The 288,358-nt window shown below is 38.3% G+C and overlaps 6 protein-coding genes and 2 pseudogenes across 9 annotated transcripts; 3 read left to right on the top strand and 5 right to left on the bottom strand.

The window, feature by feature from the left end:
* The first annotated feature begins 61,688 nt into the window (after nt 1-61,688).
* Nucleotides 61,689-83,917, top strand: LDHB (lactate dehydrogenase B). The gene is made up of 8 exons (XM_060024415.1): nt 61,689-61,843; nt 67,238-67,372; nt 74,294-74,411; nt 75,843-76,016; nt 77,860-78,033; nt 79,989-80,106; nt 82,095-82,218; nt 83,550-83,917. The coding sequence occupies exons 2-8, from the start codon at nt 67,244-67,246 to the stop codon at nt 83,715-83,717; spliced, it is 1,005 nt and encodes a 334-aa protein (XP_059880398.1). The 5' UTR covers nt 61,689-61,843; nt 67,238-67,243; the 3' UTR covers nt 83,718-83,917.
* Nucleotides 83,918-96,867: 12,950 nt separating this feature from the next.
* GYS2 (glycogen synthase 2) lies at nt 96,868-156,595 on the top strand. The gene is made up of 16 exons (XM_060024413.1): nt 96,868-97,349; nt 108,009-108,190; nt 112,504-112,695; nt 115,141-115,323; nt 120,257-120,401; nt 130,611-130,728; nt 130,915-131,035; nt 134,212-134,318; nt 134,981-135,040; nt 136,290-136,368; nt 137,142-137,255; nt 146,297-146,423; nt 149,002-149,097; nt 149,997-150,160; nt 151,252-151,332; nt 153,643-156,595. The coding sequence occupies exons 1-16, from the start codon at nt 97,232-97,234 to the stop codon at nt 153,862-153,864; spliced, it is 2,109 nt and encodes a 702-aa protein (XP_059880396.1). The 5' UTR covers nt 96,868-97,231; the 3' UTR covers nt 153,865-156,595.
* A 333-nt stretch (nt 156,596-156,928) lies between these two features.
* On the bottom strand, nt 156,929-173,324 carry SPX (spexin hormone). Of its 2 annotated transcripts, none has more exons than XM_069541184.1 (5): nt 173,198-173,324; nt 164,342-164,399; nt 163,814-163,876; nt 162,462-162,545; nt 156,929-157,430 (listed from the first exon to the last, which is right to left on the bottom strand). In XM_069541184.1, the coding sequence occupies exons 2-5, from the start codon at nt 164,361-164,363 to the stop codon at nt 157,372-157,374; spliced, it is 228 nt and encodes a 75-aa protein (XP_069397285.1). In that variant the 5' UTR covers nt 164,364-164,399; nt 173,198-173,324; the 3' UTR covers nt 156,929-157,371. The 2 variants fall into 2 exon arrangements, with proteins under 2 accessions (XP_069397285.1, XP_059881924.2); XM_060025941.2 differs by lacking the exon at nt 173,198-173,324 and adding an exon at nt 164,630-164,700.
* A 570-nt stretch (nt 173,325-173,894) lies between these two features.
* On the bottom strand, nt 173,895-184,027 carry GOLT1B (golgi transport 1B). The gene is made up of 5 exons (XM_060024414.2): nt 183,888-184,027; nt 178,686-178,777; nt 177,107-177,285; nt 176,192-176,273; nt 173,895-174,008 (listed from the first exon to the last, which is right to left on the bottom strand). The coding sequence occupies exons 1-5, from the start codon at nt 183,910-183,912 to the stop codon at nt 173,970-173,972; spliced, it is 417 nt and encodes a 138-aa protein (XP_059880397.1). The 5' UTR covers nt 183,913-184,027; the 3' UTR covers nt 173,895-173,969.
* Nucleotides 184,028-184,192: 165 nt separating this feature from the next.
* Nucleotides 184,193-217,227, top strand: RECQL (RecQ like helicase). Its single transcript, XM_060024408.1, has 15 exons — nt 184,193-184,270; nt 186,591-186,638; nt 194,506-194,703; nt 195,595-195,774; nt 199,300-199,406; nt 202,832-203,030; nt 209,291-209,457; nt 210,379-210,460; nt 211,517-211,665; nt 211,754-211,871; nt 212,643-212,781; nt 214,498-214,589; nt 215,665-215,884; nt 216,221-216,350; nt 216,942-217,227. Exons 2-15 carry the CDS (start codon nt 186,623-186,625, stop codon nt 217,092-217,094), a joined length of 1,950 nt encoding a protein of 649 aa, XP_059880391.1. The 5' UTR covers nt 184,193-184,270; nt 186,591-186,622; the 3' UTR covers nt 217,095-217,227.
* Nucleotides 217,228-217,635: 408 nt separating this feature from the next.
* On the bottom strand, nt 217,636-241,182 carry PYROXD1 (pyridine nucleotide-disulphide oxidoreductase domain 1). Of its 3 annotated transcripts, XM_060024412.1 has the most exons (13): nt 241,026-241,182; nt 238,323-238,403; nt 237,407-237,484; nt 232,744-232,863; nt 230,084-230,212; nt 228,053-228,126; nt 224,882-225,042; nt 224,011-224,111; nt 222,879-223,014; nt 221,863-221,975; nt 221,100-221,222; nt 219,185-219,322; nt 217,636-218,188 (listed from the first exon to the last, which is right to left on the bottom strand). In XM_060024412.1, exons 1-13 carry the CDS (start codon nt 241,107-241,109, stop codon nt 217,940-217,942), a joined length of 1,587 nt encoding a protein of 528 aa, XP_059880395.1. In that variant the 5' UTR covers nt 241,110-241,182; the 3' UTR covers nt 217,636-217,939. The 3 variants fall into 3 exon arrangements, with proteins under 3 accessions (XP_059880395.1, XP_059880392.1, XP_059880393.1); XM_060024409.1 differs by lacking the exon at nt 237,407-237,484; XM_060024410.2 differs by lacking the exons at nt 237,407-237,484; nt 238,323-238,403; nt 241,026-241,182 and adding an exon at nt 235,535-236,097.
* A 43,231-nt stretch (nt 241,183-284,413) lies between these two features.
* Nucleotides 284,414-285,053, bottom strand: LOC132434244 (small nuclear ribonucleoprotein-associated protein N pseudogene; annotated as a pseudogene).
* A 207-nt stretch (nt 285,054-285,260) lies between these two features.
* Nucleotides 285,261-285,477, bottom strand: LOC132434461 (SNRPN upstream reading frame protein-like; annotated as a pseudogene).
* Nucleotides 285,478-288,358: the final 2,881 nt, after the last annotated feature.

Genomic DNA, 288,358 nt, shown 5'->3' with positions numbered 1-288,358 from the left:
TTTCTCAGGGACCTCAACCTGCAACACACATAATAGATGAGAAAAATTTCCCACCCCTAGAGGAGTAGGAATTTACAGGGAGAGCCCACCTACAGCAGATAAGGCCTCAGTTTCCCACCTTCATTTTAGCTTTTTTAAAAAAGAATGAGATGTGGAGACCATATGTTAAATAAACTGATTCAGCAAAATGCCTGTACATTTCAAGTCATGATAAGTCCTAAATTTAGTGAGTAGAAATAAACATTTGGTGAGTAGAAATAAACATTCAGTGAGAAACTATTTTGTTCCTCATAAAGTATTTTATATGCATTTAAGTAGTAGTAAGACTTAAAAATATATAACCACCTGAACATTGTTATACCCCCCAAATAACAATAATATCTTAAATATTCTAATACCCAATCTATATTCAAATGTCCCCAGTTTCTTTTGTAGTTGATCTGTTCAGATAATAAGAACCAATAAAGTTCATTAACTGCATGGTTGCAATAACTCTTAACTACTTTATTTATTTATTTATTGCGCTTTTTTTAAAAAAACATCTTTATTGGAGTAGAATTGCTTTACAATGGTGTGTTAGTTTCTGCTGTATAACAAAGTAAATCAGCTATACATATACATATATACCCATATCTCCTCCCTCTTGCGTCTCCCTCCCACCCTCCCTATCCCACCCCTCTAGGTGGTCACAAAGCACCGAGCTGATCTCCCTGTGCTATGTGGCTGCTTCCCACTAGCTATCTATTTTACATTTGGTAGTGTATATATGTCCATGCTACTCTCTCACTTCGTCCCAGCTTACCCTTCCGCCTCCCCGTGTCCTCAAGTCCATTCTCTAGTAGGTCTGTGTCTTTATTCCCGTCTTGCCCATAGGTTCTTCAGAACTTTTTTTTTTATTATTCCATATATGTGTGTTAGCATATGGTATTTGTTTTTCTCTTTCTGACTTACTTCACTCTGTATGACAGACTGTAGGTCCATTCACCTCACTACAGATAACTCAATTTCATTTCCTTTTATGGCTGAGTAATATTCCATTGTATATATGTGCCACATCTTCTTTATCCATTCATCTGTTGATAGACACTTAGGTTGCTTCCATGTCCTGGCTATTGTAAATAGAGCTGCAGTGAACATTGTGGTACATGACTCTTTTTGAATAATGGTTTCTCAGGGTATATGCCCAGTAGTGGGATTGCTGAGTCTTATGGTAATTCTATTTTTAGTTTTTTAAGGAACCTCCATACTGTTCTCCATAGTGGCTGTATCAATTTATATTGCCACCAACAGTGCGAGAGGGTTCCCTTCTCTCCACACCTACTCCAGCATTTATTGTTTGTAGATTTTTTGATGATGGCCATTCTGACCAGTGTGACATGATCTCTCATTTTGATTTGCATTTCTCTAATGATTAATGATGTTGAGCATTCTTTCATGTGTTTATTGGCAATCTGTATATCTTCTTTGGAGAAATGTCTACTAGAGCTAAACAATGAATTTGGTAAAGTAGCAGGATACAAAATTAATGCACAGAAATCTCTTGCATTCCTATACACTAATGATGAAAAATATGAAAGTGAAATTAAGAAAACACTCCCATTTACCATTGCAACAAAAAGAATAAAATATCTATGAATAAACCTAACTAAGGAGACAAAAGACCTGTATGAAGAAAATTATAAGACACTGATGAAAGAAATTAAAGGTGATACAAATAGATGGAGAGATATACCATGTTCCTGGACTGGAAGAATCAACATTGTGAAAATGACTCTACTACCCAAAGCAGTCTACAGATTCAATGCAATCCCTATCAAACTACCACTGGCATTTTTCATAGAACTAGAACCAAAAATTTCACAATTTGTATGGAAACACAAAAGACCCTGAATAGCCAGAGCAATCTTGAGAAAGAAAAACGGAGCTGGAGGAATCAGACTCCCTGACTTCAGACTATACTACAAATCGACAGTAATCAAGACAGTATGGTACTGGCACAAAAACAGAAATATAGATCAATGGAACAGGATAGAAAGCCCAGAGATAAACCCATGCATATATGGTCACCTTATCTTTGATAAAGGAGGCAAGAATATACAGTGGAGAAAAGACGGCCTCTTCAATAAGTGGTGCTGGGAAAACTGGACAGCTACATGTAAAAGAATGAAATTAGAACACTCCCTTACACTATACACAAAAATAAACTCAAAATGGATTAAAGACCTAAATATAAGGCCAGACACTATAAAACTCTTAGAGGAAAACATAGGCAGAACACTCTATGACATAAATCACAGCAAGATCCTTTTTGACCCACCTCCCAGAGAAATGGAAATAAAAACAAAAATAAACAAATGGGACCTAATGAAACTTAAAAGCTTTTGCACAGCAAAGGAAACCATAAACAAGATGAAAGACAACCCTCAGAATGGGAGAAAATATTTGCAAATGAAGCAACTGACAAAGGATTAATATCCAAAATTTACAAGCAGCTCATGTAGCTCAATGTCAAGAAAACAAATAACCCAATCCAAAAATGGGCAGAAGATCTCTTAACTACTTTAGTTTATGTAGTTCCCCTCCCTTCTCATGCTATTGAATTTGCTGGAGAAATCAAATTATTCATCCTTTATAGAATTGTACCCATATTTTAGAATTGTATGATTGTTTATCTGTGATGTTTTTAATCAATATTTTTAATTGAAGTTTAGTTGATTTACAATGTTGTGTTAATTTCTGCTGTACAACAAAGTGATTCAGTTATAACTATACATACATTTTTTTATATTCTATTCCATTATGGTTTATCATAGGATATTGAATATAGTCTGTGTGCTATACAGTTGGACCTTGTTGTTTATCCATTCTATATATAAAAGCTACATCTGCTAACCCCAACCTCCTACTCCATCCCTCCCCTAACACCCTCCCCCTTGGCAACCACAAGTCTGTTCTCTATGTCCGTGATCCTCTTTCTCTTTCATATATAGGTTCATTTATGTCATATTTTAGATTTCACATATAAGTGATATCATATGGTATTTGTCTTTCTCTTTCTGACTTACTTCACTTAGTATCATAATCTCTAGCTGCATCCATGTTGCTGCAAGTGGCATTATTTCATTCTTTATTATGGCTGAGTAGTATTCCATTGTGTATATACACCACATCTTCTTTATCCATTCATCTGTCGATGGACTTCTAGGTTGTTTCCATGTCTTGGCTATTGTAAATAGTGCTACTATGAACACAGGATGCATGTATCTTTTTGAATTATAGTTTTGTCTGGATATATGCCCATGATATATGATTGCTGGATCATACAGTAATCCTATTCTTAGTTTTCTGAGGAATCTCCACACTGTTTTCCACAGTGGCTGCACCAACTTACATTCCCACAAACAGTTTAAGAAGGTTCCCTTTTCTCCACACCCTCTCTAGCATTTGTTATTTGTAGACTTTTTAATGATGGCCATTCTGACCAATGTGAAGTGGTACCTCACTGTAGTTGTGATTTGCATTTCAGTAAGAAACTATTAAGTTCTAGGCATTTTACCTACATTAGTTCATTCAGTCTTTATGGTTACTCCATAAAGGCTAACATGCTCAAAGAGTTAAGGTAATTTGCTAGATATCACACCATTAATAAGTTAGTTAAAAACAGTAGGACTTTGAACACTGCAAAAGATAAATGGACATAAGTTTTCAGCTCTTAGAAAAAGAGGCACTAACTTAGATGTCTCCTTTCTGCCTGGCTCTTTAATACACGGTTTTAAAAAGATTTATACTCTGATTAAAGCGGAGACCACTGTTGCTGAGTTTGCCTTACAAAGCCACGTTGGAAACTTCCGCCGACTCTTGGTTAGATGTAGAGGAAAAGGAACCCTTCTTGTTCTTCGTCATCTATATACTCAACAAAGCAAGAGCTTTACAATCAAGCATTATCACTTTCTGATGATGGCAATACATTAATCTACCAAGAATACACTAGCATTGGTACATATTAAGTACTTTTGTAAAATACAAGGTTTGGGGAATTTAAGAAGAAAATAAAAGGCATTAAATTATACTTTCCCCCGGATTAACATCTCCCTCCTCTGTTTTTTTTTTGTCAAAGACCATCCCCCAAATGAGCTATTTAAACTCCTGGGAGGGCCTGTTTATTTTATGGCCCAGAGAAACGTGTTAAGTATTAGAGAATTGTGCCGAGAGACTGCTTAACGGGGTTTTTGTTAACTGACCTGAAATTTTCTGGGCCTTTTACAAGACTTGAAAATTTCAAAGTGAATTTATGCATGTTTAGAATAGCCAGAAAAATCAAAGTGAAAGGGACCAAAGAGACCTCTGGAGTGTAGGTCTCTTTCTCATGTAGACAGTTTAATAGCTGCGTGTGAAATAGCAGCATGTTGTTAAAGATACTTTGGGAGGGCCAATCTCACCCATAAAGCAGTGGATTTCCTGCGAGCATTGCAGAATGTTGCCATTGGCTCCTCACTGCTGGAAGGCTGCTCTTGGAATCCTCCAAAACTGGCTCTCTGTGATTCTTCTTGAGCAAAGATCACATTCAGCAAATCGTAAGAAGGGACAATAGGTCACTGGCTCTTGAAAAAAAAAAACACTACCATTTCCCTAGATAGGTCTCTAACCTAGTGGTGTTCATGTCTTAAATAACTTTGAGCCCTTAAGGAAAAATCCATCTTGTCAGTTTTCTTCAACTCCCTGCCAGGCTCTTTATCAGAAGAAATTAAATACCTGTCCTTGCAATCTTTATGTCCTGAGTAAACAGTGTCAAGAAAATTGTCTGAAATACCAATTTTTCTAATATTAGGAATTTTTATATTTTTTCACACATGACTATTTTTGCATTTCAGCGTTTTTTAAATTGAAGTATTGTTGTTTTACAACGTTGTGTTAATTTCTGCTATACAGCAAAGTGACTCAGTTATATATATATATATATATATATATATATATATGTATACTCTTATTTATTTATTTTTGTCTGTGTTGGGTCTTCATTGTTGTGCTCAGGCTTTCTCTAGTTGCGGCGAGCAGGGGCTACTCTTCGTTGCAGTGTGTAGGCTTCTCATTGCGGTGGCTTCTCTTGTTGTGGAGCACGGGCTCTAGGCACGTGGACTTCAGTAGTTGCAACACGTGGGCTCAGTAGTTGTGGCTCACGGGCTCTAGAGAGCAGGCTCAGTAGTTGTGGTGCACAGGCTTTGTTGTTGGCAGAATGTGGGATCTTCCTTGACCAGGGCTTGAACCTGTGTCTCCTTCATTGGCAGGCAGATTCTTAACCACTGCACCACCATGGAAGCCCTATACTCTTTTTCCTATTCTTTTCCATTATGGTTTGTCACAGGATATTGAATATAGTTCCCTGTGCTATACAATAGGACCTTGTTGTTTATCCAGTCTATATGTAATAGTTTGCCTCTGCTAACCCCAAACTCCCACTCCATCCCTCTCCCACCCTCCCTCCCCCTTGGCAACCACAAGTCTATTCTCTATGTCACACATTACTTTTAATTTTTCTAACAGTAATATTGACTTGTAAAACAGTAAAGGGTCCTGGTTAAAGTGGCTATAAATGATGAATATTGATAGTGACCATTTATTAAACACATACTAATCCTCACTATGGGCCAGGTAGTAATTATGCAATTGGCACACGCATAATCTCAACAGCCCTCAAAGAAGAGTTAAAGAGGTTAGATAAAAAGCAATACAATAAAACTCAGTCCCATATATGACTCACTCCAGATTGTGATTCTAAACCACTGAACTGTGCAGTGTCTCCAAAGTGAAGCCAGAAAACAAAGGGTGACCTCTTTCCTCCTTCCCTTCTCCAAAAATACTATTTACAATCCTCTCACAAGGCAAGAGAAGATAGGAGCTTGATACAGTCATATTTTATCCTACAGTGACTTTGAGTGAAGAGTAATGAAACTTACTTCAGCCCCTGGCAAAATGCTTGCACATACCAAGCATATTGCTTGTTGTCTTTTGATCTTATCTGATAGATAGTTAGATGGATAGATAAATAAATACACACATATATTACAAATTATGTATAACATATAAAGTATATATGAAAAAGTATACAAAAAATTTCTATAATGAACATTACATAAACATTTATGGAGAAGATACAAAAATTTTTCAATGGAGGAAATTATATTTATTAAGGGAACCCTGCCAAGGACATTCATGTTCTATCAATAGTTGAAAGGTCTATATTTTGATTTCATTTTATAAATGAGTCACCTGAGGATAAAGTTTGTGGCACAAGGTCACATGGATATTAAAGCTAATCATCTAAACTAAAGCACCCTCTCAAATTCTCAAATTGTCAACTTTCTTACCGTAATAACCTCACCATTTCCGGCTGATTTCCAACAGCTGTTTCTGTTATTGTTCTCGATGTTGTTTTCATTTCCTGCTCCCCTTTTTCGTAGGGATATTTTCAGAATAAATCTGCCTTTCAGCCAACATCAATTTGTCCTACTTTAATTCTCACCAAATGATGTAATATAAGGTTGACTCTATTGTAGTAGTTGCCAAATTTTGCTGACATTGAAATCATCTAGGAATCTGGAAAGACACACTCATATTGTATGCCTATCCACAGACATTCTGATTTAACTAGTATGGTTTGCCGTTGGGGAATCTGGGCATTTTAAAGCAGTGGTCCCCAACCTTTTTGTCACCAGGGACAGGTCTCGTGGAAGACAATTTTTCCACGGACAGGGGTGTGGGTGGGGGGATGGTTCAGGCAGTAATGCGAGTGATGGGGAGCGATGGGGAGCGACGGGGAGCGATGGGGAGCGACAGGGAGCGGCAGATGAAGCTTCGTTTGCTTGCCCACCTCTCACTTCCTGCTTTGTGGCCCGGTTCCTAACAGGCTGTGGACTGGTCCCAGTCCATGGCCCGGGGATTGGGGACCCCTGTTTTAAAGCTCCCCAATGTAATTGGTGCAGCCGCTATGGAAAACAGTATGGAGCTTCCTCAAATAACTAAAAATAGAGTTGCCATATGATCCAGCAATCCCACTCCTGGGCATATATTTGGACAAAACTATAATTCGAAAAGATACATGCACCCCAATGCTCATAGCAGCACTATTTACGATAGTTTAAGACATGGAAGCAACCTAAATCTCTATCAAAAGATGAATGGATAAAGAAGCTATGTTACATATATACAATGGGGTATTACTCAGCCATAAAAAAGAATGAAATGAAATAATGCCATTTGCAGCAACATGAATGGACCTAGAGATTATCATACTAAGTGAAGTAAGTCAAAAAGAGAAAGACAAATATCATACGGTATCTAAAATATGACACAAATGAACATATCTATGAAACAGAAGCAGACTCACGACATAGAGAACAGATTCGTGGTTGCCAAGAGGGAGGAGGGTGGAGGAGGGATGGATTGGGAGTTTGGGATTAGCAGATGCAAACTATTATATTTAGAATGGGTAAACAACAAGGTCCTCCTGTATAGCACAGGGAATTACATTCAATATCCTGTAGTAAACCGTAACAGAAAGGAAAAAAAGTGGCATAGGGAATTTTCACTATATATTGTAAAGCAAACAAAGTTTACAAAATAACATGTTAAAAATATTCAGCTTAATCCTAAAAAATAAAGCTCCCCAGGTGATTATAATGTGCAGCAAAATTTGAGAACCTTGTTCTTTGAGTTATTTTAGTCTTCTCGGGCTGAATTGCCAAAACTCCCAGCTAATGCCATTGAGCTATATTACTCGCTCTCCCTGTGTATTCCAGTCATCTGTGGACCTCCAGGAACCTCCCCTTATTCCTTGAAGATATTAGTAGTGGTCACTCCAAAACAATTACTGCCATAATTTTTGGTGGTTTCCATACCCAGGTAGACCATCCTTCCACTATCTTGTCCTTTCAGATTCTTGCCTCCTTCCTTGAACTCTGGTTGTCCTTAACACTGCCTAAGTCACCTCTGGCACAATCATACCCTCCTTATGCTTTACTGATGATTGCATCATTCACCAAGCTCAATTTCAAACCACCACACTCTACCTTTCAGCGTTTGAGACAATACATCACTCCTTCCATCTTCAACCATCTCCTCCACTCGGCTTCCAGAACTCCCCATTCTTTTGGTTCCCTTCCTACCTTTCCAGTTGCACCTTCTCAGTATCATTATTGCTTCCTCATCACCATCTTACACATGAAATTTTGGAATCCTTGGATTTCTACACTATTTTTCTTTCTCTTCATACACATTCCCAGGTCATCTCAATCAGTCTCATGGTTTATAATCTCTGTGGCAAAATGATTTGCAAAGATTTTGTCTCCAGCTTGGGCTACTTCCCTGAACTCATCTCAGATATCTCACTGCTGATTCAACACAATCACTTGGATGCTCACAGCTGGATGCTAATAGCCATCTCAGAATTTGTGTTTTCAAAAACAAACTCTTGGGGCTTCCCTGGTGGCGCAGTGGTTGAGAGTCCGACTACCAATGCATGGGACATGGATTTGTGCCCCGGTCCGGGAAGATCCCACATGCCGTGCAGCAGCTGGGCCTGTGAGCCATGGCCGCTGAGCCTGCGCGTCCCGAGCCTGTGCTCCGCAACAGGAGAGGCCGCGACAGTGAGAGGCCCGCGTACCACAAAAAACAAAACAAAACAAAAAAAACTCTTGGCAGCTGTGGGTGTATGTCCATGAGGCCCACCTTGCTGCACCTGGACTCAGAAGGGGAAGGGACAGAAGAAGTGGATGCATTAGGCTAAAATAAAAGAGAAAAAGGATGAGCTAGAGATGCAAGTAAAGTGTCTCAATACTGACTAGAAACCATGGAGTGAGATATGAGTTAATTGTCAGCCTCTGCTCTAGGAATTGCTTCTGATATCTTCACTTATTCAAAGGGTTTTTTCCCTCTTTTTTTTTTTCTGGTAAATCTCTATTCTTGATTTACTAAACTAAAAATAAAAGCTATGGGGCTTCCCTGGTGGCGCAGTGGTTGAGAGTCCGCCTGCCGATGCAGGGGACACGGGTTCATGCCCCAGTCCGGGAAGATCCCACATGCCGAGGAGCGGCTGGGCCCGTGAGCCATGGCCACTGAGCCTGCACGTCCGGAGCCTGTGCTCCGCAACGGGAGAGGCCGCAACAGTGAGAGGCCCGCACACCGCAAAAAAAAAAAAATAATAAAATAAAAATAAAAATAAAAGCTATGAAAAGATAATCAACCAATCAATCTTGATTCCTTCTAACACCACCTACTCTTCCTCTAGTCCCATCTCAGTAACTTGCATCTTATTTCTTTTGGTTGCTTGGAACCAAAACCTTAGAGTCATTCTTGGCTATCTTTTTCTCCCACACATCACATACAGTCCATCAGCGAGCTCTGTTGGCTACTCTTTTAATATGTATTTTAAATCCAAATGCTTATTACTTTCCTCTATCACCCCCAGCCTGGTCTAAGCTGCCATGGAGTGCTGCTATTAGCCTCCTAACTGAGCTTACTGCTCCCACCACTTTTCCCTTCCAGTTTAGTCTCCTCCCGTGTATGGAGGTCTCCTTTAAAAATAGAAGACACATCATGTCACTCCTCAGCGCTGCATCACCTAGTGATTCAGTCTCACTTAGAATCATGCTGGGTGAGCTAAGATATGGCACAAATGAACTTATCTATGAAACAGAGGCAGACTTGCAGATATGGAGAGTGGACTTGTGGTTACCAGCGGGGAGTAGGGGTTGGAGGACGGATGGACTGGGAGTTTGGGATTAGCAGATGCAAACGTGATATATAGGATGGATGGACAACAATGTCCTGCTGTATAGCACAGGGAACTATATTCTTTATCCTGTGATGGGCCATGGTGGAAAAGAATATGAAGAAGAATATGTATATATACGTGTGTGTATGGCTGACTCACTTTGCTGTACAGCAGAAATTGATACAACATTGTGAATCAACTATACTTCAATAAAATTTTTAAACATGAAAAAATACAAAAGCAAGGTCACTCTAGGGATGGACAGGCCCTCTATTATCTGCCCCTTTGTGATCTCTGACACCCCTCTTATCACTCTCCCCCTCCCCCAATACACTCCAGCCTCCCTGGCCTCCTTGCTGTTCCTCAGATGTGACAAGTACTCTCTCACTTCGCTTCACTTCCCCTTCTCTTTCTCTGGATTCTTTTCTCTCAAACCTGCAGGGCTTTCTTCCTCACTGTCCTCAGGTCTACTCAGATGTTACCTCCTCGGAAAACACTTCCATGATTATTCTACATGAAAATGTACCCTGCCTTTTTAAAATCACTTATGGCCACCAACACATGACACCAGAAGTCAACCAATTCTTCTGTAAGAGCCAGCTTGTAAATATTTTAGGCTTTGGGGACCAAAGTTCTCACGTCTGCCATAACTACTTAACTTTGCTATTGTAGTGCAAAAGCAGCCATAGATCATATGCAAAGGAATGGGCATTGCTGTATTGCAATGAAACGGTAATTACACAAATAGGCGGTGGGCCAAATTTGGTCTATGAGCCATAACTTGTCAACACCTGCCTTATATAGTACCTGTTTCTCACCTACACTCACCTTGTAGAATGTAAACTCTTTGTTGGCAAGACTTCTCCATTTAATAGTTTAAAATAAATATTGAATGTTGCATAAATCTACTTTTTTTTTGTAATTGTTGCATCTCTTTCTGTGATATTCTGCCATAGGTTGATCAGTACCAAAGGACAATATTTTCATCATTCAAGAAGTAACTGTGTATGTTTGGGCAGAAATTTTGACAGTTTCTACCATGGAAATGTACTGTTAAAAAAAGAAAAAGCCAGTTAGTGTTCATTGGTAGATTTTTTTTTTTAAACATCTTCACTGGAGTAAAATTGCTTTACAATGTTGTGTTAGTTTCTGCTGTGTAACAAGGTGAATCAGCTATATGTATACATATATCCCCTCCCTCTTGCGCCTCCCTCCCACCCTCCCTATCCCACCCCTCTAGGTGGTCACAAAGCAATTGGTAGATTTTGTAATGAAAATATAAAATCAATTCTTTGCATGTTCTGTGGTTAAGCACACTATTATTGTTTGGCATCTTTGAACTGCATTTTCTTAAAAAACAGAAATTGAATTGAATCTGAATCAAATTGGATAAAGACCTAATCTATGTTTAAGGTTTTAAAATAATGTAACATTATAATTAAATATTTGCAATAGAATCTTTTCTTCTGAGGAAAGTTTTCCCTCTAAGGAAAATGGTCATTATTTTCAGTTTCACAAACCACAGAAGACATACAACCTCAGACTGTCAAATATACATTGTGCCTGGAAACCCACATCAATCCTTATGTAGATGTTTCCAATGGAAGATTGCTCCAAATACCATCAGAATCCCACTGCCATGAAATACCAAGTTATTAATTCAAAAACAGTAAAAGCTTATGATTCTCGGCAATCCATCCTACTGGCTTGTTTCTGTGATAACTGTTTGATGGTCAGGATTGCTTCCAAATATATGTTCAGACTAAAGTATCAGTGTCTATAATTTACTCAAGTTGAATTTTTCACTAACATAAAATTTTTCAATTTTGCACCTTGTCCTGAAACAAAAGCAAAGTGTTTTCTTCCTCAAGTTATTTAATCTTATCTCCTATGTGTTCCTAAATTATGTCTTAAAAGCATCCTCCTGGTGTTCCTGACAGAAGCTGTTATGAGAAAATGTCAAGATTTCTTATTTTCTTAATTGTCATAGAAAATGCGAGAAATTTTCAGGCTATGAGTTCCCGAAACACAAAATGCTTCTGCACTTAATACTTTCCCAGTATCCGCAGCTATCAGTTAGATATTTTTGATTTGCTACTAGATCATTATTCTGATAAGAACATAAAATAAGAATTAAGAAAAAGTATCTTTTTTGACAATAAGCTGTCTTTGCTTCAAAATTGTTGCTCAAAAGTGAAATAAATAAATACATAGACGTATCCAAACTAATTGAATTGCTTTCTCATCTCAAGATCTTGTCCCCTACAGTCAGTTTTGGAAGGTAAGGCAACTCCTCTGGCACTGACTCTGAGCCTTAAAATTTTCTATCTAGGCCTTGAATTATCACCTTATACTTTCCTAAAAACAGAAGTCCACTCACTCAGTTTATAATACATATTTCTAAAGGAAAATAAACACATTTCATTCAGATGTTTGTGAAAGCAAACACAGACACTGTCATCCAAAGAGCAGAATTTATGGGAAAAAAAAAGAGAAAAGATGGTCCTGGGATCATTCAAATCCCAAAGGAAGAGAAAGACACATATCACTTAGCAAAAATTCCCACCAGAAACAAGTACACATGTATTTGAGACAACGAAAAGCTGAATGGAACCCAAAAACAATAGACAGATAAGGAGGTTTAGATGAGTGAAAACTATTTTTTGTTGTTTATATTACAGTGTTACAACTAGATCCTGGGGTAATATTCCAGTGATAAATTTTTAAACCTTATTCAAATATGAAAGTTGTTTAAGATATTTACTTTAATATTTTAGTAAATGTTGGCTTAATGGGGGCCACCAATGTGTTAAAAAGTCTCAGGATTAAAATATTTGCTGGAGGTTTTCTTGTTGTTTTGGGGGGGGGGTTTGCTTGAGATTTATTGATGAGAAAAAACTCATGTAAGTATTCTAAGGAAAGATAGCAGATGAATAAAATAGGGGCTGGGAGAGCTACTTTGGAAAGACTCTTGTTAAAGTGTTCTTTGTAAATGTAAGTCACCACCAGTTAGACAACCAACTTCTTGCACCCTTGGACTAGGGTACAGCCTGGCAGTCCAGCAGGCGAGGAGTGTTAGTCTAGCTGGAAAGAAAGAACATACCGAATGCTATAAACGTTTTGTTGGTGCATCTCAAATAAACTTAAAGCTTAGTGCAATTCTATGCAAAATTCTAAACAAATATTTTTAACTTGGCAAATAATTCTAAACTTCTGTAAAGCTGAAATGGGCCAAAAAAAAAAAAAAAAACAATGACTTTTTGTAAAGAACAAAATAGTAACATGAGGAATTTATCTTAGCAAGTGTTAAAATTTACTATAAAGCTATACAATCAAAACTGTGGAGCTAGAACAAGGATGGACAGATCAGTGAAATACAATAGAGAGCCCAAGAATACACATAGTTATATAAAAAATTGGTGTATGATATACGTGTGATGAGTAAGAAAATATGTGATCAGTAAAACAAAAATGCAATAAATAAGAAAACGTAGGACAAATAGGAAAAAAGATTATTCAATAAATGATTCTGGAAAATTGATCAATGATTTGAGAGAAAAAAACAAATAATTCTAAGTGCATTATAAAGTTAAATAATAAAAATCCAAAGCATAAAAATCAAAGTTAGGAGAAAATGTAAATAAATATTTTTAATGCTTTATATGGAAAAGCTCACAAAGAAAAAATTATTAAATTCAGTTATTTACAAGTATCAATACTATCAAAAATGTACAAGTATGGATTCAGGCAATGACCTTAATATATAATGAGCTCTTATGAAACTGACAGCAACACATCACACACCAAATTAAATTGGAGAAGAATCACAAATGGGCAGTTTACAAAAGAAAGAATTTAAATACCTATTAAATATAGGAAATCGATATTCTCTCTAATAAGCAAATAATGTAATTAAAAATAATAAGAAAACCTTTGCCTATAAAAATTTTTAAATATGTATGTATACTCAGTGACAATACCCAGAGCTGCAAAAATGGAGTGAAAGAGCACTGGTAAGTTGTTGGAATTATAAGTTGGTAAATATTTTCTGAAAGAAGGATACACAGATAAAATATTTTTTAAAATAAAATCAAAACTGAAATAAATGTCCAGCAAAAGGTAAATGGTTAAATAAACAATGGTTAGCAAGATTGTGCATTTGAATAATATTTCATAACAGAATATTCATGATGGGTTATTAAAAAAACAAGTATCAAAATCATATATAATATGATCCCAATTTGTTAACACACATTTTCACAGAAAAAAACCCAGAAAAATAGATAAATATATTACTTACAATTTTTTGATCATTTCAGATTTGCCTTATTATCTTGATATTTCCTAGAATACCCCAAAGGGGTATGTATTGTTATTTTTAGAAATTATTATGTAAAGTAACATGTGTTTGCAGCCACTGGGTATCTGTCTGAAATTTAAGTGAATTATATGAGATGGTCCCTGTCCTTAAGGTGCTTACAGTTTCACTCCACACAAGCTCATTCATAAAAGAAAATTCAAGTATATATGACAGGGTATGTTCAAATATCAAAATAGGAGAAATTCAGAGGCCTTTTGGATTTCAGTGGGCATGGAAGGGTGTCAGGGCTGGGTCTTAAAGGAAGATAATAATTTGTCGAATGAGAAAAGATAGGTGATAAAGACTTGAGAAGGGACAGTCAGTACAGGATGTGACTTTTCTAAGGGACGATGTTAGGACATGCCTGACAATACACCGTACTTCGTATTCTCTATCTTTTCCACAGTCATTTAAAAGTTGTAAGGTATCTGGAAAACTAACGTAAATATACTACTAACATATCAAATACAGCATTTGAAAACTTTCATTTTTTAACAGAGATTCTAGAGTAGCCTGTCTTTTTTGAGAAAGAGGAAAAACTCACGTTAAAAATTGACAATAACAGAAAGAGGAAGACAAATACCGTATGATATCACTTATATGTGGAATCTAAAATATGGCACAAATGAACTTATCTACAGAGACAGAAGACAGACTCACAGACACAGAGAACAGACTTGTGGTTATCAATGGGGGAGTGGGAAGGGATGGATTAGGAGTTTGGGGTTAGCAGATGCAAACTGGTGTATATAAAATGGATAAACAGCAAGGTCTTACTGTATAGCACAGGGAACTATATTCAATATCCTGTGACAAACCATCATGGAAAAGAATATAAAAAAGAATTTAAAAAACAACAAATGAAATATTTAAATGTACGAGCGTTCTTAAATTTTTTTCACAATTACAGATAGGCAACAAGTTAGGCATTGTGACTCCGTCTAAATTCCTTAGAGACACATGGAGCTATCCATTACTAACAAGTGGCTGTGGTGAGCAAGACTCGTATATGTGCCGTGTAGGAAAGAGAGAACTTTCCCATGACCTAAAGAGACTCTGCAAAGTGACCACAGATGGTTTATACCAGAAAAGTTGGAAAAATTATATGAAGTCCTGTGAAAAATCTTAGCTTGGAAAAAAAATAAGAGGGACCAAATAAATAAGAGGTCACCAGCAACCTCCAAATTAAAGGAGGTCTCTCTGAATCCGCCTCTCTGAGATTTTAACATATGGACGTTCTAAATCACAAAGGTCTGGAGAGACGAGAACCAAAGTGAGTTCCAAATCCCTGAGTTTTATTATCCCATTGTTACACACTAGGGAGATGTATGGAAACGTCTTCCATACATGTTTTGACTGTGGTAAAGAAATGACTCGTTCTCACTAGACCTTTTTATAAAGAAGAGATGCATTATGCCAGGAAGAGTGCTGAGTAAATGGTGGGTGACCAGAACTCTAGCTGTCCTGATATTTATCACAGGGAAATGCCGTCGAATACTTGACCTCACAGGGTTTTCACTTTCAGAACCTGCAGTTTGAAGACAGTGTTTGAAACTAGAATAACATAACCAGTCCTAAGCAGGCTGTGAAGATCTTGTTCAGTAGTATAGGTCAGAATGTTCAAAAATAGGAGATTCCAGTTGAATTCATAAAAATCTGGATAGTGGGAAATACCCTAAAGACCACCAGGAAAAGCCTAATGGTCTCTGGGGTCATAGAAACCTCCTGGCCTGCCCCCTTTATTTTATAATAACAATACCAGCCTTGGATCGAATGCAATCTAAGGTCATGCTTGAGGTAAAGAGTAGTTTATTTATAAGGTAAATAATAATTTGAGGTAAATGATATCTCTATGAGATATATAATATTTTACAGATGAAAAAACTTGAGGCATAAGAGAAACTAAAAGTCGCTCGTCAGAGATGAGACATCTATGTGTCAGAGCTGGGAGCCTTGTCCCGAGCCGGAGCCTTGCTCTTAGGAGACTGTGCCCCGCCTCCTCCTATCAGAAAGAGCTGGGACCCAGCTGGGGCAAAGAACAGGTAAGCACTTTCAAAATAAGTGCTGGAAAAATCTATCCAATGTCATAAAAATAAAGAATAAGTACACTGAATTGCCCCTCAGAAAGTATGGAAACTGAGACATAACCAAGTAACAACTTACTAGAAAAATCCACATTTTGAAATTACTTTAGAATTCCATGGAGATGTTTCGTGTAATTGAAGATACAACCTCAAGATATCAATGTTTATTTCTTTTATGCTAAATGTTGGTGTGGAAACAATGCCACAATTTTCATCACTCCCTGTTGATGAAAAAACAATTTAAAAAATGTTTTGCATACAGGAAGATTTTAAGAGGTTGTGATTGAGAGCATACTCTGCAGTGAGCTGGGCTGAGTTGAATCTTGGTCTCAAGACTTACTGTCTATTACAAGTTATCTTAGTCATTGCTGTATCCTGAATGCCTAGAAAAAGGACTGACACCTAATAAACTGGTAATAAAGATTTATTGAAGTTTTAGCATTTAATTCATTTTTTCCAGAAAATGGGAACTTGGTCTCTCTCTCTCTCTCTCTGTCTCTCGCTCTCTCTGTCTCTCTCTCTCTGTCTCTCTCTCACAGACACACACACACACACACACACACACACACACACACACACACACACACAATCAAGACTTTCTTTTAAGTATAGTGCAGCATACAATTTCTGTTCTTTTCTTTCTCTTTCTTGGTCATTTTTGAGAATAACCGCTTCTCCTGGAACAGTGGTATTTGTAGAACAGCATTAAAACTATGTTGTGAATATTTTAACCATAGATTCAATGGGCACAAATGAGAAATTCATATTTTGAAGTCTAAAGTAGCTGCTTTGTCTACTTTGATCACATTAAATGAAACACATATTTCACTCCTGTCTGATTAAAAGATCTTTAACTAACATTTATTTTTCTGAGTAAAAGCAAAAGAAGTTGAGGGACTATTTGGATGACATCTCAGACTACCTAAGAAACTCACAGTCCCTTAGCCAAACTCTAATATTGCTCCTCTGAGAACTTGCAGCAATCAATAAAAATTTTAAAATCATACAAAGAAACTAAATATTTCAAAGTATCCATAACCACCAAAATGAATAACTAATATAATGCCCGAGTGGTATGGAAGACAGGAAATGGAGAACAAAGTGGAAAGTTCTATTTAGTGGAACATACATTACCCTTAAGTCGTTTGACTGCTTATTTAAATTTGCATTTTCTTTTGATTGTAATTCCAACTGTAATTAGACTCGTCAATTCCCCTTAGACAACAAGACTGAGACTTTGCTTCTATCCTCACTTTATTACTAACGAGCTGAACAATTTAGCACAAATAATTTGACCTTTCTCAACCTTACTTTCTTCATATTTAACTAAGACAGTTGGGATAGAAAATTCTTAAAGGCCTTTTTAGTTCTAAAACACTGAGTTTTCAGGCTAATGACAAAAATGAGATCTAGAAGATGAACTGTGTTATAAATACTCATTCAATGTTTTGTTTATTCAATAATGACGGTCAATATGTACTGAGCCAAGCACTTTTCTACACCTCATGTGTATAAACACTTTTAATCCTTCCAGCACCCCCATGAGATAAGCACTGTTATTATTCCAATTTTATAAATGAAAAAAGAAAAGCACAGTGATCACAATGCTAGTTAGTGGTCAGGCAATGTAGCTGGGATTCAAACCCAGGCCATCTGGCTCAGACCCCATGTGTTGAAGCACTCTGCAATTCTGCTAGAGCAAATTTCAAAACACTCATCCTGACCCGGGGAGGGGGGAAGGCCCCACCCCTGGCCATCCCAGCAGTTGGTAAGGCTTCCATTAATGCAGAATATCATGTCTTCTGAGAAAAGTTGTTCTTGGTAGAGAAAAGTAGTTTGAAGGTTAAACTTGGTTTTTCCCCCAGAGAGTATGTACATATCTCTAGCCCCTCCTACCTTTTAAATATTTTTCTCTATTTTTTAAATTACATAGTCTGATTGCTGGGATTGAAAAGTAATGCTGAGATAACAATAATTTGTTGTGTCAAGACGTGTAGAAATGAGCATCACATAATTACCTCAATACTATAAAGACACCTTTAGGAGATGCATTTGAAAATATGAGTATTGGGTTTCTCAGAATGTAATTGCTATTTGTTCTGGCCAAGGCTATTATAAAATATGGAATAGATGAAGGAGAAAAATTGTGCAAACAGTAACTTGTGTATGCCTGTAAGTGTTGTATGATTGTGTACATGTGCATGTTTATAAATATGAATCACTAAAGATAGCAGAAGTCAGCTAAAGTTACAGCCTATTATTAGTAAGTCCTAAAGAAAAAATAGATAAGTAAGATTTTAGGTATATATGTATGTTGGTAAACTTGTATGTACTTACTAAGGCAGGTTCATGAGGTCTAATTAAGACTAAGTCAAAAATATATGTTGAACTTACAAGGTTAATAAACTCATTCTATTTGGGAATAAAACTTAATATAAAGATAAGGTAACTCATACTGAATATTGGTGCAGTCCTAAATAAATAGGCCAGTAGAACAGTACAGTAAGATCTCACATATACAAACGAATTATGAGACAATGTGATTGCATATCAGAGGAGAAAGTGTAGACTTTCAATAAATGACATAAGGACAATAAATTTGTATCATTACTAGTCAGATAACCAAAGGATAGACAAAATTACTTTGTAAAAGAAGAACAAAGTTAGAGGACTAAACCACCTGACTTCAAGACTTACTTAAAGCTACAATAATCAAGAGCGTGTTGTATTGGTGTCGAGATAGACAAATAAATCAATGGAACAAAATGGAGTTCAGAAATAGATGCACACACATCTATGGTCAATTGATTTATAACAAAGCTACAAAGGCATTTAATGGAGAAAGGACAAAGGGTCTTTTCAACAAAGGGTGCAGGAACAATAGGATTTCCATATGTAAAAAAAGGATAAACTTCCATCCATAATTTTGCATCAGAAACAAAAATTAACTCAAAATGGATAATAGACCTGAATTTAAAACCGACTTAAAACTATAAATCTTCTAGAAAAAAAATTGTAGCACAGAACATTTGTGACCTTGGGTTAGGCTATAATTTATTAGCTATGACACCAAATGCACAGTACATAAGACAAAATGACACACTGGACTTCATCAAAATTAAAAATGCCTATACTTTGAAAGAGTCTCTTAACAGAATGAAAAGACAAGCCATGGACTAAGAGAAAATAGTTGCAAATCACATAAAATACTTGTATCCAGACATTTACAATTCTCAAAACTCGATAATAAGAATATAAATATCCCAATTAAAAGTGTGAACAGAAATTTGAACAGACACTTTATGAAATAAGATATACAGATGACACATTGAAGGATGCTCAACATTACTGTCCATTAGGGATGTGGAGATTAGAGACATGTAGTGATACCAATACACATCTATTAAAATATTTAAAAAATCTTAAAACTATGTCAAGTGTTGGCAAAGTTGTGGAGAAACTGGAACTCTCATATACTACTGCTGTGAATGTAAAGTGACATAACCACTTAGGAAAAGAGTTTAGCATTTTTTTTTTAAGTTAAACCCATATCTATCATATGATCAAGGCATTCCACTCCTAGGTATTTATCCAAGAGAAATAAAAGCATATATCCAAACAAAAATGTATACACAAATGTTCATAGCATCTTTATATGTAATAGCTAAAAACAGAAACAACTCAAAAGTGCATCAACCGTTGAATGAATGAATAAATTGTAGTAAATACATACAATTGAATATTACTCTGCCAAAGAAAGGAATGAACTTGTTATACACCATAACATAGATAAATCTCAAAATAATTATGCTAGGGGCTTCCCTGGTGGCGCAGTGATTGAGAGTCCACCTGCCAATGCAGGGGACGCGGGCTCGTGCCCCAGTCCGGGAAGATCACACATGCCGCAGAGCGGCTGGGCCATGAGCCATGGCCACTGAGCCTGCGTGTCCGGAGCCTGTGCTCCGCAACGGGAGAGGCCACAACAGTGAGAAGTACGCATACCACAAAAAATAATAATTATTATTATTATTATGCTAAATGACACAAGCTAAACATGAAAGAGTATATGGTGTGTGGTTCCATCTTTATAAAAGCCTAGAAAATACAAACTGATCTACACTGACAGAAAGCAGTTTGGTGTTTGCCTAGGAATAGGGGAGGCTGGGATGGGATGGGAGGGGTAGAATAAAAAAGGGCATAAGGGAATTTAAGGGAGTTCTAAGTATGTTTATTATCTTGATCTTGTTTATGATTTCCCACTTGTGCATATGTTAAAACTTATCAAATTGTATTCTGTGTTAGTTTTCTATTGCTGCATAACAAATTATCGCAAACTTAGTGGCTTAAAACAACATAAATTTATTATACCACTATTTCCATGGGTCAGGAGTCCTTGTCAAATTATGGGTTACCTGGGTCAGGATCTCACCAGGTTGAAATCAAGTTGTCAGCCATGGCTGTTATCTCACTGGAAAATCGAGGTCTCAGAATTCAGTGCTTTGTGGTTGCAGGATTAAGATCCTTGTTTTCCTAGATGTCAACCAGGGATTCTCTTAACTCCTAGAAGCTGAGGGTTCTAGTCATATGGCCCTTTCACAACATAGAAGCTTACTTCTTCAAAGAAATCAGGAGAATCTCCCTCCAGTCTTTCCTGATGTTTTCTTCCATAACATAACCTAATCACAGAGTTATGATCTCATGGTTTTCACAGGTCCAACCCAAACTCGAGGGAGGGTATCCTAGTCAGCTAGGCTGCCATAACTAAATGTCATGGATAGGATGGCTTAAACCACAGAAATTTATCTTCTCATAGTTCCAGAGGCTGGGAAGTCCAAGATCAAGGCTGATTTGGTTCCTGGTGAGCTTTCTTCCTGGCTTGCTGATAGCTTTTTCACTATGTCCTCACTTAGCCTTCCTTCTCTCTCTCTCTCTCTCTCTCTCTCTCTGTCTGTGTGTGTGTCTCTCTGTCTCTCTTCCTTTTCTTATAAGGCCACTAACCCCATCATGAGTGGCCCATCCTTATGACCTAATTGAATCTTAATTACTCCCAAAGGCCCCATCTCCAATTTAGGGGTTAAAACTTCAACATATGAATTTTGTGGGGACATGTTCAGGCCATAATGGAGGCGATTATATAGGGTGTGTACAACAAAAGGTGGAAATCTTGAAGCCATCAGAGAGGGCTGCCTACCACCTGTACTTTAAACATGTGCAGTTTATTTTATGTTAACAGAAAACATCAACATAAAAAAAGAGGAAATGATAAAAGGGAAAGAAATTAGATTATTGTCAGACTTTTTGAAGTAATTTTTTATGTTAAAAAATAGAGTAATATTTTAGATACTGAAAGAAAGATTATGTGAGCCATTGATTTTATATCCAATAAAACTCATTTTTAAATATAAAGGGCACAGGAAAATTCAGGAAATGTTGTTTCTATTTTCTTCATTAGGAATCTACTACAGAATGTACTTTAGACAACCAAAATGAGTAGAGAATTATCAACATGAGAACAGATGATGAATATTAAACATACAGTTACTTGTAGAACTGACACTAAATGAGGAATAAAGGAAGACAGTAAAATATATAATGTCTTTATTTTTAAGCAAAGCAGTGAAATTATAAAAGTTGGGTTTAATGTACAGAACATATTCAAAAAATAGTTTTAAAGTCCTCAGAAATTTTTAATTGTGGTGGTTTTAGCACGATTATTTTAAGACTATCCTGTTTGTAACATGGGATAAAGTAATAGAGCGATTATGGGAAATTCTAATTATACTCTCTCCTGTATTCATGAGAACTGGGATTCTTGATGTGGAAGAAAGTGGTTACTGTTAAGTAAAAACAAACATAACCCACACTTATACGGTCAATCAATTTATGATAAAGGGGCCAAGAATATGCAATGGGGAAAAATACTCTCTTCAATAAATGGTGTTGGGAAAACTGGACATCCACATGCAAAACAATGAAAGTAGATCACTATCTTACACCATACACAAAAATCAACTAAAATGGATTAAAGACTTGAACATAAGACCTGTAATCATAAGACTCCTAGAAGAAAATGTGGTGGGTAAGCTCTTTGACATAGGTCTTGGCAATAATTTTTTCAATCTGATTTTGATACCAAAAACAAAGGTAACAAAAGAACAAATAGACAAATGGCACTACATGAAGCTAAAAAGCTTCTGCACAGCAAAAAAACCTGTCAACATGAAAGTGAACCTACAGAATGGGAGAAAATATTTGCAAATCACATATCTGACAAGGGGTTAATATCTAAAACATCAAAAGAACTCATACAACTCTATAGAAAAATTTAAAAACTAATTCAAAAATGAGCAGAGGATCTGAATAGACATTTTCCCAAAGAAGACATACAGATGGACAAATGTACATGAAAGTATGCTCAAAATCACCACTTGTCAGGGAAATGCAAAAAAGCGATGATAAATCACCTCGCAACTGTTATTAAAAAAGACAAGAAATAACCAGTGTTGGCGAAGATGTGGAGAAAAGGGAGCAAATCCTTGCACACTGTTGGTGGGAATGTAAGGTACAGCCACTATGGAAAAGAGTATGGAGCTTCCTCAAAAAATTAAAAATAAAAACTATATATGATCCAGCAATTACACTTTTGGGTATGTATTGGAAGGAAATGGAAACACTAACTTGAAAAGATATCTGCATTCCCATGTTCACTGCAGCATAATTTACAATAGCCAAGACATGGAGACAACCTAAGTGTCTATCTTTGAATGAATGGATTTTTTTTTTAAGTGTGGTGTATACATACAATGTAATGTTACTCAGCCATATAAAAAGAAGGAAATCCTTCCATTTGCAACAATATGATTTGAACTTGAGGACATTATGCTAAGTGAAATAAATCAGAGAAAGACAAACACTGCATGATGTCACTTACATTGGAATTTAAAAAACAAAACCAAATAAAAAAAGAAAAAAAAAACCTCAACTCAGATACTGAAAACAGATTGGTGGTTGCCAGAGAAGGGGTGTGGTGGGTGTGTGAAATGTGTGAAGATGGTCAAAAGGTACAAACTTCCAGTTATAAAATAAATAAGTCCTGGGGATGTAATATACAGGATGGTATTATTAACTAGTTAATAATATTGTAGTGTATATTTGAAAGTTGATAAGAGAGTAAATCTTAAAAGTCTTCATCACAAGAAAAAAAATTTTTGGTAACTATTTACGAAAAAAGATGCTCCCTAGACTTATTACAGCGATCATTTCACGGTATATACAAATATTGAATCATTACATTTTATACCTGAAACTCATATAATATTATGTCAATTATATCTCCATAAAAATACATTTAAAAGGTAAATATAAATAAATCCATTGTGTCAGTTAGTGTATGGGCTAAGCTGCTATAACAAGAAGATCCCCAAATGCAAAGTCCTAAACAAGAGAGAAGGTTATTTCTTTTTCATGGTAATAGTGGAGGTAGGGAGTCAAAGGCTATTGCAGTAGTTCTGCCACCCCCAAGCATCTGGTTTCTGTTTCTAGGTCTAAGGACATTGCTCCAATTTTCCTAACCTCCTAGCCTGGAGGAAAGGAAAGGACCAGAGGAGGGCATGTACATTTTTTTAAAGGCATGGTCTGGAATAGGATTTCTCAACCTTGACACTGTTGACATTTGGGACCAGATAATTCTTTGTTGGGGGCAAGGGGCTGTTTCATGCATTGTAGTATATTTAGTAGCATCCCTGGCCTCTACCCACTAGATGCCAGTAGTACCCCCAAGTTCTGACAACCAGAAATTTCTAAAGGGAGGGGAGAGGCAAAAATCACTCCCATTGAAGAGCCACTGATCTAGAAAAAGCACACATTACTTCTTATGTTTTCCTATTGCCTAGAACTTAGCTATATGGTCATAACGAGCTGGGCAGCCATACCTATCTAAAACTTGGGGGTTCTATTATTTAAAAAAGAGAGAGAGAGAGAGAAAATGAATGTTTGGGTATGACTAGTAGTCTTTGCATCCATTTCAGGCATGTGGACTGCCAAATTTCTGAAGTTCCACCTCAAGTCTGAGATACCTGCCCAGAATACACAATGAGGCTGGCTGTGGAGGGGAGGGAACAAAGGTGGTTAACAGGAGGAACTTCTAGGGTCCTTGACAAGAACTCAAAATATATATATAATGTATGGTTTAAAGAAAAAAGAGAAAGCTGGTTACAGATCTGAGGGAATCTAGGAAGAGGGGAAAATCCCAGTTTCCCACCAATAGCCCAACACTTGGAGTGAAGAATTAGATCAGTTTCATACAAGAATTTGTAAAAAACTCAAACTGCAGTAAAGCTGGCCTGGCTTCTCTTTGAGCCTCCAGGAACAAAAAAGAAACAAAAACAGAAACAGCACACCCTCACACCCCCTAACACTAGAATTTTAATTGGAAATATATTGATATGATCTTACAAGCTATTATATGTGTGTGTGCATGCACACATGTGTATATGCATATATCTGTGTATATGCATATGTGTATATACACTCATATACAAAGATTTCCTCCCTTTTCCACTCCTTTCCACAAGGGGTCTTCTGGCTACATGGTCCTGTCAAGACAATCACAAGAGTCAATTGTACATAATTCCTTGTGAAGGACAGTTATTCAGGTCCCTTTCCACTAAGCTCAGTTATCTCCTCATATGAAGTGACAATTAGGCTCTACATCCCTCAGTGATCACACAGTCTTGGTTTCACATCTCCTGTAAGGAAATTCTTGGGGGGAAAAACATCTATATATCTCCTTAAAACAGTATTTCTCAAGCTTGAGGCAGTCTAAATCTAAATTTAGACAGAATAGAATTCTAACTTTGCAAAGACAGAATTCAGCCAATACATACAATTTCTATTACTAAAGAAAATGCTTAACGCCTCAATCTGAAAGGTACTGCATTTTGGATCCCTCACTGGATTTCAGAGCTTCTCTAAGAGTAAAGGTAGGTGATCGATCATCCTTTACCTGCATGGAGAAGAGCTGCCACAAAGGCAAATTCCTGCATCATCACTGGGAGATGAAAAAGAATCACTACTCCCCAAATAGAAAGTTTTCCCACCACCATGTTGAGGTCCAGAAGCTATCGAACACTCAACATTTTAGAATAAGGCAACAAAGTCTTCTATCGAACAAATACAGTTTGGTCTCATAGGTTTGCCAAAATGCCATGTGGTTTTTTATTTCCTAATACCTCAAATGTCCCCAAGCAAATTTTTAAACACACAAGTTATTCCTTCAAAATGCCAAGATTCCATGGGAACATTATACTCTGTTTTAAAAATAAAGTTTAAGGCTATTTGAAAATAAAGTATTAATCAGTCAATGCTGAGTAGCCAGATTCACAGCACACAGAAATATGTGATATGGTTTGAAGCTCTTCAGTGGAGACAAATATTAGAGACTCCTTGAAGACATAGGCTTTTAGAAAACCTTCTATATTAAAGCATGCTCTTAAGTCTCTTTGTCCTTTTAACAGAACAGAACATTTCAAAGCACTGAATTACCTTATTTAATCATCACCAAATTGTTCCAATTGTAACCAAGCAAGATACTATGGGGCATTCATGGACAGACCCCTCCCCTCACGTCCTCTGCCTGCCTCTTGTTTGTAGAAAAGCTGTAGTCTTTCAGCCCTCCCCTGAGTCACAAAAGCCTGGCTCAAGAATTAATGATTAAAAGGAGGTGAACATGTAACGACAAAAAAAGGAGTTGGGCCAGGAGAACTAGTAACAATTTAAACAGTAAATCAGCCATATGGCAGTCACAGAATCTTTAGTTCCTCCCTGAAATACATAGATAACAGTATCTGGTGCACATTTCTGAGTTGTTTTACAGATACTAAAGCCTCCACCAAGTGGAAGAAGTTGACTACATGATGACCATGGACACATAGTCCCAGACCTACTGGAGTCTGAGAATTAATAATGTTAACCCTTGTGACACTGTCCAGTTACCTCACCATCAACAAGTCAAAGAATTGTGCATGAGCTGATCACATACCCTGCAACTCCCCTCCCTCTCCTTGCCTTTAAAAATGCTACCTTGAAACCTATCAGAGAGAGTTCGGGCTTTATGAGCGTTAGCTGCCCCTTACTCCTTGTATGGTACCTGCAATAAATGCTGCACTTTCTTTCACCACAACCTGGTGTCAGTAGATTGGCTTTACTACTTCCAGCCCGTGGACCCAAGTGTGGTTGGGTAATGATGAAATTATTCCATTGAGTATCATTGTTTTTTGTTCAAGGGAAAAAAATATAATTTCTTTAGTCCTGTCTGATTCTCCTTTTCCCTCCTCCTGCTTCACAAATTCAGGCCATTTCTGGCACTCATGGAGGTATTTCAAAATGCTGTGATAAGCATAAGAACTACATGCAGCTGTCCAATTTTCCCAGCACCACTTATTGAAGAGGCTGTCTTTTCTCCATTGTATATTCTTATCTCCTTTGTCAAAGATAAGGAGACCATATGTGTGTGGGTTTATTTCTGGGCTTTATATCCTGTTCCATTGATCTATATTTCTGTTTTTGTGCCAGTACCATACTGTCTTGATTACTGTAGCTTTGTAGTATAGTCTGAAGTCAGGGAGCCTGATTCCTCCAGCTACATGTAAAAGAATGAAATTAAAACACTTCCTAGCATGATACACAAAAATAAACTCAAAATGGATTAAAGACTGAAATGTAAGGCCAGACACTGTAAAACTCTTAGAGGAAAACACAGGCAGAACACTCTATGGCATAAATCACAGCAAGATCCTTTTTGATCCACCTCCTAGATTAATGAAGAAAACCAAAAATGAACAAATGAGACCTACTGAAACATAAAATCTTTTGCACAGCAAAGGAAACCATAAACAAGAAGAAAAGACAACCCACAGAATGAGAGAAAATATTTGCAAATGAAGCAACTGACAAAGGATTAATCTCCAAAATATACAAGCAGCTCATGAGCTTAATATCAAAAAAAAAAAACCCAATCCAAAAATGGGCAGAAGACTTAAATAGACATTTCTCCAAAGAAAACATACAGATGGCCAACAAACACATGAAAAGATGCTCAACATTGCTAATCATTAGAGAACTGAAAATCAAAACCACAATAAAGTATCACCTCACACTGGTCAGAATGGCCATCATTAAAAAATCTAGAAACAATAAATGCTGGAGAGAGTGTGGAGAAAAGGGAACCTTCCTGCACTGTTGGTGGGAATGTAAATTGATAGAGCCACTATGGAAAACAGTATGGAGAGTCCTTAAAAAACTAAAAATAAAACTACCATATGACCCAGCAATTTCACTACTGGGCATATACCCAGAAAAAAACATAATTCAAAAAGAGTCATGAGGGCTTCCCTGGTGACGCAGTGGTTGAGAATACGCCTGCTGATGCAGGGGACACGGGTTTGTGCCCTGGTCTGGGAAGATCCCACATGCCACAGAGTGGATAGGCCCGTGAGCCACGGCCGCTGAGTCTGTGCATCCAGAGCCTATGCTCCACAACGGGAGAGGCCACAACAGTGAAAGGCCCGCGTACCGCAAAAAAAAAAAAAAAAAAAAAAAGTCATGGGGACTGAGTTCTGAGGAGAGCTGCTATTTCACTTCCACTCTGAAGTCATGTGGCTGACAGTGTTTTGGTGCTCTACCCGGATGTCAGGCCTGTGCCTCTGAGGTGGGAGAGCTGAGTTCAGGACACTGGTCCACCAGAGATCTCCTGGCTCCACGTAATATCAAATGGCAAAACCTCTCCCAGAGATCTCCATCTCAATGCTGAGACCCAGCTCCACTAAACGTCCAGCAAGCTACAGTGCTGGACACCCTATGCCAAACAACTAGCAAGACAAGAACACAAACCCACCCATTAGCAGAGAAGCTGCCTAAAATCATAATAAGGTCACAGACAACCCAGAACACACCACCAGACACAGTCTTGCCCCCCAGAAAGACAAGATCCAGGCTCATCCACCAGAACACAGGCACGAGTCCCATCAACCAGGAAGCCTACACAACCCACTGAACCTACCTTAGCCACTGGGGGCAGACACCAAAAGAAACCAGGAACTGCGAACCTGCAGCCTACAAAAAGGAGACCCCAAACACAGTAAGTTAAGCAAAATAAGAAGACAGAAAAACACACAGCAGATGGAGGAGCAAGGTAAAAACCCACCAGACCAAACAAATGAAGAGGAAATAGGCAGGCTACCTGAAAAAGAATTCAGAGTAATGATAGTAAAGATGATCCAAAATCTTGGAAATTGAACGGAGAAAATACAAGAAATGTTTAACAAGGACCTAGGAGAACTAAAGAGCAAACAAACAATGATGAACAACACAATAAATGAAATTTAAAATTCCCTAGAAGGAATCAATAGCAGAATAACTGAGGCAGAAGAATGGATAAGTGACCTGGAAGATAAAATAGTGGAATTAACTACCACAGAGCAGAATAAAGAAAAAAGAATGAAAAGAATTGAGGGCAGTCATAGAGAACTCTGGGACAACATTAAATGCACCAACATTCGAATTATAAGGGTCCCAGAAGAAAAAGAGAAAGAGACTGAGAATATATTTGAAGAGACTATAGATGAAAACTTCCCTAACGTGGGAAAGGAAATAGTCAGGCAAGTCCAGGAAGCTCAGAGAGTCCCATAAGGATAAATCCAAGGAGAAACATGCCAAGACACATATTAATCAAACTATCAAAAATTAAACACAGGGGTTCCCTGGTGGCGCAGTGGTTAAGAAACTGCCTGCCAGTGCAAGGGACACTTCCCTGGCTCGGGAAGATCCCACATGCCGAGGAGCAACTAAGCCTGTGTGCCACAACTACTGAGCCTGTGGTCTAGAGCCCACAAGCCACAACTACTGAGCCCACGTGCCACAACAACTGAAGCCTGTGTGCCTAGAGCCCATGCTCCACAACAAGAGAAACCACAAAAATGAGAAGCCCGCATGCCAAAACAAAGAGTAGCCCCCACTCACCGCAACTAGAGAAAGCCCATACGCAGCAAAAAAAGACCCAACAAGCCAAAAATAAATAAATAAATAAATTTTAAAAATAATTAAATACAAAGAAAAAATATTCAAAGCAGCAAGGGAAAACAACAAATAACATACAAGGGAATCCCCATAAGTTTAACAGCTGATCTTTCAGCAGAAACTCTGCAAGCCAGAAGGGAGTGGCAGGACATATTTAAAGTGATGAAAGGGAAAAACCTACAACCAAGATTACTCTACCCAGCAAGGGTCTCATTCAGATTAAACGGAGAAATTAAAAACTTTACAGACAAGCAAAAGCTAAGGGAATTCAGCTCCACCAAACCAGCTTTACAACAAATGCTAAAGGAACTTCTCTAGGCAGGAAAAAGAAGAGGAGGAAAAGACCTACAATAACAAACCCAAAACAATTAAGAAAATGGTAATAGGAACATACATATAGATAATTACCTTAGCTCCCACCAAAAGACATAGATTGGCTGAATGGATGCAAAAACAAGACCCGCATATATGCTGTCTATGAGAGACCCATTCCAGACCTAGGGACACATACAGACTGAAAGTAAGAGGATGGAAAAAGATATTCTATGAAAGTGGAAATCAAAAGAAAGCTGGAATAGCAATTCTCATATCAGACAAAATAGACTTTAAAATAAAGACTATTACAAGAGACAAAGAAGGACATTACATAATGATCAAGGGATCAATCCAAGAAGAAGATATAACAATTGTAATTATTTATGCACCCAACATAGGAGCACTTCAGTACATAAGGCAAGTGCTAACAGCCATAAAAGGGGAAATTGACAGTAACACAATCATAGTAGGGGACTTTAACACCCCACTTTCACCAATGGACGGATCATCCAAAATGAAAATAAAGAAACACAAGCTTTAAATGATACATTATACAAGATGGACTTAATTGATATTTATAGGACATTCCATCCAAAAACAACAGAATACACATTCTTCTCAAGTGCTCGTGGACCATTCTCCAGGATAGATCATATTTGTGTCACAAATCAAGCCTTAGTAAATTTAAGAAAATTGAAATCATATCAAGTATCTTTTCCGAACACAATGCTATGAGACTAGATATCAATTACACGAAAAAACCTGTAAAAAATACAAACACATGGAGGCTAAACAATACAATACTTAATAACCAAGAGATCACTGAAGAAATCAAAGAGGAAATCAAAAATTACCTAGAAATAAATGACAATGAAAACACAATGACCCAAACCCTATGGGATGCAGCAAAAGCAGTTCTAAGAGGGAAGTTTATAGCATACAATCCTACCTCAACAAACAAGAAATATCTCAAGTAAACAACCTAACCTTACACCTAAAGCAATTAGAGAAAGAGGAACAAAAAAAACCCCAAAGTTAGCAGAAGGAAAGAAATCATAAACATCAGATCAGAAATAAATGAAAAAGAAATGAAAGAAATAGTAGCAAAGGTTAATAAAACTAAAAGCTGGTTCTTTGAGAAGATAAACAAAATTGATAAACGATTAGCCAGACTCATCAAGAAAAAAAGAGAGAAGACTCAAATTAATAGAATTAGAAATGAAAAAGGAGAGGTAACAACTGACACTGCAGAAATACAAAGGATCATGAGAAATTTCTACAAGCAATTATAGGCCAATAAAATGGACAATCTGGAAGAAATGGACAAATGCTTAGAAAAGCATAACTTTCCGAGACTAAATCAGGAAGAAATAGAAAATATAAACAGACAAATCACAAGTACTGAAATTGAGACTATGATTAAAAATCTTCCAACAAAAGAAAGCCCAGGACCAGATGGCTTCACAGCGAATTCTATCAAACATTTAGAGAAGAGTTAACACCTATCCTTCTCAAACTCTTCCAAAACATATCAGAGGGAGGAACACTCTCAAAGTCATTCTACAAGGCCACCATCACCCTGATATCAAAACCAGGCAAAGATGTCACAAAGAAAGAAAACTACAGGCCAATATCACAGATGAATATAGACGCAAAAATCCTCAACAAAATACCAGCAAAGAGAACCAAACAGCACATTAAAAGGATCATACACCATGATCAGTGGGGTTTATCCCAGGAATGCAAGGATTCTTCAATATATGCAAATCCATCAATGTGATACACCATATTAACAAACTGAAGGATAAAAACCATATTATAATCTCAATAGATGCAGAAAAAGCTTTCAACAATATTCAACACCCATTTATGATAAAAACTCTCCAGAAAAGAGGCATAGAAGGAACTTACCTCAACATAATAAAGGCCATACATGACAAACCCACAGCAAACATTGTTCTCAATGGTGAAAAATTGAAACCATTTCCAGTAAGATCAGGAACAAGACAAGGTTGTCCACTCTCACCACTATTATTCAACATAGTTTTGGAAGTTTTAATCACAGCAATCAAAGAAGAAAAAGAAATAAAAGGAATCCAAATTGGAAAAGAAGAAGTAAAGCTGTCACTCTTTGCGAATGACATTATACTATACATAGAGAATCCTAAAGATGCTACCAGAAAACTACTAGAGCTAATCAATGAATTAGGTAAAGTAGCTAGATACAAAACTAATGCACACAAATCTCTTGCATTCCTATACACTAATGATGAAAAATCTGAAAGAGAAATTAAAGAAACACTCCCATTTACCATGGCAACAAAAAGAATAAAATACCCAGGAATAAACCTACCTAAGGAGACAAAAGACCTGTATGCAGAAAATTATAAGACACTGATGAAAGAAATTAAAGATGATACAAACAGATGGAGAGATATACCATGTTCTTGGATTGGAAGAATCAACATTGTGAAAATGACTATACTACCCAAAGCAATCTACAGATTCAGTGGAGTGCCTATCAAACTACCGATGGCATTTTTCACAGAACTAGAACAAAAAACTTCACAATTTGTATGGAAACACAAAAGACCCCACACGGTCAAAGCAATCTTGAGAAAGAAAAACAAAGCTGGAGGAATCAGGCTCCCTGACTTCAGACTATACTACAAAGCTATAGTAATCAAGACACTATGGTATTGGCACAAAAACAGAAATATAGATCAATGGAACAGGATAGAAAGCCCAGAGATAAACCCACACATATATGGTCACCTTATTTTTGATAAAGGAGGCAAAAATATACAATGGAGAAAACATAGCCTCTTCAATAAGTGGTGCTGGGATAACTGGACAGCTACATGTAAAAGGATGAAAGTAGAACACTCCCAACACCATATACAAAAATAAACTCAAAATAGATTAAAGACCTAAATGTAAGGCCAGACATTGTAAAACTCTTAGGAAAACATAGGCAGAACACTCTATGACATAAATCACAGCAAGATCCTTTTTAACCCACCTCTTAGAGAAATAGAAATAAAAACAAAAATAAACAAATGAGACCTAATGAAACTTAAAAGCGTTTGCACAGCAAAGGAAACCATAAACAAGATGAAAAGATAGCCCTCAGGATGAGAGAAAATATTTGCAAGTGAAGCAACTGACAAAGAATTAATCTCCAAAATTTACAAGCAGGTCATGCAGCTCAATATCAAAAAAACAAACAACCCAATCCAAAAACAGGCAGAAGACCTAAATAGACATTTATCCAAATAAGATATACAGATTGCCAACAAACACATGAAAGGATGCTCAACATCATTAATCATTAGAGAAATGCAAATCAAAACTACAATGAGGTATCACCTCACACAGGTCAGAATGGCCATCATCAAAAAATCTACAAACAATAAATGCTGGAGAGGGTGTGGAGAAAAGGGAACCCTCTTGCACTATTGGTGGGAATGTAACTTGATACAGCTACTATGGGGAACAGTATGGAGATTCCTTAAAAAACTAAAAATAGAACTACCATACGACCCAGCAATCCCACTCCTGGGCATATACCCTGAGAAAACCATAATTCAAAAAGAGTCATGTACCACAATGTTCATTGCAGCTCTATTTACAATAGCCAGGACATGGAAGCAACCTAAGTGTCCATCGACAGATGAATGGATAAAGAAGATGTGGCACATATATACAATGGAATATTACTCAGCCATAAAAAGAAATGAAATTGAGTTGTTTGTAGTGACGTGGATGGACCTAGAGTCTGTCATACAGAGTGAAGTAAGTCAAAAAGAGAAAAACAGATACCGTATGCTAACACATATATATGGAATCTAGGAAATTGGTACTGATGAACCTAGTGGTAGGGTAGAGAACGGACTTGAGGACACGGTGGGTGGGGATGGGAAGATGGGAAGTTGGGACGAAGTGAGAGAGTGGCACGGACATATATACACTGCCAAATGTGAAATAGATAGCTAGTGGGAAGCAGCTGCATAGCACAGGGAGATCAGCTGGGTGCTTTGTGACCACCTACAGGAGTGGGATAGGGAGGGTGGGAGGGAGACACAAGAGGGAGGGGATATGGGGATATATGTATATGTATAGCTGATTCACTTTGTTATACAGCAGAAACTAACACAACATTGTAAAGCAATTATACTCCAATGAAGATGTATATTTAAAAAAATAACTAAAATTCTTTTCCCCAGTAGATGCCATTAGGAAAATTCCAAACCAAAGGGAGACAGGGAAGTGAATGTTTATAGAGTGCGACCAGTGTGGAAGATAGAGCTTTGCTCCTTTGTGAATTAAGTTAGAATCAGCCTACTTTTCTCCTGGGCATAGGTTGAGAAAGAGAGAAAGTGAACTCCCCTTTGTTTGAATATCGCCTGCATGGCCGCACTTCCTAGGCTGTGTCTCAGTGAATCCCCATGTGGGCATCATTATCCCGATTTTATATACGAGGATAGAAACATGCTCACATCTGTGTATCTGGCATGCGAAAGTGCACAAATCTCACCCAGACCTATGGATTGTAATTGTAGAGATAATTGTATCTGACTGATAAAACTTGTGTTCCCTGGTCTGTAGCCACATCCTCGGTAGCAGAAGAAGCCCTGAAAATTACCCTTCTCTGCTGCAGCTAAAATCAGATCAACTCATCACTCCAAGCTATTGAAAATGGTCCAGGTAAACCTCATAATCTAAAAATACAATGGACTAAAAACCCCACCGATTTCTAGCTCTTTTTCCATATCTCTTGAATTTTAGTGTGAATGTTTGGTTTAAAAATACCTCATCAAGCCAAGTTTAAAGAAGAATGTCCAAGCAGCCTTTTGGTTCAACACAATTATAGGGTGTTTTTGTTCAATCTTTAGAAGGTTTTCATAGATATTTTTAAGAAATGGGAAAAAAACCAAGTTACACACAAAAAGTTTGCTTCCCAAGATGAAACATTGACTTGTGAATCCAGGATAGTTGAACAAGAAAATTATTCTTGGAGGAAATATCTGGGAAAGAAAATATGCCATATTAAGGCAAACTGAGTAAGGAAGGTGATGATTAACTGCAATAGAGACCAGGGTCATGGCAGGTCCCACTTCACCTTTGGATAACTTCACTCCCTCATCCTTAAGGGAGTCGAACCTAGGATGACAAGGATTGCTTATGACAGGTAATTCTTTTTTTTTTTTTCTTCACATCTTTATTGGAGTATAATTGCTTTACAATATTGTGTTAGTTTCTGCTGTATAACAAAGTGAATCAGCTATACGTATCCATATATCCCCATATCCCCTCCCTCTTGCGTCTCCCTCCCACCCTCCCTATCCCACCCCTCTAGGTCATCACAAAGCATCGAGGTGATCTCCCTGTGCTAAGTAGCCGCTTCCCACTAGCTATCTATTTTACATTTGGTAGTGTATATATGTCCATGTCACTCTCTCACTACATCCCAGCTTACCCTTCTCCCGCTGTGTCCTCAAGTCCGTTCTTTACATCTGCGTCTTTATTTCTGCCCTGCCACTAGGTTCATCAGTACCGGTTTTTTTAGATTCCATATATATGAATTAGCATGCGGTATTTGTTTTTCTCTTTCTGTCTTACTTCACTCCACAGGTGATTCTTGAAGTCACATATATGCAACCACAAACCCAAAAGAGACTTCCCCCACGCCCAATACGTGGTTTTACATACACTTTCATGCATAGAATCCAAGATAATCTTTTATTGTTTATTAAAGGCATTTCTTACTTAAGGGCATTCCAACTCCCACATAAGGTCACCTTATTCCCTGCGCTTGCCTCAATGCACATTTTTCCACACTTTTTTTTTTTGCAACGGGAAACTGACTCTAGCATGCTGACTTGTCATAGGAAACCCAGTGGGAATTTTTAGCCATCAGTTTTAACTGAGAGCCATTGATTCCTTCGTAGAATAATATCAAGCAGGAGAACAGTAACAAAGTTCCCCGGGGGGGCGGGGGGAGGGAGTGGGTCGAAATGGATGGATGGGTTATTACTGCCATCTGGTGGCAAGGATGCAAAACTACAGGCAATACATTGGCGAGTTCAGAATGACCCGTTCATTTGGGAAATGCATTGTTTTACAAACTGTTAAGAAAATGTTTAATTCCAAGATGATTACCAGATGTTTTGTTTCACTTACTTGATCCAGACCAGTTGGAATTTCAACTGTTCTAACTCACTTTTTTTCTCAATATCCAGGAACATAAAGGTGTTGTGAGTTTTCTGGCCTCAAGACCACAGAAAAGATTTAATGATCGTTGCGTCCATTTCACCTTCCTGTGGAACTCAGCCTCCAAAGCTTTTAATCTAAAACCGAAAGTTGATAGACATTCTATTAAGGGGGTGCAGCTTTCAAAGGGGGACACCTCATCATTTGTTTGCATCTATCAGGTTCTTATGGTATGTTTCCTAGGCAGTTGTCAACATGATAAAATCAGGTAAAATTCAGGATACCATTGCTTCAACACGGCACATTTGTAAAGTGTCTGATTATGACTGTGCAGAGGAATTCCACTCCTACGATATCTAGATGTCCTTTTATGCCAAAGCCTCTATCATACGCTAAGCAATATCATCCCCAACTACACATCATGTAATTTCTGTACAGGAAACCAAGCCTTCTTTCACTGCACACTTGCACAATTTGTTTGTTTCTGCCTTCAAGTCTTCACACTTTCTTTTTCTTTCCACCTCTATTTCCTTCCACACTCTCCTAGACAACTACCTGGGTCTTGGCCAAACTTCAAAATGGATCAAAGATCAAAAATGCTTCAAGGATTATGTGCACGTAGTTCTGATCACTACAATTATCATTGGGGAGGTTGCTTGCTATGGGTTAGGCACTCTTTTAAACATGTTATAAATATATTATTTAAAAATTGTCAGAAAAACTTGAGGAATTATTATCCCTATTTAAGAGTTGACAAATCTTGGCTCAGAGCAGTCAAGAACTGACCCACACCTACGTAGGGGGTGGGTTAGAGAAAGAGTAGAGAAACCAGGCTTGGAAGCAAAGCTCAGTCTAGTTTAGAGATTAAACTCATTCCTTCCCTCATAATCACACTATCAGCTCTTCAGCATGCATACACGTGCACACACACAGAGTTTGGTATAACTGCTACAATATACATTCGCATATAATACTAACAGTACATATATATTCTCATTATCACTTGCCTGTGCAATTGCATCCATTTAGCCCCACAGAGTGGGAATGATTTGAAATTAGAAATAATACCTGACGTTTCCTTTTAGCAGCTCTAGAGAGGCCGCATTAGCAAGTCATATGGTCTTTCGATTCAGAGCGTGGATTCTGAAGTCAGACTACATTCTACCACCATCTGTACCATCTGGATGGGATTGAAAACGTGCTTTCAGGGAACTCTACTCAATACTCTGTAATGGCCTATATGGGGAAAGAATCTAAAAAAGAGTGGATATATGTATATGTGTAACTGATTCACTTCACTGTACACCAGAAACTAACACAACATTGTAAACCAACTATACTCCAATAAAATTTTTTTTTAAAAAAAGAAAAAGGTGCTTGACATCAAACACTCGGTTTGGTAACTTTGAAATGTTCATAAGGCTTTTTGAAAATTAGATGAGATAATCCAGGAAAAGAGTTTAACTAACATCATGTGTGTTACATATCTCTCATGTATGAAGGGTGAGTTTTTATTTTTGCCCCTTCTACGCACTGGCTATTCCATTCATATGGTTGATTAACTGTTTTTAGTGATACAGCCAGGCTTTCACAACAGAAAATGAAAAGAGCTCTTATACAATATTGGATGACTCGAATGGTAACGCTAGAATAACAAGACAAGGCTCCTTGTACGGGCTGTAAATACTGTAAGGTCTGGATAGAGCATCTTTAGATATTGGAAAAAGCAGAGGGTACCAGACTCCTGAATTATCTAGCCTGGCAATGGCCTTATGGAAATTTCTAAATGTGAAAATGGTAGCTTTGTCAGTTTTCTCCTAGAGGCATTCCAAAGACTGTCATCCTCCCTGTTCATCTCCAGTAAAACATAGTAACTAACACAGCTCCTCTAAGTTTTGCCTTTTTCTAGGACTTTTCCCTAACATACAAACAGAAAAAGGAATTGCAGCACAAAAATGGTTAAACTACGTAAATCCCAGAAATTATATTTGAAATAAACTTTATACTTTCTGCTTTCTAGTTTTGTAAGGGAAGTAAAATAGTAATCACTGGGAGAGAATTTTTATATTCCTGGGAAAATAATTTAAAGTGTTATTTTTAAGGAGAAGAGTAATCATCTCTCATCCTAGAAAATGAGAAGAATTTTTTCAAATTACTGTTTAAAGGGTGGTAGTTTTATAAAAGTTGTATGTAGTGGCATGTGTGTGTGAACATGTATATATCATGTATTTATATTCTAAGTTGATATCATTTCTTAAACCACTGTCCCACTGCCATGGGCACTAATGCCTTAAGAATCCCCATTTCTGTCATGATCATCAAGTGTTACACACCTCATGGACTATCCATTAAGATTAGGAAAGAAGTACAAAATCCTTTAGCCTTTATCCAGCAAACCTACTTCTAAGAGTCAATCCCAACCATACACTAGCAAGATCAAAAAATACATTTGCTCAAGATTATTCATTGCAAAAACAAAGAGAACAAGCAAGAAGAGAAAGAAAGGGACTTCCTTGGTTGCCCAGTGGTTAAGAATCTGCCTTCCAACGCAGGGGACTCGGGTTCAATCCCTGGTGGGGGAACTAAGATCCCACGTGCCGTGGGGCCACTAAGTCCTCATGCCGCAACTACTGAGCTTGCCAGCCACAACTAGAGAGAAAAGCTGGCGCGCTGCAAGGAAGAGCCCTCGTGCTGCAACTAAGACTGGACACAGCCAAAAATATAAATATAAAAATAAATAAATAAATAGAAAGAAAGAAAAAAGATTATTCATTGCAGCATTATTTACCATATCAAAAGACTAAAAACAACTCAGATGCCCATCAAAATGGGACTAGTTAGTTAAATAATATATCTATGCAATCAAGTACTCTGCAGAGTTTAAAAAAGGATGAGAACTCTCTCCGTGCTCCATGCATTTCTGTGGATTATGAGGGATATTTTATTAAGTAAGAACAATCAAAGTAGAGAAAAACTTTTATAGTATCCTGCTATTTATCAAAAAACAGGAGCTATTGTGTTTATTTACACACATACATATTTTTAAATTTTTTTTATTGACGTATAGTTGATTGACAATGTTGTGTTAGTTTCAGGTGTACAGTAAAGTGATTCAGTTATACATATATATGTATGTATTCTTCTTCAGATTCTTTTCCTTATAGGTTATTACAAAATATTGAATATAGTTCCCTGTGCTGTACAGTAGGCCCTTGTTGGTTAGCTATTTTATATATAATAGTGCATATATATTACACACTTCTATATATACACATATAAAATATCAATAGGACAAATCAAAGAAATTTTTAAATACTTACCAGTAGGCTAAGAGGGAATATAGAGTGGAAGAAAAGAGATAGAAGCTAGTCTTCTTTAAATATAGCTTGTTTTATAAATTTGAGTTGGAAACCATGTGAATTTTTAAATTTGAATATGTTATCATACGTAAAAAGTTTCTATATTAGTTATGTACAAGTAACTCTCAGTCATCTTTCTGCACATCCTTAATGGCATATGGTCTAAGGACAAAAAAAAAAAAAACCTTTAAAAAAACACTTTGTGGGGGCTTCCCTGGTGGCGCAGTGGTTGAGAGTCCGCCTGACGATGCAGGGGACACGGGTTCGTGCCCCGGTCCGGGAAGATCCCACATACTGCGGAGCGGCTGGGCCCGTGAGTCATGGCCGCTGAGCCTGCGCGTCCGGAGCCTGTGCTCCGCAACGGGAGAGGCCACAACAGTGAGAGGCCTGCGTACTGCAAAAACAAACAAACAAAAAAACACTTTGTTTCAGTAATTTGTATTTTTGGTGATAGTGATGCTATTGTCATTCTGGTACTGTTGAGTGAGTCACGTAGGATAAAGTAAATGAATAAGTATGTCTGTATCACTGACAAACAGTAATTTTAGCGTGAAAGAGGGAAAATACAATGGTAAGGTTAAAGAAATGAAATTGAAGTCTGTATTCTTGAGTATTAATTGAAAATATCAGTGTGAACTCACGAGGAATTTTATCTTTAAAAAAAAAAAAAAGGATTTGAAGGATTGCCTAACTCTGCCCTCTGAAAAGATCTAGAAATAATGACTAGCCCAGTAGTAAGAGTACCCTGAGTGCCTAAATTGTGGTCTCTAAATATTTTTTATTTTCCACTTAGATGGAACCCGGGCTTCTTGAAGAAATGGCTGATTCCAGATCTGGAGCAAGAAATTTACAGGATAAACTTGAACTTTCTTGTTGGGTCAAAAAGCAAGAAACACTGACCAGATCATTTCCAAAGGACTCATGGTTCAACCCGAAAAGATTCCCACCATCCCAAAGTTAGACAATTAGAACACCAATAAGAGTAATAAATGCAATCACATAAAATATGTATAGCCCATGGCTTGTAATAATTTCAAGCAAGCAAAGAAGCAAACTCATTGGCCATCCTTGGAAAATGATAGGGAACATAGTCATTTTGAAAACTAGTAAATAACAGGAAAGAATCAAACTTTATCCTGCTTTTTCTATATAAATTATACTTCAGAGTAATTCAGTGGTTAATGAGGCTAGAGTTCTCTATATAGAAATACTCCAGCTAATAAAAAAGGGAATTGTAGAATAGTAATATTCTAATGCATATTGCTCTTTTGCAAACTCTAATGAGTTAATAGATTTAGACAATGATCGTTAACAACTTCAAAAATCACAAAAAGAGAATCAACTAGGCAATAGGTGCCTCTTGATATAAGTTCACTATCAACTATTCTTGCCAAAAAAATTAAACCTAACTTGATTCATCAAGACTCAATCTAACTACCATTTTACTGAAATTACAGAAACATATAAAATAATACCACAGATGCAGTCGACAGAACCCAGTTTCTTCAACAAATAAATGACAAATGGGAAAAATAAAATGATGGAGAGAGGCCCTCTGGACTAAAAGAGATTTGAGAGACAGATTAGCCAATTGCAGTTCATGAGTCTTATTTAGAACCTGATTTAAACAAAAACGAACTTGGAATAAATTGAGACAATGGGGAAAATTTGAACACTGACAGGATACTTCATGATATTAAGGAATAATTGTTAATATTTTTGTTGTGACAACGGTACTGTGGTTATGCTCAAAAGAGTTCCTATCTTTCAGTGATACAGAAATATTTATAAATAAAACTGTGTCTGGATGTTGCTATAAAATGATCTGGTGTATCAGGGGAGGTAAGTAGGGGCATAAAGAGAAAGCATTTGAGCTTGAATTGGTAATTGTTTGAAACAAGCAATGAGTATATGGGAGATAGTTACACAGTTCTCTCTAGTTTTGTATATACTTGAAATTGTCCGTAATAGAAAGTAAAAATAAAAGCTGGATTCTTACCATTAGCCAACAAGGACTTGCATAACCTGATCCATGCCCACCTCTCCAATCCCCTCTCGCTCATTTTGTGTCAGCGACTCCGACCTTATTTCTTTTCTGTGACTACATCCAGCTCTTTGTCTAGAGAGAATGGAGAAGTATTTGAAAAGATAACAACAGCAAATTTCCCCCAAATTACGAAAGACATTAAACATACACACAAGAAACCCCAAATTACGAAAGACATTAAACATACACACAAGAAACCAAATTACGAAAGACATTAAACATACACACAAGAAACTAAAGGAAGCAATAAGTTTATATCTACTTGTCCTTTTTCTACTAATTCTAGTATTCTTAGCCGGTTAACAGACTTTCTATTCTATGGATATCTTGCACCCCAAGGCCATCCTAAATCCACCATTGACCACCTAGGTGGGTTTCAACTGAGAAGATCTCCTCGGTTCCATCCTTACTGATATCTGCATCCTCTGAATGACCCAGATACCAATATTAACAAGCCTCGGGGTTGAGGTTTACAGCGATTATAGATTCCATACATGCCTTTAAAGCCAAGGTGTACCAGGAGGGAGGAAGAAGAATAGCTCTTTCTCATTTAATTTGATGCAGGAATGAAAAGGGAATAGAGTGCTATCAACACAGTTTTTGAGGTCTTCTGAAAGCACTGTCTTCCCTGACAGTTTTTAGGGCAAGGAAACTGATCTAAGGTAGATTGAAGGAGGAGGCTGGCTTCAGAAACAGGGACTAAACAGTGGGAGATCTGAGATAAATCAGGACAAAGGACTAGAAAATGGGGTTGGAGAAGAAAGCAACTGCAAATGTGGGATGTTGTTTGTCCCCGAGGATGTCTTTAGAATGACACAAAACAAATTCTGCTTTCGTGTTTAGGGCCAGTTGTAGAAATCTGGTCAACAAATAAACAGGAGAAGACAAAGGGCATATTGCAGCAGGAAGATGGATGAATGCAGATGGTTATGTAATTTCGCAGCAGCTCCACACCCCTTGGCAAGAGGTGATGGTTCCAAACCCCAAGAATAGCTCCCCATGTGATCTCAGACTAACTGGGAACGAGGATGTACCTGGCATGGCAAGGGGAGAGCTCGCCCAGAAAAGTGATGAGTGAGAAAATCATTTTCCCTGATAGACTTAGGCCAGCAACCTCAGAGAGAAGAGATTCGACGATTCAGAAGCCAACGATGGCCACCACTGTGCTGTTTTTAAAGAGGCAGGAGGCTGTTAACACCATATGCCATTCATCTCATTTATCCCCCAAATGGCCTTCTTTGAACATACGCTGTTTGCCAAGCCCTGAGCTAGACCTGGGGAATGCAACGCTGAGCAAAGCAGGCCTGGTGTCTGAAGGTAGATTGAGTATCACGTCCTTGTGTATCAGGAAGTCAGTGGTCCAGGGACATTCAGTGAGAAGCCAGGCAAAGGGCTTTCCTAGGCTCACCTCTCTTGGCTTCTTTTGCCAATAATCCTTCCCGTCAAACCCCCGTGAGCTCCATTTTAAAGTTGACAGAGTCCGTAAGAGATTAGTACACGGAACAAAGGATAGGAGATAAAGACCTCCAGAGGCCAGAACTCTTTGCAGAATTTTTGATGTACAGCAATGAAAAAAACAAAATCCTCAAAAATTTAGTTGTCTACAAAGGACAAAATAGCTCAATAAAACTACACCCACTTCACCATCACTACTGTAGGCACTTTGTATAGACAAGTCAAGGTTGGCCTTGTCTGTTTCTATTTTGTCTGGTGTAGAAGATAATTCATATTATGACAAATGGCAGCATCGAAGAAGAATTGAATGAAGTCTGCTTTATTCCCTACATAGAAATTAATGCATCTAAAGTAAGTTGGCTGGGCTTCCCTGGTGGCGCAATGGTTGAGAGTCTGCCTGCCGATGCAGGGGACACGGGTTCGTGCCCCAGTCCGGGAAGATCCCACATGCTGTGGAGCGGCTAGGCCCGTGAGCCATGGCCGCTGAGCCTGCACGTCCAGAGCCTGTGCTCCGCAACGGGAGAAGCCACAACGGTGAGAGGCCCGCGTACCGCAAAAAAAAATAAAAATCAGAAAATAAAGTAAGTTGGCTTATAAAAACTGAAAAATTTTGGTCTGTGCAAAACTGGCATCAAAATTAAAGGAACTTAGGGGCTTCTCTGGTGGTGCAGTGGATAAGAATCCCTGCTCGCAATGCAGGGGGCCCGGGTTCGATCCCTGGTCAGGGAAGTGGATCCCACATGTATGCTGCAACTAAGAGTTCACATGCCACAAATAAGGAGCCCACATGCCGCAACTAAGGAGCCTGCAAGCTGCAACTAAGGTGTTCACGAGCTGCAACTAAGGAGCCCGCCTGCCGCAACTAAGACCTGGTGTAACCAAATGAATAAATAAATATTTTAAAAGATGAAAGGAACTTAGACAAAATGGCCCCACTTAACAGAAAAGGAACATATACAGTTGCCATAAAATGATCAGATTAGGAATATTATATCAGAACAGTTATAAAACTCCTCATCTTTTTCAAATTCATGAGTAATTAAAATACTAAAATAAATAGAAAAGAGACTTAAAATATCATTTTAATTCTTCTGTTATAAAACCACTTTCTTGTATAAGGTAACTATTTTAATTCCTTTTTGAATAGGTAACAAATGTGTTTGGTTAAAAAACAGTAAAGAGTAAGAAAGGGGGTCTCCTTTCCACTCCTTGTCACCTAGGTCTCACTCCCAGAGGAAACCACTGGAACCAGCTGCTTGAGTGTCCTTGGGAAATAAGCAGTGCACGGACAGGTATCGGACAGGTAGCGCTGGTATCAGCGTATGTATTCATATTCCTGCTCTATTGGCTGTTTAAGGTCAACCCCTGTTCTGATTGGTCAGTCAGCATCCCCCTGAGTACAAACATGTGCAGTACGTGTATAACCTTGTTCTACAAATGTAACACACTCTTGTATCAATTGCTCTGTTTATTTAATTTATGTGTGATTAAATGAACATATATGCATTTATGTGCACATATGTGTATATAATGCCTTCATATACAGAGTTATTGATACCTTGTCCTTTCAATGTATTAGCTCTAATCTTCAGAATGTTCTAATTTATAGATGAGTAAACCGAAGTTTAGAAAGATTACGCAATTTACCTAAAACCACAAAATTGGCAAGTGGTAGAGTCCTGGTTGAACCCAGATCTCTCTCAGTCCAAAAACTCTTACAATTTTAAATTCACTAAGAACAATAATAAAGAAAACATAAGTTAACAGAAAAATACAAATTGTCAGCAGTACTGCTGCATTTTCCTGTTCCCTTAGCTTCTAATTATGATTGACTTGATGAGAATGACAGAAAGAGATGACTGAGGTCAGACTGCAATATACAAAATGTTGTGAATTCACGCAGCAGTTCTAGCAATCTTCCACTAGGTGGCAGTAGTTTTAAAATATTACTGAAAGCCACAATGACTGCAGCTAATTGCTGCAATGAGATTGGATGTCAAACAAAAGTCTTTAAACTTTGGCCCACACTTGGATTTCCAGTTTTGTTTCGTTTTTTTTTTTTTTTCGTTGTCCTTGGAAAAGTTCAGGAGCTAAAGCTTTACCATTTCCAGCAAAACTGTCTAATTTGGGGTTCACCCTTCAACTTGCTAATATAGAACTTCAGATTTAATAAATTACAGTAAATTTGTTTAACCTTATTTTGGAAATTCTGTGTAAGGTCCTTGAAATTGTTCCAAATACCAATTCCACCTCTGGAATTTTGTGGGCTATGCTACAGAGTGGTATTTAAATGGCTGTTAATCTTTATCGCGTCTCAAATGTCTGGGCCATGTGTGAAGTACAAGGTCAGGAACTGCTGACATGGCATAGGAATCGGTAGGAACTCTGCCTGGAAATAAGAGTAATATTTCCCTAACAGTTAACGTGTTTTACAAACCACTCCACATTTGCCATTTCTCATCACTTTGCAACGCTGGACCTTCAATCCAGTCTAACAAACCATTTGCCTTCCTGTGTACATCTCTCTTGCTCCCACCTCCATACTTTACACACACTCTCCCTGTTAAAAAAAATTCCTTGCTGGGACTTCCCTGGCAGTCCAGTGGTTAAGACTCCACGCTTCCATTGCCGGGGGCGCGGGTTTGATCCCTGGTGAGGGAACTAAGATCCTGCAAGCCGCATGGCGCGGCCAAAAAAAAAAAAAATTTCTTGCTTCATTCTTTCTCAATCCAGGTACCCACCGAGGGGGGAAAAAAAATGTTGTCTGCCATCAAGCCATGAGGCTCTGTAGCCCCCGCCCCCACTCCGTGCACCCTGAGGGGAATTCATGTTGGAGAAAAGAAGGTTACTGGCCATAGGTAGTTAAGATGCATATCTAAGGAATCATTTCAATGAGCCCAGAATTTTGTCTCTTCCCATACACAGTAAAGCACTAAGATTATTAATTTGAGATTTCTGGGTTTTGCAATTAGCAGTAATCTTTTGAGTCAACTACATGTTTTTGTTTTGTTTTTTCAGCAAAAAACTCCTGTGTATCGTGGCTCTTCTGTTACCTCTTCAGAACAGTTCCTCAGAGCTATAGGAGAGGCTGTCAACCAGGTTATAGCCCTCAGGAAGGTCCCCAAATAAAGCATAACTCACAACTTTTAGGTTGTGCATTTTTCTTCAGTCAACACTACCTTGCTTCAAAAAGTCTCTTCAAGGGGCTTCCCTGGTGGCACAGTAGTTGAGAGTGCAGATGCAGGGGACACGGGTTCGTGCCCTGGTCCGGGAAGATCCCACATGCCGCGGAGCGGCTGGGCCTGTGAGCCATGGCTGCTGAACCTGCGCGTCCAGAGCCTGTGCTCTGCAACGGGAGAGGCCACAACAGTGAGAGGCCTGCATACCGCCAAGTCTCTTCAAAAAACACACTCTAGGGCTTCCCTGGTGGCGCAGTGGTTGAGAGTCCGCCTGCCGATGCAGGGGACGCGGATTCGTGCCCTGGTCCGGGAAGATTCCACATGCCGTGGAGCGGCTGGGCCCGTGAGCCATGGCCGCTGAGCCTGCGCGTCCGGAGCCTGTGCTCCGCAACGGGAGAGGCCACAACAGTGAGAGGCCCGCGTACCGCCAAAAAAAAAAAAAAAAACACACGCCCTAGGCGTTTTCTTGACTAAGTTTATGTTCCTCTTTTGCATCTCCGCTCAGAACTTATGAAACCAATTTTCCATAATAACTTACATTTTCATATATGTTTATCCTACAATTTTTCAAGTCAACATTTATTCCATATACATTAAAAACTGTTCTGAGGTTTTTATACTTCCAAAGAGTCATCTGTGGCCAATTTGATTTCTCATATTAAATATTTTTAGAATACACATTCCTTCAGAGTTGGGGTTTCTTCCAAAGAGAGGAATTTATGTTTGCAAGGCACTTTGAATCAAATGTCCATAATATTCACATTTTCCTTTTTTCTTCCTTTGCTATTTTTTGTGCAAATTATTACTGCGGTATAATATACATACAGAAACGTGTGTAAATCACAGGCATACAGATGATAAGTTCTCAAAGTGAACATACCTACACAGCAAAATTTAAATCTAGAGACTGAACGTTCTCAGAACCCGAAATTCCATCAAGACCTGGTGGACAAAAAATGTCACCTGCCCATCAGTAAACAGAGAGTGTTGCAGCCATCAAGCTATCAGCCACTGCAGCCATCCGACCGTGCGCCTCGAGGGGACTCAGGAAGGAGAAAAGCAGGATACTGGCCCTAGATAGTTAAGGTGCACGTCAAAGGAATGACTTCACGGAGCCCAGACTCTTGCATCTTCCTATACATAGAAAAGGGCTAAATTCGTTAACTTGAGATGTCTGATTTTCTTTAATTAACAGTAATCTTTTGATGTTTGAGTACCTGGGCTTTTTTGCAAAAACACTTGTATGTCCTGGCTCCTCTCTTACCTCTTTGAAACAGTCCCTCAGAGGTGTCTGAGAGGCTGTCTCCTGGGTTTAAGTCCTCAGTATGTCCACCAAATAAAGCATAATTTTCAACTTTTAAGTTGTGCATTTTTTTTCCAGTCGACAGCATCTTACAGTCACAACTCTCTCTAACCATTATCCTGACTTCTAACATCATAAATTCACATCTAACTTTAAGAAGCATAAATAGTCTGGCACACTGGTAATAGGTGGAAACATAAATATATGTAGAATAAATATAACTAACTAGTGGTTGTACTTCATCTCCATTTATTTATGTTATCCTCACAATAACCCTATGAGTTACGTCCTCCCTTTTTTATAATTTTCAGATAAAGAAACTAAATATTAGAGCAAAAACAGCATTTTCTTAAGGTTTCCCAGCCAGTTAATGGCAAAATTGTGATTCAAAATGTGCTTTTTCCTACTCCAGAGATCCCATTCTTAATCACTGTACTCTACTTTCCACGTATAAGAAAATACATTTCAAAAACAAATATAGTCAATGAAATGATCATTTACTCTTGGAGTGCTTCAGAAGAGGAAAGAAAAATAAATTGATAATAAGGTACCTGTCATAAATACAGGCAAGCAGGGAGGGAAAGAAGTTTCTACCAAAGAGAAAGTGTTGATTCATTAAGATAAAGTCCATTATATTCTCCCTTACTTATGGTGTCTTTTAAAATTAAACCCATCTGTTGTATTATTTCCTTTCTGTCAGTTTCATTGCAGGATAAGTAGAGTCATGGTAAACCTGAAGTGCTCAAACATGATTAATTAGCTGAGTAAAGGGGAAAAAAAGTAAGAATTAATTAATTTAGGAAATGACCATGCTTACTATTTCTTTCCCATAATGCATTTGTATCTCATACACGTTCTTCTTTGTCCTTCCCTCTAGGTGCACCATCACCATGTCAGGCAGAAAAATCCAATCTTCTGTTAGAAAGAGTCAGTAACTATTTTCAAACAAACAAAAAGTTTCAAATATCATTGAAAGAAACTGAGTGTGGTCTAGGCAGGAAAAAATACATTTCTGACCTAATTCATATAGCACAGTTTTCCCCAAGATCATCTGTTTACTCTTAAATACATGCTAACAGGCTGTGTACAGCGCACATATAACGAGGCATGAAATAGTTACATAGGAAACTCCCAGGCAGCTGGGAAGACTTGTGACCCAGTAAACATGAAAGAGGTGCTCCATGGAACCGTATAGTTCTACACCCTAAACATCTTTAGGTTTAGGAGTTTACATGCATTTGTGTAGTGGCTGCTAGGTACAAAAATAGAATAGTCTGTGCCCCCTGGAAGTCCTAATCATCCAACATGGAGCCACCAGAAATTTACTTGGCTGGAGACTTCAGGTGAGTGAAGTGGTTTTCACTCATTGACAGTGGGTCTCCCAGTGTTTGGGAATTGTTGGAATAAATGTCCCAGAGATCCTTTAACCCTTTCAGAGTTATCTACATTTTAAAAGTTTATAGCTAAAGAAGTATGCATCCACGTTTTAAGTACTGAGAGAGAGAGAGAGAGAGAGGGAGAGAGAGAGAGAGAGATAACTTTTTGGAAACTGCTGATAAGATATCTGGATTGCCTCCCTTAGAAAAATGCACATGTGCTTATATAGACAATTTTATATAAAAATTCAAAGCTCCGATGCTTTTACTGAAAGGTTAGGAAGAATTCCATCTATAGATATGATTTTAGGCAGTGTAAAAAGGTAAACTAAAACTTTTCAGGAAATATGGAACTTTAAGAACAGATGACATTCCCTGGTTTAAACACACATGCAGCCTGGGTTTCTGGGTTAAAGAAGATGTGTCTTGAGTTTTCATCGGCTCCCTTGCACTTCATGCTCCAGCAACTCAAAATCTCCGGTCACCCCCCAGCTTACAGTCCCTCTGTCCTCTGCTCACGTCTCAGTGCCTCTGCTCTTGCTTGCCCCTCCTTCTCTCTTCTCTCTTCTTCTCCTCTCCTAAGGTTGAGCTGAAGTTTACTCAGCTCAATCTTAGGAGTGAGTACGAACCTCCATTTTCCAGGAAGGCTTCCCTGACTTGCCTAAGCCCTCTGTGCTCACAGGCTAAGCCAGATACCCCAAGGATCCCCTGCTCGTGAACGCATCATTTCATAACATCCCTAGAATCTAAGCAGTTTGAGTGCAGGAACTGTGAGTGATTTAACTTTGTGTCCTCAGGTCTTAACACAGTGCCTGGAACTTAGAAATATTTCTGAATGAACGAATAAGTGCATATATACAGATGATACATACACTCAGTGTTTGAATCCAGGTGGCTGAAAGTTCAGACTCCTTTGAACCTATTTTCAGAACTTGAAACAATATCACTGCCTTTGAATGGGCTTGATTAAAAGGAGCATGTACTCATTAATAAATAATCCCATCTTCTCTCTCGAGGTCAGCAAAGCAGCTCCTTCTGACGAGTTCCTGAGTGATCAGTGTTTGATAAATAAATTCTTACAGCAAACATTTCCCATTTCCTTTTCTTACACTTTTCATTATTATTGTTTAAATCGATATACATGTGTATGGTATAAAATGTAAAAAGCTACCAAAAGATATACAGTGAAATGTGAATTTCTTCCCAACACAGTCCCAGTTCCTCAATTCCCTCCCCCAAAGCAACCACCATTAGTAGTATTCATAGTCTAGGCATATAACAGTATTTTTCATTACATTATTGGATGTACCTTCAAGAGAAAGAATTTGCTGATGGCCCAAATATTCTCGATCTTGGACAGCCGCTAAAAGGACCACCATGCTCTGGTCCTTTATCCTTCCTCATGGACAGGCTGTAAGGGTTCCAGGCAAATATATCCAGGTAATAGCTAAAAATATAGGTCTGAGGCTTAGAGAGAGTTCTGAGCAGGAGGTAAAAACCATTAGTAAGAAATTGTTGATACCATTGGGATGATGCAACATTCCAAGAAGCGTAGAGGAAGGTGAGAGCCTGGCATCACACCAGAATCAAGGACAGGTCCAATACTGAGGACAGATGCAAGAAGAGCTAATAGTCAGACCCAGGCAGGATCAGATAAGGATTGTCTTAGTTTGAGCTGCTACACCAGAATGCCATAGACTGGGTGGCTAAAGTTTTTTTCTCACAGTTCTGGAGTCTGGGATGTCCAAGGTCAGAGTGCCAGCGGATCCAATGCCTGGCGAGAGCCCACTTCCTGGTTAATACATGGCTGCCACCTTCTCTCTGAGTCCCCACAGAGCAGAAGGGGCAGGGAGCTCTCTGGGGTGTCTCTTATAAGACACAAATCCCATTCATGAGGGGCTCCACACTCAGGCTCATCATTTTTCAATGGCCCTCCTTCCAAATACCATCACACTGGGGATTAAGTTTCAACATGAATTTTGGAGGGACTCAAACATTCAGTCTATAACAGGGATGAATTTATAATGATAGTTTTTGAGACATTAAAGTAAGAGCAAATTTTGTACTCTGGACACTTTAAATTACACTGGGAGGCACTGTCGGATACTGAAAGGTCAGCACTGTAGGATACTGAAAACAGAGGGAGTCAAGAAAGTGGTAATAGCACAGGGAGAGATGCAAACAAATTTTATCCATCAAATATTTATTGAATGGTTACCGTGCACCAGGAATGTAGGAATGCAACAACGAACAATACAGGTTTTTGTTCTGTCCTCTTACAGGTTCGTATCTTGGTGCAACTGTAACTCTAAGAGAATGCCCTAAGATAACCTTCCCTCCTCACGCTGGTGGAATATTCAAAGTAGAGACACTAGTCTCAGGTTGCCCTGATACACATAAATCATCCACTTGAGTTTAAGAGGATTTTGAAAGACTTGTAAACATTCATCACCCAACCTGCTCAGAACCTGTGCCTAGAAAGAGAAGTTAGGACTACAGTAGGGGAGGTATGTTAAAGTACATCAAAGAAAAAGACAAAGATGAAAATGAAGGAGGTCAAGGTAGAGGAGAAAAAAAGTAGTAGCAAGAACAGCAAAAGGGTCTGAGACTTCCATGTTTTTATATAATCTTCATTCATCCAACCATTTAAAAGTAAAAATAAACCATTAAATGATTTTTTACCATATGCCTTACATTGTTTTAGCACTGAAAATGCAGAGATGGAAGATAGGCTTCTAGAAGTTTGCGTTCACAGATAAATTAACAGACTCTGAATGTTGGTGAGTCACTGTAGAGCACCACACCTTTTCAGAAAGACTTTCCACAGGCTCAGGTACACCCGTGTTGCGGCCATATGGATATATGTACAAGGTGCAAAGGAAGCAGTAAGAGAGATGCTTCCCCCCTGTTGGGGTTAAGAAAAGATTCCAGGAATTTCAGACCAGGAATTATTAGTTCTCTCTCAGTTGCAGTTTTAGGGCATATCCTGCACATATTTTATCTAATTTGAGCTTCACCAACAAGCCAATGCCATTCTTGTGCCCATTTTACAGATGAGAAGTGTTCAGAAAGATTACATTGCCCACGCACTTTGACATAGCTAACAGTGGGAGAGCCTGGATTCAAGCCCAGAGTGTCTAGCTGAGAATGTACATATGTGATCACCACCCTCCGTGCCTCCATTATTTGCCTATCACCTTGATCCAAACATTTGGCATGGAACTATAAATGCCTTCTTTCAGGAGTGGGGTAAAGGAGAAAAGATTAGGGAGTCAAAGGTAAGTGTTCAGACTCTTTGGAGGTTTAGAACAGTTTTCCACAAAATGTGTGTTTTGGAAACTTGTATCAGAGTCACATGGGTATTTATGAAATACACAGACTCTTGAACTCTACCCCTTACACACTGAAATGGAATTTTTCTGTATGCGATGTTTGAAAAACATTGGCTTCAAGTGTGACACTGGAATGCTTTAAAAAATCCCACTACTATAATTCCAAAATGATGAATGTGATACAGTTTTAAAGGAAAATTCAAAATCCTCCAAAATCCTTCTAAATATATGATGCCAGGAATGTCAGCCTGGATCTTAACCATTTAAAGCACCTATTTTATTCTGACATAGTAGACAATTGAGAATTTTCCTCAATGCTTGCTTATGAAAAGAGGATCTCAAGCCACAGTAGAGTAAATGATACTGGCAGGACTTGCAAATGTAAACAACTGGAAACTAACCAAAATAGGAGAAACAACAGTTTTTAGACATTGGAAAGCAGGCATGACAAGACCATGATCCTTGGGAAAAAAAAGAAAAAAAAAAAAGAAAAGAAGATGAGCCTTATAGTTGACCTTACTTTCTTCCTGGAAGCATTTTTTGGATCACAGCGTTAGTAGAAGGAGTCCAAGCGGAGCACTAACATCTCACTGGGTTGAAGAGACAGGGATTGGTATTCCAGAAAGTCAAGGCAGCTGGAATAGGTGGGACACATATAAGATATGAAGTCAGCAAAGAACTACTGCCAAGAAATGTAACTGGGTGACTCCCAGAACCCAAATGAGATTTGGTGATGTGCAAATTCTGATCGGCCATTGTGTTGAAATCTTGTTGAAGACCCAGGGTCTCAGTACATACCCTAGAAGTCTAGCACCTTGTTAAGACATGTAAACCAGCCATAGAGTAAAACTACTCTAGAACTGCTCTAACAGAGCTTAAAACAAGCCTCAGTAGGATCAAGTTGATACGCAAGTAACTTAAACGCCCTCTAAACAGACTTCAACACCCTTTGTAGAATGCAGCAAAATCTAGAGACTTTAACGTGGTAGCATTCACAAGGACAACATCCAGCATCCAACAAAAAATTGCTTGATATGGGAAGAAGCAGGGAAAAACTCAGTCAGTACAAACGGAAAACATAAATGACAAAATGGTTGAACTTTACCCACACATACACACACAGGCACACACTCAAAGATGTAAAGGAAAATATGAATATAAATAAAAGGGCAAATGGAAAAGAACCAAATGGACTTTCCAAAGATGAATATATAATTTCTAAAATTTAAAATATACTGGATGGACTTGAAGCAGATTAGAAACTACAGAAGAAAATTTCAGTGAACTGGAAAAAGTAACTATACAACTATCCAAACTGAGGCATAAAGAGGACAAAAAAGCTGACTCGTGGGACTGTATCAAGCAGACTAACACAGATGATTTCATGACCTCCTGGGCTTAATTCTTACCATCACCATAAGTACATTTGGGACCAATTGATTTGACCTCTCTGTGCCCCAAATTCCCCAACTTTCAAACAGGGAGAGTAATAGCACCTGGATTAAAGGGTTTTCATGAGGATTAAACATGCTTATATATGTTAATATAGGTAAGGTAATCACACAGTAATCGATGAATTTTAACAATTTTTATTAAATTCCAAAATAAGAAGAGAAAAAAATTGATCATGAGAAGTTATTCTTAAATGGTGATCTAAGATTTTCAAAATTTGAAACTAGAAGATACAATTTGCCAAAAATAAAACAATTATTATGAAAGAAAAATAATTTACTTCTGAAAAGGAATAGGATTTATTGGAATCTTATTGTATTTTAACAAAGTTTTAACTATTGTTTAATTTTAAGATGTGGAAACAGAAAGGATGCCCAATAAATGGTTAACAGTGATTACTTCTAAGGAGAAGAATTGGGAGATGGGGAAGCTGAGGACCTTTGCTTTCTACTTTGTATATTTTTTCAAATTTTCAATTCTTTTTAAAATCATGGAGTATTTATAGAATAAAGTTAGGAGAATTGAAATGAGATGACCTGATAGTATGTTATCAATTAGCCAGAAATTGGCTAATGTTTTCTTCCACCTCTGGCTTTACTATGATTCCGTTGCCTAAGATTGTCACCCTTCTTCATTAAATACTATTAGACAATTGTCTCAAGGTCAATAGCATCAGTACACTATTGACTATATTGCCAAGATTATATTGGGCCATTCAAAGCACTCAGTATTGCCTCTAACACATAGCAAGTCTCAATAAATACTAGTTCTCTTATGTCGCGCTCCCAAATCACACCCATTTTTTCATTTAATGAACAGCATCAAGATTCTGGATTTTAGAGATTGCTTTTGGTGCACCTGTTTTTCTGGAATCTTTTTTATTTCAGTTGAGTTTTGTTTGTTGTTGTTTTCCTTCTTTTCTTTCTTTTTTTCCCTATCTGCTAAGGTCAGAGAAAACAAAATGAGACAATTTTTTTAAAGACTTTTTAATTTAAAGGCAGATGAGAAAAGTATTTCTTATCCTACTTTTGCTAAAGAAGTACCAATGAGCATTTGGAGTGGAGGGTAAACACAGCTGCAGGGAAATTGCTTTCAGAAACCCATTAAGCTAAACGATTTCAGCCACTAGGGATGGATGAGTGGTAGAAATAAATTCCTTTGTGGTGCACAAGAGCACTGCAGGAAGTTGCATTTTAACCTGCCTTAAATAATCAGCAAGACATAATACCTAACTTAAATACACAGTCTACAGCCCAAATGCCTGAGGCATATGTTCTTTGCAACATTTCTACTGGAAAAGTGAAAGAATATTCATTGAGTCTATCGATGCTGCCTAAAAACCTGGGTAATGCTTGATATATTTTAAAGTATTTATGTTTATTTTCTAGTTAAATTATCTGTGGACATTGCACAAATTGTTCAATATAAATAAATGTATATTTTATAAAAGCACTCAGATGCATGTAAAAACCGGAGAAACCTGAATGAGGTCCATAGTTTAATTTATAGTAGTGTATCAATCTCAATGTCTTGGTTTAAATAATATACAAAGGATAAATAAGATGTTACATTGGAGGAAGCTGAGTGCTGGATACATGGGAACTTTCCAAATGGTTTTGCAACTTTCTGTGAGTCTAAAATAATTTCAAAATAAGAAGGTTTTAAAAATCACCTATACTTTTAATATTTTGGTGTTGAAACAAATAAGGTCAGCATGATTTTAAAATGGACAAAAGAATGTGTCAGTGAGAACCCTGCCTTTGGTCAGTGATTTGTTTTACCTGAAAAATTCCAGGGGAGGGGTTCAAATGCCATCACCTGGCTTTTCTCTTGTCTGCTGTCCCCCAATTCTTATTTCTCTTAGTTGGTTCCAGTTTCAGACAGTCTCTTCTCTTAAGAAGCTCCAGTGCATCGTAGGGGAGAAAGGGATGAGAACAGGACAGAAGACTCTGGGCTGGTTTCACAAGGTGAATAGTTGCTAAGTGGAAAAAAACAAAACAAATTTCCACTGCAGCAGATGAGCAGAGATATGGAAAGTTTAAAAACAAAATAAAACAGAAAACAAACAAAACCCTTACCAATAATCAAAATTACATAAATTTAGAACAAAATTCCATTTTCATCTGACAAACTGGAAAAACTAAAACATTAAGTAAGACATACAGAGGCTGGGAAGCATAAAAGGGTACAAGCCTTCTAGAAAACAATTTATTCATATCCTTTGGCCCAGTAATTTCACTTTCAGTGATTCTAAGGAAGGAATTAAAAATACAGATAATGACTATGTACAGGGATATTTATGCAATGTTTTTTTATCATAGTGAATGTCTCAAAATTTGGGGATAATTGAATAAACATAGTGTTTCTGAATGACTGAATATTTGTAAGCTTCCAAATTTCTTGTAATATTTAAAATAATATTTTAAAAAAGGAAACAAATATGTATAAATCTATATTTTAATAATTATCCTCAAATTTTAAAACAGTTTTCTTACTAGCTGTGTGACCTTGGGCAGAATATTAACCTTCTGTGTGTCAGTTTCCTCATCTGTAGAATGCAGATAATTAGAGCGACTTATAGGCTTGAAATGAGGATTAAATGAGTTACTACAAGAAAAATAAATATTGCATGTTGTTAATTCATGTAATTGCATATATTACATGCTTTTTGATGTATTATATGCCTGGCACATAGTATTACTTTTTACAATAAATGAAAGCTTTTTTATTATATAAAACAAATTCTTTGGTGCGTATTGCTTTATAGAACTCTTAGAAAACTTTAGTGAAGTAGACCCCAGGATTTTCCAGTTAAAAATCTCAGTGATAACTCTTTCCACATTACAAATAGACATGCTTTGAAGGACTACATACTCATTCATAGTTTAAATGAGTACAAGGAAAGAAGGGAAAGAGCAGGTAGGCTTCAGAAGAATTCAAGAATTGAGGAAGAAGACGCAATTGCATCCAGACAGTGTGTGAGAGGGAAGGGGCAGGGGGCCATCTATTTTATTATAAGCCTTTTCATTCCATTTAATTCTTTATTTTTATTTGTTAAAAATAAAAAAATAGTATTTTGAAATGTGTAGGGCCAGAACACAGAAAAACTACTCATCTTCTTCAGGGTCTCTAAAATAAGAAAAGAAGTATTAAAATAAGAAAAGAAGCTATAGAAGAAAACCCTTGGCAGCACAAAGAGTAAGAGGCCATGATTCCAGGAATGGGAAATGTCGACGGAGGACTTCACACAATGAAGACCTTGGCAATGACCTGAGGGGGTGTAGGATGAACTCTTCCCAGAAAGCATCCCCCAGGGAACTCAAGGGCATCTCCTTGTAAGCAGTAGGAAAGTTCTGCTTTCTGACTGGCTCTGCTGGAGCTGGCCAGCCTGAAAGATCACCTTCAGGCAAAAATTGTGAGCTCTAATCTGGTGTATAATTCACTCTGTGTGAATATTTTCTTCTCAATATCACCTTAACTGGAGCAAACTCTTACCAAGGCAAGAGTTACCAGAGGTGCTTTTCAAAGATTTATCCCCTCTCCCAGTAAAGGAGCATTTTTCCATGAGTGGGACATGGTTAGTCAAAGAGTTATCCACTGATATTTTTCAGACACCCATAGAAAACAACCTCCAAGGACAAGAGAAGTAAAAATGCATGCATGCTCTCTGGTTGGAACCCAGGAATCTGTTACCAACAACATCACTTCTAAACATCTGTCATTCAGGGACTTCCCTGGTGGCATAGTGGTTAACAATCTACCTGCCAATGCAGGGGACACAGGTTCGATCCCTGGCCCCGGAAGATCCCACATGCCGTGGAGCCACTAAGCCCGTGCACCACAACCCCTGAAGCCTATGCACCCTAGAGCCTGCGCTCCACAACTACTGAGCCCACGCGCCGCAACTACTGAAGCCTGTGTGCTCTAGGGCCCGTGTATCACAATTACTGAGCCTGCATGCCACAACTACTGAAGCCCGCACACCTAGAGCCCGTGCTCCGCAACAAGAGAAACCACCGCAATGAGAAGCCCGCGCACCACAACGAAAAGTAACCCCTGCTCACCGCAACTAGAGAAAGCCTGCGTGCAGCAATGAAGACCCAACGCAGGCAAAAATAAATAATAAAAATAAAATTAAACATCTATCATTCAGATACACTAAGGGGCCCCATGCTTCTTAGGACAAACTACTCCATACCCAACTAGATTCCAACATAGGTCATTTCAAAACTACTTGTATAACTCAGAGTACCATTACCTCCCTTTGAAAACGAACAGCTAATATGTACACAGAAAAGGCACTCCGAGTTACAACTATCCAGTGAATGGCTGGGCAATTAAACCTTCAATTTTCTTCTTTCCCCACTGTCATGATGTCTCTCCCTGGCCACATTTGTTTCTTGTAGTTAGAGATACCCACCAACATCGGTTCTTCATTTTATAAGCAAATATAGCTATTATAGTAACAACTTGAGCGACAACCCACCCAGCAGAAACTCAGCTTCAAGGAGCCTGACTATCTGAAACATGCCTAAGAATTGGGAAATAAAGAAAAATGGCAAAAATCATATATATACATATATATGCCTGTGTGTGTGTGTAAAAGAGTCTGCATCCAGGGGTGCTTCTTAAATCCTCGCTCACGTTGTGCCCCAAGGTTGATAAATATCTAGCTGGGAGAAACACAAGTATCTTGTCAGATACTATGTTACTTGGAGATAAAAAGATGAATAAAATACGCTAAAGGAATTTGTAGTTCTAATAAGATTAATCTGGTTTCATGAACACAGAAGAACAAAAGCACAACAATAGAATTAAAAGAATTCCCACAGGCAGACGCACAGATAGCGGCAAGACCGAAGCTGTTTCTGGGTCTATTCTTAACTCACAGGGTAACTTGAGGCCAGTCACTCAAACTCTGGGTGTTCATTTGGGTTAGATTACGTCAAAACTCCTATTCCATTCTAAAAGTCTAGGCATTTGGTTTTTAAAATAGTTGATAGTCTGACAACAGGAGTGTTGTTTTTTTTTTTTTTTAAGGCACAAGGTGTGAACAAAACAAAACAGAAGAGCAGTTTGGGGTGATTTACTATAGAAGCAAAGCACTCTACCCTCAGAAGTAGGCTTTATCATGGCACATAAATCATTCACAAAGGCCCACAGGCAGGAAAAGTCCAGATAAAGCAATTGTGTATTAATGGGCTTTTATATTCTTCATCCTATTATTTTTTATTAACTTGTTTATTATCTATGATCTTGTCCATGCCTGTCATATATTTATGTTTCAATAAATATTTTTTGAAAGAAATAATCATATTTTTTGAATCATATATGTTTCAATAAATATTTTTTGAAAGAAATAATCTCTTTTGATGATTTTTGACTCACAGTCAGTTTTGTAACCAGATTTCTGGCAATTTTTAAGCTGTATCTCTAAATGACTGGTTTAGCATTCACTACCTGTAAGGCTTTTTCCATGACACCAAGCAGTTCTTCAATTTTCAGGCCGCAGTGACTGGGTGTCCCACAAATTTAACACAGTTCTCAGACTGTCTACCTGGAGATAGCATCGGATCCCATGGGTTAAGGGCTCAGTCCCACAAGACTAACGCACTTCAGACACCAACCCCCAAGTCCAGGTTGCTACTGTGCTTCTGACTGACTGGCTATAGATCAGAGGTTTCTACAACCCCCTTCCTGGGTGGGATTAATTTGCGAGAGCAGCTCACAGAACTCAGAGAAAACACTTACACATTTTCCAGTTTATTATAAAGGATATTATGAACAATACAGATGAATGGGGGAGGTTTGGAAGGGTCCCGAGCACACGAGCTTCTGTTCTAGTGGAACTGGGGCGTCCCACCCTCCAAGGCATATTTACCAACCCAGAATGATTTCTTAAAGAATGGAATGCTATAGGGTGTAAGGGAGAAAAAACTTTTTCTTCATCCTTTAAGGGTCCCTGGCTGGGTCTGAAAAGCAAACTGACAAAGATAGATTAACAAAAGAAAAGTGTACAAATTTTATTAAACTTTTATATGTACATGGGAGCCCTCACAAAAGAATGAAGCCCTAAAGAAGTGACCAGAGGAGGGAACTTTTATATCTTTTAGACAAAGAAACAATAAATTTGTGAAGAATTTGACAAGACAGGGTGGTTTGGGCTAGGGGTAGTAAATGGTAAAGAAGTAGCTGGAAAGATAAACGTTAGTTTTAACAAAGTTTGTTTATACAGACTTCCCTTCCTCCTGGTACAGGGAGGGTACATTTCACATGGGAAATTTATCTCCTGCTCTCAGGGAAGACGGGTGAAGTAGGGGGAGGGGAGATCAGAATAAGCTTCCTGCTTCTGCTGTTTCCTCAAACCCCTTCAGCTTAAGATATTCAATATGCCAAGGTACCATATTTTGGGGTAGCATGTCATGAACCCCATCAGGGGAGTATATGGTATGAATCGTATATAAAATTGTCTTTCACACTTCATACTGAAAAAAATAACTCCCCTGGTTATACAATTCTCAAAAATCTTTGCGTCAGGTAGTACGTGCTGTCCTGGCATTCAGAGCTGCAGATGGAGAACTCAGTTCGATCAATCAGATTAGTAACTGATTGTGGAGGGGATGGAAACGAGGGTGGAGGAAAGAAATATTTTTTCTTCTTTTTTTTTCCTGTCCCCTCTCCCTCCCAAAGATACACAGTAGCAGGGGTGGCAAGAAGGAAAAACTGCAGAGATATTTAGAAGTCTACAGGAGATGTAGAGTGACTGTTTTGGAAAGCAGGTGAGAAAGATCTAGGGTGGCTTCTACATTTCTTGCTAGAGTGACTTGCTCATCTTGCTTCAAACTTGGATTCAAGATGAATGTAATAATACATTTGAGGTTATCCACCAAGCCCTTCCTCTCCGTGATCATCATGTTTCAATTTGTAACTAGACTGTGCCTTTGGGGTCATTGAAGTCCCCACTAACTGGCCTCTGTAATTCTGGAGTTTGAGGTTTATCAATTCCTCTAGACACCCCTTTTCTCAGTGCCTGTCCCCCCCCTTTTTTTTTTGGCTGTGTTGGGTCTTCTTTGCTCCACGTGGGCTTTCTCTTGTTGTGGTGAGCGGGGGCTACTCTTTGTTGCAGTGCGCGGGCTTCTCATTGCAGTGGCTTCTCTTGTTGCAGAGTACAGGCTGTAGGCGTGCGGGCTTCAGTAGTTGTGGCGCACAGGCTTAGTTGCTTCGCCATGTGGGATCTTCCTGGACCAGGGATCAAACCATGTCCCCTGCATTGGCAGGCGGATTCTTAACCATTGCACCACCAGGGAAGTCCAGTGGCTGTTCTCTTTGAATTTTTATTGTATTTTAGCCAAATCTCTGTTACCACATCACATTGTATTGTAATTGAAAGAGTTTGCCTGCTTGTCTATCTCCTAGGGACCGGGAGCATCTCAATAGGCATAGTGATATATCCATTTGTGTACCTTCCATGCTTGACACTGAGATGAAATTAAGGCATAGGATTGATGGCCATTTACCAAAAATAAATAAATAAATACACTAGCAAAAAAAACCCTTTCAAATACAGGGCGTTTGTGAGATTGCTGTACCTGAAAGCATTTTAATAAAGACACACACAACTGAAGCCGAATCTTTAAGATACCTTCACCTGCTTAGTCATTCATTCATCATTCATTTATTCATTCACTCATTCACCGACACCGTACTGAGGTACGAGGCACTGGGCTGGGTGCTGGAGACACAGAGACGAATGGCAACACGCAGCTTCAGAGTCGCTCAGGGACTAAAAGAGAAACTGCATTTTACTGGTGGCCCCATTATCTGCCCCTGAGACCGTACAGATTGGTAGAGAACTTCAGAAGGCAGGCCCTAGGCCTCACTGGTTTCGCAGGCAACTAGTAGGTAGTTGTTGCATATTTGCTGAGTTAAGGTGGGAAAAACCCTTGCATCAAATAAACTTTATATCGAAGATGACGAGAAATGAACATCTAATTTTATTTTTAGAAAACATCCAGGAGCAGCAGGTTTATTCCAGGGGAACGAACACACACCACCAGCATCTCAGCTCAGAACAGTGGTCCCCTGAAGTTGACGTGGAATGCAAAACAGAAATTTACTTCTATTGGGACTAAACTTATCCAAACAAGAGCGTGAGAGTCCGAAACGGTCAAAGGTGGTCAGGGTTTAGAAATAACGCAGCCTCTGTGTGGAAAAGTCTGTAAGCCGCCATGAGACTGGCTGAGAGGGAGCCCGCCTTAGCCGCCAGAAGGTGACCCTCTCAATGGGGCCGAGGGAGGGCGCGGGCACATTTGAGCCCTTGTCCTTGAAGGGCACTGAGCGAGCCAAGGGGAGGGGTGGGCGGGGCTCGGATTTCCAATCACAATAGAGGAAGCTCAGAGGCGGCCGAGGGGCGGGCCCCGCCTCCTCCTCCCTCCTTGCGGATCCTGCGCTGAAGGAGACGGACGCTGCTGACTTTGTCTTCTCCGTGCGACCCTTACCGCCGTCTCGAGAACTTTCTCTCCCCGGTAGGTTTCTGCTCGGGACCCTGAATCCTGGCTCTCGAGCAGACTGGGTGGGACGTGGAAGGGAATCCTTGTGTAGCAAGACTGGGGGAAGGACCAGGAAGGACATCTGCGCTCCCGGGCCTGTAGCCCTGAGCATCCGGACTCGGGTTGGGGCGGGGGCCGTGCCCTGGGCTAGGGGGCTGGGCGGAGGGGCTGCGACCGAGCCCCGGGCTTTGTCCGCCACGCTTCGGGGCTCGCCACCAGCCCGTGCTCCCCCGGGGGACAGACTTGTTGCATTTGCAGGTAATCCCGGGCCCTGCGTGTCCTTGATGTGTTCATGGCGGCCGCATCACCCGCGGTGCCTGCTGGCGGGAGCCCGGACACGTGCTTGAGGAGCTGGGGGAGGGAGAAGGGGCCAGTTGACCCGTTAGGCTGGCGGATCGTGAGCCTGGGGATTGGCGTCCATTACCACGGGAATGGAGAAATGCCCGGCTTTTCGGGGTTGAGGGTGAAGGACGATCTTGGCCCTGCCCTCTAGCCTCTCCCAGGCTGCGGCACACGCAGCCCTTCCCGGAGCGATGGGCCGGCTCGTTTCTGGCCTCTTTTCTTGGTGCTTTATTTGCCAGCTTTGGGTGTTGAGCGTGAGGAAGGCCTAGACTTTTTCGCCCTAGAGACCTTGTCCGGGGAGATCCGTAGTTGCTGCCTCCCTTTGTGACCTGCGCTCTGCTCTGCGGGCGACAAGAGGAAGAGGTGGCCCGTGGGTGGCCTGCACAGCCGCTGCAGCTGGGGCCTGCGGGGATAGGAGGAGGGGAAGAGCCGGCGCTTACTAGTGAAGGTATCGCACGGCAAAACTGGGCTCTTTAAAAGGTTAGTCTGGGGGCTTCCCTGGTGGCGCAGTGGTTGAGAGTCCGCCTGCCGATGCAGGGGACGTGGGTTCGTGCCCCGGTCCGGGAGGATCCCACATGCCGCGGAGCGGCTGGGCCCGTGAGCCGTGGCCGCTGAGCCTATTTTAAAAAAAAAAGGTTAGTCTGCAAAGTGGAGCTTTGTTGCTGAACTTAAAGCCCGGGTTCATTTCTAATGATTTATATCCACAGAAGGGGCAGGAGGGTGGGAAGGTAAAGGACCAAACACGAGGTAATTTTTACCCTGTTTAGCATTCTTTTCCCTTACAAGCCACCACTCTGGTCTTGAGGCAGTCCTGTGTATAACATAAAACATTTTCTTCTAATTTCTTACAACTCCTGTTAGAACCCCTGTTAAGAGGGGAAAAAACAAAATTAAATTGCTTTTTCTCTAGAAAGATCTGAGAGAAAATCTGTACTTCCTCAAGCTTCTACACTGTCATTTCTGAAATTCCCCAAATAGTTTAAAAGGTCTATCTGGACAACTAATCTGTATTTCTATAGCAGTCTTTCTGGAGTTTTGTTTTCTACTGCTTTACTGGATCCTCTGTATACCTAAAGGATCTTAAACAAACCAGCTAGTGAAAATAACATAATAAAGAAAATCTGTGCGTATCTGTTCACCAAGAGAGGCGGCATCCTTCTGATTCTGCATAATATGCAGGACATGTGAATTTCATTGTTAAGGTCATCTATTTGTGGAGACAGTTGTACACCATTGTATATTTCTTTTTTCTCTAGCACCCAGGAGAAAACTGCAAATAGGCTTTGTAAAGGCAAAATAATCTTTGAGTTTAGTCCCTCACATTTGGGGGAAGACAGTTTTTTGGGAAAAAAATAGCTATAGAATGAAATAGTTGTTAAAGTTATCTCCAAATCAAGTACTTTATTCCAACTTGGAGCCTTACCAACTCTTACTTAACATATACAATTACTAAACTAGGTTTTGTTACTTAGTCCTTTGCAGATGAGAAACAAAAAACGAGAGGGAAACAGGGGTACAGTTTGAAACAGGGACATTGTCCTCTAAGTTAACAGTTTAGCATTAAAAGTAAAAGGCAAACACAAATACTATATAACGGGTTACAATTATAAATGATACTTAATTCTGAAGAAAGGGCTTTTTTTATGATCTGTACCCTCTTTGTTTAAGAAAGCAGGTTGATACAATAAATTTTGCCTTTTTTAGTTATCCAGAACACTCAGCTGGTGGCACAGATGAAATTGGTGTTACTGTATAAATGTTTTCTAACAGTTTCCATTTTTTTAACTTTTCTTTTTTGGCTTTTTCTTAATGGCTGGAAAGAAACTCACTCAAAGGCTGATATTCTCCTAATGTGACCCCCTGAAAAAAAAATTTAATGAGTACCCACCGTCCAATAAGCTCCCAAGGTGCACTAAAAGGAATTCAGAGTGATATTTTCTGCAGATTTTGCATAAACATTATTCGTGACTATTGTCACTGTATTTAAGCACACATAGTATGTCCAGTACACTGTGACAAATTTTAAGTGAGACTTCAATAGAAGAAGAAAATAGAAGACCCAATTGGTCCCTATCTTCTAAGAGTGATAATAACCACTGGTAGTAGAAATTATATTCATAACTGGCCATTCTTTTAGCCCAAGCTTAAATATGGGTTAATACTGGGCTCTAACTTAAATAGTTACAAATAAATACTTTATAGGGGTCATAGAAACAAATCCACTAATCTAAATATAAATATTATTCATGTTGTTTAGCCAGTAAATGAATGGCCACAAGACAAAATTGTTACAACTTTGTTAAATACTATTAGAAAAGCAAGCACAGGCTGAAGAGACGGACCCAAATTTAACGGGCTTCAAGGAGGTTTTTGTCTTGTTTTTTGTTAATGGGTTAACATGGTTGTTTTTTTTTTTTAAACATCTTTATTGGAGTATAATTGCTTTACAACATTGTGTTAGTTTCTGTTGTATAACAAAGTGAATCAGCTATATGTATACATATATCCCCATATCGCCTCTCTCTTGCATCTCCCTCCCACCCTTTCCTATCCCACCCCTTTAGGTCCTCACAAAGCACCGGAGCTGATCTCCCTGTGCTATGCGGCTGCTTCCCACTAGCTATCTATTTTACATTTGGTAGTGTATATATGTCCATGCCACTCTCTCATTTCGTCCCAGCTTACCCTTCCCCCTTCCTGTGTCCTCAAGTCCATTCTCTACATCTATGTCTTTATTCCTGTCCTGCCCCTAGGTTCTTCAGAATCTGTTTGGGTTTTTTTTTGTTTGTTTTGTTTTTAGATTTCCATATATATATGTTAGCATATGGTATTTGTTTTTCTCTTTCTGACTTAACTTCACTCTGTATGACAGACTCTAGGTCCATCCACCTAACTACAAATAACTCAATTTTGTTTCCTTTTATGGCTAAGTAATATTCCGTTGTATATATGTGCCACATCTTCTTTATCCATTCATCTGTCGATGGACACTTAGGTTGCTTCCATGTCCTGGCTATTGTAAATAGAGCTGCAATGAACATTGTGGTACATGACTCTTCTTGAATTATGGTTTTCTCAGGGTATATGCCCAGTAGTGGGATTGCTGGGTTGTATGCTATTTTTAGTTTTTTAAGGAACCTCCATACTGTTCCCCATAGTGGCTGTATCAAATTACATTCCCACCAACAGTGCAAGAGGGTTCCCTTTTCTCCACATCCTCTCCGGCATTTATTGTTTGTAGATTTTTTGATGATGGCCATTCTGCCTGGTGTGAGGTGATACCTCATTGTAGTTTTGATTTGCATTTCTCTGATGATTAATGATGTTGAGCATCCTTTCATGTGTTTGTTGGCAATCTGTATATCTTCTTTGGGGAAATGTCTGTTTAGGTCTTCTGCCCATTTTTCGATTGGGTTGTTTGGGGTTTTTTTAATATTGACTTGCTTGTAAATTTTGGAGATTAATCCTTTGTCAGTTGCTTCATTTGCAAATCTTTTCTCCCATTCTGAGGGTTGTCTTTTCGTCTTGTTTATGGTTTCCTTTGCTGTGCAAAACCTTTGAAGTTTCATTAGGTGCCATTTGTTTATTTTTGTTTTTATTTCCATTTCTCTAGGAGGTGGGTAAAAAAGGATCTTGCTGTGATTTATGTCATAGAGTGTTCTGCCTATGTTTTCCTCTAAGAGTTTTATAGTGTCTGGCCTTACATTTATGTCTTTAATCCATTTTGAGTTTATTTTTGTGTATGTTGTTACAGAGTGTTCTAATTTCATCCTTTTACATGTGGCTGTCCAGTTTTCCCAGCACCGCTTATTGAAGAGGCTATCTCTTCTCCATTGTATATTCTTGCCTCCTTTATCAAAAATAAGGTGACCATATGTGTGTGGGTTTATCTCTGGGCTTTGTATCCTGTTCCATTGATCTATATTTCTGTTTTTGTTCCAGTACCTTACTGTAGCTTTGTAGTATAGTCTGAAGTCCGGGAGCCTGATTCCTCCAGCTCCGTTTTTCTTTCTCAAGATCGCTTTGGCTATTTGGGGTCTTTTGTGTTTCCATACAAAGTGTGAATTTTTTTTTTTTTTTTCAAAGTGTGAATTTTTTTTGTGCTAGTTCTGTGAAAAATGCCATTGGTAGTTTGATAGGGATTGCATTGAATCTGTAGATTGCTTTGGGTAGTAGAGTCATTTTCACAATGTTGATTCTTCCAATCCAAGAACATGGTATGTCTCTCCATCTGTTTGTATCATCTTTAATTTCTTTCATCAGTGTCTTATAGTTTTCTGCGTACAGGTCTTTTGTCTCTCTAGGTAGGTTTATTCCTAGGTATTTTATTCTTTTTGTTGCAATGGTAAATGGGAGTGTTCCCTTAATTTCTCTTTCAGTTTTTTCATCATCAGTGTATAGGTATGCAAGAAATTTCTGTGCATTAATTTTGTATCTTGCTACTTTCCCAAATTCATTGATTAGCTCTAGTAGTTTTCTTGTAGCATCTTTAGGATTCTCTATGTAGAGTATCATGTCATCTGCAAACAGTGACAGCTTTATTTCTTCTTTTCCGATTTGGATTCCTTTTATTTTGTTTTCTTCTCTGATTGCTATGACTAAAACTTCCAAAACTATGTTGAATAATAGTGGTGAGAGTGGACAACCTTGTCTTGTTCCTGATCTTAGAGGAAATGGTTTCAGTTTTTCACCATTGAGAATGATTTTGGCTGTGGGTTTGTCTTATATGGCCTTTATTATGTTGAGGTAAGTTCTATGCCTAGTTTCTTGAGGGTTTTTTATCATAAATGGGTGTTGAATTTTGTTGAAACCTTTTTCTTCATCTATTGAGATGATCACGTTTTTTCTCCTTCAATTTGTTAATATGGTTGATCACATTGTTTTTTAAAAATATATTCTGTGCTCTAGAATACCATTATGCTCCTTTTAAAATGTATTTTAGTTCAAACTTGCAATAGTAACATTACAAATTCCCACACAGTTTTCTCATGTGGACACATGTATAATATTTTGATTATTTTCTTTCAGGGCACAATGGCAACTCTTAAGGAAAAACTGATCGCACCAGTTGCAGAAGAAGAGGCAACGGTCCCAAACAATAAGATCACTGTAGTGGGTGTTGGACAAGTTGGTATGGCGTGTGCCATTAGCATTCTGGGAAAGGTACGTACTTTCAAGAACACCATACATACTAATGAGAAACTACTGTATAGCACAGGGAACTCTACTCAGTGCTCTGTGGTGACCTAAATGGGAAGGAAATCCAAAAAAGAGGGTATATATGTATACGTATAGCTGATTCACTTTGCTGTACAGCAGAAACTAACACAACATTGTAAAGCAACTATACTCCAATAAAAATTAATTAAAAAACAAAAACAAAACAACACCATATGTGATAGATAATTTCAGCATGTGTATACAGCCTCTTTAGGTATCTGAGAATTTGATTGTATCTTCAAAAGATAAGTTGTAGGCATCGTGATACTTCACCTTTAAACACATTAGCATGTATTTCCTGAGAGAATGACATTCTTCCTATCTGACACAATAGAGTTACTGTGCTCAGGAAATTTAATACTGATAAAATGCTATTATCTAATATATAGTACCCACATTAAACGTTCTCCAACTATCAAAATCCTGCCTTTTCTCCCCTAATCCAAGATCATATTTTTATATACTTGTCATGTCTCTTTCTTCTTCTTTAATCTGGAACGGAGCCATTCTTTGTCTGTCATGTCATTGATATGTTTGTAGAGTCCCCATCGGTTCTGTAGAATGCCCCTCAATTTATGTTGGTCTGATGTTTCCTTGTAATTGGGTTCAGGTTAGGTTTGGGAGGTGGGATGGTGGCACGTCCTTCACAATGCATCACAATTTTGTCTCATGACTGGTGGTGCCCAAGAGTCCTCTGGTTGAAGTGGTAACTGTCAGATTTCTCCACTGCAAAGGTCCGTTAACCCTCTATAGTTAATAAATAATCTGCACAGTCGCTTTTTGAGGTCATGGAAAGATCCTGTTACTCCCCTCAGACCCCCACCCAGTCATTTTATTTTGAAATGATTTCAAATTTACAGAAAAATTTGCAAGACTATAAAAAAAAATAAAACTTCCATATTCACTTCTCCCATGTTTACCAATTCTTAACATATTTGTGTGTGTGTGTGTAGGTGTGGGTGCACACACGTGTGCACACACGCACACACGTGTGCACACACGCACACACACATGTATGGACTTTTTTCTGAACCATTAGAGAATAAATGCAAATGTGCCCTTTCCTTCTGTCTGTCAGAGTACATTTCCTCAAGGTAGGACATTCTCACATAGTTCAATTATCAACATCAGATTTCACACTGACAACATGCTACGAGCACCCTCTACTCCTCCAGATTATATTTTCCCCAGACACCTCCATAGACTTTTAGTTTGCTTCCTGTATTCTTACTTACCTCGTTGAATTGATCCTTGTTCTTTCTGAAGGCTGTCTTAAATGTTTTTTAGGGGAACCCCTGCCCTAAATGCTGCCTGGCCTTCAGTAGAGCACACTGTCCATTTGTATTGTATGTAAAGACTGCTTGAATAACTCCTAGCCAATCGTATTTCTATTTACAAAATTTAATTTCTAAAGCAACAAATGCTGAATCTTCACTGAGGAAAAAGTCATCAAAGAAATCAACTAAAATATGTAGTGCACACCAATGAAAGTTTTATTCTTTGGCATTTTTTTCTTGCTAGTTTTCATTGGCTGGGTTGCCCTGATTTAGGAGAGCTGCTTTCCAAATTACAGGGAATTTAAATAATCACAATTTAGTGTTCATCCTTCATACCAGTAAAAATGAAAAGTATTCCAGCTTACCTTTCTTTTAAAATACGTACCATGTTTGAAGTGCTTTGACTAAAATGCTTCATTTTAAACAACAATCTCAAGAAACGGGAACTGTTCATATCCTGTTTCCAGAGGAGGTAGCTGTGGCTTCATTACATTAAGTGGCCTGCCTATTGTCACACAGCTGGTAATGGTAGAGCTGTATTTTGAGCCCAGGACTCTGAACGCTTAACCGTAGTGACTCTGCAGTTTCTTTTCATTCTATGCTAGTATTGGGGCAATTAAAGACGTGTATTTTCATTTTAATTGAAGTATAGTTGATTTACAGTGTTGTGTTAGTTTCAAGTGTACAGCAAAGTGATTATTCAGATATATCTTTTTCAGATTCTTTTCCATTATAGGTTATTACAAAGTATTGAGCATAGTTCCCTGTATAATACAGTAGGTCCTTGTTTACCTATTTTATGTATAGTAGTGTGTATATGTAAATCCCAAGCTCCTATTTTATCTCTCCCATCCCCCCAGACATAAATGTATTACTAAAACACTAGCTAAAGATTTTTCATTCCTCCTGCTAATCTCAGAATTTGGATTTTCAGGAAACTATATCTGAGCTGTCATGATTCTATAAGGAGTACCTCGCTGATTGTTTTAAGTGTAAATCTAAAATCCTCTTGGGTGAATAATTTAGTTGAGACTCTCCTCTTTGCAGTTATATAATACTTTGGCCCAATTCTAGTGATCAAGAGAACAGACTGGGCCCCTAACACCAGTAGGAATCTTCCCATTGAGCTGCTGTGAAGGAAGGACTGCCTTGTTGAAAGACCGTTTTATTACTCAGAAGTGTTTAAATCTTCTTTTAATGGGGAAGAATTAGAGTCAAAGTTGTTATGACTCTTTGGTAAGGATTATAAACCCCACTGGTTCAATAAGAAAGGGAACTAACAGTGCTATTGTGTCAGGTGTCTGCATGTTACCTTATTCCTCTAGAAAAGTTCTAGGGGATATTGTCATCTCTATATTACTATTGGAAAAGGACAAACTCAGAAAGATTAAGCCCCTTGATTAAGACCTCAGAGATCCTAAGTGCCGGATCCAGTCTCTGAGTCTATCACCAGTGTGCTTTGCAGAGGACACACACTGCTTTGGCCCAGAAAGTGAACAAAGCTGGGGCACCAGGGACAGAGGTTGAGAAGGCCCACGCCTTAACCGGGCCCGTGGAGGCAGCTGAGGCTCCCGAGTACAACGTCCACCATCACAAAGACACCGGCATTCTCTGCTTCTCTTGCACACTCTCCCCAGCCTCATTGCCAACATGGAAACCATCGTGAGCTTTTATAAAAATAGCTTCCCTGCTTGGAACTTTCTGATAGTGTAACAGTGCACGTCAGCTACACGCATACATAATACGCAATGAGGCGTCAAGGCTCTTTCCCTGCCTCTCAGAGCAAGGCGGGGTGCACACCTCCGGGGGGCGCCATTCAGAGGGTCAGGAGCGCCTTTCCGGTGCAGTGTGGTGGTGCTGTCTCTGACTTTTCATCTCTTACCTTCTGCCCTCTTTCTTCAAAACACCAAGCTCATGGCTGCTTAAACCCTTTCAGTACTTGATTTCCCTTCCCCTGGAATGACTGCTCTAGACCATCAGAGTTCACTCCCTCCCATCATTCATGTCACGCTTTTGTGGGCGGGCCTTCCCTGACTGTCCAATACCAAGTAAGCGTCCTTCCCTTCCCTTTAACTTCACCCTGCCTTGCCCTGTTTATAGCACTTCCATTATCAGAGTCATCTTAAACTGTATGCTTCACTCCTGTTCCCTTCCTGGTACATTCCATGAGGGCAAGCACTCTGCCAGATTTGTTCATGACTGTATTCCTCATTCGTAGAATAATGCCTGGCACATTCAGTAGTAAATATGTATTAAATAAATGGATATTCCCGCTATTACGAAGAAACTGCACTTACAGCTGGTCAGATTTTGATCATAGCTTTTCCTTTTTCATGGCTTCTTCTGCCACCCCTACCAATCACAAGCTCTGTGTTTTGGCTGCGAAGATCCCATCATGTTGTCAAGGTCATACAGAGGTTCCATGCAGTTATTCCACCCTTAGCCTCTGTGCAGCTGTTTTTGGTTTGAGTGTCTGTTCTTGATTCAGTCAACTGTAGCCACATTCTTGTGGTACAAACCCAGCATAAGGAGTCTCTTAGAAGGAGCAATGTAATTACATACTGCAAAGTAGTTTTTGCCATGCAAGACTTGGCCTAAAAGTGAGACTTAATTAGAATTTGGTGTCTGTACAAGAATAGACAGGTTAATGTAACAGACTCAAAGCCCAGAAACAGGACCAAAGAGTATTTAATGAAAAGTGGCAATTCCAGAGCAGAAGAAAAACAAATTATTGAATAAATGGTGTTTGTCCATTTAGCTAATTATTTGGGAAAAGTTATACCTTTTCCTCCCACAAAATGTCATGCAAGCTAAACACTTGAATATAAAAATGCAGCCATCAAATATTAAGCCACTGGCAGCAGTAATTTACCAGCTAAGAGGGCCAAGAGGTAGATGATGGCTGTGTCTTGTCCACATGGAGCTTTAGATTAAGAGACAATTTTTGTAGTATGTTAAACAAGGTTCCAGCAGCAATGTTCTTGGCTTCTAACTGATCTCGTTCCTTAATAAGGTACTGCTTTTGCGATGAATCTAACCCTTGATGTATCAAACATTTTGAAGTATATTTGCAGCGTAAGTGGAATATGCGTATGGCTGATACACACTATGTGAATGCAGAAGGAGATTTCTTTAAGCCAAAGTGTCAGTACTTAGTCATACATCTTCTATTTGCCTGCCTCCCACTGGGAGGATATTTAGTCCCAGATGCAGCCAAATTCAGCGCTGCAATTATTTTCTCAAAGTGTTGGATCTCTTCCTGCCTTGCCAGCTGACTATGTACTTCGCAGACAGTTCTCTACCCACAGAAACAAAACACAGGATCTGAGATCCTGTGACATCCTTTTCCACTTAAGCCCCAAATTGTTGTGCCCTGTTGACTTTCACAGCACCCATGTGATGCTCCCAAAATAAGAGTGGCATTCCTGGTGCTCAGGACCTTGACGGGACGGTTACTACATGCTCTTGTATGGTTTTAGGGCTTCCAAAACACAAATGAGGGTTTTGCATGGTCTTGTCAGAGGCTGCAGAGGAACGAAACCATTTTTAAAGTGTTGAAACATGAGTTGAAGTGAAAATGGGTCAACATTAATGCCAGTCTTCGACATACATGGAAATGAGAAAATATTTGCCAAGTAACCCCCACCCAGCTCATAAAAGGGTCATTTCAGAAGCTTGCAAGCGAATCACTTGCTTGGAACTAAGAACACATTCAGTCACAGGGAGGCTTGAGTCTCAGGGAAACCCTCACAAGCAGGCCTACTGCGGCTCACTGCTTGAGGCCAGCTGCCGCTGGACGGCTAGAAACGGGACAGTGTTCATTCCTTGGCTCCTGTGGAGAGCGGAACCTGCTTTGTTGGCATCTTAGCCTGGTCAGGTTTTCTTAATGGCTGCCTCACCTCTCTTTGCTTCTCCCTCTGCTGCTCAATGCCTTACTGACCCCTCCAGTTCCACCCTGGATTATTCTATCGTAGCCTTCAAAGTGCTTCCTGAACCCCAGTTACTTAACGCTTTTTTCCCATCAACACCCTTTACCCTTTACCTAGCTGATCTCACTATCCTTCAAAGAGGTATTTGCACTGTTAAGGGTCATATATCATATTAAGCTAATTATTTTGCTAACACCCCGGTTTTTTGCTAAAACCAGTAAAGGCCACGACTCGGGTGATGTTTCAATGGGAAGGATAACTACTTTTTAAGGAGTTTGTAAATTATGAGTTTTCACAAGACAGCCAACTTTAAAAGCTGAAAGGTTATTGAGATGCAATTAGATTGACACCCTCCCCCCTTCATTTTTCTGAGAAGAAAAGGTTGACTTGCTGAAGAATGGACATGATTATTGATTTACGGTTTTTCTTGGGTTGGGTGGCACAGGTGACGGTTGGAATAGAAAACAAGAGAACTCTGAGACTGGGCAAGTTTGGGTTGGTCATGCATCGAGAACTTACTAGCCCTGGACCCCTGTGTCCATGACTCCTTCCTTTCCCCACCAGGATATTCGAGTTGGTCAGAGCCAACCTGAGGATTCCCAGCTTCATCCAGGGCTTCAAAGCCATCTCTAAAGTGAACTCAACCTCTTGATGGTTTGAAACTAAATCTGCCCTCTCAAAAACCCCTCCAAACTGGGGGGTGACCTTTGGGATGGACACACTGCCCAAGGCTGTTTCTAGGTCTTTGTCTCTTTTCCACCACCATCCCCCATGAATATGAAAACTTGTGTACCCTGAGGCCACTGTTGAGCCCCGCTGGTTTCATGTCTGCAGATTCTTTTTTTTTTTTTACATCTTTATTGGGGTATAATTGCTTTACAATGGTGTGTTAGTTTCTGCTTTATAACAAAGTGAATCAGTTACACATGTACATATGTTCCCGTATCTCTTCCCTCTTGCGTCTCCCTCCCTCCCACCCCTCCAGGCGGTCACAAAGCACCGAGCTGATCTCCCTGTGCTATGCTGCTGCTTCCCACTAGCTATCTACCTTATGTTTGGTAGTGTATATATGTCCATGCCTCTCTCTCGCTTTGTCACAGCTTACCCTTCTCCCGCGCCATATCCTCAAGTCCGTTCTCTAGTAGGTCTGTGTCTTTATTCCTGTCTTACCCCTAAAAACAAAAATAAACAAATGGGACCTAATGAAACTTCAAAGCTTTTGCACAGCAAAGGAAACCATAAACAAGACCAAAAGATAACTCTCAGAATGGGAGAAAATATTTGCAAATGAAGCAACTGTCAGAGGATTAATCTCCAAAATTTATAAGCAGCTCATGCAGCTCAATAACAAAAAAACAAACAACCCAATCCAAACATGTCTGCAGATTCTTAAAGCAATTTGTATCATGCTCATCGAATGCCAGTTGGGTACCAGAAGGTGAAATTCTGAAAAATTGGAATCTTAATTATTAATAGTTTGTTATTTAAGACATTTTATCATGAAATTGTTTAAAGAGCACACCTAACTCCATGGTAAAATTCTTGTCTAGGTTTTTAGACATTGGTTACTTTGCCATTTCAACAGTCTCTGGCTTGTACCGGCAGCTGAGGTATCCTAGAGCGGCTTCCCGTCCTAACAGCTGTTTTTGTGTTTGTAGTCTCTGACTGATGAGCTTGCTCTTGTGGATGTTTTGGAAGATAAACTCAAAGGAGAAATGATGGACCTGCAGCATGGGAGCTTATTCCTTCAGACACCAAAAATTGTGGCAGACAAAGGTAGTCTCATTTCATGCCCAAAGTGATCAAATAATAAATTGATATCCTCACTCCTTTATAGAAGATCTGTTTTCCCATCCTGGTGAATCTAGTGTTGGTAGTTTCTCCTTTCCTTCTGGGTCCAATTCATCCTCAAAAACAAACATAATTGTTACCTCTGTAGTCCCTCTCCCACTGCCTTCCACACATTTGGTACATATAACATTTTAGGAAATTGGATCCTAATGCTTGTTTACACATACCTGAGAACGGGGATGTTTTAGATCTGAAACAAATACTGCACAAGGTAATTTGAGGGCCTTGAAGAAACTAACTAAATTCATATTCTAGCCATCTTTGTCCTGGATTAATGGATTTATGCTGTGACACTGTCACCACAACACAGCTGTGCCTACAGATGTAGAAATGTGGGCCCAAAATAATTCCTAACAATACTACTAATAATAGCTGTTATTCATTGAAGTATTAGCATTTTGGGTATGCTAATGTGAAACTTTGCATATCTCATCTTCACAGCAACCCTATGAGAGATGGATAGTATTACCTCCATTTTATGGAAGAGGAAGCTGATAAAGTATTAGTAACTGAAAAGTCACATAGGGACATGGTTTGAATCATCCATAGCTATTGAGTCTAATGACCACATCAAATCAAAATGTCTATAATTTGGGAAAGGGTGCACTTGCTTGAGGAAAAAATAAAATATTTTCTAGAGAAACTCACTGCTAAAAATGAACAAGCTTCTTGGGCTTCCCTGGTGGCACAGTGGTTGGGAGTCCACCTGCCGATGCGGGGGACACGGGTTTGTGCCCCGGTCCGGGAGGATACCGCGTGCCGCGGAGCGGCTGGGCCCGTGAGCCATGGCCGCTGAGCCTGTGTGTCCGGAGCCTGTGCTCCGCAGCGGGAGAGGCCACAACAGTGAGAGGCCCGCGTACCGCAAAAAAAAAATGAATAAGCTTCTTTAAAATATTGAGTGTTAGAAATTAAATTCTAGCCAAGAACACTGGAGTGCCGTCCTTCCCTTCATAGATTGAATTAACATTACAAGTCTGCAGTTACCTTTAAATTGCTTTTTTGTTGGAGGGCTGCCTGTTGAACTTTGGACTTACTGTGTTTCTGCTTTGTATTATTACTGACAGTATAATCTTCTCTAAAGCCAATAGCATTTTGCATTTGTTAGCCAGAAACATAATTTAGGGCCATGCTTACTTCCCGGGTCCATTTCCTGAGCCAGTGTTACGGTTGGAATGTTTCCACATCACTCAAGGAGGAAGAAGCCACAGAACATTGGTGTTGCAACTCAACACCTTATACAGAAAATGTAATTCTCACGTACGTTCTGGGAGCTTATGTATAGATTCCTAGAGCATATTATACAACATGTTTTGATGAAGATTTGTATGTAAAGTACTTTTTTCCCTCTCCTTCAAGATTACTCTGTGACCGCCAATTCCAAGATCGTGGTGGTAACTGCAGGAGTTCGCCAGCAAGAGGGAGAAAGTCGTCTGAATCTGGTGCAGAGGAATGTTAATGTCTTCAAGTTTATCATTCCTCAGATCGTCAAGTACAGTCCTGACTGCATCATAATTGTGGTTTCTAACCCAGGTATTACTATAATGCCTTAAGGTTCAGTTCTGTTAAATTCAATATTTTGGATTTTTTTTTTTTAACTTAAAGTCTCTTCTGGCGTCTGCTGGCAGGAACAATTCACGTGTCTTCTGTTTTTGGCCACAAAAGAGTGGTGTTTGCAAAACCAATGACACCGTCCCAGGCCACATGCTTAATAATGTGAGAAGAGTTTTATATAAAGCAATTTCATCTGCTTGTTTTATCTGGCTTTTAAACTTTCCTATCAGGATTATCCTGGGATGCATAATGAAGCATTTGAATGTGACTCCAATTTGGGTGAAATATTTTAGCATATTTGACCTTCTGTTTTCCAGAAAATGCTTTCTAGTCTTCTTATTTATTTCTAAAATTCTTGAAAATTGAGTTGATTGAATTTGAAGAGTTTAAGAAAGCCATTAATTAGTCTAGGTTTAAAGATAGAAATAGACTGTATTGATGGACAAATACATGCTTAACATCAAATGTTGTAACTTGAAAACTTCTGGTTAGAAAGAATTGCATTTTTTCAACCCAGACAGTCAAAATTCACTCTCTGTTTCACACTTCTTTTGCCTACACTTTGCCATCAAGCTTACTATTTACTGGTGAGCACAGCAGATACAGTGATAAAATGGTAAAGCTACTAATTATCTCTGACTCTTCACATTGAGAAAAATTGTGAATAAGAGCCAAGAAAATCCTTATAATTTATGGGGGGTTTGTTGTTGTTTGTTTGCTTGTTTTAGCCGCACCGTGTGGCTGATGGGATCTTGGTCCCAGACCAGGGATTGAACCCCAGCCCTCAGCAATGAAAGCACAGAGTCCTAACCATTGGACCGCCATGGAATTCCCTAATTTATGGGATATTGAAAGCTGGGAGCCGGCAAGACCAGATATTATTTTAGTATTATTCTCTGTGATCCTGGATTAAGAGTTTCCTAAATAGTTCAACCTTGCCTCTAAAACTTCTCATAAATGGAGGGTGGCGGATAGATGTGGAACATGAATGACAAACAGGAGACACAGATGAACTTGTGCCACATCCTGTGCTTAAGGCAGACAGTACTAACTGGTTATACAGCTTTTCCAGGTATAGCTTCAAAGTCTTAACCCTCCAGGGAGTCACTCCTACTGAGTCAAAGTTGCCAAGGAAGAGTTTATAATATCCAGGCCAAAATGACCTTAAAATATCTCAGCCGGTGTCTATATGTGAGAGTGGAGGTGGAGACTTGCCTTCCTTGTAAGTGCTGTGATCTCCTGTAGCCCAGCAGGTTTTAGCTTTGCAGTCTCTGTGCCACACAAGAATAAAGGCTGTGTCATAGAATTCCTTTCAATAAATAGTAGAAAATGTTAATACCCTGTATTATCACAGCTGTTTTCTGAATAGTATCTTGTTCCCAGGGAAATTTATAGCAGCATGCCTTGGTAGTGTAGTAACTGATAGCTTTTGGTTTCCGATGACAGTTGTTATAATCATGGAATGTTAGCATTGGAAGAAACTTAAGTGATGAACTAACTCAACCCTTTTTCTTTCCATATATAGTAAATTAATCTGCAAGGCTCTTATTATTCTTGTTTCAAGTAATAATGTAAATAAAAACCGCAATATTGCATTTCCCATGTTTTACAATCTCTCTTACTATAAAACTTAAGTTTTTTCCCTGTCTTTCTAACTCCCATTATCTCTCATAATGAAAAGTCAAGTATTTACATCTTTCTGGCCACATCTTATTTGGAGGATGGGGCAGTGTGAAAGGAGTAAACCAGGGAACCCATTAATTGACATAGCAGTTGAAATCAGTTTTGATGTACTTACATGTATTATTTTTTAAATTGTTAGTGGACATTCTCACATATGTTACCTGGAAACTAAGTGGATTACCCAAGCACCGTGTGATTGGAAGTGGGTGTAATCTGGATTCTGCTAGATTTCGCTATCTTATGGCTGAAAAACTTGGCATTCATCCCAGCAGCTGCCACGGATGGATTTTGGGAGAACATGGCGACTCAAGTGGTAAAAAAAAAAGGACAATATTTACTGTGTACTTATGTGGTGTTCTTGCCATTCTGACTGTTTTGTTTGTTTTTACATTATATTTTCACGTACTTCACATTACTAATAAGTAATTGTGGGAGGTTACTTTGATACTGACTAGGTAAATATCTGATTCCTCATCAACTTTTTGCCTGCTAAGTTTAGTATCCACTTATGATTCTTGCCTAAATAAATTATGATGGTTGTCAAACATGATATTCTAATTCCATCATTTCATCTTAAACATTGAATTTTATACATTGAATAGGCTTATGGTGTAAAACTGTCATAATCCAAAACATAATGATAATCTTTGTTTTACTAAATTCAGTTTTGCCCAATATGCAAGGGGCTATTTTCTCCCTAAAAGGTTAAGGTGTAAATTTTCCTTTGAATTTAGTGAGAGTTAGTACTGTGATTTTGGTAGAGTTTACTTTGGTACTGAAAGAATTTGGTCTTAAAATTATTGCATTGGTGCTTTCTTATATGATGATGCTGACTTTTTTTTTTCTGACACATTGTACCACTTCATTCAAGAGTTTCTCATGTCCAACGATTTTCCTGAATTTATATGCTATATAAAGTAGTACAATGTCTGGTGTACAGTAAAAACTCAGTGCTAGTTATCACAGTTGCTAGAAACACAGATCTGGAAGTGACCTTACATGTTGAAGATCCTTTAGCTGGCTAGTGGCATAACTGTAGCTAGAATCATGTCTTCTGATTCCTGTCCAATGTTTTATTTACTCATTACTGTGTCATTTTTTCCAAAACATCTCCGCCCCCCATTTCCGTATTGATCTATACTGTGTACATAAAATGAAAGAGAATTAAACTATGCTCACTTAGGCATGATTATGTAGATTTCATAGTCTTCAACAAAAACCAGGAAAATGCTGTAGTTTTCTCAACAGTTACCCTGAATTAGCAAACGTTGTGGACTGAAACATGGTCTTCTTTGGCCATGGGCAGCTTTGCCCTTCACAGTTGGTTCTGGCCTTTACCCCAGGGCTCTGCTCTTATTTTCTGAATCTAAGTGTTTTCCTTCAAAGCTTCCTAAGGAACACATGCTTATTTTTCAAGGTCTGGTTCAAACGCATATTTTTTGTAGCGCTTTCTGACATTTGATTTTCCCCTACATTAAGTAGACCCTTATTTATGTTTTATTACACTTTCTTCATCCCTCTGTAAGAACATATCCCATTGCTTTAGTGTCCTTTACTAACTGTTTCTCCTAGTAAATTCTCAACTTGTCGATGTACAGAGCATATTTTAATCCATCTTTATATGCCTTTTGGCTGGGCAAGAGGTGTTCAGAATAGGTAACGGGGTGTTTTGGTGCGTCAAAGCCTCCAAAAGATACAGTCAATGATAACACCTTTGTCTGCTCTGCCTTTGGGGGCATTCTTGGAAGGAAATATTTGGTGCAGTTAAGACCAGAGCAATTCATTGTGGTTACATGGAGTTTCTTCCCAGAAATGGACTGAACTTAGAGCATGATAAGAGAAAATTAGATGATACTTGGGTTTTTTCCAAGAATTCTTTTGTTTTTTACTTCACTCTAGGAATAAAGGAGGCTTATATTTGAAAAATACGCAGGCAAAAAGTTAAGAATTCCTCAAACCCAAAGTTTAGAATAGTCCCAAACTAGAATCCCTTAGGAGTTCACAAACCTAGGGAAAGGCAAGAATTTCATAATGTCTGTAAGCTTTACCCAGCAATTCTGTTTGCGCCAAAACGGTTGAAAGTTAAAAGGTCAGATTTGAGGGCAAATGTCAGCCTTTGCAGGGAAGTATATTGGAGTCAGTTGTCACTGGAGCAGTAAGTGGGTAACTTGCAACCGGGGTGAAATCTGAACTAAGAGAAGAAAAGATTTTTTAAAAATAAGGTCAGAGATAGATAAAATGTTTGTGTATTTATTTTTTCCCCCGCAGTGGCTGTGTGGAGTGGGGTGAATGTGGCAGGTGTTTCTCTCCAGGAACTGAATCCAGAAATGGGAACGGACGATGATAGTGAAAATTGGAAGGAAGTGCACAAGATGGTGGTTGAAAGGTACGTAGGAGGGAGCTTGATTTAAGACAATTAGTATCATGTTAGACAAAATTGTGAACGCTTCCCATGGCTGCCTGTTCAGATAAACTTAAAAGTTTTTTGTTTGTTTGTTTTTTGTTCTTGCTTTTTTTCCTGTTTTTCTTTTTTAAATTACTCTTTGTTTTGGGGGGGTGGTTTTTTCTTTTTATTATTTTTTCTTTCTTTCTATTTTTTTTGTTATATTTTTCTTTCTATTTTTTCTTATCTTTTAGATAAACTCAATATATAATAGTAACTGTGCAGCTATTATCTTCTGAAACAGGCAAGACTAACTTAATACTGGTCAAATTTGCTATGCTGGTCCCCCTAGGGAAAGCAAATATTTTTCTAGAGAAATTCTATTGTAGAAGTAACAGGAGTGGGACATGGAATTAACAAGTGAGAAAGGCTTTCAAAATACCTACTGTTGACACATAAGTTTGGCTTATTTAGAAAAGTAAACCTAGACACTATTAGTGTCATAATTGCGTTAAATAATACTTACTGATTGATTGCTGATAGTGTTTAAGCTGTGCTGTATTAATCTTTCCACACCCAACCAAGGATGTCCTCCTCTCCCTCTTTGAAACTGCCTTTTGTTACTAACTGTCTTCTCTTTCTATGACCTTCATGTTTATCCTAAAATAAGGTGTCATTTTGGACCAGAGTAAAGAATGTGGGCTTAGATTGAAATTCTAGCACTGACACTAACTAACTGTATAGTCTTGGGAAGCCATTTAACCCTTAAGCTGAATCTCAGTTTTCTCCTCTGTAAAGTCATAAGGTATTTAAGTTATTGTAAAAATTGAGTTAAATCACACATACTTATCATTGATAAGCATTCAAGAAACATTAGCTTCATTTTCAGAGAATTGTTGTTGTAAGACTAACTGATATCTCAAATATGGAATCATTTTGTTTAGTTCAACTTTATTTTATTTTTGGCTGTGTTGGGTCTTCGTTGCTGTGCGCAGGCTTTCTCTGGTTGCGGCGAGCGGGGGCTACTCTTTGTTGCGGTGTGCAGGCTTCTCACTGTGGTGGCTTCTCTTGTTGCGGAGCTCGGGCTCTAGGCTCGCGGGCTTCAGTAGCTGTGGCTTGTGGGCTGTAGAGCGCACGCTCAGTAGTTGTGGCTCATGGGCTCTAGAGCGCAGGCTCAGTAGTTGCGGCACACGGGCTTAGTTGCTCCGCGGCATATGGGATCTTCCTGGACCAGGGCTTGAACCCATGTCCCCTGCATTGGCAAGTGGATTCTTAACCACTGCGCCACCAGGGAAGTCCAACCCTTTATTTTATAAACGAGAAAACTAGGGCTCACCCAGGTAATATAACTTGCCCAAGTTCTTTTAATTGGTGATAGATTGCATTAAATCCCAATTTTTTAATACCCAGTTAACTCCTCCTACCTAATTCTCAAGTACAAGTGCCTTTGTGGGTTTCAAAGGGTATAATTTGTGCTCAGAAAGTTGCCGGGCAAGGTGTTGCCAATACTTTTCTCTTAAGTTAGTTGGTCATGGTATTTTAGGTGACAATGGTTAGTGGCCTCAAATGGACCTGAAAATCAAAGTATATTTTGTCCTTTGAATGTGAAGGTTCTTTTACTTTCATTGTTCCCTGATTTCATTAATATCTTTGGAAATATTGATGTTTATGAATAAGAAGATTGGTTGGAAAATGTACATTTTACCTCTGTGACTTTATAGTCATTTATACAATAAACTACTTAAATTTGTCAAAGCATTTACATAGCACCTACCATGAAGTTTTAAAATTTTAAACATTTTATATATATATTAACCCATTTAACAAACTTATGAAGTAGATACCATTGTTATCCTTATTTTACAGAAGCAGACACCTGAGACAGGTAGATTAAATAATTTACTCAAGACTACACAGTTAGGAGACAGCAGGAGTCAAACCCAAAGAGTCTGGTGTCAATTATCTCTTTTATGAATTTTTTTTTTCCTTAGTGCCTATGAAGTCATCAAGCTAAAAGGATACACCAACTGGGCTATTGGATTAAGTGTGGCTGATCTTATTGAATCTATGTTGAAAAATCTATCCAGGATTCACCCAGTGTCAACAATGGTGAAGGTAAACTGTTATAAAATATTATGATTTCTAGTCGAGTATTCTATATGTAGATTCATTTTAAGAAGGATGAGATAATGTCTCAGTCCACAGTTATTTTTTCATCTCAAAGTTTTATGGAAACCTTTCTCCTTTCCAACAGAAGTTTAGGACAATAAGAGCAAAAATTTATACAGATATTGAATGCATTTTTACATTTCTCCCTTGTATGATGTGGCAAATTCAATATTAACTCTGAATCTTATTCAGCATATTCTCAGATGATCATATGAATAAGTTTAATAGTTTCATTTCAAGTTGGTGTATTAAACTATAGATTGGCTTTGATGTATGTAGCATTTGATACCTTAACAAATTTAGTTTAATTCAAAAGCTATGGAACAGTTAAGTAGAAATTGATTATTTTTAAATGAAACTAAAATTGTATTAAAACACTGTCTAAGATAGTGGACTCATTTTCTACAAGTCAACAGCAGGGGTGAAAATGTAAGGGGGGAACTGCAGTAGATTCAAAGAAACTAAGAGGTAAATGTAGAACTGTTGGGGGGGTAGAACACAGTGTCAGATGTTTTGGGGGTTTTGTTGTTGTTTGGGGGTTTTTTTTTATACTATGGCAAAAAAAATTAAAAGCAAGTATGGCAAGAATTGGATAATTGCTGAGTCTTAGAGTGCATATATATAGGAGTTTGTTTATTCCCTACACTTTGGTGTATATACAAAAACTTTCGAAGTTAATTTAAAAAAATATTAAACTGACTTGATTAATATACTAAAGTAATTTAATTAATTATGTAGTTAAATTGACCCTCTGAGTAATTGACTTAATACAAACCGGTAAAGTGTTTTGGGAATTGTATGATTTTTTTTTCAGCAACTCTTGGGTGTTGCAAGGATCTTGCCTTTGAGTGGCATCCAGCTACTTTCCTGGACCTTGTAGGTTGGCTACTACCTGAAATTCTCTCCTTAACTAAAGAATTTTAAGAAACTTAAAATTTCATGAAAAGAAGCCCAGTGAGAACCACATTTGAATGTGATTTGAATTTGAAGACATAATCAAATTCTATTAAAGTGTATTGAAGCAGAGAGGTATCAGTAAGTTCAATAAAGTACATAAAATTCTAGTTTTATCATAGTGTGTATTTGTATATTCTATGTATAAAATCTAATTAGAAACACAAGTATTAGGGATATATAGGCCTGTAAGTGATAAAAACTAAAGAATGAGTTTATGCTTATCAAATTTCCTGCAGTTCTTCCTGTTCGAACTCAGTACCTGTGATCATTCTTACCTGTGGTTTCATTTCCTCATCTCATTGCTTTTCTTGTTGTGGCAGGGGATGTATGGCATTGAGAATGAAGTCTTCTTGAGCCTTCCGTGTATCCTGAATGCTCGGGGGTTAACCAGTGTTATCAGCCAGAAGCTGAAGGATGATGAGGTCGCGCAACTCAAGAAAAGTGCAGACACCCTCTGGGACATCCAGAAGGACCTAAAGGACCTGTGACTTGTGGCTGCTAGGCTGTAGAAACTTAAAACTACAGTGTGATTAACCACGAGCCTTTAGTTTTCATCCCTGTACATGGAGCACAGTCTGCTCTTATCTTCCAAAGTATGTGAATCTGGGCTCCCAGAATCAAAGCCCAAGCTTGGTTTAATGCTTGCAAGATGAGTCCTTGAACAAATAAAATTAACTATCGTAGTGTGCTTCTGTCTCTGGAATTCCTTCTTTAATGGTTTCTGAAAGATTTCAGTCTGTTTTTTCAAATAATTCTTCCCCCCCCACATCATAAATTTCCCTAAATTCTGTCATCTACATTCCATCTTCTTCTTTTGCCAAACAGCACTACAATTCTTTGTCACAACATGTACTATGATTTTGTTGTTGTCCTGAGAATGTGGTTACCATTTTTTTTTGAGGACTTTATTTTTTGGGGAGCAGGTTTAGTTTCACGGCCAAATTGAGAGGAAGATACAGAGATTTCCCATAACACTTGCTTCCATACATGCATAGTCTCCCGTTACCGACATCACTCACTGGAGTGGTATGTTTGTTACAGTCAGTGAACCAGCATTGACACGACATCATCCAAAGCCCGTCATCTGCTTTACAGTTCACTGTTGTGTTGTGCATTCTATGGGCTTGTGCATTCTATGGGCCTTACCATTTTAAGGTTACCCCCACTGAAGAAAGAACTAGAACCAATGGATGACATTTACAAGGAAGTCCATTTTATTTCTCTAAAAGGAAGAACCTCTAAGACAGCTTACTAAAGTAGGGATTAACTTTGTTAGAGTTGGTTCTATTTGATAATGAAGAAAAATGAAAGTTTGGACTGAATTATCCAGATCCAGGCTACTGGGAGACAGCATAATGGGAGGTTAAGAGGGGGACTTATAGCCGACTTACTTTAACAAAGAGTTTCTACTTTACATGTAATATCTGAGGGTCAGTTTTTTAGGTAGTGTTAAAAACATGGACTTTGTTATCACGTAAACCTGGGTTTCATTGATTAACTGCAATTTGGGGCAAGTTACGTACTTAACCACTTCTAAGCCTCAATTTTCTTAACCTATGAAGTAGTGGTAATAATGGTACCTCTTCAGTATGGTGTATGAATTAAATGAGAAAATGTAAAACTCAGCACAATGCTTGGTTCTAATAGTAAGCAAGTAGTGCTTACTGTTCTAAGTGATTTACATATATATTAACTCATCTAAGTCATCCTAACTATAAGGAAGTGTTTCTCCACCTTGGCAGTATTATTTGGGGCTGGAATATTCTGTACTGTGGGGACTGCATGGTGCATCATGGGATGTTTGGTAGCATCCCTAACATCTACCCACTAGATGCCTGTCACACCCCTCTCCCCAGTTGTGTCAACCCCAAAATGCGTCCTGGGGAGCAAAATCACCCCTGGTTGAGAATCACTGCTCTAAAGTATTTGAATCCTCACTTTACAGATGAAACTGAAACACAGAGGTCACACAGCTACTAAGTAGCAGATTTGGGGTTCAACCCAAGCATTGTAGCTCCTTAACCTGTGCTCTGAAGCACAGTGTGCTGCTATTGCTGTAAATATTAGTTATCGTTACATTTCTGTATCTTTAGCATTTATAAAATAATATCAAAATCATTCTCTATGTAATGATCCAGCATACTATGAGGATATTATTATTATTGTATTACAGAAAGGCAGACTGAACCAGAGGTCATAAATACGTTTCTCAGGTCACATTTCCAAAATGACTCACTCTTACCTACTGCACAGCACAGAGAACGATACTCAATATTTTGTAATACCCTATAAGGGAAAGAATCTGAAAAAGAATATATATCTGAATCACTGGTGCTATATATTGGGTTGGCCAAAAAGTTCGTTCGGGTTTTTCCATAAGATCTTATGGAAAACCCAAACGAAGTTTTTGGCCAACCCAATACATGAAACTAACAATATTGTAAATCAACTATACTTCAATTTAAAAATATGACAATCTTTTGGGATGATAATCATACATCTAGCTAGATGTAAGGAGAAAGGTTATTTTAATTTATGTCTGTAATTCATTGTTCTAATTTATTTGTGAATACTGAATTTACAACAAGCCAGTGATTTCCAAGCTTGAATTTCATAGACCAGTTTAAAATTTTTTAAACTTTGTCAGGGATAGGGAATGAGTCCTTGTGTGGAAAGAGATAGGGGGCCTCAGCATAGCCTTGCCATCTTTTAATATTGCCAAATAAAGACATGGAGGGGAAAAGAACGTATATTCTTACCATTATACAGAAGAACAGATTTTTTTTTTTTTTTTTTTTTTTTTTTGCGGTACGCAGGCCTCTCACTGTTGTGGCCTCTCCCGTTGCGGAGCACAGGCTCCGGACGTGCAGGTTCAGCGGCCATGGCTCACGGGCCCAGCCGCTCCGCGGCATGTGGGATCTTCCCGGACCGGGGCACGAACCCGTGTCCCCTGCATCGGCAGGCGGACTCTCAACCACTGCGCCACCAGGGAAGCCCAGAAGAACAGATATTTTAATGCCAAAAGAAGGAGAATACCATAATCTCAAATTTATCATCCGTCCTGGACCAAGAGCAGAAAAGCAAAACCCTTGTCTGGAAGAGCCAAGAGCTGGAAGAAGTCTGGGCTCTTGGTTTTCATGGAGCTGCTCTACCAGCTACACAGACTGCCTACGTTCAAGCTGCTTTTGCCTTAGGAGGAAATAAACGCCTATTGATGTTATTATGGGTATGTGTCTCAGCAGCCCAATTTAGTAACATATTCTGTAAGACTTTATTGGGAAAACCATAAGGCAAAACACCTGTTAGCAAATAACTTTTCATCTAATCAAGGAGACAGACATGAATGATAAATCGCAAAATAAGGTGCTGTGAAATCACCTTAGAAAAAAAACCCTGAGTCTTCACATACTCAGTTGCGGCACTGCAGTTGTCTTTTTGTTCTCTGGGGAAACATGAAAAATGGAACGCTAAGATTCCCTAGGAATAGAGGAGATGACCGGTAACACCTAACTAGTTAATTCATGGGTTCAGGTATTCCATAGATCAGTATCCAAAATACAACACTCATGGACTGTTTGGGACTGACATAGATCGTTTATCCCTAAAGCTAATTTTGTCTCATATAATTTTAACATTGGAAATGACCTTGGCTCAAGCTATTCTGCAGAAGAGCCACTAAGTGCTAATCTGATTTACCTAAATACAACCAAGCTAGTTTATAGAGCTGATCTATTGGTTAGTAGTCCTTCAAATTAGCTAAAACAAAACAAAAAGGAGGGAGGATTTATTGATGCACCTAACTGAAAAGCCTAGAAGTGGAAATGACATTAAGCAAGATTGTATTCAGGAACAAAAAAAATGTTACCAGAATTATCAAGATTTTCTCCAACTCTCTAACTTTTCTCTCCTTAGTATATTTATTTGATTTTCAGGTTCTGTGTGGTGGTAAAACTCCAGTCTCACATCCTCTCATACTCAGGTCTAGTAGAAAACTACCTACTGCTTTCCTAGAAACTCCAGAAAATATCTCATTGCATCCTATGGGCTCTCACTGAGTTAAAGGCATATCCATGGACAATGTAATATGGCAGATACAAGAGAACCGTAAACATCAACCACTTTCCTTTATACTAGAAGAAATTTAAACTTGAAATGGAAAACCTATCTCATTTCACATATCACACTAATGATAAAGGATTTAAAATACCTTGAATAAATTAAAGTAAAATGAAGTAAAATCTTACATGAAGAAAATTACAAAACGACTAATGATAAATCATAATAAAATAATTTTATATATTATGAAATTTACTAACTAAAGCATTTATATACAGAGATATTTTAATTTCTGGGTGGGAAAACAATATCATAAAGATATACATCCTTCCCAATATAAAATTACTTGAATTCCAAGCAGAATCCGAATGAATTGATGCTTTTGTTTTTGACTGTTTTGGTGGTGGTGGATTTATCCAAGTGCAATGGAATCAGATATTTAAAGTATGATAGTAATATGGTCGTAGTTTTATATTTAAATGCTCACTCTAACTGCTGCATGGAAAATGGACTATTTGTGTCTGTGGCAGGAAGGAGAGCTAAGGAAATGTGGGGAGTCTAGTTAGGAGGAGTAAGGAGGCTACGGCAGTTAAAGGGTTACCGCTGAGGGCGACCTGGACCATGGTGGTGGCAGAGGCAGAGGAGAGAAATAGACTCCTTTGAGATATAGTTAAGAGAAAAATAAGTGATAGGACTCAGGGCTTAAACTATGAACATTTCCAGATGCAGAATGAAAAATTTGGAAGTATTACTACGGACCCTGACACAAGATAGTGATTTCTAGTAGGGAGTGACATGAAACAGACAGATTGCTAGGAAGTATTAGGGAAAGCTTCAAGAAACCCCGGACACCTCAAAAAGATTCAGAAATGATGAGAAGGAAGACTTTGCTCTCATGCACATCTAGCTAAAAGCTTTCAGCAGCTCCTTGCAAAGAAGAAACTAGAAGTTAGCATCGGAATTTTCATTTGTATTTTGCTGCATAGATTACACTTAAGTGTTTAAATATTGTTCCTGTTACAAATGGCATAATGTGAATTCAGTCATGCTTACCTAACCCTATGTCTTCATAAAATCCTAAATAATGAAATCCTCCAGAAACTGATATGCATTAAATATCTCAACCAGGTGAATGCTACCTGAATTGCACTTAAGCTTCTGCTATCCAGAGTAAGGAAACTAGGTGAGCAGTATTTCTCATAGAATTTTATTTTACCAGGTCCAATTTCTGTATGCTGTATTGACTCCAGAGAAGTAATTATTTGCCCCAGAGGAAGTATGGGAAGCCCACCAGGGAAGCCTTAAAGCTACTCTTTTTAAAATAAAGCCAGGGAAGAGAGCAGAGCAAAACAAAATCGCTATTCCAAAAACAAGTTCTGGGTGTCTGAGCAAGACTCCATTTATGCTGCCACTAAAATAATCTCAATGGTCAAGGTTGGATAGGACAGTTTCCCTGGTTCACCTAACTACCCAGAGCATTGACTTAGAAGGTAAAATAGGCAATTACCGACAGCCACTCCCCGTGGCAGAAATCACTTTAGTACAACGGCCATACTAATGTCTTTTTTTTTTTTTTTTTTTTTTTTTTTTGCGGTACGCGGGCCTCTCACTGCTGTGGCCTCGCCCGTTGCGGAGCACAGGCTCCGGAAGCGCAGGCTCAGCGGCCATGGCTCACGGGCCCAGCCACTCCGCGGCATGTGGGATCTTCCCGGACCAGGGCACGAACCCGTGTCCCCTGCATCGGCAGGCGGACTCCCAACCACTGCGCCACCAGGGAAGCCCAACGAATGTCATTTTATTCAACAAAGAAATAAATATTACTACAGTGACTATTTTCATTACACTGTTTTGGAAGAAAATTAGTTTAACATCACATATGTAACTTGTTCTCCTTGTCATATATTTGTATTTTATAAGTGTCTGCATATATATATATAAATATACATATATATATATATATATATATTTAGTATAAAATCCCTGTGTAAAAAGATTTGGCCACATTTTACATCCTGATTTTGGTGGAGAATGTCAGAAAAGTAAGCCTGTAACTTGATATTTCTAACCTCCACACCACTGTCCCTTCATCCAAGTAGAGCTCAGAGAAAACGGAGTCTCAGTGGCAACGAGCCAATGGTTTCCTGAGTGGAGACCAGGCAGAGGCGGCTTCGTAGCTCGAGCAGGCCGGCCATGAGTCAACTTCATGCATCCTGATTGCAATCCCTGGAGTCTGAGCCAAAGCAGGATTTGGCAGACACTGTACCAGGGACGTGCATTCACTCTCTTAACTAATCCTTGCAACAACCTCATGAGGTCAGTGCTATCACCCCCATGTCACAGGCTAGTGCGTAGTTCAGTTCTAACTGAGACTAGCCTGACTCCAAAGCCCTTTTCTGAAGCCATTTCACTATGCTACCTCTCCAGCAGTCTGGTAAACACACGGTATCATTAGGCTTTGGCTTCTGCTCTTGGCAGATTTTGTTCTCAACTCCACACACCTTTGCTCTGGACTCTGATTATTTTAACTGATACGTTTTTAAAAAGTGGTCCTATTGATTCTATTGAAGTTTTAATGGGAAAAAGGAGGAGGGGTATACATTGACAAAAGCATCATAAAATTTGATTGAACTTCTCAGAGTGACTTACTCTCTCCCCAGAGAGAGATCATCTCTCTGCCTTCTCTCTTCCCCCAAATCCTATTCTTTCAGCTCTTCATCCACAGGGGCTAAAGGTACTCTTTGACACGCAGGCTCAGCGGCCATGGCTCACGGGCCCAGCCGCTCCGCGGCATGTGGGATCTTCCCGGACCGGGGCACGAACACGTGTCCCCTGAATCGGCAGGTGGACTCTCAACCACTGCGCCACCAGGGAAGCCCTAAAGCTACTCTTTTTAAAATAAAGCCAGGGAAGAGAGCACAGCAAAACAAAATCTCTATTCCAAAAACAAGTTCTGGGTGTCTGAACAAGACTCCATTTATGCTGCCACTAAAATAATCTCAATGGTCAAAGTCAAAAATCTTTCTCATTATCATCAATGCCATGGGTGGGAATTGTCAACTTCGATTACAAGGTTAATTTTAGAATAGCTACTTCTTTCTTTGGCCATTTCCCGATCAGCAAATGTGCACAGTAAAAAATTAAATCAGAAGCTTAAGATTCCTGTGTTTTTAGGGAGTCATTTACAGTTAACCTAAATGAGTAAAATAGCCCTGCAGAGACTAAGGTAACTATGGTGACTGTTAGGAAGACAGATTTCTCCAGCTCCAGCTGACTGTTATTGTGAAGGTATGCAAATAGGATCTAGATTTTTCAGGAGAAAATAGAAACCCAAAGTTTTATATGAAATCTCCCTTTTTTGAGAAATCATTGCACCTTTTGTAAATATTAAGCACTATATGTACCAAGTAAAATTCAGGTGACCATATTGTGACCTCTGCTATAAAAGCTGAATTTTCTGGAGCTCTGTTTCTGCACCCTGCACTCCCTCTTCCTGGGATCTTACTACTCCTGTGGCCTCAGTTACCAGCTATGTCCCAGATCTCTCCTCTGAGGTTCTGAGTAGGGAGAATATCTAACCTTCTACTGGACATCTGGCTGGTATCTCAAACTCACCATGTCTAAAATTGAAGTTATTACCTAATCTTTCAAGTAAATCTATTCTTTCACCCAGTGTTTCTGATTTTAGTACACTGCATGACCATCTGCCTAGGTGCCCAAACTAGGTACCAAAACTACTCTTCTCCACACCCAATAAACTTCAAGTTCTCCACTCCCAATCAACTCCAGGTCCTGTGAAGTCTTTTTTTTTTGCCAATTGTATTTATTTATTTTTATTGAAGTATAGTTGATTTGCAATGTTGTGTTAGTTTCTGGTATACAACACAGTGATTCAGTTATATATATATATGTATATATTCTTTCCCAGATTCTTTTCCCCTATATATTATTACAAAATATTAAGAATACAATACAATAGATCCTTGGTGGTTATCTATTTTATATATAGTAGTATGTATATATTCATCCCAAACTCCCAGTTTATCCCTCCCCCCACTTTCCCCTTTGGTAACGGTAAATTTGTTTTCTATGTCTGTGGGTCTCTTTCTGTTTTGTAAATAAGTTCATTTGTATCTCTTTTTTTGTTTTTAGATTCCATATATAAGCCATATCATATGATATTTGTCTCTCTCTCTGGCTTACTTCACTTAGTATGATAATCTCCAGGTTTATCCATGTTGCCGTAAACGGCATTATTTCATTCTTTTTTATGGCTGAGTAATACTCCATTGTATATATGTACCACATCTTCTTTGTCAACTCTTAAACACATCTCACTACCCACTTCTCTCTAATCCCATTGCTATCACTCTAATGCAAATTGCCATCATCTCTTGCATAGATTACACCAGAGTCGCTTTTTTCTTTTAAACTGAGGTTGGGTTTTATAGCCAGCATATAAGTGGAAAATCTTGGTCAAAATGTATGTGTCAACCCTCATGCACATTCACAGTGAGATACTCAGACTATGGAAAGACCAATTGTAGGAAATGCAGTCCTCTAGTTCCTTCTCATTCTAAGGCATCCTCTCTTCTCACTGAGTGGATCCTCTCAAGCTATTTAAATTTTTCGCTCTTGTTCTAGCTTCTCTTTGTCTAGCAGATATAATTTAATTTTCAGAACTTAAATGTTCATATGATGCATATCCAAAAACTGTAAACACATCATCTTTAGTCTCATCCCTTCTTTCTCATGATTGAGTAATATTCCATTGGGCATATGTATACCACATTTTCTTTATCTATTCATCCATCAGTGGATACTAAGGTTGTTTCCACAACTTGGCTATTATAAATAATGCTCCAATGAACATGGAAGTACAGTTATCTTTTCCAGTTAGCATTTCTATTTCCTTCAGATAAATACCCAGAAGTGCAATTGCTGAATCATATGATAGTTTTATTTTTTATTTTTTGGATTGTTTTCCATAGTGACTACATCAATTTAGTGTTCAAAGATTCTCTTTTCTCCACATCCTCACCAACACTGGTTATTTTTTGTCTTTTTGATAATAGCCATTCTAACAGGTGTGATGTGATATCTTTTGGTGGTTTTGATTTGCATTTCCCCGATGATTAGTGATGTTAAATACCTTTTCATGTACCTGTTGGCCACCCGTATGTCTTCTTTGGAAAAATGTCTATTCCAATCCTCTGCCAATTTTTAAATCAGATTGTTTTGTTTTGTTTTGTTTTTGCTATTGAGTTATATGTTTCTTATATATTATCACATATATGATTTGCAAATATTTTCTCCCATTCATAGGTTGCCTTTTTATTTTGTTGATGGTTTCCATTTCTGTGCAGGAGCTTTTTAGTTTGAAGTAGTCCCACTTGTTTATTTTTGCTTTTGCTGCTTTTGCTTTTGTTGTTAAATCCAAAAAAAACGTTGCCAAGACTGATGTCAAGAAGTTTGTTTCCTATGTTTTCTTCTAGGAGTTTTATGGTTTCAGGTCTTATGTTTAATCTTTAATCCATTTTGAGTTAATTTTTGTGTATGATATGGGAGAGTGGTTTCATTTCATTCTTTTGCATGTGGTCGTCCAGTTTTCTCAACACAATTCATTAACAAGACTGTCCTATCCCCATTGTATATTCTTGGCTCCTTTGTCATAAATTAATTGACCATATCAGTATGCATGTATTTCTGGGCTCTCTATTCTGTTCCATTGATCTATGTGTCTGTTTTTATGCCAATACTATACGTTTTGATGACTATAGCTTTGTAACATAGTTTGAAATCAAAATGTGTGAACCCCCTGCTTTGCTCTTTCTCAAGATGTCTTTGGCTGTTTGGGGTCTTTTGTTGTTCCATTCAAATTTTAGGATTGTTTGTTCTATTTCTGTGAAAATGCCATTAGAGTTTTGATAGGGATTACATTGAATCTGTAGATTGCTTTGGGTAGTATGGACATTTTAACAATATTAATTCTTCCAATCCATGAACACAGACTATCTTTCCATTTCTTTGTGTCTTCTTCAATTTCTTTTATTAATATCTTACCGTTTTCAGTGGATATGTCTCTTACCTCCTTGGTTAAATTGATTCCTAGTATTTTATTCTTTATATTGATTTTTTTATCCTTTAGCTTTACTGAATTCATTTATTAGTTCTAACAGTTTTTTGGTGGAGTTTTTAGGATTTTCTATATATAATGTCATGTCATCTGAAAATAGTGACAGTTTTACTTCTTCCTTTCTGATTTCCTCTTATTTCTTTTTCTTGGGAGATCATTCTCTATATCTAGTTGTGTTCATTCTATCATTACATGTATTTAATTCATCACTCTCAAAGTCCTTTAATTACTTGTTTCATAGTGACTTTCCCTGCTAGAATGTAAACTTCACAAAGTCAAGAATTCTGATCACAGTACCTGACATACTGCATTTAATTCTCCATTTTAATCCTGTTTCTGTAGTCACAACAACCCATGCATAATACACTACAGACAATGGACAAGTGAGAGCATAGAAATGAACTATATAGGGAAAGGCATTCTCTTTACCTTAAGAAGAAAAAGATCAAATGTTAATAACATGTTCATTGCTGTTCTAATAGCATTGAGAAGAAAACCGGAGATTATCTATGGAAGGGATAAAGTCTTACATTCTAGAATTTGTGACTGATAGGCAGGCTTCAAAACCTCAGATTCCATTCCTCCTCTCTTGCCCTTCTCAATATTCCATTTTTCATAGAGCAAACTGAGAAATCTTTTCAGAGCATAAATAAGATCACATTACTACCCTGCATAAAACCATTCAATGACTTTCCAATGCAACCAGGATAAAATGCAAGTTCTCAACCAGCTTTTCTATGATTTGTTCTCTGCTTTTGTCTCTGACTTTCTCCCCTCCAGACTTCTTATTAGTTGTGCTCTGGGCCCTAAGCACATTGGTCTTTCTGTTCCTGTGTGAGTTAAAGGCATTTCTCTCTTTTCTCCCAGATCTTCAAGTGTTGCCTCTTTTTCATTATTTCTGTCTCAATTCAAATAATACTTCCTCAGAGTCATCTTTCTTGCCCTCCCCAGCTAAAGCACCCATTTCTATCAAGTAGCATTCTCTACCACTGTGTTTTTTCTTCTTCAGAAACTTAGCTGCCCCGGAAATAATATAATTTGTTTATTGGCTTACATGGTTAATGTCTATCTGTTCACACAAGGGCAGCAACTTGTCTACTGATGATTGAAAATCACTTCAGCTCCTATGATAGCAGTACACAGTAGGTGCTCCCTATATATGTTAACAGAATCTTTCTGGATATGCAGGTGCAGGCTAAACAAGCCTTTGAAATCCTAAAGACCTCCAAGAAGATTGCCAAATAGCAAAGCAAATATGTGGTTTTCTAAATGTATCTGGTGACCTCTGCTGGAATATTTACCAAGGAAACCAAATAGGAATTTCCATTTTTTTCTTAATTGCCCTCTCACTATTTTTTTGTTATTCTCACAGTTATGGTTTATTACAGGGAAAAGATAGAGATTAAAATCAGCCAAGAAGGGTTTCCCTGGTGGCACAGTGGTTGAGAGTCTGCCTGCTGATGCAGGGGACACGGGTTCGTGCCCCGGTCCGGGAAGATCCCACATGCCGCGGAGCGGCTGGGCTTGTGAGCCATGGCCATTGAGCCTGCACGTCCGGAGCCTGTGCTCTGCAACGGGAGAGGCCACAACAGTGAGAGGCCTGCGTACCGCAAAAAAAAAAAAAAAAAAAAAAAAATTCAAGAAAAGTAAGCTTCCTTTTTACTCCTCTTCTCTCCAATAGTAACCACTGCTCTTAGGGGAAGCTTTTAGGTGACCACTATATGTCTTATAAATAAGGCTGGAAGTTATTAAAGAGGTCAGTATAGTGCCAGGCACTGTACTAAGTCCCTTACACAAATGATCTCATCCTCACTTTAGTAAGAATATCAAAACTTAGTTAAGCAATTGGCTTGAGGTTCCATAGCTGATAAGTGGCAGATTGGACTTGCCCTCACAAGTGATGACCTTACAACAAAGCACGTGATACCTGGCACATACTGTGAATGAATAAAGTCTCACAGTGTAATTTGGATAATGTGGACCAGCTATCCTGGGGCTTGTTCAGTCCTGGAGGAACCACTCTCAGGGTTGCTGAGACTAGACACTGCCGACTTCAAGCTCTATCACAACCCTGTCACCCTGTTCTCACTTCCTGTCAACATGTCCTTCTGTTTGGTTTTATTGGAATTTTTATTTGCAGGACTCACAGGGCTTTTGTCAACACAAGCAAGTCATTTTGTGAAGCGGAAAGTCATTTTCGATAATTTGGGCTCCTATTTTTATTATTCTAGTACTTGAATTTTTTGATTAGCCATTTAACTTTTTTCCCACCACTTGAATGAATGGATAATAAACTATATACTTAAATTTACAAAGATAAGAATCAAATACGTCACTGAATCATGGAAGAGATTTTTAATCTACTTGATTCACATTGATTTATTAATATCAGATAATGAAATATGGTTTTCTCTATCTCGAGTCATTAAAATATGCCTAAGTAGGTAAGGCCCCCTGTACAGAAAATGGCTAAAGACCTTATTAAAGATTCTAACCTTTCTAACTCTAAAACGTTAGAATCTTTCATTAAGTTTTAGTACTAAGAAGTAACAAATAAGATTAGTTACAATAAATAGTAAAAAATTAAAATAGTAAAAGTACTAACAAGTAACAAAGTATTCTATGAGAATTCTGCTCATGTTCTAACGTGAAGGATATTTTGCGTGAATTTCAATTCTGCCGCTATATGGAATAATAATGTAAACGTATCGATTGTAGGCTAAAACTGTAAAGTAAGAGGTTTCAAAACATTCATTTTGTGAATGTCTTTACTCCCTTTAGGAGCAATATAGAGTGTAGCTGTGTGTGTAAATAAATTAGCACATACATGCTTATATACATACAAACACATGGGAAAAAATATATATTTATAGCATTTATTGACAGGCAGATCCTGGTCATATTTCAGAACTTAATGTCTTTTGCAATTTTCTTCCCATATTTGAACACTTTTACATCCATTGAATTATTTTTTATCAATTTGATAATATTTGAGGTAATTATACAAATATGACTAAAATTAATTTCTACAACCTCGTTAAAATGATGGTCTGATGATAATGGGTCAGTCAAAATTACGTTCTTTGTATGTTATACTCAAAGACATCCTGGCATTTTCATAGGGAAATTTTTAAGAAAAGTAATTAAGGAAAGGGGAACCAAGATCGATGCCTCTCATCAAAATTAGATTTGTCAATGTAGAATAAAATAAGTAGAAATAATTTTTCTTAGTGATCTAGAAATGGGAATCAAGAGAAAAAATAATACTTACTTAGGAAATCTAAAGAGATTTAGAGCTTAGAAATACATCCCAGTCAATTCTACGTGTAACGTACAACGGTCTGCAAAATTTATAAGGGGAACTGCTACTCCTGGATCACTTTGGAAGTGATGAAATAAGTACTGATGACTGTGTGAGTCTAGGAGTTTGGTCAAGAGGACAAGGGCTAAATGTCCGGACTCACGTCATGATCAGCCTGTGAAGATTCCATTATCCCAGGGGGTGCTTACCTAAGCCCCAAACTGGAGGGTTTTACTTGTGATTGCTCTGGGTTGTTTGGGTAGATATTGATCGGAGATAGTGTCCTCACTGGACCGTCCCAGAAAGACTGTAAAAGGAGCCGAGAATTCTGCCTTCCATTGGAAATTCTCTGGGAAGGCCATGAGATTTCTTTCTGCTGGTTTATTCCTCTGAGAAGCTACCAAAGCCTGTGATCTACCAGCTCTGAACCTCTGAGTCCCTAACGTGCACCGCTCCTAGGATTACAGTTCATTGAAAGAGGGATTCAAAAGTGCCAGAGAACTGAAGGAAGAATGCTCCGAGGCCGATCCCTATCTGTGACGTCCCTGGGTGGGCTTCCCCGGTGGGAAGCCGGACTCCCTGTGGAGGATCTACTGCTCTTTGAAGTCGCTTGGGAAGTGACCAATAAAGGTTGGTACTGCCCCTGAGGTGGTTGTTTGACAGATTGCTGAAGAATGTAGATTAGGATTTCACAGAATGCTCTCTAGTAAGGATGAATTGCCAGTGAGTGAGGAAAGTCTTCAAACCGAGTATGTTTAGATCACGTGTAAACTTGTCTATTTCGACAAGGTTGAAATGAAAGGCAATGAAACCTTAAACTGGTGTATGTGTGGAAGGAAGAGAAAATTGAAAATATTAGTCATGGCCAGAGAATGTGTATTTAAATTAAAATTTGAAATCCGTGTTATGACAAGACAGGAATATAGAGTTAATATTTACCTTTCTGGTCTTATGATTTTTCTCAGCAAAGAAAAGCACACTTTTGTACTTTATTTGAGGAAGAACTGTGCCTGATCAGGACCAATTAGAAACTTTAACCCCACACTCCATTAGCGATTATATGAAATATTTAACAATATTTCTAATAATTCAAGATTAGCTTGGAATTAAAGTTTTAACTTAGAACCAGTTCAGAAGGCATAATATTGAGCTCCTATTAAGAAGAATGCATGTAATTTTTTCTTCAATACTATATAAACATAGAAATTATAAAATAAGAAAGGAAATCAAATTGCCAAATCTAAAACAATTTCCTAATAAGGTATAGTATCACTTACACTGGATTGGAGATGGCAAGGCAGAGAACTGTGACCTAAATGATTTTTATGATAAAGATATCTGTAAAATTATTAAAAAACAATTCCTCGTGGATTGATATTGTCTAGTTTAAAAGTGTCAAGACTATTACCACTAATAGTGAAGGAATATTGGTAAAGAAAAAGGAACCGTTCTGAAGGTTGAGCTCTTCAAGGTCATGAAAAACCAGGCCAAAAGATTGATGGGTAAGGCAGTGATAACTTGTGGAATTTAAAGGATCTAAAATGATAACATGTGATGTGATCTATTACATGTTCATTTTTTTGAAATTTATTTTTTTGTTTTTTTTTTATGACATGTTTATTGCAGTAGTCTAAAGGATCTGAAATAAACATGAATGTGATACATTACTTCTTCCTTTTAGCTAATCAGAGCCAGCAAAACCTCAAAATCAGAGAAATTGTATTTAGAGCCTGATTTTTACCTTATGCTCAAAGCTCTCATGTGTATGCATTCATAAAATTCATAAAATCATAAACTAAAAATTAAAAATGAATTCTTCTTATTTAGAAATGCACGGAATGAATGTCAGAGAACAAATCACAGTCTTCCTCTTTGTAGTTTACTGAAGAAGAAGGGGACAGAAACCTTAATATGGAAGCGTGAAGTATTATACCAATAGCTGTTCCTACTGTTCTTTTTCCAGTCCAAGGCTTTTAAATATGCCCAAAGCTCCTGGGAACAGAGCCATCTCTACTACATATAAATCCCAGACTGTGACTTGAAATAGAGGTTGTTTTCTTCAGAGTAAGCAGGAACTCAAGGATATAGCTTATTGGTGGAAAAAACTGGCGGGTACTCTTTTGCACCAAGAATCAGTTCAGAAGACCTCTGTGTGGGTTCTCCTGAGCAGAGCCCCTCTCCTTCCTTCTAGCAAACATTGCTGGGGCATTGTCTTCCAGTGCTGGGCACACACAGGTGAAACTGTTTATCCCACAGATCTTGTATCCTGACTACATGCATGTAGCTCTCAGGGCCTAGAACAGTGCCTGGCGCATAGAAAATGCTCAATGGGTTTTTTTCTTTTGCATGAAGGAACGAATACATTTATTTTTCAACCTCCAAGTTGCCTTCGATACTTATTTTCTTTCATTTCCCATGCAAGAGGAAGGGAATTTTCTTGTCAAGATGGGACCCACAGAGTGACTTACCCAAATTGATATCATTTCCAACATACCTTTAATATTTATCATGGTCATTTTTTTTTTTCGGTACGCGGGCCTCTCACTGTTGTGGCCTCTCCCGTTGCAGAGCACAGGCTCCGGACGCGCAGGCTTAGCGGCCATGGCTCATGGGCCCAGCCGCTCTGCGGCATGTGGGATCTTCCCGGACCGGGGCACGAACCCGTGTCCCCTGCATTGGCAGGCGGACTCTCAACCACTGCGCCACCAGGGAAGCCCCCATGGTCATATTTTTAAGAAATTTTTATATAAATGGACAATTATTGTGTCCATCCCTGACAAGACATTGACACTACAGTTTCTTTGAAAAAATTTACTTTGAACTTTTACTTCCCTGCAGTTCATAGCAGTGATAGGAGGCATCTCTGAGATCATGACTCCAACTCCCCCACTTCATAGATGAAAAGGATGCCTACAAGGTATTAAATGATCAAGCAAATGGCAGGGTTGGGACTAGCATTTAGGTCTCCTCCGGGTCTACTTCTCTTTTTTATTACCACACAAGCATTAAAAATTAAAATGTCCAGTTTCTAAGGAAGTGCCCTGTAGGTGAAAGGACACAGGACTTTAGTCAAAAAGGTCAGGGTTTTCTAAGACTTAGAAAAAAATCCCTTAAACTGTCTGAATATCAGTTTCTTCATGATAAAATGAATGTAGTATGCTCCAGCCATCTTACAATGTTTTGTGGAAACAACAAAATGTATTCATATCCAAGAAGACAAAAGATTTCTTAGGGGAAAAAAATTCCTAACTGCCAGAATTTTGCCCCTGAACAATGGAAATGTGTAAAATATAACAAACAGGAGAGTCATAGTTAAATTATTGGGTGTTAATTCTCAGACCTCAAAATAACCTTTTCTACTTGTTCACATTAACCTTGAAATTTATTGCTCTCATTCAGTAAAGATTCATCAAGTGTCTACTGGGTATCAGACACTGGGAAACAAGGGGCTTAGAATTTAACAATACAGAATTGATTCCCAATCTTCCAGAATTTACAAACTTGTAGGAAGATGGACACTGAACATGCAATTGTAGTCAAATGTAATGCGTGTAAGAATGAGAACAAGGTGCTCTAGGACTATAAAGGCAGACCTCATTTTACTGTTTCGCTTTCTTGTACTTAGCCAATGTTGCATTTTTCTTACAAATTGAAGGTTTGTGGCACCCCTGCATCAAATTTCGTGTCTCTGTGTCACAGTCTAGTAATCCTCACAATATATCAAATTTTTCATTATTAATGTATTTGTTATGGTGATCAGTGATCTTTGATGTTACTACTGCAAAAAGATTACCACTCACTGAAGGCTCAGATGATGGGCAGTCTTTTTTAGTAATAAGGTATTTTTAAATTAAGGTATGTACATTATTTTTTTTAGACAAATGCTATTGCACGCTTAACAGATTGTGGTATAGTGTAAACATACCTTTTATAGGCACAGGAAAACCAAAAAATTCATGATTCTCTTTATTGCAACACTCGCTCTATTGAGCTGGCCTGGAGCACAGCCTACAATTACCTCTGAGGTCTGCCTGTAATTTATTGGGGATGGGGGAGATTTTTACCTAGTTGGAGGCTTGGGAAGAACCTTTGATGAAAAGGCATTTGAGCTGACACCTGAAGGATGAATAGCTGTTGGGTAGAGATGAGGTGGTGATAAAGAGGGGACAGAGTTCTATGCGTGGGAACTGTACATGCCAAGGTGCAGAGGTGAGGAAGTATACTCTGTTCAATGATCTGAGGGAAGCTCAGAGGCGGAAAAGGAGTGGAGCATGAGAGGAGACAAGAGACACCAGCAAGGGCTGGACTGTGGAGTGTATGGTGAGTTAAGAGCCTTAAGGAGTTACATTTCCAATCCACGAAGGATGGGAAGCCATTGAAGTTCTAGATAATGGAAAGTGTTAAGGAGTCAGATGTGGTTTTTTAAAAATTATTTTTAACTGAATGAAAAATTATTTAAATTCTATAGTGCTTTACAGTTTGCAACTTTCACACACACGATTTCATATAATCCCATAATAACTTTTCCCCCCACCCCTACATTGCTCCTCCCCCCTTCCATCTCCCCACTGGTAACCACTCATTTGTTCTCTATGTCTTTGTGTCTGCTTCTTTTTGGTTTTATTCACTAGTTTGTTGTATCTTTTAGATTCCACACATAAGCGATATCATACAGGATTTGTCTTTCTCTCTCTGACGAATTTCACTTAACATAATGCCTTCCAAGTCCATCCATGTTGCTGCCAATGGCACAATTTCATTCTTTTTTCATGGTTGAGTAGCATTCCATTGTATATATACACCACAAAAAGCACTATTACTCGTTGCGGGACAGGCTAGCAGGAAAGTAACTGTGCCATGGTCTAGGATGGAGAGTTTTGCCCCAATATTGGAGATAAGCTTTACTCTCAACTTCTTTGCTACAATCATTTCTTCTATACAAACTTGCCCAAATCACTGTAGATTGTGGACCAATGACCATGTGGAGGATATTTAGGGTCATTAAAAAGAGTTTAATGAATGTTGTCAAAAATAACGCATGCTAATCTAATAAATGTGAACACTTCTGAAATTTAGTCACCAAATGGATGCTTCCCTCTAAAAGTTGCCTAAAAACAATTTGTTTTAGCACCAAGCCAGTGTCAACTGAAAAAAAGATTGCACAACCTAAAAGTTGAGAACTGTGTTTTATTCAGCAGACTTTCTGAGGACTATAGCCTCTCAGTTCACTCTGAGGGAGTGTTCCAAAGAGGTAAGGCAAGAGCCAGGATGTATAGCAAGTTTTGCTAAAAAAAAAAACAAAACAAAAACCTGAACATGTAGTCAGACATCAGAAAGTTACTGCTATGGGCTTCCCTGGTGGTGCAGTGGTTGAGAGTCCGCCTGCTGATGCAGGGGACATGGGTTTGTGTCCCAGTCCGGGAAGATCCCACTATGCCACGGAGTGGCTAGGCCCGTGAGCCATGGCCACTGAGCCTGCGTGTCTGGAGCCTCTGCTCAGCAACGGGAGAGGCCACAACAGTGAGAGGCCCACATACTGCAAAAAAAAAAAAAAAAAGGTTACTGCTAATTACAAAGACAGACATCTCAAGTTAATGACTTTAAGTATTTTCTATGTTTGGAAAGATGCAAGAGACTGGGCTTGCAGAAATCATTGAAATCATTGATTTCAATGATTGAAATATTCCTTTGATATGCTTCTTAACTATCTAGGGCCAGTATCCTGTTTTTCTCCATCCTGAATTCCCCTCAGGGTATACCATCGGGGCAGGTGCGTGGCTGATGACTTCATGCACAAAACATCCTTTGTTTACTGAAATGGCAGGTGACACTCTTTGTCCACACCAGCTTATTGCCTGACATAATATTTCTCCCTGCTCCCTCCTCAAACTGGACACCATAGTTCTGGGTTACATGGTACAAAAGGCACATGGAATAATTCAGAAAACTACAGTCAAAAAGATGTGGTAGAAACTGATTATGATCAAGTCCACTACTGCAATCTGAGGCAGGAGTTCTAAAGGTGGAGACCTTGATGAAAGTGAATTTCCAGGAGTTTGCAAACCTTCCAAAATTGTATGTGACTATTGTGTGCTCATACGTGTACGTGCTTTGTCAGAGAAAAGGACTGAATGATTTCATCAGATTTCCAAAGGCCCCTGTGATTGATGTGAGAACCACTGCTCTAAAGTTCCCTTAACCTTGGGTTCCTTTTTATTAACTCAGAATGTTTAGAGCCAAAATAAAAAAGCTATTTCCCCTAAGTGCTGTTTTCCAAATGGCCTTTCTCGAGAGCAGAGTAGAAAGGATTCCACCTTCCCTAAGACTTAAAGATGTGTGATACTGCTCACTTTCTCCCTCTGCCCCTCCCACCACCATTTTCAAAGATTCATCAGTATGTTGTTCAATAGAGTTACAGTTGGCTGTCCGTATCCACGGTTCCACATCTGCGGATTCAACCAACTCTGGATCAAAAATAGTCGAAATAAAATTCCAGAAAGCTCCGAAAAGCAAACCTTGAATTTACCATGTACCAGCAAACTAGTTACACCCCCATTTACATTGTGTTAGGTGTTATAAGTAACCTAGAGATGATTTAAAGTATATAGGAGGATAGGCATAGGTTATATGCAAATACTGTGCCATTTTATATAAGGGACTTGAGCGTCCTTGGATTTTGGTATCCACAGTGGTGGTTGGGGAGTGGTGTCCCCAAAACCAACCTGCTGTGGGTACCAAGGGACAATTATACTTACAATCCTGCTATCTAAAACTTGTGGGCTCTGGAGTCAGACTGCCTGGATTGTAATCCCAACTCCATCATTACCTTTGTAATATTGGATCCATCTCATAGCCTCTCTGTGTCTCAGTTTCCCCATCTAAAAATAAAGATAATAATAGCATCTTCCTTAATAGTGTTGTGAAAACTAAAAGAAACACCAACTGTAAATCACTTAGAACTGTGCTTAGCATCTATTAACACTCTGTTACCTTATTGTTATCTCTTATAAAGTTTATTCATAAAATGGGGACATTCATTTTCACACTAGCTCTCACTTTGAGCAATTGCATGTTTCTATTTTTAAATGCAGAAGAAGAAAGAGAAAAAAAATACATGGATCAAAGTTACTACAATCACGGGCAATGCTGTAATTAGAGGTTGGGGTTTCTTTGCCTGGTGTGGATATGCAGTGGCCATGTCATGTCAAAAGCATCCTGAACCACACCACATGAAACACACAGTCTCTGTAAGAACCATGCTTATCACACACATACGTTCAAGATGAGTACTGGTCTCTCCACTTCCCTTTCATCCAGATTGCCATGACTAAGCCCTTCCTGTATAAAATATTCAGAGCTGCCGCTGTGGATGTAATCAGGGTGGGGCGTGCTTGTGGGCATGTTCTTAGTGTATCATCTCCCACTGCCCAGGACTGCGGCTGCTTTGATTTGAACCACAGACCCAGCTGATTTCTAGGCACATGAACATTTGGTGGCCATCATCACCAGTAGCATTTAATCTCTTTCCTACCAAGACCTGCTGCCTCAGAGAATGATGTCTAACTGTGTAATGATTATCCCTGCTTCTGTAACTGTGTCTTGGGACAGGAGGGTCAGATTAGTAGCTATGCACACTGAAATCATAGACTTCTAAATTCTCTGACTTTCAACCATTTAAATATAGTGAAGAGTCTATATATATATATACTTACATTTATATATTATAACATATATCTCCTTTTTATGGCTGGTGCCCACCTTCCATACTGCCTTGGAATTCTGCTTTTAACAATATCAGCAGTGTTGCTAGATAAAAACTTGAGGTTTTAGCTACTTCATTGACATATGTGCTATGATAGCTCATCTTTTCTTTCTGATGAAAGGCTTGATACTTTGCCCTCACACTACAGACAGCTTCCATGTTGTTTCAGGAAAGTATAGATCAATAAAAGACAAAGTACATGTTTGAAAGTGAAGGGTAAGTCCAAATTCAATGACCTACACTGTGGTAAAACAATAATTCATTAAAAAGTATGTGTTGGTGAACCTTTGGTTTGTACTCCAGATTTGAAAATAGGAATGACCCTATTTCTCAGCTATCATATTCATCTTTTTTTTTTTTTTTTTTGCGGTACGCGGGCCTCTTACTGTTGTGGCCTCTCCCGTTGCGGAGCACAGGCTCCGGACGCGCAGACCCAGCGGCCATGGCTCACGGGCCCAGCCGCTCCGCGGCATGTGGAATCCTCCTGGACTGGGGCATGAACCCATGTTCCCTGCATCAGCAGGCGGACTCTCAACCACTGCGCCACCAGGGAAGCCCTATCATATTCATCTTTAATGAGCATGCCGAGAGAGGAGTTTCGGGTATAAGGTGTTAAATAGAGTGAAAATTAAGGAAAGTCGTTGGCGTATAAATCTGGGAAGGACAGGGAGGGCCTGAAATGGAGCTTGAACCTGTGAAATAGCAGTAAGAGGACCTCCCCACAGAAAGACTGTACGGGGAGAAGCCTGGGAGGAGGGAAGTTTTATTTACAATCAAGCCTCAACCAATATGGGATGAAATTTTTTAAAATTTTATGTTTTTATTCCTGATAGACTGAAAGAACATAGCCATAGTATTTGTAAACACTCTAAGGCTAGTTGGGGACTGTTTATCTCAAGGTTGAAGTCCTCAAATGGGAAAAAGAAGCAGCAGATTAATTGTGTCTATCTTTGCATTTCAATTCTCAAATCTAACCATGTATTTTTTTTTGAAATAAAAAATTTCTCTTCTCCCTTACATCCTTTAGTAAATAAAAATATGTTTGCATTAACCCGAGTGTATTTTAATTTGCAACACATAATCTAACAAACAAGGATGTTCAAAGGTCCCTGGGCAAGGTACACAGTTGCAAATAAAAGAGAGTTTTCAAGACCTGAAACGTGAATAAGACATTTAATAAGTGTATGCCATCAGAACCCAATAACATAGTCCCCTGGATAATATAAACATGAAGGAAAATAGTCTACAAAGAGGAGGAATTATTTGGAGATTTTCAATTTTTATTGACAGTGGGCTTGAATAAAGCTTATATAAATATATATACCTTTAAATATGCTGCTAAGATGTGACTCCAAGACGTTAGAGAAAAGTTCTTCTTTTTAGTTGCTCTTGTGAACTATTTCTCTAATTTTTTTTTTCCTCAAGTGGTTTTGACGGTTCCTAAATTTTTCTGGAATTTGGGGAAATATTTAGGCATCCTTGAGGTTGGCATCAATTTATGTAGACTCAGATTCGTGGTTGAATGGTGAAGTGAATCCTGTCTGTTCTGGTGCAGTCTGAAAGGCTCTGCTTGCAGGTTTGCAGAGCCTCTTTCCGGTCCCACGCGGTCCTCATCTGAGGACACGCTGTCCCCACCTGAGCTGAGATTGATAGTGTCCTTATTATCAGATTCTGCTCAAGTGACAGTTTAAGTTTCTTTTAGGTATGGTCAAAAAGTTTTTTCTTAAAGATCAAGTTTCTAAGGACAATACATTTATGTAGGCTTATATGAAAATTACATGTAATATTTATATGTTGGGAGTTACATTAGCTCTTTTCTTTTATAAATTAATGAACCCGGTTGTATCATGTAATACTATTAACATTTGCCTTTTGTGTCTCACCTCTCAAAAGGCAATTTACCAACGTGTGTATTTTGAGTGATTCAGACTTTTAAAAAAATAGGCAAATGGCAATTCTACCTTTTGGCTCTCAGTTATGACTATCAGTAAGATTTATTATTAAAGGTCTACTTTATTGAAATAAGAAATTTAAGAGATGCAGTAGCTATCAAACCCTACATCCTGAAGAATTGAAATACCTTATGAAAAACCATGATGAAAAATAAGACTTTTTCTTCTTAATATACAAGTAACAAAATTGTCCTTGGAAGTGGGGTTGATGATTGGTGCCAGAATCTGTACTGGCTTGGGAATTTTATACAGGATTTCTTGAGTCGTTCCTTTGCCTGTGGTTCATGGACAAAGTATCGCTCAAGAAAGTGATTCACATTGTTTTCATATTCTCATACGAAGTGATTGCTTTGAGCTGGCACGGGAAATATCCTGTCCAGTTTACTGAAGTTCTTTTTCCCCTCGGTCCTCTCTATTCCACCCACCTGTTTACTGAAACCCTCCTTTTGAATGCCTAGGACTCTCTGCTCCCAAAATAGAGCCTTGCCTCTGACTGTTCTCTCTGCCTAAAAATTTCTTCCCCATGATATCCACTTGCCTGATTTCCTTACCCTTTTAAGTACTCACTCCAAATATCACCTTTTCAATGAGGCCTAATTTTTAATACTGCTGCTCCAACCTGCCCTTCCTCCCCAAGTGATGTACTGTTTTAGCCCCCTTGAACAGGTGAGCTAATTGAGCCTTAGACAGGTTATGTGAGTTAACTAGTTCAATTAAAGTTGGTTACAATTTTTCACCACCATAATTCTTTAATAAATAACCTTATACACACATCTTCTTATTTTTCCCCCAGGACAGTTTTCCAGAGGTAAACATGCTGGGTATAACAGTCTGCATATTTTCCAAGAGTATACATATTTTTTGGCTTTGTGTTTTAATAGTGGTAGCAGCAATGCCAGAGAGGCAAAATGAAATACCATATGAAAACTTGTATTTGTTTCATTGGGTTTGACATGAGGATTGGGCCAAGCATTCCCCCCCCTCAAAATCCATCAGCTTCTCCTTGTCAAAAGGTACTTGCTTGGTCCCTAGAAGGGAAGAGGCTCTTTATCCTGGGAGACTTATAATTTGAGCAGTGGCTGTTACTTGGTCGTATTTTATCCCTTGGACCACGGTTGGAGAAGGGGTGAAATGTGATTACTGCTGCTGAGGGCATGTGTCATGACAATAGCTGTTTGTCTCACCTTTGACACTTCCATGTGGATAGAGGTTTAAGCCAAGTACTGCTTTATTCCAATTGTCTCTTCAGGTTTCCTTGAAATATTTGTACTTCTCTGCTGCTGCCAACCTGTTGCTTTCTGACAAGCACCCAGCATGAAATTGAACAAAATAGTAACTCTTTGATTATGTCCCTTAAAAATTTTCTTTTAGAAAGTTAAATAAACCCTTGCGTTTGATGGATCCCAAATGCTAACTTAAAAATGAGTACTAACCCAATATTATATATCAACTATACTTCAATAAAAAAATGTTGGCTTAAGTAACATAGAAAAAAAAGAAGACTCGTGTCCATCCCTTCATCACTTAAAATGAACTACTAACCTGAATGATAATGGGACCTTTTCTTTTTAACAGTTGGTGGCATCTATACTGTGATTCAGACAAAGGCCAAAACAACAACAGATGAATGGGGAGACAATTACTTTCTGCTTGGTCCATATTTTGAGCATAATATGAAGACTCAGGTGGAACAATGTGAACCTGTAAATGATGCTGTGAGAAGAGCAGTGGACGTGATGAACAAACATGGCTGCCAGGTAAAGGATACTGTCTGACACTTCATTAAGCAAGCCTTAGTAAACTGTTGTGGGAAAACACCACAATGTACACAAACTCACAAGAAAAGGCCACTCATCTTCTTAGGGGAAAGGAGTTGGTTTAGAAAAAGATGATGAACTTGATTTTAAATAGGTTACATTTGAGGTACTTTGTGAAAACCATAATATATCCATCTAGAAGTATACTAGGTTTGGAACTCAGCAGAGAGTATAGAATAGAGATGTTTGGGGAAAAGTGATTTGTGTCTAAATTGTAGTTGACAATATGGGTATTGATAGCATTATTCAGTGGAAGATTATAGACTAAGAGCAAAGGTTTTGAGCCAAATCTTGGGCAATGTGAACATGTTAGAATATCTACACAAAAAGAAGTCAGAGACTGCAAAAGTAGAAGTTCAGCTGGTGATTAGAACCAAGGATGTCTAAGTGCTAATCCTCAGAACCTGTGAATATGTTACCTTATAAAGCAGAAGAACTTTGTAGTTGTGAGTATGTTAAGGTTCTTGAGATGGGAAGATTATCCTGGATTATCTGGGTGGGTCCAATGTAATTACAAGGGTCCTTATAAGAAGGAGGCAGTAGGGCTTCCCTGGTGGCGCAGTGGTTGAGAGTCTGCCTGCTGATGCAGGGCACACGGGTTCGTGCCCCGGTCCAGGAAGATCCCACATGCCGCGGAGCGGCTGGGCCCGTGAGCCATGGCCACTGAGCCTGCATGTCCGGAGCCTGTGCTCCGCAACGGGAGAGGCCACAACAGTGAGAGGCCCGCGTACCGAAAAAAAAAAAAAAAAGGAGGCAGTAGAATTAGAATCAGAGATGAGATATGACAATGGAAGCAGAAATTGGAGTGATGAGAGCTTTGAGATGGAGGAAGGAAGGGGCCACAAGCCAAGGAATGCAGGTGGCCTCTAGAAGCTGGGAAAGGCTAAAGAACAGATTCTCCCCTAGGGACTGCAAGTGGAATGCAACTCTGCTGACATGTCGGTTTTAACCCATAAGACCCATTTCAGAGGATTTGCTCCCAAATCTTACAGATAACAGATTTGCATTGTTTTAAACTACTAGGAAGGCAGTAATTTGCTGCCATCACAACAGGAATAGAGATGTCAAGACAAGGAAGGAAAGAGTTTCAAGTATAGAGGAGGGACTGAATCAACAAAGGATTGAACCAGGGTCAGCTTGGTTTAGCAATATTCAGGCCATTTGTGGTCAGCCTGCTAACTACAGCTTCAGGGGAAAAAGGAGGGTTAAATCAGATTGCAGTAGCTTGAGGAATGAATGAGTGGTGAGATGAAGGATACAGAAGTGTGGCTATGAGATTTTTCTGTGAAGAGGAAAGATAATTAAGTTGTTTCAGAGTGACATGGTTTTGAGAGTTGGTATTTTCTTAAATATGAGTGAGCACATTTATATGACAAAAGGAAATATCTAGGGGGAGCAGAGAGAAGCTGAAAGTTCAGAAGGAATGGATGATTGAAGAGACTAAGATCACTGAGGACAGGAGAAGGAACGAGATCCAAAGCACTACTAAAAGGATCGTTCTTCACTCCTCACTCAAACCGGAAACAAAGGATGAATGCAAACAGAGATAAGCTGATGAAGAATTCAGGATGGTCTCACTCAGTGTTTCTGATGATCTTAAGAGCTAAAGGTCGTCTTCTGAGAGTCAGGAGGCAAGTGTTAAAATAAGAGAATATGACAAAAAACATTCAGAAAGTGTTCAAGGAATAGGGAAAAGAATTTCTAGACATTTTTAGTCGTGACTTTTTTGTTGTTGTTTTTTTGCGGTACGCGGGCCTCTCACCGCTGTGGCCTCTCCCGTTGCGGAGCACAGGCTCCGGACGCGCAGGCTCAGCGGCCACGGCTCACGGGCCCAGCCTCTCCTCAGCATGTGGGATCCTCCCGGACCGGGGCAAGCATCCGCATCCCCCGCATCGGCAGGCGGACTCTCAACCACGGCGCCACCAGGGAAGCCCAGTCGTGACTTTTTAATGGCACAAATATACACGACTGTGACTTTCTCCAGCAGCTAGAGTGGAAGTGAAGGAAGTAAATAGTTGGAGATTTGGTGTCGTTTAATTCCAGCATTTGTGCAGTGGGGCCAGGTGGCACAAGTCTTAGCGGTAACTGTATGATTGACTGAATTAATTGTTGTGTTGATGAATTGTTAGGTCTGAAATGGATAGGAAAGGAAGGATGAAAGGAGAAAGATGGGGATGATGCAGGAGAAAATGGGAGGTTCCAGAAACTGGAGGTCTTGAAGGGAGGCATACACTGGGAGAAATATAGTGAGAGAAGTGGAAGTATGGTAGTTGTGGTCAAGGGATACAAAGCTAAGGTTGAACATTTCAGAGGAGGAACAGTTTGGAGTTTGACAAGGGTAAGATTGCCATGAAGTTCTTTGAAGTCAGTAACGTCCAATAGCTATGATGTAAGTGTGTAGGATATAATCCTGGATTTTAAAGTTGCCCAGAATAAGGTAGAAAAGTAACCAAGAGATTTGTCGGACAAGGAAAGTAACATATTTGCATAAGGAAAATTTCACAGGTGTCTTTATATATGAATAAAGAATAAGGTTTTAAAAGTTTCAGTGTAATTTAAAAACTCCTAACTTTCCTTCCTACTCACCCCAGGAATATAGTTTCTGGGGGTGAAAAAATGAGAAGTTCTTACTGAGATGTCCATGTCAGTGGTGATGTCTAGGAGATATATACAAGGTTTAAGGTGCAGAATATTTAGTTTAAAAGGGAACTTGAGGTCCCAGAGGGCACCATGGAAGCATATCACCGTGAGAGTAACATGGAGAATTAGGAGAGTAGGGAAGGTTGCATGTTGTGCTGTTGGGATGAAATGAGTGAGATGTTAGAAGGGGTTCACATTTGAAGCACTTGCGATAAAAGAGGGAGGTGAAAACCATGGTGGAACTGACTGGTCTCAAGATTCTAAATGGATTTCTGATGTAAGGATGTTTCCATGTCAGGGCTGAGAATGCACTGCACGTCAAGACAAGCTAGCTTACGTTCTCTGTTCAGCACTTCACTGTGTCTTAGCTCACTGTATCATATGTCACATATTAGGCAGCCAGTAGCTACTTGTTAACTGAATACATAAAGCAATGAGTGTCCCAAAGAGAAAACGATTGAAAGGTTGTTTGGGGCTCAGGAAAACTCAATCTGAAAGAGCAATAAATACTGAATTACAGTGGAAGCGACTGACACATAATGAGGGTCTTTCAATGTTGACTGAGGCATGGCTGGGAAAGAGACATCACCATACATTCCTGAGTCCCAGGCAAGGGAATGATGATCAAACGGGCTTTCATGTTCTGTAAAATTCAGCCTTGGGTGGAGTCATAACATCAATGTAAGCAGTGTAGACACATTCAGTTTACTAGAGAGGTCTGGATACCCAAAGAGAGAAGCTCTTAGCTTCTGCCAACTTCAAGAAGGGTTTGAAGTGATTTATGGTATTGCCTTGCATGTAATCTGAGAATAAACATAAAATAAAGAGCATGAGTAAATTACTATAGAAAAATAGAGACCAAAGGGGAAGTTAAAACTTGGATATACAAGTGACTAAATAATTACAATTGGAAAAAATTTGAAATAGCTACTGCATTAAAACTTGCACAAGGTAAAACATTTAGGAATAAAAGAATCAATTTGATGAAGGTAATAGAATTAGACCTTGAGCTGCTAGATTAAAGAGAAAATGCATCTTGGGCAATACATTTAGTTACAACCTCTGACAGCAACCATATTGGGAAACACTTGGTGTCACATTTTCCTTGATAGGAGGAATAAGGGAAATTATACACATTTGTCTAGAGAAACAACTTTTTTTCTGGCAGGAAATGTTGTAAGTCCTGTTGCATAAAGGAAAATAAGTGACACGGTAGACATATCCAACTCCAGGTTGTTAAGGACAGAGCAGTTCACCTTATGACTCTATCATAAAAACGTAGACCATAATATTAAATCCTAAAACCATGGGCTCAAGGTCACAGGAGGATAATGAAGGACAGAAGAACAGAGATGACATGATCTAAATACTTCATTTTAAAATAACCAAATTTAATGAAGTGCAGGAACTTGGAGATTCTAGATGAATGGATGCTGGCCCATTCCCTCTTCGGGCTCAAACATCAGATGCTCTGTTATCACTATGGTTTCCTATACGGCTTGTGTAATCTGCTTTTGAGTTCTAAATACAGTTTATAGCTTCTAAACCCAAATGCATTGTTCTCCCTTGCGTTGCCTAGTATTACTCCATGGTTGTGTGTTCTTTCATGGCAGGTGCACTTTGGAAGGTGGCTGATAGAAGGGAGTCCTTACGTGGTGCTCTTTGACATAAGCTATTCGGCTCGGAACCTGGACGCGTGGAAAGGTGACCTCTGGGAAGCATGCAATGTTGGTATCCCTTATCACGACCAGGAAGCCAACGATATGCTGATATTTGGATCGCTAACTGCCTGGTTCTTGAAAGAGGTACTGTTTACTGTAGAATTGTACAACAGAGGAGAAGCCCAGTTGCTCTCCACGGCCAGCAACGATCCTCTAAACTTTAAGCCAATTTTGAGATGATGCCATTATTAATTGTCCTAAAACATTTCAAAGGAATCTGAGAAAACATTCAGCCTTCCCGTAACTAAATACCAGCTGTTGGAACAGGGTGATGATAATGCTTATTCGTATTTACCTCATGTCAGGTTCAACTAGAATGATGTGGATAAAACACCCAATTATATTCCCTGTTACCTAGATAATATTCAACATATATGCAAGAAAAAACAGTATACATCATGCACTATGTACTTGATTTCTAGCGTCATGGGAGTAGAAAATGGCCTGAAATCTTTGATTTTGTTTATGTGTGAGTGCTTGTGCGACTTCAGTGGCTCTTAGATCTTTTAATCATTTGCTAAAGGCTGAAGTGGTCTCAGAAGTTGCTAAGGAGTCTACAGCAGTGAAATAGTCCATAGATGTAAAAAAAAAACCCAAAAGCATTGGAAATCAGTCCTTGTTGAATGAGCCAAGGCTGTACTCAATTCCTGAAAGCATGGCAGTAGGATTTCTTCCTCTTCCTTTCATTACCTCAAGATGATTATGCCTCACTTAAAAATCGGAGAATGAAGAGCGTCCCTAGAAAAGTGGGACTGTGGTCCAAGGACAAATCACAGAACTCTATGTTGGGAGTGTGTCCCCCTGACCAGTATAACTTCTTTCTGATGAATTAACTCCAACAGCCATAAAGGGCTGCTTTGCGGTGAAGGGGAAGTGAAGGGGTGGTCCTATTGCTTTGTCTTGGTGACACCGTAGGAGAAGAGTGAGGCTGCTGACAGGATCTGGCCTAATGACAGATAGATGCAGGCTTAGCATCAGTTGCTGAAACCAACTCTTCCTCTGCCAACTGCCCCAGGGCTGAGGCCAGCCTCCACGAGCACCCACACATGCCACACATCTGTGCATGTCAAGCCTTCCAGGTGATTCTGATGTACCCTAGGTATGAGAACTGCTGTCTTAGGTTAACTCTCCAGACTTCCCAATTCTCTGGGCAGGCTCCTTGAACACAGGTGTTTTTCATTATCGATGCTCCTCCCCCACTAGGGAAACAGTCATTAAGGGGAGTGGAATGTAAATATTAATTTTTTGTAAGGGTGAAACAAAGTAACATTTTCTATTGAAGTGCAGTTGATTTAAATATTGTGTTAGTTTTAGGTGTACAGCGAAGTGATTCAGTTATATATATATATATATTTTTTCCATTATAGGTTATTATAAGATGCTAATATAGTTCCCTGTGCTACACAGTAAATCCTTATTGTTTATCTATTTTATATATGGTGGTGTGTATCTGTTAATTCCATATTCCTAATTTATCCCTCCTTCCAACCCTTTGGTAACCATAACTTTGTTTTCTATGTCTGTGAGTCTGTTTCTGTTTTGGAAATAAATTCATTTGTATTATTTTCCATATTCCACCTATAAGTGATATCATATAATATTTGTCTTTCTCTCTTTGACTTACTTCACTTAGTATGATATTCTCTAGGTCAATCCATGTTGCTGCAAATGGAAATATTTCATTCTTTTTTATAGCTGAGTATTATTCCATTGTATATGTATACCACATCTTCTTTATCCATTCCTCTGTCGATGGACGTTTAGGTTGCTTCCATGTCTTGGCTACTGTAAATAGTGCTGCAATGAACATTGGGGTGCGTGTATCTTTTCAAATTATGGTTTTCTCTGGATATATGCCCAGGAGTGGGATTGCTGGATCATATGGTAGCTATATTTTTAGTGAAACAAAGTAACTTTTAGGTTAAGAAACTGGTGCCCTGACTAGTGTTAGAATGAGACCTGGAATTAGACCTGGGTCCTCAGTGTGTTATTAAATTTCTATTTGATTCTAAGCAAGTTATTAATCTGTTTCCCTAGTTCCAAATTCTTAAAATAATAGTGTATCATTTAAAATGTTTTTGGCTTCAAGGAACAGAAAGTCCAAATGAGACTGACTTAAAACATAAAGTCATTTATTGTTTATTAAATAGACGCTTGTAAGTGGGTGGTCCCAACTAATTCAGCAGCTCAATGAATCTTCAAGGATAATATTGCTATTATCCATTCATCCATTTAATGAATAGCTATTGAGTGCCTACTGTGCATTTATTCAGGAGTCCCCTCTGTGGATACAAAAATAAATTTGATCCATATTGAAAGAGAGGATTATGCTATAAACATATATGGGCTTTATGAACATGCAGCTAAATTCTATAAAACCGTTATATTTGCTAAATCTGCCTGCTTTGTCTTTAGATCCCTTTAAATTATGCTAAAATTTACAGGCATGATAACGTTCCTTATGCTGTGGGCCACGAGCAAGATCCAACTACACCACCAACTTTTCTAAAAGCTTCTTTTCCGGTGTAGGTGACAGATCATGCCGATGGGAAACACGTCATTGTCCAATTCCATGAATGGCAGGCTGGGACTGGACTGATTCTTTCTCGAGCTCGGAAACTTCCGATTGCTACAGTCTTTACCACTCACGCCACACTGCTTGGGAGGTATCTCTGTGCAGCAAACATCGATTTCTACAACCACCTCGATAAGGTAATTAGTCCTTCCACCTTCCCCCCTCATCACCTTTCTTTCTGATCCTTGAAGCTGAAGGATGGGAAATATTGACCTTCGTCTTTCATCTGTCATCCAGATGGCAGAAATGCCCTTTCAACCAATCAGTATTCATGACAAAGCCTCCCCTGAGTGACTGAGCGCTCATATAGTTTAACTTTGTTCAGAGTGCAGTAGAGTGTAGCAAGGAGAGGCCAGATGGCTGTCCACTTTGGAGCAATAGACCCAAGGTCCAAAGGCATCTGGTGGGAGTCAGACACTGAGGATGTGAGGTCGGGCTGCTGTCTACTCTGAAGCTTGGGAAATGCTGTGAGGACTCTGGATCCACACACAGATCTGAGTGGCAGGTGCATGGCAGGGAATCTAGCCATCAACTTGTTCTATGAGCCTTACTTCCTCCATCCTTCAAGTGAGCAAAGGTCAGATTTCTGCTGTGACTCTGCAGTGAGTTATAGGTGGAGCTTTGTGGGGGTCTAGTAAAACAGAGTTATCAAAGACAGGGATGTGGGGCTTCCCTGGTGGTGCCGTGGTTAAGAATCCACCTGCCAATGCAGGGGACACGGGTTCGCGCCCTGGTCCGGGAAAATCCCACAGGCCACGGAGCAACTAAGCCCGTGCACCACAACTACTGAGCCTGCGCTCTAGAGCCCGCGAGCCACAACTACTGAGCCTGCGTGCTACAACTACTGAAGCCTGCTGGCCTAGAGCCCGTGCTCCACAACAAGAGAAGCCACCGCAATGAGAAGCCCGCACACCGCAACGAAGAGTAGCCCCCGCTTGCCGCAACTAGAGAAAGCCCGTGCGCAGCAACGAAGACCCAGCACAGCCAAAAATAAATTAATTTTAAAAAAAATTTCTTAAATGAAAATAAAAGAATAAATGAAACAAAATAAATTCGGAGAGTATTAAGATGAAATTAGTACAAGATAATGAAAAAAAGATGAATGAAAAGATCTACGAGTAAGAAATACATCTCTGAAGAAAAGAAAAAACAGGGATGTGGATCCTTGCTGACTAAACAGTTGGGTTTGCCTATCTTAGAAGACTGCCTTATTCTATGACCCAAAGTCATTCAGTTTTGACTTCTTCTATTTTCCATCAGTTCAATCAGGTTAATAAAAGTATGTTTCTCACATCATCCTGTCAGTAATAGTGATCAAGCATCTGAGTAACATAAAGCCAGGAGTTTTGCAGATTTGGTATCTATGTTGCCAATTAAGTCAATTTAGTATTTTAGGGTTCTGTTCCACTATCAGGAACATTAGGAAGTTGGAAAGTTGATTTCTAAAGACTCTCCCAGTTTAAAAAATCTCTAGAATTCTATGAAACAGAATGCATGCTTGTGTGAGTGTGTGTATGTTTGTGTGTGTTTGTAACATATGAATAATACTACTCAGGTAATGAGGGCAGAAAATTATACTATCATCTCAGAGACATTTTGAGCACAGGAAAGTTCTTTCAGACAAACTTTAACATTTGCAAAGCAATGAATGGTCCTAAGGAGAGCTTGCCTATAAAAAGGTCAGCTAAACCTGAAGGTCAATTTGTAAACATTAGATGTATATTTAAAATAAAGTCACCAAGGAATTCAAAAAGTCAGGAGATCAGGGAGATTTCCTAATGGTAGACTAATGAGGGCAAACCAGCGATCTGTGATAAACTCAACCACCATATTTCCTGGAGAAGAGCGGACTTTGATTTTTGTGAAAGAGAAAATATTACAGAGGCATATCAAATATTTCACAGCAGAATACTTAAGAGCATTGGATAAACAATTACTGAAAACAACTAATAATATTCATCAGATTTTATTAATCGTTTTTAAGGAACAAAACTATTATAATATATAGTTATATATTATAACTGTATCTGTTCAGTAAAAGGTCAGTGTTTATATCACACTGTTTTCAAATATGAGTATATATCTCCCTAGCTTAACCCCCTCACTTGTTGAAATATGGAAGCTTAGCCAGACCCTAGCCCATCTCTCTAGTAAAAAGTCCTGCTCAGCAGAGTGACTAGTAAATCAATAACAAGTAATTAAGAACTAGGTTTTAAGTTAAAAACTCATAATCATTATTCACAGGAAAGGCCCCCATATCAATTTCTACAGCAGACCTTCCAATGCTCACAGTAGGTTTAGAAATTCAGTGAAACAGCAAAACACCAAATTATATATATGAAAAGTTTTTAAAAGTTCAACATAAGAAATGAGTCATAAATTAGTCTTTGGTACAGGATCCAGTCAGTTTCAGTGAGCTCTGACTCAGGCAAGTAGACGTCGGGGGAAAATGAGAACAAGGATAAAAGCATTTAACTTTGATAAAAGCAGAAAGATTAGCACTATTTTACTCAAAGACATTAACTGAAAACATTTCTGGTTAATAGCCGATTCATAAGGACCTTGATGTTTGTTTATGTTTTGGCTTAAATGTATTAGTTAAAATAGCATTGCAACTATTTTCAGCCAGCCTATGAATTTTCTGAGACTCTCCATGAAGATGTTTCAAAATTCATTCTTATCGGTCCTGCCATTGGTCAATCGTCTCCTCAATGATAATGACTAGATACCTAATGCTTTAAATAAAAAGGGGATGGGCATTAGTTTTCTTATGTTTAGGCCTCTCTTTTCTTGATAGCAATGGGATTTCCTAGATGGGAAAGTGAGGACAGGGCTGTTTGGGATTAGAAAATGGTGAAGAAAGCCATAGACAATTGTTTGGTGGATTTTAACTCTTTCCTCTGACCAAGTGTTGAGCTGGTCAAGTTCAATTATAGGGAATCGCAAGGCCTCTGCTATCCTCTCCCTGTATTTTTGCATACTTGGTTTCCTCATTTAGGAATCCTATCTTCTCACCTCTAAATAGTATTCAAATGTTAAGTGCTACCCCTATGTGAAATCTTACTATTCTCTACACTAACAACAACACTACTACTAAATAATAACAATAGCTGAAATTATCAAGCCCTTTCCATATGCCAGACACTTTTCTAAACATTTGATATGTGTTAACTCATTTAATTTCCCCCAAACTTAATGAAATAGGAAACATTTCATTCCAGAGTTATTTTTCTCAAACACAGACTATGTCTTTACCATACCTCTAGCTGAGCCCTTTCAGTGCTTGCCATTGTATTCAGGACAAAGGCTGAATTTCTAGCCTTGTCTTCAGGGACTTCTGGGATCTGGTCCTATTACCAGGATGTTTCTCTATTACGTGTCCTACATTCTACACCCAATGCTATAGTCACATCAGATGTCTTGCTATTTTCTGCACATACAGTTTGACTTTATATATTTGTTCTTTGGGGCAACTAAATTTCTCAGTCCAAAATAACCTTTCCCCAAATTAAACTTTCATGCCTCAGTCCAAATGTCATTTTATTTATCTAATCAACTTAGAAATACAAAGATTAATAAGTCATGTTCCTTGCCCTTGAAAATCGTACATTCTAGAGGTGATATTGACAATATGAACAATTGCATAAATATGACATACTTTTCTCTCTCCTCAGCCAGGATGAATCAGACCCTCTCTGATCCTGCACCTTACTCAGACACTTACTCATTTCTGCCCAACTTTTACCTGCTTTCTCATTCATAAGCTCTTTGAAAGCAACAAAAGTATGTAAATTACTAAACAAATGTAGGCTGAATGAGAGATTTGGTTGAATGAATGAGACCAGCCATACAGAGCTGATCTAAGCATGCCATATAGAGCCTTGATTCAGACATTTTCAGAGAGATGGTTGCAAATATTACAGTCAAGAAAGAATGCTCTAGGTATGTCCCTGTTGCAATCTCTAGAATCATGTAATGAGACTCTTTTAGTACGTTCCTCTACATGGTGCAGTCGTTATTGGGATTGCCATGTTGATTGAGCTGGAATCTACTTGATATAAAAGCAGGCAGGAGCCCAGGTGTGGAGCCAAACTGATTTGGGATCAATTTAGGGCTCTGCTAAGATACTTAATAGGAATGTGACCTTGGGCCAGTTTCTTAACCCCTAAAAGTTTCAATTTCCCCCTACGTAAGATGAAGACAAAAAAATGTGTCTCTGGTTTATGAGGATTAAATATGATATCGCTCTTAGAAGGGTCTGATACATAGACTTCAGCTTCTAATAATCTTTATTGCAAAAAGCACCCCACTAATACAATGCCAGAAACTTTATATACTTTTTTGTCTTAGACACTGCTAGTTTCATATGCAGCTATAGAGACATAACATTCAGTAACTAAGCAAAATGGCAAAAGCCCGCAACGGTTGCTAACTGTGTTAAGTAACTGTTGGGAGTTTGGCTTTTTTTTTTTTAAGTTAAGATGCCCAGAATAATGGATGATTACACAATCTAACACACCATCTAATTAAAGTAACTGTACACTCCTTGAAGTTTCACGGTGTTGGGAGTTATATACCATGGAAAAACATTTGTCTTTTCTCTTTGTCAGGTTTCTTTCGTTTAGTGAATAGGAAGGATAATACTTATCCTTACTTTCAGTATCAAGTTTAATGTCAGCTTTGTTTCATTGCTTATGGAAAAAATATGATAAAGACCTTGGGGAAAGGAATTAGCTCAACATTTATAAAATAAGTAAAAGGATAATGAAAATGCCAAAAAAATCAAGAATTCTCTATGATTATAGCCAAGGGGAAATATCGTTTACATAGGGGGTTAAATGACAGTTTAGAAGCACAGATGAACTAAACAGCACTTTTTGTAAGCATTAAGTAGCTATGGACTTTAGTAATGGGTTTAACAGAAATTTATCATTATTTCTTTTGTGGTCATAAAATTTCACACAGCCTTGAAGAAAAACAATATGAGAAATATGTGATTTTGTTTTGCTTGTGTAGAAGGATCGGTGTAAGCAAATGTGTATGTGCGTGTGTTTTGTTTTGTGTTCACAGTTTAACATAGACAAAGAGGCTGGGGAAAGGCAGATTTATCACCGGTATTGCATGGAGCGTGCCTCAGTCCATTGTGCTCATGTATTCACCACTGTTTCTGAAATAACAGCAATAGAGGCAGAACACATGCTGAAGAGAAAGCCTGGTAATTATTATCCCTGAGTTTGTCACCGACCTATGAGAATTTTGTTTGAAACAAAAATGCGTAAAATAATAATAAGAGGAAAAATTGCATTCACTATTACCACTCAAATCTTTACACATATTTTCAGTAGCTTTGTTGAACACTAAGCTATATCTGGAACATACTAGTGTACAATCTGTGCTTGTCGTATAGTCTATGCTTAAAATGACCTAGTTCTGAACTGGGTTGTCATAATGACTTCCTGTGCGTAAGCAAGCTGAGTTGATTTTTCTATTTTAAGAAAATGAAAGTCCAGAAAATATCAGAAATGTGAGTGATACTACCCTAGTCCTACATCCTAGAACGTCGCCTTATTGGTCCTGTTTAGTAGAAACCTGTTGTTTTACTTCTCCCAAGATTTTCTTGTAAGTTTTTCTGGGAACTATCCCCAGACCCATCCAGAGGTTGCAATGCCAAGAGGCATGTTCCTAAAACATGACACTGTCACCTGACCACAGCTGATTGGTCCAGAGGTAGACATCTGACATAAGCTGGACCAATCAGAATGCTCTCATAAGAAGGAGTCTAAACAAATGAGTCTGTTTGAATGCACTCTTGTATAACAGAAAGGTCACCTTGGAAGCTGTTAGCACTGCCCATTTTCCCATTATGTTGCATGAGATGCAAAGGAAGTTAAACTACAGTGAAGTACAATAAGAAGCAGAAACAGTTTGAGAGAGAGAGAACTCTATACTTTCCACAGTGATTTAGACCATGGTTTAAACTAATTCCTGAGGCCCAGCTAAGTCTTTGCTATGAGACACTCCAGCATCTTATTAATAAATCCCTCCTTATTATACTTAGTGTTAATAGGTTTCTGTTACTTGCAACCAAACAGTCCTAATTAATACATCCTCCTTGCTTGATTGCTGTGGTCTTGTCTCTAGTTGTCTTTCTTTCAGATACCAGTTGAATATCAGAGAAAGCATTTCAAAGCGCTAGATAATTAAAAAAGAAGAATCCAAGTAATTTGAGTAGTGACAGCCTCAAGACCCTATGCTATTCTTTTTTCTTTCCAAGGGTTCTCTTGGATTCACTTGGGTTCTCACTCTCATGTCTCTTACAGGAGTTTGCTACATCAATATGCTCACTTGTTTCTTGGATTCCTTTTTTCCCCTATCTTCAGTATCCTTTTCTGTGCTTACGAAAATGCTTTATTTTTTCCTATTCTAAAATAAAAATTTTTCTTGAAGCCACTACTCTGTCAGATGTCTATACAATCCCATCCTCCCTCCTTTTGTTAAATATTTTAGAAAAATAATCCATAGTTCTTCCACTTACTCACAGCCCCTTCAACTCTAATTTCCAACCTCCAACACTTGGTCTAAAATTGCTTTTTCAAAAGTCACCAAGTTCAGATTTCTGTAATTTTCTTTATGTTCCTTGACATTCTTTAGAAGTTAAAGGTGGCGGATACCTCTATCATCCCTTACTTTTCATGACATTACATATTCTAAGTTTTCTCAAATATGATTCTTTTCTAGTGTCTCTCATAGTTCCTCTTCTATCTTCCATCTTTTAAAAGCAGACATTCTCCGTGATCAGATTCTGGATCCTGCTTTCTCTACATACTATTTTCTTAACTTCCTGTTTTCTTAAGGAGATTGCTGTAGGATAGGGGTGAAAACTGTGGACTTGTTGCCAAACTGCCTGAATTCAGTATCAAAAATGACTTTGTGTTGAATATATGTCACTAGCTGTACGACACTGTGAAAGTTGCTTAAGCTCTCTTTGCCCTAATTGCATCATGGAGATGATAATACTATCTCTTATCTAGAATTGTTGCAATGATTAAATAAGTTACTACACGGGAAGAATGCAGATCAGTGCCTGGTTCATTGTAAAGGTTCAGAAAATGACAACGATTATTATTTTGTGTGGATCAGACTTTTCCCAAGCTGTCATCTCTTCTTCTGCTCACTTCACTTGGAGGTTCTACTAGAACTATAAACCCCATAAGCTGCTCCATTTCTGACTAGTAAAATGATCACGTGGTGGCTCTGATAGAAATTGTGAGATCCCTGATGCTTTGTGGTTCAAGAAGGTCCACAGACTTCTAATGGATTATTAAGCACAAAATTTTTCCCAAGAGCATTCTGAGAAAAAGCATCATATAGCACATCATTACTTTGTATTTTTTCGTTTTCCTTGAAGTCTTCCCCAGTTAAAAGTATAACCACAGCTAAAAGGTGTGGGTGTAGCTCCAGAGCAAGAGGGAAATGGTGGCTGGATCAAAAGCTTATATAGGGCCAGATATTTTTAATAATATTATCATATGCTAATTGGCAAAGCCTTATTTATTACTGCATTATTATACTTTTTTTTTTTTTTTGTGGTGCTCGGGCCTCTCACTGTTGTGGCCTCTCCCGTTGCGGAGCACAGGCTCCGGACGCGCAGGCTCACGGGCCCAGCTGCTCCGCGGCATGTGGGATCTTCCTGGACTGGGGCACGAACCCGTGTCGCCTGCATCGGCGGGCGGACTCTCAACCACTGCGCCACCAGGGAAGCCCCATTATTATACTTTGACCATAAATTCCATTAAAAGTAACATCTGATGTTGAAAAGATGATTTTTTAAAAATATTGGAGAGAGGGCAACATTATAAATTTACTAATTACAAATATGCAATTGAATACATCTGCTTTGAAACTTGAAAATAATGTACATCAAAATGATTGCCCTCAGGCTTCCCTGGTGGCTCAGTGGTTGAGAGCCACCAATATTCATCCAACAATTAATTATTAAACACTGCTTCAAGCAATAGGAAAGGGTAAGTGGATAAACGCACGTACCTACCTTCATAGAGCTTACATTCTGAAGGGAGGAGACAGGCAATAGACCAGGTTATCAAATAAATGCACGATATGTTTGGGTTAATAAATGCCGTGGAGAAAAGTAAATGAGGTAAGGGAATAGGGAGTGGAGGTGGAGGTGGTGGGCATGTTTTGTTTTTGATTTTTTTCTTTATGTAGCATTTCAGAGAAGTCCTCTTTGATTAGGTAAAATTTAAGGGAACAACAGATAAGACTCAAGGCTTCATCTATACAGGAGATGCCTATATACCCAAGAGGGCAAAAAAGGAATGAAATAAGAAGTTACTTTCTTGGACTGTTACAACAATTCTGTGAGCTCTGTGCATAGCCAAGATAAGTTGCTTGCAATCTAATATTTTGCCTGCTCCAAAAACCAAGCAAGATATTTTATTTATTTTTATTCTTTTAATATTTTTTAAAAAATTATACAATTTTTAAAGGTTACTTTCCACTTACAGTTATTACAAAATATTAGCTATATTCCTCATATTGTATAACACATCGTTGAGCCTCTCTTACATCCAAGAGCTTGTACCTCCCAATCATCCACCCCTATATTGCCCTCCCACCTCCCCACTGGTAAACACTAATTTGTTCTCTACATCTGTGAGTCCAAGCAAGAGATTTTAGACTAAAGTAGTTCTGGTTTCCACAATACAGTTGTTCTTCAGTTTCTACAATGTTTTTCATTTACAAAATCCTATTTTTACTCAGTTGCTTTACTACCTAGAGAAAAAATAGAGGATCCAGGGAGCTGGATTAGCTATAAGTAATTAAGAATATTAAATTTCTTTTCATTTTCCTTATTTCAAAGGCATCCATGTGGTAAGAGACTTTTTGTCCATCCAAATTCTGAATTTATTCTGTTTTGTTTTGTATTTTTTTTTAAAAAAACAATAAATTCAGAATTTGGGTGAGAAGATATACTTAAAGTGATGAAAGGGAAGAACTTACAACCAAGATTACTCTACCAAGCAAGGATTTCATTCAGATTCGATGGAGAAATCAAAAGCTTTACAGACAAGCAAAAGCTAAGAGAATTCAGCACCACCAAACCAGCTCTACAACAAATGCTAAAGGAACTTCTCTAAGTGGGAAACACAAGAGAAGAAAAGGACCTACAAAAACAAACACAAAACAATTAAGAAAATGGTCATAGGAACATACATATTGATAATTACCTTAAACATGAATGGATTAAATGCTTCAACCAAAAGACGTAGACTGGCTGAATGGATACAAAAACAAGATCCATATATATGCTGTCTACAAGAGATCAGTTCAGACCTAGACTGAAAGTGAGGGGATGGAAAAAGATATTCCATGCAAATGGAAATCAAAAGAAACCTGGAGTAGCAATTCTCATATCAGATAAAATAGACTTTAAGATAAAGAATGTTACAAGAGACAAGGAAGGACACTACATAATGATCAAGGGATCAATCCAAGAAGAAGATATAACAATTATAAATATATATGCACCCAACATAGGAGCACCTCAATACATAAGGCAGCTGCTAACAGCTATAAAAGAGGAAATCGACAGTAACACAATAATAGTGGGAGGCTTTAACACCTCACTTTCACCAATGGACAAATCATCCAAACAGAAAATTAATAAGGAAACACAAGCTTTAAATGAAACAATAGACCAGATAGATTTAATTGATATTTATAGGACATTCCATCCAAAAACAGCAGATTACACTTTCTTCTCAAGTGTGAACAGAACATCCTCCAGGATAGATCACATCTTGGGTCACAAATCAAGCCTCAGTAAATTTAAGAAAAACTGAAATCATATCAAGCATCTTTTCTGACCACAATGCTATGAGATTAGAAGTCAATTACAGGGAAAAAAACGTAAAAAACGGAAACACATGGAGGCTAAACAGTACCTTACTCAATAACCAAGAAATCACTGAAGAAATCAAAAAGGAAATCAAAACATACCTAGAGACAAATGACAATGAAAACACAATCATCCAAAACCTACAGGGTGTAGCAAAAGCAGTTCTAAGAGGGAAGTTTATAGGTATACAAGCCTACCTCAAGAAACAAGAAAAATCTCAAATAAACAATCTAACCTTACACCTAAAGGAACTAGAGAAAGAAGAAAAAACAAAACCCAAAGTTATCAGAAGGAAAGAAATCATAAAGATCAGAGCAGAATAAATGAAATAGAAACAAAAAAAACAAGAGCAAAGATCAATAAAACAAAAAGCTGGTTCTTTGAGAAGATAAACAAAATTGATAAATCATTAGCCAGATTCATCAAGAAAAAGAGGGAGAGGACTCAAATCAATAAAATTAGAAATGAAAAAGGAGAAGTTACAACAGACACCTCAGAAATACACAGCATCCTAAGAGACTACTACAAGAAACTCTATGCCAATAAATTGGACAACCTGGAAGAAATGGACAAATTCTTAGAAAGGTATAACCTTCCAAGACTGAACCAGGAAGAAATAGAAAATATGAACAGACCAATCACAAGTAATGAAATTGGAACTGTGATTAAAAAATCTTCCAACAAGCAAAAGCCCAAGACCAGATGGCTTCACAGGTGGATTCTATCAAACATTTAGAGAAGAGCTAACACCCACCCTTCTCAAACTCCTGCAAAAAATTGCAGAGGAAGGACCACTCCCAAACCCATTCTATGAGGTCACCATCACCCTGATACCAAAACCAGACAAAGATACTACAAAAAAAGAAAATTACAGACCAACATCACTCGTGAATATAGATGCAAACATCCTCAACAAAATACTAGCAAACAGAATCCAACAAAACATTAAAAGATTCGTACACCATGATCAAGTGGGATTTATCCCAGGGATGGAAGGATTCTTCAATATACGCTAATCAATCAATGTGATATACCATATTAACAAATTGAAGAATAAAAACCATATGATCATCTCAGTAGATGAAGGAAAAGCTTTTGACAAAATTCAACACCCATTTATGATAAAACTCTCCAGAAAGTGGGCATAGAGGGAACCTACCTCAACATAATAAAGGTCATATATGACAAACCCACAGCAAACATCATTCTCAATGGTGAAGAACTGAAAGCATTTCCTCTAAGATCAGGAACAAGACAAGGATGTCCATTCTCTCTACTATTATTCAACCTAGTTTTGGAAGTCCTAGCCACGGCAATCAGAGAAGAAAAAGAAATAAAAGGAATACAAATTGGAAAAGAAGAAGTAAAACTGTTGCTCTTTGCAGATGTCATGATACTATACATAGAGAATCCTAAAGATGCCACCAGAAAACTACTAGAGCTAATCAATGAATTTGGTAAAGATGCAGGATATAAAATTAATGCACAGAAATCTCTTGCATTCCTATACACTAATGATGAAAAATCTGAAAGAGAAATTAAGGAAACACTACCATTTACCATTGCAAGAAAAAGAATAAAATACCTAGGAATAAACCTACCTAGGGAGAAAAAAGACCTTTATGCAGAAAACTATAAGACACTGATGAAAGAAATTAAAGATGATACCAACAGATGGAGAGATATACTATGATCTTGGATTGGAATAATCAGTATTGTGAAAATGACTATACTACTCAAAGCAATCTACAGATTCAATGCAATCCTATCAAATTACCAAAGGCATTTTTTACAGAAGTAGAACAAAAAATCTTAAAATTTGTATGGAGACACAAAAGACCCTGAATAGCCAAAGCAGTCTTGAAGGAAAAAAACGGAGCTGGAGGAATCAGACTCCCTGGCTTAAGACTATATTACAAAGCTACAGTAATCAAGACAATATGGTACTGGCACAAAACCAGAAATATAGATCAATGGAACAAGATAGAAGGCCCAGAGATAACCCATGCACCTATGGTCAACTAATCTATGACAAAGGATGCAAGGATATACAGTGGAGAAAAGACAGTCTCTTCAGTAAGTGGTGCTGGGAAAACTGGATAGCTACATGTAAAAGAATGAAATTGGAACACTCCCTAACACCAAACACAAAAATAAACTCAAAATGGATTAGAGACCTAAATGTAAGACTGGACACTATAAAACTCTTAGAGGAAAACTCTTAGAACATTCTTTGAAATAAATCACAGCAAGATCTTTTTTGATCCACCTCCTAGAGTAATGGAAATAAAAACAAAAATAAACAAATGGGACCTAATGAAACTCAAAAGCTTTTGCAAAGCAAAGGAAACTACAAACAAGATGAAAAGACAATCTTCAGAATGGGAGAAAATATTTGCAAACAAATCAACGGACAAAAGATTAATCTCCAAAATATATAAACAGCTCATGCAGCTCAATATTAAAAAAACAAAAACCTAATCCAAAAATGGGCAGAAGACGTAAATAGACTTTTCTCCAAAGAAGACGTACAGATGGCCAAGAAGCACATGAAAAGCTGTTCAACATCACTAATCATTAGAGAAAGGCAAATCAAAACTACAATGAGGTATCACCTCACACCAGTCCAAATGGGCATCATCAGAAAATCTACAAACAACAAATGCTGGAGAGGGTGTGGAGAAAAGGGAACCCTCTTGCACTGTTGGTAGGAATGTAAATTGATACAGCCACTATGGAGAACAGTATGGAGGTTCCTTAAGAAAACGAAAAATAGAATTAGCATATGACCCAGCAATCCCACTACTGGGCATATACCCAGAGAAAACCATAACTCAAAAAGACACATGCACCCCAATGTTCATTGCAGCACTATTTACAATAGCCAGGTCATGGAAGCAACCTAAATGCCCATTGACAGACGAATGGATAAAGGAGATGTGGTACATATATATAATGGAATATTACTCAGCCATAAAAAGGAACGAAATTATGTCATTTGTAGATACGTGGATGGATCCAAAGAGTGTCATGCAGAGTGAAGTAAGTGAGAAAGAGAAAAACAAATATCGTATATTAACGCATATATGTGGAACCTAGAAAAACGGTACAGATGAACCGGTTTGCAGGGCAGAAATAGAGGCACAGATGTAGAGAACAAATGTATGGACACCAAGGGGGGAAAGTGGCGGGGGGGCTGCTGGTGGTGGTGGGATGAATTGGGAGATTGGGATTGAATGTATCCACTGATGTAGATAAAATGGTTGACTAGCAAGACCTGATGTATAAAAAAATAAATAAAAGAAAAAAATTAAATTATGTAAACTTACAATTAAATATTATACTAAAAGCAAAATTAGTACTCAAAAAACATCAATTCCTAGTTATTTTAGTACATTTTACCGTGATCAATACTCTCGTTTATGTCTATTGCATTTGTACGGTGGAAATAGTATGTAACGGTGTTACTTTGTATCTCTTTCCGATTCTGTATTCACATTAGTAGCTTGAAATCCATCATGGTGGGAGTATTTACGCCATGGAGATGGGCAAATACTACTAATAAAACATCTTTCTCTCTCTCTCTCTCTCTTTTTCCTGGAGTGCTGGATACCACTGCATGTAGACCTCTATGTGGGAGGTTATTCTTCACTAGAAATACGGATGTTAAAAGACCTCATTGACCTAATTCTTTAGGCTAATAAACTGAGACAATTAATTTCAAGACACATCCTTTTTTTTAAACTTATTTTCTTGAAGTATTGTTGTTAGTTTCTGCTGTATGGCGAAGTTATTCATATATATATATATATATATATATATATATATATATATATATATATATATCTTCTTTTTCACAGTCTTTTCCATTGTGGTGTATTATAGGATATTGAATATAGTTCCTGTGCTTCACAGTAGGACCTTGTTGTTTATCCATTCTGTATATAATAGTTTGCGTCTGCTAATCCCAAACTCCCAATCCATCCTTCCCCCACCCTCCACTCCCTTGGCAACCACAATTCTGTTCTCTATGTCTGTGAGTCTGTTTCTGTTTCGTGGATGAGTTCATTTATGTCATATTTTACATTCTACATATAAGTGATATCACACAATATTTGTCAAGACACATCTTTTATTTTTAATTGTTTGTGAAGCAGTGAGAAAATTCCAGAGGAATTAAAGTCATAATAATGTGGTATTCATATACAGTCTTGCCTTCTCCATCTTTGTGGACAGTACAGCTGCCTGACATAGAGAATAAGGATGTAGACACCGGAGCTAGGCTGCCTTGGCTTTATATCCTACTTCTGTTACTCTGTACTTACGTGACCTTAGCAGATAACCTCTCCACAGTTTCTTCATCTGCAAAATGGGGACAGTGAAAAGAACTTACTTCATATGGTTTAATGAAAATTAAATTAATAGGGTCTACAAAAAAGTCTGGCTCAAAGTAAGCCTGAGATAAATGTTATAGAAAGAGATACATTGTAAGAGGGGTCTGTCCGCTATCCTGATCAGTAGCGAATGTCCAATTACTTAGTAAACAATCATAAGAACAGCAGTTCTTTTTAAATTTTTTTTTCACAACAAATGACCAAGAAGCCTGGGTTGATTTTGTGGAAGCATTTCAAGGGAATAGCCTGTTAACTGTAAACTATCCTTCAAAATGATAGCATACTTATACTTCTAGCTCAAATCTCCACTGCCCAAATCTTCACTGCCATGTGCTAATTTTTTTATTCCTTTTGTTTTAACTGCTACTAAATACAATAACCCATGAATTCAACTCAGTAGGTGATTTCCACCATATACTCTGAGCAGTGTCTCTCTTTCTTACCACAGACCAATATTCTGGAAAACCAAAAATGTCTCCCTGCCCAAGCAACAAAATCTTCTAGGTAGAAAGACTCAGTTATGTATTAGATCTAAAGGGCTACTTTTCCAATGTTCCATATGGACAGAACACTTCCCACACATTTGACCAAAATAAAATGACAAGAGGTAGTTTAGTGCACAGCACAGTTAAAGCTACAACAGGTGGAAGCAGACCGCACGGACGCTACTGGTCCTCCTGACACGTGTGCTCTGGAACAGATTCTATTGACAGCTCTGTGCCTCAGTTTCTGCCTCTGAAAATGCAGATAGGCACCCTGGCTTTATTGGTTGTTGCAGGGATTAGATGAGTTACTTGCAAGGTGTTTAGAGCGGTGCCTGGTACACAGCAAGTGATCAATAAATGAAAACTCTAACAATGACTATTTTTGCTATTCGTGTATTTCATAATACCCATCACTCAATGTTATTTCAGTCAGATAGTCCTGATTTTCTATGTCAGCAATTTATTATAAACTTTTATGAATTTTCAATTCTTTGGTAGTCAGAGACTAGAAATGTTAATAGACACCTAACTTGATAGATTTAAAACTACTGTTTTTTTTTTTTTTTTTACAATGCTATCCTCTCTCAAAAGAGCTTTTTCATGATGATTTTACTTTGCTTTTCCAGATGTAATTACTCCAAATGGATTGAATGTTAAGAAATTTTCAGCAGTACATGAGTTTCAAAATCTCCATGCCACGTACAAGGCCAGGATCCAAGATTTTGTTCGAGGTCATTTTTATGGGTATGCTTTTTTTTCTTCACTGAAATAAAATTAGCGTGTGATGTTAGGGATCTGGGGTATAGAGAAAACAGGGTTACTAAAGTAAATGTTTATCTTTCCTAGTCCCCTTTGTACTTTACCAGAACTCATGTGTACATTTTGTTGCTGTTGCTTTATTTCATTGGAATCTGTTTTGTTTTGTTTTAGTCATCTGGACTTTGATCTCGAAAAAACGTTGTTCCTCTTCATTGCTGGGAGGTATGAGTTTTCAAACAAAGGAGCTGACATCTTTCTAGAATCCTTATCCAGGCTAAATTTCCTGCTGAGGGTAAGAATGATCTAGAACGCCATACAGTATATTTTTATAGGAGAACTTTATTCTGTGGGAAGTAAAGAACTTTCTGGCTTCTTAAATAGATTTCAAAAGAATATATGATTTTGAAGACTTAAAATGACAGCCTTACTCTAAAAGTGATTTTGGTCTTTCAATTAACATATTAGGATTGCCACACTGTTTGCTTGTGTATTTGTCTATGATATCAGGTATATTTTAAAGAGAGCCACAAACTTATCACATATGTGCTATTTTGTTTTCAAGAATCATAGGAGCAAAATCTTATTGGAAATGCTTCTAAAAGAATATTTTTATGTTAATTTTAACTTTTTCCATTTTTATTGAAATATAGTTGATTACCATGTTTCAGTTATACGGCAAAGTGATTCAGTTATACACATATATAAATATATATATTCTTTTTTTACATTCTCTTCCATTATAGGTTATATATGTGCTGTTTTTTTTTGTTTGTTTTTTTGTTTGTTTGTTTGTTTGTTTTGCGGTACGCCGGCCTCTCATTGTTGTGGCCTCTCCCGTTGCGGAGCCTCCGGACGCGCAGGCTCAGCGGCCATGGCTCACGGGCCCAGCCGCTCCGCGGCATGTGGGATCTTCCCGGACCAGGGCACAAACCCGTGTCCCCTGCATCGGCAGGCGGACTCTCAACCACTGCGCCACAAGGGAAGCCCCTATATGTGCTATTTTTAAGACGACCATATAGCATCCCTTTTCCCACCTGTCCCCAAAGAATTTGTAAACAATTGAAAGATAAATATAGAGAAATCAAGTAAACAGAGAACAAAGAGAACAAAACCTCACCTTTTTTAAAACTAATAAAAACTATAATGGAAGATATGGCTTGGGTGTATGGCATCAATAGGCTTCCTAATATTGGACCTTGGTATTAAACTTCTTGGTATTAGACATCCAATCACAGGCAGCTCTGGCCATTGCCATCCTCCCCACCCAGAGCATGTCTTCAGAAGAACATGTGCAACACGGCTGACAGCCAAGCAGTTTTCCTCTGTAGAACGGGGAAGACACTTACAAAATCTATTCCTATCCCAACTCACTTGCCATGCCTCTTCCTTGAGATTGAAAGTCTTGAACTGTGAAACTAGGAGAGGTCCCACCACAAAGAAACATGAAGGAGGGAAAGGAGAGTCCCATCCCAACAAGGTGGAATCACTTTTGCTCAGGAGGATGGGGCTTTATAGGTTCCAAACTAATCCAGCAATAAAATCTGTGCAAATAGAAGTACCATGTCATAGCTACTGATGAAAGCTATTGGCTTATATTCAAATCCCATCACATAAAAATATAGAATAAGTAACAGGAAAATAGGGGAGACTAGTGTAGAATTCCAATCTTATTGAGATACTGAGACAACCTAAACTTTCCTGAGCTCCGTACTGCTCTCCAGTTCAGTTTTTATTTCTTGGACATAGATTTAGCCTTGCCTTAGAGCAGACATTGTACCAAGTATGCTAAAAGATTTACTAAAACCACATTAATAAAAACCCAAGCCTGTAAAATAGGATTGAAGGTCAGAAAGATTATTCAAGAATAAACTGCAATAATCTTATTTCACAGTATTTCCTGATACGTATCTATTCAACAAGCTTTACAGATGGACTCACAGCTATATCAAATAGGTATTGTGCTTAGAGACATTATTAATCAATTTATCCATACCTTTATCAATTATTCACTTTATTCTTAGATGTCAAGAAAAAGCCAGTTTCTCTTTTTCTAGACATCAAAGACAATTACAGTCTTTGGAGAAATTAAAAGAAGGCATTGGGCTTCCCTGGTGGCGCAGTGGTTGGGAGTCTGCCTGCCGATGCAGGGGATGCAGGTTCGTGCCCCGGTCCGGGAGGATCCCACATGCCGCGGAGCGGCTGGGCCTGTGAGCCAGGGCCGCTGAACCTGCATGTCCGGAGCCTGTGCTCCGCAACGGGAGAAGGCCACAGCGGTGAGAGGCCCGCGTACTGCAAAACAAAACAAAACAAAACAAAAAGTATGAAAAATGAAAATTTATGACTTACAAAAATAAAATGAATAAAGGAAACAGAGGCAATTTGATTCCAAGTCTAATTAGTCAATATCACTGTCTTTAAGTATTTAAGTAAATGTTTATAAAAAAAAAAAGAAGGCATTCTCTTTCCATATAGTACATTTATTCTTTAATGGCACATTGGCTACTTGTGGGATGTTTCCTATTCTATGGCTCCTGTAAATGTTCAAATAGGATATCAGGTCCTAGAGGACAGAGACCACAGATTAGATGGTGAAGTGTCCCACATTCAGGAGTGAGTCATTTCAGAATACAAAAGCATTCATCTGTTCACAGTTTTAAGTCTATGCTTTCATTCCCACAGCTGTTTGGCATGTCATTTCCTTCTGAGAAATTCCAGGTCAATGGTATTTATTGGAATAGGAAAAGTAAGCAGATTGTAGAGTCAAAAAAACACCGGTTGACCCCAGTTTTGCCAATAACCTCTGATAGGAGCTCAGACAAAATTTTGAAACTCTTGTGCCTCTCTTTTGAAATTAATGAGGAGAGTGATAGCTATTGTGCAGGTATTACCAGGCTTGGGTTAAGTTATGCATTTAAAGCACCCAACACAGTGCCCGCCGCACCAAAAGTTCTGGGCATATGCTCGTTCCCTTACTTTAGGGCTAAAAAAAACAAAATGCAGCATCATGAGAACAAAGACATTTAACAGAAAAATGTAAATAATCTATTTGTGCAAATCCATGTAAATTAGCTATAAGAAATAGAATAAACCCAAACGAAATCCTCATTAACTTTCCAACCTGAAATTTTAAAGAATATTAGCTCACATTTATGTTATTTTTTTAACCACAGAAAAGCACAGTGATATCAATAGCAATTGCTCTATATTTTAGATGATCGATGTCATGAAAATATTCTGTGTGGATTTTTAAATTGTTAATTGACAAATCTTGATTGAATGCCATATTTAAATTAAAATTTCTGAAAAAGCCTCAAGACAGTGGGTGTAATTTTTTTGTCAATCATAAATAAGTATTCTTTTTATCTCAAGATATTCAAAGCACTCTTTTTCACAGTTTAAGGTCCATCTGTCACATGGTTTATTTTATCTTTGATAGTTGATCTGTTGTGTTTTCTAATCCTTCATTAGATGCATAAAAGTGACGTCACCGTGGTGGTGTTTTTCATTATGCCTGCCAAGACAAATAATTTCAACGTGGAAACCCTGAAAGGCCAGGCAGTGCGAAAACAGCTATGGTAACCTCACATCTTGTACATGTTCTCGAGCAATAGACCTAAAGGGATATTTTTAAGTGCATGATTTCTGATCTATTTCCTTAACCTGTTATTTTTCATTAAGATTATTATAGCACACATACTACTTGGTTCTCTTCTCATTGGGCTACTAAATGTTAGATTATGTCATGCCTATAAAACTGTGTTAATATAGAAACATTGGAATGAGCTACCATGGAAGGATAAGGCCTCTATAGCTATTTTTAAAGATGGGTTGAATTTAAAACAAAATTTTATTATGGAAATGCTAAAACATATGTCAAAGTAATGAGATTAGTATAATGCTCCCCTACCTGCCCACAGCCCAGATTCAACAATTATCAGCGTATTCCTGATATTACATCGATGCCTCCATCCACTCCCCTTCCCTTCCCCCCACCCTCTCCTGATTATCATTAAGCAAAAAAATGTTACATTCTCTGCACTGGTCAGGGTGTCCAGCTGCCTCAGCTCTGGAGGTTTTAACTCAGGCTAAACTAGCCAATAGGAAAAGAACAGAAGAGGTGATACAAAAGGGACCTGTAATTTCAAAGTCTGCACTGACAGAACAACAGCACTGTCACGGCAAAGAAAGACTTAAAATGGTGACATTGTTTAAGTTGTGAATCTTTCTGCTCATACAGGGACACTGCACATTCTGTGAAGGAAAAGTTTGGAAAGAAACTGTATGATGCATTATTAAGGTAGGTGCTTGGAACACCGAACACTTCAAACGTTTAGGGCTTCACTATTCACACTTAACCATTTAGACATTGTATTTATTTTGTTCCAACTGTAAAGGAGTTAATAGCCTTTGAAGATGTTTTACATCATGTGAGCAGATTTTGTTTCATCCTTCATCTGACAAATATTTGTAAACAGTTTGCACAAATGAGAACATATTTATATATACAGATAGGTTCTAGTTCAATGGAAATCTGATTAAGGGTGAATATGTCAGTCTGAAGCTGAGGGAGATTTCATGAGGGTTTTTAAATTATTTATTTATTTATGTTTGGCTGCATTGGGTCTTCATTGCTGAGTCAGGGCTTTCTCTAGTTGCAGTGAGTGAGGACTACTCTTCTTTGTGGTGCACGGGTTTCTCATTGCGGTGGCTTCTCTTGTTGCGGAGCATGGGCTCTAAGCACGTGGGCTCAGTAGTTGTGGCTCGCGGGCTCTAAAGCATAGGCTCAGTTGTTGTGGCACACGAACTTAGTTGCTCCGTGGTATGTGGGATCTTCCCGGACCAGGGCTAGAACCTGTGTCCCCTGCATTTGCAGGCAGATTCTTAAACACAGAGCCACCAGGGAAGTCCTTCATGAGATTTTAAGTCAAAATATATACTGACTTCATGTATATTAAATATGTATTTACTTATATATTAGATTAACATATATTTATTAATTAACATATTAATTAATGTTAACTAACACATTTACTTAATAAGTAGTATATAGTATTTAAATAAATAATAAATAAAATATATAAAATGTATAAGTAAAATAAAATCTAAATAAAATTAAAATGTATTATAAAATAATATGTACAAAATATATGGATTTTGTTACAATATGAAGAGAAAGCTGTGTTGTCTCCTGATGCATGGTGGCAGGTGTGCATCATTTCTTGTTACCGGTAAAAATATCAACTTATAGGTGGACAAGTTATGGCCACTGTAGAACACAGTACTTAAGGGTGGGCAAAATACAATGAGAATGTCCTCCTGATCATCAACATGAATGCTTTAAAAATTAATTTCAATTTTCTTTTATGCTAGCAAAGGTGTTCTTTTATCAAACTTCCTCAAACTTTAGGAATTTATGAGCTTCATCAGGAATATTTGTTTACTTAACATTTCTTTTTAAATTGCTTGAAACGGTGTCTAACACATAGGAAGCACTCAATTAGTGCCAGCTGTTTTCATTTTTATTATTAAAACTGTTTTCCCCACAGAGGAGAAATTCCTGACATGAACAATATTTTGGATCGAGACGATCTGACAATTATGAAAAGAGCCATCTTTTCAACTCAGGTAATAAAGGAAAAAGTGCCCATCACTTCCCATAGTTGTTAAAGTCCAGTTAGATCAATATCTTAATGCATTGGAGTGGGCTGATTTGGGAAATTTTTAAACCTGAGAGCTAGAAAAGTCATTCTTAGGTATTTACCTAAATGACACCTTTGTAAGTTCTCTTTCTTCAGTGTATTTTCAGTGCTCCTTCAAAAAAAATCTCATGGAACTTGTCTTTGTATCTATTTAAAAAATTCATTTGGAACCAATATGTCCAATTGAAAAACGATGTATATTGCAATGACACCAAAAATACCTCCTAAAGTTTTCAAAAAGCATAGAATTCGGAGTCACTATAGAGAAAAGGTGAATGTTTCTCAGTCGAGTGGAATTATTATTAAAAAGGAGAGATAAATGTGTTAGGCTTGCACGGGAATCTTGTCAATAACAGCGAGGCATCAGAGGACAGCCCCCTAGTGGGAACCAGCAGAGTAGCTTATCTGGAGTCAAGCTTCCAGGACACTTACTCCAATGAAGTCCCAGGAGCGCTCAAGAATTCTAGGCTTTTCATAGAGTGGCTGCAGGTGAAAAACACAAGTACCATGTCTTCACAGTATGGGAAGGAAGTTCTTTACCCTGTAATCCTCCCCTTAGTGGCATGAAAGACTTTAGTGGCATCTCAGACCAGAAGGCATAAAGGTTAGATATCATGTCGCCAATGACTTATTGTTGAAATTAGTCACACTTGTTAATTCTTTTCACAAACTGACATTTTCTTCTCTCTGTTCCTTCAGCGGCAATCTCTGCCCCCGGTGACGACTCACAACATGATTGATGACTCCACCGATCCCATCCTCAGCACCATTAGAAGGATCGGGCTTTTCAACAGCCGTACAGACAGAGTCAAGGTACAACTAATTGTTTACGTGGAGCACTTCAAAATCATACAGAATAGATTTTTGAGAATTTATTAGAAGCATCCCTTTTTGGTTGTAACATCTATCAGAAATGTTGTAAATATTATTTTGTTTCCTGTCTTGAGCAATTAATGAATGACTATTTTGGTATCATTCTTAAAAAATGAAGACTATTTATGGCTTTGAGTTGTAATTTAGCTTTCATTTTCATTGTACAATACTGTCAGTAAGCATCAGGAAATGGCCTCATTTTTAATGAAACACATATAGTCTAAGAATTGCTTTAATTAATGAATCTCTGAGATTAACATGAACTGCCTTTGTTTCTTCTTGATAAAGTTCAACTTAAAAGCAGAGTTATGAGGAGCTTCCAGTTTCAGAGAATGTGGCTAATGATGGTTTTATGCAGTTTTCTACTGACCGATTCATTCTTTTGACTCTTGGGTTTCTATGATGACGAGGGACAGGGTTGGGTACATGAATAAGACTTGGTTTCTGCCACCGTGGAGTTTAATCTCTGTGATGTTTACTGAGGGCGTGTCATGTTCTAGGCATGGTGCTAGACATGGGAGACATGGGTGAACGTGGCAATAGATAATTGCTTATCCTTACTCACTTCCATTCACCAGCATTCAAGATCAAGTTGTCACAAGTTTTACCAATCTTTTCAAAGGGAAAAGTCTCACTGTCCCTTCTTTCTTTCACCTTTAGCAGATCATATGAGTCCCTTCATACTGGCCTCGAATATAGATTTTGACCCATTCTTACTTCTTTTCCTTCAGATTCTAAGTGTTTTTCTGGGACCTTATTTCCTCCCACATTCTGAGAAAATGTGCCCTGTTTACCCTTCTTCATACTGTAGGCTTACTAGCTCCTTCCCTTGCTGTCTACAAATATTTCTTAAATTTTTCCACATGAAAAAACAAACTTTGCCTTAACCCTGTCTCCTCTTGATGTTTCTAAATGTTTTTCTACTCTTCTCTGCAAAGTTTCTTGGGAAAATATAGTCTATTCTTAAATGTATTTCTCATCCTGCACTCACTTGTTAATGTAGGTATAAGTGGATATAATGGAGACAAATTAAGAACCTGCTGCAACAGTACAGGTGAGGGATGCTGAGGGCCTCTTCCAAAGGCCTTATCAGAAGTGCTGGAGAGAATGGAATGATGGGAGAAATGGTTGCCTGCAGAACGGACCATACTTCAGTGACCAGTGGACACTGAGAGTGAGAAAGAGGGAGAAGGCAGGGCTTCAGTATGTAACCCACACTTTCTAAAAACAAAGGAAAGCCTTCAAAAGAAGTTGGTTTGAGGGTCATGTCACGAATGAAGTTCAGTTTTTGATAGATTGAGTTATGTGTGAGATATTCAAGTTGAGATGCTTAATATGTACTTAGAAATCATAGGTCTGGGGTTTATAAGGACAGTTGTGAGGGGAGCTATTGGCGTGTGGGCAGTAGTGGAGACCAAGGAATGATGACCCTGCCATGCTAGAAGACCAGGTGGAATGAATGAAGAAAAGTGTTGACCCAAGGGAACCTCAAGAATTAAGAGGGGGGACTTCCCTGGTAGCGCAGTGGTTAAGAATCCACCTGCCAATGCAGGGGACACGAGTTCGATCCCACGTGCTGCGGGGCAACTAAGCCCGTGTGCCACAACCACTGAGCCTGCTCTCTAGAGCCCGTGAGCCACAACTACTGAGCCCGCGAGCCACAACTACTGAAGCCCGTGCACCTAGGGCACGTGTTCCGCAACAAGAGAAGCCACCGCAATAAGAAGCCCACGCACCACAACGAAGAGTAGCCCCCGCTCGCTGCAACTAGAGAAAGTCCGTGTGCAGCAACGAAGACCCAACACAGCCAAAAATAAATAAAATTAAAAATTAAAGAAAAAAGAGTTAAGAGGGGATTAAAAAAATGAAAGTTCAGGAAAAGAAAGGGAAATAAATACAGATTGTTGTTTAAAAAAGTGTGATAACAGTGAGGCAATTTCCTAGGAATGGACGAGTAACTTATTTCCTAAACATATTAAACACTTTCATACTTCTGTGTACTTGCTGATATTACTTTCTCCTGAAATAACCTTGTCTCTGTTATTTTAACAATTCTTTTGGGATCCAACCTAAAAGTCATCTCTTCCTTACACTTTTCCTCAATATACATTTGTCTGCTCCAGACAGAACAATTGTTGCCTTACCTGTATTCTCAAGACACTTTCTATTTTCTGCAATTATAGGAATTACCACATTGAATTCTATATATTTTAATTTATGTGTCCCTTTCGCCAGAGACTGTGGGTTCTTCGAGGCAGTGATCATGTCTCACCTATTTTCTAAGATTTTTTCCTCTGAGAAGCAGACGCGGAGACAGGAGTAGATATGAAAACACTTATTGGCAGAAATGCTTGTGAAGGATAAAGAGGTTGAAAGCAAGAACAGGCAGGGAGGTGCAGCCAGACACAAGGAAGAGAGAGCAAAAAGGAAGGATGAGAGAGGAAGAGCCTTAGATTGCAGCCCAGTTTTTAAAAAGTCTCAGCCTTATTATCTTTTTTTTTTTTTGGCAGAAAGAAAAGTCAACTGTAATTAACAAAACACTAGAATTCATAAAAATTAGCAACTACACAAAAACTGTACGCACATAACCACACTATATATAGTGACTCATAAAGGGGAAAAGCAATGGTCCAAAACCACCTAATATGGCTTGTCAGTTAATGGAAGGAAACACACACACACACACACACACACACACACACCACACGTGCGTGCTTATGCACCCACAAAAACAGTTTTCAACAATACACTCAAACTAGAGCTAACACAATTTCACAATTATTATACAGTGCTTCCTTTCTTTTTTTTTTAAGATTTTTTTTTGCTGTGGGTCATTTTTAGAGTCTTTATTGAATTTGTTACAATATTGCTTCTGCTTTTTATGTTTTGCTTTTTTGGCCGTGAGGCATGTCGGATCGTAGCTCCCCAACCAGGGATTGAACCCGCACCGCCTGCATTGGAAAGCGAAGTCTTAACCACTGGACTGCCAGGGAAGTCCCTACAGTGCTTCCTTTCTTAATACTAAGGATTCTTATTTGGGTGTGTGTGTGTTTTGGTTTACTGTTGACTTATTTTAAGTATCTTAGTGTTCTTACATACATTTTCCTTTATTGAACAACCTTTTCTTTGTGTTTCATCTTCATGTGTCCTTTCTACCTACCAGAAGTTTCAGGTTGGCAGGCAGATGGGTGCCTTACTCTGTGAACAATTCAATGCAACGGTTTTAATAGGGATTTCCATTAATAGGGATAGGGATTCCCCAAGGAAAAGTTGCCCATTAAAGGAATCACCCAGTGGGCAGAAATGGGTTGGCGCTAGTACCCATCCCGGCTGGTCTTACAGGCTAGGAGCCGCCACTGGGATGGATGCACAGGTGAGGCACTTAGGGCCGTCAGTCAAGATCCCCGGGCCAGGATCTCTTGAAGGAAATCCAAGTGGCAAGTTCAGGGCTGCCACACACATCTATAAAGGTATGTGAAGTCCTTTACGACTGTACTCACACTGCCTGGTTTTAAGTCTCTGCCACTTATTCAATGTGTAAGTTTACTTAATCTACCTGTACCTCAGCCTTCTCTGTAAAGTGGTGATCATATAGCCCCACTCATAGAATTGTTGGGAGGATTAAATAAACCATAGGTACCATGTTTAACACAGTCCTTGGCACAGAGTAAATGCATAATAAGTGTTAGCTTTTATTAGTACTTGTCCAGTCCCTGGTACATCATACTCCATTTATTTTTAGAAGTGTGAATGGAGTTTGATTAGAGTAGAAGACAGAGGATTGATTTTTACCTGCAGGGTTTGATAAAATGTTTTATTAAAGAGATGATATGTCAGCTACATCTTGATAGATGAGCACAAGTTCATCAGCAAATAACAGAGGGGTGGGCTCATCAGGCCAAAGAAGTAGATGAAAAGGCACAGAAATATAAAAAAGTCCATGACTTACGTAGAGTGAATGGAGAAAAAAGTTGGTCTCACATAAATTGTGTTTATGCAGTTAAACTCATGAACATTTTCAGATATTCACTGATTAATGTCATAAAGCAAACACACACAAAAGAAATAAAAGAATAGCCCCTTTCTAACAATATACACTCAAAAGCACTGAGATAGACTTTGGTCGATTCAGAATTAGGTATTTCATTTTATTAATAGCATCCTTTAAAAGCTTGACAGTAATTCAGGGCCTGTGTTAATATAAGTACTTATTTGATCATCTGCATATTTATAGATGGCTACAGAGTGGTTCTTAACTCTCCGACTGGATTGACAAGTGTTTTATGTGAATGTGACCATTTGATTCAGGTTTAAACTTGAATTTATCATCCATCCTGCCTCAGTTGCAAGGTATAGTGAGAAAAGTCTAGACGGCAGATTTCAGGTCTGGACCCTGTGCTGCCGTGCTGTGAAAGTAAACTAACTTCCTGGGACCTTACTTCCCTCCCAGGATAAATACAGTCCGACAAGTTTTTGTTTATTTGTTTTATCCCCACTGATCCAGGTACTGCTGTGAACCAGGTGCTCTGCTGGGGGGCTTTGCATACAGGATCTCATTTAATCCTCCCTGGGCTGACCTCTGGCATCCTTTCCTCTGCCCTGAGCTTCTGCCATTGGCTGTTCTAGGACCCAGGGCAGCTGTTTTCTTATTTTACTCGTGCTGTCGTTCTCTTTGGCTGGGAACAAAACGAATGAGCCATGATGTTTTCATGTTCCAAAATGGGCTTTGGAGAGTACAAATTTTCCTAAGTTTGGAAATGCCAAAGTAGGCACAATGCCTTTTAAATCCCCCTTTGCTGATATATTTACCAACAGAGTACAATGGGCTTCTGACTTGTTGGTTGCCCAGACTCCGTCAACTGTCTATGTCTTTGGTCTCTTTTCCTAGTGCAATATTTTATATGTAATAGGAATTAAAATTATGTTTTGTGGAGGAAAATGTTTTATCCATTTTTGCTTTACCAATTTGTGATTCTTGTGATTGAATAAACCATCATTTGTAGGTACTGGTTTTGGACATTTTTACCATTTTATTCCTTCTTGAGTTTAACATGTCTGCTATTTATGGATCTGCTGAGATATAACCAATGCTTCTAAAGTCTTAGCTTCCTTATTTCTAAGATTAGGACAGTGAGAATGTCTACAGTCCCCATCACACAATGTTGCTAAGATTAAATCAGGTAATATGCATGAAAGTGACTTACATAAAGTATTAGACAACTGTTGTTGTCTAATACTTTTGTTTTTGTGGTTAAAAAAAAAGTTTCTTTTTCCTCTTCCTTTTCCTCTCCCTGTTTCTCTTTCTCCTTCCCAAACAGTTCAGTTCTAAAGCCATTAGGTGGGTCAGTACAAGGTAGGCGTCTACACTGGAAGGGGGGGCATGCTGGGGTAGTCCATAGAAAGGAGTCAGAGCCCAGGCAAGGTGGGGAAGGTCCACGCAGTGGGGAGAGACACTCACAGCAGGTGTCAGAGCCAGAGTGTAGTGAGAGAGAGGCTGTGGAGAGACTAGTTAAGGAGGGGGATTGTCTGAGTCTGTTCCGGCTGCTGTAACAAAATACCACAGACTGGTTGTCTTCTAAACAACAGACATTTATTTCTCACAGTTCTAGGGGCTGGGAAGTCCAAGATCAAGTTTCCAGCCTGGTCATGCTCTGGTGAGGGCCCTCTTCCTGGTTCATAGATGGCAGCTTCTCACTATGTCCTCACATGGTTGAAGGGGCCAGAGAATTTCCTGGAGCCTCTTTCATAAGAGCACTAATCCCATTCATGAGGGCTCCATCCTCATGACCTAAGTACCTCTTGAAGGCCCCACCTCCAAATACCATCCGTCTTTGGGGGTTTATGATTTCAGTATATGAACTTTGGAGGGAACATAACATTCAGATCATATCAGGGATTGACCCAATAAGTATGAAAGATAATGAAACTAAGTATAGACGTGTGTGTGTGTGTGTGTGTGTGTGTGTGTGTTGTATATTGTGTCTCTCTGACTGCTGAGAGGACCTGTAACACCCCAATAACAATGAGCACATCTAACACCCAGGTCTTTATATCATTCTACACTAAAAGGAACCAGGACTCACTGAAGAAATTGTTACTTCTAGGACTGTGGCAGGAAAAGTAAAAGATGAGTCTAGAACTTCTTCTTGTGTCAAAAGAGCAAAGAAATGCTCAAAGAATGATGGAGATCTGTCAAAAGTTTACAGAAACCAGTCTAAAGGGGCTCCCACTGGCCAAATTAGGCACAATTTAAGTATCAAAATAAATAAAGATAGCAATGAATTAGAATCCATTGAATAACACAAGGAACCATGAATCCAATACAAGTTTATTGAGGAATGGGGTATTTATATAGTTTCAAAATAACTCCCCCCCATATACTTACTAATAACAAAGGAGAAACAGAAGAAGATTTTACAGTGGAGAAGCCAAAAAGACATGACTTTAATCAAGAGATCAAAGTAAACATCAGAAGTAATGAATAAAGTGTAAATCCCTTGCCACCTGATGCAATGCAGTGAGAAGAACAGAGTATCACCTCTGTGCTATATCTACCAAAGATGCATAACTTACTCTAACCATGAGGAAGCATACGACAAGCCCAAACTGAAGATCAAATTTCAAAATAACTAGACTGTAGTCTTCAAAAGTGTTAAGGTCATGAAAGCCCAAGAAAGTCCTCAAACTTCCAAACTAAAGGAGACTAGAGAGAAGTGACAACTAAATGTGACATGTGACTGTGAACTGGGTTGTTTGGTTTAAAGGACAGTATTTGAACCACTGGAGAAAGTTGAATGGGATTTAAGGATTAGATGGTAGTGATGTATCAATGTTAATTTTCTGATTTTGATGCTTATAGTGTGGTTATGTAAGAGACTGTTCTTTTTTTAATTGAAGTATAGTTAATTTACAATGTTGTGTTAGTTTCATCTGTATAGCAAAGTGATTCAGTTTTATATATATATATATATATATATAGATAGATAGATAGATAGATAGATATAGATGTATATTCTTTTTGGATTCTTTTCCATTATAGGTTATTACAAAATATTGAGTCTAGTTCCCTGTGCTATACAGTAGGTCCTTGTTGTTTATCTATTTTCTATATAGTAGTGTGTATATGTTAATCCAAAACTCCTAATTTATCTTTCTTCCCCCCACCACTATCTCCTTTAGTAACCATAAATTTGCTTTCTATGTCTATGAGTCTATTTCTATTTTGTATATAAGGTCATTTGTATCATTTTTTTAGATTCCACACATAAGTGATATCATGTTTGTCTTTATCTGACTTACTTCACTTAATACGATAATCTCTAGATCCACTCATGTTGCTGCAAATGGCATTATTTCATTCTTTTTTATGGCTGAGTAATAGTCCATTATATGTGAGTGCGTATGTACCTATATATTAATATATATATGGTATGTATATATATATATCTTCTTTATCCATTCACCTGTTGATGGACATTTAGGTTGCTTCCATGTCTTGTCTATTGTAAATAGTGCTGCTATGAACATTGGGGTGCTTTTCAAATTATCTTTTCAAATTAGAGTTTTCTCCAGATATATGCCCAGGAGTGGAATTGCATGATCATATAGTAACTCTGTTTTTAGTTTTTTAAGGGAGAATGTTCTTGTTTGTAGAAAATACATGTTAAGTATTTGTGGATGATGGGCATCCAGTCAGCAATTTATACACAAATGGTTCTTGAAAAACTATTAATTCTCTTTACATTGTACTTGCAACTTTTCTGTAAATTTGGGATTTTTTCCAATTATATATATATATATACATATATACATGTATTTATATATAATTATATATATAATTCATATAAAACTAAATTTTAATAGAATTTTAAAAATATATAATTTATACATAAACATATATATAATTCTCCTATTTCCCCATTTTATGAAAGTTCTCACCAAACCAGTTTTCTGTTATCTGTCAGCCTCCCCCCATAGCTAAGTAAGTTATTAAAAATAATTTCTAATAAATTTTTAAAATCAGATTTTAAAGTACTGGGCTAATAATATAATTTATACATTATAGTTATATTATAATTTATAATTAATAATTTTAATAAATAGGAGATATAGAACTCACTCATCTAGGTGACCAGTTAAGTAGCTATTCTATTCACAACTTTCCAAGTATAGCTGGCTGTATCTGGGCTCCACCTTTGCAGAAAATTACAGGCTGTGCATTCCAAGAAAGGACTCATACCAGTGCACGAGAACCAATTGCTGAATTTTCAGAAATGCTGTAGGCCAGTTTTAAACACAACCAGTGTGTAAAATTAAATTACATAAACTTAAAAAAAATCAATTATGCTAAAAAGAAAGGTAAAGCTCAAAACTCACTGCATCCTAGTTGTTTACTGCATTTTCCTATTACCTATGCTCTTGAGGTTATTTATGACTATTGTACTCACATGGTGGAAATATTCTATAAGGAGGTACTGCTGCTCTTCCCGTGTCCAGTTCAGTGACATCACATTGGTGGCTTGCAATTAGCCCTTAGTTCCATTTCACTTGGCTAACTTATGCCTGGGGCATATAAGGGTAGCTCCCCTTTTTTCCTGCTCAAGGTGGGAATAAATTGAGAAACAAGACAAGGGCCAGCAGTCAGAGAACCGAGTAAAATCTTTATTGTCAGTAAAGTCTGGGTTGGAGGAGTTTAGCATGAGAACAAAAATGGATACAATAACTCCCTATCCTCTGATCTAGGCCTGGGAACCTGAGGGAAAGTTAGTACTCAGAATAGATATTTACAGAGAATGGAGAGAGGAGAAAAAAACACCCAGACGTTTTCCTTTTTCTTTTCTCTTATCTCTTTCTTTCCCCAGAATCTAGAACACAAGAATTCTACAGTATTGGAATATTGAAATAACAAAACTGTAGGAGATTTTTTGCTTCAACTTCTTCTTTCTTTTCTCTTTTTTCTCATTAGAATTTTTCTTTTTCAGGTGATTTTGCACCCAGAGTTCCTATCCTCCACCAGCCCCTTGTTACCCATGGATTATGAAGAGTTTGTCCGAGGTTGTCATCTCGGAGTATTTCCATCATACTATGAACCCTGGGGTTATACTCCAGGTATGTGACATGTATAGATTGTGAAGTGTTTTAGATTTTATTAATATATTATTTTATGCACATGTATGTAATATTCAATATGTCATTTCTAAATGATATGTCATTTAAAACTACAAAACAAAAACCTTAGTAGAAATGGTTGGATCTATCCCAGGGGTCCATTTTATGTTTTGTGGCTCCTGACCTAAGAGCAAGGACATAATACATAATCTTTTATGTAAGTATAGGAGGTTGTGGTTGGGCATATTTTAGGGGGTATCTGAATTGTTGACTCATTGCATTCCAAAGAAAAAGAATGTTTTATAAAGATTATATCTTCACCAGTCCTACCCATTAGTATGAAGGCGAAATTAACTGCAAGGAGGTTAATATGAGAAACAATTTTTGTTTCTAAAATTGTTCTAAAATTTATTTCAGAATTCTTTTTTAAGTGAAAGGATATATGTATCTTTTAATTAGATAACACATTCATATAGTTTTAGATACAAATAGTACAGAGATGAACAGTGAGAAGTCATCTTCACCCAGCTACCTCTCTTGTAGTTCTAAAAATTGTTCTCGGCACAAATTCCACTTTTGTGAAGGCAGTGTCTTCTTTTTTTTTATTTTATAATTGTTTTTATTTTTCTAATGAAATGTTTCACTTAGTGTGCATATATATATAGATGTATATATCCGTATATATGTTTTTTTAACATCTTTATTGGGGTATAATTGCTTTACAATGGTGTGTTAGTTTCTGCTTTATAACAAAGTGAATCAGTTATACATATGCATATGTTCCCATATGTCTTCCCTCTTGCGTCTCCCTCAAGGCAGTGTCTTCTTACCTATGAAATGCCCGCATAGTTATCTTAAATTGCTTATAATAGAGTATCTATCTTTTGAGATACACAAAAACAATTCACTTGATGAACTTAAAACTTTGTTATAGGCTCTTATTCCTATTATTTCTAGGAAGTAACATAATTTACGATTGGAAATATTGAGAGCAAAGAAGTACAAAACCAAAGCATGAGTGACCAAGGGAATGTGGGAAGTCATTTATATTAAAAGAGAATGTATCTAACTTACAGCAGTCTTTCTGCCAGAATATCATTTTATAGGACAAAGTTAAACTTAACATGAAATGACAGAGGAAATATATTTAGTGTGTTAAGATAAAGGCCAGCAAATGTGTTGTGAAAAATAAGTAGATGGAAAAAAGGATGTGAGAAATATGTACCCTATAGTGAATGAGTCATTCTCTGTTTTAAATTAACCAAAGGGGAATTCCCTGGTTGTCCAGTGGTTAGGGCTCCATGCTCTCACTGCCGAGGGCCCAGGTTTGATCCCTGGTTGGGGAACTAAAATCCCACAAGCCTCATGGTGTGGCCAAAATAAATAAATAAATAAATAATAAATTAACCAAAAGAAGTTGGTCCCTCCTTATTTATAGAAACAGCAAAACCTCTGGTGGTATACATTTGGCATTAGCATATTAGATACGTCTCTAACTTTTTTTACATAATTGTTTTATGCTGTACTAACTCTCACTCCAGAAAGTGTTAAAATCTGTGTTTCGTGTTTTGAGAAAACCCAGTGAAGATAAATGCTGACTTCATTAAATTCACTCAGTGAACATATACTGAGCTTACATGGGTCCCTGGCATTTTATTATATGGGTGTCAATGAGTATTTAATAGAAATAAGGATCTGTGAATTTCCATAGAATTGTAGGCAAAATTTTTCTGGGGAGGAGTTCCAGAGTTTTCATCTGATTCTCAAATGAGTCAATAATCCCCGTCCCACCTTCCTCTCCTCTAACGTCTTCCCCCAAATTCGGAAACCACTGTTCTCTAGAGCTAAACCAAGAGGCAATACTTGCAGAACAGGAGTACATGGGTCATGAGGAAATCTCTTTTTATCCACCCATCCCCACTAGCCAACCAAGAGAAATTCCATAATAAAATATAAATTTCATGTTAACAATTCAAACATCCTTCAGTGTGTTAACATGTCTTAAGACACATCTGATATTGTCTAAAAAAAGGGTTTTGACTAAAAGGTGGTAGAGGATTGAAAGAAACCGTGGGTTGGCTGAGCACCCGAGAAAGTGGAAGGGGTTGGTGGCAAGAGAGGTGAAAATGTTGGAGGAGCTGGTTCTTTTCAAAACATATTTACTTACCCCGTAAACTTGCCAAATACTTAGTGACACAAGCTTAGAACAGAGCAAAAAACAAAGCCAGCTGGAATGAGAGAGGCAGTGTAGGGTAGCAGTTTTGAGCAAGGGCTCTGGAGCTGGGCACCTGGCTTCAAATCCCAGCTCTACCACGTTGCCTGGCTTGGTGAAGTTGAGGAAGCCAGTTAATCTCTCTGTGCCTCAATGTCTTCGTGTGTAAGATGGGGATAACGGTAGCCTCACTTCATAGGGTGGTTGAGAAGATTAAATTAGTTCAGGCATGTAAGGAGCTTAGTACCATGCCTGGCATAAAATAAATGTTGCTATTTAGGTGGACTGGGGCTTTTCCTTCTCTGCGTGTGTAAGAGGATGTTGTTGCTGGTTTGAAGCCAAGCCTTTGTCTATTTCCCCTGGCAGCCGAATGCACTGTGATGGGTATCCCCAGTGTGACCACCAACCTCTCTGGCTTTGGCTGTTTCATGGAGGAGCACGTGGCTGATCCCACTGCATATGGTGAGGATGTTCATCATGAACCCAACTGGGGGAGAAGGGACCTCTAACCAAACAAAGCACGGGGTCTTCACAGAGCCCGACTCTAACGCTATCTTGAGGATTAAACTTTTTATACTTCTTGTTTAATTAAAAGTAGATTTCATTAATGATCCATAGAAAAGATTAGAATGATATTAATATTGAACATATTACTCAAACGACAAACTACAAAAGGAGTGCTAAACTTGGACAAACATTGCCTTTTCACCTTTTTATTTTTCTGGACTGATTCGGTCCTCCATTACCTAGAAGTGACAAGCACAATAACCATGGCTTTAGAGTACATGTATCGATCAGCATAATTATTTTATAAGTTCCATGCCAAGTTATCAAAATTCACATATAAGATGGCAGATGGTATCACCGTCTATATGTCCAGGCTGCCTAGCAGCAAGAAAAGTTAGAATGGGCTGGGTGCTCTGCCTGGACGTTGCCGATTCTCTGGTCTTTTAGAATTGCATTGTCACTGTTGTCTTTCCTTGGCTGACAGCTCTGGTCCTCACCCGTGGCTGCACGGTGGGGACACTGGGGAAACCTAAAAAGCACTGAGACCCAGGTCTCACCCCGGGGATTCTGGTCAGTGAGCAGCGCCAAGGATGATCACTGATCCGAGGTATGCCTGTACTGCCAGATTTTCTTTAGCAAGATGTGTTTTGTTGGCTGTGTGTTGGTGACAGTTTTGAGCCATTGGAAGGAAATCACAGGAGAAATACAGTCTCAGAAGGGAAAAGATAAAGCAGAGGCAGTAGGGGAGTCAGGGAGTGGATAATCACGCAGTTCGCGATAGACCCTAAGGAACAGTAGAAGTGCTTTAAGGTTAGCCTTATCTTGACTTGTGTTCTGGCTTTTGTGTGCCTCAGGTATTTACATCGTTGACAGGCGATTCCGCTCACTGGATGATTCTTGCAATCAGCTGACTCAGTTTCTCTATGGATTTTGCAAACAGTCACGCCGCCAGAGGATTATTCAGAGGAACCGAACCGAGAGGCTTTCAGACCTTCTGGATTGGAGATACTTAGGCAGAGTAAGTACGTTTATGATAACACACAGAGGACCCCTTTAAAAATCCCACTGGACGATAAAAGAATTGATTCGAGGTGTAATCTGCAAGGTCAAGTCTGTATCATCGTTAAGATCTCAGTGATGTTTTCACGTACTTAATATGAATACCTTTGAGCTTCATGTGAATTTGCAAAGTCCCAACCCCAATTTTTCATATTTAGTTTGAGACCAGAACAGCCAGTCTAGCAGCATCTAGCCATGATCTTACTAATTATTCCATCACCTGGGCTTAACTTGATGCTTTACAGGTTTCATGAAGATGAGGAAATCAAGAGAAAAGTCCCTAGTTTGTTACACTCTAAGAGATAATATGATCACATTCCTCAACTACAGTGGGGAGTGGAAATAATCTTGTTTCTCAAAATGACAGGTACAGGAAATACCTCCTTTCAATCCTGCCATTAGTTTATAAATACTCAGACGTTCATATGTCTTAGCAGTGGATGATTTAATAAAAACTAAATTGACTTTGCCTTCACATAATGTATCTGCTTAGATACTGCTCAACTCTGGCTGACAAATGACAGATACGGCCATCAGCTGAGTATCTACACACACTAATGCCAGTAGTCACGCTCATTGCCACCCAGGAAGATTAATTTTGCTGTCTTCATTTTATAATGAAAGCAGGATGATAAGCCCCTTAGAAGCTATGTTTCTTACGTAATGTCGGAAGCAGGATTTAAAACCAGTGTGTCTGATTATTCAGGCCCCGTCTTTTTCTCCGTGCCACACTGCTGCACACTGCTTCTCTATAGAGTAAAACCAGTGTTTTCAGTCGCCTTAGTGCTCAATTCAGAGTTCAGTAAAGCCAGTATGTCCTTCCCCTCCAATTTTTGATAGTATTTCTTTACTTATTCCCTGAAAAATGATAAAGCTATAAACTGTCATATTTTTTTCTGATTCTTAAATTTAGGATGAATAAAATCTGCCACTTTAAAAAATATATATTTATAAGTAGGAGAAAAAGATTTTATATAACAACTTGGTTATTGAGATATAAATATATAAATATACATCTTTTTTAACCCATGGGTTGGTTTTCTATCATAGTATTACCAGCATGCCAGACATCTGACATTAAGCAGAGCTTTTCCAGATAAATTCCACACGGAAACCACATCACCACCAATGGTAAATATTTTATGTATTGTTTATTTGTTTTGAAAGCTAAATGTCTTACGTATGGTAAGTCCTAACAATACCTTTTATTTTGAAGTAGCTAAATTCACAAACTACTGTACTTTTTCATAGTGTTGCTACAAAGCAAATAGAGAAGCTGACAAATCAGACCAGCTCTAAGCCCTCAGTTCAGAGTTAGCTTATATACACAGGCTGAGCAGTCAGCCAATTCATGTCACTGGAGAAGCACTTTCATATGAAACCTCTCCTTGCCCGAGTGCCTAAAACCTCTGTTAGACATCCATTCTTTTGAGAGTTGTCAAAAAATAAACTGGCCTGCTCTCATTGGAAGTGAATTTGCTATCCAAGGAGATGTTGAAATGTAGGGTGACGACTTGGCAAGGGTAATAGTGAATTCGAACACCACAGGAGAAATTGGACTAGATGAACATTTATGCATGGAAATTCAGCAGTGCCCACCAGGGAGTCTTCCTCTAATATTCCCTTAGACATTTATATTCTTGAGGCTAGAGCAGATTACTTGTCATCACATTCACTTAGAAGGAAACACAGCTTGAAGTAGGGCAGTATCAGGCATTTCTCTTCAGTGGAATTAGTCCTTACAGGAGTCTACACAGCGGTCCAAGAGCTAAACTTCTCTGTTCCCGACCCACCAGGTGAAAATTTAGGTGTAAAAGATGAAACCCATATCATTGACTATGAGATCCATTTTAGCTTAGCAGTTCCACACCCCACAGGACCCAACATCTCATGTAAATCCTCACAGATAAGCTTCTATGGTCTCCACAAGGAATGTGAGCAATTACAAGAGTCATCAAATTCAAGGATTTCCAAATACTAGAGACCTTCATCAAGTATTTATAGATCCTCCAAAAGCAGATGTAATTTTCCAATCAGGAGTCACTTTCACTATAAACAGTTTTGCCTAATACCTTATATTCCACCTCTATTTGGTGTCTGGGGACCAGATCTAGAAGGTTAACCCAAGGGAAAATTTGCTCATAGAGGAAGTGAAAGAGTTTTGTAAATCCCTCAGTATACAAATTCCACTTCCCATGTCCATGATTGTAACAGAGTGACTTGCTTAGCTTATTTAGAGGTGTTCACTGCTCTTGATGATAATTCAGCTATATTCATTCATTTATTCAACTAATTCAAATAATAAGTATTGAGCTCCTATGCTCCCTAAGTGTAGGACTCAGCTCTTTTTTTTTTTTTGGTATTGCTTTCAGGTAAAGTATCTGAGCCTTGAAATGAGCGTATGTGTATGACATAATAATGTCTAAAAATAGTTGAAATCCAGAGCGATAAGTGCTGTAACAATTTTACACATTTGTCTTCCTGATTGATGAAGCGTCTGCACTCCTAGAGAGCAGGGATATTTTTCATCTTTGTTTCCTCCTGCCCCATAGGTGGTGCTTAGTATGTGTTTATCAAATGAGTTTTCTCAGAGCATCTTAGGTAGAAGGGCAATTGATTAAAACCTAGTGATGTTTGCTCATTAGCTGAAATAAAAGGAACGGGTGGAATTTTAAGGTCAGTGAAGTGGCCTGACTTCCAGGAACCTTTCTAGTGGGTGTTGTCCATGGAATATCCAGGCTGCTCATGTTCTGGAATTGGATTGAGCAAGTCTGAAGGATGACATAGACACTGATAATCTCAACAGTGTATCATGGCAGTTGATATTAAAGGCTCTGGGACGATCACAGCCCTGGAACCACTCTTTGCTCTACCACTTACATGCCGTTTGACCTTGGGCAAATCATTGGCCTCTTGGACCCTCAATTTTCTTCTGTCAGCAGAAAGAACAAATTGGTCAGAGATTAAATAAGATCACACGGGGCTTCCCTGGTGGCGCAGTGGTTGAGAGTCCGCCTGCCGATGCAGGGGACACGGGTTCGTGCCCCGGTCCGGGAGGATCCCACATGCCGCGGAGCGGCTAGTCCCGTGAGCCATGGCTGCTGAGCCTGCGCGTCCGGAGCCTGTGCTCTGCAACAGGAGAGGCCACAACAGTGAGAGGCCCGCGTACCGCAAAAAATAAAAAAATTAAAAAAAAAAAAAAAAGGTCATATGTATATAGCCCCTGGCACATTTCAGTGCTTGATAAAAGAAAGCTACTTATTTAAGGAGTTTCTCTTGAGCGTGGTTGGACCAGAATCAAGATAAATCAAAGTTAATAGCCCCTGAACAGACCAAAAAATCCAACTGTGTTTTTTATTAAATGCACATGCCAAGTGTGTACATCATTGAAAAATCAAAAAGCCATTCTAATGTTTTGTGTCTTATTTTTGTCTTTGGCAGACAGAAGGGTTTAAATATCCCAGGCCTTCCTCAGTACCACCTTCTCCTTCAGGATCTCAGGTCTCTAGTCCTCAGAGCAGCGATGTGGAGGATGAGAATGAGGATGAAAGATACGATGAGGAAGAGGAGGCTGAAAGGGATCGGTTAAATATCAAGTCGCCATTGTCTCTGAATCACGTTCCTCGCGGGAAGAAGAAGCTGCACGGTGAATACAAGAACTGAATTCCACTCTGGTCGAACAGGCTAATTCAGTGAGAACATAGTAAGAACGATTAGTGAAAGAAATGAAAATGTCACATGGTTCATTCTCTTCTTCTCAGTATAACAATGGGATTTATTCTCTGCCTAAAAAGTGGAGGAGATTAAGTGAATGGCAATTTTGTAATTTATAATAAAATCCAACTCCTCTTACCCCTGTCAGTTCAGGCTCTAGGAAGAGTGTTAATTAAAGGAGGAAGACTGGAAGTGTTTTTTAAATGGTTATTTTAAGCAATAAGAATTTTCATTTCCTAATGCTGATTTTTTAGTTATCATCACCATGATCCTTGGCTTAGTGTTTTTTTGTTTGTTTGTTTGTTTGTTTTTTGCGGTACGCGGGCCTTTCACTGTTGCGGCCTCTCCCGTTGCGGAGCAACAGGCTCCGGGCGCGCAGGCCCAGCGGCCATGGCTCAAGGGCACAGCCGCTCCGCGGCATGTGGTATCCTCCCGGGCCGGGGCACGAACCCGTGTCCCCTGCATCGGCAGGCGGATTCTCAACCACTGCGCCACCAGGGAAGCCCAAGTTTTTTTTTTTTAAATGAAAGACTAGTTCTTTGATTAGAAATGAGTACCAATGGTATAGGACACATGGAAATGACTGATTTGCAAACACCTGGCTTCGAGTGGCATGTGTAAGAATCAGTTTCTACCCTGCACTTGGTCCTCTGTTCAGACGGCTGCTGCCACCTGACTCCAAGCCCTTGCTCCAGTCACTTAGTTGTCCTTTCCCCAAGACTGACAAAGCCTGGTGTCTAGTTGCTCTTTCCCCAATATTGACAAAGCTCGGGGAGGAACTACCAATAGGATTGTTAGGTGACTGTGTCTAGCACAGCACCTTATACACAGTAGTTGCATAAATGAATGGTCTTACTGGGAGAAACATAGCTACAAAAAATTGATGCTCTTAAAGTATGTATAAAAAAAGAAAAAATAATAAATAATGTATGTATCCATAAATTGGAGGACAGGAAATATGGAAAATTGTGTGTGCCTGACCAGCTGACAGCAAGACTTTTTTTATGCATTGTACCACCCTTCCTTCCATGGAAAGGGCTAGAGTGAACAGAGCTGGCTTTACATACACAGATGGGAATATAAAATATGACAAGTGCTACACTAGTAGCTTTCCTGGACACAAGGAGGTCTCAGAAGAGGGATTGGTTAAGTGTACTTGAGGAGATTGAAAGCGACTTCCTAGAATGATCCTAAATTTCTGTGAAGTAATGTGGGAGATACAACTGCCCACCTCACATTGTGGTTGTAAGGATAAAATCAAATTAGACGTGAACATTTCCTTAAGGGATTTATAGTCCAGTAGGAGGAGACCAACAGGTTACATTCCCAACTCCTCTTTCTCCTGAGGTCAAGGTAAAATAATGTAACTCAGGGTTGGTAGGATATAGACTTTTATTTCTCATCAGCAGGTAAAGAAGAAATGCTAGTTGGAGGCTGATTTTAACCCTTCACCTTCTCTCCTTGCTTAGGATCACTATGGTGGGGGAGAGGAGTCATCCACTGGGGAAAACCAGGGGAATAGAGAGTAATTGAGAGCCCACCCTGGAGGCCACGTAGCCACAGGGGAAGAAGGCTATAGAGGCAAAGAGGGGAAGAGCAACTGGAACGGGGTGAAAGTGGCTGCAAGTCCTATCTGGAGGTGGGGTATTCTAGTACATGGACGTGCACAGGAGGCATATATTTTCCAATTTTAAAAGACAAGCCATACAACGTGAAAAGTTTTGAGCACTGATCACTTATTCATTTCAGTTTTGAACAAGATAGAAACAAAGAGAATTGCAAAGACACCCCCGGAGAGATAGAAAGTTACAGCAAACCGGGCATATGCAACTACTGGGTTAATGTGCACATCTGTACGGCAGAACAATGTTCAGGAAATTCAAGTACTTGTAATATTGTAGCTGATATTATAACAGCCGTTGGTCATTTAGACAGCTTTTACAAACTCTGTTTTAGTGGGAAATACTTGAGATTGTTCTAGTTGTAGAAGAATTACTTTGTAAGATAGACTTTGAATGTATTCTGGGACTAGACATAGTATTTAAGTAGTCCATATGTACAAGTCTATGTCAGGTGAGTACATAATTCTCAATAAACTGGACATATACACTGTCTAGAAAATCCACTTTAAAATCAAACAATAATTAATGACAGGCACCTATTATAATGCCACATAGATTTTTTTTTATTGCTAGCCTATTATTTTTTTGGCAGACATCAAAGTTACATTAACTTGAATACAGTTTCATTATTCAATTATGAAATGAGATACAGACAAATCTTATAAGCAGGGTTTTGATTACTTAACACAGTAAAATTGTAATTCCAAGTTACAGAGACATTCACATAATGATATTCTTTAGCTACTGACTAATAGCTATATACTGATGACAATAAGAATGGACAATACTTTCTACTTGTGACATTTATCAATAACAACTCTCAAGTAATTAAGTCAAAAATAATGAACATGGTGGTCGTATTGTAATTCCAAATAAATATACTATATGCTTGCTGTAGGTATGTGTGTATTTTATTTTCCAGATAGTACTGAACCCTAGTTGAGTTAAAAAATGAATAAATTAGGCATATTACCATGCACTTTGTATCAGGGTGCCTTTATGTTATGTTTTTATGTCAAATAAAGCCTAGCGTTCTAGTCAATTAGAGTAAGTAGTGTTTGAGTCTGTTTAGCCATGGAAAATGGGTTACCTCTAAAAAACTGGTTTGTTTCTTTTGTACAAGAGCAGTGTGTGTTTCCATCTGCTTATTTCCCAGTAACTTTTAGATCCTTGTTTCTAAACTGAATTCGGGGAGATCCCCAGAGAGCACAAGGGGGAGCTTCCAGCTGTAGAACCTTCCACTGGCTCCAGTCTCACCAAGGGTCCCCTCTCTCAGCAACCACACTGCAGTGTCTGATCACAGGGCTTCTTCCCAGTCATCCCTTCCCTCTTCCCTTCCTGACAACTTACCTCTCCTGGATACTAAAAGAATCACACTCTACTCTTTCCCATCTTGCCATACTTCCCTGCCTCACCCTCCTTGGAGGTGAGAAAAGGGGGAAAAGGAGAGGAGATTCTCTGCTGAGTGATAAGACAGTGCAAGTGGGTAACAGAATGAAAAAAAGCAACTAAGAATGATTAGATCAAGATGGGTATTTGTTGTCACAAAACGAAAGAACACTCTAAAGAGTCTTCAACCTAATAATTATAAATGGGCTAAAAAATTCAAGAGTAAGACACAAGGCGATCTAAACAGGACCTGAAGCAACGGAAGAAAGCAACGATGTTCTCACTAAGAACTCAACATCACTTTAGCTTCTGAAAGAATAAATAAAACTGGCTGCACATGTTCCTAAGATTACAAATGAAGATAAAAAGGGTCCACAGGCTTTATTCACATGGTTCATGTTTTCAACAAGAACAGAACTATAATTGAATGGAATCTGGTATATTTTCACCAGTTTAGCAGACTATCTTCTAGGAATCTGGTTTGATCAAAGTTTTCTTCTCCAGCTGTAAGGATAAAAAAATACATAACATAAACACGTACCCTGTGTTTTATAAGAAGAAAATATAAGATGAAGAGAACCTCAGGAGATAAACATTTGCCCCCCTACATTATGTCAACTCAGGCACTCTGCTATGGAAACCAACTCCAAATTGGATTTTGATTGATTTTATTTCAAAAATTTCCCCCTCAGCTTGGTATGCATTGAGGAATTCACATCTGACATGTGAATCTCTACAGGGAATTTAACTATTACATGGTGTGTTTGGTAGAAATCTGAAAAGGCCACATGTCTTGCTCTAAATATGCCTCATGTCTAAAATACCCACCAGTAGAACCATTCACTTGCATCAAGGTACTGTTTCTGTATTTCCTGTTAAAATGCATTTTAGCTGGGAAAGATGACAGAGGAACACATTTGCACATATTCTCTTACAAGTTGAACTAGATGTCTGGGGTGGAAGTAAGACAAAAAGAAGGGACACTTGTTAGCTGGGCAGGACTGCACAACTTCAGAGCAGGAAGAATCACCTCTGGGGTGGGGACAGCGGACTGAGATGACAGCAGATTCCTGGGACTAAAAATGGGTTGAAGGGCTGAAACTGAGGATGCGGAAGGGAGAGGAAGCTGCCAGAGGCAAAATTCCGTTCCTCATTTTATGTAAGGTCATCTCTAGAGAAAACCACTTTCCCCTAGTTAGTTACAATATGGTTGGAATATCTGAGTTATAGTTTAACCTGAACTGGTAGCAAATTTCAAAATACTGCAGATTATCAGCTACTCTATTGTTTCCAAAAATTTTTATTTTTCTATTTTTAAAAATTTTTATTGGAGTATAGTTGATTTACAGTGTTGTGTTAGTTTCTACTGTACAGCAAAGTGAATCAGTTATACATATACAAATATCCACTCTTTTTAGATTCTTTTCACATATAGGTCATTTCAGAGTATTGAGTAGAGTTCCCTGTGCTATACAGTAGCTCCTTATTAGTTATCTATTTTAAATATACTAGTATGTATTTACAGGAAAGGAAAAAAATAAAAAAGAAAGGAATCATCCCTGTATATCCTCCATTAAGGTAACAATCCACTACTTAAAATAATAATCCACTACATAAAATAAGTCCAAATAATACCTAGGGACTTCAGAATAAAAATATTAAAGGTGACTAGTGATTAATCTATCATATGGGAATCCAAAACTTTCCCATCCATTTAGACTAATAAAATTTTGTTTCCCCATTTCATCATCAGAGACAAGCCACTTCGGAAACTTCAATAATTAAAAACTTGAATTTATTCTCCAACAAAGACTTGAAATGGAGACCTACAGTCACATTCTTCTGTAAAGTTTCTAATGAAGATCCCTCTCCTCCTCTTTTAAAATTAGCTCTACCTTCTCCATTCCAGCTCACTTTCCTTTCTGGCTCTGCACATCCTCCCAGCAATTAAATCTCAGACTTCACTAACAATCCATCTCCAACCTCACTGTCCTCCTACTGACTTCAAAAATCAGTAAGAGGGACTTCCCTGGCATTCCAGTGGTTAAGACTCTACCCTTCCACTGCAGGGGGCATGGGTTCCATCCCTGGTCAGGAAGCTAAGATCCCGCATGCCTCGCTGCGCAGCTGGAAAAAAAAAAAATCAGAGTGCCAAATGCTGAATTTGGAAAAGACCACCTTGGATGCAGCATCTTCTACCCATGATTCAACTCTTTCTCACCTTTTCATCACAAGAATTCTGAAAGCCATGCCAGTAAGCATCCACTTAATCTCTTAACTCTGCAGTTTACCTTCTTTTCCTAAATTCCCTTGAAACAAGGTTTCAGACGGGCAAGGCAGCAGCAAATCATACCACTGGGCAGGGGCTGAGGAGAAGACTTGTGAACCGTGATTTAATGACCCTTCCTACCCAACACAATCTTCCTTCTCCTTTGATTTCTGTACTCTTCCTAAGCATTCTGCTACATTTGATGCTTCTCGTCACTCCTTTCTTGAAACTTTCCATCCTCGACTTCTTAGATTCTCTGTTATTCTGGCTCTCCTCCTACCTTTCTGCCTGCTCCTTTTGAAGTCCCTTCACTGATATGATTTTCCCCCTTTCCCTTGATCTCTGGGTATTCTCCAGGGCAAACCCTTTATTCTCTGCCCTTTTCCCACTACATCTGAGGCCTAGGAGAGAGTTCCATTTTCATGTTTCCAACCTTTATTAACTGGCTCTGAATTTCCAGTTGCTCCCAAACCTGACATCATCAGAATAATGTGAGTGAACTTCTTAAGGTTACAGATTCTGGGACCTCACTCAAGTAGTATGGAATCAGACTCTCTGGGCCTAAGGCCAAGAAATCTGTATTTCCAGCAAGTTCTACAGAGAACTCTGATGGAACCAGTCCACATATGGAGAGCAGAGAACCAGTGACCTATACACCTTTATCCACTGGAAAGGCTCCGTCACCTCAAACTGAACCTTAATTATATCCACAGGCATTTTCATTTGTCAGTATCACCATTTTAAACTCACAAAAACACTTTAAAAATGTGCTTGACTCTGGATTCTCTCTTTCGTTTTAAAATTTTATTGAAGTATAGTTGATTTACAATGTTGTGTTAATTTCTTCTGTACAGCAAAGTGACTCAGTTATACATATATTTTTTTCATAGCCTTTTCCATTATGATTTATTACACGGTATTAAATATAGTTCCCTGTGCTCTACACGAGGACCTTGATATTTATCTGCTCTTCCTTCTGGTATGCCTCAGGGTTGAGCCTCCATTCCCACTGACCTCATCACTCCACTCCTGAATGACTGCCTTAGTTTCTCACTGACATCATCACTCTGGCCTTTTCTCTTCAACACCATCCATCTGAGAGGTGGCAGGGCATAGCTGAAAGAGCTACAGCATCCCACAGCCCTGAGTTAAACTCCGCATATCACTTCCTGCTGTGTAAACTCCCCATATCACTTCCACTCTATGTGGACCTTAGGAAAGTATATACAGCTCAGGAAGGGTCAGTTTTCTGGGCTATAAAGATTAGCATTAATATCTGACACACAGTAGATGTTCCCATATTGTAGCTGTTGTAACTGCTCTTATGGTTACCCTATAAGCAATAACCAGTTTCATCTTCCTTCATCATGTCCTCCTTCTGGTAAAAATCCATGGACCATCTGATTGATTCTCAGATAAAGAATAAGTTACCCCCTGTTCTTTTATCCTAGTACTAGTATGTACCTGCAGTGTGATAGTGGGCAAGCTACTGCTACTCAGTCTTTCTGTGCTTCTATTTCCTCGTCTGTAAAGTGTAGATAATGACAGTGGGTAATCCTAGGAGGTAATTCATTTGTTATGGACTAATGAATTATTAATAAATGTATTAATCCGTATCAAGTGCTTGGAACAGTGCCTGACCCACTGCATTATAGTAAAACCCTCAATAATTATTAGCTAGAGGGAGTAGTAACAGTAGTTGTAGTCATAGATATACTATGGCCATGACTCTCACAGTCTACTGTCCTACTGACTGTTCACACCCTGCCTGTTCACTGCAAAGGCCATTCTCATTCTTGCTTTTGTTTAATCCATTTTCTTCTCTACCTGTCACAGTGCCTGGCACCTAGCAGGCATAAATGCAGATTTGCTGAATTCAGTATTATAATCCCCTCCACCCAACCAAGTCAGCCGCGGACTTTCTCTGATTTCAGAAGACCTCTCTAGGGCTTCCCTGGTGGCGCAGTGATTGAGAGTCCGCCTGCCGATGCAGGGAACACGGGTTCGTGCCCCGGTCTGGGAAGATCCCACATGCTGCGGAGGGGCTGGGCCCGTGAGCCATGGCCGCTGAGCCTGCGCGTCCGGAGCCTGTGCTCCGCAATGGGAGAGGCCACAACAGTTAGAGGCCCGCGTACCGCGAAAAAAAAAACCTCTTTATCCCACTCTCTTCCATTTGCTTCTCATAGGTTTTTTTGTTTTTTGTTTTTTCACAACAAAGCCATAAACTAGAAGCCAGAAAGAGCCCCCTGCTCTCTTCCCCTCCCTGACGGGGCCCGTCCAATAACAGGCAGGGAGCACACAGGCTTTCTCCGCTAGGACAAGTTTCAGAGCCCAAGGCCAGCAGCCTATGCTTTGACCACTAGACGACTCACTGTATTTTGTTAAATACATTTTAACATTTAAATTATGTCATAAATATGGCATCATTACAATTTTTGAGAGGGAAAAATCTAGATCTGTTGATATGCTTTGATGACCTCTATTGTTGATGCTAATAGAAAGTACGTACTTTGTTTCATTTGGCTCTTAGAGCAACCTGCCCATGGATGTCATTATCTCATTTTACCCGTAATGACACTAAGGCTCAGGGTCACCCAGCTAGTAAAGCAACAAGGCCAAGATTTGAACCCAGTCCTGTTATACTCCACAGCCCTGGCTAATGTGCAACAAGATGCCTTAATACAATTAGTGGTTTTAATGCTACATGGACAGAGAGCCTCTATTTGAAGAACACACCTAATCCTGGTATGGAAGAAGCTATATAGTATAATGCAAATCACACAGGCTTAGAATCAGAACTAGCCCAGTCTCTTAGGGTGAACCATAAGAAACTGCTGTGTTTGTAAGTAAAAAATCAGTGATTTTCAGCTATTTCATTTGGTTCAAACTTTAATAGCGAGTAACTGGATTTGCGACTATTTAAACCTCTTTTGGCCTCAGTTTTTTCAAATATAAAATAATGAAGTTGGACTTTCTGGAGTTCTAACAGAAATAAAAGCTCCAATAGGCTATGGATTATGGAATTAACATGAAATCCCCCAGTCTCATCAAGGAAATGTTTTTACATTCTTGGGAAACACTTTAATGAGCAGCATGCTAGTATTAAAATAATAAACATCTCTGTGAATTTCTGGTGGGGTGGGCAACCGTTAATTATTTTTAAAAATCTGAATAAATAAAAGCAACTTCATTGTACTCAACACAGAATGCCCAAAGCACTCAAAGCTTCCCTGTCCTGCAGTTAAAAGAGGTCACTATAATTATACCTTCTTGCAGTTTCTGCAAGGAAGCCAATAGCACAGCTGCTGCCTCTGGAAGAGTTAGTAGTTGGGGATTTGGGCTTCGTCTTTCTGGAGAAACGAACAAATAAATACAGATTCTATTAGCATTTAAATATTCATATAGATAAATCCTATTCCAGTATGCTATAATACTAGAAAATCTCTGTGAAATACCTCTGTGATCCCTCAGCAAAGAGCCCCTTACACAGAATGATTTTTACAAGTTGAAACATTTCACACTTCCCTTAGGCATTGCTTACAACTGGTTATGTTGTGTATTACAGGGAATGGAAGAAAATTTAAACTATATACTACAGAGAATTTCATGAAAGCAAGGAGGATTAAGATAAAGAACTCATGAGAAATTTCCCCCTCAGAGCTTAAAATGGGATGTCTGGGCTGAAAGGTTTAGATAGGACCCTGCCTGGAGCCTGGACTATCTTCTCTCTTGTTCCTTCCAAAGCAGTTTGAGAAAATAATCTACCTTCTTGGCCACATGTTAAGTCAATTATTTGACTGAAGGAGAATCTGCAAAATATTCAAAACTATTTCAAATCTAAGCTGACAGAAGACAAATGGTCCTGATTCAACACAAACCATGATTTTTAATTTGGGAGCTGCTGAAGTGGGAAAACAAAACTTACCCTCCTACGGTAAAAAAAAAAAAAAAAAAAGGTTAATTACACTGCAGGCTTGAAGAAGGTAAACAAAAATTTGATAAGCACCTATGTGCTTAACACAGTGTTTGGTATTTTTCAAAATGAGTCTACTTGGTATTTTTAACAATCTTGAACATTTATCAAAATGAATGGTATTTTTTTTTTTTTTTGGTATTTTTATTTTTAAATCCAATGGCATGGAAAGGTTTATCATGAAACGTCTCTGGCTCCATCCTTAAAGGCTCCCACTTCTTCACTATTTCTGGTTTTGAACCTTTTGATAGTTCTTTTTAGTAATATAATACAGCTGTTTGAAGTTTTTAGGCAAATCACTATTTTAATAATGATGATGATGATGATACCAACATCGGCAACAACAACAGCGTTTAAGAGAAATCTTGTAAAGATCATTCCCTAAACGGGAGGCCCATTTCTCGGACGGGGTAGGCGCACAGCTCTCATATCCATCCTGACGCCCGGGAGCGGAACCCCGGCCCCCGCCGCCCACCTCCATACTGGCGGGGCCTTGCGATCCCCAGCTCCGCCGCTGCCAGCGGCGCCGGGCGGGGCCGGTTCTCCCCCGGGAAGGCCCAGGGGCCAGTCTTGGAGGCGGAGCGCGCCCCTCCGGTCCTGCGCGGTCCTCTGTAGCCCGCGGCTCCCTCACCCCCGCGCACTCACCGGGCGGCGGCCGGTCGGCGAGGTCCTTCCTCCGGCTCTGGTCGGAGATGAAGCGGCGCCCCTCTGCCAAGGCGAGACACGGGCTCAGCGCCCACCCGGCCCGATCGATCGGGGTTCCGGGGCCGGGAGCGGGCGGGGCCCGGTGCGCGCGGAACTGCCCGGGTTGGGGCGCCGGCGCGGATGAGGGAAAAGTCCGCACGCCCCCCGCCCCCGGGCCCCCGAGTGAGCTTCGGAGGGGGCGGCGATCTCGCTCACCTGCTAGGGTGGGGCGGTGTGTCCCCGGAAATCCCAGTCTCCCTTTGGGCAAGAGCCAGCAACCCTCCGGTTTAGGGTGGAGGATTTCTGATAATCTACCCCCGCCCCCCAACCTTTCTCCTTGATTAACTGAGACCAGGATGACCTCGATTATTTATGGGAACAAACTCGATAGGATTCTCTCCCCACAGCTCTACATCTATCCCACCGATTCATGCACCCCTACGGATCTCCCTCTATTGCTGTCGGAAGAGCAAAGTATTTGGAACGTACGTGCACCCTTCAGGTAGAGCATAGCTTGCGGAGTCCAATTCCTTCTCTCAAAGAGTCTCTATAACCCGGGGAGAAGAGGAAAGCAGTTAGTAAGGCGTTGCTGCCCAGCCCACTATTAGGGAAAAAAAGAAGGGAGGGGAGGGAAAGAAAGAAAGGGAAGGGAAGGAAGGAGGGAGAAGATATTAGGAAAAGAGGGGAAGAAATTGAGAGAAAGAGAGAGGGAGGAAGGAAGGAAGGCAGGCAGGCAGGCACACAGCACGCGGAGTCCCAATTTTTGCGTTTGATTACCTGCGGAGCACTGTTCAAATTTCCCATGAAAGAAAACACCAGGAAAAGAGTCAAGGTTGTTACCACCAGACTTGTGAATCCCTGTATGAAAAGATCAAAGAAGTCGTTTCTGTGCCTCTATAGGATCTTCTGCTTCCTTCCCTGGCGCCTGGACAATTACAAATCCCTTACTTTTTGCTATGTTCTGTTTTAGCGCTCAGAGGGTGGGGCAGAAGGGGGTTCCCCAGTTTATCGTCTAGTTAATCCACAAAGAGTTCCTTTTTAAAAACAATTTATTAGAAATATATTATTTTTATTATTTAACCCAAATGAGGATTTGGGTGAATTAGTGAAACTTTTTCTTTGTAAAATCAAATGATTCTGATATTTTAAAGGCATAACGTTTAACTATCCTTTAGCCTCTGAAACACTTATTAAACATAAAAGAGGTAAAAAGCTATACAGCTTTTTTATAAAATAGCTAAAAAAACTCAGGTATATAAAACCTTTACTTACCTTCATGTTCTACACCTTTCCAGAAGCTGCAATAACTATAACTTAACCTCTGAGTTTTCTAATTTTGTTCTGAAGGTGGGGCTTTTAAATCTTAGGGTCAAGGATCCCTCCTGATTTTGCATAGAGCTAGTGTCCACAGGGACTTCCTGTCAGTCTTCAAGATTGAGAGGATCTGATGACTCCTCCAGGGAGATTCAGTTGCAGGAAGCAGAGGAATGATTGATGGGTGAATATCATTTACCGTCCACATCAGCCAGGAGATATTCTGAAAATATCAGCATCATGACCTTTGATTTTCCTATTAGCTTCCCAAGGCAGTATTATTATTATTATTGAAAATGATTAATAACCCCAGGCAGAATCAAAAGTAAATGAACAAAGTAAGAAAACTTGTCTTGGGTAACTAACTAGCTATCAAGCTAACACCGGTGAGTAAAGATGAATCATTTGGGTAGAAATGAAAAGGTTAGGGAATCTCAATGGATTTTGACATCAGTCATTCACTTAATTATCCATTCAATTATTTAACAAATATTTATGGAATGCCTACTATGTAACAGACATCCTTCCTTTTAGTTCAAGGGACACAGCCATGTATTAAAAAGACAAGTCTCTGCTTTGATCATGCTTATCTTCTAGTCAGGGGGGAAACACTCCAAACCGGTAAATAAGGTAATTACAGAATTTTAAAATGCTTTATAAAGGAAAAGTAAGCAAAATGATGTGATAAGGTAAGTGGTGGGCTACTTTAGGGAAGGTAAGAATAAAAGGGGGTCTGGAAAGATAAGGTGGAGTCAGACATGGGATAAACTGGGGTGGGAATCAGTATTGCTGACATTCTCAGGCAGAAGAAAAATACAAAATCTTGGGATGGCAAGTAGCTTGGCTTGTTTGAAGAACAGGAAGGAGACCAATGGAGCCAAAGCTGTGTGGGTGTCAGGGGAGGACACTGTAAATTGAGGTTGGAGAGTAAGAAATGGCAACTTGGTTGTAAGCAAAAGATGATGATGCTTAGACTAGGGGAGTCCTTGCAAGGAATGGAGAGCTGTAATGAATTTGGGAGGCAGAAAACATGGACTTGTGGATAAACCGTATATGAGAGTTTAAGAAAAATAAATCAAGGATGACTCTTAGATTTTTGGTTTAATCAATGGGTGAATGATGAAACTCTTTATTGAAATTGGAGAGACTTCATAAAGCAGCAGTTAAGAGAGGGAAATAAAGAGTTGCCTTTGGACACATTAAAATTAAAATGTATATTAGACATCCAAGGAGAAATGTGAAGTAGGCAGTTGCAGATGTAAACTCTAGAGCTCAGCAAACAGGTCACCAGCCTATAGATTTTTTTTCTAAAGGCAGGAATTATCAGATTTAAGAATCTTGAGAATTTTAAGGCAGGAAAAAATTGGGATTGAAAAAATACTTAGGGAGTGAACGGAGTTAAAGAGAGGAAGAGATAGAGTTCTGAGAACAAACCTACAGAGATTGAGCAGAGGGAAAGTCAGCAAAGGAAGCTGAACTGAAGCAGTCGGAAAGAAAGAAATTCCAGGAGAACGAGGCCATGGGAGCTGGGAGACTATCCAATAACATTGAAAGGTTAAACTGATGTGAGCTAAGAAGTGTCTGCTGGATTTGAGAAAATGATGGCTTTTGAGGACAGAAGCTAGACTGGGATGGGTTGAATAGGATATGAGGAAATAAGGACAAGTGTGGACAACCTTTTTGAGAAATTTCACCAAAAGGGGGAAAGGAAAATGAACTTTTAAAAAAGATATGTGAGTATGGTGGAAGCGGGCTATTTTTTTTTTTTTTTTTTTTAGCCTTGCAGCAAATCTGAATCCTTTCAATTTTAGGGAACTTTGGAAATTCCCTAAACTATAAATTATGATTCTTGGTGGGAGGCAGCATCTTCCTTGTATTGTAGAAGCTGAAAATGCTAGACACTCTTTACCAGCCTCCCTATCGGGTAGAGTGTGGGCATGAGGCAGGCTTCACCAATCAGACGTACCCACTCGTCCGGAGCTGGGGAGGGAAGAAAGTGGGGAGTAGGAGAAATACTTTCTAGTGCAGCACTGGTTGCAGGATGCTTGAGTTTATGGGGGCAATCCTGGCTACAATGCTAGTGACAGACACCAGCATCCAGTGCTAGAGGAATAGTGATACTAACCGCACTGTCCTTTTAATAAAGTCCTCTTTTGCTTAAATCAACTAGGTCTGTTGGTTTCTTTTGATGACCATTTGCAGAACATGTGTGCTGATGGGGATGATCAGCAGAGAAGGAGAAATTGATGATGTGGAAAGAGAACTGCAAAAAAGGGAATTTGTGGAAGGCAAGAAAAATAGGACCCAAATTTGTCAATATCCAGTTGAAACAGTTCTATACACAGGCAGACAGTGAACAAGGACCAGAGTGGCCACCATATGCTAAAGTACCACGGATGAGAGAGATGGTCACTTTCTTCGGAATGTTAGAGCAGTGCTCCGCAGGTATTAATGCGCTTTTGAATCACCTGGGAATCTTGTTAAAATGCACATTCTGATTCATTATAGCTGGGGTGGGACCTGAGAGTCTGCATTTGTACTAAACTCCCAAGTGATGCTAATGAATGCTAGTCTACTAATCCTTGGACATTTTGAGTAGTAAAGCTTACAGGATATAAAAAGTGATAAAAAAAAAACTAACGCTTAGAGTCTACATGGCTGGGAGAATGGTTAACAATAGAAACATCAGGGATAATGGAGAGGAACTAGATGAGTTTAGTTTGGGACTTAAGTTTGAGGGGTGATGCTATCTACCAGTAAATACTTGTCTAAGAGAGACTGGGGTTTGGGCATTTGATGTTTGGAATTGTCGATCATGTGCGGCCAAGAAACTGAGATCTGGTTAGTAAATGAGAATGAAATATAGAAAGTAGTTTGTAGGTAGAAACTTGAGGAATATTTACTCCTTTTAAAGAATAAGTACAGGAAGAGGGAGCCAGAACCATGAATGTAGTGTTTTCCACTGTTTTAGGAGAGGAGGAAGATAAAAACTAAGGACTAAAAGGTTTTCACCATATCTAAAGAAAATCAATATTCCTTTAAATATTACGTTTTAGGAGTTTAGAATTTAATTTCAAAGGATTGTAACAACTTCCAAAAAAAAAGCCACAGAAGAAAGATTATGCATGTGTTTATATTTTAAAACAATTCATAAGTGAAACCCAGTTATTAAGTTAGCCCTAACAAACAACTAAAATGTCTTTTCCCCCTCTCCATACCGAAAACACACAAAGGTTTTAGAAAGAGGGACGGGAAAATAAATTGCCAAACAGTGATTTGCATTTACAATCTTAAGGAAAATATAATGAACGTGATTTGTCTGTAACAGTTTCGCTAATGAATTCACAAACAGATTATTTACGTCAAAGCTGCCATTTTCAGCATAATATGCACAAGTGAGCAGAATGGCTTTGACATATTATCAATATTGTAGTCTTATCAAAAGTAACATGCCAGAATGTGTTTGTTCTAAAAGGGCATTGACTCCCAATCAAATGTTTTTGTTAAATTCACAATATTTTAAGATTTTTACAGGTCTAAACCTAGAGATTGGCTAAGAAAAGTTACTTATTTGAGAAAAAAAGTTGTTGCATAAAACCAGTAAATTTTATTCTGCTGATATGATGACCCGGCAGTGGGTACTGTACAAATTGGATCCAAAACCTTTTTTAAAGGCATATTTAATGGAGATCATTTTGCCTGCATCACTGATGTTATCTGAATTCTTCTAGTTGACTGGAGCATGCCCAAGCCCCATTTAAAAAATACTGTCACAGTTTAAACTGCATTCTTACAAGGTCAGTGATTATTGTGTTCACACAGAAAACAGCTATCTTTTTAAAAAATTATTTTTAAACTTTATTTATACATTTTTAAATCGAAGTATAGTTGATTTACAATGTTGTGTTAGTTTCAGGTACACAGCAAAGTATTTCAGTTATATATATACATAAAACATTTTTTCAGATTCTTTTCCATTATATGTTATTTCAAGATATTGACTATAGTTCCCTGTGCTATACAGTAGGTCTTTGTTGTTTATCTATTTTATACATAGTAGTATGTATCTGTTAATCCAAAATTCCTAATTTACCTACCCGCCCCTTCTGCTTTGGTAACCGTAAGTTTGTTTTCGATGTCTGTGAGTCTATTTCTGTTTTAAGTTTGTTTCTATCAGTTTTTTAGAAATCACACATAAGTGCTATCACATGATGTTCGTCTTTCTCAAACAGCTCCTATCTTGGGTAAGAGTACCTGGACAATATGACTATTGAGATACTCAAGTATCCAAATTACTCTCTGATAACAGAATAGAGGGTTTTGGTACAGGATGATGAGGTCATTGGGTTCAAGTCCTACTTTGGCTTTATTCTCTGAAGGCCAGTCAGCCCCATAGGCCAGTTGTCTCACAAAGGGGTGGAAGAAGTAATTTCCCCAAAGGGCTACCAGTTTTAGGAGGAGATTTAGGGACACTGAGAAGGCCTGCTATCCAAAATAAAGCTCTCCACTCATTGGCCAGTGTCTTTACTGTCCTTTACTTAAGGCTTTGAACTTTAAGAATGTCTTTTCGCAAACCATGTAAATACCACAAAACAATTGGCAGGTTCTAGGAGAGGACAGGAAGGGCCAGCTGTTTTGGCCTAGTCAGTCAAACAGAGGTGACCTTTTAATAGGTCTTAGAGTTGGTAAAGGTAAGACCATGAAAATGTGTCAGTCGATGAAGGATCTGGGGACGCCATTTCTATGTCCAACCTCCTATATGGATACAAGTAGCAGAAGAGCAGAAGTTGGAAGCTTTCAGCCCAGAGGACAATGTTAGAAAGATGTGCTGGATACTGTATTTAAAAACAGATTCACCAGACAATAGTCAAGACTTACAGTTTAATGATTGGATTCAACAAATACTTATTGGGTACCTTAACTGGTAGATTTGGCCAGTGGTTTTCAGCCTTACTAAAGTATAAGATCAAAACGTTGCAGACGTTAAGTGATTTTATTTAAGTCACAAATACTGAAGTATTATATATTCCTTCCATGTAGAGAAAAAAACATTAAGCATTTCTCCACTAATTTCTAAATTCACTGCTCACTTTTTTACCTGAAGTCTATTTCTATTTATGATTACATTTAAACAGTTTGGATATGGAAGATGTGACCATTATGTAAAAAAGAAAACTGCATATAAGGCTAATTTAAAAAACACGAGGTTATGACCCAGCAATCCCACTACTGGGCATATACCCTGAGAAAACCATAATCCAAAGAGTCATGTACCACATGTTCATTGCAGGACATGGAAGCAACCTAAGTGTCCATCGACAGATGAATGGATAAAGATTTGGCACATATATACAATGGAATATTACTCAGCCATACAAAGAAACGAAATTGAGTCATCTGTAGTGAGGTGGATGGACTTAGAGACTGTCAAACAGAGTGAAGTAAGTCAGAAAGAGAAAAACAAATACCATATGCTAACACATATATATATATAGAATCTGAAAAAAAAAATGGTTCTGAAGAACCTAGGGGCAGGACAGGAATAAAGATGCAGACATAGAGAGTGGGCTTGAGGACAAGGGGAGGGGGAAGGGTAAGCTGGGGCAAAGTGAGAGAGTGGCATGGACATATATACATTACCAAATGTAAAATAGCTAGTGGGAAGCAGCCGCATAGCACAGGGAGATCAGCTCGGTACTTTGTGACCACCTAGAGGGGTGGGATAGGGAGGGTGGGAGGGAGATGCAAGAGGGAGGGGATATGGGGATGTATGTATATGTATAGTTGATTCACTTTGTTATAAAGCAGAAGCTAACACACCATTGTAAAGCAATTATACTCCAATAAAGATGTTAAAACAAAACACGAGATGGGTTATTCTGCAATGCTAAAGTTTTAGAATTTCTTAATAAAAATACATCTGACCATTGTTATGGATTGAATGTGTTCCCTCCAAATTCACATGTTGAAACCCTAACCCCCAACATCATGGCATTTGAGAGTGGGCCTTTGGGAGGTAATTAGGTTTAGATGAGGTTATCAAGATGGGGCTCCTCATTAAGGGATTCGTGTCCTTATTAGGAGAGAGATGAGAACTTGTTCCTTCTCTTTTTCTCTGCCATGTGAGGACACAGTGAGAAGGCAGCTGTCTGCAAGCCAGGAAGAGGGCCCTCTCCAGGAACTGAATCTGCCAGCACCTTCATTTTGGACTTCCCAGGATGCAGAACCGTGAGAAATAAACACCTGTTGTGTAAGCCAGTCTATGGAATTTTGTTATAGCAGCCCAAGCTGAGACAACCACCAGTTAATAGAAAAGTACCCTTTTATTGAGAAGTAAGACAAGTGTATTTACAATATTCAACTGTTAGATCATATAATCTGTGAGACTTTTAAAAGCAGCAGTATTCCAGGAATTACAATTTATAAGGGGAAAAGGAAAACATTCCAAATAGGTTTCTGTTTACAGAAAATACATTTGAACAATGCCAGAAACACTTAAGGCTAAGTAGTATTAGACCTTCTCCTCCGTCTTTATAGCAATAATCAGAGAATGTTTTTTGTCACGAAGACAGAAGGCTAATTTTGGAAAGGAAGAAACAATATGATGTACAGTCCTTTCTGTCAGAAGACAAGTATGTTTAAAAGTAGAGCCTCATCAATGGTTCTGAATAAGAAACATACAATGCTGCCAAGCAGTCCCAAACTCACATCTGAGATAAACTGTGGACTCATTTAAAGCTGAAAACTGCTCCAAGCCTCTGACTCTTACTAAGGACTGGGAGATTATCACATCCTTTACACATGTCTAATAATGCTTTCTGAAATAAGATTGCTGAAAAAGAGATCTCTGTTACAGTGCAAAGAATATTTTGATAGAAATTCATGTCTACAAAGGAGCTAAATAATACAGATGTTCCATACATTAACAGATACTGTTCTTGCTTTAAAAAGGTAGAATTATCTAGCCACTGTAAATAATATGGGTCAGTCAAAAATATGTATAACAGAGTCCTACAGGGCAACTTGTATAAGTCAATCCCCAAAATATGTATATATTTGACACTCTCCAAGTGAGGATATTACTTTTTTGAAGAACATTAGACACAACACTAGGTTTCTTATTATTCCATGAACTATTGAGGTAGGAGTCTCATTTTGTCAATGTCATCTGTTTTCACAGATTATAAGTCAAATGCCAGTACCAAAAAGACAGTAATCCACAAGGCTGAACCATTAGACTATCTACCAAGTCCTTCCTTCTTTCGATGAGCAAGGTTGGAACTTCTCTGTGCATCAAGAGATTTAACTAAAAATAACATAGGCTGTAATATATTTCGTAGACACATTTGTCAATAAAAATCACAAATTTCAATTATGATTTTATACATTAAAAAGCTTTGCAATTGTTAAAAAAAAGAGTAAATAGTATAATCATTAGTGGTAAAACAAATAGTACCATGACTCTTGAAATGTCTTCCTACATCTATCAAAAGGGTGCCACCTTGGAAAACTACTAATGAAGAAACAACTACTGTTTCCTACTGCCTGTCAAGCAGCAACAGTAGAAAAGACAACACATCATTTTTGTAGTGTCATGTTTTTCAGAACTATAGCCAGTTTAATTACAGCAAAATAATTTAGTATGTGAACTCAGATATTCTCTCCATGAACTCAAATGAAGAGTGATCATATGAAACACACATTATGCATATTGATTTTTGTTATGAAAAAAGCTGAAAAGAAGGGAAAACTTGGCTTATGTAAATAGCCCTTAAAAAACAGCTGTAAGTTTAACCTTTTAACACAGTACATCTTAAAGTAAATATTACCAGTAGTAATTTTATGAAAAGCAAAATAATAAATCACCGCTAAATTGTAAAAAATAAAAGAAAAAGAAAAACTGGATCACAACATGGAAATATCCATTTGGGCTGCATCATGTAGTATCTTAAATAACAAACTATTCAATGAAATGAGCTAGGTAACAGACTCCTACATCACCAAGAATGCTTTTTTTTGTTAAATGCTTACATGTCATGAAAGATACAGATGCTCACGTGAGAGTCCCAAGAAGTATGAGGACTTCCAGAATGTGTTCCTGAAAGAAAAAGTGCTGAGTCAGCTATAACTTAGAAACTACAAGCTAGTAAAGAATGACCTTTGCATATTCCAACAAAGAATATCTAGTTCAGATTTTCATCTGGCTTTAAAATATTAAGATTCAGAAGAACCACAAAAGTTTTATTTTAACCATACGTTTACCAAAAAAAAAAAAAGAAAAAGAAAAAAAGTGATTCATACATCAACACTGGGTTTTCCTGGTTTTAATATATCACGATGACATAATCCAATCTAACTCATGCACCACTTTCAGAGACACAGTGCAACTGGAAATATTTTCGCTGCTGCAGAGGACATTACAGTTCTAAAAAGCAAATGCCGATGGGTGTGCTTGCATCTTCAAAATAAAAAGAAAAGAAACAGGCACTACAGTTCTCTAAGGATGGCTGTGTTTCACACATTGTGGAAAAACAGTAAAAATCCCCTTCAAGAGTTTCAATATGCATTGTAACATAGATTTCATCTCCTTCAGTTTGCTTGCTGACTTCTTAGATGACTTGGTTAGAAGTCTGTTTTCACTGCTTCTTTGTTAACTGCTGTTGCTACTCTGTAGGCTATATGTTTTAAACTTCTGTAAGGAACATTACAAGCTATTTCATGTAATTTAATTTTGTGCTGAATATTCTTCAAAGGATTTTATAAATAATACAATATTTTAAATGAGTCTTCAATTCACTTGTTGTTATACCATATTGTTGCTTTCTCCGACTTTATCTACAAACTGCAAGAAGAAAAACAGATAATTAAATGAAAGCCTAGGGCACTATAAAATATTACATCAACACTTCAAATGTTGATTAAAAAACCCAGCTTTATAAGATTTGTGGAAATTTAAGGTATGACTGACAACGATTAATCCAGTACTACTCACCACCATCTTCTGACACATAAATGTATATAAAAAAAATTTTTTTTCTATAAGTTGTTTCTGCATGACATGTTACACATATGACTTTAAGGGTGCAATACAAGAAACACAATGCAATTAATAAAAAATTGGATAAGATGAAGCTAACGCTGCTAGCTCAACAAAAAAAAGTAAAAAAATAAAAAGCTGAAATGTCAGCCATTCATGCATTAATGAACCCAATAAGGTATTTCAACTGACCATTATTGTGGATCTCTTCTGGGCCTATGTAGTCTTTGAACAAACAGATTTAGCTCCATTAAGTTCAATAATTAACAACAGCTACTGACTAAAAATACTTTAAATGTGTATTCTGGACTTCAGACTGAAAGTGGCAATGACATTAAAAAGAGACTTAATGATGCAAGCATAAATCGATAATTATGGAACATAAGTTTTAACACACATTAATGTAAGTGGTTATTTACTTTGGTTACTCCACCCCAAATATAAAGCAACTGGGCTTTCTTCAGCATTCCAGATGGTGATGCAAACAGATGTTGAAACAAAGTAATTAGTGAAGATATTAAAAGTTACATAACCCAAGTGACTATATAACACTACCAAAATCTAGCAATCATCTAACCCTTTCTTTCATTTCATTATTCACATTTTTACTTAAGCATTTATTATAATGAAGTAATAATAATAGGAAACACAATTTATAATATTGGATGTCCATTTATGCAAATACTGAAGAATCCTTAAATTAAGGACATGATTAATGATTACAGCTCTATAACTAGTAGTTTTAGTACATTCAAAAGACATTCTAGGTATAAACAACATTGACTACTGTATGAGTTTGGGGATTAATGCAAATGAATCAGGATATACCCCTACAAGCCTAGGTTCTAGCATTTTATATAATCGCAAATAGATCAATTGGCACACTGAAACTAAAAGTTGCTCTCAAAGCACTCATGGATTCATTAGAATTTTACGGTAAATTTAGGTGGAGAGAAAGCACAACATTGTCTCTCCAAAGGTAACTTCAAAAAATGTCTAGGTTATCTGGGCTGCAAGGTTCTGATTTGAGGATGGAAATGAGATTAGGCTTATAGTGGTACCTATTTTTAGTGGGTAAGCCAACCTTTAGCTCTTTGAGAATTCAATAAATGCTATGAACTACCTCTCTAGAAGCATCTACAAAAGTCTGCAAACAACTTTAAGAAGTTGACTGCCCGCCCTGGAGAAACAGATTTGACAAGACTGTTCTAACCGTGGACAGAGCTAGGAACGGAATTTTATCATCTGACTCCCAGTGTCACAGTGCTTTATTTAATTGTCTTAAAGCACTCCATTTGGTGATACAGTCTAAGAGAGAAAACATTTGTAAGAAATAATGGTGTCCTTTTATATTATCGCTTCTAAAATTAGAGATCATATAAAAGTTAATTGAAAAGTGCCTTGAACTCTCAAAGAGAAAGGCAGCATAGCATATCAATCCAAGTTACATGAAAAAAGAGAGAACAACATTAAAAATGGATACAGTGAAACCAAATTTCAGGTTCTATAGGTTTAGCAATGATTATTTTCTCTGGTATTCATGGTAACCACGATCTATGCGATGCAACCACTCATATCATAATAAAAAACTTATCAATCATGTATCAATTCCTCAAATTTCTACAAAGAGCATCAGACAGCATTTATCTTTAAAATTTTTATTTTATTTAAAAAACTTTAAAAAATTATTGAAGTATAGTTGATTTACAATGTTGTATTAATTTCTGCTATACAGCGAAGTGATTCAGTTATATGTGTGTGTGTATACACACACATATACACATTCTTTTTTATATTCTTTTTCATTATGGTTTATCACCTGATATTGAATATAATTCCCTGTGCTATACAGTAGGACATTGTTGTTTACTCATTCTATATATAATAGTTTGCATCTGCTAACCCCAAACTCCCAATCTGTCCCTCTCCCCAGATAACATTTATTTTAATGGTTTAAAAAACATATTGTTAAATATATGATTACTTACTGATCTAATTCCAGGTAAATTCAAGAGTGATCCAAGGACTGGCACTCTTCTAATAAATCCAACAACCACAGGAAAGAAGCCCCTGCCAGAGGCGAAGAAAGTTCTTAGAATGAACACATTCTCTATTACCAAAATGAACAGTTAGCCATGTAAAAAGAAAGGATCCTGTTAAAGTTTTGAATGTTTTAAGAGACTTCAAAATTCAGTTATTCCTTACCTCTCCCTGGATTTGATCCCTTCCTTAGCTGTGCTCATAACATTCTGTTTATATAGATATAAACATCTATAATGGCATGACTATTACATCCTACTGGTACCTTTACAGTCTATTTCCCATATTAGAAATGAGAGATTCTCTAAAGCAGATTTGGCACTTAATGATGTTTGTTTCCTGTGGGCAATATGGTGCTTGGCAGATAGAAGACAAATGATACACCTTTCTTGAATAAATAATTAAACCAACTTACTTGAAAGTATTTTCTCACACTGCATACTATTATTTACTGGGTAAGTGGCATTTGTAAAATATTAACTGATCAAAACCTCTCATAATGTATTTGGTCCAAAATTTTCTAATATCTACATGCATTAAAGAAAGTGTCATCAAGTGACAGTAACTGTACAGCATCAGGTCTACATATTAAAATGCTGGATCGATCGATCTATCTATCTATCTATCTATCTATCTATCTATCTATCTATCACTGTCTGGTTGATGAAAATACCAAACATAAACAGAGTGCCGTAAAATGCCAACAAAATAAATTTTATTGCATTGAAAATACTTTATAAAATAATTTATACCCTGACATAAGCAATCATCTGCATCTGATAAACACATCTGGGTTTCTGTAATAATTATATGACATTATGGTTTACCTAAAGAGAAACAATAAAATAAAATGGTTGCCTTACCTGAACAAGAGAAAGAATCCATAAATTTCGAAAATCATGCCTATCAAAGGCCAACCAATCAGGACTACAAATACACCACCCAGGAAAAATCCTGTAGCTTTCATTTTATGTTTTTGGAAGAAGAATCTGAATGTTCTTTCTAAACCAATTACAAAAGCCAAGCCAGCCACAAACAAAACCTAGAAGAGGAGGAAAACGTAACACAGAAAAAGCAGTTAAATGCACTGCATGTGTTTGAAGGGGTAAGGTCAAAGCTAAATATGATAAAAAAGTCATGTGGCTTTTAATGTGAGCAACTGGCCAGAGAAAACTACAATGCACACCAAGAGGCAGAACCACGTTAAAGCTGTAGTTGTATCCCACTCTGTTCAGTCCTCTTCTATCTTGATTAGATGAAGAAAAGAGAAACAAAGAAAGATTAGGTGTCACCCAGCAGCATCTGCTTCTGTAGTGGTTTCCCCAGCTTTAGCTAGATGGCGATGGCTTAGTCAAGCAGATGAGCGGCAAGGCAAGAGAGGGAAGGTGCCCGTAAATATGTCAACCGAAGGTACTCCTGGTTCTGAAAACTTGATCAGGGGTGATAGGAGTTCCTATGGATGGGAGAAAACCTGACATGGCCCAGTTGGTAGTAGAAGAAACCACGCAAAGCCAGCAAGAAGATCCTAGATTTATTAATTCCGGAAATCTGGGAGCAGCAGAAATGAAATACAGCCATGCATTCTCAAATATACTTATAGTTTGTATGTTTTCAGACAATGGACAAGAGATGGTGATTGACGAAAAGCCTGCGTTTTCCCAGGTTTTATTCCCAAATACTTGCCTTTCTTCATAACCATTCTTCAGAGAAAAATATTTCACAAAAGTATTTATTAAGCCTAATGGTTAAGCTTCACATTCTGAGATACCAGTGCTGTTTATATTATTGTTTATTAAAACATTAATTTTGAACAATTGTTACCCTTTATATTTTCCAATGTCCAATTAAAAGCCCAATGTTAACATACACTTCAAAAATATTTTATCGTTATTCAGTGAGTTTATTGCCCTCTTAGAAGGGTTATTATTTATTTCTAGAACTCTTGCACAGCCTTCACACATGGACAACAGAGTACACATTCCAAATAAACAATATACACACTTTTCTTAGCAGGTCAATTATTAATATAGATATATTTTTTAAAGGTTTAAGTGGTTTTTAAAAATCTGTTCATTTTATGCTATTTAAGCAAATGTTAAATCTCAGATGTGTAAAGTCAAAACATTAACAAATTTACCAAGACATGGGGCTATCAAGTCATCTATTTTGAACTATTTGAGGCAGTCTTGATTTAATCTATTGTAAATCACATAGCAAACACTTAACAGAGCAGTTATGGAATTAGAAAACTTCATTAAGCATTTATCTTTTATTTAAACAGAAAGCTGACAGGTTCCACCCCTGATGAAATCAGAGGATGTAACAGGAGTCTTCACATGAGCAACAGTGAATTATTTCCCCCCGATTTCATAGCAGGCAATAATTCATTAGTAGTTAAAACTTCCTTATGAATTTAGTTAAAATAGATATTGAAAAACTCACATTTCCAATAGCCAGTAGTGCTTTGTCAAAAAAGAGAATCATTCCAAAGAACAGGAAAAACACTCCAAATCCTGTTAATCCCATTCCAATTTCTGCAATATAAGTTATATGGTTAAGGGTACAGCAAAAGTAAAGTTACATTAAGATCCTCATAAACTAAGCAAGAAAAAATTTTCAGTTTTTCTTTTGACTGATATAAGGAAATAGGACCCCAACATTGCAGGTTGACATAACGACATTCGTTAAGATCCAGAACAAATTAAATTAACAACAGAAAATTACTCCCAAAATTTAAAATATGAATGGGAATTTCTAATCCTTATATGAGAGAGAGCATTTCTCACAAACATATTCATAATAGAGAAAGACAAATCAGGAATCTAAACCTTTGGTTTTATTATTTTTTCCCTCCCAAGAGCCCTTCCGGCATCAGACGTAAGTATGTGGGTTCACTTTTGTCTCCTCTTCTCCTTTCATATTCCATGACTAGTATTTGAATGCACAATATCTGCAGTTCCTTCTTTCCCTTCTGAAAACGAATTCCTTCCTTAACCCACTGGAAATGCTATGGGAGGTCAGCACAGACTGCTTCTCACAATGACAACAGGAGACATTTTGAGTCAAGAAGCCGTCTCCTCCAAAGTTAATTTTCAGACTTTTAACTTCTTCATGGCTTATTATGGATTTATCTTCTACAAGTCTCTCTCAACTATGCATCCATTCACATATTTAGTCTAAGAGTCCTAAAATAACCTCTCTAACATTTCAAAGAACATTGTTTTACCTAATATTAATATTCTGGGTTTTTACTTTTTCATTCAAAAACAAAGAATTGTTGATCAACTCCTAAATGCCAGCAACTGTTCTAGGTACTGAGTATAGAGTGATGGACAAAGTATAAGCTTTTACGTCTATGGTTACTCTTTATACAAAACTAATATTTTATTGCCTTTACACTCCCTAGACTTATCTTTATGTCTGAAGAGTCTTAACTTTCTAAGATTACAGTTGTACTATTCTGTTAACGTTACAAAGCACAATCCACGAAATTAGTTCCTTGATCATTTCAGTTTTGATTTCAGGAAACAGTCACCAATCCTTATTTTACCTAGCAGCACTATCTGCATAAAATAATAAATCAGACCGAAACTGCCACATTTTGGGAAACACAATTTTAAATACACAATAGTGATTTCTGATCTGTTACTTAACTTTTTTGCCTCGGCTCCAGAGAGCTAAAATCTAAGTCACAGCTACTTAAAAATTTAAGCCATGTAATATGTTACGATGAGTTGAAAATTTACATCCTATGCCTTTTTCGACATCCTTCACCTCAATTTACAGTTAACTCTTGCCTCCCATTCCAGCTGCCTTGTTCTCCGAAAGTTAGTCTAAAAGAATTCGGGTCCCTGTCTATAAATACACTGGTAAGTGTATTCCACGGACACAAATTCTCATGAAAATTGGAGGCTCATACCTTCATGCTTAAATGCTTTAGGAGAATTTAACCAAGTAACTGTTCAGGTGTCAGACATAATTTCCTACAGGAAAATATGGACAAAACAGCAAGGACAATTCCATTAAATAACTATTTAGTAGTTAGGATTTAGTCACTGGCAGCTGAGTTATTTAAATACAACTCATTTCTATCTTTTCACAAATTGTCCTAATGATTATGTACACATTTTGAGATGTTTGTTCATCAGAAAGGAAACTATATGGCAATATGCCTACTATGTATTGAGAATTTACCATGAATTGCCCATTACGAGGTGCTTTACGTATCTTACAGAACTTAATCCTCCCCATACTACTGCAAGGTAGGCATCATTACATTATTCTAGAAATTTTTTTTTGCCAGGTTAAATATGTTTGATTAAATGAAATTCAAGGGCACTGGAGTAGGCTGGACTTCTGGGAGAAGCATCTTTAGGTTTAATATAATTAGTTTGTTACTAATATAACTAAGGAGATGTCAGTATGAAATTGACTGCAGTGAAAAAGGACAATGTCTGTACATGGTTTTACATTTAATGAGATGTTTATACAAATATGTCATAATTCCTTTAGCAAAACTGGGGTGTTAAAAAGTAGCACCAGCCCCATGTTTCATGTGGGCAACTGAAGACTCAGATTAATAATTCACCCTTGATCACAGAATCAGCAAATGTGCGTGTGGAGGGGGACAGGTGCAGGGAGGGACGGGGGTGTGGTGTGGAGTCCGTCTAGAATTCAAATCCAGTCTTCAGGCTCCACATCTTACAACTATAACAGGGGAAACCAAAACATTCCCACTACTTTATCCAGTGTCGTACAGAAAGAGAGGGTTGCCTATAACATTTTTGCCAAAACGGACACTAGCATGTTATTGCCCAACAGTCCCTGATCTGAATGGGTCAAAAGTCTCAAACTGACCTCGCTGTGTTATTTTCTCCCCTCCAGAATTCCATTCTTGCCTATGCCTATGTATTCACAAGCCCTCTGGTTATTAAAGCCCTACTTGGAGCTGCTCTCTCACCACCACAATCATACACAGTAAAATAAACATCTTCCTCTGTGCACTATCAAACCTTCATTCCCGCTCGTGCGCGCACGCACACACACACGTGCACACATGCGTGTTTTTAAAGCATAATCTGATAAAAGCAGTCTAATAAAACAAATGTATCTAAAATCAAAAGCTTATTGTAGAAATTTGATAAGGAGAGCTGTAATCCAATGACAATCACTGTTAGCATTTTGATATCTTATTTAAGACATTTTAAGGCAGCATTGTCTTTCTTACTATGCCCATTCCTTTCAAAAAGTAAAAATATCACAATAAAGAACTCAATTGAACACCATGGTAGAATTTCAGGCAATGTGACATAATGAAGTAAAGATTTAGAGGCAGCATAGGAACTGCCCCACTCCAGCCCCCTCAATAAATCTTGTGGGGTTTTTGGGGGGTGGGGTGAGGTAGGGGGTGCTAATATAGAATTCCTTAAAACAATTATGAATTGCTATTTACTATGATCAGTACTTGGTCTGGTACTTCTCTTCCAGAATCAGGATCCCAGAATAATTCTGGCAAGTCACTTGAATGATGGCTGATTCCTACAGTTAAACACACACACAAACACCATTTGAAATCCAAAGAGCTTTTGGTTCACTAATCATTTTGTGTTCTGATTCACTGTCTTATCTAAAACACTTGGCAAATGCGCAGCAAAGAGTATAATTTCATCCTCCTCATCAATTTAATGAAGTGAGGAGAATGCTTCTTATTCTGCCCACATTCTAACCCAACCCCCTTGTTTTGGTTTTTGGAAAGATGTAAATCAGGCACTTGTCCCTATAAGACTTCAGTAGAAAAGAATCTCTACACACAGGATAAGCAGTTCATATATTTACCTATGTAATAATCACAGACTAAGATAGGAAAGTTAGATAGGAAAAGTATGTAGAGATTAAGTACTTCCTCTGAGTAATTAGTAGTATTAGAAATAAATCCTAGCAATTTATGTATACAATTCTGCTAAATTCTGGGTTTCAACTGAGAGCAACAGAGCACTGCATCATAAAGAAAATAGGCTCTGAATATTCTACACAGTCTCTCAAAAAACAATCAATGCACAATTCTAAAGGATAAATATCTACTGTTGAAACTCTTTTTGCTATGGAACAATTTCATCATTCTAAGATAGATTTCAAATAAGCTTTATAGCAAGTCTTCTTAGATGCTAGTAGGGTACCGTGAAAAGAACAAAGGTTTTTGAGCCAGCAGACTTGGGATCAAGTCTTGTTTCTGTCACTTTCCTCATGATTATACACTGAATTTCTTTTGAGCCTCCTTTAATTTATAAGAGACATACTCCTCTTTGCTCTACAGGGCTCTTATAAGAATTAAGGATAACGATTTATATAAAAGCCCACGGTAAACTGAAATAAGATGCTTTTATACAATTATATACAATGGCTACTTTTATTATAACAGTAAACCAAAACATCCCACAAAAACCAAACAAAAACCCCAAACAAAAAAGGACTATACTTATATTTTCTCTGATCAGAACAGGCAGACCAAAATGGGCATCCAAGGTACAGACCCAGTCCAATTTGAGGAAGGGAGGGAGCCTGACTGGGGTGGCAGTGTGTGCAGGAGTTATTAGCAGCTCGGTGAAGTTCAAGTTAGCCATGACTTGAATCCAAACCTTACGACTCCACTTTAAAACAGGGCATTTTTAAAGGAAGTTCTATTTTTATTTCAACAGACTGTTTAGTTCTTAAAATCTTTAAAATTCAAGTAAGTTATTTAAAAAAAGAAAAACAAAGGCGTGGCAGATAAAACAAAGTGAGATAAAAAGTCTATCACGACCATCAAAAGATAGGAAGCACTGGAAGAAATGTAAATACAAAATTATTAAGATTGACAAAAAGGGATAGAAAAGTGGAAATTTTATATTGATAGAAAAAGAAAACAGACAGCAATGTTAATCTTAGAGATAAGATAGGCCTAGAGAACTCTGTGGCAGGCAGAAAGATGCTAAAATAATAAAACATGCCACCAAAGCACAATATACAATATTAACGAAAGAAATCGTTTAACTGAACACAGAGTTTACTATTGGGGAGACAGTAGCCGGTAGAAAAGTGAAGTTGTTTCAAGGGACTTTTAAAAGGTTGCTTCCAGTAGTGGCAAAAGGCAAATACTCAAAATATTTAAGCGTAAGCACATTTTCAAAAACAGCCTATCATAGATAACATTTAAAACTCGGCCTCCCAACCAACCAGCAGTAACTTGTAGAGGACCCCAAGCATGTCACGTGCAGAAATGTCCCCAAGAGTGGGCTGCGGGCACAGCGCATCAAACTTTCTCTCGTGGCCACCCGCGGGAACAAAGCGCCCATCTCCCCGGGAGTGAGAGCTGCGCTACCGCGGTGCAAGACAGACGCTCGGCGAAAGCTCCCCCTCCCCAGCTAGGGCGTCTCCCCAGACCCCACCGACTCTCCCCCCAGGCCAGGTCCACCACCGCGAGTCTAGCCCTCGTTTCCTCCAGGCAGCCCTCCAGACGCCCACAGCCCTAGCTCTGTCTCGAAGGCCGCCGCCCCCATTCCGGAGCTTCATTCATTGACCCGGGAGGGCGGAGGGGCGGGCAGGCGAGACCCAGCCCAAGGAAGGGGTGTCCGGGGCTCGAGGCGGGGCCTCGGAGCAGGTACTTACTCTGTGTGTCCGTTAAGGAGATCATGGCTGCAGGGGTGAGGGCGGCCTCGATAGCACCTCGGAGCTGCCAGGGTGTGAAGCAAAGTCGAGAGAACGAAGCCGGGAAACAACCCAGGCGAGAGCCGCCACGTCTTCCGGAAACACGCAGCCGCCCACACCCCAATTCAAAGCCGTTCCCCATTGGCTAAGCCTGCTCCCAACATCAACCAATCACCTGTGGCTTTGTTCAGTGACGCACATGGTGGCCACACCCCTCGACCAATAAGAGAAGGGTATTACTTGCAATTGGTTGAAAGGACCGACCCGGAAGGGTGGATGCTCCTGGCTGGAAAGAAAGGAGAGCCTGGTGGCGGGAAGTTTTCGTTGGAGCGCGTCTGAAAGCGGTGAGTAGCGCACCTGAGGCAGGGGCGTTTTGGGGTCGGAGACCGAGGAGGGGAGGATGTCCCTTAACCCCCTGGGGAGACGTTCTGGGGTAACTCCCGTTACCGCTTTGAAACAGCTAATATTCCTTTTCCTGGCTGATGGGGAGGCCGGCTCATTTCCTTCCACCAATACATTGGGGAGAAACAGGGGCCCTCGCCCTTCTAATGGAACTCTCTATCATCGCTCAGCTCTAATGGAACTCGGTCCTTTAGGGGCACGTTCCACTGCCGACCGGTCTTTTTTTATCACCAGCCTTTTCCGTGCAGGAGGCTTGGGTACCACAGCCTGTTTATTTGCAACCACTGTTTACTGGGAAACGCCACTGGGAACGCCTAAGCGTAAGGGAGGGTATTATTAAATTGCTGTTGCGTCTAAACGCAGGGGGCGAGGAGTTGGAGGATGTGTGTGTGTGATTTAGCCTCTGGTACTTGGTGTCAAGCATGCATGACTGCCTGAGACCCTGTAAAATATTTCCTGAGGATGCTTGCAAAAGTTCAGATATAGCAAGTAAAACCACTGAATCATGGAAGTAGTAATTAGTAAAAGTTCATGTGTACACACCAAAAAGACAGTTTGCCAACCGGGAGCACTCAAATCGAAACATGGAATTAGGCTCAGGGCTATATTGTTATAAAGCAGCTTGTTTAGTAAGGACTGTTTATTCTTCACACTGATTGGTTATAATATTAACATTTTCTTAAAGGATAGGGAATTGATTAGTGGTTACCTCCTAGCAACCTTGGGAAACAGTTGGAGTTTTGCTTCTGATTTCCAGAGGCAGAAACAAAAAAATGCCCCAGGTCAAGTTAGTCTTTCAAAATAAGCTAAATTAAGTTTTGTTTGTATGTCTGTGCTGGTTTTGTCTGCCCAGGAAATTTTCAAGACTGGTCTCCGTTTGTTTTGGATTTTAACAGTGCCTAGGTATACTTCTGACACACATGCTATAGATAGCTCATTAATTTTTGAACATATTTTATGTTCAGATAGCTTTTGCTATTAAATCACATCCTTTGGGAAAGGAGTTTATGAGCAGTTTTTTAACAGTATAATCAAAGGAGTCGTTTAAAATAGTGGGGCAAAATGGTTGTAGATTACATCGTTTCATAAGTATAGAAAAACCCTCTGCTTTCAATCTCAGCAAACCTGAGCCTGCACTATATGCAAGGCACTGTGCTAGGCTATGTGGATACAGATGTGAAGGGACTCAATCCCTACCCCCCTGGAGAACCTTACAGTCTAGAGAAGGAGAATTATATTTCCACAAAATGGTGAAGACATATTCATATCGATCAAGAATTAGAAGTCCTTGGTTTACTCCCCTTCTTCAGTATCTTTTAGTGGTGTGGCCCTTCCAAACTTCTTAGCAAGGTAAAGAAGACCCTACTTATTTTTCCAGCCTAGTGGTGACTACAGAATTCTACATGAGGAAGGGCATAAGGTCAGCAGTTTGAGTAAGGGTAGGGTGATGCTGAAGCTTTGGAGAACATTCTAAGTTAGTTTTGGAAAATATTGGTTTTCCATATCAGAGTTGGGGGAGGTGTTCCTGGAGATTATGGACAATCTAAATAAAGTTCCTACCCTCCAACCTGACCTCCTTCCACTTGCTCGTGTGTACTCTTAAGTTTTAGTCATTCAGAAATATTTTGAGTTCCTTAATACAAACCAGGCTTTTTCCCCACTTCTGACCTTTTCATGTTCTCTCCCTCTGAAATCTCACCCCTCTGTAGAATACCAATTCCTCTTTTAAGATTGAGTCTAAATTGTAACCCTTTAAAGCAAATATTCAGTAAAATGTTAAATTATTAATTTGAATATTATGTTGATGGATTTTGCTTCACCTGGGATATTTGAATCTATCCAACTTGTTATTTGTAAAATAGCTTCCACCATCCCAATTTTAGAGACAGGGAAAGGGGCTGAGATGAACAAGTTGTTTAGGTTTGCTAAGATCACACAGTAATTTAGTGGTAAAGCTGTTTAACCTCAAAGCTTTGCTCTTTTTTTGTGACATCGCTTTGTGTCTGGTGGATATTTGTTCAGTGTTCTTGACGTCATACTTGTTATTATATGTTTATGTGACTTTGGACACTTCTCTGAAATCTAGAGAATTTTCCACAAAAATGTAGAGTGGGAAGAAGCATGTAGTCCTTATTGAAAGGTCACTGCAGTATATAGTTTACTTTCTAACATTTTTTGTGCTTAGTAATGACATTATCATTGAGCATTATCAACAGTACTGTTTTTAAAAAGTTGTTGCTCTGATTTTTTTTTCACTTTTAGAAAGAAACTTGGCTCTCCAATTCAACTTTAGAATGGCATCCGTTTCAGGTTAGTGGAGATGATTACATTTTGTAGTTCATTCTCTTCTCTTTCTAATTGCATGTTTTTCTCTGTACCTTCCCCTCAATTTTGCTGTGAACCTTAAACTGCTCTAAAAAAGTCTTAATAGAAATTAATAAAAAATAAATTTTAAAAATACTTGTTTTAAAAATTTTGATTATAGAAGTGATGTTTTTTCAGATTTTTTTTCATTGTGGGAAAATGTACTTAATGAAATTTACCATTTTAACTGCTTGTAAGCATACAGTTCAGTGGCATTACGTGCATGGCATTACGTGCATTTGCACTGTTGTGCAGTCATCACCATTATCCACCTCCAGAACTTTTTCATCCCTCCAAGCTGAAACTCGGTACCAGTTAAACCCAGTCCTCCCTTCCCTGCAGCCCCCGGTAACACTATTCTGCTTTCTGTCTCTGTGAATTTGACAATTCTAGGTACCTAATTTAAGTGGAATCATACAATATTTGTCCTTTTGTGTCTGGCTTATTTCACTTAAGCATGTCTTTGAGGTTCATCTGTTTTGTAACATGTATCTTTTTAAGGCTGAATCATAGTCCATTGTATATATACCACCTTCTCTTTATCCATTTGTCTGTCAGTGGACATTGGGTTATTTCACTTTTTGGCTTTTGTGAATAATGCTGCTACAAACATTGTGTACAAGTATCCATTTGAGCCCCTGCTTCCAGTTTTGGGGGGTATATACCTACAAGTGGAATTGCTGGTTAACATGGTGTTTCTATGTTTAATTATTTTAGGAACTACTGTACTGTTTTCCATCGTGACTATCCCATTTTACGTTCCCAAAAAACAATACATAAGAGTTCCAAGGAATGATATGTTTCTTGATAGCATTTGGGAACTTATCAAGTAGACAATATAAATCATTTATAATCTCACTAGTCAGGTTAATACTGTAACATTTAGATGTATTGTTTTTCAACAAAATTTTTAATGTTTTGTACATAATGTTTGGTAATGTGATTTTTAAAAACATAATGTAGATATAGAGTATAGACATATTGTTAAGTAAATTCTATGTTGTAAATATTCTATTTTTAATACTGTTCTGTATTTTATTGTTTTGAAGTGACATTAAACAATTAACACTTTTGGTGTTGGTGTTGAACTTTCAGTCTGTCTCCATTTTTAAAATGTAAAAAAGGTTGCATTGAACATCTTTGAATCAAAAGCTTTGTGTGCGTCTCTGATTATTTCCTTAAGATAAGTTCCTGTAAGTGGAGCTATTTGAAACGTTTTTAAAGTATAAAAGAAAAACTTCCATTTGACCTTTTCCAGGCAGCTACTTTTGGTATTTTGGTATATTTCCATCCATTGCTTGTTTTTATAAACTTGGCTAGATTCTGTTGTGCTTATTAGTGAGGTCTTGCTGACTATTCAGTAAAGAAGTGGATGGCAGGAGTGAGGAACTTATTCTATGGTATTTTCCTGTCCTTTGTAGGATATAGTGAATATGGCCTTTGCTACATACTAGCACTAACAGTGGGGTAAAAAGATTAGGTTCTTTTCAAACTTTAAAGAAATGGTTTTCCTAAGTATGGCATCCTCCCATCCACCCCTAAAAACTACAATTTATTTAAATATAAATATGAAAAAAATAGTGACATAGATTTTGGCTTTGTCTCATGACTCACTCTCACAGCTTAAGGGTTAATAATAAATAGTAACAATTTAAGTTATATTAAATGCTAATCCAAATGTTCTTTACTGAGAGACAAAGGTGAGGGTTTCAGAGATGTTACGGAACCTTGCCTCAGTTGGGTATAGTTATTTTTGGAATGCATAAATGAGTTATTCTACTTAACAAGACTTTAAGCTTTCTCAGTAGGCTATGCTTTTAAAATAACTGAGTAATGACATAGATAAATTTTATTTAAGAGGAGATGCTTACTTTGAATCATTGCCTTTACAATATTGTGCCCCTTTCAAATAACCCACCTCTTCTATTGTTCTACCCACTTGTCGAACTATATTTGAAATGCCTCTGAAGTTGCCTTCAGGCAGTTTATTGATTTGGATTTGACGGCTTCCCTTGTGGCAGATCACTTTCCTTTCGTTGTTCATTTCAGTATGGGATATTGCTGGAAAATGTGCTGTTTCTGAAGACTGATACCTCCCTTGCATCAGCTGTAAGCTTAGGAACTCTGGAGTGTGATCCCTGCTCAATACTATGTGCTCCTGAGATATATTATAGTAATAAGCCCTCTTTGTTACGGATTATTGAAATCTTTCACTTTTCAATCTCATCTCCAATAATACAAGTCATGTGTTGTCCGTGCTGGCAATAGAGGTGACATAATTTTGAACAAAAACATTAAAAGACCCTGATTTATTACAACTAGCTCTATTCTCTTATACTCTTAGTCAATCAGGACTTTATCTAAGGTACGATGATACTGACTTTGTAGCGTAGTTTGACATTAACATCTCTGTTATGTAGGATTTGATCAGGAAGCAGAGCCACTATGAGAGATATAAGGGACTAACTGTAGGGATTCTACTTGGTGTGAATATGGGAAGTGGTTAAGCTCTTTCTTTCTGTCTGTTGCCTGCGTGTCTGGAGCTGGGCCCAAAGTTGGAGGAGCCAGCAGTTAGGAAGAGAAGATGCATATGCAGTGGGGAATGCCCAAACAAACTGCTCCCCACGAAGATGAATCTTACCGGAACCTAGATCAGTCTCTTATTGCCTCAAAGCCTCCAGTGTAGGTGATGCAGGACCTGTCAAAATGCTCACGTCCTTCCCCGTGGAGTTGCATATGACCTGGCTGAGTGTTCAGAGAAGCCAAGGGAGGAGAACCAACAGGATCTAGAGGAGCTGCAGGCCCTGCTGTCTCCCTAAGGATATCTAGCAGCAGCTGGAATCATGGACCCAGTTGCTGCCCCATGCCAGTGAGGTCACCAGGCCTGACCTTGCACTGACCTTCTTAAATATGGAAAATATGGCGACGGCTTCACTTCCACCTTCTAAATCTCTGGCTCCCCAACATGATACAGCTGTCCCTGGTCCAACCAAATACACACTGATCCTCTCCTCCGAAGAGGACAGGAATTCTTTTTCTTCATCTTTGCGTGACGCTCATTCCTCTTCTTGCTGAATCACATCCTTCTTGATAATCTTCTAACTTAAATCCTGAGATACGAGGTTAGAGACTATTAACACTTTTTATTTTAGAATTTAGGGGAACGCGAGCAGGAACATCAATCAACCCATCCACCCATCCATCAACCGACCAACCAACCAACCAGCAACAAGAAAAACCCAAATTTGGCTTATATAGGAATGTCAAAATAAGGGAGAAATGCTTATAGCTATTGCAGTTCTTGGTTCTCACCTGATCGTGTGGTCATAGCTATTATTTTATAACTGCCTTTTCAACTTCTCGTTCCATATCCTTTTGTTCTCAGCAAGCACCTCACCTGGTCATGGGGCCTTGCCTGGTGGGATATGCCTTAGCAGTTTGCTTGTAATGAGTTTTTGTAGTTTTCCATTAACTCTAATCAGAGGACACGGGAATACCAAAAGACAGCCTAGAGGATCCCCTCCATTCCAGACACACTTCTTTCCTCTGCAGTGTCATAGCAATCCAGTTCCCTTGAATGGTCAGGATCACTCCCCCCAGCCAGTCCAGTAACCCCCTTCTTTGCCTGTTGATTTCCTGTCGTGAGGAATGCAAACTGGCCAAGTGGTAGTCAACTCCAGTTAAATGGAACCGTTGCTTTTCCTCCTGGTAGAAGAGTTCTTCCTCGCTAACTGAGACCTCTAGACCAGCAGAGTCCAAAGTTTCAGGGTTGGGAAGCAAACATTTCACTAGTGGCAGTGGGAAGAGTACTATTCACTGTTTGGATAGGTAAGCACACTTATCTGCCTTCCACTTGGTCTTTCCTACCATAATAGTCCTTACTCTTGGGTCAGGAGACCTACGTGTGAACTCAGCCAGTTGCTGAATATACCTGTTCTAATTATGCCTGCTGGAACTGGGGAAGTAACCACAGAGTAGGTTGGAGGACCTCCTAACCCACTGTATGATGCACCCAAGCAAAACTGCATTGATCATTGGCTTTGCTTGTCCAGTCCCTACTCTGACTGGTGGATCACCGTGGCATTTTAGTTCTCCAGGAATTATCAGTTTAGAGTTGATGTCTGGTAATTTCTGAGAAGTTATTTTCCTTTTCCCAGTACACAATTACCTTGATAAGTTTCTGTGGAGAAGGATAGTGGAAAGATTTACCACATAAATTTTTAGCTGTGTTAGGAGGGTCCTTTTTCAAAGGGCCCCAACTTCCACTTTATACAAGGGACTCTAGGTCTATAAACTGGCCATTTCTGGGAACTGGTTGAAGGACTATGTCTCCGTTGCGGTGATTCAAATCAGGCTTGTGTTTACCAGAATCAGGCCTTTGTATTCTGCCTGTACAGATCAAGTCGTCTATTTCCATTTCAGACATCATGATCAGCTAGCTGCTGCCGAAGATCTCTGTGGGTCAGACTGTTCTACTCTACTGCCGGGTATGGCAGCCACATCTACGTTTCCTCTGGTCGTGAACTGAATTCCCAGCATTTAGCCCCCATGTCTTAGAATCCATCATTCTCGTTGATTCAGGTAGTCTAGTTCAAAGGCAGCACTTCCCATGGTCATTCCTGGCTTACAGAGAACAGCCACTCCAGCCCTCCCAACTTTCTGATATTCATCTTTGGGACTAGCTAAGTAAATTATTAGAGCCACTCCTGGCCACTATATTTAGCACACTAAATCTAGAATTAATTTCTTTCTTTTTTTTTTTTTTTAAATTTTGTTGTTGGACTATGTCCTGTCTTTTTTTTTTTTTTTTTTTTTGTGGTACGCGGGCCTCTCACTGCCGTGGCCTCTCCCATTGCGGAGCACAGGCTCCGGACGCGCAGGCCCAGCGGCCATGGCTCACGGGCCCAGCCGCTCCGCGGCACGTGGGATCCTCCCGGACCAGGGCACGAACCCGTGTCCCCTGCACCGGCAGGCGGACTCTCAACCACTGCGCCACCAGGGAAGCCCTGTCCTGTCTTTTTAAAAAATAAATCTATTTATTTATTTTTGGCTGCGTTGGGTCTTCATTGCTGCCTGGGCTTTCTCTAGTTGTGGCGAGCAGGGTCTACTCTTCATTGTGGTACGCGGGCTTCTCATTGCTGTGGCTTCTAGCTCTAGTCGTGCGGGCTTCAGTAATTGTGGCACACGGGCTCAGTAGTTGTGGCTTGCGGGCTCTAGAGCACAGGCTCAGTAGTTGTGTAGCATGGGCTTAGTTGCTCTGTGGCCTGTGGGATCTTCCCGGACCAGGTCTCGAACCTGTGTACTCTGCATTGGAAGGCGGATTCTTAACCACTGCACCAACAGGGAAGTCCCTAAATCCAGAATTTCTTATTGAGTCCACACCAGTAAATTTGGCTTCATTCAATATTGTATGCTGTCCACCTTGATTTAGTAGCCTTAGGACCTGTTCCCACGTATACTCTCTAGTTTCTGGTGATGGATATTGGCAAATGCAACTCTTTTGGTGTGTGTCATATTTTCTCACAGTTCACATTTTTATACCTCATCCTCTGGGGCCTCGTGGGTCTTGTAGCACTGGAAGGTGGTGGGGGCAGATCCTTCGAGTGATTAACGTGCTCTTGCAGGGCATCTACCTCAGGAAAGACCGTAACAGGCAGGAGGTGGCTGTTTCAGAAAGGGGGGGGGCAAAAAAGACTTGGCAGAATTAGTGGCTCAAGGTCCCCTGCTTCGTTGGAATCTGCCCATATGTTCCCATCCCGATTTCAGGGTCTCACTCCTTCCAAATCAATGTCCTAACTTTAACAGAAGAGTCCCTGCGAGGTTGGGAATTCAGTTTGTATCATAATGCAGCCACCTGCAGAATTTAAACTTGTTTGTATTCAGTAATCTCTGGAGATAAGGGTTTTGTTTAGGACAGTCATAGAAACTTTGAGGTCCCTTTATGGACACCCTGCATTTCTCTCATCAAGTGCTCCAGCATACTCGCAAGCAACCAACCGACCCCATTATTCTTACAAGAATGTTCTGTGACAGCAAACACTTGGTCACCCAGAGCATTGCCTTCTCTAGGTACTTAATTACTGGTATCTATAGATGATAATTTAACTTTGTCTACTGCATGCTGTGGAATACCATTATCGCTTCTACTACTGCAAAGAGGGGTCATTAATACCCTTAAATCTAATCAGATCAGAGACTCAATTCCAGGTGGCCCAGAAGCGATTCAGAGAACCCATTAAGGTTCTGTTCCTCTGGGACAACATTTGGCATTGGTCAGGTTCCATCAGAGAAGCTGAATCATTATGAGTGATATAAGGGATTTATGCCAGGGATTAGTCTCTACGTGATCATGGGAACTGGTGAAGAAGTCCGTTGCTGGTCTGGAAGTCACAAGAGCCAGCAGCAGGGTCAGGAGGATGGATGTGGCATGTGGGAGGATAAGGAAGAGCTGAAATGCACTAGGACCAAGTAGAACCTGTGTGTCATTGGGACTCATGTGATGTGTCACTGTCCCCAAGGCTCTGACCTCCAGGACGCTGGTGCCCTGCGGAAGAGCTGGTGCACTTGCCGCAGAAAGTTGCATTTGAACCCAGCCAAGGATTCAAAGAAGCTGAAGAAGCTGTGGGTAAACCTGCCCCTGCTTCTGCCCCCTGTCAGCAAGGTGAGCCAGCGGATCAGCGACAGACAACGGGAGTGAGCTGCAGCAACACCTGACCTTATGCCAGCCTCCTGACTGTAAACCTGGCTGCTGTTTCATTCCTACAGATTTCCCTGGTGGCAGCCCTAACCAAGAATCGTGCAGGCAGTTGGTAGAATACAAAGCCACCGGAGCATCCTATTTTAAATCATAACTCTAAGATTTCATCTCATGAAAGGGCATTAAGACTGGACACTGACTGGGAATTCCCTGGCAGTCTGGTGGTTAGGACTCTGTGCTTTCACTGCTGAGGGCCAGGGTTCAATCCCTAGTCAGGGAAATAAGATCCCACGAGCCATGCAGCATGGCCAAGAAAAAAAACAAACAAAAAAAACAAAACAAAAACTGGACACTGATTAATGCAGGCAGATGTTTTAGAAAACACCAATCTATAAAATTTTTCTAGCTTCCACTGATGTGATATCAAAAGAAATCTCACTTTGACTTTAATATTTGGACTGATTAGAGTCATGTTAAGGCTTCTTTATAAGTTAGCATGCTGGCCTTGTAATGCCAATTCCAGTAGCATGCTTGATTTCTCTCTTTACTGTTACATCATTGTATTTATAATCACCGACTCCTTACAATGTCACAGTATGAACCCAAATATGAATGTTTTTGTAAAATGATAGCTAAGTAGTTAGGGTATGACTTTTAAATAATTTCCTCTTGCTTCAAAGTCTGGTCACTTTACTGAAATGATTTAGGAGATGGTTGGACCACTGCCCTACAACATAATAAAAAAAATTATTATTGATGAAATGCTTAACTGTGTGCCAGGTACTGTGTTAAGAACTTTCAATATGCTATCTCATTTAATTTGTTATAGCAGTTCTATGAAAGCTAGGTATTAATATTATCCCCATTTTACAGATAGGGAAATTGAGGCTCAGTTAAGTAGAAGGTACTTAGCCTGAGGTCACTCAGCCAGTAAGAGGAAGACCTAAGATTTAACTCGGGTCTGTGTGGCTCCAAAACACATGCTCTTAACCACTCTGCTATATTACGATAAGTATATAATTTTGATGGTGAGGAATACGTAAAAATCAATAATAAGGAAACCTAAAGTTGTGATTAACTCTGTCTGGTCATTATATCTTTTTTCCTCCCTCGTAGCTCTAAGTGAGGAACTGGATTCTATAACCAGTGAGCTACATGCGGTAGACATTCAAATTCAAGAACTTCTGGAAAGGCAACAGGAGCTTATTCAGAAAAAAAATGTCCTAACAAAGAGACTAAAGCAGTGTTTAGAGAATTCTGATGCTGGCGAGAGCAGCGAATGTGATTCGTCACCTGCCTCTTGGAATAAAGAAGGTTTGCTCTTTTTTTGTTGTTTTTCTTTTTATCTTTGCCAGTTTTGTTTCTTCTCAGTTCTATGAACTAGAATTAAATCATTGTGCCTGGGTCAGTGCTTTCTAGTAGCTTAAGAGTTGAAACTAGCCATTCCTTAAGTGGCAGGGGAACTTGGAAGCAGACCATTCTTTACCCATGTTCTTTTTAAATGAAGCCTTTATTATTCACAATGTATTATTTTGTCCAAATATGGTTTTAGCAACATTAATCGGTGCTTAGAAAAATAAGATATTTATTTAACTCAGTTTTCTAGGTTTTAACTAGAAAAAATTAAACAATTGAGAAAAAAATTCAAACTCGTTGAAGGGCAGTGCATTCTCCTGCCCTAGTGAACAAACCTTTGTTGATTCAGGGTCTTGCCAAGCATCTTGTTTATCATTAATCGTGGAAAACTATAACTCTTGAAAGAATTGAATGCTTTTGTGGGCCTTTTTTTCCAGTGTTCATTTTTAAACAAGATATTTACACCAAAAATTTCAGGTAATCGTTAACTTTGTTCATGATAGTTGAGTTTTCTATGATGCTATGAATTTCCTGATGGGCATGCAGACTGTTTTTCAAATACCTGACCAAACACCTTTCTCCTCTGTAAGTTATTTATCACCGGCAAATGTTGTCATTTTTTTCTGATGTACTTTTTCTTATGATACATATCATTAAGTATGATTTTGCTTAGCATCGGGAATTAAACAGATCTCAAAATTATTATTATAAAAGTTAAATTGTCCATAGTATTAAAAGTCTTATATATTGATCTGATTCTTCTCTATTATAAAACCAGCCATTCACATTTGTGTCTCATTCATAATACTGAATAGTTCTAATCTATCTGGTTTGTTTTTCTCTTTCTAGATTTTCCATGGTCTGGTAAAGTTAAAGATGTTCTGCAAAATGTCTTTAAACTGCAGAAGTTCAGGTCACTTCAACTGGAAACGATTAATGTAACAATGTCTGGAAAGGAGGTATTTCTCGTTATGCCTACAGGTGGGGGAAAGAGCTTATGCTACCAGTTACCAGCGTTATGTTCAGATGGTGGGTATTAATCAACATTAATTTAACATGAAGAAACATCGTTTCTCTGAATATATCTTTAAGTCTTTAAAAAAAATGTCTAGCCCTATATTTGCCAAAATCAAGTGCATTTTTGTTTGATTTATCTCTCCACTAATACACATTTGAAGGATTCACCTAGAGAGGGAATGTTAAAGACTGAGAGTAGGGCTTCCCTGGTGGCACAGTGGTTGAGAGTCCGCCTGCCGATGCAGGGTACACGGGTTCGTGCCCCGGTCCAGGAAGATCCCACATGCCGCGGAGCGGCTGGGCCCGTGAGCCATGGCCGCTGAGCCTGTGTGTCCGGAGCCTGTGCTCCACAACGGGAGAGGACACAATAGTGAGAGGCCCGCGTACCGCAAAAAAAAAAAAAAAAAAAAAAAAAGACTGAGAGTAATTCATTCTTTTATCTGGTTCCTGAAACATCATTAAAGAACATGTTGTAGGAGAAAAAGCCCTAGAAAAGGAGTCAGTAGGCCTGGAGTCGAGCCCCAGGTCTTTGTGGAGTGTCTGCTGTGGTGTTAGGCCCTGGAGATACTGGAGTCACCAGATGTACGTGGTCCTCGTTTTCACAGAGCTCAGTGGCCAGCAGTGCTTCCTCAAACTTTAACGTGCATAAAAATCAGCTGGTAATCTGATCAACATGCAGATTCTAGTTTAGTGTGAGACCCAAGAGCTTGCATTTCTGACAGGCTCTCAGATGACACTGATGCTGCTGTTTGGGGACTACCAGGGGTATAGAGCAGGGTCAGCAGACTTTTCCTCGAAGAACCAGTCAGTAAATGGGAGAGGCTCTGCGGTCCGTGAGGTCTGTGCCGACTGCTCAGCTGCCAGTGTAGCAGGAAAGCAGCCACAGACGATAGGTAAAGGGATGGCTGTGGCTGTTTTCCAGGAAAACCTTATTTACAAAAACAAGCAACCGGCCCTTAGTTCGTTGACCCCTGGTCTAGAGAATACAGCTTAATTGCAAGCAATTGCTTTAAGGGTTTTGTGATAAAGGTTTTAACAGGGAATTAAGTCAGTGCAAAGATTTGGTCTAGGGGCTGTTAGGGAAGGCCTGAGGAAGTGGCTTTTTTTTATTTTAATATTTTTTTAATTGAAGTATAGTTGATTTACAGTGTTGTGTTTCAGGTGTACAGCAAAGTGATTCAATTATACATATATATGTATATATATTTTTTCAGATTCCTTTCCCTTATAGGTTACTACAAAATATTCAGTAGAGTCTCCTGTGCTCTACAGCAGGTCCCTGTTGGTTATCTGTTTTATATATAGTAGTGTGTATATGTTAATCCCAAACTCCTAATTTATCCCTCCCTTACCCTTTCCCCTTTGGTAACTATAAGTTTGTTTTCTGTGTCTATGGGTCTGTTTCTGTTTTGTAAATAAGTTCATTTGTATCTCTTTTTTTTTTTTTTTTTAAGATTCCACATATAAGTGATATATGATATTTGTCTTTCTCTGTCTGGCTAACTTCACTTAGTATGATAATCTCTAGGTCCATCCATGTTGCTGCAAATGGCATTATTTCATTCTTTTTTATGGCCGAGTAATATTCCATAGTGTGTTTGTGTGTGTGTGTGTGTGTGTGTGTGTGTGTGCGCGCGCACCTAAAAGTGAGAGAACATGCATGGTGTGGGGTATTCAATAACCTGGAATCATTTTAGTGTGGCAGGCAGTGAAGGCCAAGACATGTGGAAAGAATCTTTAAAGATATTTTTAAAACTTTTCCTTAGATGAGTGGAAAGCTATTGAAGGGTCTTAAACAGGTAAGAGACTTGTCAGATTTGTGGTTTAGAAGGATAATTCCAGCAGATGGAGGAATTCCAGAAATATTTAGGAGGTAGGTTCAGTAGGACTTGGTATTCATTGGATACAGGACTAGGAGAAGAGATAGTCTAGCTGCCCAGATTTGAGGCTGGGACAGATGGTGAAGTTGTTCACTGAAACAGGGTACATTGGAGAAAGAACTTATTTGGGAATGGAGAGGGAAGGTGATGAATTTAATGTGGGGCCTGTTGAATTTATGATGCCTGCAAGATATCCAGGTAGTATTGTCCTCTGAGTAGGAGGATGTTTGAGTGGAAAGCTTGGGTTCGAGAGACCTGAGGTTGCTGGGTTGGAGGCTGTTAGTATGCAGATGGCTATTGAAGTGAATTGTATCATCCAGAACAGCGTGAGAAGAGAAGGGCGCCCAGAACAGAAACCAGAACACCAAGAGTTTAGGGACAGACAGAGACAGAGGGCCTTACAGAGAAGCAAAGTGTAGGAGGGTAGTCAGGAGAGTATGGGGTTATCAGAAGCCTGGAGAAGGGAGTATTTCAAGCAGGGAGTAGTTAATAGTGATGACTGTTGGCAAAAGGTCAAATAAAATAAGGACATGAAAGTTCCAGTGGACTTAGTGACAAGGGACTCAAATATGACCTTGGCTAGAGCAGCTTCAGTAAAATGGTTGGGTGGAAACCAAAGAGCAATTGTTTGGGAGTGAGTAGGAGTGAGGAAGTGGAACCAGTGAAAGGGACACTCCTGGGAAAGAATTGCTATGCAGGGAAAAAGACAGGGGGCCCTGAATTAGGTGTTCAGGGTTTCTTCAAATTTGAGAGAGACTTGACCGTGTTTAAATGTAATGAGGGACTTCCCTGGTGGTCCAGTGGTTAAGACTCCGCACTTCCACTGCAGGGGGCACGGGTTTGATCTGCGGTCGGGGAACTAAGATCCTACATGCCATATAGGGTGGCCAAAAAATAAAATAAAGTAAGATAAAATAAGATAAGATGATAAGATAAAATAAAATACTAATGAGAAGGTGCCAGTAATGAGGGAGAAAGTGAAAATACAGGAGAGAGGACTAATTGAGAGGGTAAAATCCTTGATAAGGTCGTAACCTTGAGTATATTTTTTAAACTGGTCTGCTTTCTGCCCTAGGTTCTTTTTAGGAACAAACTACAGAAACGTAAGAACTTAGGATTTTAACAATGTAGAATAGCTTTTGTAGCTGCTGCAAACAATTTCAGTTCTCAGAGAAAGGGGATATATTACGATAACTTGTCAGTCAATAAAACCGTTCACTGATTTCTGATCCGACTAAATTAATCTGGTACAGTAAGTGAATGGATACTTATGTAACTATCATTCTAGATGATACAAGTTGCTATGTTTTCTTTGGAAAGCTAACTGGATAGTATTTGACTTGATTTATATCATTTTACTGAGATTACCAATACCAAATGTTAAAAATGATAGTAAATTCCAAGTGATAACATCTATCTATATTTCTGTAAGACTGATAGGGTGAGAGATGTCTGTTTATCTTATATCTGCTTATTTGGCTTATTGTTTATTCGTATCTACCTCCTTTATTAATGAGGGTAAGAAATAGCTGGTATATTGCTAAGGCTGCATTGAAAATCAGTCTGAATTGATGGGCAGGGCCGGAAGTTACAGTAAAGAAGGTAAACTCATTCTGGTGGTGATATAAAATTTAAAGTAGATTTCTTTCTCTTTTAGGTTTTACACTCGTGATTTGCCCATTGATCTCCCTTATGGAAGACCAATTAATGGTTTTGAAACAATTAGAAATTTCAGCTACCATGTTAAATGCTTCTAGTTCTAAGGTATGCGTGTGTGGCTTTTATTGTATTTTATTTTTAATTTACACTCTTCATTGAAATAGGAACCTTAGGTTCAATTGAGTTGCTTATAAAATTAAAAAACTGATAACTGTTTACATTGGAGTCGAAAATTACTGCTCATAGGTCAGTTCTAGCCCGCTGCCTATTGTGTGTGGTCTGTGAATTAAGATTAGTTTTTATATTTTTAATTGGTTAAAAAAAATCAAAAGAAGAATAGTATGTTGTGAAGTGTGAAAGTTACATGAAATTCAGATTTCAGTGGCCATAAATAATGTTCTGTTGGAACAGAATCACGCTGGTTCTTTTATGTGTAGTCTGTGACTGTTTTCCTGCTGTAACAGCAGAGTTGAGTAGCTGTGATATGGACCACAACACCTAATATTTTCTATCTGGCACTTTACAGGAAATATTTGCTGTTTTATAGTGTCCATTCTAAAATAGTGAGCAAGAATTTCTTATTATGCAATATAATTAAATAGAAAAAATGAATTAGTAACAAGGTACCCAACCCCTGTGGAATTTCTTCTGTTTGGGAATGGACTCTCTTACCTTTATCTGTAGAATAAAGCATTTCCAAGGTGTTTGTTTTTTAAAAAGCACATTATTGAAAATTTTAAAAACATACAAAAGTAGAGAGAATAGTATAAAAACTGCCATGTATTGTTAAGTACCTTTAACAGTTATCAGCATATGACCAATTTTTTTCGTCTGTATATCCCCAATTTCCCCTCCTGCCCACCCTTGGTTTATTTATTTGAGATAAGTCCCAGACATCATATCATTTCAATCGTAGCTTCTTCTTCAGTGTGTATCTCTAACATTTTAAAAAGGTAACTGCATTGCCATTATCACATCTAAAAAATTTAGTATTAGTTCTTTAAAACCACCATTTAAAAAGATTCAGATTTCTGTCTCATCAAATGTTGTTATTTTTTTTAATCATGGTCCAGATAAGGTTCATGCATTATGTTGTATTGGTTGATATATCCATAGGTTTCCCTTATTTCTTGTTTGTTTCCCACGCAAATTATTGTTTAGGTTGTTTTTTTTGTTTGTTTTTTTGTCCTATACTTTCCTATATTTTGTCTCTTCCTGACTGTATTCTTGTGATGTTGTTTCACTTGTTTCTTTTAGTTAGATCTAAAAGCTTGACTGTATTTGGGCTTTCTTTTCTTTTCTTTCTTTGGCAAGAGTATACTTTCCCCTGGTATCACTCAGGAGGTATATAAAACCCAGTTATATTTTTGTGACATTAGCTTGATCAGTGGGTTCAGCTTATGTCTGCCTGCTCTATAATTATCAAGTTCTCTATCACCTTTTCATCTAATGGTTTTTAGCAGCCACCGATGATTATTGCCTATCCTAGAGCATTATTTAATTAGGGGGTTACAAGATGGTGATTTCTAATTCTCACTTTTTCTTATATTAGCTAGACTTTTTCTGTAAAAAAGAACGTTTTCCTTATTAACTCTTTGCAGATTGAAAGTTCTTCCCCTTTCTTTACCAATTTTCAGAAAGAGTTGGTTTTCCAGCATTCTCCGAAGGTGGTCAATAAGTTCTTTTTTTTTTTCCCCCCAAGTATCATTGTAAATTTACGGATTTTTAACATGTTTGATGTCTTTTGATCCATAGTTATTATTCTTTTTTTATGGTGAAATAGTCCCATCTTTGAGTAGTGAGAGTCTTATCTAAGGTGGCTCCTAAATGTAGCTCATAGCTTTTGAGTCTTTGCTTTCTTTTATAAGATATTCTGTGCTCATTTTGTATATTTCCTCCCAGCCCTAAAGTCAGCTATGTCTTCGGGAAGCCCTGGTTCTCCTAGTCTTTCCCATATAATTTTGTTTTATTTAAACTCTTGTGTCATTATAACTGCTTTCTCATTCACCAAAATGAATCTGTGGAGAACACTGCCTTCTCATATTGCACTTCTTTAAAACTGAAAAAGAGAGTAATAATAATGGAAAGTACAGTTGACCTTTAAACAACATGAGGGTTGGGGGCCCCTAACTGTACACACAGTCAGAAATCTGTGGGTGACTTGTAGTCAGCTCTCCTCATTTCAGGGATTCAACCAACTGCAGATTGCAGTACTGTAGTATTTACTATTGAAAAAAATCTGCATATAAATGGACCCATGCAATTCAAATTTGAGTTGTTCCAGGGTCCACTGTAGTTAGAAAGGTGTGATAATTACAAGTTCAGGCCATGTCACTACTGCTTGAAGAGTTGCTGAGGAAATAGCCTTATGTTTGCTCCTCTAATATTTCTGGGACATTTAGGACCAGCTGAAATATTTAATACACTTTGGCCATTTCTTAACAAAACTAGGAATATCTCGAGTTAACAAACTGCTTTTCTGGGATGATTGAAAGTATTTTGACTTTCTATCACATTCACCACTTCTTTTGGTCCTAATTAGGTTAGAGGGAGAAAATACAACATCCACTGTTCTAAATATTATAGAAAATAACAACAACATTAAGAACCTAATAGCTGTTAGTTCTTAAGATTTATTCTTATTACATATGTCAGCGGTCCCTGACCTTTTTGGCACCAGGGACCAGTTTTTTGGAAGACAGTTTTTCCACGGACGGGGGTTGGGGGTGGTGGTGGTTTCAGGATGACTCAAGTGCATTACATTATTGTGCACTTTATTTCTATTATTATTACATTGTAATATATAATGAACTAATTATACAGCTCACCATAGTGCTGACAGGAGGTGAGCTCAGGCAGTGATGTGAGCGACGGGGAGCGGCTGTAAATACAGATGAAGCTTTGCTCACTCGCCGCTCATCTGCTGTGCAGCCCGGTTCCTAACAGGCCACGGACAGGCAGTGTTCTGTGGCCCGGGGGTTGGGGACCCCGATATATATAATATATAAATATATGTATTTCATATTATAAAAATTTAATGAATAAGATACTTCATAAAACCTAAATAGATTATGAGTAGATTTGATAACATCATTAAAATAGCTAGTTCACACATGCATGAAATGATTTCAAATATAATGTTAAAAATTAATAAAACCCACCTTTATCACCATACCTATCGCATGGAGCTTACATTTTGGCATTTATTGTGAAAAATTTAGCATTATGCCTTTATGGAGTAAATGCTTATTGGAGTGTCTTCACATTCATTTTTTTGTTCTCTTTTTTGTCAAATGAGATTATTCTTTTATCAGCAGTCTGGACGTAAGTAAGTAACTGAAATGCTGTTTGCACAGCTGCCATGAAGTTTAGTACTGGGACATTACTTTGATTTTAATGAAGTAAACATCTGTTGCTAAAAAAGCCCCAAGGCTGTTGCTTCTGAGTAATGAATGTCTTCATTTACCACTGAGTATTGCAGTCTGCTAGCTTAGCTCTGCTATCATTGTGTCTGTGTTTCCTTTCAACAGGAGCATGTGAAATGGGTTCATGCTGAAATGGTAAATAAAAACTCCAAGCTAAAGCTAATTTATGTGACTCCAGAGAAAATTGCAAAAAGCAAAATGTTTATGTCAAGACTAGAAAAAGCCTATGAAGCAAGGAGATTTACCCGAATTGCTGTAGACGAAGTTCATTGCTGTAGTCAATGGGGACATGATTTCAGACCTGGTATGTATGTTGTATCTAGAAAACCCCTTGATGCTAGGGACTCTTTTCTTACTCAGCTTTACATGATGGAAATCCCTGCTTCCATTAAAATTATCTTCTTAGGTAGTTATTACTCATTTTTTCTTGCCTTAATATAAGGGGAGTCAAGAGGCAGAATCTTTGATCTCTTTACCCCTCACCCCCATGGTAGTGTTTATTAGTCTAATTGCCTTTATCTTTTGAAATGTGTGCTTATTAGCAAATATTATACCTTGCCATCTTTAGCCATAAAGGCTTACTGACCTCCAGATTCTCCTTCACATCTGTTGAGGAATTTGCATCTGCTTCAGATTTGTCTCTTTTAGTCATCATTCTGGGTGTCTTTAGCACCCACTTCAGGATCTACACCCAACTAACTCCTCAGTGTTAATAGTTCTATGGTATATTTTCGTAACTTTATTCTTTGCTTCTCCAACAGAATCCTACAGTCATAGCCTGAATCAGATTACTCAGACATGTTCTGTGCAAAAAAAATCTGAAAATTAATTAAATTGTTTGGGTTTTTTTGCTATTGAGTTGTATGAGCTCTTTATATATTTTGTATATTAACTAACCTCTTATCAGGTATATGATTTGCAAATATTTTCTCCCATTCCATAGGTTGCCTTTCATTATGTTAATGGTTTCCTTTACTATACAGAAGCTTTTTAATTTGAGGCAACCCCACTTGTTTTTTTGTGTGTGAGTTTTTTTGCTTTTGTTGCTATTGCTTTTGGCCTCAGATTCAAAAAATCGTTGCCAAGACTGATGTCAAGGAGCTTATCTCATATGTTTTCATCTAGGAGTTTTATGGTTCCAGATATTACGTTTGAGTCTTTAATTCATCTTGAGTTGACTTTTGTATGTGGTGTAAGATAAGGGTCCACTTTTATTCTTTTGCATGTGGCTGTCCAGTGTTCCCAACACCATTTATTGAAGAAACCATCATTTCCCCATTATATGTTCTTGGCTCCTTTGTAGTAACTTTATTGACTGTATATGCGTGGGTTTATTTCTGGGCTCTCTATTCTGTCCCGTTACTTTAGCTATAGCTTTTATTTGTATGTTCTTATACTTTTATTACTGTAGCTTTGAAACATAGTTTGAAATCAGGACGCGTAATACCTCTGGCTTTGTTCTTTCTCAGGATTGCTTTGGCTATTTGGAGTCTTTGTGGTCCATACAAACTTTAGGGTGGTTTTTCCTATTTCTGTGAAAAACACCATTGGACTTTTGATAGGAATTGCACTGAATCTGTAGATTGCGCTGGGTCATTTGGACATTTAAACAATATTAATTTTTCCAGTTCATGAGCACAGAGTATCTTTCCATTTGTTTGTGTCTTCTTCAGTTTCATTCATCAGTGTCTTTTAGTTTTCAGTGTATAGATATTTCACCTTCTTGGTTAAATTTATTCCTGGGGATTTTATTCTTTTTTGATCTAGTTTAATTTCTCTTTCTGATAGTTGTTATTAGTGTATAGAAACACCACTGATTTTTGGATTTTGATTTTGTATCCTGCAACTTCGCTGAATTTGTTTATAAGTTCTACAGGTTCTTGGTGGAGTCTTTAGGGTTTTCTATGTATAGTATTATGTCATCAGCAAATAGTGAGTTTTACTTCTTTCATTCTGATTTGGATGCCTTCTATTTTGTTTTCTTACCTAATTATTGACTAGGACTTCCAATCTATGTTGAATAAAAGTGGTGAGAAGGAGGCATCCTTGTCTTGTTCCTGACCTTAGAGGAATAGTTTTCAGCTTTTCACCATTGAGTATGATGTTAGCTGTGGGCTTGTCACATATGGCCTTTATTATGGTGAGATTTGTCCCCTCTAAACCTACTTTGTTGAGAGTTTTTATCATGAATGCATGTTGAATTTTGCTTTTTCTGCATCTACTGAGATGAGCATGTGATTTTTAGCTTTCATTTTGTTACTGTGGTATATATCACATTGATTGATTTGCAGATATTGAACCATCCTTGCAATCCTGGAATAAATCTCACTTCATCATGGTGTATGATCCTTTTAATGTATTGCTGAATTTAGTTTGTTAATATTTTGTTGAGGATTTTTGTATCTATGTTTGTCATGGATATTGGCCCATAACTTTTCTTGTAGTGTTCTTTCCTGGTTTTGGTATCAGGATAATGCTAGCCTCGTAGAATGAGTTTGGAAGTGTTTCCTTCTCTTCTATGTTTTATAAGAGTTTGAGAAAGACTAGTGTTAATTCTTCTTTAAATTTTTGGTAGAATTCACCAGTGTAGCCATCTGGTCCTGGACTTTTGTTTGTTGGGAGGTTTTTGATTACTGATTCAATCTCCTTACTAGTGGTTTTTCTGTTCAGATTTTCTATTTCTTAATGATTTAGTTTTGATAGGTTTTAGTAGGAATTTATCTGTTTCTTCTGAGTTGTCGAATTTGTTGGTATATAATTGTTTACAATAGTGTCTTATAATTGTATTTTCATAGTATCAGTTGTTATGTCTCCTTTTTCATTTCTGATTTTATTTATATGAGTCTTCTCTCTTTTTTCTTGTTGAGTATGGCTAACAAGTTGGTCTATTTTATCTTTTCAAAAAACCAGCGCTTAGTTTCATTGATCTTTTCTATTGTCTTTTTAGTCTGTATTTCTTTTATTCCCATTCTGATCTTTGTTATTTTCTTCCTTCTGCTAACTTTGGGCCTAGTTTGTTCTTCCTATTTTAGTTCCTTGAGGTGTAAAGCTAGGTTGTTTATTTGAGATCTTTCTTGTTTCTTAATGTAGATGTTTTTTGCTATGAACTTCCCTCTTAGAACTGCTCTTGCTGCTTCTTTTAAGTTTTGGTATGTTCTATTTCCACTTTCACTTGTCTCAAGACATTGTAAAATTTCTCTTTCTTCATGTGTATCTCAACTAGCGTGACTACAACTAAATGCCTCCCAAAAGGCCTGTTCTTTTTCCTTCTATCTGGTAACTGGGAATCACTATTTGCCCTGTTGCTGTGCGCAATCAAAAACTTTTTTTTTTCCTTGATCAAAAACTTTTGATTTGCTTCCCTTCTCCATGTCTTTCCCTCTTCCTCCCCATTCTCCCAAGCAATTTCCCCTTCAATCTTCCCTATCTTAGAAAATCACTTAATAACCACTCACACATTTACTCAAGCCAAAGTTTTAGCAAATCTGTTTAGTCAGGGTCTAGTCAGAAGACAAAAGCCATACCAGTTATTTGAACACAGAGAATTTACATTACATTATGTAAAGAATTGTTAACTAAGTAAAAAGTGATTATAAGCAGCTAACTGAAAAAAGGAAAAGAAAACTAATGTATCATGGAGGTAAAAGCTAGAAGAAGCAACTACCATCCCTAGGGCTGGGGGAACAGGAAGGAAAGGTTGGGATTGACGCGATTTAGAAACCTAGAGGAGGGGCCTTGTGGAGCTGATGCTCAGACCTATGGGAGGCCCAGCTCCCTGGTGCTGGTGTCTGTGGAGGCAGAGATAGGGTGGACCTGTGATGAAGTCAGTTCTGCAAAGCTTAGAAAACTGCCAGCTGTACTCAGCTGCTGCTAAGTGGTGGATAAACCTTGCTGGGGCGACATTCCCGAGAACACCAGCAAACACACAGGAGGCAAACTGGAAGGAGCAGCACTCTTCTTCCTCCCCCAGCCTTGTACTTTGTGCTTCCAGGGCCAGCTGGCAAAGCAGAGATTCCCCACTCCAGCGCCACAAAGCGGAGTCTAGAAGGGTGGAGTTGGAGCTGAGAACGAGTAACTTCATGGTGGCACACTGTCCCTGACTTATCCTACCTCTGCCGATCCGGTCCACCACCAAGTCCTGTCGCCTCCACCTCTAAGTTGAATCTCAAGCTTGTCCACTTCTCTTTGTCTGTACTGCTATTTCTTAAGTCCAGCTGGGCTCCTTTCCACCAGTCTACTACACTAGCTCCCTAGCTGGTCTCTGTTCCAGTCTTACCCTTTTACAGTTCATCCTTCGCCCAGCAACCAAATCAAATCATGTTACTTCCCTCCCTAAACTACCCAGCAGATTCTCTTTGTACTTAGAATAAAATCTACATTCTTAACTGGGGTCCCTAAGACCATATGTGATCTGTCCCCCGTTTGCCTCTGCCCCATTTCCCCTCACATGTTATACTCCAGCTACAATAAGGTTATCATGATGACCACTTACCATGCCCTGATAATCAGATACTTATTGATTTACTCCTTGTATTGTCTGATTTCTTTGCTTGAATTGTAGTTCCGTTTGCATAGCACCTTTGCCCTGTTCTCACTTTATCTCTGGTGCCTAGGTCTCTAGGTGCTTGGCACATAGTTAAAAGTGTTCAACATATGCCAGGTGATGAATGGATGAACCTTGGACTCTTCCCCCACCCTCCCCCCACCATATCCCAATAGTCACTAGGACCTATGGGGTTCCAGTTCATGTATTTCAGTCTTTTCTTTCTGATTTATCCTCAGTGTCATGCCTTATTTCATATTCACTGTTTTTAGTTTTCCAGTCTGTCATTGCCACCTTTTAACTTGTCTCCCTTTCTTCAGCCTTTTGCTTTACTCCAGCCCATCCTTCACACTTCCACCAAAAGACGATTCCTGAAACATAGACTGTGTCCTTTATCTGCTTGAAAAATCACACGACTCCTCATTTCCTATAGGGCAAAGTTCTAGCTCCTTAGAATCAACCAAGTGTTCAGTTCATAGTTTTACTTGAACCTGCCTTTTTTTTTTTTTTTTTTGCGGTACACGAGCCTCGAACCCACGTCCCCTGCATCGACAGGCGGACTCTCAACCACTGTGCCACCAGGGAAGCCCCTTGAACCTGCCTTTTTATGCTCTTTGGAGTAACAGTATCAGTCAGGGTTTGTGTAGGGAAGCCGAGCTCTTATGAATGTTAAGGGATAAGGGATTTATTTTAGGAAGCAGACCTTGCGCAATTGTGGGAGGAGCTGGGGAAGGAAGGTCTGGAGGGGGAGAGTTGGAGGGTCAGAGAAAAGTCACTGACTAGTCCTGGAGCACTGGTGTGGGAGGACCAACCAGAGCTTGTAGGGAAATCTGCAACTGGCATGGCCATTGCCAGAGGGGCTGCAAGGGGGAGCTTAGCGAAGTCTCTGGTTAGTTTCCTCTGAGTAGCCGTCACCTCCGTGGGTCTGCTGCCAGGCATCTAGGGGGCCGGCGTTGATCAGCGAAGCCTACAGCTGGGAAGAAGAGCTGAAGGAGGAATGGGGAAGAACTGGGACAGGCTGGCATTTGTCCACCATCCTATCCGCCGGGAAGGCCCTTCAGAGTGTAGCAGCTGCTTCTCTCCTGCCTCCCAGGCCTTACACAGGTTCCTCTTCTGGTCCAGCTGTAACTTGGAACCATCCAGGGAACAGAATAGAGTTCCCAGCCGACTGGGGTTGACAGTAGGTCCATCTAGCACAGCACCCTGTGGTCTAGCCCCTCTGAACTGCTTGTTGATACCTGAACCTGCCGAGTGGTTTCATGCCAGTGTGTTTGCCGCATGTGTGCATGCTGCTTCCTCTGCCTGGTGTCTTCTTCTTCCCTTCCTCCCGAACTTCTGCTGGATTCTTCCAGACCCAACTCAGATCTTACCTCCCTTGAAGCTTTCACAACTTCCCAAGCAGTTACTTTCTGTTCCGTTTTCATACGAGTCCTCTACCTTAGCATTGAGCCATCTCTCCCACATTTCTTTTTCACTTTTCTCCAGATAGTTTAAGTCCTTAAGGGTGTACTCATAGACAACTTCTCTAGTGACTTAGATGTGTCTAATAAATATGAGGCCAGAACGGCTTTCCTGAAGTGGGTTATATAAAAACCAATGCCCTCACCAAGCGTCTTCTGTTCTGAGTTTGCCACTCTTGGATGATGCCTGTGGTAGATGGGTTTCGACTGATGGCCTTTTTATCTCTCGTCAGTTGCCATAGATTCAAACACTATGGCTCCTCCCACTCTGCCTCTCGCATCCACTGTTCAGCAGGTATAGACCAGTGCTCAGCTGATTGGAAATGTTGTGGTATTCCCTGTCGAACACACCTATGGCCAAGAAGTGTTTCTGAAGAACCAGTCAAAAGTAGAGTAAAGCCCGTCTTATCACCAAGGCTAGGCAGCAACCACAGCTTAGATATAGATGGCTGTGGAAGTAAAATTGCAGTCATCTTGATGATCTGCAGCATGTTAGAAGATGTAATTTACTCCTTAAAGGATAGCAAGAGGGCTACTTTGTTTTTTGGGTTTTTTTTCCAGATTATAAGGCCCTTGGTATTTTGAAGCGGCAGTTCCCCAATGCATCGCTAATTGGGCTGACTGCAACTGCGACCAGCCATGTTTTGAAGGATGCTCAGAAAATACTGTGTGTTGAAAAGTGCTTTACTTTTACAGCTTCTTTTAATCGGCCAAATCTCTATTATGAGGTATGTAACTTTTATGTCAATTTATTTTTTATTTATTTATTTATTTTGTGGTACGCTTCGGACGCGCAGGCTCAGCGGCCATGGCTCACGGGCCCAGCCGCTCCGCGGCATGTGGGATCTTCCCGGACCGGGGCACGAACCCACATCCCCTGCATCGGCAGGCGGACTCTCAATCACTGCGCCACCACGGAAGCCCTATGTCGATTTATTTTGTGAAGGATTTCAGAAGGTTACTTTTTCATTATGTCTATTTACGTCACAGTTAATTGTTTAAAAGTTTAAAAAAAATCAAGTGAGTATAAGCAGACTTATTAAAGAATGCTTTCTTCGTATATCTCCTGTGCTATTTAATTCTTTGCTTGGTTAAGTAGAAAACACTGCCTCATTAAATTTGCGTACACGCTTTCTTATGCAAGGATGGAGAGAAAGCATGTATTGATACTAAGGACCCTAATGACATCTCTATAGAAATTATGAAATAATGCAAAAATTAATATACCATTAAATATTTGCTAATACTCCCTATTTAGATTTTATTTGATATACAACCTTGAAAGGTAAATAACCTCACAGCTGTTTTTACTTTCCAGTCCTTTTAAGGATAGACTTAATATTTTTCTGAGCTCTTACTGACTAGTTGTTTCTGCCATGGTTTATGTTTTTACAAAAGTAGCATCAGAAAATTTTAAAAGTCTCTGTCTTTACAAGTTATTCACTGCTTCTGTGCCTCCTCATCTCTGGTAAATTCAAAAATAAGGATCAAGAAGCATCTGGGAGGTGATAGGGTCAGATGGGCGAGTGAAAGAGTAATAGAAAAAAACACCATGCCCAAGAAAGAGCGGCGCCTTGAAAGTTGTAAGTAAACGACCACATGAATGGTACTCATTAATTTACTTTTTAATAAGTTAACTTTTTTTTTAGGTTCGGCAGAAGCCTTCAAACACTGAAGATTTTATTGAGGATATTGTAAAGCTCATTAATGGAAGATACAAGGGGCAATCAGGTAATATAGACACAAACCAAGTTTGAAGACTGAGAGAGAACTTTCCAAAAGTAGCACGTTATTTACACTAATACACTGAGAAAAAGATTAGCACCAGAAATAGTAATGCATGGCAGAAGAACTTGAAAATATCATGATAAAATTAATTTGCTTGGTGATCTTAGAAATCAGGTGTGGCATTTGCTAATTACACAGATTATAAGAGTCATAAAACTGATTTATTTTTGCTTATTTACACTTAATTGCGTTAAAGAGTGGACCTAATGACATAATGTTAATTATCAACAGCACATATTTAGTAAGTATGCACTGTGTATAAGATTGAAGGTTAACCAGTGATTTTCTAAAGGGATGTAAACTATAGTTCCTTATAGTAAAGGACACATTAAAGAAATAAACAGTACATCCTGAATGAGCTAAGTATAGATGGAGTTGAGAGTGTGTATAACATGTGTTCCAGGATTAATGTAGAGACAAGTGTTACTAAAGCAAAGAGTTGGTATTAAAGTAGCACTTCAAAACTGTTCTGTGGATTTTCAGGAGATATTAATAGGGGCCATGGGTAAAAGGAGTTCCAGGGTCAAATAAGTTTGAGAAAGGCTGCAGCTGTTTATTCCTCCTGCAGAGTCACAGGGTGTATCAGCACCTTAGAAATTCCGACCAGCCCTGCAAACAAAGAGACACATGTGTTTGTCTAACTTTGTTAACCTTCCCAAACTTATTTGCACATGAAACTCTTTTCTCATAGCATGCTTGTTAACATCTTGTGGAGCTGTGGGGCATCAGTTTGAGAAAGACTATGTAGTGGGAGATAAAAGTTGGAGAGAGAACTGAGATAATGGGAACCCAAACTGGTGGCTCCAGGCTTGTTACTGCTCTGGAGCAAGTTGGTGATCAGACCTTGAATTACACTGAAAGATCAGTATGTGTTCAGGGCCTTGGAATTTTTCATAATTCTCATTTTCCCCCATGCATTGTAATTATCAGCCTCTTCAGTGTGAGTTAAAAATTTTCTAGGAATGTACTATATATATCTAATCATTTCTTTTACTACAGGAATAATATATTGCTTTTCTCAGAAAGACTCTGAGCAAGTTACAGTTAGTTTACAGAAACTGGGGATTCCTGCAGGGGCATACCATGCCAATATGGAACCAGAAGATAAGACCAAGGTTCATAGAAGATGGTCAGCTAATGAAATTCAGGTTAAGTAACAGATCTTCAATAGAAGCCTAATTCACCTTTGAATGTATTTTAACTTGACTTAATATGTAAAATGTTAACACATTTTAGGTAGTAGTGGCAACAGTTGCATTTGGTATGGGAATTGATAAACCAGACGTGAGGTTTGTTATTCATCATTCAATGAGTAAATCCATGGAAAATTATTACCAAGAGAGTGGACGTGCAGGTACGTGTAACTCACATCCAGAAATAATTTTTTTTAATGCTTATTTATTTGGCTGCGTCAGGTCTTAGTTGCAGTGTGTGGGCTCTTTCATGGTGCGCAGGCTTCTCTCTAGTTGTGGCACATGGTCTCCAGAGTGCGCAGGCTCAGTAACTGCAGCTCGTGGGCTTAGTTGCCCCACAGCGTATGGGATCTTAGTTACCTGACCAGGGATTGAACCCGCATCCCCTGCAATGGAAGGCGGATTCTTAACCACTGGACCACCAGGGAAGTCCCCTAGAAATAATTTTTAAAGAGCTTTAAAAACACTATAAATGATGTTTAATAATACTGTATTTTTAATCTTCTTTATTGGCTAGTATTTTTATAACAAACAATGAAATCTTTTTTGTAGTTTTGTATTTGCCTATGGAGAAATTTTATTTATGTTGTATTGGAGTGTCATGAATTATTTCTTCTCATATTTGCTAAAATAATTTGATGTCCATCTTTGCCTCCTGAGTTTTTAATTAGTGGTTTCAAGTCTATAATTTAAATAACTGGATTACTTATGGACACATTTGTAAGCTAGTAAGGCTGATTATTGATAGATCTCTTTAGTCATTTTTTTAAAAATTTGACGGCAGCTGTTACAAATTAACTTTCACAGCTTTGTCTGAAATTTCTAGATATATATTTAGACTACAAAATATTGCCAGCAAATTTTATGTATTATTTTTGCATGTTTGACTTTTTTAAAGTAATTATGCAATCTCAAGGTTCTTCCCACTGCAGGTCGAGATGACATGAAAGCAGACTGTATTTTGTATTATGGCTTTGGAGATATATTCAGGATAAGTTCAATGGTGGTGATGGAGAATGTGGGACAACAGAAGCTCTATGAGATGGTGTCATACTGCCAAAACATAAGCAAGTAAGCACGCACCTCTTTGTCACTTTTGTCAATTAAAGACAAGCACAGTATGAAAGCACATGACATTACTTTGAGTCCTTACTCAAGTGAGTAAATACATTAGTGAAACATCAAGTGCAAACCAGTAAAAGCAGATGTCTGAAGGGTGGGAACCAGTACATGAACCTGCAGGATGCCTGAATCTAAGAAAATATATTCTCAGATATAGAGAACAAAGTAGTGGTTACCAGTGGGGAGAGTCGGGGAGGAGCAGTATAGGGGTGGGGGTGTGGGAGGTACTGCAACATGGGGAATATAGCTAATATTTTTTAATAACTGTAAATGGAAAGTAACCTTTAAAAGTTGTATAAAAGTAAAAAAATAAATAGTATCTTAAGTCTAAAAAAAAGAAAAAAGTCATTCTCTGTTTGGGAAGGATAGCTGTGAACTTTTTTCTAAGTGTCTGGTAGAATTCTCCTGTGAAACCATCTAGTCCTGGTCCTTTGTTTCTTGGGAGTTTTAAAATTACTGATTCAATTTCATTACTGGTAATTGGTCTGTTCATATTTTTTATTTCTTCCTCCTTCAGTCTTGGGAGATTGTACATTTCTAGGAATTTGTCCATTTCATCTAGGTTGTTCATTGGCAAATAGTTGTTCATAGTAGTCTCTTTGATCTTTTGTATTTCTGTAGTATTGGTTGTAACTTCTTTTTCATTTCTGATCTTACTGATTTGGGCTCTCTTTTTTTCTTGATGAGTCTGGCTAAAAGTTTATCAATCCTGTTTATCTTTTCACTATACTTAAATAATTAAAAATTATTACTAATAAATGCCAACCATCATCTGTGCCTTCAGCAAATTGAAGTAGTAATTCAGACTACTGATCACAGCTCACCATAACAATAGAATAATATTGGAAAAGTTTGAAACATTGCGAGTGTTATGAAATTGTGACACAGAGACATGAAGTGAGCAAATGCTGTTAGAAAAATGGTGCCAATGGACTCGCTCAATGCAGGGTTGCCACAAACCTTCAGTTTGTAAAAAACACAGTATCTGCAGAGCACAGTAAAGCAAATTGCAGTAAAACAAGGTATGCCGGTAGTTGTGAAATACTGAATCTCAGACAATTTTTTAAAAGCAATGTCTATTAACAACATATGGAAAATATTATTATACGTGGTGGGCAGAATAATGGTCACCCGAAGGTGTCCACATCTGAATCCCTGGAATCTGTGAGTGTGCTACTTTACATGGCAAAAGGGAATTAAGGTTGCAGTCAGCTGATCTTAAAATAGGGAGATAATCCTGAATTATTTAGGTGGACCCGCTATAATCACAAGGATTCTTAAATGTGGAAGGAGGCATAAGATGTCAGAGTGATGTGAAGACTTAACCCACTGTTGTTGGCTTTGAAGATAGAGGAAAGGGGGCCATGAGCCCAGGAATGCAGGCAGTCTTTAGAGTCTGGAAAGGGCAAGGAAACAGATTCTCCCCAAGAGCCTCCAGGAGAAATCCAACCCTGCTGACACCTTGATTTTAATCCAGTGAGACCCATGTCAGCCTTCTAACCTACAAAAATGTAAGATAATAAGTTTGTGTTCTTTTAAGCCACCAAGTTTGTGGTTATATTATGGCAGCAATAGGAAATTAATACAGTATATAACTCTGTATTTTAAAATAGGGATTCTTAAAACTGTTAATTATTTGATAATTTGTATCTCTGATGTTCGCAGCTGTCGCCGTGTGTTGATAGCTCAACATTTTGATGAAGTATGGAGCCCAGAAACATGCAACAAAATGTGTGATAATTGCTGTAAAGAGATTTGTGAGTTGTTTCTTAAATCCTTATAGGCTAATATTTATATGCAGGAATACACGAGGGCAATATTAGACACCCAAAATGGATTTAAAAGAATAAGCAAGGTGTGAATGGAATTTCCCAGATTCAAGAGTGACCACACAAAGTTTTGAAACAGAGGCAAAATTAAAAGCCATATGTGTATGCATTTATTTTATGTTGCTACACTGAGGACGTGTTAAATTTTTAAGAAATGAAGGGAAAGGTTTAAAAGCCTTCTGAATAGAAATACTATTTTAAGTAAGAGAACGCTAACCTCTTGTGATAATCTCGGATGCTTTATAGTTACTGATTGGAAAGAGAAATATAGTGTAAAATAGAGACTACAGCGTATCATTTTTGATCCAGATAATGGCTAACCACTCATAAGACACTAATTTAGCAGTGTGTTGGTGCTGTCTTTTCACTTTTTAAAATCCTGTATGTGTATTATTGGAAGAGCTGGACTAACCCGTTCCTCGTTGAGTTCTGATGCCTTGATCAGTGAAGGTCACAATTTTAACTCTGCAGCCAGAGAAAATTGTTTGTGTTTATTAGATTATTTTATACTGCCCAAATTAACAAAAGCCTGATACATAGATCGGAGTTAGTATCAGTAATTGGGAGTAACTGTCCACGACATTCTTGTCATGAAACTAGAGTCCCTAGGAAGCCATACCGGTTGTCAGAATATTCTTAATGAACATGCATCAGGTAACATGAAGAACAGACTGACTCGCCTGTGAACATCACTAAGTATTTGTCATAATCATGTTTGGCCGACACTCTTTGGTTCCTAGAGCATACCCAAAGGCCTTCTGATAACCAGATTATTTTCTTTACATCACTTAAATCTCAGTGTCTTACAGAGACTGTAGCTTAATCTAGTGATAAGAGACTTGAGCAGTAGTCCTAGCTCAGAACATAGAAACAAGTCAGTGTTTAGGGTGGCTCGCACTGGGTGAAGACTTATTTTTTAAACTAGTCTAACCACTTAGGACGGCCTATCCTTGCCCTAATTTTGAAATCCCATTCACCTGTAACCATGCCTCTTTCATTACAGCATCTGAAAGAAAGAACATAACAGCATACTGCAGGGATCTAATCAAGATCCTGAAGCAGGCAGAGGAACTGAAAGAAAAGCTCACTCCACTGAAACTGATCGACTCTTGGATGGGAAAGGGTGCAGCGAAATTGAGAGTAGCAGGTGTTGCTCCACCCGCGCTTCCTCGTGAAGACCTGGAGAAAATTATTGCGCACTTTCTTATACGGCAGTATCTCAAGTATATACAAACCCACTTCTTGCCCTTTCATGTTGTCTTTATGATTCTCATTTTTATAACTGCAGCAGAACAAATGGTTTTGTGGTTGTTTCATGAGAACTTTTAAACGCTATGCAAAATTTACCTAGTAAACAAATTCAAACTTTGATTACTGTATGTCAAAAAAGCACAAAACTAAAATACTTTCTATAAAGATAAACTACATTTTTATACTAAAAAGTTTTATATTTCATATCAATGTTACTTAAAATTATTGCACTTATTTTTTTTTTTATAAATTTCAGTTTGTTGTCTGCAATTTGTCAAAACCTGATCATTGGCCTTTATCTTCTGCAGAGAAGACTACAGTTTTACAGCTTATGCTACCATCTCATATCTGAAAATAGGACCTAAAGCTAATCTTCTGAACAATGAGGAACATGTTATTACAATGCAAGTAAAGAAGCCCATGCAGAGCTGTTTCAGGGTAGTTATTAATTTTTAGTTTTTATATATTTGAAAAAGACATTAAAGCCTATGGGATGCTTTTCTTTAACTAGTACTCTCCTGGGTCCAGTGGAGCATAAGAAGAGATTAAGTCAGTTTTCTTCCTGGAATCTGGGTATAGAAGAGAGAAAACCTACTTTTGTGTTCTGTAGAGGTATTGAGTAGAAGAATATAGACTAGGGGTTTCCAACCTTTTGGGATGTGAAGACTCCATTTAATGTCTGATGTTATGAGGCACCCTGCCCTTGCTTGTGGTCACTGTTGGCTGAGAAGTCTGCCTGTGCAGCAGAGGTTGAAAAGCACTGTCACAAACTAACTGCTCTCAAGCCTGCAAAAGCACACCCGGCACCAGTGTGTCTAAGGACATGTCAGGTGTTCTTTACGGTCTTGACAGCACAGCCCCTTCTATTTAAGATGGGGCGCATACTAGAAGAAATTGGAAGATAAAAAACAAGACCACTGGACACTTAATTAAAGAGGTGATACAGAAGGACTATTGAGATTATTAATCTCCTGAGAAAATGGAATAGCTGAATTTTTAACCAGTGTTTGTCTTGCTGTTGTTTTGTAGGCTGAATCACCTCAAAGTTGTCATTCCGAAGGAGCTGATAAAAAGAGGGAAGAAAAATCTCCAAGTAACTTCCAGAAGAAGTCGGAGAACATGCTTCAGCAACCTGATTGTAAGATTACAGGGGCTAAGAAAAGAAAAATTGATAATGCATGAGTTGAGTGCTTCTAAATCTTCTAAGAAAAAGTTTATGCATGTATACACCATTAGTTTTGTAGTTAATCAAAAGTTTAATTTTAAGACAATTTCATTAATATTTTATTCATATGGAGCTATATTTTCAGAATTTATCTAAGTATTGAAGACTTGAGAATTTGAGACCTTTTGAAATTTTGAGATCATGAACTGTATAAATTTACAGTATGAAACAAGGGAAAAATAAATCATTTTAATGTAAAACCCTTTAAATGTAAAATACTTAATAAGTTCATATAACTATCTTAAGCTCTTTATGCCTTGCCATAACTAGTTGTATTTTTTTCTTTTGACACAACTGTCTTTTGATAACAATGTTATTATACTGAATATTTTACTAAATAAAAAAGGAATAAGGTATCCATACAAATAATATTAGCAAGTATGCTACGCCTCTATTTAAGTAAAATAAAACTGTAAGCTGCTTGAAACCACAGCCCTACTTTGACATTTCACAGAGAATGGCTCTGGTATATTAACCAGACCACACTGTTGACTAAGTAGATAACAACGTAGTTAAATTTGCTCCAAATCTAAATCACAAATGCATGTGTCTTAAGTTTAAAAACACAGAAATGAATACTTAAGACTTAAGTGGTCAGTTCTGTGTTAGGAAAAAAATATATCTATAAATAAATGATTTGAACTGATTTCATCTTTAGAATTTTATTTATTTTTAAAATCTTCGTATTTCTGTATTTTTAACTTCAGATGGTCATCTTTAAATCAGTGCAGTCAATTTACTTTATTGGCATGTGACTTTTTTGTCTTATTTGGAACTCGATGTAGCTCTTGAAATGCCCTTTTTAGTCAAAATAATCTTCTATATCAATATTTGGATCTAGTAGATCTTCTCCATATGCTGAAAGATTCATCTGGTTTAAAATTAAGTTTTCAAATGTTTCTTCTAAATCAGTTTCACCAATTAAGACCGCTCCCATCATTCGCCCATTCTGCAGGACGGCTTTGATGTACTCTTGTCCTTTGGTACACCTCAGTATTAATTCATGGTCTAAACCTAAGCCCTGTGCATTGTATTTTCCCAGCAATACAACCTATATAGAGAAAGACAAAACAGTTATTTTAATGACTATGAAAAAGAAACATAATATGCAGTTATTTTGTGTTTTCCTAGAATGGCAAATCTAGTCACGAACATTTACAGCTAAAAGTGCCATTCGGAGGAGCCCAAAGAAAACACTTGCATGGCATGCATTTACTCTACAGATGACACTACCATACAACCTGTATGAACATTAAAAATACCTAGCGAATATACAAATATGTAGGAGGTAGACTACATTAGCCGTGAGTCACAATTTAAAGATTTAGTAAGAAGCTGAATTTGATCTTTCATGGGCAAATTGTTTAGTCTCCCTGAACCGTATGTATATATTTGTACGCGTTTCTCCTTATCGGTAAATTAGGAGGAAAAATCCTGCCTCAGAGTGATGTAAAGAGGATTAAATAAGATAATATGTAGGGGGAAGTACCTGCTCATTCTTGAGTATGAACAGCTGTCAGTTCTCTTCAAAAAGGAGGAGTGAATTGCAACTAAAACTCAGAAATGCACCAACAGGGAACAAATCTGGAGGAGATTTCCCCCCCAACCCCCAGAACTATAAAATAATATAGTGAGAAGGTAGGTAATGATTATCAGATGATTAGTGATTAAGCCCAGCAATAATAACCAGGTATAAATTTGCAAGAAATGAGGAAATTTGTCATTTTTTGTAAAGTGATTAAAGCCATATAAGTTTATTCATGTGAGAAAATCAGATGATCATAATTAGTTACAAAACTAACAAGCAGGGGCTTCCCTGGTGGTGCAGTGGCTGAGAGTCCGCCTGCCGATGCAGGGGACACGGGTTCGTGCCCCGGTCCGGGAGGATCCCACATGCCGCAGAGCGGCTAGGCCTGTGAGCCATGGCCGCTGAGCCTGTGCTCCGCAATGGGAGAGGCCGCAACAGTGAGAGGGCCGCGTACCGCAAAAAAAAAAACCACAAAAAACTAACGAGCAGAAAAGGCACTAATCTGCTTATCTATCTTACCTTGTAGTTAAAAAATTTTGTTACATGAGCGAAAAGTTCAAAGCTGAAATCCATGTCAGTAGACTCGCCTGCACTAGCTGCGGCCATGCACTTTGCTGCATACCATCCCATCTGTCTAGCCTGGGTCCACAGCCTCATCTGAAATAAAAAAAAAGGTTATGCAATTTAACTTTTTATTATCATCATTTGAAAAATGTTATCACCTTAACCTAGTAAAATTCCTTAAAGGGGTTCAATGCTTGACAGTCCTTGAGAACAGTTAGATCTTGCTAGTTAGGTAATTGATTGAATCATCTTTGCCACAGAAGCAATCAGCAGTCCACACTAACCAACTGATTCTGGTGTTGGTCATTCTTATACCTCATGTGTGGTAACGAATGTCTTTTTGTATGCAAAAAATAATAACCATACTCATGGATATGAGCTTTAAGCATTTCTCGTAGAAGTGATAGTTTTTTTAAAAAAAATTCAGTCTCCTCTCTAAACAAGGTTGGGTCTGATGAAGTAAGAGGCAGCTTACGGTAAGGGAGCAGAGTAAACTGAGCACAGTAACAACTAGAGAACGGCCAACAGAAGTGGCCTGCGATATTACACTGCTGCACTGTTACCTAATGTATTCTAGCCTCTGAGTCCCTTTAGTTTGTGTCTCGGACTATATAAAACAAATGAATTAGTGTACTTACTGCTTCTGCAAATTAAGAGATGAAGTTTTATTAGATTCACTCAAAGTAAGAAACCCCTGTTTATTTTTGGACCTTCCTGTATCAGAGTATGAGGCACATGAAGGATATAATAATATACATATTCCCTAGATTCAACCCTTAGAGGGCTGAGATGTTAAAAAAAAAAAAAAAAAAAATCCCATGAACTCCAATTCCGAATTGAGTTTGGGACAGATATGCCGTAAAAACAACACTGGATGTCATTGTAGAGAAAACTAAAAAACAAGCTAGTTTGAAGCATTTTAGAATTATGGCTGAAATCACTGTCTTGTTGATGCTATCTCTGATGTATGTTAAAACATACTAAATAACAAAGCTGCTGCTTAGAATACATCTGGTTCTCCCACTACTTCACACTCCACAGTTACTTCACACTCCACAGTTAATCTGAATAAACATGCCTACCTGTGGAGCTGGTCTTCCACCAAGATAAGCGTTGACTGGTTCTTTCATCTGTTAACATCTACCTCTGTCTCTACTCCTACTAAAACAACCCCACCTCTGGCCGCTGAGTATCTTCCTCCAGCACTTCTGCTCCACCATTACAAGGCAGGCAACACTGTCGGGGCAGGAGGAGGTCTAGATCCAGTTAGAAGGGGTTGTTAGGCTGAGGAATTCTGCTTACTATGGGAACAGTCTTTCAGTAATAATTCCCACAGGAATAAGGTCATCAGAAGATACAGAATGTACGGTTTATAATCTCAGTTTGCTACTTTTTCATCCAAAGCTGTGCTGTCCCAAATCATAGTCACTAGCCACATGACTATTTAATTAAAAGTAAAATTAAAATTCAGTTCCTCAGTCACATTAGCCACATTTCAAATGCTTAGTACACACATCGCTAGTGGCTACCTGACTGGACACTGCCGAAATATAGAGTATTTCTGTCATCACAGAAAGTTCCACTGGACACCGCTGATAAGCATCTGAGCATGAAAAACAAAGTAACAATCATAATTCTTTTTAAATTAAAAGACATCCCAGTCTATTCCATCACTATATAATCACTTACCAAAAGGGAAAAATTCTAGTGTTCTTTTTGTTTGTTGTTTTTGTGACAAAAAAACTCTATGATAGCTTCCCACTTAAAGTAGAAAAGTTGGAAAACCAGAAAGCTGGATATGCAGGTAGCAGTTCCTTTATTTTCAGATGGAATCTCTGATAAAAACCTGTGACCACCTATGCCAGCTTACCTGCTGCCAGACTGGGCTGGGCTGCCAGGAGGCCGTGCAGATGTCACCTGCAGCATAGATGTCAGGAAGGGACGTGTGCATGTGATCATCCACCTTCAGGCCACCGTCTTTTGCTACATCAAACTAAACAATGTTCCTCATAAGCATATGAGGTAAGAAAAAGAAACGTGACTTTTTCATTCCAAAGTAAAAGAGCAAGTCAAATTCTACACATTGATATGCTGATCTTTAATGAGAAAAGTTGGCTAAACTGCCAAGTTTAGACAACTAAGCTGAATTTCCAGGCACTCAAATTCCTACTAAGACGAACCCATGAAATTCTTAGAACTTCAAATTCTTAAAATTCTTAGAACATCAAAAATTGCCAATAACCATATGATGACCCCACCCATAGTTACAAAAATATTCCTTAGTTTTTGTAAACTTCAGATGCTAAAAAGCAAAAAATACAAGCTGGCTTCTCTAAAAGAATCACTTTTAAGAATTCATAGGAGGTATCAGTTTCTTACCAACGTTTAGATAAATTGTGCATTATGTCCCCTTAATAATGACACTTAGGCTGGGATGTTAACTGCTTAAGGACTTGAAGCAGTAAAAAAAAATATTGCAAATCAAGACATGAATATAAACTAAACTGTTTTCAGTCATCTTAAATTACAGTTCTGTGCCAAAACAATGAACAATTATTCATGCTTGAGAATTAGAGATCTTCATAAACAATACTTTAAAAGTGTTCACAGTGGGACAAAAATTTTCATCTTACATTGTTGCCACAGAGAAAAGGTTCTGTATTTGGTGTAACTCCTGTAGCACTGACAATGAAATCGCAGCCATATATCTTTTCATTGGTCAATTCCACATACACAGGCCATATCTCTTAAAATAAAAAAAAAAATTATTCTCAAGTGTAATCACCACCGTCTATAACATTATGTGAATATAATGACTAGAAGAAAGAAAGAAAGAAAGAAAAAGGCAGGAGATGACTTTAAAACAACACCTCTTAATATTTATAGGTACATCTGCTAAAACAATTTTTAATGTCATCAGTGCCATCTTCTTATTTTGGGTATAATCGCAAAACTATGGCAGGCATTCTAAACATTTTCCCTTCAAATTTAGACATAGAAATTCTAACAAAGTAAATTTAAATTGATAATACTTTATAAATTATTTCTTTAAAAATCTTTATTAATAGATTATACTCCATTGAGAGTTTAGTCTAACTAGGTTACTCACTTTTCAATGTTTTCCCTTATTATTCACATTCAAACTCTAACACTCTCTTTTCCTATGAAAAAATTCAAAGAATTCAGAGCAGTGGGATATCCCATACAGTAGGTTTGGGTGAGTGTATTTCTGAGTAATTCTCACAGGAATGTAGAATAGGAATTTTAAGAGATCTGTGCCTTAGTTTCAAATTTATAGATTTCATTCTGTTTGATTTTGAGGGTGTCACTTCACCTTTGCGAGTATCAGATTTTTTTTAGTTTTTATGTTTTGTCTTGATTCACAAGATATTCTGATTAACTCATCGCGTTATGATGGTCAAAACATAATGAGCCCTACATAAGATGTTACGCTTTCTACAATTTATTAGAAAATGTAAAGAGTAGGTAGTGAAAACAAAATGATTTATGTTATTAAATTATCGTTTTATTTTTACTTTTCACATTTAAGTTTTATATGGAAATATGAAGCTGTTTTCTAAATATAATAAAGCAATATTAAGTTGTCTTCTTTTAAAATGTGTTTTTTTTTTCTTATTTCATCACTTACCTTTGTCAGCTATAACTAACTGATTATGATGGTCTCTTGGAAAAGTCAAGGACTTTTTCTTAGAAATTCTAAATTCTTCCTGAAGATAGATGTTCTTTACTTCACACATAGTTTCAATGTGAATTTTATGAGAAAACTAAAATAAAAGAAGTACTGGTCACTATAATACTTCTAGAAAGAATGATCTGGGTTACTGACAATGAAGAAAAAATTTATAATACACTTATAAAAACATACAGAAAAAATAATTCTTGTAGTATAAAAGAAAACACACTGAATGCCCACAAGCATGGCTCTCAGTTTCTGTTGGAAAGAAATAAGCAGAAACTCAGTCAGTACTTAGAGAGATCTAGTAGTTGAATTGGCAGGTAGCACCAAGGGCATACTTTTTACTATGAGCTTCCCTGATAATTACACGTATATTTCTTTTAAATTACAACCGTTACAGACTAAAAAAAAAAAGTTGATATATCCCAGATTGTTATATTCCAGAATTTTAGTAAAATGCCAGTTAGGTAGGAGATACTCAATAAATGTTCACTGAACTAAACTGAAGTTCCCAGGTTAAGAATACCATTAATCTTAGGACCTGAAGGTGCAGGAATAAATTACTTTGTGTAATTTCCATCACAAAAATTAGATACACTGTGAAGCCAGCCCCCTTCCAACCTACTGAAGGCTGAAAAGGTATCATACACAGTAATAAGGACTGCATGTTTCTTGCAATATTTAAATATCATAGCCTTTTAACAGCTATTAAAAAACTAAAATATCTAGTAAATAAAATGAGTAAAAGCAAGTCATCTGCTTATGCAATTAGGATATTAAATGTGTATTTTATTTAGAATCTATCTAATAACCTTTAAAATATTATACTACATCTAAAGTGACCTTTGAGAAAAGATTAATTTAAAATAGGACAGGTGTATTCACTAACGTCTCTGTATGGAGATCACTGTCTCTGGAGAGTTCAATGGGGCCAAGTGGCACTGAAGCCCTTTCCTAGAACCATGGAGTTTAAGGAAAGTGACCTAGCAATTCTTTGACTATAGGCTTATAACCAGTCTTTAACAAACAGTTCAAGAATTTAAAATTGCATTTAGATACGTTTAAACAGTATATGAAAACATACCTCTTTTGTTCCTTTAAGATCCAACCCTTCATGCCAATCAGGTCCCAAGGCACTGCCTGTATTACCAGCATTAGCTTTGGTTTGTGCTTCCTTTTTCCTTCCTGAAGGGATAAACTCAATTCAAAATCCAAATGATATAAAAACTGCCAGGCAGAGAATTACGTTTTTGTTCAGAAGTTTTTAGGCAATATAATAATTTTCACACATACATTCATACAGCAGGACTAAACTTATCTATATTAATCATTTTAATCATAATTTTAATATTTTGTGATGTAGAGCTATAAAATGGGTAATCTTTCAATCGAGTTGTGTATAAACACTCAGAAGTGTTTTATGGATGTTATATACACTGGTTAATATGAAAGGTAAGAAAATTAGACATCAAATTTTGAAAATTTTGTCAATTTTTAGTACCCCCAAAACTTACAAAATTCTTGCTCAATTTTATAAGCCAAAAGTTTTAAAAAATAAAAAAGCTCTTTTAAACTAAAAAAAACTGCATTTGTTTTTAAACTCACTGCGTTTTTAATAAAATTACCTTAGGTTTTGTCCAACTGGAGCATCTGTCCGCAAAGATGCAGATGGGCTGGTTTACTTAATTTACTTTAAATTGCCAGTTTTAGTTATACATATTTTTCATATAAAATACATCATACACATATATACACATATATAAATATATTTCTTATAAATATTTTATACATATATATAAATAAAATCTTAAATATCACATAAGGAAATAGAAATAAATATCTATATTCCTATCCCCAAATAAAATATTTTTGCTAAATTTTCTTATAGCCTTTTTCTATATGGTTAAAAAAATAAAGTTTCATCTGTGAATGAATGAGCTAGATGCTATATTTACCTTCAGTTGTATATCTTGTTCTTTTTTGTGCAATTTTAGCCTCTGGTTTTTCAGCAATGAGCTTTGAAGTCAAGAATTCAGCCGCTCCTACATCGAAGAAAGTATTCCCAATAGCTTTATCTTTAATGGCCCAAATTACTTCACAGCCTTCAATTTCATACCTAAAGGAATATGAAAGTTAGTTGGAAGAAAAACTCTTTGTATCTACAAATAACAGTTATCTCTTAAGGCAAATGTAAATAAACTATTTTAAGGCAAACTGAGAAAGAATGATTATAAAGAGGAATGTAACACTTTTTCAGGATAATACGTGCTAAGTAGAATAATACAAGAAATGTAACCAGTTTACTGAAAAAACGTGACAAATATATGTACTGAATATCAGGTAAAATTTCATTACAATGAACATCACTTCAGAGTGTTCAATTTCTACAGGATAGTTATATGAATGTCCGCCAGGGTTCCCAGGAGTGAGCAGTGCCTTGCTTATTACCTAGTTATAGAGTAATCAGTAATGAACGGATAGATGTTAATAGATGTTATATAGCTACAATATTGAGAACAGTTGACTTCTTTGCTAACAAATATTTTATGTATTCAAAGCACATTATGGAAGGACACAGAAAAAGGAGCAAATGAGAGACAGAAACTAAAATCTTAACTTTGTTATAACAGAATAATTACCCTGCAGTGAATTCCCTTCACCTCAGAAATTTCCAAGCCATCTAGCCAAAGAAAGATCCAGTTCACAGAAAAATGAAGGATCTTAGAGGAAGAAAGGAATGGCCAAGGAAGCCACCTTCCATTACCGTTCAGGAGGTAGCCAGAGCTCCTGAGCACCTGCAGTTTTATCTCTAGGTTTGGACACGGAGAATGTAATTTTCTTAATATTCATTCCACAAGGTCCCTGAAGTTCATTATAATTTATCTGCTATTACTACTTGTTTTGGTACAAATGAATTGGGACAATCCTGGACACACAGTATATATGGTCATTCTAACTACACTAGGATTTTATTTGAAATTACAATGGTAGTAAGAGTGTATTAGTGTTATTAATTTTTAACATTGATTTATGGTAAAAAGTACTACCATCTTTATATCTCAGACTGATGTAAGTTAGGTTATATGACTTTTTGAGGCTGATCAATAAGCAGGTGATAAAAGAAAGAAGGCTTAGTACATCTGACTTCAGATCACCTGATGTTCATGCTTTCTGGCATATGGTAAAGGAGTCCCTTGCTTTCTCCAATGGGCCTTTATTTTTCCTCCTCTCCTATGCCAGCAGAGTATTTATAGTTACTAAATGTCAGATTATCTGGAGAACATTTTATCTTAACACTGCTCAGGTCATACAGCATTGCTGATGAGCAGAAAGCAGAATACACACACATTTGGTGATAAATTTTATGTCAATTTACAGATAGGCACACAGTTACCATGAAATGATTTCCTTAATTTTTATAAACTAGAAATTTCTGTAATTACCTTTTTTTTTGTATTTTAAAGTAGTACAGCAACATAACACATATCAGAATAGCTTAAAATACTGATGCTAGACCAGCGAGCCGTATTTACTCTAAGTAGTCACCACAAGTGACTCCTGGGTGTGCCGTACCTCACGAGACACCCTCTAATCCTCTTACCCTATGAACTTGTCCTCAGATGCGTAAGCATGAAGGTATCATCACCCATAGGGGAAATACTGCTTTCATTTTTAAAACCACTTTTAAAAAACAGAAGTATTAAATTTTGTGAAATTATGAAAAACTATGTTTGAAAAACAAAGGATTAACCTACATTTGGAAAGAAGAGATAATAACTGAAATAAAAGTATACTGAAGAAATCAACATTAGCCTCAGTGGGACACGGGGGCTATTAAAAAGCAGAAAGAGTCTGGATATGTCATTTTTCATCAAGAGAAGACAAAGTCCTAATCATTCAGTAAACCTAAACCGAGAGAATAACACTATATGGGAGCTTTCTTAAACTACCAGAGTTTACTGAATATAAAATTATGTGTTTTATATCCAAGTATGTGGTCTTTAATCTCCGACCTAAAGAAAGTGAGGAATAGGATTAAATGTTGTGAAACTCTGAACATTTTTGAATGAGAAAGCTTTTCAATGTGAATAATAGTAATAATAATAATAATAGTATTAAGTTATACTTTTGGTGATAACTGATGGAGAAAATCTGTCACGTGTACATAAGGATTTGAAGCCCCTCTTACAATAAATCTATGCCTCCCTCCTCTTGGCCCAGTTTGGTCTTGACTCCCTAGTTTTTTCTCTGCATTTTTCCATACAATGCCTCAAACTTCATAATTAAAACAATGACTGCCACACCTAGTACTCAGGCAATCCAACAACTCTTACAGGTTTCCACTGGGATTCATCATCCTCTAAAAAGGAGGGGCAAAAACCTAGTCTCAGAGTTGGAATGAATGAAAGTGAGAAAAGACAGGGCTTTGGCAGATTGCTTATTTTGATATAAATTTGTCCTCTTTGTAGTCAGACCCAACTTTCTGGCCTGAAAAATATCTAGACTATTCCATGTCAGCCATCTGCTGAAAGATAAAATCACAAAGAAAGTGAATCAATGCTCTGTAGACCACAGCAGGTCCTCAATGTTTTCCAAACTTGAAGTATCATCTTAAGATGACAGTATTTCACATTAAGGTGTTCACAATCCCCAACTTCCAAAAACCAAGAGCTAGGAGTACCACATACCCTGAAATAGAACTCACAAACACTTGCGTTTCATCGGCCAGACAGGTACCATACATGAGTGAAGCAGGATGGGTATAAGCAATAAAAAGTCGCGGGGACTATCACCAGAAACCTCTAAAGGTGTACACGTTTTCAATTGTTTTTCAGTACAGTACGTGCTTATAAGAACACATGTATGGGTCAAATCTAGACAGTCATCAGTGTCAGACCCTTTGAGACCTAAAGCATTCCCGAAATTCCTATGTTTTATAAGGTCAATTTTGCAACTATGAATTCCATGAAAGCTAAAAAAATAAAGTGGATTTTTCCCCTTGAAAATGTATGAAAAACAATTATATTTATCTTTGATTTTAGGATAACAAGATGTCTTCTAGTCTGTCAATTAATCACATGTATCACAGAGCAATTCTTACATAATATTCAAATACAGGTACTTACACTAATTCAAGTGCAATACCACCATTTCCTATGATCATTATTCTCTTAGCTTTTGTAAGCTGTTTCTGAAATTCCTGTATCAAAAAGAAAATGAAAAGAGTGTTTTGTAATAGTGGGTAATGCCTGAAGCAACAGGCTTCACTGATAATAAACCTCACTTTCCCACTCTGCCAGGATACACCATCCCAATTAATATAATAAATGCTCCCTCCATGTTTCACCCCAAACTGCCTTTATAGCAAGGCCTCTTCCTGACTTTCCTTGCCTTTTATGTCACTACATTCAGAATTGCAGCAAGAGCCTGTCTTTAGTTTACCACATTCCCAACTACTTGACCAAATCAATTACCAACATGACATTGATCTAGACCCTGGAAACAGGATTCTTCCTTTCCTTCTAGTCCCTCAATTGACACTTTCCTTGCAGTTACTCAGCACTTGGAACTTGCAGGAACGAGAAGCACGGCAGCACAGTGGTTAAGGGCACAGATCTAGAGTCCCTGGCTCTAGCAGTTACTAACCAGGTGACCTTGGGCAAACTGCTTAACCTCTCTGCACCTCAGGTTCCCCAACTATAAATGGAAATAAGAGGTGAGTATATCTCAAGGTCTCTATAAGTATTAAGATGATAGAGATAAAGCTGTTGGGAGTAGGAAGCACAAAATGTCTAATATTTATTTTAAAATGTTATTACGTTATAAGACAGCAAATTGATGCCTCCACTTCCCATCCCTCCCTCCCTCCCCCCAAAAAAGATCACAATGAACTTGGAGAGAAAAAAAAATACCAGGAGTCATTCTTATGGTACTTTCTAAAGTACAGAATAGTCCCATTGCTTCAAGATGACATTTGAATAGCTAAATTCCACCTCCTACTATGTCAGGTCACCATTTCTATTAATGGACCCCAAAACTTATTGTAATGTACAATACATAACCACTGAATTGACTTCTTTAAATTTTACAAGAAAAAACCTGAAGTTAATTCTACTTTGTCCTTCACTGAACACAGTAGGTAATTAAAGACCTGTAAAGAGCAGTGGACAGGGAGATGAATGTCCTGAGTTTAGATTATACTTCTGATAATAACTACTTTAGTATAGCTAAATTTCTTAGTCTCTCCATCTCAGCTGCCTCTGTAGAGTGGGAGTAATGACTGTCACACAGGATTATCATGAGGATTCAGTGAATTCATATGTGTAGAGGGCCTCGCTGTAACACAGTTATGAATTCAATCTTTGATAATATGAACTTAAAATGTTTACAAGAACATAATCCAGTTCTTCTAATATTGTCTAAATTCCTAATTATTTAAGAAGAAAATACTACCAGTTTTCAAGACTATAAAATCTTACTATGTAAATGTACAATTACCACTTCATGGGACAGAACAACAACAATGAGCTTGAGGTAAGACAATAGTATTGTGACTAGAAAACAAGAAGGTTTTTGGCAGTAAGGGTCAATGAACCCTGAAATAAATTACCAAAAGAAGTTGTACAAGGTTCTGAAGATAGAATTTCACCTTACTGGGATAGTTTATCACTGTTCTTGAGCAGAACAACAAACAAGTGTCTTTTTCAGTTCTAGGATTCTGTCATGATTCTGTATGACAAAGATCTTCTGAATACTAACTAATTTCTTTGCTGAGAAGTAAATTTTGGACATGCTTTATCTTTTGAGAAAAAGATCATTACGTCATTTAGGATGCAAATCACATACTCCCGATCAGAGTAAAATAATGAATGTGTATGCAATGTAAGTTGTAACCTTCAGCATAGACATTACTTCTGGGATATCACATAATGGAAAGAACATGAATTAAAAAACAAGATAAATTATCCACTAAAACTAAACTCAAATTGGCAGTAATAAAACATTATAACTACGTTCTGGTTTATGAGTCATGAAACCTTTCTTCTGCTGCTACAGTTTAGGAATTGACATTATAAGTGGAACACTTTGATTCAAATGTAGAAAAAGTCTAAGAAACCTTCATGTTTCTTCCCCATGACCCAATGTCAAAATGTTACCTGAGCACTGTCTGTATCACGGATTCCTAACACATAAGGATTTCCTTCACATATCAACTTTGGTTTAGCTCCAGCACACAAACAGAGCTTCTTATAAATATGCTGATTGCCATCTTCAGTTAAAATGCACTGTAAAACCATAGAGCAACAAAGAGGAGAGGGGGAACATTTATACACAGGTACAACTGCACTTTAAACATTCAATAAGACAAAAGCAAAAAATATATGAAGGTTGCCTCTTGGTGGCCCTCAATACTTTGTTACAGCAATGACAAAGCTAACTAAGCATGAGAATGCATTCTCTAATCCAGTGATTCCTAATCACTTTAGAAGCATGAACCATTTAAAAAATCTGATGAAAATTAGTCCTTCTCCCATGGGAAAAAAAGGTACCCACAAAATTTTGGATAAAACCAAGGGAATCTCATGTTTGGAAAGGTATGTTGACCTTAGATTAGAAATTTAGAAAATTTCAAATTGAGCATTCTGATGAACATTTCCTTGATGAACATTCTGCTCTCAATGAGAAGATACTATAAGAAGATCTAGTGATTCTAATCATATCAGACCTTAATGTCTGTTATGGGTACAGGGGAGTAGTGAATGGTAGAAGAGGTCACAATATATCTTCTTAATCTGAAAAATCAGAAGTGCTAAAAAACAGTATTTATATTCTTAAGTACAAATAATCACTTTACCAGCAAACTTCATGCTGTTTGGGGATTATGTTTTCATATAAGTGAAAAACATGTTAACCTTAAATCCTAGCATGTACTGGCTTTAAAGTAAATTTATATTAATTTTGAATTAATGAATTTAGATGAATCTAAAAATACATATCAGAGATCCATTGTTTTTGTTCCTTAATATTGAATGAATATCTACACAAAAGTAGAAGCATTTAGAAAGCAGGTATACATAAGCATGTGCTACTATGAGAGACGTCAGACTTTGCTGGAATGGTTTTGAAGGTTAACCTTGTGCCATGTGTCTGATTTATAAAACTTGCCAAATAGCATTTACATACCCACTGAAATATTTGTTACCCATTCTAACTCTTCAGCTACATAACAAATACATAAAACCAATAAACCAACACAGTATAATCATACAGAAATGTTACACAAGTCTTCCTTTAGATAATTTGGTTAGAATTTTAACTAATAGAAGTTAGTTATAGGCACTGACCAAATTTAAAAAATTATTTGCATTTAGCTACTATAAAAGAAACACAAAAACTTTTCATTGGCTACTGTTAAATTTTTGGAAGTAGAGACGAAGGTAAAACACATCGTTTCTAATTCACTAAAGAATACAAAGGATGGATGACAGAATGCAGACATGTATGTTATGTAGGACACTTTTCAAATGAAACGTGTGGCACTCTGATTCACTCAAATGCCCTAATATATAAGTTCCCTCACAATTCATTAGTATACTTTTGAGCCTACCTCAGTGAGCAGATTCACTGACATGGGTGTTTCATGGAACAAGTACTACCACTACAAGTATTAGGAAATAACTGCGGTGTTTGGATTCAGATTTGCAATATTTTTCTCATAAAACTCAGTACTTTTTCTTACTTTTTTTTTTCCTGTCAAGTTATTTGTTTCAAATGTGACATGTATGCTTTCTCCCTAAGGGAAAACTCAAATGTTAGCTGCTTTAGAGAAACAACTACAAACCCTACTTCCTATCTTGCCTAAAGCTCATCTGAAGGTACTGTTAATCATGTGACACTGAGACTTCCTGACATCTGAGACTGAGGTACTGCCTTTCCTGAGACTGTCTTCGTTTGGGCCTTATATCATTTTGGACTATTACAAGCACCTTCTAATTTGGTTGTTGGCTACTGGCCACCTGCTCTATCCCAGTTCATCCTTGACACTGCTGTCAGATCCATCTTCCTAAAAGAGTATTTTAGCACTCCTGGCTCCACTTAGAATCTCTTTACTATTTTTTCCACTGATTATAAAATAAACTCAATATTAACATGACATAAAAAGCTCTTCACAATCTTATTTACTTATTTCTCTGGGCTAGTCGGCCAATCTCCTTTACTTATCCACACCCCAACCCCTTTGACAGTCTCACTCTTCCACATGCCCCTTTCCTTTCTCTGGGTCTCTGAACCCATAACGTAATCTCTTCTTCCTGGAATGTCCTTTTCCACCTGGAGAACTCAATTCACCCATCTTTAAAACATAGCTCAAATATTACTCAATCTGGGAGTCTTTCTGAATACCTACCATCAGAGCTTTGATAATATTTCAACAACTGTTTTCTTCTATGGGCATACATTAAACGTACGCATGGCTGTACTCCCTATGACACTGAGAGCTACCGGGAGTAGGTTCCTGCTATCACTGCTACTGTATCCCAGTACTTATTAACACAGTGCCCAAAACACAGTGAACACTATATAAATGTTAATGCTAATTTAAAATGTAAAACCTAAAATGCCAGGCTAAGCTAATTATATGACCCAATAAACTCAAAAAAAGTGTAAGTTTTTGTAATACTAATAGAAATCAATGTCACTGAAATTTATAAGCTAGAGACCTGGAAGGTGGTGGAACAGGTGGGGGTCAAAGGAAGGCAGGCAAAACCTCACCAAGATTTAACAATGGCAAATGTCATTAAGAAAAAACCCCTCTTACATGTTCTTTGCTGTTCAGTTGCTTTACTCCAGATTCTATAACCTTAATGTTGGGAAAGCGATTTCCTAACATGGTACTTGGTTGTTCTTCAACATCAAATTCTTCCAACACTTTAGAAACCTGTATTAGATAAAAGAAATAAAAATGTATACTTAAAAATTTTTTTCCTTTCAAGAATTAAAAAAAAAACTTTCATTTCTTTTTATACACTATTTATTTCATATTCATAAAACAAGAAAGTCTGCCAACTGCACTATATACAGTGAAAAGAGGGCCAGACTCTTGCATTTTAAGACCTAAATTCAAATACTAGTCCTACCACTCTTGGGCAACTCAGAAAGTCACTGAGCCTCAGCTTCCTGGCCTGGAAAATTAGGGCTAACACTACTTACTTCTGTATAGTGTAATCAAACAGCTTATCTATTTCTTTATCCTTGTAGCTCTCTCTCTCCATTTACTAGCTAACCTTATTGTGATCTAGTCTTTGGACTCTTCTTTCCTCTTCTCCAAAGTCATCAGCATCCTCTTGGACTTACCTTCCATCCTATCCCACTAGGACTCCATTGTGGATCATTTACTTCAAATGATGTGCCATGGATCTGGGGAAGGATTTTCCCCAAATCCTTCCTTGCTCTCTTATCCTTAACCATTAATTACCCTGAAAACGCCCAAGCACAGACCAAATTACTTGCTTTCTCTAGTCCTATACCCAGTCTGCTATAGAAGTACCACACACCTTTCAGACTGGTATTTGGCCTTAAACACTGCATGGAAATGCTACTGCATGGCTATAGCAGTTCTCAAACATTTTAGTCTCAAGACCCCTTCACACCCTTACCAATGATTGAGGACCCCGATGAGCTTTTGTTTTTTTGAGTTACACTTAGCAATATTTGCTGCATTAGCAATTAAAACTGAGAAATTTAAGTATTTCTTAATTCACTTAAAAGTAACAACAATAAAAACATGTTACACTGATATAACATACCTTTAATGAAAAATATTTTTTTCTAAAACAAAACAAATTAAGTGAGAATAACAGCCCTGTTTTACATTTTTGCAAATTTCTTTAATATCTGGCTTAACAGAAGATAGCTGCATATCTGCTTCTGCATTCAAACTGCTTCTACCTTTAAACCACTGCAACGTTGTTTTGGTTGAAGTATCAACACATGAAGAGAGTTCAGTCTCGCACAGATATGCAGCCCTTTCAGATAATTGTACATTCTTCTTGATGCCACACTAAAACTCAACAAGTGATGGTTTCTTAAAGATAGATGAAATGTAGAATTTGAAACCATATCAAGAACTTTTCATACTGTGACTGTGAAATCCATTAGTTTATCCTGCACTTTGAGTGGATCTTGGAACATCACACATCAGTCGTTTGGACAATACTGGTTCATTAAGTTAACAGAGATCTTCCAAATACTGACACATTTCATATCAATAAATATAAAAAACCACATTCATTATTATCAACAATTTCATGAGAAAAGTCTAAGTACTATAAGGCTCACAGTGAAGAATGAGTTTTCCAAAAATCTAATTTTTGCTTGAAAGCTCTCGTTTTGTCATAATGGCAACAAGTACCATCAGTTGTTTTCTTAAAGTGACAGGCTCACTTCATTCATTTTCCAAACATGAATAGCCAGTTTGTCAGCTGTTCTTTCAAGTAAAATTGATGTTCCATGAAAACAGTAGCTAGTTCATCTTCAACTCAGCAATTGCACAACTGCTTTTCCTTGAGACAACGTTGTACTCGTTGTATGCCGAAGAGCTTTATGCATACATCGCATTGCATCATACAGAATATTAAAAAGATGTGTACTCGGGAGTCAAGATTTAATAAAACTAACATGTTTTCTTACTGGCTTTTATTTTTTTCACTAACTGTGTGGCAGTGAAGAACAAAATGGCTACCAATGTAAGTAGCCACCACTGCTTTTATACCATCAGTGCAAATGTCAACATAGTGAGAAGAGCAATAACATCTTAGTAACATATTCCATTCCGTCAGTGACTTTTTCAAACTTTCACCATTCTAATATTCCCTGAACTTACTCTATCCTCTTTATTCTCAGTAAATCACCTTACTTCTAGGCATGAAGAGACCACTAAGAACTCTGACTACTTCTTTCCCACTACCTAGACATTTCTTTGCTAGTGTCCACCCTTCCCTGACCCATTCCCACTATTTCAGAGTCAATCGATTGCTCTGCGCTCCATATCCCATCGCCTCTCACCTTCTCAGGACTCCTTCCTTGTTATATATTCCTTGCTCTCCTTCATCTTCAGGCTTCCCCACTGGTTTCTTTTTTTTTTTTTTGTGGTACGTGGGCCTCTCACTGTTGTGGCCTCTCCCGTTGTGGAGCACAGGTTCTGGACGCCCAGGCTCAGCGGCCATGGCTCACAGGCCCAGCCGCTCCGCGGCATGTGGGATCCTCCCGGACCGGGGCACGAACCCGTGTCCCCTGCATCGGCAGGTGGACTCTCAACCACTGTGCCACCAGGGAAGCCCACCCACTGGTTTCTTAATCTCAACAGGTGAACAGGCTCAAGTGTTTCCCACCGTAAAAGAATAAAACTCAACTTAACGCTAGACCTTATGTCCTCTTTTTGCTGCCACTCTATCTTTTCTACCTTTGCAGCCAAATTTTTCAAGAGAGAAAAGTTTATGCTAACCGTCACTTTAGAATTTCCTCCCATTAATTTCTCAAAACAGTATAAACTGTCTCAAAGTCACCAATGATTTATACTAGAAATAGCTACTTTAGAGCCATCATCTTACCTGACCATTCCCCAGGATCTGACACAACTGACCACTCCTCTTAGTTGAAACTTTTGCCTTCCTGGCTTTAGGGTTACTGCTCTTTCACAGTTTTCCTCTTAGATCTAAGCCTAAGAAGAAGGATGGCCATTTTTAAGTTCTCCTTTCTCTCTGACCTCCGCTTAGTGTTCCAAGGACACCACCACTGGGCCCATCTTCTTCTCCCGGCATGTGTCCTTCCTGAGAAAGTGCAAGCCAGGCCTGTAGCTTCAACTGACACTGAGACAATGGTGAATACTAAATTACCGTCTCCAGCCCAGTCTTTTCACTTGCTCTAAATGCTCCAGCAGTTTGGCATATCTAAATTTAGATAAAGTGCAATTTCGCATCATGGCACACAAGCCCGTCACCATCTGGCCCCTGCCTACTGGTTCAGACTCACACTCCACACGCCAGCAGTGAACTGGTCCCTGTTGGGGCATGTTTCATAGCTACACATTTTCATGACCTTGGCACATGCCTACCTCCACTCGCTCTCTTACAAACACTGGAAAACTTATTTCAAGTCTCAGTTTCAATGCAACTTCCAATGTAAAGGCTTCCTTGATTCGCAAAGGCAGGCTTTGGCACTCCTTTACAATGTTTTCTATGTATAAAAATAAATATGCATGTATTGGAATATTACCTCAGTTTTTTTGCCTCTATCAGGATAATGATCATATTGTATGACAACTATTTCTTGCATATCTGTTGTCCCAGTAGAAAGTGATCATTCTGAGAAATTGACCATGAGGGCCCTACAGCCAAAGTGCCTGGTTTCAAAACCTGACTTTATGCACCTCAGAAAGTTACTTAACCTCACTGTGGCCCATTTACCTCACCTGTAACATGGGGATAATATAACAACCTACTTCACAGGGCTAAGAATTAAATACATTAATATATTTAAAACATTTAGAAGTATAGCATAATAAGTACTCCATAAATGTGAATTATTATTATTATTAATCCTTTTTCTCCTTTAAAAATTACACAAGTCATGAATATGTGCTCTTTTTAACACTAAACAAATAAACAATACATAATAAAGATTAAATATTAAAATCCTTCTTTACCGCTCTTCAAATCTCACTTTCCCCTTACCCCAGGGATAACCACTAATGACTTTTTGACGTATGTTCTATACTTTTAATCTCTATAGCCTGGGTGCCTAGCACACTGGTTGGTAAATAATCTAGATGCTCAATAAATGATAACAAGAATGCAATTTCTGACTTCTAAACACTAAGAATAACTGACATTTGCAATATTTATTTTAATTCACTTTCACATAGATTAGTACATCTTAAGCTCACAATCTTGTTAAGCAAGGAAGATATTATCCTAATGATGCAACTCAGGTACAGAGATTTGCCAAGGTTACATAGCCAGTAAATAAGAGTTAGGCCTAGAACCCAAGTTCTTTTCCTTCTATTGTACAACACTTAAAAAAAAAAAAGATTGGCAAAAACTAAACTCAGGTCTTACAACTCTGGGATCATTACACCAAATTAAGTCTTCTGTAAAGACATTAGAAGACTCAGCTATACATCTCTCTATCATGTATGTACTCTTAGCCGTAATTGAATATATACTTTTTTCTTTTAGAAATTAAGAGCCATAATTTGTTCTCTGGTTCTCCCAATCCCATAGTTCTTTTGGCTGTACCAAAGGTTCTAAGATATCTTACATATCTCTAGGCAGGTTATAAAGAGCAACATATGGCACTAAATTAACCTTGGTCTTAGGGGCTTATGTAAATCTTAGGGGTTTATATATGAGAATGGGGTAGGTTAACTGTATATTGATCTCTTCCCTGGGAGACAATATATAAAGAACTTTTATAAAACATACTTCAAAATTGGAAAGGTGTGTTTGTGGGAGATGGGTAAGGAGAAGGTTGCTTTTCCTCTTTAACATCAAGTCTCTAACCTTTACATGAATAAATAATAAATCTTAGACAAAAGGCTGAAAGGAAAAAAAGATACAATCTATTATCAGAGTATTATAAGGGAAAACTTCTAATGAATCAAAGACTATGTTAATAGTCTTCATTGCAGTGTGGGAAGAAAAGATTTATGTTTTTCATCTTTTTATTCACTTATTTTTTGCATAGGCATTATAATATTCACAATTGTAGCACTGTAGTACATGTATATAATTTATAAATATAATATTAAAATACGAGCTCAAAAGTTTTTAACAGGTGAGGTACCGGATCAGAAATGTTTGGAGACCACTTTTCTTTGATACTATGACCCAAACGTTCTCAGACTCCTATTATAATGTTATAAAGTGTGTAAAATAAACTCACAAACTACAAACTGTTCTGAGATGCTTATGACACATCTGAAACATTAATTATCTGCAAGTGTAAACTTGGCTCAAAAGCACTTTTCTTCTGACTCGTAAACACACAAACATATATACACACACATTTACAATAAAGATACACAAGTATATTTGCATAAAGATACACATGTATATGTGTGTAACATCTTTCCTCAAAAGATAAATTTTCTGAAAAGTAATTCTGAGTGGGACAGAAAAGATGGGAGAGAAGAAGAGAAAACTAGAAATTCAGTACCATTCCAGGTGCTTTTGGTATTCAACCTGAACAATTTTAAACTTTGTGCTATGATTTTAAAATGAGTATCAAAAGAACATTTGTCATTTTAAACAATTAAAATACTACAATTACACTAACTGCTATTTGAGTGATTGTATTTTTTAAAGAGTAATACTAAGAAAGTTATATAAAGGTTCTTACCTGCTTGAAATTTGTAACTGCTTTAATAACAGGAGAAGCTGTGATCAGGAGAATATCTTCTGATGGAAAGTGAATTGCCAACTTATTAAAAAAACAAGTAGGAAAAATATGATAAATAACTAAGCATTAGTACATATGGCATGGTGGGGTGAGACAGGGATAATGCAATTTTAATAATGTTATTAACTTAGGAAACTAAAAACTCACTGTTCTTCCTCTAAAGGTCTTGGTCATATTTATGGGGTAGTGGTGAGTAATGTCCCCCTCTCATATTGTTAAAATGAAAAATACATTTACACTAAACTCAACAATTATCATGCAGAGGATGAGAAAAAACTATCTTCTTAATTAACAGTTAAACCAACTTCTATTTATTATAAAATAATAATTTCAATTGCCTTTAGTAGAATGAAATTAAGCAAAGCTTCAATAAAACATTTAAAAGCTTAGCACCTTTCCCAAGTACTTCTATAATATTTGACAATATTATCACTCTCTCCATCTTGCTTTCCTCTGTATATTCTGTAATTTATTTCCCCACTTTCTGTTTCCACTATTATGCTACTAAAATCACCTTGAAGTTAGCCTTCCAGTTTCATATTAACCAGCTTCCCCTGCTCCAAACACATTGTAACTAATCATCTTTCAAAATTTTTCATTTGATCATATTACTACACTGCTCAAAATCATTTGAGTACTTATATAAGTCTTTGTTAAATTCTTAGCACGATTTATAAAATCCTTTATGATCAGGTCTCTACCGCTTTCTGGCTTCATCTCTGGTCATCTTCCCCAAGCAGCAAAGCTTAAACCATACGCTTTAAGCTTTGCTGCTTCCAGATGGTGCCACGCTTTTCCACCTGAGATTACACTGTTGCCTCCCTTTGGAAAGTCTGTCTTTTCTTGTCTACTTGGTAAACTTTTTACTCATTCCTCTATATAGGCATAACTCAGAGATATTGTGGGTTCGGTTCCAGACCACTGCAATAAAATGAATATCTCGATGAAGTGAGTTGCATGAAACTTTTGGTTTTCAAGTGCATATAAAAGTTATGTTTAGGGACTTCCCTGGTGGTGCAGTGGTTAAGAATCCGCCTGCCAATGCAGTGGACACGGGTTGGCCTGGTCCAGGAAGATCCCACATGCCACGGAGCAACTAAGCGCATACAACAGAACTACTGAGTCTGCGCTCTAGAGCCTGTGAGCCACAACTACTGAGCCCACGTGCCTAGAGCCCATGCTCCGCAGCAAAGACAAGCCACTGCAATGAGAAGACCACGCACTGCAACAAAGAGTGGCCCCTGCTCGCCGCAACTAGAGAAAGCCCGCACGCAGCAACGAAGACCCAACGCAGCCAAAAATAAATAAATAAAAGTTATGTTCACACTACAGTTGCCAATATTAAGTGTGCAAAAAACAAGTGTTCTTAAAAAATGTAATGCCTTAATTAAAAAATACTTTACTGCTAAAAAATGCTAACCATCCTCTGAACCTTCAGCGAGTGCTAATCTTTTTGCAATAGTAACATCAAAGATCATTGAGCACAGATCACCATAACAAATAGAATAATAATTTAAGAGCTTGAAATACTGCGAGAATTATCAAAATAGGACACAGAGACACGAAGTGAACAAATGCTGTTGGAAAAATGGTGCCAATAAGGCTTGCTAGAGAGGGTTGCCGCAAACCTTCAATATGTAAACAATGCAATATATTCAAAGTACAATAAATTGAAGGGCAATAAAATGAGGTATGCCTGTACTAAGACAAAAGGACAACTCCCTTAATAAAGGATACTTTTTTCCTAATCCACTCCTTACCAACTCCACAGGTACCCCTAAGGTAGTGAACACATCGATGAAATGACTTACTCACTTACTTTTACTTATTTATTTATTTACATGACTCACTAGGCTGTGAGTCTCTAAAAAGGAGGTACCATACTCTGTTTGTATTAGTCTGATCAGCCCTTAGTACAGTGCCTGGATTATAGGTGTTTACTCAGAGAATAAATGAAAACTACACATCCAAAGATTAAAAGTTAAGTGATGTCATAAGAATATTACATCTGTTTACTGTTTACCAACAGAATAATGCAGTCCCTTTTGGAATACATGTACATGTATATACATGGTCTGATTATTCACTATAAATCAGAAAAGCATATCCTCACTGCATTTAATCCCTTGCCGGTTGTTTTTAAAAATATTACTAGATATGATAGCTCTTCTATCTTGGGAGTCCAAAGTATAGGAAACTTACGTAAGGGTTTCTTTACCATTCAGTTACGATGCACTAAGGACTTGGGCAGCCGTGCGGAAGCGGGATTCAATCAGCTAATTAAGAAAGGGGGCTGAATTTTCCGACCAAGGACTTATTAGTCGTAACCCCCCCCCCTCCTCCCCATCGGCTTTGACATTACTAGGACCAGAGCCGGGTTCAGTCCGCTTTGCGTTTCCCCTAATAACTTGCTCGCCATCGCTCCTGCCTGAGGCGGAAGCGAAGCCTGCGAGGTACTAAGCACATCACCTGGGGCCACGACACAGTCTCTAATATCTGGGAGCAAGAAGGAGTGAGAGGGGTAAAAGGAAGCGGCTAAAGAGCGACCTGGAAAAAAACCAGGAAAGGCTGGCGGGGAAGGAGCCTCAAGCGCCACCGCCTCCGGGATGGAGGAGAGGCGGAGCCGCCTGCGCGCCCCCTTACCTGCTCCGCACAGGTGACACCCGCGATGCCACCCCCGACCACCACGAACTTCCCCGCAGTCGGGGTCGAGCACGCCGCCTCCATGCTCTCGAACTTCCAGCGGTTTTAGGACTACAGTGCGGAAGCCGGAAAAGTTTACAGGCCGGGAGAGGGAGTGGCGCGGGGAGGCCCCTTTCGGCGCCTGCCCCTGAGAATCCGAGCTACGGGTGCCCGGGAACTCACACTTAGTCTCTTCGCGCTTCTCCGAGCTAAGGGTACCCGGGAGCTCATAATTAGTCTCTTCGCGTATCGGCCGGGGCTACGTTTCCTAAAGCGCAGAGGCGGCTTGGCAATTCCGGGGTTTTGCGTTACTATCGCCACAGCTGAATGTAGTTTTTCCACGAAAATTTGATAAAGATAAGACAAAAACCAAAGTAAAGTAGATGGGTTGTCAAAAGAGGCTTGGCAGGTTGTCTAAAAACAGACCAGTGTTCTCACGGGGCAGACCGTTCTTAGAATAAATGAAGCTCTCACTGTTCGTTCCTGCGGGAAATTAAACACAGCCTCAGCTCTTACACTGTTCCTGGTAGAAGGAACGTAATCCTTCCCTACCCTTAACCTAGCAAGGTAAGATTTTATATTTTGGAAGCACATTCTTCATAGACACATTAATCAAGACAAAAGCAATACTACTATTGTTTTCTAAGAAGTTATTTCCATTTACAATTTTGACCTCAGCAAAAAGTTCCCATAGTATATAGACTTGCCATTTTGTCAAAATAAAAGAGTGTTCTTCCCCAATTTTCAGTAAATAGCAGCATGTGTAAAGACTGAATTAAATATTACCAATCTAATTTTTTAAAACTATATTTACCATATTCGTATTATTACAGTATTCACCATTTAATTGTTTTACTATTTACTATTACCTTTGCTGTCTCATATAATATTTCCCCTGGGGGTTGTATTATAAAATTAAGAAGATACTATTTCTCTAAATGGCTCACTCAAAAACTGGCAGTTATCAATCCCCCTTTAATTCTTTAAAACTCTGGAAATAACCAGCCTATATAAACGAGAAAACCTAACACATCTAATTACAGATATTTACTGATAGCTCTAATAATTATTGAGTTTTGATTTACTAAGTTAAATAGTAGGCGCTTTAATAAGTGATTCTAAGTCCAATTACTCTCTCAGGCAAGCAAGCAAAGCATTTCTAGCAAGAGGAAATTGGACTTTAAACCCATATAGATCTAGTCTTGTTTACTTCTCTTGCTTCTTTTTTTTCACACGATCTCCCTCATCTCACTGTGCTCTAGCTAGGTTGAACCACACTTGCAGCTTCCAGGATATGGCATATTCTTTAGTTTCTGAGCATTTGCACATAACTCTTTCTGTAATGCTCTTTCTCAGTGATTTTCCCTAGCTAAATCCTCACTGACCTTTGGTTTAACTAGCCATCACTTCCCCTAAGAAGCTTTATCTAATGTCCTCCAGACTGAGCTGGGTACCTCTTGACTTAAAACACTTTATTTTACCTATTGCAGGTCTGATTCCCCCTCGCCACACCCCAATCATAAACTCCTTCATCTCAGGGATTACTTGTCTCTCTTTGAATCTTCAATTATTCGTGAGTGTCCATGTAAATGTGCTGAATGAATTAGTAAGTGGGTGGAGCATGAGACTTCCCTGAAGTCCCTTAAAAATGTAGTAGATCCTCTGGTATATTATGACAGCTATTTCCTCTTTGTGGAGGGCAAAGAGAAGAACAGACTGGAACTCAAGTTCCCAGAGGAAATGGAAAGAGACCAGATGTAGATGAGAGGGGGGGTGGCCCTGGGAAAGGAAGCGAAGCAGGGGGAGGCTCCTCTCTCAAAAGAGAAGGAATGGTGGCTCTACATTTCTCCTTTTGAAAGCTGGCCTATGTCAGGGAAGGATAGTGATAAGTCCTAGCTGCCTCCTTCACTGGCTTGAATATTTAACTTTTAGAGATTCTAATGGTTAAGGAAGAGCACTAAGAAAGAGCTAGCAATGCATCCCACTTTATAGTGTTGATTGATTTAGATAAAAATGCACTCTGGGTGTGGAATGGGTTAAATTAAGATAAGATAAGTTAAATTAAGATAAGTTAAGATATAGGTACCTTTGGAACATGGATTCCTCAGGGAGGACAGGAATGGGTAGGGGTTGGAGAAGAGATGACTTCAGAGAAAGCTGGTCTAGAAATGAGGGAGGCTTCATGCCGAGGGGTAGGAGAGCAGCAGAGAAGCCAGAACGTCAGCTCCCTTTTAACTCTTTCTGGGATGCTTAGGAGTGAGCAGTACACCAACTTAGTGGTTGTTTTGGAGGAGTGAAAGAAAGACCAGTTTATCGCTAGATATTCTGGTGTCCGCTTAGAGGTCGAAAAGAATAGTGGGCCCTGGAGTAGACCAGGACAACTTCACAGAGGAGGTAGGGTTTATACCGAACCTCAAAGGCCCAGAAGCATTTGGATAGGTTGAAAGGAACGATCTGGCAACCCAAGTGGGAAATATCTCGAGTACCAAAAGGTTCATGGCTGAAGTGAGCATGGGAAATATAGGAGATGGTAAAAAGAAAGGGAAAAACAGTGGTTGGGGAGTCCAGGATTCATCTGGAAAAACTGAAGGAGATAAAACACTCTTTATCTCACTTCTACTTCCTTAACTTTTCTTAAAGGTCATCTCTAACTTATAAAGTATTAAGTAAAAACCTAGATTCCCATTCTTCACCATGCTGATTCCAAAAAAATGTCTAAAATAAGAGGGTTTAGATTAATTTATTGAGCTGACTCATTGAAAACTGGGAAAGGACAATGAAATTTCATGCAATAGTTAATGATTAACAGCTTTTGAGTCAGATGACCTAGGATCAAATATGGCTCTAGCATTTTCTTAATCATGGGATCTTTAGTGAGTTACTTCTCCACCTGAGCCTTAGTTTCCTTGTTGGCAAAGTGGGTGTAAGATCTACTTTGTAGCAGGTGTGGAGAAAAGGGAAGCCTCCTACACTGTTGGTGGGAATGTAAGTTGGTACAGCCACTATGGAGAACAGTATGGAGGTTCCTCAGAAAACTAAAAATAGAATTATCATATGATCCAGCAATCCCACTCCTAGGCATATACCTGGACAAAACTAAATTCAAAAGATACATGCACCCCTATGTTCATAGCAGCACTATTCACAGTAGCCAAGACATGGAAACAACCTAAATCTCCATTGATAGATGAATGGATAAAGAAGATGTGGCACATATATACAAAGGACTATTACTCAGCCATAAGAAAGAACAAAATAATGCCATTTGCAGCAACATGGATGGACCTAGAGATTATCACACTAAGTGAAGTAAGTCAGAAAGAGAAAGACAAATACCACATGATATCACTTATATGTGGAATCTAAAATATGGCACAGATGAACCTGTGTACAAAGTAGAAACAGACTCACAGCCATAGAGAATAGACTTGTGTAGCCAAGGGAGAGGGGAGGATGGAGAGGGATGGACTTGGAATTTGGGGTTGGTAGATGCAAACTATTACATTTTGAATGGATAAACAACAAGGTCCTACTGTATAGCACAGGGAACTATATCCAGTCTTCTGGGGTAAACCATAATGGAAAAGAATATTAAAAAGAGAATGTATATATGTATAAAATTGAGTCACTTTGCTGTACAGCAGAGATTGGAACAATATTGTAAATCAACTATACTTTAATTAAAAAAATAGATAAAAGATCTACTTTGTAGAGTTGTTTTGAGGTACAGATGGGATAACATATTTAAACTTTCTAGCACAGTAGGATCAATGGTTAAGTTGTCTGCCCTTAGGAGGTTGAACAGTCTATATCTCTGCTCAAAAGATTTTATTGACATTCTTAACTTCAATGAGATTAAAATGCTTTTAACTTTCAAATGTCTATCTCTCATATCATTACACTGAATCTTCAAACCTGAAATTTCTAAAACCTCCTGGATATCTGCTCAAGGTTACCCCAGTGTCCTCAAATTCAGCATGAATCTAAACTGGATTCATCTTCTTCTCAGGATCTTTTCTTTGTTTTTGTTTTATTGAAAAAGCTGAACTTTCTAGGGAACAAGCAAAGTCTTCTTTCCCACCACTTTTCCTGTGAACATATTTTTCTTATCCTCTAAATTAAATCCTTGTCTGGCCTCAGAGTTTTTCTGATCATTCTTGGGTGATTAAAAAGTCCAGTGCTGGGCTTCTCTGGTGGCGTAGTGGTTGAGAGTCCGCCTGCCGATGCAGGGGACACGGGTTCGTGCCCTGGTCCGGGAAGACCCCACATGCCGCGGAGCGGCTGGGCTCGTGAGCCATGGCCGCTGAGCCTGCGCGTCCGGAGCCTGTGCTCCTCAACGGGAGAGGCCGCAGCGGTGAGAGGCCCGCGTACCGCAAAAAAAAAAAAAAAAAAGTCCAGTGCTGCTTATTATCAAAACTCCAGACTCATCGAGTTAAAGTTTCACCTAACTGCAGGCAGTCAAGGTTGGTTTTTTTTGCTTTCTTGTCCCAGCTCTTCTCCCATCTAATAGCTGATGTTTTAAGCTGCTTTAAAATTGGAAGGTGGGCAAAGAGTAAGGGGAAGAAAGATCTTACCTCACTGTACAACCACGAATCAGTGGTGTGCTAGAACCACTGTCCTGTGAGAGCTGATTGTTAAAATTTCAGGAATTGTATAAATTGATTGTTAACGCAACCATTGTTAAATATTAAATTATATAAACATATAATTAAACTATTAAAATAAAGGTAATAAATACTCAAAGCTCATCATTTCCTAATTATTTTACCATTATCTACTCTTGAGGTTATTCACATCTATTTTATCCATATGGTGAAAATATCATACAATGTTGTACTACTGCACATTTCTTCCCAATGCCTCATTCAGTGATGTCACGCTGATTGCTTGAAATTGGTCATGGTGGGTGTATTTACACCACGGAAAACTGCAAAGGATGCAAATCAGGGATTGTTCTGTTGTATTGCCTAGACTTCAGAAAGTGATGGAGAAAGTATTAATAATGCAATTAAATGAAAATTGTGTTGTGTGTTATTTTTGTGGCACATTGTGAATAGCGCAAAAAATCGAGGAAGTATTATTTCAGCGTTCAAAAGCAACTATCCAATTCGGCAAAGACATTACAGTTGTCATAGATAAACAAGTGAAGTTTGACCTATGTCTTTGTTGTTCATTTTCATCTTACCAGATACCTTAGATGGAAATATCAACCAACATTCAAATTACACTCATTAGTCAATTGGTATTATAGTTTGACTTGGGAACAAGAATTCTGCAATGTCTATGAAAGTGTTAGAGAATCAGTTGGCTATATGGAATTTACAGTAGAGAGTATTGCATATTTATTATTATTATTAAAATTTAAAATAAGTGCTATACATCTTTATATCAGTAAAATTTGCTTTATATATATGTACTTTTTCAGATACGTATTTATATGTGTGCGTGTATTTTTTTTCCAGAGAGCCAGTTGTTAAACATTTACCAGCACACTCCTGGCCATTGATGCCCTGCTGGTGTGACTGATAAATGCTGATTCTTGGACAATGAGAACAGACTGGTGGTTGTCAAGGAGAAGGGGGCTGGAGGAGGGATGGATTGGGAGTTTGGGGTTAGCAGAAGCAAACTATTACATATAGCATGGATAAACAACAAGTTCCTACTGTATAGCACAGGGAACTATATACAATATCCTATGATAAACCGTAATGGAAAAGAATATTAAAAAAAGAATGTATATATATGTATAACTGAATCACTTTGCTGTACAGCAGTAATTAACACAACATTGTAAATCAACTCTACTTCAATAAAACAAAATGAAACAAAATGCTGATTCTTTCACTTTTCGAATGGGCATGCAGAGTCCCCTCATCACTGGGGATCTTTCACCTGCAGTTTCTGGGTCAGCCCTTCTCCAGACTCAGTCCCTCTTGAGATGACATAGGGTTCACAATGGGCCCTTGGCAAACTCACTTATCCTTTTTTTTCCCCAGCAAACCCTGAAATTGCACACTAACACACCATAGCATCTCTCTTCTCTCTGCCGTCAGACCACGTAGGTAGCCACACCTCCATGCCTTCAGCTGAATGCAGTGCCATTTCCTGTGTCCTCCAGACTCCAGGGGATACCTGTAGAGCTCTCCAAATAGAAGTCTTCCTCACTTATGCTAGGCACAGGGACTGGAGGGTGAGGTGAATCCCCTTCCCTTCTCCTTAACTGTGTGCACTGTGAATGCATTGGGGCTAGTGGGGGTAAGGGCAGAGGTTGTTTCCTACAGCATACCTACAACCCTCTTCAAAAGAATTCTTATTATAGCCTTCTTCTAGTCATCAGAGCATTCTTTACGTTCTCGTATATAGCCTCAAGGAATATGATGGACTAATGCCGGCAATTTTTTCCTTTTAGCAGGTCCCTACTTTATAATCCTTAACATGGTCTAGTACCTTAAAGGCATTGGGATGTTTGGTACCTATTATATTGTCCTTAGCTTTGGGAGCTGAATTAGCACCAACCCCCCCCCCCCAATCACATTTAATTCCATGAGACACTGTTTTTGTTCTATAAATATCAGAGTCATGCCATTTAGAAAACTGGAGGCATTTCTTACACTCTACCCCCTGGCCCCCAAATTCTATATACCAAGTCCTACCGGCTCAGAAATGTTTCTGCTTCCTCATTTCAGTTTTGATTGTGACTGCTCTGTCTTAGGCCTTCTTCTCCCACTGTTAGAACAGGCTCCTCATGGGTCTTTCTTCCTCCATTCTCTGCTTCTAATTTATCTTCCATGCTGCCATACGTGATACCTTACTAAAAGGGAGATGTGGTTGCTCTCCCTTCCCACCTTTTTTTCTTCTGGAACTTTTCCAGTTCCCTGAACACATCAAGATTTTCTTTTCTCTATTCCAGGTTGCCTTGTCCCACTTATAGAATCTGTGAGTCTGTGAATGGCAGGCTCAGATGCCACCTTCCCCACTATTCTCAGGCAGAAATAATATCTATAGTAGTTTATTACATTTAACAGTGTTTATCATGTTAGAGCTGAGTGTGCCCCTATTGGGCTCCTCTTTGAGGAAAGCGTATCTTTTTCTTTTTCTTTATTTCTTTTCTTTTCTTTTTTGGCTGCACAGCATGTGGCATCTTTGTTCCCCGACTCCCAACCAGGGATCGAACCCATGCCCCCTGCAGTGGAAGCACAGAGTCCTAACCACTGGACCACCAGGGATGTCCTGAACGTGTACGATTTTTCTTGCCTGTGCCTCTAATCCCAGCACTTAGCATAGTGACTTAAGCAGCATATATTCAATAACCGTTTCTGGAGGTGTCAGACTTAGCACTGTAGGCCTGATCTTACAAAGACTGAGTTCTCATAGAATGGTTAGATCCACCACTGTGGATTCTAACCTCACAGTGGATCACCGTTGTGAGGTATGAATTCGCCTTATGAAATATTCCTGTTCTTTCTTAAATAGTTTGCTGTGATATTTCTAGATCAAGTGTTCTGGGTAGTTAGGTGTTATGGTCACCCCATGGTATCAGGATGGAACCTCTGCTCAAAATTCGGTTTGGATGTCAAGATTTGATGATCACACACACGTATATACAAACCATGAGTAAATGGAAAGGTTTATTACTCACATAATGAGGTTTCCTGAACTTTCTGGAGAGAGCTGGGCAGGCTCTCAAGCTGATCGTTCCTTGAGAGGCAAGGAAAGGAGGCCAACTTTGCTTTTATTACAGTTAGGGGATTGGGCCTGGATGAAGGTTCGGCACAAGTGGGCCAGGTTTTGCTGTGGTTTAACTTTCTTGCCAGTGCCAAAGGTGGGCACACCCAATTCCCTCAGCTTGCCCCTCTGTGGAGCAGAAGGGGAAAGGGTGAGGCTTGAAAGCAGCCAAACGCTGCAGGTGGAGTCAGGTCCTTTATTACAATAGCCAGCCTTCCTCTTTTGGTTTCCAGCTCTATGCGATAGGTTTATAAAATTTCCAAGCTTCATACTTCAATTTCAATTTCAATCCTTATCACCAGAAGACACTCTTATTAAATTATAAGCCCACAAGGCAATTCCAGAGTCAAATGTAAATTCTTTTTTATCATCCACATCTCTTTTGTACTATAGAAAATTGGGAATTCTGTTTAGCCTTTCAAACTTTTTGAGTCACAATTAAAACTTCTAAAAGATGCCCTTTATAGTGTGAAAGGTTATTATAACACAACTTGCATGTCCTTTTCCATATACTCTAAATAGCAAATATTAGGTTTCAGCCTTATAGGTTTCATGCTATTTTTGAATAAAATATTTCTGCTTAAGTTCCATAGCATTTGTTAATCTCTATGCTTTCCACGTATAAAATTACTGTGACAGCACTTGAAGGAATTATTATTTAATTATTTTTATGATTAATTATTTTCCATTTTAGTATGTAAGGCAACATTTTAATATCAGCCACATTGAAGATAGAGAAATTCTGATTGTTTTCTCAAAAATAAATAAAATACTTTCCACAGCCAATTATTATTTTAAGGGAATAGAAACAAACAACACTGCATTTATACTTGTTTATTGAAATCACTAATATTTCTCATAAAATAAATGAAGGTATAAAGAAGGTAAAGCATATTTTTCCCTCCAAATGAGAAAAAGTGTTCAATTATGCTATCAAATGAATGTGGCTAATTTACTTCAGTCGATATTAAATACTGAAACTAGAAATTAGGTTGTACCTCAGTGAATTTTATCTGTTTTGAAAAGAAATAAACCTCTGTTGTTTAAATAATACTGCAAATACTGCATTATCCATTCACTACATTAACCCAAGACAGATTTATATGAAGTTAAAGTAAATTTCTCCAGTCTTGAACTTATTTTTAGGTTTATATGAAACTTTAGAATTTTAGCTGTCAAAATGATCTTTAATACAATTCATACGTAGTTAGCAACAATGATTCACATTGAACGTGCTTGCCCAAACACATCAAGCTAAAAGTGGAAAGAAATTCTCATCAGAAGACTTGGGAGATACAAGTTAACCAATGTTTGATTTGATTCAGGCCAGGTCGCTTATTGTATGAATGACATTTTGAAGAACAGTTGTATAAAAAAAATGTTGTATAACACCAAAAAATCTTGTTCTTATTGTGGCTGTGAAAGGTAGTCATGGAGGGAAAAAATTTTTCTCAGGAAGATGCAGCATTTGTTTAAAGAGACATATCAGTTGGCTGTGCTATGATCCATTTTTGTTATCTTTGAAGTAATCTAAAGTTTTATCAGTTATAGAATAGTTACAGCATCTGGTGTTTGTAGAGAATCGGACGCCCATTTATTCCCTCTTTTCTTTGACTCTAGCCATCTGCCCCAGGAACCTATACTATCCTTTTCTGTATTTATCAATGCTTCCATTGAAAAGGAATGTTAAAGTCAATTATCAGATGACCATGACTCATGGAATCATAAGGTAACTACCTTCCTCACATTCAAAGATAGTTTAGAAATGTGTCAAAACATTTTACAAACCTAATAGTTTTGCAAAACACCAATAACTCTTCTAACAATATTCCTATTTTCCTTTTACATCTCTCAGTCCTTTTCCTCTCTTTCCTGTGATGATCCATTTTCTTTCGCCTGACCCTACAAGCACTGTTTCTGAAAGCTCCATCCTCCATGAAGTTCTCTTCCCTTTCTATATTGCCTTTATCAGCACATCTCTTCCTGGTTGCCTTTGGAATATACATTCTTCCCTTCTTCCTTACTAATAGAAACCCAATTTTGTTTGAATTGCCAATATGCTACCTAAAAATATTTGTCCTTCCAGACTCTTTTGCAGCTGAGATGGCCACATGATACTGAGTAAGTGGGAGTCATCCAAAGATTTGGGGAAAACCTTTGTTCTCCTGATACAGGTCCTACTAGTTTCTCCTTTTCCCTTCCTCCTTCTTCCTGTGTGGAAGGTGGATGTGAGATTAGGGATAGAGCAGCCATCTTGTAACCACAAGATCAAAAGTATGAAGATGGGTCTTCCCTGGTGGCGCAGTGGTTGGGGGTCCGCCTGTCGATGCAGGGGACGTGAGTGCGTGCCCCGGTCCGGGAGGATCCCACGTGCCGCGGAGTGGCTGGGCCCATGAGCCATGGCCGCTGAGCCTGCACGTCCGGAGCCTGTGCTCCGCGACGGGAGAGGCCACAACAGTGAGAGGCCCGCGTACCACACACACACACACACAAAAAGTATGAAGATGAAGATATATTTGCTAATTATATGGAAGGAAGAGATGGAAATATCCTTCTCTTAATGCTTTATTGAGCCACTTTTTAAACTCTGGCTTGCCTACCTCCAGGCCTCTTGTTACTTGAGACAAATAAATTTCTATATGTTTAAGCCACTACTGTTTTTCTGTGCTTATTGCTGAATATCCTCACCTAGCCCCCATTTATTTAATTACTTTAGGACAGAAACATTTGATTCACTCCAATTACATCCTATCTTTAAAGCCATATTTATTCCTATTACTCATCTCTGATTTCTCTTCAATGTGCTATTTGAAAGTATACAAAACTGAAGGCACCATTCTGAATCATTTGCAAAGCCAAATAAATGGCTTTTAGTTCAAAGGGGTTCACTGATTTATTGTGACATTTCTCACTGTGATCTATCTCCAACATTTTGCTGTAAGCATGGTGTGATTTATAATTTGGGCACCTTGCTGACAGTTTGACTTCCATACTCCATTCCTGACCACACTGGTGTCAATTCGTGTTAATCACTCCTGCAAATCCAGTCTAATTAATCTTTTTGTAAAGTTACTTTGTGAGAGGGCATGACATATTTCATCAGACATAGATTTTGATTTGTTACCCTTTCTACACTGAGGCTGATTAGCAGTGAGCAGGAAGCAGACCACTGCTCATGGCCATCTGATAATATATATTACCTGTGTGTCTACTCTTAGATCTATACCTGCATATTTCTATCTATGCCTAGATCTGATTGGGGTATCAAATAGCTATATAAATGTAACTGTTTCCAAGACAGTGACTTTGTTTTCTTCCCAATTATCATGGATTCAATTTAATGATTTAACATGGTCAATTCCTAAATCTGAATATATTTCTTCAGTTTCATAAATTTGTATTAACCGAAATTAGTCAAATATGCTTGATAAGCATGTTTTACTTTTATAATGAAAAATATAATCAAATGACTTAAGAGAAGTACATTTAGGTTATGCAAATGCAAATCAGTATGACCATTCTAGCGTCATTCGCAAGTTTTTGTTACATTTATTCATTCAGCAAATATTTACTGAGTACCTGCTATGTGTCAGACATTGTTCCAGGCACTTGGGATATATCAGTGAATAAAACAGACAAAAATTTCTGCCCCACCAGGAAAACACAGTTAATAAAATAAATTTTAAAAATGAATAAATAAATAAATGGGACTGTATGTTAAAAAGCACTAACTGTATGGAAAACAATTAGAACAAGGAAAGTGAGATCAATAATATGTGCTGTTTACAGCGTTAATTAAGATCCATAGGTAGGTTTCACTGAAAAGATGATATTTGAGCTAAGACACGAAGGAGGTGAGAGAGTTAGGTGCATGTCTGAGAGAAGAGCATCTAGACAACGGGGCAGGGACAAGGTGGCAGGCAATAAATGGGAAGGCCCTAAAACAAGAACACGTAGGGTAAAACCTAGTTCTTTCTTTCTGTGTTTCTCTTCTGTGTGTCCCCTTTACTTTCAAACTTCTGCCACACTCACACAGAGTACCTCACTTCTAACACTTCTGGTCACCAAATATGTGGCATTTTCCCCCCCACACTCAGCAATTCTCTGTGACATCAGCTGGGAGCCCTACAATTTCACTGAAGTCTAACACTACTTGCCTGGAGAGAGCATCAGATCTCCCAGGCTCAGGGCTCAGTCCCACAAGACTCTCCCTCCCTACTTCAGCTGCCAATCACAACTAGTAGATCCCCAGGTCACCCACAACTTCTGTCCATTTGGCTACAAATCGGAGGTTCCCACAACCTCTCTTGAGGACTGAGTAATTTTCTAGAATGTGTCATAGAACTCAGAGACTTCCTTACTCTTACTGGTACATTAAAGAATATGATAAAAGCCACAGATGAACAGCCGGAACAAGAGATGCATAGGGTGAGGTCTGCGAGGGTCGCCAAGTATAGGAGCTTCTGTCCCCATGGAGTTGGCGTGTCACTCTTCTGGTGTGGTGTGTTCCCCAACCTGGAAGCTCTTGGGATTTTTATGGAGGGTTCCTCAGGTAGGCATGATCAATTATTAAGTCCATTTCCAGCCCATCTCCCCACTCTGGAGGATGAGAGGTAGGGCTGAAAATTCTGAGCTTCTCAACATGGCTTGGTATTTCCCATGACCAGTCCCTGTCCAGGAGCCATCCAAGAACCCTCCCAGAGTTGCCTCAATAGAACAAAAGAGGCTCCTGGTGTTCTGAACACTTAGGAATTTGCAAGGGTTTCAGGAGCTCTGTGCCATGAACCAGGGGCAGGACCAATGTATATTTTTTATTGTCTCACAAACCCACATGCTCATCAAAGGGAAAGTAGATGACTACTTGACTGTGGTACATTCACCCAATGGAGTTTTATGTAGCAATAAAAACAAATTAACTTTGATGACATAGTATGCAACAAAATGGAAGAATCATAGCAATAAGTGAAAACATTGAGTCCTCTCAAATTACTTACAGCCTGAAGCTCTCTTTACAAAGTTTAAAACAATTAAACACCTACATGCATGTACGAAAGCACACACACACTCTCTTTAGAATTATACATAATTCTAAATTATATAAAAATGGAAGAAGGTAACGATCGGCAAAAGATTCACAACGAGCACAAGACTCAGGTGGACGGTTACCTTGGACTGGATGAGACAGGAGGTGGGTTGGTGGGGGAAACCACATGGTTAGATGTAGTTTATTTCAAGGTTCTAGGTTTTACAAATAAGAGCTTACCATGCACGAACAATGTTGAGACCAAGTTGTGAAGCAGGGAGTATGATTAATCTAATTCTGTGTTTCAGAGGTCCATAAAATCAAATTTTTTTCCAAATGAAGGATTTCCTAAAAGTGTCGTTTTCTACATTTTAAAAATAGAGAGCAGAAAACAATTATGAGGGACCATGCCTGACTTATCAGTGTTCATGGCCAGGAAAGAACTTGTGCAACGGTGTGAAAAGAACACACACAATGTGTTTGATGTTCAGAGAGACATAAACTGAATGTACAGAATCTGAGGGAAGCTTCTGTACCGTACAACTCAGAGACATAACTGTGATCTCAAAGGTTGTTTTCAGAGGCAAGGATGGTGGTGGGTCACTAGCCACACATGAATCCATTCCAGTACTTCACACTGCTATCTGTTTAGTTGCAGGTCCCAATTTTCACCAGAACTTCTGCTGACGCTACCCCAAACTGGCACGACTACTACCGGAAGCATTGTCCTATACCAGGGGTCAGCAAACTTTCTTCTGCAGAGGGCTAAATAGTAAATATTTTAGGCTCTGCTGGCTACAACTGTTCAGGCTTGCCATTGTACTTATGAAAGCAGCCATAGATAATATTTAAGTGATTGAGTACGGCTATGTTCCAATAAAATAAATTACTAAAACAGGTGGCAGGCCACATTTGGCCGGCATGCATAGTTTGTTGAACCCCTGTTCTATACTATCCATCCAATGACGAGTCTCTTTATCTTATAGTAGAGGGATATCCCTACAGCATGCTTACCAGCATGGTAAGATGGTATTTAGGCCAGACCTTAGGGTTTAATGAGTTATCTCCCAACAGTCGCCACATCTTCCAACGTGAGAAGAAACAGAACTCTGTGGTCCACACTACAGAAATCTTTACAGTGGACTTATTATCAAATAACACTATCTCCATTGTTGCAAATTTGGGATGAGGATTTGAGGGAAAGCAAGCTCTACTTTTCAGAGTTGAAAGGAGGCTTCTCAGTTTTCTCTGGGGAGTGGGACTTATCAATGCTATCAGAACCCAAGGTGCCTTTCTGGGGGTGATCTACAAATTCTGTATACATATTCTTTGCCAGTGTACTTATACATTTGAAGCTGTTTGAAAACAAAAGTAAGCTGTCTTCTACCAGCCATTCAGACACTGTTTTAGGATAGCTCTGTGGATCTTTGAGGCTCTTTGGACGTATTATTTTTTCATCCTACTTTTTAGAGTGCATAGCAAGCTCACTTTTTGCAGTGACGCAGCTCTGTCTTATCTGTAAAAAAGAAAACAAATCCCACAATAAAAGGGTAGCCAAAATATCTTCATTGCCTGCTTTCCTAATTCATCTGCCCACCTAGAGATTTTATTTGGCCACTTACGGGACCAATGTCTTCAACATGATAGCGACCACACTGGACTTTCACCCACAGAGAAAGGACCGGTGACTCGCTTCGTGAACAATTTAGTGAATTGTTCTAGTGTTCTTCTCTAGTGGGTTCCCCAGCAAAGTGCTGAGGAGGCCGGGGAGACCGCACGCCCCCTCCCACAACAGTGAGAGGCCCGTGTACCGAAAATGAATAAATAAATAAATAAATAACGTTGCAGAGAATTGCGTGTTCTTTTTCCTTCTTTTGTTGCAATATGTATAAACTATCTCCTAGAGTGTTCAAAGCCTTGGAGAACTACACTTCTGAAAAAAATAATAAAAGTTTATGTATCTTCACTTTTCTCAAAAGAAAACATAATCCCATTGCTAATGTCCCAAGACACCCCTTTCCCCTGCCTGAACCACACCCTTACCCTCACCCCCGGCCCACCTGCCATCTCTACTCCTCCATCTTCTGGCAGGATCATCTAAAGGTTTTATGGAACAGTTTCCCAAGGTAATTCCTGGAGGCTATAAAAGCCATGAAGAGAAGCAAACAGAGGGATGGGGTTTTGAGAGTGTCCAGAGGCCTCTGTTTGGAGGGATTGTCTGGGAAAGCCCTTGAAGAAATAAGGCTTGAGCTTAAATTCAGAGATTAAGATGAGCAACTGTGTAAAGATGTAAGACAGAGCCCCCCAGGCACTCCAGAACAGCAAGTACAGAAGCCCTAGGGTGGAAGACAGCAAGCAGGGTGCATTGGAAGACTGGCAAGGAGACCGAGGTAGTGGGAGCGGGGTGAGCTCTGACCACGGAGGAAAGACGTGGGGGGGAGGGGGCCGGAGCACTGAGCAGAGACAGGCCTCACCCAGTGCTGTCTGTGCAGCCAGGAGATAGGACTGTCTCCTGTCGGAAGTGGGAAGCCATCGGAGGATGTGAGCAGAGAAATGACTCGATCAGATCTGTGTCTCTAAAAGATCGATTTGTCCACAGCCTAGAGAAAGGGCTAGGCACAGGAAGCAAGAGCGGAGCCAGACGGCTATTGTGACAGTCCAGGCCCGAGACCTGCCCGAGACCTTCAATGTCTTGGATAAGGGCGCTGATAGCAGCCATGGAGGGGTCTACACATTCCAAACATTCAGAATGTTTGGAAGACAACCTGAAGGATTCCCTGATGGAGGTGTTGTAGGGAAATGTTTAGAAAATTCTGTGACAGCTCCCTGTCAAGGACCCCCAGTAGCTAGGGCTTTATCTATTTATTTATCAGGACTATTTTCTCCAGGACCTTAACTATTCTGGTAAGTTTTTAAGCAAAGTAACTTTCCCCTAACTTAGATGGTCTTGCCCAACATACTCAAAAATAACTGTGATTGTACAACAAATGGACTTAAATAACAATAGAGAAAGGGTTTTCAAAACACTAATAATTGCCCCTTGGTCATAAACATAGTCTTCTTTTGCTTGTCTCTATCAGCCACCTTTTTTAAAATTAAGAAACAACATCGGGCTTCCCTGGTGGCACAGTGGTTGGGAGTCCGCCTGCCGATGCAGGGGACGTGGGTTCGTGCCCCGGTCCGGGAGGATCCCACGTGCCGTTGAGCGGCTGGGCCCATGGGCCATGGCCGCTGGGCCTGCGCGTCCGGAGCCTGTGCTCCGCGACGGGAGAGATCACAACAGTGAGAGGCCCGCGTACCGCAAAAAAAAAAAAAAAAAAAGAAACAACATCTCTTTTTTGAGTATCTACCCAAGGTCATTACCCCTCCTCAGCAGTGGTGAAACAGAGTCCTTGGCGCTGTTGCCATCACCCTGGCTCGGCTCCCAATACTGAATGTGATTTCCTTTTTTTTTGCGGTACGCGGGCCTCTCACTGTTGTGGCCTCTCCCGTTGCGGAGCACAGGCTCCGGACGCGCAGGCTCAGCGGCCATGGCTCACGGGCCCAGCCGCTCCGCAGCATGTGGGATCTTCCCGGACCGGGGCAGGAACCCGTGTCCCCTGCATCGGCAGGCGGACTGTCAACCACTGCGCCACCAGGGAAGTCCCTGCAACGTTATTTAATGCTCTTTCCCACCTGTTTACTAACTTAATGTCACCTCTTGAGAGGCAGTGGAGTGCTGGGTTCTGAAGCCTGGCTGCTGGGTTTAAATCTCTGCTCTTCTGTCTCCCAGCCGTCTGATCTGGAGGACATTAAAGCCTGCCTGTGCCCCAGCGACCTGACGAATTTGTTGACAGGATTAAATGAGTTAATACACTTTGGAGAATGGCCTGTAGCACATAACGGACAGTAAGTAAATGTTAACTATCATTATTACCAGACAGTAGAAAACAACCCTGCCTCTTGGGGCTTCTTAAGAGAAATGAAAGGTTGGAATTTCCATTTCCACTGTGGATGAGGTGGCGGGAGGGATCAGAGCACTTCCTGCCCCACTGCCTCCCACTTTTGAAGTAGTTCCCAGATTTTGTCCACAGAGCTGCAGGATGGGCAAATATTTTTGTGTCCATCCTTTCCTCAGGATACTTACACACTTGAAAACAAGGACAGAAATCTCACCTTTGGAGGCGGAAGAGCAGTACAAGTAATATCTGAGAATTACTAAATATTATTTGGGTAGGAAAACATTTTCTAACTGAATTGGTTGCTAAGTATTCACATACACACACACTATACACAATTTACACTTTTAAAAATATACTTATTAAATAGGCCTAGTAAAGGGAAGAGTTCCTCTTAATCTTATTATGTTGACTTGGTTATTTTCTTCTTTCCTTTAATCAGAGCTAACAAAGTAGAAATTTAAACTACTTTGCTTATTTTTATATCCTTCGTACCTAGAATAGTATTCAGCCTAGAATAGGCACTCAACAAATATTTGTTGGAAGAAAGAACTATAATCTCAGCAATTCTTTGTGGTCAGTGCTATAATTATCCCATAGCACAGATGAAAAGACTGAGGCTAATGAACTTGTCCAAGATCACAACTCATCAGTGCTGGAGCTGGGTCCAGCTGGTGCTTTTAAGCATCCCAAAGCATTTGTATTATGTCTCCCTGTTTTAACATATCGATCCAAACTATGTTCTGCCCTTCATCTCAAATTCCACCTGAATATGACCACCTCAGCACCTGACACAGTCCCTAATATTTCACTCATCCAATTCAGCTAGCAAGTTACTGATAGAATCATTGGTAAATGTTGGTTTTCTCACATCAGTCTGCTGTTGAAAAATGTTGGTAGCACCCTGTAGAAATGAATGTTCCTGTCTACAGCAATTCTGTGCTTCCAAGTTTATTCCTGTTTTGATATCATCTTTTCTTATGTCTTCCAGTCACACAGGAAACTGAACTCATGCTCAATGTATTAACACCTTACTTTACTGAATGAGTAAACCAGTAAGTCATTCTTTGATTTACAAAAGACTTGCTAAAGCACAAAAGCAAAAACTGAGAAAACTGAGGGTCAGCTAGCTAAGTAACATGAACTCATTAACTGAGTTCTCCTGTAGTCTCTGAACATGATATTTTAGTCAGAGCCCTGGCCACATAAGGGTTAACTGTTAAGAAAAAAGAAAACAAGAGAGTAAGGAGGAGCCTCTGGTTCCAACTGACTAATCTTTTCTCTAACCTGTTTTATGCAACCCTTAGAACCAGAGAAACTTTACCGAAGGATTAAAACTTATGTAAAACAGAGATCCTTTTATTTCCAACTCTGATTCTCTGGAGAGCAAGAAGCTCCAGCTCAAATGTGTGCAGAGCTTTATTTATATTGGTTACTCAATACGTAATTTTAAAAAATCTGATGATCTTACACTGTAGAGGCAGCAATGAATGAAGATGATGGTGAATGCTAAGGTAAAAGGAGTTCATTTATTTGGGTTGTTGTGGGTTGCAATTCAGTCACTTCTGCTTGGAAAACATATAAGGTAGGCTTAGTATTGGGAAATATAAGACTCCTTGGGTTCTCTAAGTACCTTGTTTATAATTTCCTGATAGTGACAATTCTATTTAATGCAGGACCGTGTAATAGTAACACTATTGCTTGTTCACAGGTAAGCATGTGGAAATATACTTTGATTTTTTTCTAATATGTAGTTACCAGTGGTTTGGAATATTTGAAGTGAGTCTAAATGATCCAGACAATGTTTCCTTCCTGCTTTTTCCAAGGTCTGAAAATTCCGCCTTTGTTTATCCAGTTCCTCCAAGTCCATCCTTCAAGTTTTGATCAAGCCGCATGTTCTCCATATACCTCTCTCCCTCCCCTGAAGTCCTAGAGCATTAGAGGTCTATACCACACACACACACACACACACACACACACACACACACACACACACACTTCATTGGCATTTTCTTTCAAAATTCAAAAATGAGAAATTTATTTTTTTAAGCCAAATAACACAAAAGTGTAAAAAGACAAAAGCAATCTGGTGCACATCCTTTTACAGTTCTTTCTATGTTCATGTAAAAATTATACAGCATGTATATAATTGTATGTATTTATATACATACGCTCCCCACTACTCTTATTCACATGAATAGGATCATCATTATACACATAACTTGACCTGTTGCTGTATTCATTTAAACTGTGTACTCTAGATATTCCTCTGGGTCAGCACATGTACTGACCATTCTTGGCCTATTTTTTCTAGATATTCCTCTGGGTCAGCACATGTACTGACCATTCTTGGCCTATTTTTTCTTAGAAATATGTCTATTTCTATAGGATAGATTTCCCAAAGTGAAATCACAGAAACAATATGTACTGCAATTCACAACCCTACCATTTCTCTACCCCATTCCATTGAATGTTAAAATCTTTAAAATTTTGCAAATTTATTATATGAAAAAAAATGAAGGTATAGTGTTGTTTTGAATTGCATTTCCTTGTCTACTAGTGAGACTTAGCATCTTTTACAAAAGCTTTCTATAAATTTTTTGTCTATTTACATTTCTTCTTTTATGAACCTCAGCTCATACCCATGTTTGTCTTATCAATCTGTAGAAGTTTTCTTATCAATCTGTAGAAGTTCTTTTTTTACATCAAAGATATAACCCCCTGCTTCTTATATATATTTCAAACATTTCCTCCATCTTTCTCTCTCTCTCTCCCTCTTTTAAACCTTATTTATGGTATTTTTTTGCCTTTGTACCTTTGTGTAATTTGTATTTTGATGAAGTCAGTTTTGCAGTTTTTTTCCATTATAGTTTCTTAGGTTTTTTTTTTTGTATTTCTGAAGAAGTTTTTTCAATCCTAACATTTTTCTCCTTTTTAAAAAAAATGTTTTTTACATTAAAATCTTTGATCTATTGCTTTTTAAATTTTAAACATGATATTTAGACAGGGCTGGCACTCTATTTTCTTTTCCAATAGAGAGTAAATTATGATATCAATATCATTTGTTAAATAAACTCTATTTTTCTTGAAAAACTATTATTAGAGTACATATCAAATATTACATTTTCATTTTTACTGGCTCTAGTAATGGACTCAGTTTTGTACCCGTGACCTGTTTGCCTGTTTTTTTGGCCCATGATGCACTGCTTTAATCAGACTAGTGTTAGCATCTCCTGAAGCAGGTGCCTACCATCCTTTCCAATTTCAGGGCAGGACGGGGGCCGTCTTTCTCTCAACCTCAAGCCTAGAGAGCATGGCTTTAAGAGTTTGCTCCGAGTGCTTTATATTTGTCCTCTGCAGTTTGGAGGACACAGGGGACTGGTGTCGGACTCCTGCTTAAGAAGTTTAAAAGGCAAAAGGCTGTGAGCGGATCCGCCTGCCAGGAGGTGGAAAGAAGAGAGGGCTACGTTGAAAAAGGACCCAGTCAATGGTGGGTCAACCAGAGCTAGTCTACGGCTGGCTTAGATCTGGACTGATTGGATTGTATGGGGCGTTGATGAGACCTCAGTAGAAAGAGGCTAAACTTGTAGGCTGCACATCAAAATTTGAAGGAGAAGTTGTGCCTGACTAGTCAGGGGACATGCATTTACCCTACCAAGAACACTGCAGATGAGAGATGGTGAATGGAGGGTGGAATCCCCCAAGACCTGCGATAGTGTCCAAGAGAGAGTCAGTTTTAAATATCCGTCCTGGCCAAAAGGAGGCAAGGATGACATTTCTGGTCTCATTAACTCCTCATACAAGTTTCAACTCTGCAGGAGACAGAAGCAGCCTTGTTCTACTGTGGGGGAAGAGATGGGTGTGTGGGCGTGGGGAGAAGACGGCAGAAGCGGATAGAAAACAGAAACAACCTGGACCTTTCTCCCAACCGCAGCATTTGAACAGGTTATAGTGGAAGGAAAGAAGCCTGAATTTAAGTGAAGTTCCAAGTGAACAAGATAGTAATCCGGAACTGAGACTTTTTATGGGAATGAACATGACAAGAGGGCTTTAATTTTTTTTCTTTTGAAAGTTAACAGAAAGTAGCATGACCTGTCTCAGATTCCACTTAGTGTCAGGAAGAGAACTGGCCCAGTGAAATGAAATTTGATAGGCAATGGAGGGGAGAAGACTAAGGTTATTTTCTGCTATCACCATGTAAATCCCATGTGTTCAAGGCTCTTGCAGTTGCAATCTGTTTCTAATATAAATATTGTTTGGGAGCACAACAGTGGCTTACTTCAGTTTTAAAGTCTTTTTTCAATAACACCTCCTTTTGAGAAAACGATGGCCTTCTCTTTGGAAAGACTCCAGGATACTGTTGCTAGCTTTTCTACTTAAATATTTTCTACAGATACTTCGTATTTGCCTTTTAACCTATTTAGCTTTAGAGGCACGTCATCAATTCCATAGGATGAAAATTGGTAAGGACGGTCAAAGCACAGGAGTCAGATTTGGGTCACTCTATAACAGGAGATTTTTTTAGTAGAATTTATTATCGAAAATAGGGATGATCATAATTTCAGACATGTGTATAGCATTTTAAATCTTCCAAATAGCCATTTTTTCCCTTATTAATCAGGAAATAAATAGGATTACATGTCCCGTATTTGAAATGAAGAGAGTAGAAATTGTCTTAGGAACTACTTACTACAGATACTTAGAGGCAGGATGAGGACAAAATGAAACTCAAGCTTGAGGACTTGAGTTGTTCAGTTACTTTGTAAGCAACAGAGGCAGCAGGAGCTCCCAATTACTGAAACTTACACTATGTCAGGCTCTCAGACTGACACTTGACATCAATTATCTCATTGTTTATTATATGCCAGGTGGAAGTCTAATCTTTTTAGGGCCCAGCGAGAGATTCACATTATCTCCTCTTTAGTTGGTTCTAGGAAGCCTAAGGAGATTTACCTAGATGGTCCCTTGGCGGTTTTTGAAGCTTCAGAGATATTTAGGTCACTTGGATTTCAATGTTAGAATTAATTCAGATGTGGCAGTAGCAGCTTGGGTGTTTCAAATTGTCATCCAAATATACAGTGTCAATGACAGTGCAGGAATAGTATGGGAGAATGGAGACTGGATTCTACATTGGCTTGGTTCACCAACATTTTTGTCTTACAAATTAGAAATTTTTTGATAGTAATAATCTGTAGTTTCATCTATTTTATGATAATATAATATAGTGATTGAGTGAGACAGTGTATTTTTATTTGCATTCTAAAGTGGAGAAACAACATATGAAACAGGACTATGAAAACCCATAGGAGGCACTTTGTTTTGAAAAAAGTCCACTTTCTTCCTTTTATCTCTGTGTAGGTGAGATTTTGTGTTTCTTCATTGACTAGTGACACTTACGTCATTTCTGGTTCATAAGTTCCTGTTCTTTATGCTGTAAATCTTGTTGTTAAAACCCATGCTAGGGCTTCCCTGGTGGCGCAGTGGTTGAGAGTCCACCTGCCGATGCAGGGGACACGGGTTCGTGCCCCGGTCTGGGAAGATCCCACATGCCGCGGAGTGGCTGGGCCCGTGAGCCATGGCCGCTGAGCCTGCGCGTCCGGAGCCTGTGCCCCGCAACGGGAGAGGCCACAACAGTGAGAGGCCCGCGTACCGCAAACAAACAAACAAACAAACAAAAAACCCATGCTAGATGAGGCCAGTTGGTAGGACTACCTATATGAATTCCGATGTTTATTCAGAATAAGTAAATTCAGAAATGTCAGAAATATACACTTGAGTATATCTTTGAATCTGCTATTCTATCTTTTGTCATATTTACATGGCAGAATAAGTTGTTTATATATGTAAGGAAGAGGGCAGAGGGTAAACTCTATTTGAAGTGTCTGTTTTCCAGTTGGGACTCTGATCATTTGCGAGATTGGATCTTAGCCTGGTAATGTCTCACTGTATCTGGAAATTATGGTCACATTTGTGGATTTTCTAAGGTTAAATTAAGTTTTAAATATATATTCCTAGAAAAGGCTAGAAGGAAATGTGTGTAGGTGGCAACAATACCTAAGCTTTTCTGGGGCAAATTTCCAGATGAAAATGTATAGTAAAATATAACTATTGATTATAACTATTTTTTATACAGGTAAACATTATCTCCGAATGCCTTCCTGTATTATAGATGGGAAAACAATTTACCTCAGATTACTGGTCACAGAGACCAAACTCATTTCTCGTGGTAAAGCAGTGCATTATCCATTTCAGGTGATTTAGCTCCTAAATTCAAAAATACCAAAAGGACAACATATACTAGAGATATATGAGATTTAAAAGATTTTAAAGAGCCTCAGCACCTCATGTCTTAAGATAACCACATATAAGCGTATGTTAGATTGTTGTATTATGGTGTTTACAATGATAAAGTACAAAAGGGCCTCTTCTACGTGTGAATACACTCTAGAAGACCAATCCTACACTTGCAGATTTTAACAGTTGTAGCTATTAGACTTTCCTAAACGTCTTGACCTGGGTTTACTTTTTTCTTGTCTTTTACTCAGAAGTCTTAGAATCAAGGTGAGGCCAAATGTGAAGCAGTGAAGTAGTATAATTTTTTTTAATGCCTCATGCTTTGGTCATGCCATATCCTAGAATTTAATTAATAATAATCACAGCTAATATTTGCTAAATGTGGTAGAGACAGGTATAATTATATTCTAAGTGCTTTTCATGAACTATATCTATCCTCATATCTCTGCCAAGAATGAGGGAATTGAGGCTAAAAGAAGTTAAGAGATGTATACAGTGTTTTGAAAAAGAGCTGTGATCCTAGCAAAGGTCGGTCAGTCTGATTCCCAAAACCCTGCCCTTCCTACTATACCAGTGGCCTTACCATAGTAGTTTTCAGTGTCCTGTTGACTTTTTGCTCTTCAACATCACAACAGGGAATTTTTTAAAAGCTTAATTTTACTTTACTATTATGACATTTGAACACATTTAAACAATCTCTCCTGGTACAGACAGATACTAATCCTAAACTCAAATTCAAATAAAGCTCCAGAAACTGAGTTTGAATTTCTAGGAACTCAAAGGAGAAATTATTTGGTTCTGTTTCAGAGCCTCTTTTATTTTCCGTGTCCTTTTCTGCAGCAGGGGTTCTGGAACAAGAGAGTTCCTGAGGATCCAATAGTGTCTGAGGAAGCCTGAGGACGTTTCAGAGAAACAAATGGTTTCCACTTGTCTTGTTCTTTTCTCTGTTTTGTCCTGCTAGCATTCTCTACCTTGTCGACCCAGGTTAACATTTAAGATTTTTATAACCAAAGTAGAATTGGTTCTTTAAATCCTACTCAGGCCTAGCTGTTTGCAGGCAAATGGTTGCAAATGTATGTAGGTCCCAAAGCCCAAACACAGAAATTGTAAGCTAATCAAGACTCCTTTATGCCTTTTCCCGCCCTTCTTCCTTCTCCTTTTTCTTTTCCTTACAGCTGACCTTGCCTCTTCCCTCATCATTTTTCATGTCTGCAGCTTCCTATCCCGTTCTCCTAGGCCTTTGTTCTCAGCTAGCTGTTAAGTAACTTCTTCTAGGGTAATAGTGATAGTGATAAGGATTTCCCTGTCAAGAGAGATTTATTTGTCTTTTAATGAGGGACTCTTGAAGTAAAAAGTTTTCAAAATGCAAAAGAATAAATTTCAAATTGTAGAAAGTTTGGGAGGTTAATTTGGGATAGGAGTTCTGCTCCAGACTGGTTCCTTGTTCAAATAATTCATAGTTTGAAAGTGGAAGTATGTATTCAATAAAGGAAGTGAATAAAGGAAGTGAAACCAGAATACACTTTTATTACAGTTGTAGCTGGGACCACAGCCTCCTAGCCTTCATGTAAGCTCACACTAATTATTTCATCATTTCAGTTACATAGACCCCATGTTCACATGTTTATAGGATAATCAGGGCATTATGCCTATGAAGATGAAGAAGAGTCTTCTTCATCTAAAAATCTCCAAATTTAATTAAGTTAAAACAGTCATGATAGTTTTTTCTTTGTTAATGTAATGCAAGTATGGTTGATTTACAATATTGTGTTAGTTTCAGGTGTATGGCAAAGTGATTCAGTTTTATATATATATTTATTATATAGTTACATATATATATTTTTTTCAGATTATCTTCCATTATAGGTGATTACAACATATTGAATATATTTCCCTGTACTCTACCATAAATCCTTGGTGCTTAAGAAGAGATTTTTAAAAATTTAAGTCTACATTTTTTTAAAATTAATTAATTTAATTTATTTTTATTTTTGGCTGCATTGTGTCTTCGTTGCTGCATGCGGGCTTTCTCTAGTTGCGGCGAGCAGGGGCTACTCTTTGTCGTGGTGCGCAGGCTTCTCATTGCGGTGGCTTCTCTTGTTGCAGAGCATGGGCTCTAGGCACACGGGCTTCAATAGTTGTGACGTGCAGGCTCAGTAGTTGTGACTTGCAGGCTTAGTTGCTCTGCGGCATGTGGGATCTTCCCGGACCAGGGCTCAAACCGTGTGCCCTGCACTGGCAGGCGGATTCTTAACCACTGCGCCACCAGGGAAGCCCTACAATTTTTTGATAAACTTAATTTTCCTTTTTATAATGCCTGTCCATGATTTCAATTTTAAAAATATTGAATTTATTAATATAGAGTTTGTTATATAGGTGGTAACATTTCCAGCTACTTAAATTCTATCCTTTTAGAAATTTTAGAATTTTCTCTCACTCGTAATCTACTTGCAGCACAGGTAAACTCTACCAGATGTGCTGTTTCTATATTGTCTGCTATTTCCTTTTTAGGATTTGTGTGCCACTTCTTACTGGTCATAACTGTTGTTCTAAATAACAAGGAATGTTCCCACAGGGAAGAAAGAGGATGGATTTCTAGAACCTGCATCTCGTATGGTTCTGTCAAATTTTCATAATTCTAGATGCAATTGTGCAGAACAAGTGTCTTGCATCATTGGTCATTGGAGCAGGAAAGGTAACCGGTGATACAATTCTTATTTAGGATTTGGGTAGATTATTCTCATTATCCTATTTCTGTTTTTGTTTCTTTGAACCTTTCCTTACATCATTTTGCGCCCACTTTTATCACCCACCTTTATCTCCCCCCCGTGCTTTTTAAATCCTTCTGGTTTGCTATTAATAACAAAAGTACCCACTGTGAAACCATATCATTCTTTTGTTTGTGTGCAGTTATCATGGCTATAATAGTTACCACTGACTGAACCCCAAAACTGTGCCACATACTTTGCGTATTTCATTCCTAGCCTTTAATAAAACCCTACAATTATCATTTTTGTTTTACAAAGGGAGTGTAAAAAGTCACACTGTATCAACTTCATCACTGTGTGATATCAGAACTTTATATTAAAGTTTACTCATTCATTTGCTTGTTCATTATTCAAGGAACACACTCATTCAACCAGTATTTATTGAGTATGTGTTATGTGCAAGGACTGGATTTAAATATTGTGCGGATTACAGGAGTAACTCACATACCCTTGTCCTAGATTTCAGGCTAGATGAGGAAATAATACCTGTGCATACATAACCAAAATACAAGGTAAATCTGTAAACTTCTTCAAGGTATGCTCTAAGCTCCAGCCACTAAAATAGTATTGAATACCAATGTGAGCTCAATGGATATTTGTTGAGTGACTGAGTGAATGTTTCAATAAACTGATATCAGCAGAGTAATACAGATAAAAGTCTATGTAAATTCAGAGGAGAAGCTCCTTGGAGACTGTGGCATTTGAACAGAACCTAGGTGTAGATTCCCAGAGGGTGAGGGGAGAATATCGAAAGGTGAGCAAATTCTGTGAGCAAGGGTGTGGAGGTGGGCAAGTGTGAGGTGTGAAATGTAATCTGAAGTTCCGTGGGAAGGACCTTCATGGACTGGTTACAGGATTTGGACTTATTCACTTGGCAGAATTTTCATTTAACCATAAAAGAAAATTTTCCAAGTTGTATATAGAGCAAAGAAATGGGTCTCAATAGAAAAGTCAATATGTTAAAAGGTTGGAATTAACAGATACACACTACCATATACAAAATAGATAACCAACAAGGACCTACTGTATAGCACAGGGAACTCTACTCAATATTTTATAATAACCTGTAAGAGAAAAAAATCTGAAAAAGAATATATATATATATATATATATGTATATATATATATATATACAAAATTGAATGCCCGAGCGCCACAACTACTGAGCCTGCGCTCTAGAGCCCGGGTGCCACAACTACTGAAACCCGTGTGCCTAGAGTCCGTGCTCCGCAACAAGAGAAGCTGCAGAAATGAGAAGCCCGTGCACCACAACGAAGAGCAGCCCCCGCTCGTCACAACTAGAGAAAGCCTGCACGCAGCAACGAAGACTCAATGCAGCCAAAAAAAAAAAAAAAAAAAAGAATCACTGTGCTGTACACCTGAAACTAACACGACATTACAGATCAACTATAATTCAATTAAAAAAAAAAAGGAAAAGTCAATATGAAAACCTCAGCTGGATTTGGGAGAGGGGATAAAGGTAAGCTACAAGTGATCTTTCAGTATTGGAAATTTTTAATAAGGGTATTAGACTTCTCAAACTTTCTTTCACTTGAAACAAAATACACAATAAAGTAAGACAAAGCTATCTGATACTGGGTAAAGACTGTTATCCTCAAAAGCAAAAGCAAAAAGTTCTTTATATTCTGAACACATATTTCTTGCACCATTATTCTTTTGCCTGACCTGTTTGTCCAGTTCTCAGACAAACTGCTTTGGCAGAGTACTATACAAAATAAGCCACAGTGGAAGTAGGGAAAAATGTTTTTTTTGTTTGGACATGAAGTAGAGAAATTGCCTGGGCTTTGGAGTCTGATAAACCTCGGTTCCAGTCTTGGAATGACCCTTATTAACTGTGTGATCTTAGACAAGTCAGCTCATTTTCTTTTACAGATACTATCCTTTATTTTGACAGATATGGCTTGTTAGGAGAAGGCAAAGAAATCCCTGTCATTCTTTTTTTAAAAATATCTATTTATAATATTTATTTATTTGGCTGTGCTGGGTCCTAACTGCGGCACGCAGGATCTTCGTTGCAGCGTGCGGGATCCTCGTTTTGGCATGTGGGCTCTAGTTCCCTGACCAGGGATCGAACCCAGGCCCCCTGCATTGGGAGCATGGAGTCTTAGCCACTGGACCACCAGGGAAATCCCTGTCATTCTTATCTATTCTTACAGAATGAAGTTTTTGTATCAGCCCATTTTTTATTCCTTAGTTTCTATCAGCAAATTGTATAACGATACCTGCCTGATGGAGTTTTGTGACGATGAACAATACAATATATATAAAGCGCATGTAGATGGTACTTAGAAAATAATGACTTTTCCCCCACACTAATTCTGTCCTGATTTCTTGTTTTCCTCACAGTGTTGTGAAAGGAAGATAAGAGGTTTTACAGATGCCTTGGATTGGGGGAAGTGGTATAACATAGTGGCTAAAAGTTCTGGTACCACCCCCCCCCAAATTAGCATGTAAACTCCATGAGGATGGGGGATTTTGTCTGTCTGATTTACTGAGGCATCCCCAGCACTTTACAGAGTGTCTGCCGTATATCAGGTGCTAAGCGAGCATATGGAATGGTGAATAATTTGGTTAATATCTTGGCTTCACCATGGGACTTGGTTTGTATTTGGTACAAACCAAGGCAGAAGAAGGTGAAGTGATTTGCCCAAGGTCAAACAGCCTCGGTTTCTTCATCTGTAAGATAGAGAATAATAATAGTATTTTTATTGAGCTGTACTTGGCATATAACATTAAACTGGTTTCAAGTTTCACAACATAATGATTCGATACATGTATATATTAAGAAAGATGACCACCATAAGTCTAGTTGACATCCATCACCGTACATGGTTACAAATTATTTACTTGTGATGAGAACTTTTAAAGTCTACTCTCTTATCAACTTTCAAATATACAGTACATTATTATTACCTATATTTAATTACATCCTCAAGGCTTACTTTATAATTGGAAATAACAGTATTCTTTTCACAGGGTTTTATGAGGAGTAAATACATGTGAATGAGTTTAAAATAGCATCTGACACATAGTGAGCCTGCCATAAATGAAGCTGTAAATGGGGAGGCAGTGGGGCTTAGCAATTAATGGGTACCAATTAAATCATACCAAGTACAAGCTGAGATAGATAAACAGATAGGGACATTCAGAGGTAGGGTAGAGTCTCTGTTATTAAAAAAAGCATATTAACTGCTCCCTCAAGCACCTTTCTGACCTCTACAGTGGGCAGGTACTGCCCCCTTACAAAGTGTGATCCAATGCCACATCAGAGGGAGAAAGTGGAAGCTTCCTCTACAAGGAAAAAGGAAGGAAACAGCGTTTATTGCAGGGCAGATTTGCAGCCAAAGTCTTAGCTGTTTTCATCCCTGACACGATCTCATTTCATCCTCACTGCCTATCTCTGAGTTATTTATTATTCTTGTCATGTCACACATGAGGAGACAGAGGTTCAGAGTAGTCACCCAAGTCGATGTGACTCCGGGCTACACAGTCCTCCTACCACATGGCACTAATGAGGATACACCTTCATTAGCTGTCCCATACTTCCCCCGAGAGGCTTTGCTGTGGAACAAATGCAAATCTCCCATCTTTGGCTGCATGGTGAACAGCAGCAAAATGGTGGTTCCCTCCTCTGAGAAAGAGAAGGATTTTCTACCCATGTCCCAGGAGAAATGTATATATCTTATCTTTTCTAAGACATAAAAAAGACTTTGGATCAATAACAATACATCAAAACTCAAATCTCTGGTCCATACTGTTGTTCATTTTTTTTCACTTCATAAGCATTTCTACACTGTCATCATGAATAAGTAGGAGGATTGAAATTATCAGAGATGTTATTGACACCACCTATACAATGAAGAATTTGATTGCAATTTTTAAAGAAGCTACCATGTTTTACTTCAACCCAGCACAGGTGTATTTCATGTCATTAGTAGATGCACAGAAGTAGAATGGGCCTTGGGAGCACGATGAAATTTTCCACTAGATTTTGTTACTCAGTGATTTCTTTAGCAGCCAAAAAAAAAAAAACAAAAAAAAAAGTCACTGTATTATAAAGGATTCCTCCCTAGGTATAACAAGAAAAACATTAGCTGCTATATGCTATATGACTAGCTGTCACAGCATAATTTAATTTTCTAAGAAATTACTGAGAGTTGTCCTAATTCCAGACAATATAAAGTGTGACAATTTTTATAACATTAAGGATACTAATTGCAAGCCAAATGATATAGCTATTTTAACTTAGTCACATGTAGCCTCACAGAAAAACAACTGGCTGTTAATATGTAAACTCTAAGCTCCTGTTTGGCTCCTAAAATGATAAACCTACTCAGCACGAATACTTAAGCCATCTCTCTCCTGACTGCCCAGAACTCTCAAGTTTGATTGTCATGTCTGAGCGTCATAGATAAATTTCTAATGTGTTCTGTGTCTTTATTTCTTCTGTTGGAAATTCCACAGAACTCTGACTCACTGTGTTCTTCGATATCTTAATGTGCACTATTATTAATGTCTCAAAGCAGAGACTTTTTAGTTGGTGGAAATGTTGTCCAAATAATGTAGGTTAAAGAGCAGCATGGAGATGAATGGCCAATGCATATTACTATGTTTACACAAAAATGATCAAAATTTTAAAATTTCCAAAGTTTCAGCAATAGGCAGAGATTTGAATTTTGTTTATGAAATTTGTTCATGAATGAAATGTATGTTATAAATCAATAAATAATAAGGGGGAAGGAACATATGCTAGCATATGTAATTTTTCAAATGAAAGAGCACTTTTCTTTCAATAAATTGAGAAACATTTGCTCCTGTCCCACTCCACCAGAAAAACCATTTTAATGGAATTTACTCAATCTTACTTGTTATGAAAATTTAGAATTTTTATTTTAATTATTATTTAATGGAATTTAATATTTAATTGTGTAACACTATGTTTAGTTTATTTGGAGGTGGAATTCATTTCCCAAAGGGTTTAGTAATTCAAATCAAGAAAACCATAATTAATATGTTCTGGTATGATGAAGATACATTCCATAGCCATTTATCCATTATTTTTAGTTACATGGTAAAACACCCCTGGGATAAAATGATAGTACTTGCTTCTTCCATAAGCTGTATGATATGTTTAGAAAGCACAATTGTGTAATCCAGGGGTCCCCAAACCCCCCAACCCGGGCCACACAGCAGAAAGTGAGCGGCAGGCCAGCGAGCAAAGCTTTATCTGCCGCTCCCCATTGCTCTGCATCACTCACATTACCGCCTGAACCATTCCACCCACCGACTCCCTGGAAAAATTGTCTTCCACGAAACCGGTCCCTGGTGCCAAAAAGGTTGGGGAAGGCTGGCTGAATCCATTGTCAACCAAAAGATGCTGGTGGTAAATAAATATCAAGTTATTTTCAGAAGATAAGAGCAGTTAAGCTCTATGCCAGCACAATATCAAGGACAGAAGATGGAAAATGCCCAAGTAGCCTAACATTCTCCAGAATGTGTAGATAGGCTTAATCTTCTTGATTGTGAAGTAGGAAATTTGTGAAATGGAGAATGACTAAGTTTCGGTCTCCGCCCTTAGTTAGGAAACTAGCAATGCTGAAGAGAAATGTTCAGTCACCCAAATAATACAGCAATAATATAACATTATAATAGAGTATTTTAATATGAATAAAATAGTAATAATATGATACTTTAATATCAGATTTCTTTTGAATCTAAAAGATATCTTCAAAGTGTGGTTAGAGCTCAGTGGGTGGAGAAATCATATTCAGTAGGGCAATGATGAAAGATTCTTGACTTTGTCATTGAAAGATTTCAAAAGGCTGCCCCGGGGGGCATTCGTTCAATTTGGAGGGAATGGAGGGAAGAGTCAGAGCCTGGAAAACAAGAGAAAATGTGATGATATCAGTTAAACAGAAACAACTAAAAAAAGAGTTTGGGAGAGTGTATGTATAAGAAATGAAATGATGTGGGGTAACCCTGGAAAAGAGGGTAGGGGTTACTTTACAGAGGGACTTGAATGATAGGCTAAAAAAATTGATGTATTTTTGTAGATAATAACAAGTCTTTGAAAATTTTTGCATAGAACAACTGATATAATAAGAAATGTGCATTTGGAAACTTATTCTGGTATCAACGTATAGAATGGCAGTAAATATTGGAGGTGGAAAACTATTTCAGCAGCCTGTTGCAGAGATCCTGGCTTGCACAAAGAAAGCTGGAGCTACGTTACTGGCAATGGGAGAAGAAAGAAGAGACATATCCTAGTAGCAAGGACGTAGAGTACACATGTCCTGGTAACTAATTGGAATGTGGGGAGCAAGGAATTTGAGCGATCGGTGATAATTTCAAGATATCAAGGCTGAATTACTGTGGAAGAATGGTTACGCTGCTATTAGATATAATAGAGTCAGGAGGAGAAGTACGTTCATTAGGTAGGATGAAAGTTTGACTTTGGTTATTTTGTTTTGGCATGCTGTAGATAAAAAGTCACAAAAGTTTATTTCTTGGTCATACTCCATGTCCAAGACAGGTCAGTAGGAGAGTTCTTTTCCATGAAGTCACTCAGGGCCCCAGCCAGAGGGACGCCTCACCAGCAACGGCTGCAGCAGAGTAGAGAAAGATTGAAATTTTTCACATAGGTTTTTTAACCTATTGTGTCAACCTAGATGTGACACACATCATTTCTGCTAATATTTCATTGGCCAGAATGAGCCACATAGCACCGCCTGAATGCAAGGGTCTGAGAACTATACTCCCTTGTATGCTTGGGAAGGAGAGGATGTCGTTGAGCACTAATAATGTCTACTACAGATGCACTGAGTGTAAGGAAGATGGATTTTTCCATAGTTTTGGGTAGTGTGTATGTGAAAGGGAAAATAATGGGTAGAAAAAGAATACTTTCTCCTACATTATATAAAAAGCTTTCCCTGCACTCAGCCAAAGGAGCTTTAGACTCACAGGCTTTTCTACTGTTAACCAAAAGGTGTTATTTCATCTCAGCATAATATTACCAGGTAATGATATTCAGGCTTCAGAAAAGTAAGAGGCTTATTGCAGAATGTCCTCTCACAATGCTTAAAGAGAATTTCTAGAAGTACTAAATGCAGTATTAATAAATAAATTCTTTGTTATGGCTCTGTATTGCAACATGATCGATATAAGAAGGATTTTTATTTCTAAATCTTCAATAAAATATAATTTGTAGCATGGACATAAGTATTTGGAAGTTTACTCAAGAGTACTTATGATTTCATGCACCACAGGCACAATGAGAAGAGTTGGGATAAACTTAGTCACCAAAACTTACTGTTTATATTTGCAGTTACATCAATAAAGAAAAACTAATCATTATTTTCACAAGCTATTTAATTATGAGGAGCCAGGGGATGTATTTGGTACATAAGGCATTCCCAACCTTTATATATTTAGACTCCTACTGGCCTACGAATACCAACTAAGGAAATAATGCTGAATTTATTCAAATGTTTCACCTTGATAATAAATGTAATGAGTAAACTTCAGAATAACATCTACTCTTAATGTCTATTGTATCAATGTAATAACCTCTTTCCTTCTCAAAAGTCTCCTGGTTGGAATAAGTGACATAGTAACCCTAACTCTATCCAACTCCTCAGCACTAGAGGTCGTTAGGTTACTATACATTAATTCTTCTTGTTTTATATCTGGGAATTGTGTACTGCTGTATACAATGTCCTTGAATATCATATGCGCTCATTAAGATCTCATTAATGCTTGAAAGATAGATTGGGGAGTTGATATAGATGTGAGATGCAATAAGGTGTTACTTAATGTAGACGACTGTGGGAAAATTTTTAAATAAGTGAGTTTACGAGATTGTAATTTAATTGTACCTTACTCACTTTAAAATGTGCTCATATCCATTTTGAAAGAGGCTAACAATTGAACATCACAAATAGGAATTTATGTACTCATTTATTTCAGTACGCAATTCATGACATAAAATCACTCTAAATAACATCTTCTGTCTCTATATACTCCAAAAAACCCCAACAAACAAACAAAACAACAACAAAGTCTATAATCTGGTGATCTAAGGCATACTTCATAAGGGGAAATTTTAATTTAGCAATCAAGTCAATGAGTCGGATTCTCACTAAGATTGAGATGCTTCCTTTTTCTATTTTCTTTTTAAAATAAAAGCTGAGTGCCTTTAGAAATGCATAATGCAGCATGATAGCAGTTTATATGAGTTAATGCTACTTCCCAAAGTATGAAACTCAGAGTCACGGAAAAGCAGATACCACATAAGAATCTGACTTAAAGCAAAACATTTCACTTCGTGTTCAGTACTTCAGCTTCCTTCCAAACAAAGGGCATCAAAAACAGAACCTCTGCCAGAAATGTCCAGTTAATTAAACTATGAAAATAAGTTGCCATGGAGTACATAATTTCCAGAAGTCTATAGTCTTTTAAATGAATACATAGTTAATAGGAACATAAATTGCTTTTTCAGTACCCTGTATAAGAATATGACTAAGACTTGCTGAAAGCCACTTAGAATAAAGGGCACGTACATTTAATAAAATCTCACTGATGATAACTCCCAATGAAACCCTCAGGGACATTGCTTTTTAAATTTTTAAGTTACATCTTAGTACCAGCAAGTACAACAAAAAACAGAATTAAAAAAAAAAAAAACAGAATTAAACAAAAATATTTTGACTGAATCAGGAGAAGGTTTTAATTTATTGTTTTAAGCAGCACTTTATCTCATTTCAGAAATCTAATGCAAAAAGGAATTGCTTAACAAGTGTACTTACAATTGCTGGTTTTCTAATGTTTATAATCAGAACTTTACTATTACTTGTTTACAATTTATCAAGTTTCCAGGAACCATTTTCTCCTTTGTTCTCAAACTCAGGTCATAAAGATACAGGCCAAAGTAATGACTTTTTAAAATGTTTTAAAAATAAAAATCTACAGCCAAAATATTTCATTTTTAAAGGCTGTCTTTTTATTATGGGATCTTAATTTGTATCAAATTTAAAACAATTCTTAACATGGCAATTTATATGTCCTGGCAACGAACATGGGACACAGACATTCATATATTCACTCCAGAAATGAAGAAGCACTGTTAAAGTCTACAGCAAATCACTAGAGTATTTATACAATAAGAACTGTGAGGTGCACTGACCTCTAAAGGGAGTAAGTAATTCAGTGGTTCTCTCTTTAAAATCTCAACTGTTTTCCTCTTGCTGTACGTATTGGATCCCACCTTGGTAGGTGAGAAAATGGCGCCAAGGTTGTTGCTGGACCAAACTAAAAAATTTTCCAGGCATTGAGTTGCACAAGTGGCGGTGTAGCATTTCCGCTTTTCCATTTGATGACTGGTGACATCGAACAAATATGAAAAGTTAGAGACTTGGAGTCAGGATTGGGTACAGCTATTATGTATGTGATGAAACGTAGAGGAGACATCTTCACATTAATAATCCAATATTTTGATTTGCAAATATCTGGATGATTGACAGAGCTTTTGGACACCTTGAAGATGCAGCTTGGAAATCATATAGCAAGCCCTCCATTATAGTCAGTATTGAATTTCCCAGTGTGATCCTTTCTTTGGAAATTCAGAATATATTCAAGATGATAATAATAATGTCTTTGTCTTATATGCTTTTAAATACTGACTAATCTATTTCCCAATTTAAAAAAGGACTTAGAAAGTAAAATATACATGTAATCTGGAATATGTAGACTTAAAATATATATACATTCATTTCCTGCATCTTTCCAATAAGAATTAAGTAGTGTTAGTTAATTTTTGTTGGGTTTCCTGGGATCATTGAATTAGTAGTGTTAAGAGAAATGTCAGATATTATAAAGTCTCAAGGGAATCAATTTTATCACCTGTTCAGGCACTTTGACCTTTATAGTGTGGGAATTCTATGACTATTAGTCTAAATAAATGGAGATTACCATGTTCCTGCCACCTACTAGGTTCCTATGCATTCAACAATTTTAATGATAGAATTGGTTTAAATGTTAAAACAGAAAGGCTTTTTATGTCAATGGTATTAATGTTCATCATATTCTTTCAGCCACCTGGAACAACTGCATAATAATGTTATGGATAAGTCAGAAATTATAACTGTAAATAATTTGTTTGAATTTTAACTTCTCTTTCTAGTTACAGAGTTTACATCAACTCTCTCTCTCTCTCTCTCTATATATATGTATATATATACATATACATATATATATATATATATATATATTTTTTTTTGCGGTACGCGGGCCTCTCACTGTTGTGGCCTCTCCCATTGCGGAGCACAGGCTCCGGACGCGCAGGCTCAGCGGCCATGGCTCGCGGGCCCAGCCGCTCCGCGGCATGTGGGATCTTCCCGGACTGGGGCACGAACCCGTGTCCCCTGCATTGGCAGGCGGACTCTCAACCACTGCACCACCAGGGAAGCCCAACTCTGTATTTTTATACCATCTTTTGTTTTAATGTGTTCTCATAACAGTACTGGAAATAGACACAACTTTAACATTGCTTTTTGCTGGTTGTTAGGAGCACTAGGGAAATATTTTAGTTCTCAGCTCCACAGAAACCAAAATATTGGTTAACCTTACGTTAAGTGTAGAGCGGGAGAGAGATACATGTATGAGGCTAAAAACTCAATATCCAGAAGCCAGTGGATATACATAATTTGAGGCAAAATTGCAATGGTTTTGATCTCAGTGTGTTTATTTTGTATGGAGAGTACTTCATTAATAGTTTGTATAGAGATAGCTTAAGAGTAAATATTTTAAAAATGCAAGTGAAACTTTATGTTTTTACTCTCAGATCTCCCACACAGAAAATTTTTCTTTCAGCATTAAATGAACTGGTATCTGTTGCATGTGAGTGTATGTTGACAAACCAATTATTCAGGCAAAGGAAACCAACTTTGGGGCTGAATTACCTGGTTTGTATATCAGTCTTATTCATATTATCGCTTCAATTATTTCTTTTGCATGTATAGTACACATGGCCAATGTTCATGTCCAAAGAATGATTTAATGCTTTAAAGGATTGAACCAGTAACTCATACACTGAACATTCAATTCTAAAAGATGGTAAACTTTTCCTGAAAAACAGCAGTAATTGGAATTTGACCCAAACACTTCAAACTGATAAATTTAAAGCAATAAAGGAAATATGGATCAAATTGAGAAGGTTCAAAGGGATTTCTGGAGACTTCCCTGGTGGTGCAGTGGTTAAGGATCTGCCTTCCAATTCAGGGGACATGGGTTCAAGCCCTGGTCAGGGAAGATCCCACATGCCGCGGAGCAACTAAGGCCATGCACCGCAACTACTGAGCCCGCACGCTGCAACTACTGAAACCCACGTGCCTAGAGCCCATGTTCCACAACAAGAGAGGCCACTGCAATGAGAAGCCCGCCCACTGCAACAAAGAGTAGCCCCGGCTCGCCGCAACTAGAGAAAGCCCGTGCGCAGCGATGAAGAACCAACACAGCCAAAAATAAATAAATAAATAAATATAAAAAGTGAATCTATTTTTTTTAAAAAGGGATTTCTGTTCCAGGATATGTTTGGCAAATGCCTGGAGCAAAGTGTGAAATACTACTCTATGTGTTAAATGTCTGATAATTGATACGTCTGATAATTGGTCTCAAAGTCTGTAATAGGATTTAAAATTATTCTAAATAAAATATTACCTTCTTTGAGTTAGCTAAGAGGGCCATCATTCTACTGTAAAGAAAAACTAAGAGCTTTTATGTTTGTTGGTTTCATAATTGTGAACCTGCTTTCCCCAACAGGACTTTTCGTGTAAATATGGTAGTCAGGATATATAAGATTCCACCCAAAACTATCATTAAGATGGAAAAAGTTGGCTGAAATGGTTAGTGAAAAGCACCATACTCCTATTTTCATGTGTTTTTTCCTCATTGACTACAAGGCAGACCCGGCCTGCCAGCCAACCCACCAGCTAGTAACAAATACTAGTTTAAAACTACTGACCACTTACACACATGCACACACACATGGAACTTCTTGGCTTTAAGAGAGTTTAAACAGTGATGTTGACTATAGGCCAAACGTTAACTCTTAAATTTTCTCTCTTTAAAAACATCTCAGTGTCAAGAGTTTTTATTTTTTGGCCGCACTGCGTGGCTTGCAGGATCTCAGTTCCCCCACCAGGGATTGAGACCTGGCCATGGCAGTGAAAGCCTGGAATCCTAACCAGTAGGCCACCAGGGAACTCCCTCAAGAGGTTTTAAATGGATTCCTTATCCCAGGTCTTAATAGTTATAGCTCCTGTAGGGAGCTCCTAGTAACTCCAGAATGAAACCCATGTAATTATACTTTTGGTGGCCCTCTGATTATCTCCAGGCAGATAGTTACTACTGAGTCTTAAAAAGTTGGTAGGGATCCTTTCGTCTCACTCATGAGTGTAAAGTAACATAACTATGTTTTGATATGGTTTGTAAAGTCTGTTACCTTTTAATCCCATACCATACGTGTATAAAAGTTGAAAAAGATCTCGAGTGAGATGATTGACTTTGTGAAAAAAATGACATTGAGTAATAAATCTTCATCAGCTTTATTTTTTTAAAGGTGTTTAAAATTTGAGATGTTTCCTACATACGCTTTCTCAGCTTTTTTTGAGCCTTATAGAATATTACATGGTTGAACATCTCAAGATATAAAATTCTTCCTCCCCTTTAAAAAAAAATGACCACACCATACTGATTCCAGGAAATTCAGTTTCCTGAAAAAAACTGATGAATGGTTTATAAGTATTTTTAATAATAATTTAAAGTAAGAGATTGTACAACTAGCATGAATATATAATTTGTTAATAAATAATGTTACATACTATTCTATTTCTGAGGAAAGTTCACCTCATAATAAACGAATATCCTTAAAAACATACTGGGTAAAAATACTTAGCAAATGAGTATATCTAATGAAAGAGAAGATCAAGATATAGACAGAAATACTAGGTAATATTGCTAATTTTCCTGTCATCATTCAATTGTTCTGCTAGTATACCAGAAACTTCATGGCAGTTTTAAAGTTATTTTTATCCAGAAGAAAACCAATTGAAAATTACAGTCAGTTCTGAGAAGAACATCCTGTAAACTAGATAAGCCCTGAAATGAAAAGAAAAATCTTCCGATGATTCTTATTATTTATTATACTTAGGTGCTTTAGAAATCTTTCCATATCGCCAAACACCTCCATCTCAACAAAAAACACCTGGAAGGAAAATAGAAAAGATGCAGATAATTCTATGAGAAGAGTTCTAATACGACTTAAGGAAAAGTCTTTTCAAAAGTAACCTTATTCTCCTTGGTCTTTAAGAGAGTATAAATTCAGTTCTACAAAACTATATGGAATCAAAACCAATTTAGGCACAAATGAATTCTCATTATATTATTTATGACATATGCATGAATTTGAACTTAAGGATCTTTTAAATAAATGGAGAATCACAGTTTTAAAGGCTTTTCATTTGAAAGTTATAAATACTGCAAACGTTTTCACCCTACATAGGTTTTAGACCTCCTTAACATTACCATTCAAATGAAATGACACCTTTCAAAATAAGCTTTTTGAAAAAATCCTGATGCACATGCTACCTATTGAAAACATTTTCGGAGGTATTAATTTACATTTACATCTTGGAAGTAGTCTCATGAAAAATAATATTTTAATTATAATTCTGTTTCATTAACAGAACAGTTAACAATATAGAAAGAATCCCCCTAAGAACAAATGGCTTTTTAACTAGAGCTTCTAAATTTAACTTCTTAGCAAATTTAATTTGCCTCTTTATTATTTCTATATATTTAAATTTCCAGAAAGAGATGTAAAAGTTTTGGATATTGCCAGAGCTGAGAAAAAAAAAAATATATATATATATAAACATACAGTAAAATTCCACCTCATATAACATATATGCTTTAAATTTCTCTAGTTTGTTTGAGAATCTGGTTAGTATAGCAGAAGTTACTACCTTTTGGGTTTTCTTGCTTCATGTTTTGGCTTTGCTCCTCTAAGTTCCAGCAGCATATTTCTGACAAAACTGGAACTATCTGTTCCTGTCTGTCAGAAGTTTCATCAGAGAGATTTATCAGACTGACATTATTCTTTAAAGAACACAGAATTTAAGGAACAGTTAAACAACTTAATGTACTATTCTTTTTTTCTCTATTTTGTATTTACTTTTTAAAATAATTAATTAATTATTTAACATCTTTATTGGAGTATAATCGCTTTACAATGGTGTGTTAGTTTCTGCTGTATAACTTTTATTGATGTAGTCCCTTAACAATTTTCAAATATTTTCAAAATTTTCCCTTACCCAATTTCCTTCTTGAAACAATCTGGGAAATTAATATTATAGAACATTATCGCTTTAGCCCGTCTTTGAAATAAACCATATATTTAATCCCAAATTTGTTCTAATGCTAAATAAATAATACTAGCCCAGCAACAAAAAAGTCCTTACCTTTTAATGTCTCAGTGTCAGCAATATCAGAAAATACCTTTGTTAACAAGGAAGCTTCATGAAAAACACCAGGCTTGCATCCACTGGAGCATTTACTCCCCGACTTGCTAACCGGTAATCCAGCTCTTATGTACCCTTCACAACTTTCCCAGCTCTGACATCAGGCAGTTCAGAGAAACTCTGTCATTAATTTCCATCCCTATAGATAGAAAGTACCTCATAGACAGCAGAAGCAGATGGGTCATTATTACATTAACACATCAGTGAATGTTAACGTAGTAGATACAGAGTATCTTGTTGGAATTAATGGTGTGTCACACACAGAAGAAACTTGAATTTGCCATCTTTGTAAAGTACCAGAGTGGATTTTCATGGATTAAAGAGACGTTTGTAGTAAGGAATTGGTAAAAAGAAGTGATTAAGAATATCAACAATATGTTTACATGCAAAGAATGAAGCTAGGGACATTGAAGTGTCTACCTAAATTCAAATAATGCTAGGGGCTTAAATCCATGAACATTCAGTAGCAGATTGAGAGATAAGGGCAAAGTACATTAAAAAAAATATACAGAAGACAATTGAAAGCCATTTATAATGAAGTGGGAAGAGGAGGGTTAAAGGCATAAAAATAATTTTCAACCCGTAAATTCATTTGTCAGCATTTAAATAGAGAAACAACTGTAGCCAAGCAGTTTTTTCACTGACTTTTTCTATTATTACATAGAAACATCACAATTATTTTGAAGGAAAAGATTTATTTTTTATTTTTTCCAAATTGTTCTTTTTTTCCTGAATTTCTAAGTCATATTTAATATTCTAAGTTATGACAACTTAAGATCATATATAGCAGATAAAACAAATTCCAACTGTCAGTGAAAATGTGTATGTCTGTATAATCTAGAAAAGGTGGAAGTTCTCCAAGTAAAATTTTAAGTTCTCTGACTTCATATATTTCTTTAAAACTGAGTAATATAGTTTGAGGGTGTTTAGTAGAGATTTTAGGAGGAAAAAAACTGTTTTCCAATCCTAGTTTTAATTAACAATGATTCTGAAATTTTAGTATTTCTGTGGAAATTACTGATATTCCAAAGGGAAATATAAAATCACATGTTTTTGAAGAATAATGATTTCCCGTAAGAATTAATGTATTTAACAAAGTATATATAATGATATAGAAATAATACAGAGACCCAGAGATGTTAAATAATATGTCCTATGTCACATGTTTAGTTTGAGTTGGATCCTGGACCAGAACTCAGTTTTCTGATCCATGGTCTGGTTTTCATTTAGACCAAAATGCCTGATTTTAACCTACATATTTATTTATTTTCCTAATTGTTTTCCCTCTGAGATGTTAAAGATGACAAACATACATTCAAATATTAATTCTTTCACCACCTGGAAAATAAATGTTATAAGGAAAATAATCTTCTACCTAAGAAAGGAACAGGTGGACCTGATATTTTTAAGGACTACCAAATGCCAGGCACAGTTATTTAACTGATATGTGAGACCTCACTTCATCTGCACACCTCTAAGGTGGGTATCGTTTGCCCCAATTGATAAATGATGAAACTGAGATTCAGAGAATATAAATTACTTGCTTAAGGTTGCACAGTTACCCAAGGACAAAGTGAAATTCAGATTCTCATCTGTCTGTCCCACGACATATATTGCTTTGTTATAAAGGATCTCTATTCCTATAGACTGAATTACCAATTGCTTCTTGTAAATTCTGTATTTTATTACAACTCTTTGAATGATTTTGTTATAGCTAGACATGGCCTTATGTTGGTCTTGTATAACGTTTGGGTAAGGTCAACATCGACCCCAATCTCAAACAATTTTAGGTCTTACTTGCTTCCTATAGCAATGAAAGTCATCATGGTGGTGGTGATTTAGATCATCTTTATGAGGGAACTCCATTATCAGATCCTAAGCTCCTCCCTACAGGGCAAACATCACTATCACTCATTTTTATATTCCCTCTAGCCTTGCTAGTCAAAAGTGTGAATAAGGTGCTGGTAACTTTGACATCACGCAGGAGCATTTCAGAAACACCGAATCTCAGGCCCCATCCCACATCTTCTGAATCAGAACGTGCATTTAAAAACAGATCTCCTAAAAAAAATAAATAAATAAAATTAAAAAAAAACCCAGATCTCCTCAGTGGTTATATGTACACTTTTGAGGAAAAACTGTCCTATTTTATATTCCATTCACTGATTGATTCAGTCAGGAGTGATTAAGGACTTACTCTGTGACAGGGGATATTCTAGGTACTAGAGATACAACAGTGAACAAAGCAAAGTTCCTGGTCTCATGCAGCTTAGAGCCTGTGGAGGAAACAAAGATAAGCAAGTGAATAAGTAAATACGCAATTACAAATGGTACCTACTGTGGAGAGAATTGACATGGTGGTGAGAGAAAGAAAAAAATGGCAGCACTTAACTTGAATCCTAAAGCATGAGAGAAAACCAAGGAAAGAGTGCTGGGGAAATGTTCGAGGCCAGAGAAGCAGCATGTGCAAATGCAAGTGGAGGAACAAGAAAGTGGTAGAAAGATGATGCTGGAGACAGAAGCAGGAGCCCGAAGATGCGGGAGCTCAGAGGCTGAGCTGACTTTGGATTTCTTCAGAGGACAATCCGGAGCTATTGAAGGGGTCCGAGCAGGGGTGTGACTTGTACTCAGCATCTTTAAAACATCAGCCTGACTGCTGTGTGTGGAATAGATCAGAAGGTGGCAAGAGTGAAAACAGGACATCTGTTGGGAGACTAAGCAGTATTCCAGATGAGAGATGATGAAGCCTTGGACTTCAGAAGACTTAGAGAAGTAAACGGGTTCAAATCCTATTTGCGGTCATGACATGATGTGGAAAGGATTAGGTATGGGGAATAAATGAGAGGGAATTGAGGATACAGGTGAGGATATAATACATAATATGAATGGATGGTCTATGTATAAAATTTTTAAAAAGTAAAAGATTTTTAAAATGTCTTTAAAAAAATAATTTCTAGTTTGACCAAATGTGTGTTTTCACAATTTAAAACACCCAAACGGTATTACAATCAAAACAGCAGTCCTCTGCCTACCTCTGAATTTTGAGCAGGGGGAAGCCCAATTGGTGGGCCCCTGGGTGGTCTCATACCAGGTGGAGAAGCCATAAGGCCTGGAGCTGGGGTTGCTGGACCAACAGGTGTGGGTGGAGTCCCCTGCCTTGGTGAGTCCTGAGCTGGGGCTCCAGCAGTGCTGGCAGTAGCAGCCACTGCAGCAGCAGCTACAGTGCCTCTTCCCTGGAGTCATTACCTGTTGGGATGGCCTCCCAACCCCTCGGACAGGACCTGGTAATCCAGCAGGAGCCTGGGGAATTGGAACACTAGCTGGTACACTTCAGTCAGCTGCCTTGCCAACCCCAGGACCTCTTGTAGTTCCAGCAAGTGGTACCCAAGCAATGTCAGTATATTTGGGGGGGTACCCTCCACAGTCACAGAAACCAAGTTCTCTATGTGGCAACCCCAGACCCCAAACCTGCTTTTCTTCATGCTCTGGCTGCTTTGGATTCTTTAACCTGATCTCCTTGATCTCATTCCTGTCACAGAGGATCAAGTTCATATGTTCGTCAAAAGCCTTAAAGATGCCAATGAAGATTTGGTCATCTTGCAAGATACATCTCAATCTACAGTTAATGCACTGCAGCATCTTGCTGCTCTTTCCACAGTCATGGTTTCCATTCCACCAGATCTAATGTCCCCTGGAAGGTTTCAGGATCCTTGAGACCTAAGGGAAGGCTACAGTTAGAGGTATGACGCAGGTTCTCCTACAAACAAGGCAAGCTGGGGCAGAATCTTCAAAGACTAGATAAAGCATTTTTTTTCTTTTTGCTTTATTAAGCTACCTGGCTATTCCAATACAGCTTTACCCACCTCTTGGTGTCTCAGCTAAGAATGTCCATGTCAATTTTGCCTTAAAATCTACCACGGGTACTTGCTGCTGCTGAGATCTCTGCGGGCACAGTGGACACTCTTGATCGCTTGGTGAGGTTGTCCTTCTACGTGTGACTTGAACTTCCACCTCTGGTATGTGCCTGTTCTGTGGTCCGTTTCAGGTGTGAGCAGTCCCTGGTCTGCTCCATTGTACCGCTGGCTGTTCTTCAAAACAGAGCATTAGGCAACACTGGCCGCTCCACTCTGCTCCTCCAAAAGTCTTTTGAGGATTAGATTTATTAGTTTAATCTTATGTATTTTTTTCTCACTGGTTTTCCGTATCTTTAGTTTTTTGAACGTCTTAGAAATATCCTAAACTTGATAGACTAACTTTTCTATTTAAAAATCAACTTTGGGGCTTCCCTGGTGGTGCAGTGGTTGAGAGTCCGCCTGCCAATGCATGGGACACAGGTTCGATCCAGGAAGATCTCACATGCCGCGGAGCGGCTGGGCCCGTGAGCCATGGCCACTGGGCCTGCGCGTCTGGAGCCTGTACTCCGTGGCCGGAGAGGCTGCGGCAGTGGGAGGCCTGTGTACCGCAAAAAAAAAAAAAAAAAAAAAAAAAAATCAACTTTGACAATCATATTTTTTTAAAATTTTCAAGATACCTTGCCTTTTGAATAGCACCTCGGTTTTGTTTCATTGATGTAAAATCCATTCTTATCTACGAGGATACTATTTAGAGCTTTCTCTCTCTCTCTCTCTCTCTCTTTTTAAAATTCTTGTTGCTTTGTGGTCTATATTTCCTTCAGTTCCTTTTTGTTTACCTTTGAATGTTTCTTTTGGTCTCTGTATTTCTTGTTGGAGCTTTCTTTAAGTATCTGATGATCCTTAGCTATCCCTTTATTTATTTTTATATTGTTGTTTTACATCTTTATTTAGGTACTATAGAAATAAAATAAACTGCACATATGTAAAGTGGACAATTTGATTGGTTTTCACAAATTTATACACCCCTGAAACCATCACTGCAAACCATCGCCACAACCAGATGTACAGATGTTTCCATCTTCCAAAAAGTTGTCTTGTGCACTTTTGCAGTTTATCCCTTGTTCCACTCCTTCATTCTCCTCTATTCCTTTACCCCCTCACTGGGCAACCACTGATGTGCTTTTTGTTCTTGTATATTTGTTTGCATTTTCTAGAAGTTTCTATGAATGGAATAGTACAGAATGTACTCTTTGCCTGGCTTTTTTTTTTTTTTCCACTCGGCATAATGAATTTGAGGTTTATCTGCCTTCTCTATCAATAATTTTCCTTTTTATTGCTGAGGAGTATTGCTTCTTGTTAACATTGCTCTCTTAGCCTTATGGAGACTGAAACATAAGTCATTGTATCTCCTCAGTTGTTTTTCCATCTTGCATAGATGTGTAGCTGTCTTCTGCCTGTAACTTTTCTCTCTCATTCTCTTTGTCTTTGTGGATTCATATTCTTTTTATCTCTTTGCTATCATTTTAAGATTGGCGTGATTAAATGAAGTCTAACATTGCATGCTGATTCCTTCAAGAAGTATTCCACAGCTTGGGAAGATATTTAGAATTCTTTCCTAACAAGCTTTACTTTTTATTTTTTTACATTAAAAAATATTGTTCATTCCCTGTTTATAGGCTTCAAACTTAACAATTAATTTTTGATTATAAAAATTTAAAAAGGAATAAAAAATTGAAAGATATGAACTAGTGACAAAACAAAAAATACAAAATTGTTAATATATACAGTATTTACATATGAAAATAGAACACAGTAACAGTTTTTGTGTTAGAGTTCCAGGTTATGACTGATTTTTCTCTAAGCATTTTTTATGTTGCTACATAGTTTTAAAACTATCTCGTTAATGGATTGCCAAACATACTGTGAAGATGGTATCAGTGTTCTAAACATTCTTAGAAATGTGTTTTAAATCCGTGTTACATGGTGTCAAATAAGAAGATATGAAGATATAAGTAAGATTATTTTCTACGCAAAAAGCTACAAATTAGGGCCTTCCCTGGTGACGCAGTGGTTGAGAGTCCGCCTGCTGATGCAGGGCACATGGGTTCGTGCCCCGGTCCGGGAAGATCCCACATGCCGCGGAGCGGCTGGGCCCGTGAGCCATGGCCGCTGAGCCTGCGCGTCCAGAGCCTGTGCTCCGCAACGGGAGAGGCCACAACAGTGAGAGGGCCGCGTACCGCAAAAAAAAGAAAAAAAAAGCTACAAATTAGCAAGCTGGGTGATTTTCTGACACACACTCTCTCACCTCTTTGTACCACAGAATCACTTTGCTGGAAAGTAATTTAGAATTGCCATTGTTTTCACACCACACGTAGTCATTCTTTCCTGCCATCCTTTAAAATGCAGCATAGGAATTTTTAAGTCCCTAAAGTGAAAAATGACTTTTCCAATATTCCCTTCACATGTCCTACCAGATTCAAAAGGCATGAATAGTATATTTGTTTGTTTGTTTAATTTATTTAATTTTTATTTTTATCAAAGTATACTGACAATTTTATGTTAGTTTCAGGTTTACAACATAGTGATTTGATATTTTTATAGACTATAGTAGGGTATGTTCCATGTGCACCTGAAAAGAATGCAAATTCTGCTGTTTTTGGATGGAAAGTTGTATGAATATCTATTAAATCCATTTGGCCTAATGTGTCATTTAAGGGTACTGTCTCCTTATTGATTTTCTGTTTGGATGATCTATCCGTTGATGTAAGTGGGGTATTAAAGTCCCTTACTATTATTGTATTACTGTCAATTTCTCTGTTAATATTTACTTTATAAATTTAGGTGCTCCTATATTAGGTGCATATATGTTTATGACTGTTATATCCTCTTTTGGATTGACCCCTTTATCATTATATAATGTCTTTCTCTGCTTTATTTTTTTAATAGACTTCGTTTTAAACTCTAAGTAGTCTGATATAAGTATTGCTACCCCAGCTTTCTTCTGATTTCCATCTGCCTGTAATATATCTTTCCATCCCCTCACTTTCACTCTGTGTGTGTCTTTAGTTCTGAAATGAGTCTCTTGTAGACAGAATATAG

Source organism: Delphinus delphis, chromosome 11 (genome assembly GCF_949987515.2).
Source record: "Delphinus delphis chromosome 11, mDelDel1.2, whole genome shotgun sequence".
In the NCBI taxonomy this organism is placed as follows: Eukaryota; Metazoa; Chordata; class Mammalia; order Artiodactyla; family Delphinidae; genus Delphinus; species Delphinus delphis.
Note: the sequence above shows the minus strand (reverse complement) of the source record. Positions and strands in the feature narration are given on the sequence as shown.

Coding starts and splice junctions, on each gene's coding strand:
- LDHB (XM_060024415.1), top strand. CDS start 67,244: ATGGCAACTCTTAAGGAAAAACTGATCGCACCAGTTGCAGAAGAAGAG. Junction 76,017..77,859: donor AATTGTGGTTTCTAACCCAG/GTATTACTATAA, acceptor TTAAATTGTTAG/TGGACATTCTCACATATGTT. Junction 78,034..79,988: donor AGAACATGGCGACTCAAGTG/GTAAAAAAAAAA, acceptor TTTCCCCCGCAG/TGGCTGTGTGGAGTGGGGTG.
- GYS2 (XM_060024413.1), top strand. CDS start 97,232: ATGCTCCGAGGCCGATCCCTATCTGTGACGTCCCTGGGTGGGCTTCCC. Junction 115,324..120,256: donor TCTACAACCACCTCGATAAG/GTAATTAGTCCT, acceptor TTGTGTTCACAG/TTTAACATAGACAAAGAGGC. Junction 146,424..149,001: donor ACCCTGGGGTTATACTCCAG/GTATGTGACATG, acceptor TTCCCCTGGCAG/CCGAATGCACTGTGATGGGT.
- SPX (XM_060025941.2), bottom strand. CDS start 164,656: ATGGGAAATTTGAACAGTGCTCCGCAG. Junction 163,877..164,341: donor GCTCTACCTGAAGGGTGCAC/GTACGTTCCAAA, acceptor TCGCCTTGGCAG/AGGGGCGCCGCTTCATCTCC. Junction 157,431..162,461: donor CTTGCAGAAACTGCAAGAAG/GTATAATTATAG, acceptor TTATCCTTACAG/CTGGAGAAGAAAACTTTGAT.
- GOLT1B (XM_060024414.2), bottom strand. CDS start 183,912: ATGATCTCCTTAACGGACACACAGA. Junction 178,778..183,887: donor CTCCTTAACGGACACACAGA/GTAAGTACCTGC, acceptor CTTATATTGCAG/AAATTGGAATGGGATTAACA. Junction 177,286..178,685: donor CACTACTGGCTATTGGAAAT/GTGAGTTTTTCA, acceptor CTCCTCTTCTAG/GTTTTGTTTGTGGCTGGCTT.
- RECQL (XM_060024408.1), top strand. Junction 210,461..211,516: donor AAGATACAAGGGGCAATCAG/GTAATATAGACA, acceptor CTTTTACTACAG/GAATAATATATTGCTTTTCT. Junction 214,590..215,664: donor TAATTGCTGTAAAGAGATTT/GTGAGTTGTTTC, acceptor CTTTCATTACAG/CATCTGAAAGAAAGAACATA.
- PYROXD1 (XM_060024412.1), bottom strand. CDS start 241,109: ATGGAGGCGGCGTGCTCGACCCCGACTGCGGGGAAGTTCGTGGTGGTC. Junction 237,485..238,322: donor CAGTTACAAATTTCAAGCAG/GTAAGAACCTTT, acceptor ATTCATGTAAAG/GTTAGAGACTTGATGTTAAA. Junction 228,127..230,083: donor GTGATACAGACAGTGCTCAG/GTAACATTTTGA, acceptor TTTTTGATACAG/GAATTTCAGAAACAGCTTAC.